At 39.0% G+C, this 208123-nt stretch overlaps 8 protein-coding genes and 1 long non-coding RNA gene across 15 annotated transcripts; 4 read left to right on the top strand and 5 right to left on the bottom strand.

Annotated features, from left to right (window-relative positions):
* Positions 1–640: 640 nt before the first annotated feature.
* FKBP10 (FKBP prolyl isomerase 10) lies at positions 641–15357 on the top strand. Its single transcript, XM_007425347.4, has 10 exons — positions 641–1056; positions 5350–5495; positions 5800–5989; positions 6641–6786; positions 7423–7612; positions 9015–9160; positions 10638–10827; positions 11373–11515; positions 12766–12929; positions 13608–15357. Exons 1-10 carry the CDS (start codon positions 863–865, stop codon positions 13788–13790), a joined length of 1692 nt encoding a protein of 563 aa, XP_007425409.1. The 5' UTR covers positions 641–862; the 3' UTR covers positions 13791–15357.
* Positions 15358–15413: 56 nt separating this feature from the next.
* On the bottom strand, positions 15414–27001 carry NT5C3B (5'-nucleotidase, cytosolic IIIB). The gene is made up of 10 exons (XM_025164857.2): positions 26323–27001; positions 25415–25583; positions 23357–23455; positions 22902–22971; positions 21268–21314; positions 20601–20686; positions 20354–20443; positions 19062–19224; positions 17006–17206; positions 15414–16253 (listed from the first exon to the last, which is right to left on the bottom strand). Exons 2-10 carry the CDS (start codon positions 25415–25417, stop codon positions 16119–16121), a joined length of 894 nt encoding a protein of 297 aa, XP_025020625.1. The 5' UTR covers positions 25418–25583; positions 26323–27001; the 3' UTR covers positions 15414–16118.
* A 5249-nt stretch (positions 27002–32250) lies between these two features.
* On the bottom strand, positions 32251–39439 carry KLHL11 (kelch like family member 11). Of its 3 annotated transcripts, none has more exons than XR_015796606.1 (3): positions 38908–39439; positions 34724–38308; positions 32251–34629 (listed from the first exon to the last, which is right to left on the bottom strand). XR_015796606.1 is itself a non-coding variant. In XM_007425354.3 (2 exons), exons 1-2 carry the CDS (start codon positions 39408–39410, stop codon positions 36727–36729), a joined length of 2085 nt encoding a protein of 694 aa, XP_007425416.1. In that variant the 5' UTR covers positions 39411–39439; the 3' UTR covers positions 32251–36726. The 3 variants fall into 3 exon arrangements, 1 of the variants encoding a protein (XP_007425416.1); XR_015796607.1 differs by having other exon boundaries at positions 34611–34632; XM_007425354.3 differs by having other exon boundaries at positions 32251–38308.
* Positions 39440–43059: 3620 nt separating this feature from the next.
* On the bottom strand, positions 43060–101791 carry ACLY (ATP citrate lyase). Of its 2 annotated transcripts, XM_088143376.1 has the most exons (29): positions 101655–101791; positions 84443–84603; positions 82242–82364; positions 78391–78453; positions 77280–77470; positions 76020–76099; positions 74699–74833; positions 72128–72242; positions 71151–71287; positions 70463–70524; positions 68024–68141; positions 67147–67301; positions 66546–66636; positions 65335–65364; positions 62991–63132; positions 60904–61072; positions 59779–59883; positions 58113–58309; positions 57948–58029; positions 57115–57225; positions 56317–56444; positions 54771–54864; positions 53727–53881; positions 50005–50155; positions 48756–48899; positions 48468–48581; positions 47636–47718; positions 45188–45264; positions 43060–43919 (listed from the first exon to the last, which is right to left on the bottom strand). In XM_088143376.1, the coding sequence occupies exons 2-29, from the start codon at positions 84599–84601 to the stop codon at positions 43825–43827; spliced, it is 3306 nt and encodes a 1101-aa protein (XP_087999502.1). In that variant the 5' UTR covers positions 84602–84603; positions 101655–101791; the 3' UTR covers positions 43060–43824. The 2 variants fall into 2 exon arrangements, with proteins under 2 accessions (XP_087999502.1, XP_087999503.1); XM_088143377.1 differs by lacking the exon at positions 65335–65364.
* A 13470-nt stretch (positions 101792–115261) lies between these two features.
* Positions 115262–131968, top strand: ODAD4 (outer dynein arm docking complex subunit 4). Its single transcript, XM_088143253.1, has 12 exons — positions 115262–115375; positions 118002–118133; positions 118532–118685; positions 119584–119645; positions 120787–120940; positions 123004–123228; positions 124655–124862; positions 126265–126351; positions 127244–127440; positions 128082–128182; positions 129086–129164; positions 131353–131968. The coding sequence occupies exons 1-12, from the start codon at positions 115262–115264 to the stop codon at positions 131655–131657; spliced, it is 1818 nt and encodes a 605-aa protein (XP_087999379.1). The 3' UTR covers positions 131658–131968.
* Positions 131969–134055: 2087 nt separating this feature from the next.
* On the top strand, positions 134056–152503 carry CNP (2',3'-cyclic nucleotide 3' phosphodiesterase). Of its 2 annotated transcripts, none has more exons than XM_007428476.4 (4): positions 134056–134206; positions 145712–146381; positions 149008–149150; positions 151785–152503. In XM_007428476.4, the coding sequence occupies exons 1-4, from the start codon at positions 134204–134206 to the stop codon at positions 152235–152237; spliced, it is 1269 nt and encodes a 422-aa protein (XP_007428538.1). In that variant the 5' UTR covers positions 134056–134203; the 3' UTR covers positions 152238–152503. The 2 variants fall into 2 exon arrangements, with proteins under 2 accessions (XP_007428538.1, XP_087999501.1); XM_088143375.1 differs by lacking the exon at positions 134056–134206 and adding an exon at positions 134330–134465.
* Positions 144864–153223, bottom strand: LOC148215439 (uncharacterized). 2 transcript variants are annotated; one of them, XR_015796605.1, is made up of 3 exons: positions 153088–153223; positions 146531–146586; positions 144864–145142 (listed from the first exon to the last, which is right to left on the bottom strand). It is a non-coding gene; the product is annotated as an uncharacterized LOC148215439 (long non-coding RNA). The 2 variants fall into 2 exon arrangements; XR_015796604.1 differs by lacking the exon at positions 153088–153223 and having other exon boundaries at positions 146531–146783.
* A 2771-nt stretch (positions 153224–155994) lies between these two features.
* DNAJC7 (DnaJ heat shock protein family (Hsp40) member C7) lies at positions 155995–188969 on the bottom strand. The gene is made up of 14 exons (XM_088143374.1): positions 188777–188969; positions 175665–175753; positions 174612–174736; positions 174422–174535; positions 173403–173477; positions 170456–170574; positions 169081–169234; positions 165801–165965; positions 163874–163965; positions 162811–162884; positions 162028–162174; positions 160665–160817; positions 160226–160288; positions 155995–159689 (listed from the first exon to the last, which is right to left on the bottom strand). The coding sequence occupies exons 1-14, from the start codon at positions 188890–188892 to the stop codon at positions 159652–159654; spliced, it is 1524 nt and encodes a 507-aa protein (XP_087999500.1). The 5' UTR covers positions 188893–188969; the 3' UTR covers positions 155995–159651.
* Positions 188970–190140: 1171 nt separating this feature from the next.
* Positions 190141–197343, top strand: NKIRAS2 (NFKB inhibitor interacting Ras like 2). 2 transcript variants are annotated; one of them, XM_007428479.4, is made up of 4 exons: positions 190141–190294; positions 192440–192536; positions 194322–194395; positions 196157–197343. In XM_007428479.4, exons 2-4 carry the CDS (start codon positions 192443–192445, stop codon positions 196394–196396), a joined length of 408 nt encoding a protein of 135 aa, XP_007428541.1. In that variant the 5' UTR covers positions 190141–190294; positions 192440–192442; the 3' UTR covers positions 196397–197343. The 2 variants fall into 2 exon arrangements, with proteins under 2 accessions (XP_007428541.1, XP_007428540.1); XM_007428478.4 differs by having other exon boundaries at positions 194322–194575.
* Positions 197344–208123: the final 10780 nt, after the last annotated feature.

The following is a 208123-nucleotide window of genomic DNA, read 5'->3' as shown; positions in this document are numbered from 1 at the left end:
ACACTCTCACTGTGGTTATACAACAAGGTCTTAGGCAAAGAATCTCTCTGCCTATTCTATAGTGCAGTGTTTCTCAACCTTGGCAATTTTAAGATGTGTGGACTTCAGCTTCCAGAATTCCCCAGCCAGCAAAGCTGGCTGGGGAATTCTGGGAGTTGAAGTCCACACATCTTAAAATTGCCAAGGTTGAGAAACACTGCTACAATGGAACTTATAACTAAAGTTTTCCGAATGTATTAAGTTGTCCAATCCTCTGGCATAAGAGCATTTTCTATGTGGCAGTAGATTCCGTTACGCTAACAACGTTTTGGGGAAGAAACCCAACAGAGGGAGGATTCTCACTCAGCCGCCTCTGCTGCTCCACTACACACTCTTTGGGACCACGTAAGCAGGCCTCCGCTTTTCAGCTGGCTTAACCAGCCGGCACTAGGACCAGGAAAAGGGTTTCTCTCAACCTCTTTAATGAGCCCGCTTCTCTCGTCAGGGCTTTTTGCTGCCCGGGCATGTTTTTCAAATAGTTTCTAGCAGTCTTTGATGCTCAGCTGGGGAGGGGCAGGGGGGATTATAAGGGAGGGCAGGGCAACTCCTGCCATTTGAGACGGATTGCGCTAATCGCAGGAACCGGAGTCGCGCAGGGGTCTGGGATCTTTTTTGGCCACCCTAGCTCAGGCCGCCCCTTTACACGTCGACGGAATTGATGCTGCTGGCTGGAGTCCTTTAGGCCGCCTCTATTTTAGCAAAGCGCCTCCTCTGGCCCCGTTCTTTCCCGTCCCTCCTCCCCCCCCCCATCCCAACGCAGCCTACAACCTCGAAGGGCAGCCTCCTTTCTCCCTTTTGCACGATTGTGCCATCAGGGAAGATCATGAGTTTGCTCTGCCTTATCTTCGCCCTGAGTTCTTGGGGGGTTCACGGCTTGGGAGACCCCGGTCCCTTAGAGGATGTCGTCATTGACAGATACTACATCCCCAAAGTGTGCTTGCGAGAAGTCCAGATGGGTGACTTTGTCCGCTACCATTACAATGGGACCTTTCAAGACGGCACCAAGTTTGACTCCAGGTACTTGCTCGCTCGCTCAGTAAATCCAGCGCAACCATCTGAGGGAAAAGGCAGGGCTGTCTTGAAAAGCTGCCCTTTTGTCCAGACCAGGGATAGGTGTGCGCGGGCCACGGACAATGCTGTGCGATCCTTAGTGGCCCTATTAAATCTGAATTCCAAAAGGCTAAGCATATTACTTATTAGTAGAATTTGAAGGAAAAATGTTTTTTTCCCTATAAATTGAAAGGCAGAAACAAAAAGATGTTGCATTTTATTATTCCATTTTTGCAAAGCATTTCTGAAGTATTCAGCAAAAAACTAAAAAAGAAAAGAAGGCCACACCCTCCCTTTCTTGGGGAATTGTGTATCTTCTCTGTTCCCTGCTTTGCTGGGCTTCAAGAAAAAAGAAATTCAGTTTTGTTGATCCTTCACATCACTTCTATGTGACTGCATAGCATTTGTGTTGCAGAAGGCAAAGCATGGAGGAATGTTGTTGGGACAATTTTATAAATTTATAAATAATTTTATAAATGCCCAGTTCTGAGTGAGAAGGAAGGTGACCCAGCTTGGGAACCAGACATTTGAGTGAAGGAGAGGTAAGATGGATTCCTGTGTTACAGTGGGTTGAGATGCCAGTGCAAATGGTGGAGAATTCAATATGGTAAACTTTAAAATGTGTTTAAATCTACTAGCTTAAGTACATTGTGAAATATTAACATGTTGAATGATTGTCAATCATATTTTGAAGTTTACTCTTTGACCAAAATATTAGAAACAGGTTTGTTCCTTATTGAACAATTGTATAGAAGCCATCTGTGCATTTTTCCTTTCACCTTTGTAAATAAAAGGGTTAGAGACTTGGAAAGGGACTTTTGATTACCTTTGAGGCCCATGAGGAGCTCTTTCATGATACAGCTGCAGTAGCAGATATCCAATCCAGAGTCTTTGCTTATCAGAAATGTTTCAGATGACTTTGATGCATTGACTGTGATGAAGCTATTCCAATATATTGTGGGGGTCATAAATATGCTTTCTTAGAAGCTCACTGAATTCAGTGGATTTAGTCTGTAGGCTTTCTGATCTAAGTTTAAACCTAATGAGGCAGGTAACACTCTGAGGACTGCAACACTTTTGAAACAATTTGATTATAATGACATCTGCTATTCATGCCAAACTATGTTTGCTGTAGATTTTGACTGTGGAATCCTAAACTGTATCTCTAATGATTTTCACAATTGTTCCTTTTAAAAAATGGGTTTAAGTTGCGATTGCACCATGCATTAATCACTGTAATCATCTCCCTCAACCTCTGGTTCTCTAATGGCATAATTCTGTTAAACGTCTACCCAGAAGTAGTTCCCATTGAGTTGAATGACATTTACTTCTGGGGAGATGGTCACAGGCTTCAGTCCTGCAACTGCTATAGGGGTCCCTGTCATTCAGCATCTGAGAAGCTTCTGAGCAGGATTCCTGACAAGTAGCCATATTTCATTTGATTTTTGCCCTAGCACCTCATACTAAGTACTCTGTATTTGCACTGCTGGGGTTTCTGAACCTGCAGCAAGCCTTCTCCAATTCCATGCTTTCCACATGTGTTTGACTACAACTCTTATCATTCCCAGCCTGCATGACCCATGTCAGTCAACACACCTCAATGGCACCTGATTGGGGGAAGCTAAGAGAAAGGCTTATTATATTAGCTATATTGGCTAACAGCCATTAATTAGCTGGTCTTCCACTAAGACTGTCTTTGCAAACTATTTATGTAAGCGTTCCTTTAGTAGATCAATCCAATTCAACATATTTCCTTATTTTTTTACTAATTAAAACTAATGCTGAAAATGTCAGAAAAGAAGGCTTGGCAATGAGTTACATGCACAATAGAGCATTGTTATCTATGGAAGGAGGATATTTTCCATATCTTCTAAAAAGGTGGGAAACCAATTTACAAACAAACAAAAAATAGATTCCCTCATTGAATGCATCCACATTTCTTTAATAAAATAAATAGGCAGTCATATTCATGATAATCCCATACACTAAAGTACCATGCTTTTAACTAGTCCGAAAATTGAAAAGAAATCCTTCTCCAGTAACTGGATATGATATACTCTGTTAGTTCAAGCATCAGTGAATCTGCATGTAATTTTACTTATACATCTGTAGTATTCAAATATATTAGGACATTTCAAGATTTGCTTCAAGTGTCAAACATCATTACACTTAAATGTTTAGTTCTGATTTTCATCTAGACATGGTCCTGAGAATATTTAAAGAAAAAAGACAATGAGTTGCAATGGGATGCCAAAGGAGATGGCGTCTACAATGGGATCTGCAGTTTTGGCTGTAGACGTGTCACCACATGAAACCATAAAAGGACTGAGACGTTAATTTTAAATGGCTAGATTTTGCAAGCTAGAATATTGGCTTCTATTCCCATTCCAAATGCATGGAGTAGGCTGCAGCCCAATAAAATGCATGCAGACTTATGCCTACTTTAAGTTTTCTGAAGATTTACCAGTAAAAAAAAAAATCAGCCCCAGTTTAAACTACAGCCAATTTTGGAAAGGCCTTGGTGACTTAGCTAGTCTTTCCTCCAGCTGCATTCAGAATGTAAAATTCTGCTATTCCACTCTGACCAAAGGAAGCTAGAGATCATGTTTCATTTGCTTCTTTCTATGCTAGAAAAAGTGTGGGTTTTTTTCCCCTCAGAAGGAGAGGTTTACAGAATTGCTCTCTTACTAAATCAAACATCCATCCATGATCTGGACAAATAATTGGTTTGGGATACAACTTCGTTAAACAGATGGATTCTGCTTTTGTAGCACAGTAATAATTACAGCAGATCTGTCCTAAAGTATTCAACTGCATCATTACTTCAAGAGGGAATGCTTAGCCAGTCTATTCTGCACATGGATGACCACTGTGACTCATTACCATACCCACTTTTTTGCATATAAATTGATAAATTGGGGTCATAGGACCTTTAGTTGCTGATTTCTTCAGCCCATTTTCTTTTCATTTTTTCACAACCAGAGTCATGTCCTTCTCTGTTTAACTTTGCACTGATTCTACCCTGGACCTGCAACAGAACAGATATGATAGATGGAGAAAATCCTGCTGCAGTTGGAATAACCTTCTAACGGGACAGAAACACCTTTCAAAGGGAACAAAAGACTTGCTTGCAGGGCTAAGCCAAAATTGAAGTTCTAAGTAAAGTGTATTGATTTGAGTGGCAGGTTGGGATGAGACAGAGTAACTGGTTGCCCAGCAAACCCTATGGTCAAATGGAAACTTAAATCTGGGTCTTCTTAGTACAAGTATGACAAGATTGAATGGCTGTGGATTTTAGGGCTCTTCCTATCCAGTGATTTTCCATCAACTCTGGGTGGGGTAATACTGCCCCACACAGGGTTAGTGCACAATCTGGGAGCCCTCCTGGACTTGCAGTTCTTGCTGAAGGAGCAGATGGCAATGGTGGTCAGGAGACTCTGCACAATTACATCTTGTGTGCCAGCTGCACCCATTCCTAGATTGGGAGGTACTGCTCATGGTCACTCTTGCTGTAGTCACCTCCCAGTTGGCGTATTGCAACACACTCTATGTAGGGCTGCCCTTGAATAGCATTCAGAAGCTGGTCCAGAGCGCAGCAGTACATGCAGTATTGGGTAACACCACTGCTATATGAGTTGAACTGGTTTCTGTATGGAGTTCAAGGTACTGGTTCTCACCTTTAAAGCCCTACGTGGCATGGGGCCAGATTACTTGCAGGATGGTTTCAGCCCATCCCATGAGATCAAGCAGAGTGGGCAAGTTCCAGGTCCCATTGGTGAGGCAGTATCACTTGTTGAGCCCTAGGAAGCATATCTTCCCTGTCATGGCAGCTGCCTTGTGGAAAAGCCACACTTTTGAGACACAGACAGTCCTGAACCTGCTGGCCTTCTGGAAGGCCATGAAAACTTGGCTTTTCCTCTAGGCACGGGGGGCAGGATGTTAATGGAGCTCTGGTGTGGGTGTGCACAATATGTTAGTAATGAGATTTTTTTAGGGTCGTTGACTTAGGTTTTTCTTTAATTGATTTGTAAATTTGTATGGTGTTCTCTGTTACCACCCAGCGTTCCTCTGGTAGATCATCCACTATATAAATCTGTCTAATAAACAAACAAATATAAGTTTTATACTACATTGGTTCTTACAACACTGCCACATTTTGTTATTGGTTATTGGGCAATTTAGAACAATTATCTAATTATTTGTTTTTTAATCAGAATAATTTTGCTCACCCCTTCTGACAATAGTTTCTTCCTTCTCCAGCTATGACCGAGGTGCCACTGTGGCAGGTGTAGCAGGTGTGGGACGACTCATCACTGGGATGGACAGGGGCCTGCAGGGCATGTGTGTGAATGAGAGGAGGCATCTCATTGTGCCACCTCACCTTGGCTATGGCAGCATCGGTGTTGGTGAGTATCAAACTTTTGAAGTTGACTGGATAGGAAAGATAATGAGAGCAGAACTGTGCTTACAGATCTAAATTGGAAAGTTGCTTCTCAACCCCAATCACACACACACACTATATTTCCCAGATTTCTTTTTTTCCCTCCAAGCCATATAATATTTCCATCCATAATTCTTTTCTTCACCATTTTCTTTGCAAAGTATCTTCTAGCTAGATGATAATACAGAATGATATAATGCTATGTGAGGACAGTGCATGTGGTACTCTCTTGGTCTCCATTATAGTATATCTTATTTTCAAACCCTTAGCTGGTCTGATCCCACCAGACACCACCCTGTATTTTGATGTCATCTTGCTTGACATTTGGAACAAAGAAGACAAGTTGCAGGTCACCACCCTCTACAAGCCACAACAGTGTAATCGCACAGTGGAAAATTCAGACTTTGTACGTTACTACTATAATGGTACTCTTCTGGATGGGACCCCTTTTGACACCAGGTAGGAAGTGCCAAAGTAGAGAAGGCAATTTCTTGGCAGCTGAGGATAATACTTTTATAAAAATAATCAGTTAAGGGCCACCATAATTGAGCATACGATGCGATGGTATCACGAGGGGACATGATCTAAGTGGTTCTGCTGAAAGAAGCTTGCGGGCCACACATGACCTAAGTTTGCCCACTTTGATGCTAAAGGCTTAATAGTGGTTTGGTTCAGACAAAGAGAAAAAATATCCAAGAAAGCAATTCCCATAATCAACTCAACGAGTTCATTTTTTTCAAGAGTAGGAACAGCAATCCTCAAGCAACTATACTGTAGCCATTGCAGAAGAAGCAGACGTTCCCAGCCGTAGTTCAAGAAAAAAAGTTGATTGATAAAAATGTTGTAATCATTTAATTCACAATGCAGTTACAAAGCAAAGACCTTTTTGCAAAATAATTAATTTCTAACTAACTGCAAAGGAGTCTAATAAGAGTAGACAGATACTAGTATATCACCTAGAGTGATTATTCCTTGCCAGAGGCATCCAAATTACTTGCTCTTTTATGGTACTATATACCACTGCTGGCTGCCAAGTTTTATGCTTTCCATGATCAGCTTCATCTACCTAGTATCTGATTTTTTTCCCCTCCATCTTCTCTTGCTTCCTAGCTATGGAAAAGACAATACTTATGACACCTATGTGGGTACAGGCTGGCTAATCAAAGGTATGGACGAAGGCTTGCTAGGCATGTGTCCAGGAGAGAAGCGGCAAATAATCATGCCTCCTTTTCTGGCCTATGGAGAAAAAGGCTATGGTAAGCTGGACATGAAATTCAAGTATTTCTTCTGCATCAAGAGATGAACTGCTCCTGTTCTTCCCCTATCAAATCCTGAGCCACAAAAATATGCAGATATACTAATTTGGATTTCACAGATAAGTTATTTTGTGGACTTAAAAAACAGCCACCACCCATCACTTGCACGTTTTGTTACATGGAGAAGTAGATCCACGTAGGGAGAGGATTGTGGCTGTTAGCTCTACATCTGCATGGGACCTTTTGTAGTTTTGGGATTCAGCAGCCTTTGCCATCTTTCCACCCTCCAGTTATATTGGGACTGCAAATCTCAGAATTCCCAGCTGGGTAGGAGAAGTATGTGGATTATATGCAGCGTTGGGATATGTTGGGGAAGTTGTTTTACATCCAGGTGCTGCCAGCTGCTGAGACCTGTAATGAACCAAGGTTAGCAACTGGACATCTTTTTAATGAATGGCAGAATCTATTACCACAAACAGAATCTTATGTATTTCTCCAGAGTAAATGCCCACAAATAACAGCACACATATACAGCATGCTGTATTGCCCAATTTAAAATAATTGTTTTCCCCTTATCTGGCCCAATTCATATCCGTGTCAGGTTGTGCTGAGTCCTTTCTCCTTTCTTTCTCTCAGGTACTGTCATCCCCCCGCAGGCGTCTCTGGTTTTTTATGTTCTTCTGATGGACTTGCACAATCCAAAAGATAGTATCTTCCTGGAGCACTTGGAAGTGCCAGCAACATGCAAACGCAAGGCTGTAACTGGAGATTTTGTGCGGTATCATTACAATGGCACTTTGATGGATGGGACCCTCTTTGATTCCAGGTGAAGAAAACATTCTGCTGAATCAATTTCAATTTCTGATGACTACATGCCCATATAGCCTTCTTAGCAACAGTATGGAAGTGACTGGCTTCTTCTAAGCTGTTTCTTTGACATTTTATTTATTTATTTTATTTATTCAATTTTATTAATTCCCAACTCCGATGGACTCTGGGTGGTGTACAAAACTGGAAAATCCAGAAAAACAGGTAAAACATCAAACTGCCCAGACTAAAATGATCTTATAAATCAAACATAACAGGAGCCCCAGAAATACAATGATACATTGATACATCAACCTCAGACTTAGACCAAAGCCAGGTTTTAAGAGCTTTCCAGAATATGTAGGTACAACCTCCAGCCTTGGAATTTCCTGGTGGCCTTCCATGCTGGTACTAACCAGCTTTTTAGACATCAGCAATAGTTGGCTATGTGCCATGACCTGCTGAGGTAGAAACACAAAAAGGTCCTAGAACTGGAATCTTACCTTACATCATCGGATAAGAAAGCAGTGAAAGCCTTAAGTTGCATAGAGAGGTGATAGATTTCAGTCAAGGGAGTTCACTCAACATAGGTTGCTTTGTTAAGGTTGGATGTTCAAGGTAGGTTTTGCCACATGTCTAGACACTCAACTGTGTCAGCACAACTGAAGTTGTACCTCTTTTGCTAGAATAATGGGTTTCTGACCCTTTCTGGCAAAGTAGAATCCTTACACCAACTGGTTACACATCCCAGAAGATTTGGTCACATCACAGCAAATAGTACTACAAATCTCACTGTCCCATATATTAGATTCTGTCCTGAATAAAACAGCACCTTTGTGTTATGCAAGAGAGAAAAGGCCAATTCATGTCAGTCTTTGTTTGGGTGATCTGTGTATACAAATTATCATCCACAAAGGAGGTGCCAATAAGGGCAACTGGAGCAGCATAAACTGCTAAAGCAAAATCCTGGTGAATTGTGTCTTACCATATCATTTAAACACATAGCTAATGAGAAAGTGCTTCCTTGTTTCTGTCCTATGTGTTGCTCCTCTATTATCTTCATAAATCCAGATCAGTACATTCAGAAGGTCAGTATATCCAGAAGGGTCTTCCAAATACAGATCAAGAACAAGATGCAATTACAAGTTGGGCAGCAAGAAGTAGAAGTCCTCTGATTGTTGAGATCCTATCTGGACCTGATCCAAGAAAATTGTACAGGAGTGAGAGGCTGCCACATCTTTATCTTCCAACCATTCAGGAAGCCAGATTTGTGCATCTTGTTGTGATCTTCCTTTCCTTATCCAGGGCAAGTCTATCTAAATGACCTCAGACCATTTGAACAGACTGGCTGGGGGTGGGCAGTAGGTTTTGCTGTAGAACCAGCCAGTTCTTCCCCACATTTTCTCTTTCTCCAATTCCAGTTATTCACGGAATCATACTTACGACACTTATATTGGGAAAGGCTATATCATCTCTGGAATGGATCAAGGACTACAAGGGGTCTGTGTTGGTGAAAGAAGACGGATAATAATTCCTCCTCATTTAGCCTATGGAGAAAATGGGGCAGGTAGGAGAAACAAGAAGATTCGGGAAACCTTTAGTGTAACTATTATAAACATTAGTAAATGTATAACATTCCCCATGTATTACCTTCCAAACATGTTTGACGTCAGCTCTTGTAAGTCCCATGCTCATTGTGAAATCCAAATGCATCTAAAGGGATCTGTGGGAATTGTGTTCTTTGCTGGTCAAACAGCAATCTGCACCTGTAAGATATAATTACACCATGAATACAAATCAGGCACTCTTAAATTTGTATTAAATTTAAAGAGTTCCCTATAAACCTGAGAATGCAGGTTTTAAAATGTCTGAGTTAGCTATGTGGCTCAATTCGTATATGGTTATTTGGGACATCTGAACAGATGAACCATTGGCAATTAGAGGTTATGACTCTTGAATTACGGATGTACCTGCAAACATAAGATAAATTGTCAGCATTTTGCAGTAGTTCCTTTCCTATGTCTGGATCTTATGCCACTCTACACAACATATTTTCCTCTCCTAGAAACAAATCCAAGATGTTTATACTGTATGGATCATAATCAAGTTATTTTAGTAGGCTATTGATTTAATTGATTGGAATAGAATGAAATCTCATTTTTCCCTGGGTAATCAAGGTGGCATGTATAGCACTCCATTCTCTAAATTTTTCACCCCCAAAACCATGTGAGTTGAGCTGAGACAGTATGACTGACCCAAAGTAACTAAGTGACTTTCCATGACTGAGGGCAGATATGCACTTTTAACTCCTCAATCCTAGTCTAGCACTTTACCCGCTACATCACATGGGCTCTCCTATGAAATGTTAACAGAGCAGTGTTAATTAGAATCCAATTACCCTAACATCTATTCTTGTGGCAACTACCTCACTTTGTCTTATGGTAGAGTTGGGCTCTACCTTTCCCTTGCAACACACAATCTTAGGGGAGCATTGGTTGGCCTCTAAATCTAGTACAGCAATACAGAGACACAACAGATCCTGCATGAAACATGAAAGTGTCCAAGAATTTCTGCAAATTTACTTGATTCCTGCCATGGAGATTTTGCATTCATCAATAGGTAGTACAGCGTGGAAAACTTTTTAGAAGACAGAAAGTTCACATTCTAGCCCACTGAATGGTAGAAGGTAGAAGAAATGGCTGAGTTTATACCTCATGATCATTTGTTTGCTTATACTTTCATGCAGTATATGAACCCACCAACTCTGGTTTGTTAGACCATACTTTACTGTCTCAACATGATGCGTGTACCTTGATGTCATAGCTTGTTCAATAAACCAATGATTAAAACAAACTGGGTTAACACAATATGTAAATACAGGGAATATGTCAATGAACAGTGTTGCCTCTGTGCTCTTTAAAACTTTCTGGAGCCCATATTCCTGGAAAACAGAGCAGCAAAATATCTTGGGTCAGCCAAGTTCCACAGAAGACCTACATACGTACCTTTCTTCTCACTCTTTCTTTCATTCTTTTGTGTTCCAGGGAGCAAGATACCGGGCTCAGCTGTCCTTGTATTTGACGTCCATGTCATTGATTTCCACAACCCCACAGATCCAGTAGAGATAGAAACCATCTTCCGCCCTGCAGACTGTAACATTACCACTCAGGATAGAGATTTTGTCCGTTATCATTATAACTGCTCACTTCTGGATGGCACCAAGCTTTTCTCCTCGTGAGTGCCTAGCTCAGAGTTCAGTTCAATTAAATGTCTATCCTGCCTCATTGTAAAAATCCCAAAATGGAAATATTGAGCAAATACACCATCAAAATATAGGGGGATGGGGGTGGGTTTACCTATATAAAACAGGCATACACTCCTAATTTGAATTTCATTTTTCACCATCAAAGATTGACCAATCCCCCTTCCCCTCAAAAGTCACTATATAAATTTGAAGACAATTTTGAACTTCTAAATTACAAAAATACTTTTGCTTTGAGATTTCTTTCATGGGCTGTCTGGTGAGAGTACAACTGTGTCAGTGTCCTGCGTTGCTTTATGTCCCCTTCTAAGGAATTGCAGAACAAAATAATATTTGCTAAATAAGGAGATACATTAATTTGCATACAGTAATTTATACAAGTGCAGAATTTAGATTTTCTTAAGTCTAGAATTGTAGGGAAAACGCTTTGGAGAGCCAACAGGGGATGGAGCACATTATTCTGAAAATCCAACCAAGTGTTTTCAAGAGGACTCAATGGTTTGTTTCCCACTGACAGGCATGATTATGAACATCCTCAAGAAGCCACCCTGGGTACCAATAAGATCATTGAAGGCTTGAACAGTGGCCTACTCAGCATGTGTGTGGGAGAGAAGAGGACCGTCATTGTTCCTCCACATTTGGGGCATGGTGAAAGTGGTGGTAAGGCAACTTCTCAGGGAACATTTCAGACTATCATTCAATTGTACAGGCTGAGTCGAAGACGTGGAAAAATAAAATATTGGATGAATCCTGAATCCCTCCCTCCCTCCCTTCCTGCTAGGTACCATTGTTGAAGAAGTGGATCAAAGTGTGTGTGGTATGCCTTGTGTAATCTCTAATTTCAGTTGGCTAAGCTGCTGGGCAAGATTTGTACAGGACAGGTGATGGGTTTCAGTGCACATACCCCCTAAATGAAGCAGAATAAGTTAAAACAATTAAAATGTGCACTTCATGAATCTTGAAATATGATTTCTAGTTGTTGTTGTTTTTTTTTGCTTTCTCTAGCAATGTACATCAAATTCTAAATATTATGGTAGCATCTAGTCTTTTAATCCATCACCTTAGAAATGATGCATTGATTCTACTAAGAGAGCTTAAATTCTTAGAAATAATTGTTGTAATCTCTAATATAACTGTTAAAGAAAGCTTTATCAGGACGAATATTTCCCCTACCTTTGACTTGAAGACCTATTTTGCATGTCACACTAAGACATAATGTGTTTTTTTTGGGTTTAAGCTTAGCATATTGCATGAACACAGCATTTACTTAGAACACACAGTGGTTTATTTAGTAAACCATGGTTAAGCAAACAGTAGCCCAATGTAATGTATGCTTCCTGTAACTAATACAGTGGTACCTTGGTTCACGAACGCTTCTGTTCATGAACAATTCGGTTCGCGAACAGCAGCGTTCACAAAATTTTGCTTCCGTTCGCGAACTCCGCATTGGGTGACGAACATGACCCACAGCCATTTTCCCTGCTTTGACACGTGGTCATGGCTTCCTCCCTCCAAACAATAACCGCCTCCCCACCCGCCTTCCTGTCCTCCACGCCAGAAGTCGCCTCAAGCAAGGTTAGTGTTCTCTCTCTTCATACTGTACTGTACTGTACTTTTTAAAAAATACATATGGTTCAGAACGGATTAACCGTATTTACATTGAACCTTTACATTGATTCGGTTGGCGGCCAAAATCGGTTGGCGACCAAATTTGTAGGGGTCAGAACAGATTAACCGTATTTACATTGAACCTCATGGGAAAATGTGATTCAGTTCGCGACCAATTCGGTTCACGACCAGAGTCGCGGAACAAATTAAGTTCGTGAACCGAGGTACCACTGTACTTTCATGCATGCCTGGAAAGTAGATCTTGCTGCATTGCTGAGATGTCAATCTTTTTTTTTTTAAAGCCCGGGGTGTACCTGGAAGTGCTGTTCTTCGCTTTGACATAGAACTTTTACACATGGAAGTAGGTGTTCCAGAAGGGTATTTGTTCATCTGGCATGGTGAGCCACCAGAAAACCTGTTTGAAGCCATGGATCTGAATAAGAATGGTGAAGTCCCATCAGAAGAGGTGAGACTGGGTTCTGTTTTAGAAAGAAAGCAACCAGTAAAGGATTCAGAACTTGAAGGGTAATTGGATCAATTTTTATTGTTTAGTCCATTGAATGCACATGTTGGCAAAAAAGAAAGAAGTCTAAAGCAAGCCACAAGATTTTTACCTTTAGGATATGCATAGTTATTGCAGAAAACATCTCAGAAGAAGCATTCCCTGTTATGGGATGGAGCTCTTAAAATGGTAGTTTTTATAAATACCTGAATTGTTTTTAAACCTACATTGGGGGGAAAATCTATTAGGGCATTCAATAGTCAGTGTATACAGTAAAATCAATAACTGATTAAATGGATTATTCATTTTACGTGCATTTGTTGAAAATAACCCTTAATGAAAGCCTAAGAAATACAGCTTTTCTGAGACTATAAAACAACAAAACCATATAATATTTCCAAGTGCATCTGTTGCTTCCTCTAGCCATGGGTAGTAACTGTTAAATATTTTGATTATAAATTATCGGTACAATGTAATCTAGATCCATTCCAATTAATTGCTTTTATTAATGGCCAGAGAAAGAAAAAGACTCTGAAATCAGGGAAGCCAGAAATAATCACTTATTTTGAAATGCTACACGTTGGGGCCCATTTGTGGAAATAATGGAACTATTGTTCTCTTTTCTCTGTCTCCATTCTGCAGTTCTCCACATTCATTAAGTCCCAGATTGCAGAGGACAAAGGACATATGATTCCAGGCATTGAGCCGGAAAAAGTAATCACAGACATGTTTCAGAACCAAGACCGGAATAAGGATGGGAAGATCACAGCAGAGGAACTGAAGCTGAAGTCAGATGAGGATCAAGTTAAACATGAGGAACTTTAAAAAATGAAGAATCCTTTTTTAAAAGCACTCCAGTTTGGTGGCCCTTTCCCTATTTTGGGGAGCAAATTGGTCCCCAATCACTTCCAGTGTTAGACTGGATATAGGAAGCCGACAGGATTTGTTCCACATTTGGTGTTGCTTTGACTGCATATTATTGGGAACTAGTTAAATGAGATCATGATTGAACAAACCAAACCCACTGGACTAACAGAATGATGATAAATCTCCCAATTCACTGGTGGTGTGTTTTTCCCGAGACCAACTTCTCCCACCTTAACTGCATTCTGCTTATTTCCTCAAGATTGACTACAGCAGATTGTCTTGCCCAGAAATAATTAAATTAACCCAGATATTCTATTTGGAATCTGTGTATTCACCTGTCCAAATCAAGTAAGGTTGAATTTCCTATCAGGAAACCTGGACAGGGTCATTGGAGCCAAATAAGCAATAACAGGACTCTTTGCATTCAGAGACTATTTTCAGGCTTTCAAGGCAAAGAAAGCCTGAATTTATTTTTCTTTTTGGTCAAAGTTAGACTAAGCAGGAATTAAAACAAAAACACGCAACATACAGTAATAATTTTCCGGGCAATATTCCTGCACCATGTTGAAAGGATTTAATAGGTTCAGACTTTTATCATGACTTTGAATTTCTTTAACTGCTGTTAAAATGTACAGGGCTGTTTGATGAATATCTTGAAAATCTAGAGTGTCTTGATCAGAAGGGCATGAACATAACTTACTTTCCTTATATCAGCTCTGATTGCATTTTTCTCTCAGTTAATGGTGATTTGTGGTTAGCTGATAAAATTAAAATCCTTTAATCATTAAAATTCTTGAAAGCAGCATAAAATGTGCAGAACACTTATAGTTATACTGACTTATAAGATGTTTTTGAAGGGCAGTACACACAACTATTTGTAGTGTTTGCACACAATACACACACACACACTAGTGAAACCTTCCCCAAACTAGTATCTTACAGAAATATTTTGATTTCAATTCCCATGCCTTTTTGTTTGAGAAACTGATTTTCTCTCATGCATTTCAAGTTGTACATCAAGTCATCCAATAAAGATGATAGGAACATAGCAGCTACATCTTTTGAAGGCCACTTCATTCACCAGTGGAACAAATATTTATCATCATACATAGGCTACAAAATTAAATGTACTATCTCATGTTTCACCCACCTAAAGTCTAGGACCCATTCTTTTTTACGCAATTGCCAGAACATTCAGAAATTTACAGTATCCAGAATTCTTTAGGAGAACAGAAAAGGCATAACATTAAGGACTGAAATCAGTTAAATCACTACTAAAGACAAATATGTGCATTGGGACTTAACACAAATCTGAATAGGTTTTTTTTTTTAAATTACTATTGTCTTTAAAAAGGCTAGCATGGTGAGGTCTTCAGTGGTGCTATGGTAACTTTTAAAAAATTGGTTCAATTAAAGCAGATGGAACAAAATAAAATAGGCATACCAAAATGTTCAAAATAAGACATTTGTTTTATTATATTTACATGTCTTTTGAATAAAAAAATGTTGAAAACTTTGTGGAAAAGCTGGATCTGGGCCATTTGTGGTTCAAAAACATTTTGGAAAACATGTTTCACAAAACCAAAATACAGAGCATCAGAAATCCAATAGTTTGCATACAATTCAAGCAAAGACTCATGTTATACACACTTTTTAATTATCAGGGTTAAGCTTATTTGTTACACGTTAACTGTAATTGAAAAAAGCTCAAGAGCTACTGGGGCCAGTATGCATTCTTACTCTTAAAGGCAGTTTATATTACACCTGCTACTTAACTTCATCCACACAGCCAATTTAGAACATGCCCAAACGTATAGGATTCCAACAAAGCTATTCACCCGGGAAAGCCCTTCGACCCAACATTCCACAAGTCAGCTTCTTCTGCATAAAGCAGCATCACCAATAATACAAAATTGGTTTCCCACAGCAGGGTTATTTCAATAATTGTAATGTAGCTTAAAAGTAGGCTGCACCACATTATCCCCACTAGCTTATCTTTCTATTTTAAGAGAAGGGGAGTGACAATAGACAAGTCTAATCCATAATATCACCACCATATTGTTCTAATGTTTCAATAGTCAAACTAAGTCCTGATTCTGTTGCATTTTGGCCAAGAGAAAATTGACTACAAAATTAGTATATATCTTTGTACAATTATGATGGCTTTTTAATTAGGAATATAGTAGATATAAGAATAAGATTAATGCTAGCCGGGCCCTAATTAATTCTATGATTGTGGGAATGTCAAAAAACAATGAGGGAAATTTTCCAAAAGGCAACTAGTCATCAAGAGCTAGGGGAGTATGCATCTTGAGTTTGGGCCAGGATGAAGTGTAAAATACCATTTACTACATCCAATGTTTCATCTTTCTCCAGCACAATATCATAAGCCTCAATATATTTCTCCCGCTGTTCTTCCACCTGCATGAAAGAAAGTATAAATAGCAATTACAGAACTAATCTCATTAAACCTGTATTTTGTGGTTCCTATAAATACTAGTACTGTGGTGGAACACTGTCTGGAATGCCACAAGAAACCCAATACAGACAAACAAATTCAGGCTATAAATCCCACCTCAAGATCGAATTGGAAGAAATACCTCATGGCTGTAATATGTAGCCTATTTTTTTAACTACCTTGCTTCTTTCACATCCCCCCTTTCTTTGGTAACATCTTGCCTGATGAAGAGTTCTGGAGAACATAAAAGCTGGCTGACATTATCATTCCGGTAGTTCTAATATTCAAAATCCACAACTGGATAATAAACATATCTAGTTATTTCTCCTGCTAATTTCTACCGATCAAACTGCTGCTAACAAAATGAGTCAGGTCAGGTCTTACCATCAACCAATAGATAACATTAGAGCTTAGTGGCCTAGAGATGTGATGCTGTTCCTCTCTCACTTTATTTATCTGATTTTTATTGCCCTTTTGGCAAAACCTATCTATGTGGAAGGCTGGAAAGGACAACAAGAAGGCAGAAGCAACACTAAGAACACAAGGCAAGATACCATGGCTCTTATTTTCTAGGGACCACTGCAACTTGCTATGCCTCCCCCAAGCCAACCATCTTGGATGGCATCCAAACTCTGCTACCTGAAATAGCTGCCTTACTTTGCTTCCAGTTAGGGTCTCACCATCACTTTCAGCCATCTCGGTACTCTCAACTTACCCTGTCGTTCAGGAAGCCAATCCGGAGGATATTCTCCATGTCAGCAACGCCATCTGCCATAGTGAGGTCACCCATGGAATCTCCAAGCAGTAAGATGTTTGTTCTTGTGCAGAGTTGCTGGAAATACTCTGAGTTCTTCAGGACTGTGTTGTTCTTGTTATAGATGTGGATGAGGGGATCTTTAAAACCTTGCAAAACACCCTACAAAGGCAACGTAATGGGTTTATAGCACAGAAACAGCAAAATGCAGCTGAACATGTGTTGTGTGAACATACACACCTACAAGATAGGCCACTGTCATTTCGGTTTTATAAATGGACTTGAACCATGGTCCCCAATTTTTTAAGTTAATTTACAAATTAATACAAACTACAAATGCATTTCAGAAACTACATAAAATATTTCCTTCCATGTTATTAAGCAAGTTAAAACCGAATGGTATCAGTAGGTGTAAGCACATTTTAACTGTAGCTGACAGCTTAATATACTTCTTCAAATCAATAACTTTATTATAGCCATAAAGCCAGAAAACAATATAAAACCTGAAAAGTGAGTGAATATAAATATACATATATCAGTTGACAAGTATGTCTAGATATAAGATGTATTAACAAGAAATAAGAGTGAAATATAGAATATAAAAGTACATGGATAAAAGTGCAATAATAGAATAAAATAACCTAAAATACCAGTAAGTAGATAAGTCAGAACCTTCAACTATAAATAAAACGAACAGTACATATAGAGGCACAAAACTGGACAATCTGGGAAGATATACTTGGGTTCTTATCAGATAAGAGGAGTGACAAACAAAAGTTGTGCTCTTTGCCTGAAAATCCGTCTTCAGGATGGGATGGATGAGTCATCCTGGATTCCCCAAAAAGGGAACAACAAAGGAGCATATGGTTCAAAGACTCTACTGAGCCATCCCCACATGGGCACAGGCGCTGGTGCATTGGAGTATTCTTAGAGGACTGACAAGGGCAGTGCGCCTAGCCTGGCTAAGGTAAAAGCCCTATGAAATTTTGATATTATAACAGGTGATAAATAGGAGGCTGGTGCAAACCTTTTTGGAAGAATCTCTCAAATCACAGGACTAGACACTAGGCTTAGATTAGACTGAAGGTCCATGCCCAAGATCTAGTCCATGCTTGAGGGCACATCTGGCATTTTCAAAGCCTAAGGAGTAGAGGCTCTCCATTGAAAAGCCCAATAAATGGATTTTATCAGTAGAAGCCATGTTGATTTAAAGCAGGCCCTAAGGACCAAAGGGGCGAGACCTATAGGGAAGAGAATTAATTTTAACCAAAAGTTGAGTAAAAACCAAGCTCTAGCCTTCACAGAAATTAAACCAATCTCTAAATGTAAAATGGCATTCTTAATACATTTTGGGACTGCAGGAATGGCTCTACTAAACTTAGTCTGAACAACTTCAAGGATATTGTACTTGTTAAAGAGTGTAATGTACTTCTTGTAGATACATAAATGTTCTGCTTAGGATAACAAAGATTGAATATTTAAATATTTCCAAACTGTATACATTTCTATTTCTATGTCCTAGTTCTCCATGAAGAAATAAAATAAATAAACCCTGGTAAGGCCAAGATGCTTCAGACTGCAGGTGAGCAGTCATATGGGCAAATGCTATTTTATACACAAACTTCTCACACAGAAAAAAAATGTGGAAAGAAGGAATGCACCTAATCCTCTCCATATCATCTGCTTTTCTACACAGAATGGTTTTTAGGACAAGCGTTCAGTCATGGCCTCTACCACAAATCACAAACCATACAGCTCAGCCCAGCCCAGGTTTTTACCACTTCTAAGAAAACTAGTTCCAAGTCCCTAAGATATTCATTCTAACTGCAGTATCCAAAATTCTGTACATTGTGGCAAAGCCTGGAAGTTTATTTATTGCCGCCTTAACACCTTCCCTGATTCCAAAGAAAGCAGGAAATATTTTGAAGACGCTCTCATCAGGGCAGAATGGCAGAATCCTTGGCATGCTTCTGTGCCAGAGTTGATGAGGTGGGTAAAGAGAGATGATTCAACTCACACTGTCATCAAAGTCCATATAATTGGAGACCACATGGATGTTAGGGTGGAATACACCAGCCTGATGAATTATCTCCTCTAGCACATCACCCACACCTGCCGAAAAGATGAACAGGGGAACTTTGCTCTCATGCAGCTGGTCAAAGAAAACGTTGAAGCCATCTCTAAGTGCAAGAAGGAAGAAAAAGGTAACATGTGGCTAAAATTGTGAAATGTGGGCATTTATATTTAAAGGACAGCAGCAAAGTCCCAACATTTCCAATAGATGTATTAGCCCAAAAGGGCAACCATTTCTTGAAGCACACAAGACGTGACAGAAAAGATATCCTTTTTATCTTATCAATAGTAAACACTAAACATGCCCACTCGCTTATCAGTTTCTTGGAACAGATAAGGATACGCAGATCGGAAAAAGTAAAAGCTTTTGATTGCTAGCTAAAAATTAAACGAACTAAATAGTATGCAACATCCTAAAATACATAGAAGTACTTAATGGTAATCAATTCCAGTGATTGGTTAGTATGAAATGTCAAGTGGATAATTTTAATTAAATCCATTATTTAAAAATACATTTTTGGTGGATGATTTAAACAATGGTTTATAAGTTCTCTCAACTGAGAACACATGCACATAAGCATTAGATGGTAGCAAACCCTTTTCTTGACACATGAGTTTATGCTGATAGAAAACCTTACTATCATTCCCAGATCTTTGACAAAGGTACCTATTGGGACACGTTTGTTGTATTCAACCTTTATTTAAGTATGCATTTAACTATCTCTGCACCACCACCATACATCATATGAAAAGGCCATTAGAAGAGCCAATTTTTCCACAGTTCTTCAGTCTTTTATCTCAGGAAAATAAAGGTGGTCTTTATTACAGGTTCACTAATAGAATTATTGAAATAAATGTGAGATGTCCAAACACTTCAAACAACAAATACTATTATGACTGTGTTTCCTGATCTTCTGTTTCTGTAACTGAACATTCCAATCCCCATTTACTTCTCCCTTCTTTATGGTTTCTGGTGACCATAAAGCTGCTGACCCTAAACAAGTTGACACAATTGTGTACCAACAGATTTGCATTTGGTGAAAAAGAGCGTGCAGGCAATATGCATTACTAATTGTGCAGTAGTAAACCTTCAAACTTTGGGCCAGTTTTTATATTTAATTCCATGTGCAGAATTCCACCTTCCCATAACTTCGGAACATTTAATACAAAGAAGAAATAACTGAAATGGACATTTACCTCTTTCCTGAATTTGTACCTAACATGTGAATCCCATACCTGAGTTTAACATCTGAGTCTTTCACTATTTGGGCAATATCACTCTTCAGAATCTTTTCCTGGGACAGGAGGTTGTGAGCTTTAGTCCACCTGGAAAACATCATTGTCATGAGGTCTTGTTGGCTGAACTAATTACAGTAAATAAGACAAAGCTCACCCACCTTCTAAGCAACCAAAACATTGTGCCTCCAGCCTGCAACTGTTTTGGGACATCAAACAGAACAATCCTCTTTGGTATAATACTCACCATTCTATCATGAGAGGCAGTTTGTCCTCCACAGTCCGATAAGGGTCAATTTCAATAGGATAGTAATGATGGAGTAAATCTTTTAGCTGAAATATTGGACAGAATCAACACTTAAGTTCAAAGAAAAAACAGATTTTCAAAGCTGATAAGTAGCACTGAATTATAGGAAGTTTTAACATTAGAATACTCTGCTGTTATCTTGCTCAGTGTAATTACATGGAACATTGGATAACATCAATAAATTGGCCACTGCTGAAAAGACAGTCTCTGGCACTTTCTACTTTAATAAATTTTACTAACAGGCAAAAACAAGGCCTCCAAAGCTGATTTTAAATTACATGATGACTCACATAAATATCAGCAGTCCCCTTCACGTCACCTCGACCCAAACTCACTGAAGCTTTAAAAAATTGACTAGTACTTTCCAAACTTGATTTGGAAATGAAAAGAAAGCAAACAGCCCACAATATACTCTTTTAGTGGTTGACTTCTTAATAGTTGAAGTTTCCAAAGCCTCATACTTTACAACAGAAGGTATTTTCTCTTGCTTAAAAGGCCTAAAAGGTCACAACATTAATCCTAGGGATCCTGATAGCAGAAGGACATGAAATGTATCAGTTTGGATTTTAATTCAGATATTTGCTAAAGGAGTCCTAGAAGTTCATACCTTTTTTCTGCCTTCTTCGCTGATGACCCGGCAGTTATCTATGATATCTGAAGAGATACAAGCAGATTTCTAGCAACTCTATACACAGTAATGTCGAGTCTAAACTTACTTTGAACATGCTGTGTTTTGAAAGATTAATGCAAACAGTCAATGTGTAGGTGGCTGTGTGTATTTTGTTATTCTATTCTATTTGAAAACCACAATTTCAAATTGGGCACAAAATTGTGAGCCACCCAGAGTCACCCTCTGGGGAAGATCAGTGGCGTATAAATTTATTAAATAAATAAAAATAAAATTTAGTGATTTTAAAAAATATAACTGAATTTTTAAAAATACAGTAGAGTCTCGCTTATCTGACATAAACGGGCCGGCAGAACGTCGGATAAGTGAAAATGTCGGATAACGCACAGTAATGATTGAGTGCGGTAAAAAAAAAAAAAAAAAAAAAACTGATCCGCTGTGCCTGTTGCAATCAATTTTTGCATTGCAATGCCGCACCGTCAGGAGCAACAAGAAACAGTACACTCACGCTCGCAAACATGCGGCACACTTTTCTCATCGCCGATTTATGCGTGTTGTGTTTTTTTTAGGGGCGTCAGATAAGACGGAATGTTGGATAAGCGAAGGTCGGTTAAATGAGACTCTACTGTATAACTTTATTTAAAAAGCAAGTTTCTAGTTCTTGAGCCTATGAAAATAAGAATGGAAATTGTGTACATTTCCTGGTTGAAAACAGATTAGACTAGCATTCCAGAGAGTAGTTCTTTAGATCTGTGTAAATTGTGTATACATGCAAAATTGCCTAACAGCTTATTATTTTCCTTACCTATAGCAGTGCTTCTCAAACTTTGTGAAATCATGTCTTCTACTCACTATTATTCATGGAATTTCTAAATCATAACTATTTTTAGACTATGTTGAAACAACATTAAACCATTTTGTGTTTAAATCTAGTATATGCTACAAATCAGGAATCATATTCTGGTTAAGAAAGAGTGCCTTAATCACAATTTGAAAATGTAGTTTGTCATAAGCTAAACCGTATTTCAACATATTGTCTGAACTCAGATGAGCAAGGGGAACTTCCCTTTTCAGGAAGGTAGGAGGCTGGAATAGTTAAGGGACCATGGGATCTCTTTGCTACTTTTTTTCACACTCCAGAGGTTGTGTGCAATATGGGGGTATAAAATAGCCCAGAGAAGGCTTAGTCTTACCCCATTCTGTCCTCAATTTGGCCCCAATAAGGCCACTATGGTTTAAAAGAAACATTTACACATCTCTAAAATAAAAGGTTATTTCAGCAATCCAGAATGGTGGTTAACCAGTAAAACTTGTCTTGCCTTGGATTAGCCTGGTTATAATTACAACCAGATTGGGATTAGCACATCGTGTGAATATACTCATAACTACAGTGTATCAATAACTCTCTTAAACATGGCCTAAGGACCAGGAGGAAGTAAGAGAAGCCTTTACAAGCCTCCTTGTAAAGAAGAATGAGAATGAGCACAAAAATATGGGAAAACATCAAGGAGAAAGAGAGAGGGAGGGAGGGAGGTCACCAAGGAGAAGAACAAGGTTTTGGTTTTTTTTTTAAAGGGAGCTGACAATTAGAAAAGGCCAGAAATTAGACTCACTGTGTGAAGTAGGACAGCGCTTCCCATTGAAGCCAAACCGAGTCAGAGTCATGTCAAAATCAGAAATGACCTGGATTGAATGGGAAAGGAGAGACTTGGTAACTTTCCAAGGAATACTGTGTTCAGGTAGCATCCTACAGCACCACAGGACAGAGCAATTTAAGAATTAGGTCTCTAAAACAGGGGTATACATACTCCTCCAAAAGCTCTGATGCAACACTAAACCCCAGTTGATGTTAAACTGTAATTATTAATGAGATGGAGGGAAATGATTAAATGTGAAGCTTGTGATCCTATTAACTGTATTTAATTTTAAATTACATTTAGTTTTGTCCTGGCCCCATTTACATTTTGAGGAAGGTACCACTTTTTTATGCTGGTAAAACTTGTTGGAATAAACAGATACCCTGAAAAGAGATGGGGAAGAAGCTAAGGTTATGAAAAGAATCACACACCTGGAGTCTTGCTGCTCCACCTTTCCTGAGTGCTGAAACTATATTTTTTACATGTTCAGGATTCTTCATCCGGACAGTTATTTTCTGCAACTCAGGCACCTTGAGACAAACATAGTATGCATAACCCTCAATTACATTTTGGCACACAAATACCATTTTTTACAGCTGATAACATAAAATGTATATAAAAATAAAACTGCAATTAAGATACATGCAAGAAGAGATAAAAATAGCAAAACAAGGGTATTTCCATACATTTGTATTCCCAATCCCTCCATTTTGAAATCTGCCATGAGATTATCATTACTTGTGACAAATTTGGAATGCTGAAAAAGCAGGAAACACCATGCAAACACCAGGCTTATATAAGCAGGATGTATCAAAATTCTTGCCTCACTCTAAGAATTTTGATTCACGCTGCTTTATAAGCAAGAAAAATCAAGGCAGGCAGCGTTATATAGAGACTGTAAATTAACTAGAAAGACTAGGTTCGTGAGAAGGTTGTCTATGAAATCTACTAGAGAGTTCAAGTAGTAAAAGGAAGAGTAAGGGGAATATTCTTGTGAATAGAAAAATTTCCTGCACCCATGCCTAACAGAGTTCTAGTATCACAAACTGTAAAACAGCAGAAACTTTTGCAACCTGAGCTATGCCACAGTAAAACCAGGTGTTTGCTCTCCTTGTGAGTTTCTCTAGAGTAGACTGTCAGTAATGCACCCCCAGCCTGTAATGTCCAATCAACTTCCCCAATCTCTCAAGTACTCTTCTGCTAAGGTCTCAAATAGTCACATCAGTAATGCCCAGATCATTTATCTTTTCAGTTCTGTACCATCACATCTGCACTCTGAGGAAAACTTGGTCTTCCTTCTCTGCTTCCCAACATCCATAATCACCCCCCCCAAATAGTCTTCCCTACATAATTCTTCACAAATTGCACAAAGCCTGAATCTGTAATCGTTTGTTATCATCTCAAATCAGATTCAAAATTAACAGGTTTGAATTTACCATTAAATCTAAAATCACTCTCACCTTCAGCCCTCCATTTACAATGAAGGGAAATAAAATTCTGACCTGACTTACGGGGTTGTTGCAAAGATTATACTATTTAATTATGTGAATGGCAATGAAACCTAGGAAATATTATGCAAACACTAAACAGTAAAGGTAAAGATACTTTTTTGTTCAGGAACTCAAAGTGGCCTATAGCATTCCCTCCTCCTATTTTCCCCCACTACAGCAATCCTGTAAGGTAGGTTGGGCTGAGAGAGAGTGACTGGCCTAGAGTCGTCTAGTAAGACTCTGGCTGAAGACAGAACAGAACCTGAATCTAACCTTTTTACTACTATATCACACTCACTTTCAAATTAATTCATTTACTCACTCCACTTTTCTGGGATCTGACAATTCACTGAAGGACCAAGGCTTGGTTCATACAACCTGCTAAGCTAAAACATAGCTGGCTAGTTTGTAGTTCAGTATATTGTGCAAACTCAGATAAAATGGAGCAAGCTATCCCTTGGACACCTGTCTGCCCATCCACTCATTCTATTGAGAGCAAATCTTGACTCTACCCCAGTGATCATACAACTGACATACCTTACCTGATGCCCCCTGATGTGTTGGAATACAACTCTCATAATACAGACTACCATGTCTGGGCTGCACAGCAGTTAAATGGCAGCAATGAGGTACAGAAAGGTCTAACAAAACTTGCGGCCATCCAGTGGTCCTCGGGACTCCAGTAGCTTAGATCTACAAACCGCAGCGTGCTGGTTTGGGGAAGGGTGAACCACCATTATCTCAATTATATCCCAGCCCACGTCAGCCTTGCTCTACAGCCTTTCCCCTGTCAACCCTTCTAGCGGACACCCAGCCGACACCTGGATGTAAAGATGAGACTTGCTTTTTAGCGTTATGCACCATCCGGTTCGCTCTCAAAACCTTGTCGCATCAGCCATTAATTAAACAACCCCGCCGCCTAATTGCATTGCCCTCAGAACGTGCCGGGGAGTGCACGCGCGCGCACGGTGTCTCGCGCACCCCTTACGAATCCCTCACCATGACGCCGGTCCTATAGTTGCTGCAGCTGCAAGCAGAAGGCCTGCCGGGTTCTTCCCAGAAGGGTGGAGGAATGCAGAAAGTGGACGACCCGTCCGCGAGGCGGGAGGGTTCCTCTGAGCTGCGTAGGCGTCTCTTCCTCCTCCTCCTGTACTCGTTAGCTACGCGTCTGAAATTCGAGCAGAGGCTTCATCTTAACTGGGTCACGCGAGGCCAGAACCCTTCCTTTCTTTTCCCTCCTCCCTCAAGGGGGGAGGAGACGTCTGGGGTCACCCCCTCCCTCCTGAGGTGGGGCTGGTTGCCTGCGAACAGTTGATACGCGTTCCCTCCCAGCTAAACTCTGCATAGTTTCTCAAGGTAGCCGGCGCTTCATTGTGCTTTAGTTATTTTATTATTGGCAGACAAAAGACGGGCTGTCCACTGAAACGCTACAAAATGGCTTTGGAGGAATCTTGATATTTTAAAGGTAGTTTGATAGTCGATCTTTCTCTTGTTAAAAATAGCATTCTTATGCTGTGTCTCGTACAGCGCCTTGGTGATCCTAGTAGAAAGGATGGTGATATTTCTACTTAATAAATCATGACTCGACCCCCACCGTCAAAGTAGGGACTTTAAAGCCCATTCATTTAAGTACAAGAACGAGAAAATATTGTGCAGCTTTTTCTCACAGAGATTAATTGCATCATAAAGGATAAGTTAATAAATTTTCCCTTCCTGTCCCAACATTTCGTTTCCCCTTAAATCATTATGGCAAGATATTGCCCCTACTTCCTCAAAGGCAAGGAAAATATTTAACGATTTTGCAGTATACCCAACAGTTTTGAAAACGGTTGAAAAGCATCCAGGCTGAAACCCTGGAACTGTGGTGCTCATAGCCCCTTTGCCTCAGCTCGGAGATGGCTGCTTACCGGTTGTGGCTGGCACGTCCTCACGCTGGAGCCTCCATCCTGGGGGGCAGGCTGCCACTGAAACAGGGTAATAAAAGACCCAGCAAGAAAGTGGTGATTTCCAGCAGCAAATGGAACAAGTCCTTCTCTCTGCAAGCGTTTTGTGTTGCACGGAGGAGGAGCCGAGGGAAATCAGTGAGCTGCAAGGACTCCAATTGGCTTGTTGCCCGATCATTTCCCTTTCAGCCATGGGGCTCCGTTTCTCCACGGTCATTTCTGCTGTGGCTGCTGGGGAAATGAGAGCTTTGCCTAGCAACTAAAGGTTTTTTTGGGGAGGGGGAGGGGGAGGGGGAGGGGGCAGGCGCGCTCTAGTAGCAACATAAATTTTGTAGAAGACGTTTCACAAGATTGATATTGGTGCCAGTAACTTTTGTCCCCCCCCCCGATGATCCCTGCCCTTATCTCCACACCTGCTGGGGAGCACCACAGAAGCCAGATTCTCCGCCCCCCACGCCCTCGCGCGAAGGCAGCAACTTGGTCACGTTTTCGAAGCGTGGGAGAAGGACTGCTACCGGTACAGGAGCTTTCCACTTTCTTCCCATTTGGAGGACAAAAAGGAAGCGTGTTGCTGGGTGTGTAAGGAAGAGCCCTGAGTGACTTTGGACCAGTCCCACTGTCTCAGCCAAACTTAGCTCAGAGAATCACTATTGTAGAGAAAAAAACATCAGTGTTATCTCTAATGAGGTACACAATAACATGTTCTTACTCTCCTTAAACTCTTACAGAAAAAGATGGCATATATATGTGAGAAATATTAATAAATTCAACCAGGCCTTTAGCATCCCCCTGAAAACTAAAAAGAGTCCATAAAATGCTTGGTCAAACATAAGATTTATTAGTGTATTAGATCTGGGTTACCAAAAAAAGCCCCAATTGCCATGTTCATGTTGCATGCTGTGTCTAAATAAATAAATTAAACAAATAAAAATTATGACTTTATGACCTGATTTACACAACAGGCTAAGACAAAAAGTTGTATCCTAGACTAAGATGTTATGCAACCCCAAACAGTGCTTAATTTGAGAGGTTTATCTAGCCCTCTCAGTGCTGTATGTATAATGGCCATGGGCCCCAATTTAATATTTTTACTTCTAACAACAGAATCCCTCTCCAAAATATTGCTTTGGTTTACAGCAAGAAAGGGGAAAGTATTCTCTGTATAGAAACATTGAATTGGTAGTTATGCTTACTAAACACTCCAGAATTCAAAAGGAGGAATGTAGATGTTTCCTCTCTAATTGCATAACTATTTCCCCTTAATTTTTTTTTTACCTTTTAAGTAACAATCTAAGTTGCATGGAGAAAGTTGAAATATAAAATGAATTAAAGCTACTTCTAGACAAAGCTTTTTCTATGTTCTTGCCCTGCCTCATTGACAGAATTTTATGGCAGATCAAAACATTAGCTGAGTTTGTACAAAACTTGCTTATAAAATTTATATCATATTTTGCAGTGGTGAGCTAAAACACGCTGGATTAAGGATTCAGTGTAGTGGCAAACCCAAGCAATTGGATTCAATTAAACATGGTAGGTTAGCATGTTGTGTGCACACAGCCTCCATCTTCTACTTTAAATCCTACCAATTTTTTTGCATCTTTTCTTTTGCACCAGAAAATTATGAATAGGGAAAAACAGAATAATTGCACAAATATTCAAGGAACAACATCTCAAAAAATGTGATAGGCCAATAGAGAGAAGAATAGCATAGAACATTTCTATCATGCTAGCTTTCTATTCACAATATTTTAATCAGGGGAGCATTCAAAACCAGTATTTCCCCATCTGACATTGTATCATCCATTCCACTGTGTGTGTGTAGACCACGCTTTAGCCTTTATCTGTCACCAGGAGCTTGAGAATAGCCCATCCTCTCATCCCATCAACAATTACTCTTTTCTAATTAATAATACATAGTTCTTAATGTCCTGTTGGGAATTCCCTGAGCAAAATTTCCACATACTTCCCTCAGAAGTGTGAATAAACATTTCAGCTCAGCAGTATTTGAGAAATCCTGAACTATAATATAACCAGATCCAACCTTATTATAACTCACGACTCAGTTAAAAAGTGTAGGTAGTTGAAGATGGGGCTTCTAGTAATGAGGAAGGCATATCATTTGTATTCACAAAGTCCTGACATGTTTTTAATGGATACAACTGCTTAGAAACTTTTGCAAGTGTACTGAAATACAGTTGGAACATTTTGGCATTTTAATTACTTTAATGTGTCCACCAATGTTTTAAAACTTGACCTGTCTCTGGAGAGCACTGTTGTTGGGAATAGATAATTCCTGGTGTTGTTTGTGGCAGTAAGGCCACAGAGCTTAAGTCCAGTTTGACAGGACAGTTTTAAAATAGAAATGTTGATATAATTTTTCAATCCAGTCTGCAATTTTGTCTTGAATGCCTCTTAGCTGTATAGTATACATTCCTCCATTATAGATATGGGATAGAAAGCAAGTTTAGGTAAAAGCTCAGATGGACGTGAGAGAACATTATCTTCACTTATGAAAATAGGCTTCTCTCTGTAATGATGCTAATTCTTGATTGATTGATCACATTTATATAGCCACCCATCTCACAGTACATGACTCTGAGCAGCATACAATAAAAAACACATCATAAAAAGCTAACAATTAAAAAGCATTGTATAATTAAAAAACCAAAGTTACCAATGACAGAGTAGCAGAGCGCGCTATCATTACAGGCAATACAACCATCTCACTAATTCACCTGTCAGAGTCTGCACACCAAACCTGATGACACAACCATGTTTTAAGGGAATTCCAGAAGGATGTCAGGGATGGGGCCAGTCTCACCTCAGGGGGAGGGGAATGATGTTCCACAGGGCGGGAGCCAGGGCAGAAAAGGCCCATCTCTGAGGTCCTGGCCAGATGTAACTCCTTCACAGACATGACCCGTAGCATAGTTCCTCTGCGAGACCTTATGGGACAGGCAGATGTTTCAGGTGGAGCTGGACCCTCAAGTAACCTGGCCCCATGCCATGAAGGGCTTTAAAGGTCAAAAACAGCACCTTGAATTGAACCCAGAAGTAAACTGGCAACCAATGCAGCTGTTAAGCAGCTGTTAAGCAGAAAGCCATTGTTAGCTTGCATAGCACAGAAACTTGGAAAGTTTTGTGAATTTGAAGTTTTTCCTCATAGCAGTTATGTTTTTTTCAATGCAACTTCTATCTTGAAAGCATTTTAGAGCCTTGTGCAGATTGCAAGAGTAGAAGAATGAGAAATTGTTCAGGACCTTGTGGTAGGAGCTCCATGGTACACAATAAATAGGCCTCTTATTCTAGCTATTCAGGTTGTCTTGGAGAAACCTGGGCAGTTATTCACTGTGTAAAAAGAAGGAACTGAGAATACACCTGATGAACTGAGCTGCAGCTTATGAAAGCTTATGCCTTTAAATAAAGTGTTAGAAAAATGCAACTAGACTCCTTCTGATTTGGGGGGATGCAAGACTTGTTTTACAAAACACAACACAAATCCCAGTGTTTAGATAAGTCATCTTATTGGAGACTTGACATTTTAGGATCCTTTTTCCTCCAAGAAAAATAATACCTCCTTTTGCACTCCAGATTTGTGATGTTACTTGCTGTGTGTGAAATTATTCAACTGCAGAAAAAGATCACACGTCTCTCTAAATGAAATGAGGAGATGGTGCTGTCAGCAAGGATGCAATTTCAGGTCTCATTCACAGGGACAAGCAGATTTAAGTAAGGGAATCAGAACAGGCAGCATGATTTATGTGTTACTGTATAAGACAGAAAAAAGAAATCAGTGTTTTAGGAGCACTTGAACAATTATTTCTTTAATTTAATTAGTATCACCAGAGTGAGTATGGATTCTTACATAGCCCAAAATGGCACCTTTCATATGAAAGAGGGAGTTAGCAAACTCAGGGAATTCTATATTTTGCAGAAATGGACAAACTAAAAATCAAACATTCATTAAAACAAAATTAACCCCCTGACATGACAAAACGCTTTATCTAATGCAGCTCAGCATCTGCTATAATTTGTTACATTAAGTTGAGGCATTAAGTAGACTGATTTAGTTTTGCCTGGTGGACCAGATCACTGATAATCCAGTCATTACAGATTGCAAACCATGATTTATGTATCTTTCTGTGAAGATGCACAAACTGTAGCCCTCAAGAGTAGCAAACTAATTTTTTAAGCCAGGAAAAATTATTAAATAAGAGAATGGAGATAATTTTATTAACTGTCTTAAATTTAAACCAAAGTTCAAGTGAAATTAAACATAATTGTAAAGAAAATTAGTTGTATTCTAATCCTGCCACTGCTTCCTGGAATCCAGTCCTGGTATGCTACTTATGTGTAGCCAGTAAAAAGTGCATGCTTCTGATTTGTGATGTGTTCAGTAAATCATGGTGAACTAAATAATGGCTAGTACAAAACAGCATGGTTTGCTGACCTATAGTTTATTGAATAATCACACTTTGTTGAGTTCAAACAAAATGCAAAACTATAAACCACGCTAATGCTAGATTCACTGAATACACTAAACCAAACCATATTATTGCTAACAAGTGAAATAGTACAGTACAAGAGTAGTCCATTGCAGAGTCCTCTCTAATCCAGCATGCTTACACTGGCAAATCAAGTCACTTAGGAAGTTCAAAGATCAGAAGGACAAGTTATTTCCCCACGTTGTACCTCAGCAACAATAGTATTCAGAGGCAAGTTGTCTGCTCATGGAGACATCATCTAAACTTGGTTAATTTTTTAAATATATTTTTAAAAGATCCTTAGCAAGGAATTTATTCCCCATCCCCCTGCCAAAGCTATTGTACCATAAGGAGGCATTTTCATTTATTTATCTAATGTGACTCCTTTCTTGGTCAGACCCAACCAGTTGGAAGGGGCCATTTAGACCATCAGTGCAGAAATCTGAATTAAAGCATCCTGAATAGATGTCTGACTGTTCATTCATTCATTCATTCATTCATTCATTCATTCATTCATTCATTCATTCATTCATTCAATTTATACCCTGCCACAATCATAAATAGACTCTCAAATGGCTCAAACACATCATGATCATAAATAATACAATGCAAACAGACCCCCAATACAGTGCCAGGCATCAATCCCAAAATGCTCTGTGGAAAAGTTGTTTTCAGCTGTTTTGGAAGGTGGATAATACCAGAGGCAATCAGTCCTTGTCTGAACGTATCAAGCAAAGGAGATCCCACTACCTTCCTCAGATATTGGTTCCAATATCTAACTATTAGGAAGCATTTTTCTACATACAACCAGGCTCCAACTTCCTATGCTCTTGAAAAATAGTCATATCCCCTACACTTTTTTCAAGGCTTAAATGCCTAGTTCCTTTTCTCTCTCACTAGATTAATTTTCAGCTCTCTGACCAACTTCACTTCTTTTTCACAGCTGAATATTTCTCAATAATGCAATGCCCAGAGCTAAGCACAATATTCTAAGCCTGTTTACTGCCCAACAGAATGGAATTATTACTTCCTTTGTTTTTATAAAATATTTTGTTTTTATTTTGCTTAAATCTCTAGAAATTGTCTATTTTAGACTTTTTCCATTAGTTTTTTCCTGTCAAAACTCTAAAATACTTTTTCTGGAATGTGCAACTTCAGGATTAGGAAATAAACATAATCCTATTGGTTGACCTTATATTGGTTAGTTTCACTTCATTCTTCTTGTACTGAAATTGAGATAGAAATTAAGTGACAGGAGCCTTCTTTTTATAGCATTTAAGAATGCCCTGACCACAACTGAAATTAAAGGATGAGACTGAGAAAATCTTAAAATTCCTAAATCTGCTAGGAACTTTTGTGCTGAAAACACATCCATGAAGAATTTTAATAATGACATGAACAAAAGGCATAGAGAAATAAAATGTTTATTGAATTAGTGTTTAGTGTTACACAACTATAATACAGCACATAATGAATTGCATTTTTAAAAAATAAAGTTTAGGGGCCAGCGTAGCATCTAGAGAATTCTACCTGAACTGGGGGAAAATCTGCATTTCAGTCTGAGAGCTGACCTTACCAATTTATTGAGGAGCAATATCAATATCAATTTATTGATATTAATATTAAAATATTGAGGAGCAATATCAAGGCAAATCAGGATCACAACAGAAAAATGAAACAGAATGTTATCTTACAGATTCCTGATCCATTATGAACTCTTAGGATAAAAAACTAACTTTTATATTTTTACTATTTTATTCAGGTTCAGAGAAGGCCAGAAGCTGGTAATAGCAAACCTGCCACTGATAGAATAGCTTTCAGAAAAATGTTCCATAATTAGGGAAGAATATACATACCACTATTTTAGCTTGGCATGCTATGTGAAATGCCAGTATTATAGTAAATTAAGAGGTCCACAAGCATCAGCTTGGCTTATCTGCTGAGCATCAATTTGTGTCATTAACAGTTTTACCACCATTGTAAACAAAAAACCCCTTCCCTGAATTGCAGAAAGTATTGATGGGAGAGAACTAGGCTTAAGACCTACTGTTTCTATACATCCGCAAAATGTTCTACAGAACAGCTGATACTTCCAAAGTTTCCTGCAAATGAGGGAAACCCTCCACCTCCCTCCTGAGTCACTCTTCCCACATCAAGTGTCATTTGCCCACTGTGTGTCCAAGATGGAAGGCACTTATAACAATGGCATTCTCTATGGGACAACTGCTTGTTGTCACACCGTTAAAAAATGACTAACTTAAAATCTTTTTGATAATGTTTTTTGTGGTAAAGGTTACAGCAATAACCAATGTGATATCTGTGGCAAAACTATACAGATTACCTTCATTGTGAAAGGTGAGCCTTAGTGAAACAGACACTCAAACACAAAACAGGAGTTCAAATATATGAAAAGAAAGAGTATGTACCTATTAATATAGCCTTCAGACAGTATTACTCCAGTAATAATGTCAGCTTAGACATTATAAAAAGATCTACCATACTCCTGTAGCATCACAAGAAAAAGGCAGATTGTGGAACAATACTTTCTGTCAGTAGAAAATCAGAACAATTTAAAAAAGATTATTGTCTTCGAAGTCTCTAGGCAGCTAAGATGTCTGCCTGTCTTTGAACATCTCAACTGCAATTTCCTTTGTCACAGGGAACAACAAAACCCATTTCTAATTATTTTTACTCAGCCAAAAGTCCCATTTATTTAACTGGAACTCTCAAGTATGCTGAGGAAGATGATCTACATTTGTTAATATTTCCAAATGGAAATATTTCTGTAGTCTGTTGGAGGATTTCCCTTTGCCACAAGGCAATTTTGTCAAGATTGTCATGACTAAATAAGGATAAGAGATTTTTGCATGCAGCCCAGAGCTGTGCACTCAGAACAGGGGAACAAGTTAGTAGCCTAACATCCAGACTCTACATTAAGAAATTCTGACATTTGATGCTGCATATTGTACAATGCGACTGCTCTCTAGTGTTCTTAACTCTTCATGCAAATTGAAATCTCCAAGCAAGGTATTTAAACAGCTATAAGTGACTGGCATTCACAAGCAACATCCAAAGTGACTTATAATTTTAAAATACAAAGCTTACCAGACTAAACAGTTTTGCAAGCATTTTAATTAGTACAGCCAATAGATTAACTTATTTGTGGTGATTTAGCAAAAGATTTGCAATGAAGGCCAAATATACCTACTATGAAGTTTTCAAATGTATGTTTAATTTTAGGTAATAGGGACATATCTATACTACAAGCTTAATCCACTTTAATTGTGATTAAAGAGAATGCTGAGAGATCTAAGATCGGAAAAACTACAATTCCCAATTAAACAATTTTAAATTTTCCACACAAATGTGTCCACGCTTGAAGCTAGATAATGTTATTGTATATTTCTTAATTAGTTCCTCTGCTAATAGTTTTGGGGAAGGGAGTTTAGAGCCCTGCAGCTTTGGAATGTCAAAAGATTTCCAGCAGATAAAAAGCTTTCTGAAGCAACTATTTCACCATAAAAAACCAGCTGGTACAAATAATGTATCTTTAAGGCAGGCAAGTGGCATTATTGGACTGTTAATGTCTGTGACTTTGTTGGACAAGACTACATTAGTCTTAATTTGATATCAAGATAGTTACTTCAGCACACAAGTTTAACCCCCACCCCATTCCCACTATATAATAAAAAGTAGTATTAGGAGGGCAAAGATAAGTTAGGAAAACCTGCGCACATCCATGCAATTGAAACACTTACCCCAGTATCTCAGACATGAATTAGGCTTCCTGCTAAATTGGAAAACAGTATTGGTCAGTCTGTAACATTCTTTTCTTTAAATTAAAAAAAGTGCTTTCTAAAATTTAAGATGCTACTATTTACCATTCAAACACCACCATTAATAATATTGCCCAATACAGATTTCTCCCATACTGATTTCTTCTCCTTGTCTCATCTTAGTGCTCTCAGGGATAAATCTGGACTAGTTAAAAGAGAAGAAAAAGTAAGAGATATGAGAAAAGTAGATCTAGATAAAGTTAACCATTTGAGATCCTTCTCAGAAAATATCTATATATTAGAAAGCCAGTTTTTTCTGAGGATTCTACTTGCACAGCATCTGATGACCACATGCATCAGGTCTTGATTTTTCCTGAGACTTCTTTAGACATTGCTATCACTACATCTTTATTTACTGCCATTTCTGACACAAGGCGAGAAGGGGAGATGAAGAGGTACTCTACCTAGGCAAAGATGGTTTCATTAGATGGTTGCTGGAGTAATTTATTTCAATCATTTATAGAGGCAGGGTACTGTGAATATATTTAGGTTCTTAGGAAAGGAAGTAGGAGATAAGTAATAATGATGCCAAAGAAATTTTCATTACAAAACTGCCTCAGGAAATCAAGTAATGTATTTGACACCTTGGGACATATATCTGTAATGCAACAGAATTTATAAAGGTAAAATTAAATATTCTGTTGCACCAACAAGTTTACATTAAATATTGCATAAATGCTTTACAAGAGTTTGCCTGCCTGAAGAACTCTGTAACTTTCTAAAACTGAAAAAGTCCTTGGTCCAATAAAAATACATTTGTATCATCTGAACATATTCTGTATCTTCCATAAAACTATCAGAACTTTAAATAAAATAGGAATCTGCTTGCTACCAGGAGAGTGGAGAGAAAGCAGCAAATAATTTATATTAAGCTCAAGTTATCCTGGGTGAGAATAAATGTTACATGCTGCCAAAAGACAATTAAGACATGGGGGATGTGGATTCTTACTGTCAAGAATAATTGTTCAGGCAAACTTTCCACTCCAACTGAAGACTCAAGTACTCAGTACTGTCCACACAAGGAATGGTGTATCATGAAGACAAAGAGATTTGATTGTCAAAGACAGATCAGATGGTAGTTAGACTTACTTGCCCAAATATTGACACCCAGAGTTCATACAGCTTTATCCCTGCCATGATGAATTCACAATTCCTTCAATTATGAATTAGGATCTTTTTGGTCTTTTCATTCATTCCTTTAAGGCCACAATTTTGAACCATTTAAATAAAATTAATGGGAAATCAATGGGACTACTACAAAATAGAAGGGTCATCACTGAAAATTACACTGAAGCCCTTAAAGTAACAACTCAGAAATCTTTCATTATATGACTGAGAATGATCCAACAAGTAAAATCTATTTTTACTAATACTCTTTTAGCAACCTCAAATACTTTTAGATAAATACAACTATAAAATATTTATAAGCATGGAACATTTTGAAGTTCTTAGAAAGATTGTGCTTTACTCCTCTTATAAAGGGTTTTTTTTTAAACTATTGCACATGTCTCCAAGTTTGAAAGAAATAAGCAGATTCACAGCAATTTCATATTAAAAAGAGGAAATACTTCTGCAAAAGCAAATAAAAATGTCTTAAGAAAACCTTGAAATGATGCTTTATATATACATCAGCATTTTAAAACAAGTTGAAATACTTCACATGGCCTATATAATGTTTAAAATGGAATGAGATGCTCCAATACACAAAAAGCAGGTCTAATACAAAAACTGTTAAGGAAAAAGAGAGGCTGTGCTGAATCTTTATACTACCTGAACACATCTACAAAGTGCAAGGACAATTCTTTTGTTGGATTCTTTATCCGCATCTCATCCATGGAGAAACCAACAGGATCTAGGGATTTTATAAATCTGCCCATCTTCATATTTATGGCTAGTATAAACCAAATTTTCTTGCAATGCTTGTAATCCTGGCAAAATATTTAACACCAAGAAAGCTTTATCTCCAATGCTTAAGCAGTTTAGGTGACTATTAGACCATGCTAGGAATGGCAATTACAGACAGGTATTTCTGATTCCATTTATTCAAGCTAGCATTCTATCTGAGACCGAGGCATCCTCCGCAAACTTAAGGAATGTCGGTGTATCTCCTGCATTTGCCTGATTCGGTCCTTCTGCCACATTAGGTTTTGCGGCATTGGATATTTCTGGGTACCGTGTAAGGACCGAAAGGGGATTCTCACGTGACAGGCTGTAGCACGGCACCTAGGCTGGGGCATAGGAGGGAGTAACAGCCAACGCTTCTTCTCAGCACAATAGCGGTAAGCCTCTTTTCTGTACTGTTTATCAGTGTCATCACTGTTCTTCCATCCACCTATGATGAAGACATCATCTTTGTAATAGCAGATAGCTGCCCCTTCAATGCTAAGAACCTCTGGCGGTAAACTTTCCAGAATGTCATCAGATACCTGGTTAGATATTTTTCTCTTGACCTCTTCATGGTCTACAGGATAGCTTCTGGGACAACATGAAGCTGTGTGGTAAAAGTTGGTGTTGCCCACAACCATTTGGAAGCAACAATAGTTGTCAAGCAGTGGCAGAGATTCACAATCTCGCCACTGTCGTGACTCTGCATCATAGCGAATAATAACAGATCTTAAGCCATCTTCATTATCTCCATCAACTGGTGTGCGAGCTGCCATGTAAACAAATCTGTTATCTATTGTAATCACTTTAACATCCCGGAGTATCTTTGGTGCAGACTCCAAGTTGTGCCACTTATCTTGATCAGGATTGTAGACAGCTACATCTTTAAAACCAGGGATAAAATTCCCATGCCCACCAATGCTATACAGGTTTCCCTTTACCTCAGTAAGGCCAAAAGAATGCTTCCTGGTTATCAGATTGGAAACCTGCTCCCAAACATTTCGACTTGGGTTATACCTTTCCATGGTCTTGGCAAAGCCAGGCTCCATGGAACCTGCCACATAAAGATAGGATTCGGTTACTACCACAGCATGTCCATCAAGATGATTATGTATGTGCGGTAAATTCACCCATCTATCTTCATCAATAAAATACCCCACACACTCACTCAAATAATCACCTCCCTCAGACACACCACCAATGACCATGATAACATCCATGTTTTGGCCAAAGCGAGGCAGAGTTGAGATGGGAGAGTTAACTTGTTGGAGTGTACCCAACTGAAAATTCTCACCCTTGAGAGCATGGCTTTCCACTGCTTCCAACACAAGTTTGAGGCAAGCTTCATTGCTTGATACAAGCCTTTCAGATTTTACATGCCGAGTCAAATAAGTTGGTTTAATTTGTGATAGCCGGAGAAGCTTAAAGAGCTCTCCAAAGTACTTTTCTCTTTCTTCAGGATTTCTCTGCACCCACTTTAAAACCATCTCAAAGAGAACTTCTTCTGAATCCACCGTGATTTCTGAATCTGAAAGCCAGTCTCTAATAAGGTGAAATGGCAAAGTATAGAACTCTTCATCTTGGATGACTTTGTAGAAGTTCCTCCTGATCATCTCAGCAGCTTTTAAAGCCAGCTGGTTCAAAGAGTACATATGAGCTAAGCTATGAATGGCTACAGAGTTGGAGAGACTCAGCTTTTTCTTGAGGAATTCCCCACAGAACTCTTTTAAACGTATTAGTAAGAACCTGCAAAACAAGAAGGCAACTTAGAAATGGATTGGGAGAATTATTAGATAGCTAATAACTTGTATTTTGCTTTCTACTGTGCATACATTGAAAAGTATCAAATACCATTATCTTTTTCAAAAGTTGTTATAGCTGAAGATGTCTTTAATTGTCCGACAATGCCCTTAATGTTACAACTCAAGTAACTCAGAATCCGCACTGGAGAGAAAGATTGCCGTGAGAATTTTCACCTGCATGATGATGTGCAATGCTACATCTCATCTCTCTGTTTCTGAGTGTATTTCTTCACTTCATTCAGTTCTATAATAGCATACTGATCTGCCTTACAGCAAGCCAGACTGCTAGTTTATCTGGCAAATTGCAGTCTACTCCAACTAAAAGGACTGCTAGTCTATACTGGAAGCAAAGATTAATTTTCACAATTCCCAGGGAAGGAGGAACAGAATGACAATCTTTGGTAGCCTTCATTAAGAGCTGCCTCCAGATTAATTAAGATAGCTTCACCCATCAGAACTCTGGAAAACTTTTCTGCCAAGATATATCATAAGGGTATCTCGGGGTGTTATTATCTGACACTTGGTTCCTCCTTCCCGCCTCACCTGTCGGCCAGCTCTAGAACCTCGTGCACGTTGCCAGGACTGACACGAACACTCCCCGTGTACATGAAGCTGATGACCGCCTCGACCGTCTCCGGGTCTGGTCCCGCTTCCGAACTCCATTTTCGTAACTCTACGCGACCCGAGCGGGACTCCGCAAAGTCACCCGAGAGCAGAGGAGCGAAGTATTCGGTGGCTGCTGCAAGAACTGACCGGTGCGCGCGGAACTCTCGCGGCGGGGGATCGGAGCGGCAAGAGACCCCGCCCACCTTCCTCTCCTCACCGTTGCTGCCGCCACCGAAGGCTAACGTGACGTCACAGAAGAGGCCTAACCGTCGTTGTTCGTTCTGCCGGCAGGCCAGGTCGGAGCAATGGGCCACACAGGAAAACACCTCCGAGTCAGGCTCTGAGTCTGGCCCCGCCTCACCCTCCAGGCCCAGGAGGTTGCCATCTGGGCCGCCGTGGCCTCCCGCGTCCAAATCGCCGCCGCCTCCAGCAGCCGCCATCTTGGCTTTCCTTCAATCAATTCGAATAGTGTTTCCCGTTGCTGCCTCCAATTACGTCACTTACGCGATCATAGAGATATGACTGTATTAAACTTCCGGTACTAAGAGTCACCGCTTGCCGTCATAAATATAAGAATTATGGAAATAAAATTCACACGAGTTATCTTTGCAAAACTGGCTTCTTGTTTATTTTTATCCCCGTTTTCTTTTCGAGCTTGCAGGACAAAAAGCAAAGCTGTTTATTGGAAACATTGGAGAAATCCAAGCTAGTTAAATAAGTTGCGTTTAAACGTAAGCGTATGCTGCTGCTTTTGTTGTTTAAAATTCAGTCCTAACTTCGTAGGATTTATCGTTGTGTAAACCGAAATATAGCCATAAATATTGCATATTGTGAATAGTTAGTATGCCACGAGTCTAAAAACAGTGGGCGTGTTCATCTAGACAGAAAGCCTATGAGGCCAATAAAATATTAGCCACAATGGGTGTCTCTAATGAGGGGTTTTACCAAAGAAACACCTTAAGCTGTATACACACATAGATAACCCATATTAGAAAAATCAACGTGTTCACATTCTTTATCAAATTAGGGCTCAAAGTATCCTGCATGTCTGTCAGAATACTGTACATATTTTATAGGTGGTGAGATGTGGGCAAGGTAATCTCTAGATTCAGGATCCTAGCTTGAATGGTAGCACAAGCAGGTTTGGAATAAAACTGGGTTTTGGTTGCACTTGTAACATACTGGCCAGTGGAAACACTGTCCTTACTGTTAAGTAAGGAATCCTGCATTTGGCTCAGGTGTGTCTAGGGCTGGTAACATAGTCTATCTCTTCATCTTATTAAAAATACATGAAAGCCTCAGTTGACAAAAGCCATGATAGACAGTTGAGGTCAATATTTATGCCTGACCTGGTGATTATCCCAGGAAGAAATTATTCTATTAGATGACATGAACAGATAAGTGAGATGAGTACAGAAAAGGTGACTTGGCTATTTACAGACCCCAAAATATAAGAGAATAGTGATTCTTTGGTGTGAAGTCCTGTTTTGGTTTAAGCATGTCTATTCATACATACATGTGGCAAAGGACTAAACTTGAAAGCATAACGGATCTGATTGTATATGGTGAAAATCTGAATTAGTGAAGGATACAGGAGTGATAAGAGATTCTGAACGTGAGACAGACTGTTTGTGGTGTCAAGAGTGAATCTTGGGAAAAATGGACGTGAAAGAAAAGAAACTAAACTGAAAGTAGAATGGCTGCAGGAAACGAAAGTGTATGTATGAAAAAGTATTAGAACATAGATTAATCTCTTAGCCAAACAAATGGAAAGTCACATAAGAAAGAAGGATGTGGAGCTGTTAGGAACAGAATGAAACAAATTATGTTACAGAATATATGCAATTATGTCAATAGAAAGTATTAAAAAGATGGCTGGAGGAATGAAGTGAAAGAAGTTGTGGATGAGGAAAGATGTATACAAGGAATGACTGCTGCAAAAACTGAGGATGAAAGAAAGATGCCATATAACCTTTATAAAAAGGTAATTGCAAAGGATATAGTCAAAGAGCAATAGATCTTTTAAGATTAAAAGATGCAGAAAAAAATGAATTATGATGGAAATAAATTGTTTTGGAAATAAAAAGAGCTAGGAACCTTCAGCACAGTGAATACCATTTCAAATGAAAGTAATAAAATGATTAGGAATGAAATAGAAGTGAGTCAATGCTGGAATATTTTAGAGATTTTATAAAAAGAGATAAGATTGAGAATGAATGGGTGCCAACTGAATTGAATAGACTGAATATAAAAATGAGTGAACATTACAAAAGAAATGTGCTGAGTTTGCTTGTTCACAGAGAATGAGGGGGCTGACTCACAAAACAAATATATAAAGGAAAAATAAATGGGTCAAGAGGAAGGAGACCACCAAGAAAATTGTGGCTGATTCTTCAGAAGACTGTGTGGTGAGGCTGGGCAGTGATCCCTTGGCTGACAGACAAGCATTATTTAACTTTGGTGCCTCCACTGTAAATGCTTATAATTCTGTTCATGTTTACAATATAGTCCCAAAATATTAACATCTACATAAGCCCTGTTCAAGCATTTCAAAGGTGTAGGGACAGATGGAAAATGGCCATGGTGATGGAATGGTGATTTTAAGGTTAGTTTGAAGAAGACAGCAGAATATTATGCATGGCCCCAGAATTGACCTTCACTAGTTACTGGGAACAACTCAGATAGAGAACAAAGTAGATTAAATAGGCTGCAGCTGCAGACTTTGTAAACATTCTTTTCCCTTTGAATTACAAACTTTATTAGCTACAGCCAAGCGGAAGCAGAGGCACAGCAAAGGCAGTAAAAGCCCTCCCACAGAGAACAGAAGGCACCATTTTCTAACCTACGTAGATAAGGGACTGGCTAGCTTTGATCATATTGCCTTTAGCAACAACAAATGCCCACTCTTTGGGCATTAGTACCCATCTTCTTAGGAGTGTTTTAACTGTGTATACCAATACAATTGTATTAACCTATGATTGTAGCTGTTTAAAACCCAATGATTTGCATGGAGGGTTGTGCTTGCCTTGAAAATGAATTTGCAGGTGCCCTCTACTCTGCAAAATAAAGCTATTAAAGAGATTTCCACATTGCATGTTTAACTGGGCATGGCACGCCAGGTTCACAAACCCAGAAGTTTCCTGGGACAACAATGGCTCCAGCCCATTGCTTGTGCCCCTCAGAACATCTCCTTACTGAAATTGCCCTTATTATTAATTAAGCAGAGCAAGGCCTGGAATACAACTCTGTACTTTCCCCTCATGAAAATATTGAGAGGAAAACAACTGACTTCAAAATTAATTTACTCCCCTGCTAAGTCTTTTGCTTCACCAGTTTTACACTGAGTAATTTGATAATGCTATATTAATAGCAAATTAATTATATCCCTGCACACAAGAGGAAGGAAGAAGCAGACTTGAGAGAATCCTAAGACAGCAAAAACAGTAACAAACAGTAACACCTTTAAAAAAACCTTGCAGGAAATCCAGAAAAATGCCCAGTGATACAGGGTACAGAATGTTGATGAATGTACAAAATAGAAACAAACAGAAAAACAGAGAATCCTGAAAGAGGGCATGACTGGTACATCTCACATTAGTGTGTTTGGTTACAATTCCTCTTATTCTCTAAAAAATGTGTTATAATTTATAATCCTGCAACAATCATCCTCCAGGGATTGTTGGAAATATTTAGCAATATAACTGCATCTTCTTTAATTACTCATTTGTATCTCCAATAGGATTTCGCTTATTTGTCCTCAGCATCTTCTCCAAAGATCTGGAATTGCCATATCTCATTTTAATTCTCTCGCTTTTTCTCTCTCTGTGTGTATTTGAGTGAGAGAGAAAGAGAGAGAGAGAAGACATTTCATAAAATTTCTTCTAATAATGGATGAAATGACTATTATTCACATAAGATGAATGGGTCCCATGTGTTCACACTCTTCTATAAGAACTCTTCCACAGGTTGCAAACACCAGGCAGGTTCAAAATCACTGATCTATGTTAAAATAACAAGCAAATTTTCACTTCCTCCCCTTAACACTTTTTTTCCTATCAGCCCAAATTTAGCTAACCACAAACTCTAGCAAAGATGACTTATTATTGTACTTTTTATTTGAGTCAGATTATAATACATAAACAAAGCACTGAATATTGTTGTGAATACATTAGAGATCCAGAGATGAAGTGTCTTATGCACACAGATATATTTAGAGGGCACCCTCTACAAAAATGGTAGGTCTTTTGTTTGTGATAAGTAAAAATATTAGCTGCATAAATACAGAAAATGGAATGCACACAAATTTCACAAATTTGAACACGAGCTTATGTTACCAGTTTTACATTTTTTAAATACTATACCAGATTTGTAAAGGCTTATCAAATCAGGTGTAGTCCCTCTGACCAGAAATAAAAGCTAATGATTAACATAAAAATACAGGACATAGAGTGGACAAATTTAGCACAAAATTATACAGCTTGTAAGGACAGTTTTTAAGATTTTGATCATACGGGTACACTGACTCTGGCTCTTCAAGTCTAATGAGGTCACAGATTAAAATAAAAACATTAAAATTTGGCCAGAATTTACTGAATTGAGGGGATGAGGACAAAATAAACACACATTAAGGAACAAGCAAAGACAGTGCAACTTCTTTAATATATTAAATACAACAGGAAATAGCAAAAGGTTTTGGTTTATCATTATTTATGGAATCCACATCTAAGCCTAGAAAAGGCTGCCTTATATAGAATTTCAACCCAGTCTGTTTCTTATACTTGACAACTAGGCCATATAATGTAGTCATGTTTGTTGGTCTTCCATAAAAGCAATTTGCTTTGCTCTCTTCAGTTGTCACATAGTCATATGCTCCGGTAAGACATAAGAGATATCGTCCCAAGGATGACGATACAGACCTTGTTTCAATCTCTTCTGGTCCAGATAATGTCCTAAAATAAAAGGCTTTTTGTTTAATATTTCTCTTTGGATGTAGCCTTTAAAAAGACTTATGTGGTAGAAACTTAACTTCATTCTGCTAATTCTAAACACCTAGTAGCCAAATCTCAGAGTACTTATACAGATACAGGACAAAGTACAAATCAGAAGACTTGTGGTCTTTAATAAAGATACAGTAGCCCAGGTTTGTCTCATAGTTTAAGGAAGAGACAAGCAACCCTTCAGTTCCTGAAACCCTTAAAATAATCCTGCTGCTCTGAAATAAGTAACAGGCAAAATTAATGTGATAAGTCTCCTTAGACTTATAGAACACATGGTTCTACTGCCCCCCCCTGAAAACAAGATTAGGAAGGGGGGGTCAACATTGTGTTTTTGCAACCTTCAGTGCTATGTTCATTACATCACTGCTTTGCTCCCTATAGCTGAGATTTTTGGGGGGGAGTGGGGGGGAACTGCTCATCCAGAAACAGCCTTTCTGTATGAACCAAAGTGCAAAAAGAGCGCCAGTTGGGTCTAGTGGTTCAGGCACCAGGCTAGAAAACGAGACGGTGAGTTCTAGTCCTGCCTTAGGCATAGAAGCCGGCTGGGTGGCTTTGGGCCAGTCCCTCTCTCTCAGCCCAACTCACCTCACAGGGTTGTTGCTGTGGTGAAAATAGGAGGAGGAAGGAGTATTAGGTATGTTTGCCACCTTGAGTTACTTATAAAAAATAATAAAGGCAGGTTAAAAAAATTTTTTTTTAAAAGATGTGCTCAAGTAGTAGGTTGACTGGAATCCTCTTCCACGTGTTTGAGATAGCAGCAATTGCATAAACTTTTCCAGATTTTGTCTGAAACATTGCTTCAGTTCTTTAGTGTAAATCAAAATAAAATGAATAAAAATGATATAAAAGCTATTTTTATTTAATCTATTTAACTGAACTACTGGGGCAACGAATGTTGCCAGCTATCTGCCTTTCCCATCTAGAAGTCTGATGCACAAGGCAACCTGGTTGATGTAGTTTTCAATGGCAGTGGCCAGAGTATGAAAAGCCAAAGCAGCCTCTTGCCTTCTGGATAAAGAAGTTATATACTTTTTTTGTGTGTGCCTTCAAGTCAGTTTTTGGCTCCTGGCAACTGCCTGGATTCATCCCTGCAGTTTTCTCGGCAAGGATTTTCGGAAGTGGTTTTCAGTTGCCTCCTTCCTCTGGCTGAAAGAGAGTGACTGGCCCAAGGTCACCCAGCTGGCTTTGCTTTACTTTACTGAGTAACATAAGAGACTTACCAATGAAGCCCATGCTTCTGCCAAGCACAAAAATCCCATTGAGGGCACCAATGTCAATATACTCATCAGCTTCTTCCCTGCAATAAAAAACCAAATGATACTTGCTTAAATATTACACTTTAATATTATACTATGAGCTGTATATGCAGAAAAATTTTGTCATTCTCTTTTAAAGACAGCTGAATAAAAGTTTTATAAAGTCAGTAGAACAGACTTTACAAGATAGCAGCATGAGAAACATGGCATGTTTTCTCTGATATCGGGACAAGGGCATAAGTGAGACCTTGCATAGTTCACACAATATGCTATTCCATATTGTGGGTTAGCATGTTGTGTGAATTCAGCCAATTGTGGTTTATTTAATATACTGTTATTCAGTAAAACTTACTTCAGGACTGCTTTCCTATTATCATAACACAGGATTCTCCCTGCTTTTTTAAAACTCAAATTCCCATAATTGGGGTCCACTGATATTAAAGATTAACCTTTTCTATATTATTTCCCTTAAACCTTCATGATTATAGGTCATCTTTGCTTAATGAAGTTTAATTCCTGATGTTAAATCTAACTTTGGTAGCAGAGTTGGAAAAAATAACATCCAGAGATTTTGAAAGACCAAGAACACATTCTTGCCCTATAAAAAGGTAGTTTCATATATGATTAATAGTTTCCTTAAAGTTTAGAGTTGTTCTCTCATGGAAAGAACACACATAGATTTTAAAAAATGGCTTCTTTAAGATGGTACACTTCAGAAAAACCACAATTATTGTCTGAGCTCCCATTTTCCCTGCTTCAATTGATCTAGTATAGCTAATTGCTTTGGCAAAGCTCTGGCTGGCCTCCAGTTTCAATTTTGTACTTAAAAATATGGGAAAATTCACATATGCAGAAACAACATACCATCTGTGGAAGCAAGATAGCATACATATACAAAGTGATCTGCTAGCAACAACCCACCAATAAGTATTACTTTAATTGTAATTTTGGTATCTACATATGATAACATACACCCCATACACCCCATCCCTCTGGTGTTGATTTCTATTATGCCACAGGACAAAAGAGGTTTGTCCTGTTGAACTTGAATTTCTAGTTGTACACAAGCATTTAATCACCTTGCTTCTCAGCTTTGAATAACTGCTGTAAGCAAGGCAGAATGGGGCATTTAGGCTGGGTACAAAGAGGAGGCAGTGGCACAAATAAGAGGAAAAAAAACCCTAACGTTTTTATTTTTGTTTATTGCTAATATTGCCAATTTTTGCTAAGTTTATCTATATATAGTGCCTGACTCATTTTACATTTCTGTACAGTCCACAACAGTTTGAAGTGCTTAGTCTTATATACCTGCTTTCTACAACTGGTACCCCCCACATTTGGGTCAGCCTCAAACTCCCAGAATTTCCATCAGCATGAGGAAGACATACGTTGAGTGGGGATCCTTACACAGCTTGAACAGCAACATGCATGTGGGGTATGCGCATATTCTCATACACCCATGAAAATAAATTTAAAATTAAATTTATTAACATGGGTGTAAATTTAAATTGCATGAGAAAAGCAATAGCAGCTGCCATGGAATTTCAGAATTTGCAGAAGTTCCCCCCAAACCCTTAAAAAAATAAAGAGATGAACAGCCACGGGTGAGGGATTAATCTATCAATTGTCCCACTGAAATCGTTACCATGCCACTAATGGCCTTTGCTCTGCCTGTGAGGCCAGATATCCCAGTAAATATTGTCCCAGTTTACACTTCCTATTTTAAGTTTTTGTTCTCTTTGTAAAAAAAAAAAAAAAAAAAGAACAAACAGCAACAAAAACTCATGAAGATCCCAGCAACATGGAAACCATTGTGCACGGGGTGAGGGAAAGGTAATCCTCGCTCTAGCCCCTTTGATTCCCAAAAGATGCTACCTGGGGTAAGATTTTAGAAAGCAAAAGTGGGGAAGGCAAGTTGCTCCTTCAGGGGCAGCTCTGATTTTAGCTAATTTTGCACCCTAAGTTAATTTTCTGAAAGATTAATTACTACTTGAACAATAACAATTATTTGGATAAGGTCAGACATGATAATGACATGCTAACTTATAACAAGCCGTAGTTCTAGAATGTAGGTGAGGCATTCATTAACACAATATGAACCACAGTCTAGATGCAGTCAATGTTAGCACCTTACTATGGCTAACTGTGTTGCATGAATGCAGTCTGTGTTTGTCCCTTTCTCAGAAAAATCACAGCACAAATATAACCCTAAGGCTAAGAAAATTAAACTGAATGAATGAAACTGGCCATAATGCCTATTCTGTCAGTGGGCTCAACTTTTCCCTATCATTTTTCCTTTATACCCATTACAGCCAGAACGCTTGGGACAGTTATTTATTTTGGGCAAGTGAAATTTATTACAGCCAAGCTTCTGAACCATGACAAAGACCCACTGAGTAATTGATTGCTCACCGTGTAAAGGTGCCACAGTTCCTGAGTACATCAACAAAGGCAACACCAATGAATCCATCAACATTCAGGATAAGGTTAGGTTTCTAGATTGGGGCAGGTTGAGAAGAAAATGAGATTTTAGCAATAAGAGGAACTTTATTTCAGATGATAGCATCACAAGCAATTAACAACTAATATCTCTGAATGGGGAAACATATATACTCCTGAAAAACAGCAACAACAAATGAATAAACCATGTATATGATTACTTCTAAGATCCCTTGTGGTTGCACTGGAGGCAGAGTTTTGAAAGTAATTCCTAATTAATTCCATTAATCAAACTACAATTCGTAAAGTTCCCTACATGCAAGCTGACAGACTTATTTGACTAAGTTGTGTAGATAACCAAGCCTATAGTAGCATTTTCCATCCTAGTACCTTTAGATGTGATTACTATTACGTTTCTGTTTAAAGTATACATTTACTGTTCTATGGCTTGAAAATAGGCAGCATCTGATGTGTAAGTTTTCTTTGGATTCAGATTTCTACAAATAACACTTTATAAGCCTATGCAATGTTATTTGATGTCTAAGACAAGCAAAAGAATAGCTTCCAGATAATCAAAAGGGAAATCTTTTAAAACTAGGAAATACATGCTTCTTTTTCTCCCTGTCATACACAATCTTTTTTTAAAAATTCTCTTAATCATAATAACAAGTATGTAGAGGCAGAGAGTCTAGTAATTTCCTGCCCCTCAAATCTAGTAATGTTTATAACTGATATAGTTTTTAGAGACAGAATTATGAGGCAGACCAAGTACTTTCATGTTAAAACTGTCACAAAAAGGTGATACCTTGGAAGTAGTAATTTTTTCCACTTCCAATGCATAATCTAGAAGAGGTGTTGCAGGGAAATGCTGCTTCACATAATCCTTAAGGATCTGAACTCTCATATCTGGGTTGTTGATCTACAAAGTTAAAAGAAACAATAAAAGAAACCACATGCTTTAAAACTAGCAGGCAGCCAGTATCAAAAATAATTTCACATCATGGCCAAATCCTTTTAAATCCTGAACTGAAACAAAAGGCTGTGTTACTATCAGTGGAAATCTTCCACACTTCTGAGCAGGCGGGCAACTTACTGATTTAACTCGGTGGCCAATGCCCATGATTAATTTCCCTTCCTTCTTCATCTTGTTCACAAACTCCATCGGAATGATGCCACTGTCAAACGCTTTGCTGAACATTTTTGCTGCTGCATCCAAAGCACCGCCAAAACGATCACCCTGGAGGACATTGGTAAGCAGAGACAAAGCCATACTGAAAAGGTTTTTCTTCTGGAAGATGACAGAACACAGAAGATCCTGTGGTCAAGCTTCTAAGCGTGAGCCAGAGAGATGTGGAGAGCAGATAATGTAGCATCTTTAAGCAGCTGCCAACCGTTCCAGAGAGTGCTTATGCTGATTCCAAAGCTCGCTTGCCTGCTTCCGACAGAAATACTGCACAACTCTTGAAATTAGCATGTCACTGAGGTCTAGGTTAGAAAGCATCTAATGTATTCAGTGTCGAGAGACATGGAGTATAAGAGTGAGAGAGATACCACATGAAAGAACATTTCTCATGCCAGGCTGCTTCCCCTATAGCTTCAGCTTGCAGAAGTCAGTCACAAGTTTACTATTCTTAGCAATAGTTAAGAACAGGATCCATGTGAAGAAACAGAATTTCTGGAGTAAAACCAAACCCATCCTGGCAATTTCCAATTAAGGGTTTTTAAGCTTAATATTAACCATAAATATAAATTGAAGGAAAAATGGTGAAGACCAATTTAATAAATGGGCTTCAAGTATATGCACATATTTACTTTTTGAGATGATTGTCTTTTTTGATGCGTTACTGTAATGGGAAATGTTGTAACAAATTACTTTTAATGTTCTACACCCACAACACATACCAGGCAACCAAATAAGCTTGGAAGTCCCAAGTGCATAGTTTCTATTTTACCATCTATGGTAGGACTATGTTCTTAACTAGCCAGTTCATTTCTGTCTGCTGAATGCACCTATCCTCTTAAGCAAGCTGAAAGTGACTTTCCCATTTTTCATGAAATAACCAGCAGAAGCCCAATGTTTCCAAAAATGTGTGTTCATGTGTATAATATAGCTTCCTCTCAAAATACAAAATCCTTTATTATCAGTATTATCAGTTCAGCTCCAGAAGCAACGGATGAATGTTAGCACCAAAATGATCTCCAGTTGAGAAGCCTCTGCAAGCAAGGGGTCTGTCATCCTTCAAAACTGGCATATGTTGTGAACTGTGTTAAAGTAAGAGCCCTGGCTACATCCTACATATGGTATAATGCACTAATTTCATCTATCTATGGGAAATGCTTACGATTGTGAGTAGGCCTGATGTGAGACTGGAGACAAGGTCCTTGCCAGCTCTTGCACAGACAATAGTGTTATGGGCTCCTGACACTGCTGGGCCATGATCAGCGGTCACCATCAGACACATCTCTATAAACTGGCAGGCATACTTAGGCAACCTGAAGAGACAAAGTTTTTATAAATTTACCTTTAAAACAATTGTATGTGACAATGTCAATTATTAAGATGTTATTACAAAGACAATTAATAAAAGTGTGGCATTCACTTTTAAAAAATCCTACTAGAAAGTCAAAGCTTAAGGCAGCCTCCTCCAAATTAATGTCTCCCAGTTGTGTTGTTCCCACAAGTTACAGACTTTCCAACCAGCATCTACAGAAAGCCAAACTGGGAGCAGCTGACTTGAGAAAGCATCCAGGGTTTCCAGATTAGAAGCTGTTCTTCAAGAAATAGTGTACACTTTAAAAACTGTTTGGAAAAGTATAAGCTATTTATTGAAGACCAGCTTTTAAAAATGGTTCAGGAAGATCTTACCTGAACACTGGTCCCACTGACAGACAGAGAGGCTCTCACAAGCTCTCACAGTCTCGTCAGCTTCTGTTAAACCTCATTTTGTCCTTTCCTAAACTACAGTGTATTCGAAGCAAGAGGCTCAGGAAACTACCAAGAATACCTACCAGTCAATATGGTGCACACATTTTGATGAAAGCAGTATCAGGAAAGAGGGAAAAAGACACACTTAATCCTAAACATACTTACAGGATGCAATCACTCTATAATATATTTAGTAGTTAACGTGTGATTTATGTGGTTTTTCTTCTTTTTGAATAATATTTTCAAATATTAAAAATATGCTGTGTTTAAAATACTTACATATTATATGTCATGATGCTAGACCAGAATTTTTGGGAAGTTTTCTAGTTTTAAGGAACTCTTACCTCCCTCATTCACTTGTCTACAGAGAGATGCTCCTGCATTCTGCAGAGGATGCTGAAAAGCATCTTTAAGTGGACACTCAGAGCTTCAAGCATATTGAGCATCACCAGAACTTTGCAGAATCTGAGACCAGACCTTAAGATACAACTTTCCTTTCCTTATAGCTGCATACTCTAAAGCAGGAGAGGTAACAGAGGGCACCTGTCAGAAATCCATCATTATCAATATTATCATAGGCCTAATCATACACTGCAGAAAACCATATTGTAGTTCTTTTTGTTTTAGGTTTACCACGAATTCATTCACAATAGTTTAGTATTATATCTGAATCTAGTTACTGTGAGTGTGCAGCAATCCTAGTTAAAAAATCTAGATCTGTATAGTAAGTAAACCAGGCCATAATAATTTCTGAGACATTCCAAGGTTCTCTAGTACCCCATTTGAAAATTAAGATCCTAAAAATGTCTTCTCCAAGGCAAAGGCAAGAACCTCTGCTTTGAAGTTGAACAAGACAGACTTTTGCTACAACTCCTTTTTTGATATCCACAGAGATGCTCCAAAAAGAGTTACCAAAAAGAGTATGAGGAAATTCCCATGCCTTGTTTTAATAATCAGAATTTGGCAACCAGAAATATTCTACTTTAAAAAAAATTATTAAAATTTAAAAAACAATAATAAAATAAATAATTAACATTTTGGTCCTTGTGTCAGCAAAAAGTCCATAAGTGTTTCCAGAATTTTATAAAAACATATCTTAGTTTAATCTTGATCAAACAAGCCAACTTTGTACTCCTTCCTTTTGCTTCTAATGATCTTTAATTCATTCAGATGTTGTCGTAGGATTTGATCTCTCTCCAGTTTTTCTTTTTCCCATTTCAAAAACGTCTTTGAGGCTTTAACAAACCTCTTTTGTAAATCCAGTAAGTAGTCATTATCCAGGTCATTCTCTTGGCTTGTTATTTGTATTTCCACTTTGACTGTCATCTCTGTCTTATATTCCACAATGTTTTTATTTTCCAGTATTTTAACAATTTCTTTATATTCTAATATTTCTGCATCAGATGAGGTTTGTTTCAGCTCTGTATCCTGTAGATCTTCCAAGGTATTCTTCTTCAGAGCTGTCATGACATCTGTCATTTCTTCTTTAACATTTTTTGAACAAAGTCTATCCACGGAGGCAGGCATCATTGCTGACATTGCAACTGCTAGTTTCTATCCCCATTCTTCAAATATCTCCTGGAGTATTTCAAATGTCATACTATTTTCTGTCATTTTGCCTCAATGCTGATCAAAGACAAAAGGCAAGCCTATCACTTTTTTTTTCTTTTTCCTTTTATGCCTGGAATCTTTAGTCCCTTCTAGTGTCCAATTTCTGAAATCACAAAGTCTCAAATTTCTGCTATGACTTAAGGTAAACTAAACAATTTAGTTCCCACAAGTGTTGTTTATTTATATAATTATTTCCAAAATCTTATAGCAAAAGTCCTAATATTCCAAATTCATCTGGTCCCTTAATTCATTCATAACTTTCTTGGATAAAAGTCTGATTTAGCTTTTTGCCGTTTATTTCAAATTCTTTAAATTCTTAAGCTTATAGTTAATTTTTCTTTTATTCTGGAATGAAGGTAAACTCAGCAGGGGGCTTTGCGAACTTGTTTTGAAGATCTCTAGTAACCTTAAGATAGTTAAATAGGTAATTTCCAAAAGTGATTAGCAAATGAGGTTAGCAAGCCCAGTGTCCTTAAAAAGGCTCTGCTGCAATTGATAGTGTGATGTCTTTCCTTTGTCTCCTGGCACTCAAACTCACGGGAAACTGCTGTCCTGAGATCTCCTCATGAGGACCAGCCCTCCAGAACACAAGCGGGTGATCTCTCATCCTCTCCTTATCCAGACAGGTTCCACACAACCAGCCTACTCACTGGTCCTTTGGTTGTGGCCATGATGTCATGTTCATTCGGAGACGCGCTAGCTTGCCATTCCTCACCCAGAAGTCAGAAATATTCTACTTTTGACCACAGGAGCCACCCTTCAGGTTTTACTGAGTAAAAACTACCAACAGAACCATCCACCAGAGATTGGTGTTTTTAAAGTTATTTATAATCCTCTGCAAACATTTTATTACATTCTGTTTCAGTGTTTCATAGCTTAGACCATGCGCTGTACAGTTCTTCTTTCATTTGCCCAAACTCTTTTTAGAAAAGGGATGGATGTTCTGTTACCCTCCAGACATTGCTGAATCATGATTCTCAGAGCCAGCAATGCTGGAAGCTGTGGATCAGCAACCTTTGGAATTAGACAGGTTGCCCGCACCACTAAGCCATGTCAAACAGTATTTCTCTCCCATCCATTTCACCCTTTGTACTTTTCATGCATATTTACATGACTATCTTGTCTTTATTCAATTGCTTCTGTTTTTCTCATCCAATCCTGACACCTATGATCAAAAGAGCAACTTTCAGGAATGAATGAGAAGCCAGCAACTCAACCCCCAACTGCTTAAGGAATTTGCTAACAAGTTTAACTATTACAAACACAATTTATTTGCCTCATTACTATGTCCAGCAGGGCCCAGACAGCATCTCTCAGAGAGCTATATTTGGCCAAGGAATTCAGCTGTCAGTTCTCAACAATTTACATGTATATTTCAATGGGAAGTTCATTCCAATTATTTAAAATCTGTGTTTCACAATCAGCATTAGCACCACCCTGAAAAGACCCAACCTTCTCAAAAGAGAAAGAGTGAGATAATATCATGAAGCTTCTCCCAAACCACCAGGAAAACAACTCTGCCCTTACCTTCTCTGGAACCACAACAGACCCAAGACACCACCAATTCCCATCTCTTCCTTGAAGACCTCAGTGATTGGCATGCCTGCATAGATCAGTTCCTGACCTCGCTCATCACAGATGCTAGTCATGAAGGAAGCTGGTTTTCGGATTAAACCAAGCTCCTAAAAAATGGAAAAAAGTTGTTTAAAAAATCCCAAATGCTGCAGCTCTGTCCTAATTTTCAGTGAGCTGGCAGACTCATGCCTGCCCATATCAGTTCACTATTGCTTACACAGATAAATGTTCCTCTATAAAAATAATTTTTTCTAGGGAAGGCCAGTCCCAAATATTTTACTGCCTGAGGTTAAGCAGCATATGATGCCCCCCTCCCCAATCATCACAGTTCCTAGCATCCAAAGTCAAATTATTTAGGTACCTAAGGCAGCCCAACTCCCCCCACCCCTTGCCTTCTCCAACGTAGACACACTCCAAACATGTGGAACTCAGCAATGACCACACTGGCTAGGCAATTCTGGGGGTTGTTCATCTAGAAGGTATCCATACTGGGGAAGGCTCTTTCTTGACAGCAACCAAAGTTTCTGTCAATGTGTGATACCACAAATCAACTACCTGAGATGGCTACTTCTTTTTGCCTGGTGATAGGGCCAGTCCTGTTTCCAGTGAACTTCTAGGATATGTTTGGACTAGTTTTCCATGTAAAAGAAATGTTTTTCCATGGAGGAGCACTGACTCACCTAAGCCCCCAGCTATGATGTTTAATGGTAGAGCTCAGAGTCAACTTTACTATCTCAATGAAAGCATAGGGTTTAATTATATTATTAATTATATGTTCTGATACACATATATTTCTTCATGCTTCACTCTTGAGTGATTAATTTCCAGCAAAATGGTGGAAAGGACTAAGCTGGCCATCTAATTATAATCTAATTTCTCAGTAAAAGCTTTTACAAGCTTTCATCTACACAGCATGTCTTAAGAATTCCAAGCTCATTTAGCTGTACATCTCCCATATACACCTCTTCTAGACCATTAAGAAAAGAGTAAACCTACCCTCGCCCATGAGTAATCCATTGGCACAGTTGGAGGAGGCACTTCCTGTGCTGGCTCAATTACTCCCTTGGAAACTAGATCCTCATACACTGACCTATTGAAAGAGAAGGGAAAGGATGTTAATTTGTTACAGATTTACCCAATGATTATGTACTGGGCTTGTGTTATGCCTACTTTGGAGACTATCTCTTTATTCTCACAGATAGTGACCTCTTGGTCTCTTGCAAGCCAATCATCAATTAAGACTCAGTCTGCTGTTCTCCCATGTGTTTATATCTTCCTACAATCACAGGCCAATATTCCCAAGTTCCATATATCTCCAAATAAAAGGAGACCTTTACAACTGCTTGGCAGAGTTCAATTCAACTCGACTAAAGTCTATCTTTAGAATGGCATATACAGTCCATCTTCATTTTCTTAAACTTTCAGATCAAGAGATATGGATATCATATTGTGTCATACTTCATTGTATGAGGTTTTACATGACTTCCACTTCCCCTTTTGGAGGAGGAGGAATTTCTGTATTTTTAAACAGTGTATATCTTGTGTGGTATTTTTACTTATATTGACAAGTAAGAAGCAGTACATACCCAGTTTTGTTTTAGTTCAGTGTTTCTCAATCTCAGCAACTTTAAGATGTGTGGACTTGCATGCTAGCTGGGGAATTCTGTGAGTTGAAGTCCACACATCTTAAAATTGCTGATACTGAGAAACACCATTTTAGTTGAAACTCAACTTCCTTTTCTTAAAAGTACGCTTGATGAGTTCCAGGTAGTTCCAACCTGATGAGTTCAATAAAACATCTGTGGCTATACACACCAGATAAGTTCCACTAGAATGAAACCAGTTGCGTACCACCGCCTATTTTCCAATATAACAACTAAAGAGATCAGGCTGTGGAAACAGCTATAGGTCAGGGTAAAGCAAAGGATTTATGAATCAGTCTAGATGTAATATTTAGTCAAGGGTTTTTTCTATTCTTATGCTCCTAGCGAGGTTTGCCTAAATCCAACCATGCAGATTTTGACTGATTTAAGGCAGAAAGGTCTGTTAGAACTTCAAATAAAGATAGGGGATACATTGCAAAACCTAGCACCTCCTCATTCATTAATGTAATTCATCTATTTTACTAAGCCATGGTTTCTTTAACCAGGATTTATTTCTGATGGATTCACGCAACATCCTACTCCAAAAATACCATTTTATAACTTAGTACAATATGCATTATTACCATGTGAGAGATTTCTACTCCACCTTGCTTTGCCTGTTGGTAAGGAATCTTCCCTAGTGCTCAATGCACAAAACAACTCTCATGGTAATTATAACATGTAGCCTGATTCACATAACTTTTTGCTGGGGTTTCCCCAGAATCAATAACAGTAAGGAAAGAACATTTACGATTCTGGGAGCAATCCATGTAATCCATCAAAGGGTGACTGATTCTATTTTTAAGATTCTGAATAATCCTACAGTACTGTTTCTCAATCCTCAGACTCTCTTCAGAAAGCCCAATAGGCACATCTTGAAGTGCCATAATCTCACTTACTGGATTACATCGCCTAGCTCATCAAAGCTTTGGGGTACAAATACACCCACTTCTTTTAGCGCTTTATTCTTGGCCACAGCAGTTTCAGATGCCTGATTGGCACAAGCTCCAGCATGGCCAAATTGTACCTGTTAACAAGAAGGGACATATAAAACATAAAATACTAAACAGAACAATGACAACAAGAATTGATAATAAAACAAAGTAAAACTAGCTATAAAGAGTAAAAACAATGCAGCCAATACAATCAAAGTAAAACTAATAGCAAATAGAGTAATGCAAATAACTGAGAACACTAAAATTACATCTAAATGCATTATGGAATAAAGTAATCTTTACTTGGCAGCAAGAAGTTAACATATACACAAATTAAGCCTCTATGTGAAGGGAATTCCACATATGGGACTATACTCCCCCCTTGAAAAAAGGTTCTTTTGTACATTTGCCTCATCTCATTTGGCAAGAACATGATAGCATAGAAGATACAAAGACTGGTTGGTTAAAAAAGGGGCAGATAGGTGGTGATTAAATCTTTCACAGGGTTATAGAGTAACATCAAGCTTTGAAAGTCTCATTTGCTTAAGAAATAGCAAGTGGGTTTCTTCAACAAACTTAATGAAGGCTTGTGTTCCTGGCTGGTCTTCATTCTTAATTTAGGATAGGCTGTAAGGGAATACAATGATTCCCTCTTTCACTCACTCTCACACACACACACACGCACACACACACACGGAAGGGAGGGAGGGAGGGAGGGAATCATTCTGTGTGTGTGTATGTATATGTGTATATATCTATTACCTCTGAAGAAAACATAGTAGCACATGTTCCAATGCACCAGCACACAACAGGTTTAGTGATCCGGCCTTCTTTAACACCCCTACAGATTTTGTATTCTTCTGTTCCTCCAATCTAAAAAAATTAAATAAAATTGGAGACAAATGTATCAATGCAACCCATATATGCACAGTGTTCTTTAAAATAAAGCAGAATACTGATTTCACCAATCCAGCCTTAGTTTAAATACTAGTTTAAACAAGAGAACTAGATAAAGAGAAGTGTTAGCGTAAGTCTCCTGATTATATGGAGTGACATATGAATCTGAGTAAAATAGTAATGATAATGATAATAATAATAAATCAAGATTAAGGCATTTTTAAAAGTCTGTATTGATATTAAATTATGCCAAGTGGCAGGTAAAATAAGAATACCTTTATATCAGATTTAAGATAATACAGTGATAGAGAGCTGCTAGAAGCAAGAAATTCCAGAGTAATCAAAGCTCTGTTTCAACTGTAGCACCAGTTGAGGGCAGAATCCTCCAACAACTTCTTGTAAGAATTTGGTGAGCTTATTCTGGACAAGATATTCATGCTTCCACAACATAGACAAGGGTAGAAAATCTGTAGCCCTCCAGATGCTGCTGACTACACTTCCCAGGCGTCCCAGCCAATGTGGCTAGTAGTAAGAGGAAGGCTTCCCAACCCTTGGCTTTATCACACTGGCTGCAGAACACAATAATGATGTGTGTTCTTGTTCTCATCTACTCTTGCTCTTTCAAAAACTGTTCTGGGAAGGCAATGAAAAGATCCCATTTCCAAGTTACACTCAAGGTAGAAACTGAAGACACTTACTTCTCCTAGCACTACAATCATCTTCACCCCTGGAGTATCCTGGTAACGCAGTACATGATTCATGAAGGTGGAACCAGGATATCTGGGTAGAAGGGAACAATTTTTTAAAAAGTATTTTAAAAGACAAAACCAGGCAAAATGAACATTTGGGGCTATTGTTCTTACCTATCTCCACCAATGGCTACTCCTTCAAAGACTCCATCTGTGGTCCTGGAGATAATGTTGTTGAGTTCATTGGACATCCCTCCTGAGCGGGAGACGTAGGCTACGCTACCAGGGCGGTACAGCTTTGATGCCAGAATGTTATCCAGCATCCCTCCTGTGTTTCCAATCTTAAAGCAGCCTGGTTTAATTCCACCCACCTATGAACAAAAACAAGGAGCTGAATTATCAAAATCTTTGTAATTACGGCAATTTAACTCAGGTCCAGCTCTGGATAGTTATATCACATAGACCTCTCAATTTTTCTTTTACCATTACCTAGTTTATATGTTTATATGAACAGACACATAGCAGGTGGTAGCATCTAACTGGCTGATTTCGAAAAAGCTAAATAGGGTCAGGCCTAGCTAGTAGTTAGAGAGAAGGCCACCAGGGCTTCCCAGGGCTGTAGGCTCAATTGGAAGTTGAAATAACTTCTCAGAAGAAGGCAATAGCAAGCCACTTCAGTACTGTTGCCAAGGTGACTACAGAGATATGTTCAGAAAGTCCCCAGGAGTCAAATGTGACTTGAGGAAGACTTTATTTTTACCTTTTTTGCATATGTGTGTGTGTGTTTTCAAGTCAGTCTTGACTCCTGGTGACTGTCTGGACAAATTCATGCAATTTTCTTGGCAACATTTTTCAGAAGTGGTTTGTGATTCCTTCCTCCTAGGGCTGAGAGAGAATGACTGGCCCAAAGTCACACAGCTGGTTTCCTGCCTAAGGCAGGACTAGAATTGACAGTCTCCCAGTTTCTACCCTGGTGCTTTAACCACTACACCTAACTGGCTCCCATTTTTACCAATAGTCCATTACATTTTACATGGAGCAAGATGAAAAAACAATCATTTTTTTTACCATAATTTTAAGGTTGTCATAGCAAAAGAAGTCAAACACTAAGATTTGGAGATTTGATCATACAATATACCAAAACCACTTTATGCTTATTAAAATTTAGACAGTATTTTAAATTTTTTTTCCTGCCCAGGTGAATCTAAGAGACAACGAAGCAATAATGAGGCAGATTTTTACTCTGGGATTGGCAATGTATAGTGAACCTTTGGGCCACTGGGATATAGTATCTTCCATTAAATATGACTGTTGGCCCAGTATGAAGTTTTGTGCTGAGACCTTGACAAAAATACATAAAATTATATCAACCAGACGCTCAGGAGGGCAGTTTTCAGCCTACTCATACCAAGAGAAGGAAGCAATTAGAAAGTGAATGCTTGCCTGTCAGAGATCAAGTAGTGCAAAACAAAATCTAGTCTCTCAATACCTCTTGGTAATTCAACACAGGCATATCCATGGATGGGAGAGAATTTGCATAAAACCACCGAATTCCAATTCCCTTGCCTTCTGATGCTTAAATGCTTTGAAGCACTGATTAATCAGTGATTCACTATCCCCCACTAGGATGCATTTATACCAATTAATCAAGGCTTTGTGACACTTTTCCTCTTTAGAGCTCTACAGGTTCAAAAAAGGAAAATCAAAAAGTCAACCTGCTGGCACAACTGGAAAACATTTCCTGTGAAGCAAGAAATTCTTCTCAGTCCATAAAAAAGAAAACCTTTTTAAAAAAACAAAACAAAACAGCGTAAGCCAAAGGAAGTGCTTCTTTTCTCACCGTTGCTGGTCCAATAATTGTGACTCCTTTCTCATCTGCCATTTTGATCAACCTTCGAGTCAGGGCCTCGGGAATCCCTTCAGCAATGATGGCCACTGTGCGGATCTGAAGCCCAAGAGGAAAGCAACACCAATATTGATTTCTGGGAGGTCTTTTTTTTTTTTTGCTCAAGAGAAATGAGATTCAGGAAATATTATAATAATATTTTATTCTAACGCAGTGTTTCTTAACTTTGACAACTTTAAGATGTCAAGGCTGGGAAACACTGTTCTAATATAGTTTAAGTTGTTACTTTGGGGAGGAGGGATACAATGACAAGGAATGAAAATACAACATTCATCCAGAATTGCCATTGCATCAGACCTTTTCAATGGAAGCTAGGGGTGGAAGAGGACAAGTTTGTGTCTGTAGGTTCTTAAATATTATAACATGTGAATTTTGAGTCATGATTTCGTAATTAACAACTCCCATTAAGCTCCACGTTCTTTCTTTCTTTTTCCTCCTGCATGTGTGCATTGCGTCTCCATTCCCCTGTCTTCTTGGGTTAATGACAGCTCAAGGTTCATGTCTAAATTATGCAGTGCTAAACATAAACATTTTTGGTATTAAAATACAGAAGAGAATTCCTGGGTTTTAAAACCTTTACTTGCCATTATGTAATACAGTTGTAGCACCTAAACAGCCAACCTGTTGTAATATTTTCTATTTCTATAACATTTTTTAAAGCAATCAAAGTGCTTCACACACAGTATTTTAGTAATTCTTCCAATTATTATGTAAGATAGGCTAAATATTATAATCATATTTCAGTCTGGATCAGCTTACTCAAAGCTGTAGATCTAAAGTGTGCACTTTACTAATCTATTGACTGATGAGCAGCGTGAAGGGGACAGGAGGCTTCAGGTAAATATGTTATAGAGATGTACAGAGATCCTGTCCAACTAATGAAGACCTTAGGGCCCAAAAAGTTGCCCACACATGGTTTAATCTAGGGATGGGCAACCCAACACACTGTCCCATCACCCTAGCAAACATCATCTCTGATATAGTAAGAAGAGTTTGTAACTGATTTTCACAAATGATCATGAGGACTTCTTTGACAGAAATCCTTGCCCATCCACATACCTGTGGGTAGTTCATAGTCTCTATGGTGCTGTCATATGCTGAACGGAGAGAGGCAAAGTTGATCAGCACATCCACTTCTGGGTGTTTCTTCATGGCATCTGCCATATTCTTGAACACAGGAATGAGTATCTCCTTGTGACCCCAGTAAAACTTCTGTTTATGGTCACCACTATACAAAATAATAATAATATGCCAATATTAATTTCTTGGCTATAGAAAGAGATAGACACACACAATGGGCTTACTGCAGTACATTTACCTAAGTCAACAGCTGCCTCGCTTGTAGTACAGCCACAGATGGATGGAAACTTCTCTTCAGTCCTGCCTTAAGCCTAGTCCTCATTGAAAACAGTCTATCTCCTAGAGTTGTTATCTAAATTAGGCAACAATCATTTCATTTCAGTATTTATTTTGGATACTGATTGGGTATTATATAATTCTGGTGATTAATAATGGAGACAATCAGATGGCTTAAATAAATGTTTATAACTCAACTAGAGAGATGTCAGATATTTAAAATAATTGTTTCGCAAATCTTTTTGGTTTACGGTGGAGTTGCTGGGGATTTTAATTGACAATTGGATCCAGTAATGGAACAGAGTAATAAAAAAAAAAATACCTTGAGAGTTGGAACACTCTCCATATAAACATGTGGGAATGTAATTAGTTGCTATATGGAAATTTAAACTAGATTAAGTTTATGGTTAATCTAGTTGAAAAGAGTTATGTTGGTTTAGTCATAATTGCGATCACACTCCTATAATAATATTGGCTTTTGGGAAGAAAATTCTAGATAAAGTACTGACTTGGAGAAAGTTTTTATAGAAACTAAACGAGCCACCCAATCTTAAGAATATTTTTTTAATTGCATAATTAAATTTGGATAATATACAAGATGTTCCAAATAGAGAATTGGAGTATTCTTTATTATAACATTTTAAGGTTTCAAGGAATGCCAGGTATGTTTGTTATAATGTAAGATCTATGTTCATCCAATAAAAAAGTTGTTTTTATGTTTATTGGACTTCCCAAAGAATATTTTTAAAAGGTTGATTATCATCTTTCCTATGTTGGGGATGCAATACACTTGAAGGTATATTAGTTCATATGTTTGGTTGTGCCCCTTGGTAGCTCCTTCCTGGTTAGGCCTTTTTACTATGGGGAACTAAGTTCTTGGAAGAAAGTTACAGTTTATAGATATTAATGTGTTATTAAATTATATCTCCCAAATTTAGAACTTCTCTGTTATGAGGAGCTTTGGATCTATTATGCTTGGACTGTTTCCAAAAGGGTAGTTATATCTGGACAGGTGGATACCAGACTTGAATGGGAACTTAATTAAATTTATGAACTCTCAGCCTTTGAATTGGTTCTTATTGATGGAAAGATTGGACAATATGAATCTGTGTGGTCAAGATTCAATTTTTTGTTTAAAAATTTAGATGTAATTTGCATAAAGATGTAACTACTATTCTTGTATAACAGACAATATTTTGCTGTTTTTCTTTTATTTTTATGTCATTCTCTTGTATATATCTTATGATAGTTTGCATAATCTAATTTTTTTATATGTATAGTTGTTTAATTGCTTTTGAAAGTTTTGTATTGTTTTCTTACTTTTCTCACTTTTTTCTTTTCTTCTTTTCTATCTTTTTTACTTTAATTTTTCTTTAATTTTTTTCTTTAATTTTCTTCTTTTCATATTTTTTAATTTTTTATACTTTATTGTATTGAAAATTTTTAAGAAAATTGTTTAAAAAGGGCTGGCTGAAAATAATAGGAGGTATTCTATACTTTGCAGGAGTGGTCATTTTGACAGAACTAATTACTTGGCATGTCAAAAGGCCCCATTAACACTGGAGATCTCACTGTGAAACTATGTCACCCTGGAAGCAGAAGAGAGATTCAGCAAGATTTAATGGTAATTGGCGCTAAGAAGCTACTTCAGGCCCTTTTATTCTCATTATTCTTTTATTCTCATTAGTAGTTTTAAGAAAATTAGTAACATTATTATTTTAAAAAAGAATGGAATTTGGTACAAGCAAAAGAGAGCAGGGTAGCCTGCAAGGAGGATGTGATGAACCTACGTGAATGGATAAACCATGGCAGCCACTGAAGGCTCATCCCTTGAGCAGACATAATCAAAATCCAGCATGCCTTGCACAGCCCGAGTTTGCATTCCCCACACAATTGCCTTGGTGTGACGACTGAACAAGGTTGTAGCTTTGCCTGCAAACAGAAAAAGAGAAGATGACTCCACTCAGAGACTATTTAACAAATCAAGGACATAAGATGGCAATGTATGTCCAGCAATAAGACTCATCTCTGGTCAGTCACCTCTCTCTGCATTAAAGGGAAGGAGCCAGCACATCAGCCATTTGTATGAAGCAAAGCACTGGAGATGAAGCAGCCACATCAGCTTTTTGTTGGGTAGGTTTCATCTACCAACCCAGAGATAAATTGACCATTCTTAGCACTATAACAGGGTTTAGATAGTGACAGAAGCTGGGATGAGTGGGTGGGGAAGGCAGCTGTTCATGCAAACAACAGCATATCTTCCTTAAAGATATCCTGATCGAGCTGGAAGTGTCATCTAATTTTTACCATAAAAGATGGTGTGAATCACTTTCCAAAGATTAGTGATCTCCAAACTCTAAAGTACTACACCAGTTTTGTCATCAGAAAACTAAGCTTCAAACTTCCATAACAGAAAGTTTCTATGAACCAAAGCATCCTTCCAAGGAGTGACAAGCAAGTAGTGCTGATGTTTCCAGCGTGCAATGTACAAGTGAGCTAATCAAACAAATACCTGAGATAGTGGCATAAGGAATTTGTTCACCTTTGAAGGATGCTACCCTACCAAACGGCAACTGAATGCACCCCCACCAGCACCACCTGCTTAGCAGCATCACAAAAAGCACTTAAACAACACACACACACGCACACAGAGCGCCACAAGACTTTTAGAACTCCAAAATCCGCTACAAATACTCAAGTAAGGTGGAACTGAAATGGGTCTTTGATCATTTATCATACATAAAAATCCTAAAGCACTAGTAGCAGCTCTTTCCATCCCAACAGTCTCCAGGCAGTCAGTTTTCCATTTCCATTTTCCATCCCAGACAATGCTCATATGATGGCCTGAGTTTAACTGGAAAAGGCTGAAGAAGGAGGAATGGATTTCTCTGCTGTATCCAATTATATGCTTGATGCCAGTGCCTGTTGGCTGGGAAGAATCCTCTTCTACTGCCTAGGGCTTCTATGCACAAAGTGCCAACAGCTTGGTAGACTGGGAATTAATGAAGCATACCAACCACTCTATTGCTTCATAGAGCTCATCTAGAGCTTGCTATTATGAATCGTAAGGAGGGAAGAGGAGATCTGTATTCATACTGTGTGTGTTTTTCACTGAGAAAGCTGTGGTATTCTTTTGGTATTCCTTTGTGACGGACTAGCTTGGCCCACTGAGACAGCCTTCCCTAGTCTGGTTACCTTCCAGATATGTGGACTTCAACTCTGAGTACTCTCCAGCCAGTTAACTCCACTGCTGAGAATTCTGGGAGTTGGTCCACACAACTAGAGAATGCCTAGGTTAGGGTACACTACTTTAAGATGTGCTGGACTATAGCCGTTTGTTTATACAATTTATAGGCCACACAACTCCCAATGACTTTGGGTGCCTTACAATAAAAAGTAAAAAAAAAAAAAAAAAGGACAAAAGGCAAAAAAAAATATTGGGACTGGGGTTGTTCTCCCAGTCATGGAGAATGGGAGTGAAGAGAGATGTAGCTTAATGTATCTGGAGGTCAAAAGGAAGGGCAGAAATCATAATTCTGTTTTCTTACTTTTCTCACTTTTTTTCTTTTTTCTCTTCTATCTTTTTTTCTTTAATTTTTCTTTAATTTTTTCCTTTAATTTTCTTCTTTTCTTCTTTTTTAATTTTTTATACTTTATTGTATTGAAAATTTTTAAGAAAATTGTTTAAAAAGGGCTGGCTGAAAATAATAGGAGGTATTCTATACTTTGCAGGAGTGGTCATTTTGACAGAACTAATTACTTGGCATGTCAAAAGGCCCCATTAACACTGGAGATCTCACTGTGAAACTATGTCACCCTGGAAGCAGAAGAGAGATTCAGCAAGATTTAATGGTAATTGGCGCTAAGAAGCTACTTCAGGCCCTTCGCTAAATTTAAACATAAAAATGGGAAATGGGAGAGGGGAGAGAAAAGTGCCTTAAAAAGCCTTATTCCTAGGAAAAAGAGAGGATAGAGGTCAACCAGGGGTCACTGCACAGTTTTGCAAGAAGAATATAAACAGCAGAAGTAATACAAGCTAACCAAAAACCCAAACACACAGGAAACCCATTAAAAAGAACTGCAAAAGCAGCTGATAGCAAGGCTGGACACGCTAACGTAGTGGTGGGGTCCTACCTTGAACAGGTCTCGGAGATGGGGATGTATCTGTTAAAGAGAGAATCAGTTTTGCAAGAAATCTGACAATCTGTCCTGGGCTTTGGCTTACATTATGCTTAGGGAGAGCATGAACAGCTCTATTTTGGACTTAGTACAGTGGTTTTCAAACAACGCTTTCCCCAATCCTAGAGCTCCTTGGAATCTCACTGGAGGAAAGGGAAGGGAAATGTTCTTCAGAATGACTCAAAGCGAAAAGCTTGTTTCATTATGACCTTTTTTCAAAAAAAATCAGTGGCTCTTGTATAATAGCACCTCCAGGAGTCACTGGGGGAGATCCCACAGGAAGATTAAGAGAGACCCATTCCTTCCAAGAGCACAGGACTGGCACTGAGGAACTATTACATTAGCCATGGAAATGGCAAATCTTGCCTCAGTCTACATATCCTGACACATGCAAGAGCAGTTGGCATGAATGCAGCTATGTACAAAGCTTATGCATACTTGTATACTGGGTTTCCAGCAAGTGGTGAGGCATAAAAATATAGAAACCACTCACCCGCACCCACCCGAAATTCACTGTTTTCAAAAACATAGTCTTAAATCTCACTGCTGTAGTCAGTCTACCATGCAAACCAGGACCATGCCCCCCCCCACAAAATAAAAGCTTCCCAAATTATTTGCAAAATCCAAGCATCTCATGGCAGACAGGTAGAATTCCTTGATAGACAAAATATTCCTTGAAAATAGTACATTTTTGTCTTCCCAAGGAAATGCAAAATCTAGGATGCTGGTTTTCCTGCATTCTGACAGTTCTCTGGGGATTCTTCCACAAAAGAAAAGATAATGGAGAGCAGCAGAACTTATAGGCGCAAGGATTTTTGTCGCATCACCAACTTTCCTGACGGTCAGTTATTAATTTACCTTTCCTTTGTTTTTAAAGCCTCCACTTTTTGTCTGACATATAAGATATTAAGATTTTCATTTTGGAAATTGCTGGTACTTCTATATGTTAGGTTGTTCCCTATGCTAAGCTCAACATAATCTATCCAGCCTCCCCTCCATATCTCACATTACCTCCCCTGAAATCTACATGAAGGGCTTGAAGAGTGTCAAACAGAACAGTAGGAACTGAGGCCAAAAAGGTTCTGGGAATAAACACAAAAGGAATGTATAGGAATGGCAAGGTAGCCCTGCAAGACCTCCAAAGCAGAAAAAGGCCAAGGGCTTACCAGAAGGTACTGTCTGCTTGGCTTTTTTAGCTGGAGCCAATTCATCTGATCTGCCTTCAGAAAATGATGCAGTTCTGCTTGGTGCTGGGGTCTGAAGAGTAGGGGGGAAAAAAAACAGAGAACAGGGTTAGCAGAGATGGACGCTGTAAAGATGGGTTGGCTGGTATTCTGCAAAGCAGGTAACAGTTCTGGAGAGCAATTTAAAAGGTTAGGAAGAAGTACCATATTACTGTCTTGTTCACATCTTTTCATAGGCAAAAAATACACCCAGATATATTGCTGTAAAAAAAGTTATAATTTACAACTATTATATGGCATGGAAGTTAAGCAATCTTGCCCATTTTTCGTATTCTATTTGATCTATTATGCTTCTGCAAATGATGGGAATGCAAAAGCTCACTGTGAAGAGCATCAACATTCCTGAATGTCAAAGGATGTCCTCCCATTTTTTAAACAAAACTCTGGTTTCCTAGAATCCAGGCACAGATTGAGGTAATCAGTCTGTGCCTGGATTCAGACTGCAAGCAGGAAGGCAGGCCTCTTCACATCAACATGTTCTCACAGGGGACAAAGAAGGCACTGAATTGCAGGAGAGACTTACTGAGGAGCTGCCACTGGCATTAAGGAGGAAGTTTGCAGTGTGGGCAGCAGCAGGTGGCTGGTTTGGAATGGGCCGGTGCCCCAATGCCATACCAACAATCGCAGTCATATGAGTCTCCGTACCAAAGACATGGATGGGAATGCCAGTAGTTTTTCCTAAATGCAAAGAGAACAGAAGTGGATCAGCCTATTGTAAGGCTTATCCTGGAAAGTCAGTGAGGAAAATGTGCAAATTTGCAAAATCACCAGTAAGTTCTGCTGGGAAATAAAGCTCCAAGGATGGCAGTGGCAATTTAAACAGAACAACAATTAAAAACTTGAGCAACCCAGATGGCAACAGCGGAAGTGCCCTCTAAGCCTTCTTGTAGTATATAGCCCACTGGCTTAGTGAAATATATTCAGAGCTTGCACAGTGCTTAAAAAACTGAACAGTGCCCAATGCTCCTTGAGTGGCTTGATCAGAGCTCTCTTCCTGTAGTCTGCCTTATCCACATGGTTGCAGTTCAGATTCAAATCCAGAAGCATGCAAAAGCTTCAGTTCACTGAAGCACAAATAAAAGGGAGCCAACCAGTTAATGCCCCAGCAGCAACTGATTTTTAAATAAATAGTCATATTTTGAACTGAGCAAATGCTGGAGGAGCTGCTAGCTTAATCACACAGGAACCAACAGGGATAACATCTTTATTGCTCTTTTGCAGTGCTCTAGAAGAGCACCTCTTGCCAGTCAACTGGGAAAGGAAGTTAAAAGAGCTGTTATTCCACATTTTGACTCACATGTGAGAAAGAGGCATAAATACTTGGGAAGTTATTATCTCAGCCATTCTGGAGGGGAGTGGGGGCTCCTATCAATTCAAATAATCACTGGGCATTTCCTTACCTACTTCCCCCATGACACGCAAGCCTTCCTGGTAGTTGGGGCCTCCTCGCCTCACGAAAATCCTCACCTCATGCTCCTTGAGAGGGCCCTGATAATCTTTAATGGCCCTAACAATACCCTGTAAAAAGATTTTTTAAAAATCATACATACAGACACTCACTATCTCTAAACATCAAGAAATGCTTGCTTCTCCTTTCCTTTCTTCAGACAAACTAAAAATCAGTTTAATCACCATGCTTCTCCTATGTCCACTTCCCCTCCCTCTTAAAGAATTTTGAGAATCATACTGTAGTTCTGTCCTGATAGGAGTGCTTACACAAAACAACTCAGCCATTTCATAGAGCAACAAACTAATAGGGAACCATGGCAGTAGCTGTTGTCTGGGTCTGAGGAACCAGAGAACCACATTGGAAAAGTCAGTTGCCAAACAAACCATTTTCATACTTCCCCCAATTATATATTTTAATCGATAATGCAGAGAGGCATTATTATTATTATTATTATTATTATTATTATTATTATTATTATCTGAAGCAACACTTGTGTCTAAAATGCCACATAATAATGCAAATTCGAGCCTCTCATCTTTACACTGTGCTTTTAATTTTAGCTTGGTTATTTTTCGACATGGGGTAAATAGGGTCTCTTGAAGTCTCAGTCAAACAAAGCCTGAACCAAATGCAGGACTGCTGTGAATGAGGCCTTCTGAAGGACAGGGCTTGTCAAAGCCTGAATTAAATTAATTTGCATAAAGCTAAATCTGGACCAGGAAGTCATGCTTTGATTAGCTATAGCTGGAACCAAAGATGGCTTTCAAGAATCTAATTAGGGTTTCCTTCCTAACTTTGCAGAACTGAAAAAAATAATTCTCGATGTGAACAAATTCACAAAAAGGATTTATGTATGGACAATAAGCCACAGGTGTTCTATGTAGTGAAACACTGCTTTGAAGTCAGACAATGCCATGGAAGTGAAGATATAAGCATGCATTTTATACCTGAATTTTCCCCAATTAACACCATGAAATGTACTTTATAGCAATCTCATCTGACTAGAACTTACTGGAATTTGTTTGGAATAAATCTAACAAATTGACACAACATTAAGGAAAAATGGTTATTCCTGTTTGTTAAAACATTCTATTTTGATTGATTTCATAATATTACTTTTCTCCCTAGCTTTCATTAACTTTGTTATGTATCAATGCTAATCATTATATATAATTTGCCAGCTGTAAGTTTGCTTTATTGATATATTGTTATATAACACTTTCAATTTTAATCCTTTATTTTTAATTCTTAGTCTTCTTAAATTCCAGTTAAAAGGTATGGCCTGACCTAGGAAAATACATTTGCTTTGTGCCAAGAAGAAAATATTTGAACTGAATATCTTTATGCCATGTTTACTCAAAAGAGAATGCAGATCTAAGAAAATCAATTAAGCAGCAAAAGATCAAAGAAATGTATAAAGTTTGGGTCCAGCAATTGGTTACAGAATCAGTTTTAACTAACAGGCCTTAAAACATAACCAACAGCCAATGGGAATCCAGAAAGGAACAATCAATAAGATTGGGGGATTGTATTAGAAGCTCAGTAGCCAACCACATCACAACACATAGTGTCATGGCTATGTCACTATAAAGATACCTATAAAATACCTGCTCAGATAGAGATGTAGGGTTAGGTTTCTTTAGCTTTTCAGCCAAACTGGAAAATGAGGCAATTCTACACTGACTTAGCAGAGAAGAAGGAGAAGTCTGAATTTTGCTTTCCAAGTTCTTCTCATTTTTGTTTGCATTTTTCACTCTTGCTTGTGGAAGTTAAGTGTTCTTGGAATTTTCACCTGAACCTCTAACCATCTAAGAAGTTGAACCTTTTCTTGGAGTGGCAGATATTACTTTTTTCCTCATGCTTATTTAGAATGATTAAATATACTCGAAACAAGTTAGCAGGGGTTGGATATCAACATACCCCGAAAAGGTTGTCCAATGCCTGCGGGGGGAGCCTCTTGAACCCTGAAAGCCCAAGCCAACAAAAGATTTCCATACTACACTGCTCACACTGTATGCTCTCTCTGCCTTGCCTTATCTTACACAGGTTCTCTTTTACTGCATATTTTACACACACACACACACAGCCTTGAGACAGGAAGGAAAAAAGACGCAATCAAGGTTGACCAATGCACAGTAACCTGCAATAATAGGGAAAAAAACATGAATCAGCTCCTACCTATTTATGTTCCTAAATCAGTTTACATAAATGCCAGCTGTCTGGGGCAAAATGTATGTTCCGATAATAATGCCACAGAGAATGCTTCTCAAGAGCTGCTTCAAACTACTTCATGCCAGTCCAAGCAGGAATACCTCCAAAGGTGAATGCTTCTTCCCATACCACACACCCAAATGGCCATTAACAGGCTTTATGTCAGCATCTTTTTTACCTTAAAAGTGGCAGCTACATTGGTAAAATTAGCAATGCTTCCTCCAATGATCAGGATTTTGCCTTCCAGAGAAGAAAAAAAAGGAAAAGTAAAAAAAGAGAAGAGGATTGGCAAGAATATATAGTATATCTATATAGATATATAGATATTCTAATGGCCTAGAGCCATTAGAAGCAGGCAACTGCGCCCAGAAATATAGTAATGGGTCATTTTAAGCAATTATCTATATCTGTATCTTTCCCAAATCAATTCTAAAATCACGGAGAGATTTGAGGGAGAAATGGATTTTCTTAGGCTTTGCATATCACCAAATCATGCAGTATCAACAGAACATGGCAGAGGAGAGCAGCCCTCATGCCCCATTCCACTGATTTCTTTCTAACATATATGTCTTCCATTTCTACATCTCTGCTAACCTCCCTTCCTCTTTTCTTCTCCCATTTTTTTTACTTCCCCATAACTCTCATTATATCCACCCTGCTACCACCCCCTTTAATCTATTTCTTGATCCTTCCATGGTTGCCCTGCACTTGCACATCCATGTCACTTCAGAGTACCAGAAACCAGGGTGGGTCTTGGAGGAATGGTGGCTCCAACATTCATCCTAATAGCAGAGCAGAGCTCCTGCCAAAGGACATGCAGAATTAAAGGAACAAAGCATGCCTGCATATTCCAACGTGGACTTTACCTTCTGGGTGTTTTTCCCGTGTCATGAGGGAGAGGATGGTCTTGGCATAGTCATAGGTCTGCTGTTCACTGGGAGCTCCAGAGTATTCACCATAGTTGGCCAGTTCATTTACCCCACCAAGGTCACAAATGGTGTCACTAAGTGGAATGTACATGGGATGTTAAAAGGCATAATCTGCATAAGCCCTCATGAAAACTGAAGCAAGTATTAAGCTACCTGTAGGAACAAGAGCATCAGCTAATCCAAGCAATTCTTAAGAGCTAGAGTATAGCAATTACAACACTGACGTTTTGTTAAACATTTATGCAGCCAATCTTTCTAACAGATCTAGGCATAGTTTCTCCTAGTCATCATGTCTGCTGGGGAAAACTGTGGTAGAAATACACTTTACCTCCCAAACATCAGACCATGAAAAACACCGATGCCTGCTCACTGAGCTCTAGAAACCTAAGCTTTTGAGAAGACTCAGTATACATCTTTGCTAGAAATAAATTTTTAAAAGCAATACAAAGAGAGCAGAGATTATCAGGATGCTATCTGGACCAAATATCCAGATATGAATGTCCTGACTCCCCACCCCACCCTGGCAGTAAAAGGCTATTAGCAATGCATGCATTTATCCAAATTCCAGCCTCACCTACCTTTTCTTAGGTGGCAAAAATGCCTAAATGTTAAAATAGCATCCTACAGAGTAAGTGGCCGCTCACATTCCCAAAGCTCTGATCTCAGCATTTCTTCCTGACAATGATTAACAGGATGGGATGACTGATCAAAGAAAAGCAAATGGAGACCCTCAAAGCCCTAGCTGCTGGGGTTCAGGAAGAACTGTGTATTTAACAATGTATAACCCTGCTGAGGTTTTGACACACAAAAGGGCAGCAGACTTCTTCCTGTTGCTGCTGCTGCTGGACTGGATCACAATCTGCACCAAACCATGTGGCAGCCAACCCACTTCCACTAAATCCTGAGTCTGGTACCTGTATACCACAGAGGCACCACCTCCAGCCACCATGGTCCAGATTCTGCCACTTGGGTTCAAGATGGTCAACTTTAAGCTGGCTCCACTCTTGGCATCGAGGTCAGCAATATAGGCTTCCTGCAGACATAAAACCCCAATATAATTTGAATCAAAATTTTCAAGGAGCAGAGTTACACTTATGGTTCTTCTTGCAACACTCAACAAGACTTCCCTCTACCCCAAAGTCATCTTTGTAAAGATACTGGAGACTAATTTAGAGAATCTTCAACACCAATTCAATTGCCAAGATTGTATAGGAAAAGCCAAGACTGCTGAAATCTAGCGGTACAATAGCAGATTTAAAAAAATATTTTTTGCAAATGGATCTCCCTGGCTTTGCTGAGACTTAGTGCATTTATTTTAAGTCTCAGCAAAGTCAGGGGGATCCATTTTGCTCCTGTAAATTCCCTGCCCACAAAAAGAGGTCTGAAAATATTGTCACTGGCACCCCTGCAGCCCTCAGCCAATCTATTTTTTTAAAAAAAATCTGGCCCCAAAAGGTTGGTTATTCCTGTTGTAAACCACCACAAGGGGCTACCATTATGGTTCTGAGAGCTGTGCCTGGTACTGAGTAAGGGGTTACAGACATATGCAGATACTCAACCCACTCCAGCCTCATCATCCTGTGCTAGGTTAAGGGCAGTGGGGGTTCAATCAATTGCAAGGAAACAAACAGGAAGTATTGGTATCCTGCACAGCTTCCACCACACTTAAGACAGCCTATGCAGAGCAACTTCAGTGAACCCCACCGGCACCATTCCATTAATATATGGACCAGAGGTAGGATTAGCACTTTTCTTCAAAGCAGTAGGCTGGCATATATAGCTCTGTCTGTCCATCCCTGCACACTTACATATATGAACAGAGAAACAGACATCAGAATTCACTGAGGCCCATAGTTCTAACTTTTGCCCCACTGTGGTAAGTGCTAACACTAGCTCTGTCACTGTGATGTTTTTATATAGGAAGGAGCTTTGGAAATCTAAGAAATAAAGGGATTTCCAAACCAGCTTGAAGTTTCTAATATAGACTTATGAAAAAAGTAGAAGAAGGGAACCAGATTGTGTTCCAAATACTGCTACAACCCTCTTCCCCAAATAGTGGGCAAAAGTCAGAAATACAGTCTAAAGATCCTGATGGGTTATTGTGTTATTGTAGATATAAAACCACAACAAATGAGGGGGTGACAGTATGTCCACAGAGCAATTAGGAAAAGAAATGGATTAAATAAGTTTTCAGTTAAGGATAAACACCTAAATAAATAAATAAAACAATGAACTTTCATTTGGACATATGTTGAAAGCTGTCCTGGGAAAATGTGATTTTGAATGGCAGCATATACATTTGAATAATAAAATAAATGCCCCAGATGGTATTATGAGAACGTTGATTTCAGCTCCTCCAGAGAGTAGGGGCTATTTTCATTAAAATTCTTAAACAGTGCAGAGTCTGAGACTTCATTAGTGCCTGGCAAGAAGAAGATTCAATGAGGCCAGAGTTAAAACTCATCCATTAAAAGGCTGAACAAAAGGCCCTTGAGCTGTTACACGCAGGTTGGGAAGAAGGGAGAAAAAAATCAAAATGGACTTCTTGGGTAAACTACAACATACATCATTAAAGTGCTTTACAAAAAAGAAAAGAGATAAAATTTTACATTTGCTAGTAACATTCTGCCAAGTTTTTCTGACACACAGATTTGGGGTGAACAAAAACAAGCCATTCTAAAGGATGTTCATGTTTTCCAAGTAGAACCAGGTTACTTAATGAGTTCCTTGTATTCCAGTTCTGCCCAGACAAAAATGATCCATGACCAGTACAGCACAGATAGTCCCCAGTATGTTTGTTAACCTACCTGAAGAGTCATCAGAAGTATTTGAAAGGCTTTTTCCATAGTGTGGATTCTAACACTACCAACCAAGGAAATTCAGTTTAGTTCTGGATTATTTTAATGGGGTTAAAGGATGTCAGCCAAGGAAGGCCAAGATAACTTTCTTTTTAATGCTTCTCTAAAGAAATGTCTAAAGTATTTAGTGGTACTCAAATATGTTTGTATTCAGACAGGCTTTTCCCCACTCAAAATTTCTTCAGTGGAGTATATTTGGCTTCTCTTCACTTCTCTACATTTTATCTTTACAACAACTGCATGCAGTAAGTTAGTCCAAGATCACTGCCTGGCCCAAGATCACTGCATGAGCTTCATAGTTGAGTGATGATTAGAACCTGGTCTCTCTAGTCTACCTCAAGCATCTCTATATACAGTTTAAGAATGAGTTCTGTTCCCAACGTCTGTCCTTAAGTCAAATTTGTATGTAAGCTGGAACAGTATTATTGCATAATATTGTATAAGTAATATTGTGTAATTAACTCAAACCATTGTGTATTTAACTCGAATCATTGTGTATTTAACTCAAATTTTGCTACAATAGGCTCCATTCTTAAATATGGGTCATCTGTAAACCGGGGACTGCCTGTACTCAAACAGTTCAGAGAATCTTAATTCTTCAGCCCCACAGAAGAGGGCCCTTTTTACTTGCCTCTGGATAAGCCTCCCTTCCAAAGGGAGGAGGGAATTCCACATCACCCCATTTCACTTTGCAGATGTAGTCAGCCGTTGCATCAATTTTCGCAGCCAGGTCTAGTACATAAACACCATCTGCATTTACAACTGCACAGGGAGAAGAAGAAACAAAAAACAGGTTAATCTTTAGCCACTGCTGAAGGACTTCATTTCAGGCTACTGCCTAGATGAGATACAGGACTCAAATTCATCAGACTTTTACCAATTAAGCATCTGGATGAATCAGACCCATGAGGCATATGTGACAGTGTGAGGCTGCCTTCCTCAACCCGGCCCACCTCTAGATATATTGGAAACAATTCCTAAAACATCTAGGGAGCTCCAGTTTGAGCATGCTGGCAAAGCACTATTTCTCAAACAAGTGGAGTACATTTACAAATTAAAATTAAAGCAGATTTTCTTTACCACCTAATGCAAAATGTCAGCCCACCCAGACACTGCATGGAAAGAGCAGGGATACTCGTGGACTTTGTTGGGTCCACATTGTTAAGGGAACTAAACAGATTCATATTTTCCAAAATAATACATGCATCAGATTATAGATTTTTTGTATTTCTCCAAGTTTTATGGCAAGTTTTTTAAAAGATCAACAGTCACATCAAAATATTAATTTTAACATAAATGCATGAAAAAGTAATTCAAATGTTTGTTTTTCTTTAGCTATGAACACAGTAGATTTATGAACTTGTCAGAAATAGGCTGAAACAACTATCTCTAATAAAGAAACACGATCAAAAGTATACAGATGCATACTGGCCAACACTCTCTTTAGTTCCTACATAAGATTCACAAGATTTTTTAAATTATTGCATAAGGAAGTTTCTCACAATGCAGTAATATGTCTTGGCACACAGCACTGGAATTACAGGCATAGCATCTGCTAACAAATCTGATTTATGTGTTCACACTATCACATCTAGTTGGTCTAGAGTCATTAAAAACCAGACGTTTGTGGAGGGTTCTTTAGCACTGTTGCTGAAGACTCTGATTTTAGCAGCCTGTTAATGCTTGATAATCATAATTGATCTCCAAAGAAGTTGATTTGTATGAGGAACCTCAAATATTGGTGGGTATTTTTACATTTTCTGTTCATGAAGGAACCCAATATAAATTATTCTGACAACAAGACTGTGGGAATATATTTACTATTTTATAGCAAAGGCCTCACTTCCATCTTTATTTTCTAGTCCAGCAAACTTTAACAAATCTTCAGAAACTGAAAAATACAGAATTAAATATACTCATCCTCCACCCCTATAAAATAACAAATTACCTAGTGGATTGATTTCCAGATATGTAAAGTATAAATCTTCATAAAGATTGAAGAGGCCAGAGATGAAGCTTGCCAAGATGCTACATAAAAATAGTACAAGATATACAGTAAAAATTCACACACATCAAACCATTTGTCATATTATGTAGATTTATCTCGATTCAGTCCACTTTATCTGCCTTTGGCTCAGCTGATGGCTCAGATGGCTGACTTAATAGACATGAGCCATCTCTGCCTTCTGGCCCGCATAATGGCTAGCCCCCAACTCTCCTTTGACCCTACAGAGATAGCCGGGCAGCTTTGACCCAAAGAACCATAGCCACATTGGGGCAAAACTTGCAGTCTCCTTTCTCAGTGGCTTGCCTACTCCAGAGTAGGAAGGGCAGAAGATGGCTTTAATGTGGCTACTGAATGGGGTTGGGGGGCCACCAGAAAGATGTACACTAACCTGCTTCTCCCAGTCTTTTTGGGGAGAAAATGAGACAAGAATGTTAAACACAGTTATCGAAACTGCTAGGTACACTTTCAAGCACTAGGACTCAATGAGATATGCTCTTCTCTTGGGAAAGACTCAGACAGCCTTGCTCTGAGATGTAAGAGGCTTGCCGGTGGTTCCTGGATGGCTGGTGACTATCAAGTCCTTAGCTTAGCTATCAAGCCCAGCTATCAAGCTTAGCTATCAAGTCCAGCAAAACAATGGAAGAATTTGGGCACAAGCCCATCTTCGGGTATATTTATTTATTAAATCCTGCCTTTCCTCTTGGGAGCATACATGGGTCACTCCTTTTTTTTTTTTATCCTAATTATCCGGTGAGATAGGTTGGGCTGAGAGATAATGATTGGCCCAATATGACTTGGGCAGTTACATGGTTGAATGGGGACGTGATCCAGTCCCAGTCCAACATTCCAACTACACTGACTTAGAGGTCCTATCCTTTAGCTTCAGCTATAAGTATCTAGATGCAGCACAGATATTAGAAGAAGAAAATGGCTTAGAAATCTGCTCTTTCATAATAAGGACAATCATAAAGCACTCTCCAGCCAATATGAAAGGTATCCTTGTTTATCACAAAAAAGAGCAGAAAAAAAGACCTTTTGGCTCAGAAGAATACTTCTTGCATGAGAAAAAAAAACCCCTGGGCAACACCTACAATTCTGGATTACTGTACGGTGTTTGGTCTGGTCAGCATAACTGCTGCCATAAATCGTTCACCTGCAAACATTGACATTCCCTACGATACAAAGCAATAGTAGAATTACTCTTTCTTGTCCAGTGGAGCATGCACCAAGAGATGGTTCTTGATATCAGATTCACTCAGCTTGGAGTCCACCTGCACCAGCAGCTTCTGGGCTTTGGCATCAACATCACCTACATCCACACCACCCTGGTGGTGAAACAGCACATAGTCTCCCTCACGGGCTGCGTAAATACACACATAGAACTCCTCTGTCTGTGAATAAGACACAATGAATTGGTAAGATCTTAATGCCATACTGACTAGCACAGATTGTGTTAAATGAATAGGCAACTAAGCCTTTCTAATATCTTCTTTTACCTCTGGTGGCTTCACCAAGATCTGCCAAGTTCAGCCTTCTTTATTTTACTACTTTCTGGATGTAGTTTAGTTACATAACATCACTGAGGCAAAATTAAATTAATTCAGAGAGAGGGGAAAGCTAATACAGTACTGTACAGGAAACATTTCCCTTGCTCAGAATCTATTTAATTTTGCCTCAGTTAAATTTCCATGCAGTAAACCAGACTGCCTCAGTGCCAGCGTCAACCATTGCAAGACTGAGGAAGTGCAACTTGTTCTCCTTTTTTCTACAGATTTTTGGTATTACACTCATCTTAGCCCTATTTTACCATCACCATAAGCAGCATCACATTCTGACTTCCAGTTAGTATTTAAGAACATTGGTCCGCTGGAAGGCGCTTCAAAACGGGAAGCCTGGCTCCATCAATTGTAGAAATCCCAGCAACACACAGAAGATTCTGGTGCCAACTTGTGGAGCCAATTGGCATATTAGCAACAAATAATTTTAACCAAGTATCAGGGAGGTTATGGGGAGGGAATTCTTTCTCTGTCCTTAACACGACAAACCAATCTTCTTGATCTTAGTGCTCTTCACATGTACCACACTGAAACATCTACTGATCATATTGGCTGGGGAATGTATTCCAGTGCCTCTGAAAGACAGGTTGAGGAAGACTGAGCTAATCTTCCATCTCTTACACTAGGCAGGCTCCTCCATGAAAAAGAGATGCCCACTATTAAAACACAAGCTAATGGGATTTGTATCAAAGATACACACATACAATTCTGTTCCATGAGAACTCTGCAAACAGAGCTTTCCAAACAAAACTGACCTGTTTATGTGGAACGAAAGGCTCTATCAAGAAGTTCTTTAGGATGCCCTTAGCTTTAGCAATCTGTGGAAAAGAAGAACAGATATAAACATACTCTGAATTAGCACCCCCTCAGGGGACCACAGCAGGGATTTCTATGGTTGTTGGGCCCTTCTGGGCATTTTGAAAAAGTACCATGAGAAAACACACGCACACAAGGTTACTCTTTTCCCCTCACCTCCACACCCACATGATAGAAAGCATGTTCCTATGTTTTGATTTGCTGTGAACTCTAAGCCACATTCATTAGAACTCAACACAATTATTTTTAATTTGCACAATTGTAACATAGCTTTCATCTGATGGTAATTTGCAGGAAAACCCAATAGTTATGCCTGCAGACTGCACAGTAAAAACTACTGATCCAGTATTTGCAAGTGAAGAAACGGATCCTCATGATTTTCACACCAGGCGCCATCAAAACCAACACCAAATCACAGATACGGGTGTCCTACGATACAACAGTGATTTTGATGGAAAGTGGAGTCCTTGTCATAATTGTGAGGAAAGTATCAATGGCTTGGATCCATGTTTTTGTATGCAACAGTCCTGGGAAGCTATACATTTATGTTTGGTCTGTTAAGACAGAAGGATGGTAGCTTGCAAAAGAAGGAGATTCTTTATTAAAATCACGCAAATTCTAGATCAGTCCTACTAATTCCTTTTTTTTAAATATCTCTGTATGCATCTCTTTTTTCTCTATGTTCCTCTTACCTTTCTCACATTCTGTACTTCTCCTAGCCATGTAATTACTTCACTTTCATCCTTCCTTTTCCCACCAACATCCTTATTCCCTCTCTTATCTAAGCAAGTAGCATTCCCCTCTCAAATCAAAAGCTGTCATAGAATACTCAGAATGCACTATCCACTTAGAAGTGACCCTATCAACTCCAGTAAAGATCTCCAAATGGGAGGTGGAAAGTGAACTCCCCATACCACAGACCTATGGTCAGAGTGACCTCTGCAGGCATTGTATACTAAGGACATTCATTATAAAATACCAACTATATTCAGTGCCATGCTGTGTTTTCCCAATAGATTTGGGGCATGCCATTCATTCATTCATTCATTCATTCACTCATTCACTCACTCACTCACTCCCTCCCTCCCTCCCTCCCTCCCTCCCTCCCTCACTCCCTCCCTCCATATCCTGTCCTTTCAAAAGGACAACCTCCAAATAAAGTGAAGTGGTTTATATGGTAGTCCTTTCAGTTTGAAGAAGACACATTGTTGTACGGTTCATCTGTGGACACGGAGGTGGCTCTGCAGTCCCAGTCTGGAACCGCAGAGTCTAGCACAATGGGGCCACTGGAAGTCCATTGTTGTAATAACTGTGGGTGTTATTCTGTGACACCACTTACGGTTTCCTATGAGTTTTGGGTGGCGCCTGTCTTCAAAGCCAGTGGAGGCACAGGGCTCACCAGCGGGTTCTGTCAGAAGCCACAGCTTCTAGTTCCCTTGGCCAGATATCACAGTGGCATAGGGTTTCTTTCACAGTGCCTTTGTAGTGCTTGCATTGTTGACCACAAGGTCTCTTCCCAGACTCCAGTACACTATAGCGCAACTGGCAAGACATGGTGGTTATTCATTCTGATGATGTGTCCTACCCACTGCATCTGGGTTCTGATAATCAGGGACTCAGTGCTGGTAGACTCCGCACAATCCAAGACCTCCAGATTGGAGACACGGTCTTGCCAATAAATGCTGAGAATGGAGCAGAGAGCACACATGTGAAATTTCTCCAGTTGTCCGATGTGCCTTTGGTACAGAGTCCAGGACTCACATCTATATAGGAGAGAAGGAATATCCACAGCTCTGTAGATTTCAGCTTTGTGGAGATATGGATGTTGTGTTGAGTGAGCACTCTAGTACGCAGCCGCCTGGCTGACCTTGCTGATCCTGGAGTCAATTTCTTTGCTCAAAGACTCATCGCTTGAGATGATGCTTCCCAAGTGTTTGAAGCTGTTTACATTTGTCAGCTGGGTGTCATCAACAGTGATTTCTGGTTCTACAGGGTTGGTATTTGGCACAGGCTGGTAAAGTACTTCAGTCTTGTTCAGGCTGATAGTCAGGCCAAAGAGCATAGCAGTGTATGAGAATTTGTTCAGCATCAACTGTAGATCACTGTCTTTGTGCGCCAGGAGCCCACAGTCATCAGCAAAGAGGGTTTCTTGGATGACTGTATGAAGGCATTTCATCCATGCATTCAAGAGGCAAAGATCAAAGAGAGAGCCATCCAACTGGTACCTGATGTAACTCTCCTTCAGACCTTAGACAGCACATGACAAACAGACTGAACAGGACTGGGGCTTTGCGCTTCTCCTAGACTTGCAAATATCATGACAAGTATCATGTCTGCTGTACTCCGTTCTGGCTGAAAACCACACTGGCACCTCTGGGAAGTTCCTTTCTGAGACAGTGACAAGTCCGTTCAGGAGAATGTGGGCAAAAATCTTCCTGGTCTTTGATCAGGCTCGACCCATCAGATGACAGCAGGGGGGAGCATCCTGATTTAGAAGGACCAGAAACACTCTTTGGAACATTCTGCCCCCGGGGGTGTGATTAGCCCCCTCACTCCTGGCCTTCCAAAGGTTCTTTGAAGACTTGGTTCTGGCCTGGGGTGGGGAAGGAATACTTCAAGCGTGGGGATGGCTAGCCCCATAGAAGCCTGCTGTCATCAGCCCCAGATTCTTCATCTTCTTGGACTCTCCTTTTCCTTTTTTAGTAATGCTTTTTAAATTTTGATGTTTTATATATTTATATATATTTATGGTTTTAATGTTATGTGTGAGTTGCCCAGAGTCCCCCATTGGGGGGAGATGGGTGGGGGAGAAAATAAATAAATAAATAAATGTGCTGACTTTATGGTGCTGAAGAACTCTCTGGTGGCATGCATGTCTGCATACCATTCCACCTGCTTAGCCTTTCTCTGCCACTAGTCATCTTACATTTCTTGCAGTTCTGTCTGGACTGCAGATGCTTAAACTTGTCTTACTTTGACACAGATGATGGATCATTCTGCCAGTCTGCATAGGCCTTGTTCTTGGCCTGGAGGGGTGCTGAAATGGTCTCGTGCTTTTCATCAAATCAGTCTTGATGGGCCCTGGTTTTCAGTCCAAGTATAGTTGTTGCAGTCTGCATGATGACATCTTTAAACTCTGTCCACTTTTCAGAACAGGTTCCTACAAGCAGTAAATTGCCAGAGAGTTTTTCATTAAGTATATCTTGGAAACATTGGCCTTGGCCTGGGTCTTGCAGTCTGCCGATGTTGAATGACTTTCTGACAATCCTTGGTTGTTTACAATATAAAGGGGTTATGTGCAGGCTGAGGACTGATCAGACCAGCCTGTGATCTGTCCAGCACTCAGCACCTTGCATAGCTCAGGTGATGGTGATGTCTGTAAGGTTGCACTGATGTACTATGACATAATCAAGTAGGTGCCAGTGTTTGAACCTGGGATGTATCCAAGTAGTTCTATATTTGTTTGCAAGTCTGAACATCATGTTAGTGATGCACAGGTTGTGCTCAGCATATTTGCTCGGAAGCAGCAGGTCACTGCTATTTAGCCTTCCCACCCTATGTTTTCCAAGGAATCCATCCCAGTTGTCATCCTGGGCGACTTCCACACTATGGTGAGGACAAACGACGAGTTTATTGCTGGTGGAATCTGGTCCAGATCCTCACAGACACCTTCCTTGTCTTCGTCTGGACTTACGAGAGTTGGTCCATAGGTGTGATATATCATGACTCACTGAGAGGAAATTTTTTACTCAGAAATAAATTTTACTCAGAAATAAATGACAATACTTACTGTAGTTTCTTTTCCAAGGCGTGGTTTCAGCCAGGCTTTCACTTGATCTAAGTTAAGATCCACACCGACCAAGCCAAGTTTGCCACGTCGCTTTATCAGCTGATCAGGTTTCACCACAAGACGCTAGAATTTTACAAAGAAAACCCCCAAAATGAAAAACTATATTCTTGTGGGAGATTATATCAAATTTGTCATAACTTACAAATTTTTCAGAAAATTCACACTGGTTGTCCATGTGAAGTAATGTGATCATTTCAGCCACATCGCAGAAACAATATAAAAAGGGTCATTTTCATTGATAAGACTGCCTGGAAGTAATTTGTGTGTTCATTTTGGCATATTTTCGCATAACACCTTTAGAAAGCATCACCACTATCCCCACCTCATAATTATAGCAATGAGGGCTAGAAAAAGGCATCATGTATGAGAGAATTCCTGTGATTAACAGGGTGGTCTTGTACAATGATCAGATACTTTTTAACTTTTAGACGACTTTCCTAACTCTGCTCATCAAAGAGGAGTGGCCCTACGTAACAGCAATCTACCTAACATTCATGTCAGAACCAGGGATCTGAAAGTATTTTTTCTGTTCTTGCTTTAAGCATCCTATCATTAAATTAAAAGGATATTCAGAGCCCTTCCTGTCTCCTGGCAAAACTCCTGATCTTATACCTTCCTTGCTAACACAAGGCAACAACTGAGTCATGTAACTAAGTGCACAGTATTTAATTAGCTACCAATATAGCTGTCTTCCATCAGCAAGAAAAATGGGAATGTATTGCAGATAGATGCTCCTAATGTAATTAAACTGGATAGGGGCCAGGAGAACAACAGAAAAGAGTCAGGGACAGAATGTCTCTACCTTACAATTCCACTTTCACAACAAAGTAACTTGAAAGGAGAAGGTTCCCACACCTTTTCAAAATAAAAATGAAAATAAAGGGCACCTGCCCTCCACAACACCATTCTGCCTGAGATTCATATGGCTCCCACCCTGGCCATGTTTAAAGGGAGCCTTTAAAACCTGGCTGTGTCCCCAGGCCCCGGGTCAGAAAGATCAGTGGACCCTTTCCGGGGATGTTTTGTTTTTTTTAATTGATGGTTGATTTTCTCCAGACTTTCTTCTGGATGATATATTCTTCTTTTATTGTTTCACTGCTGCATTTTTAAGCTTCCCAGAGTAATACAGACTGGGGCAGCCTATAAAGCAAATCAATCAATCAGTCAATAAGCTAGTGAGAGGCATCTCACATGTTACTTTAACCACAGAGATTAGAGGATTCTGTATCTATAAAAGACACAATAATGGTCAGTTGGAAAGTCAAATACATCAGCTGACCATCCTTTGCTTTACTATAATCAAATACTTCACAAAGATACTGGCATGATGGTGTTCTTTCTGTCAGGAGCTGTGTTCTCTCAAAAGCAACCTGTTAAGGGTCACATGATGAGTGGGGCTAAAGCAAGAAGGGGCTTTTCTTTTTCTGACACTTTTCTTTCCTAATACCGGCTTCTCCCTCCTTAAACCAAAAGGCTCCAAAAGACAAATATCTCTTATTAGAGATCTAAATTTATATTTTGCAAAGGACATTTGACATTAGGAAGTAGGTAGTCTGTCCCTGATGAAGGTGGTAGCGTGCCTATCTTTTACTTCATGATGATGTTACTTGTCCAGCAAGACAACATGAGGGTTGCTTGTCCCCAAGTTCCTCAGCTGTCAGGAGCAAAGTTTCTCCCAATGGCAGTCAGCTATAGCTGCAAATATTTCTTAATGGGAAACTCAATAGGAACCTCACTGTCCAAAGGTTGTATTTCACTCTACCTAGCTTGGCCTAGGAACTGGAAACTCAGGGATGATACCTAAAGACTTGTTTTGCTGCTTAATTAGCACAAATACTTAGACCAGTGTTTCTTAACCTTGGCAACTCTCATGGCTGGCTGGGGAATTCTGAGAGTTGAAGTCCAGACCTCTTAAAGTTGCCAAGGTTGAGAAACAGTAGTCTACATACATGAATAGCACTGCTGTCCGAGATTGCCTATCAACCACTGACCATATTTCTGTTTGCATACATAAAAAAGCTCCTACAGGAGCATTTAATTTAACTTAAAAGCATTTTATTCAAACCCTGAAAAAAAATATTTTTTTGCATTGCAAGTGCTTTGCAGAGGAGGGGGAAGCAGACATAGTTTTACTTTCTCACCTCAGTCAATAACCAGGGATGATCTTGGATAAGTCGATCCCAGTCACTATCAGGTGTTACTCTAGTATATTTGAAGCGATTCTGGATAGCTGAGGAGGTGCAGATATATTTATACAAAAACTCCTTCGCTGTTTGTTCAGAAATTGCTTTGGCAGACATGGCTACGTAAGGCAAATCAGAAAAAGATATACAACAGTCAGGTATAAAATACTTAATTTTAGAATATCTACTTTAACATGGCTTTACTGACAGAGATATGACTCAAAATTATTCTATATTTAAAGCGCTTCTTGCATCTCCAATATTATTGCAGTCAACATTAACTCTATTCCAGAAACTTACTGATGTATTTGGAAGAATCCCCAGGCATACCATTGCTGGTGGACTGTACAATTCAAAATATAGAGAAGGCACAATTACAACTAGCGTGTCAATTATAACTATTCCTAAACACAGTGAATTTCCACAATGTGGAATGCACTCCCTCAGAAGAGGGTTTTAATTATTAATTTTAGGATTTGTTTTCATTTTCATTTTTAAATTTTTTGGTCTGTAATTTGTATTTAAAGATAAGATTCCTTGGCAAGGAATGCTAGGAACTAGAAAAAGATGTTCAGGATCTACAGAGAAGAAAAGAATCAGTTACCAGCTACTCAGTCAAGACACCAAAACATAGGCAAAAGGAAGAACTCTCCATTCCTACTTTGTCTCAGGTTTCTCCAATATGAGAACATGTGTTCTACCAAGAATTTATGAAGAGCAGGATGAAGAGGCCAGACTGAAGCTAAGACTGATAAAAAAAATGGTAAGGGAAAACCGATATGCATAAATGAGTTTAAACCTCCAGAGCCAGGCAAATGGCACCCTACATACGGCTTTTGTCAGCTATCTATTTAACTACTATGCCATTCAACTCACACTTAACTAGCTGGCTAATCATAATGTTAGGGGGTGTTCTGTCAAATGTTTTGCTAAGATCAAGATACATTGCACCAACATTTGTACAATCTGTTAAGGAAGATGCCAGATTAACCTTATTTCATGTTTTGATCAGCTAAGAGTTATTCTTGACAAAAATGTGTTGACCTTTGATAGTAACTGCATGTTTTCAAAGTATCTAGAGATTGGTCTTTTTATAATCTGCTCTAAAATCTTCTCAGGTATCAATGTCAAATTCATTGGTCTGTAGGCTCCTTGAATTCTCCTTTCCTGTCCTCCACTCATTTACCTATTTCTTGTTAAACTGAAGGGAGGTACTGCTTGGGCTCTATACTTTTTAACATTTTTATTAATGACTTAATAATTAATCGAGGAAAACAATAGAATGGGGAAGACTAGAGATCTCTTCAAGAAAATTGGAGATATCAAAGGAACGTTTAGTGCAAAGATGGTCATGTTAAAGGACAAAAAAGGCAGGGACCTAACAGAAGCAGAAGAGATTAAGAAGAGGTGGCAAGAATACACAGAAGAACTATACAAGAAAGATCTTAATGTCCCTGATGTCCATACTGGTGTGGTCACTGACCTTGAGCCAGACATCCTAGAGAGTGAAGTCAAGTGGGCCTTAGGAAGCATTACTAACAACAAAGCTAGTGGAGATGACAGTATTCCAGCTGAGTTATTTAAAATACTAAAAGATGATGCTGTTAAAGCGCCGCACTCAATATGCCAGCAAGTTTGGAAAACACAACAGTGGCCACGGGATTGGAAAAGGTCAGTTTACGTTCCAATTCCAAAGAAGGGCAATGCCAAAGAATGCTCAAACTATCGCACAATTGCACTCATTTCACATGCTAGCAAGGTTATGCTCAAAATCCTACAAGCTAGGCTTCAACAGTACGTGAACCGAGAACTACTGGATGTACAAGCTGGGTTTCAAAGAGGCAGAAGAACTAGAGATCAACTTGCCAACATTCACTGGATCATGGAGAAAGCACGAGAGTTCCAGAAAAACATCTACTTCTGCTTCATTGACTATGCAAAAGCCTTCGATTGTGTGGATCACAACAAACTGTGGCAAATTCTTAAAGAGATGGGGGTACCACACCATCTTACCTGTCTCCTGAGAAATCTATATGCGGCCCAAGAAGCAACAGTTAGAACCAGTCATGGAACAACCGATTGGTTCAAAATAGGGAAAGGAGTACGACAAGGCTGTATACTGTCACCCTGCTTATTTAACCTATATGCAGAGTACATCATGAGAAATGCCAGGCTGGAAGAATCACAAGCCGGAATTAAGATTGCAGGGAGAAACATCAATAACCTCAGATATGCAGATGATACCACCCTAATGGCAGAAAGTGAAGAAGAACTAAAGAGCCTCTTGATGAGGGTGAAAGAGGAGAGTGCGAAAGCTGGCTTGAAACTCAACATTAAAAAAACTAAGATCATGGCATCTGGACCCATCAATTCCTGGCAAATAGAAGAGGTAGAAATGGAAGCAGTAACAGACTTCATTTATTTGGGCTCCAAGATCACCGCAGACGGAGACTGCAGCCATGAAATTAAAAGGCGCTTACTCCTTGGGAGGAAAGCTATGGCAAACCTAGATAGCATATTAAAAAGCAGAGACGTCACCTTGCCGACAAAGATCTGCATAGTCAAAGCTATGTTTTTTCCAGTAGTAATGTATGTGAGAGAGCTGGACCATAAAGAAGGCTGAGCGCCGAAGAATTGATGCCTTTGAACTGTGGTGCTGGAGAAGACTCTTAAGCCCCTGGACTGCTAGGAGGTCAAACCAGTCAATCTTAAAGGAAATCAACCCTGATTGCTCATTGGAAGGATCGATAATGAAGCTCAAGCTCAGATATTTTGGTCACCTAATGCGAAGAGAGGACTCTTTGGAAAAGACCCTGATGCTGGGAAAGATTGAAGGCAAAAGAAGAAGAGGACAGCAGAGGATGAGATGGTTAGATAGCATCACTGAAGCAATGAGCATGAAACTGAGCAAACTCAGGGAGGCAGTGAAGGACAGGAAGGCCTGGCGCAATATGGTTCATGGGGTCACAAAGAGTCGGACACGACTTAACGACTGAACAACAACATGAATGACTTGGATGAGGAGATGGAGGGAATCTTTTTCCCCCTCCCCCCCTTTTGCTTTTATTAACTGGATACAAAAAACAAATGAGAAGAAAAAAAATACAGAATGTTATAACTAAATAAAAAAAAAAACACCTCTCACTGCAGTAATCATACATTGAAATAATCTTCCATGACTCTTTTCTAACTGTGTATCCATCAGTCCTAAAAGGAAAAGTTCTGTCTTCAATTTAATATTAATCTTTAAAATCCTCTGTATCAATGTGTGTATTTGAATCCAAAATTTGTTAGCTTTTTTACATGTCCACCAAGCATGATAGAATGTCCCTTCATGTTGTTCACATTTCCAACATACATTTGGAATGCCTTTATACATTCTAGATAATTTCTCTGACATCATGTATCAATGATACAACATTTTATAAAAATTCTCTTTAAGTTCATAACTTAATGTCAATTTCAACCCTTTTGACCACACATTTTCCACTGATCCATCTGTATATTATAACCAAAATTCTTAGCCCACTTCATCATACTTAACCTGTTCTTCTTCCATGTCAAATTTCAACAAAAGTTCATAAATTTTAGCAATTATGTTCATCATTGGTACAGAACTGTACTTCAAATTCTGCCTTTCTTTGCTCCATACCATACCAAGTCTCCATACCAAGTCTTTTTATCCATTTTAAATCTTTCTGATAACTGTAAATGGGAAAACCATTGACAAATATATCCTTTATTATTATATGCACAAAGATGGAAAGATTTGGCACCACACACCATGGAGGAATGGTTAGTGAAATTGACAGAAATTACTGAGATGGCTAAACAGACTTCTTTGATTAGAGAAAGGTCATTATTTTGACATTAATCAATGACTGGAAACCCCTTATGAACTTTTTACATAAAAAAGAAAATGACTTTGTGACTTATGGGTTTTGATGATTAGAAAGAATAGGTTATAGAAAGAAGAGAATTATGATATAATCTTAGAGAGAGAGGTTTGATTAGAGTTGTACGTATAACTGCCAAAAGGAAGATTGGAAGCCATTTCTTCATATTTCTTTTCATGTTTTCTATCAGGTAATAAAGGAAATAGAGATTTTAAACAGACTCTTATAAAATCACTATGGAGGGTAATTATGACGACAATCTCTCCCTACTCTAGAAAATGAATGAGTTGATATTGAGGCTCATTAAGTTTTACTGCTGCTTGCGATGATCTCAGTGCTCAAACTCCAAATACAAAAACTGTATCTGCTAACTCAGTCCTTACTTAAGGGAGATGGGAGAAGCTAAAATGAATGTTCTTATTTGCCTTAGAACAGATTGCAAGAAGAGAGTTTAAAAACAAGGCTGGAGACCGGAGCTGAATTTCTCTTTTGGCTTGGCTCATGCCGTCACCATGAAATATTTGAAGAGATTATTTTAACTTTATGGGAAGATATAAGGAATAAGACAAATAAAATTCATAAAGGAAGTATTTATTCTTTTTAACAATGGAATTCTTTCTTCAAACTAGTAGTTTCAGTTGTAATACTTTCCAGTAAAACTGTTAACAGCTTGAATCAAACATTTCTCTTTCCTGAAAATTTATTATAAAACTTTAAATTGCACGGAACTTACTTCCTAGCAAGTATAAGCTTCACAATGAAGTTTAGCCTAAGGTGCCACAGAATTCCTCCAAAGATATTGTTCCTGCAATACTGTGAACATTTCTTAGACAGAAATAAGCATCTCACTAGCAAAAGTCTATTTTTTCCTACATGGTATAAATGTTAAAAGAATTTGAACATATAGAACATACATATTTTTTAAAGGAGAAAAGCAGTTTTAATATTTTAGAGTAAAAGAACACTGGGAAAAACTATCAAGGGATCATTTTGTTACAGAATTTGGCCAGAGTGTGTACATATGTACCTTAAATCTATTTGGGATCAGATGATGAATTTTTGTGAGCTGAGAAATCTCTATATATGCCTCATCTTTCTAGAAAGCACAGACTGGTAATAACTTTTTTTAAAATACCTTTTGACATGTAGATATGAGTCAGGAATGGTAGTCTTAAGTGGCTCAGAATTCCCTCTAATAGCAGAGGATTTATCATGTTCCTTATGTAACAATAAGCCTATAATATCATTAATAAATGCTTGTGGGTACGCATTATGTTCAGTTGTATAGCAAAGTGTGGAATAAGGAACGGAAAGATTCAGTGCAAGAATGTCAGTGGAAAATTATTTTGGCAAGTTTCTATAGAGTAGAATTTAGATTTATCCTACAGAACTTATTATTTTACATAAATTGAACTCTTATGGATCTTCTTGAGAAGAAATTGGTAGATTCACCTCATTGCTATAGTCTGGAAACTGACAGAAGGAGAAGATAAGCAGGTCTTGAATGCTTTTATGAAAGCAAAAAAATATATATATATATACTATAATATGAGGCTGGAAGCATACCCATTCTCCATCAGTCCTACAAGAATTTGAAGTGCTCCATCCTTTTTAAATATTTGAATGAGTGCTTTTTTTACCTTTTTGCCAATAATGAGCTGCTTTTTAAAAAGTGAAGAAAAACACTGCAGGCTAAAAGAGCAGCGGGCCTTCAAGGGGAAAAGAGGAAGAAAGCTCTTTACTTCTCCTGTAGCCAGCAAGAAAGCTGAACATCCTGACATAAGAAGGAACCAAGCACTCTCCCTTCCGCTTCTCGGTCTGCTCCATTTCCTGGCTGAGGTGCCTGAGATTCCAGGTGCAACTAGGTATCACACATAAACCTGAGCCAAAAGAAAGGACGTACGCTAACCACAGAAAGCTGAATTCTGTAACCTTCAAAAATGGCTTACTATTTTTTATCAAATTCTCAGTTCTGTTTAAAAATCCAATACTCACACAAGCAAGCCTAAATGCACACTTCCATTTGTTGCACTGGCAATAGGCAGAGATGTTCGGAGTTCTCACTTTACAAATCATTTGAAGCCCATCACCCCAAAGGATTCTCGTACTGTGCTGGCTGGGCGGTTTTTCTAGATTCACTTCTTGGTACACAGATAAGAATGAATATATACCTCCACTACTACATGTGTGCGGGTCTGTTTGTTCTTTTAAATGATCTCATCTTTGGAGAATATCTGCATTGGCTCACATCGTTATGCTATCATAACGAGAGCCGGAGAAAATACTGCCTGGCTGCCAAATGTTGCTCCGATTTACAAAGTGCTAAAGTTCAATGTAATGCTATTTAGCAGACTGCTAGGAATCCAGCGTGCTTTCCGCTGCTATAGAGGTTGTGTAAGGATGCTGACACCAATCTCTGTATTGCTCTGCCTTAGAACAAATTTTGAATCTCCTTAGCTCATCAGTCCATTCTGTACCATTTGCTGTTTCACAGCGAAACAAAGGCTATCAACAATCGCACTGTATGCATCCAGGTTTATTTATTTTATGAGAGCTATAAAATAATATTGTTTCAAGCAACTATTTCTGTTCATGGAAGAATTGAGGTTAAGGCTTTTTCCCCCCCCTCATTTGGAGGATATACATATGCAATCCCTGATTATCCATGCTTTGGGAAGCCTGTTTTCTAGACCTTCCATACACAGAATTCTTGAGAAGGCAGAAGAACTGGAAAAGCAACTGATCTTGCAAAATAAATTTAGGGAAATATATCTCTACTCCTTCTCTCTGTATATGGGTTCAACACATAGGCTGATTCAGCTCAAGGCGAATGTCTCACTCCCTTGGTACTGCTAATGAACAACAGAGGGCTAGATATTTCTTATATACAAATGGCATGTAATCTGATTTAAAAATAACAGTTATAGCTCAGCATTAGGGTTTTGGAAAACTATTAGCAACCAAAATAAATCAGGGCTGGTTTACAGAGCCAAAGGCTCACATTCCTGCTATTTATTCTAAATATTACTTCCCTCTTCATTTTTTTCAAAGGTAATTTAAAATAGGTTACAAATAAGAGATTAAAAATATATTAAAATAGAAATGTTTGATTTCTAAAAGTTCTTGTGGAGTGGGAATTCCAATTTTATATGTAGCAGAGAAGACTCACTATAAAATGACTAGAGGGCAGCCATTAGGGAATATTAGGTACAGAGTATCTCCTATTCAGATACAAGAAGTATGGACAGTTTTTGCTGGGTTACCTGGTGTTTGAACCCACGTCAGTTGCATTCTCCAATTATCTTTTTTTTTTTTAATTCTCTCTTGTTGAGTACACCTCCCCCACTCCCACACATATATGCCACACAGTCTCTTCTTCGCATTTAAAAAACTGCAAGACATCATAGCAAGAGTACAAGAGGGACACAATTACAATTAAAGTAATCAGGAATTGTCTGCTGATTGAAGAGCCTCTATTAACAGCCAAGGTTGCATTCATATTTCTGCTAAAAACGCATTATATGCTTGCAAGACTTCTCAAAGCCCATCTAGTGTTTGCCTCTAGGTACTTGGTAAAAGCAATCTGATAATAGAAGTGGTATGAATGCATTTCTATGTCTTAACAAAAGAAAACTTGAAGATGACCACATTAATTATTCACTGAGTGCTTTGAAGAGTATGGTCACTTGGAATTGTAGCCATATGAAAATACAACATATTAATCAATTCATAATTAAATAACAATCCTATAGCTGCCTACTCAGAAGTAAGTTCTAGTCAACAATGTAGGATTGCAGCCTTTATTCCTCATAGGACATTCACACTTAAGCAGAATGTGTACATCTTAATTACCCATTTTTAGTCATGGTTTGAATGTAACAGCTGGGTATATAAGCCATGGTTTAACAAAATATAATGCCTGAGCTCACACCCTATGTTAAGCCAAATCCAAACCCATTACATGATATGTGAACTTAGCCTCTGTAGGTTGGTCATAATTTTAGGAAATAATGGTCTAATACTGTGATGGAAGGCATGAGTGGGGAGGATTCTGGTATGGAGCTTCAAGGCTGGGGGGGGGGGAGAAACATTCCAAGCATCTCCTCAGCCCCCAGCTGGACTGTGTGAAAGTAAGGAGGAAGAGACTAGCCCCTCCCTAAGGGCTTGATGGTTACAGCTGCTCTCATTGGGGAATTACAGTTAGTCTGGCGAGATTCTGTCTATTAGGTGCAAGCTAATAAAGAAGCTGAGCTGATTTCTGGACTCTCTCGTGTGATTCTTGGGCTGAACCTGACAAATACAGTCTTTTTAAGCCTTCTCAAGAGGCATAATTAGAAACTGAATATTGTTCAGTGATGGGGAGAAGCTTTATTCCAATGCATAAAGCATATGCCTTATTATGCCCTTCCCTTCCAAACCATTAAGAGAGACAACCCAATAATGAATTGAGCCTTCTTGTCTTTGTTAAATCAAATAACAACAGCATCCACTGTAAAAACAAAACCATGCCTTTCTAACAATCTGAAATCCAAAATCCTCTCATGCATCCAAACAGATGGAGTTTAATTCTCTGATGTACAAGATACAGATATGGGCAGGAGATAGAAAGAAAGATATTTGGAATACACTCAAGTCACAGCTGCTGTAGTAGCTTAACAATCTCTAAACTGGCAGCTGCAAACAAATGTATTTGCAAAGGCAAACTGCTGAACAAACCTCCCACCAGCTATGTCAGCAGATGACTACGTGGGAAAAGTCCGTAACTCAAAGGTAATGCATATGTACTCTGAATCCAGAGAAATCCCTCTATCCCAGCAATACAAAGATCTGGAAAGAGAAGTGCTGAAACCATGCTCCACTTCCAGTTCTTGTAGACAGCCCTGGGCAAGACATTACATTACTTAGCAAACATCAACTCCACAAATACAAGTGAAAAACAAATAGCAGAACGCAGTGCTCAGTGAAAGACAAATTGCAAAATGCAGTTTTCCCAAAGCATGTTGAAACTCAGTGACGTTCAAGCTTCATTTCAGGCAACTATTTTCTCAGTGACAATGTTGGCACTGAGTCTACAAAGCCAGCCAAGATGAAAACGTTACTATTAATATTAAGAGCAAGCCAATAATAACATCATTTTTAAAAAAAAAAATCACATTTCCAAGGTATAAAATTCCTTGTGCTTCAAGTCCAGCTTGATTCCTGATGAGGTAACTTTAAAGCCATGGCTGTGCTGTTTATTGGCAAGAAATGCATATGTATACAGATCCAGAAAACACAAAAGGATTCATAGCTTATATGGGGATAGATACACAAAAATGCCTCCCTCCATCTTTTCAAGAATCAAGGCCATTTTCTGCTCTTTGACTAAAGAGGTAGAACATTTCTATTTCCTTGGAACTTCTCTCAGAAAGGTTCCATTACAGTGTTTTCTTCCCACTCATTTCTACTTTGAGTGCAATCAGGCCAGCCACCCAAACAAAAAAGGTAGATCTTCCAGATAATGGTGGTAGGAATGGGCTACACATGAAACCCTATCCTTCAGAAACCCAAATGTTCAATTTTCACTAGTACTGAGGGAATACGTGTTTGTTTTAGGAGCAGTCACGGAAGACTTGTTTCAGGATGGCACAGGAGACGTGGTTTTAAGGTCTTTTATGCCCAGAGATCACATTAATTTTCAAGATGTTACTGTCAACCTGTACTGTGAATGTGTCAGAAATGCGTCAGAAGGCAAAGGCAAAGAAGCATGACAAGAGAAAGATTTGAATAACTCCACTGAGCCCAAAAAATTGACAACCTGTCCTGCATAAAGAAATCTAAGTGATATACTGCTTCCTGAATTTATACATCCTCTATTCATACAGTACTATGAATATAACTTCTATAAAATGAAAGTCAAAGCAGGCAACAAAAACAGGCAGTTTGAGCTCTGGGCAGTCAGCAACTATAGCTAGTGATTTCTCTAAAAGGAGGAAAATTTGGAACTGAGTAAAGCGGCCAAAAATCAGTAAGAGGTAAAAGAGGTAAAAAAATCAGTAAGAGGTTTTTTGGGGTGGAGTCAAGCTCTCTCTTCTGAGGAAAGAAGAACAGAGGGGGCTATAAAGAAAATTGGGGAGATAAAGGTCGATTGCTGATCATCATCTTCATCATCATCACAGCAACTTTTAAAAAATGAGGAGTGAAGAAGGGACAGAAAAGCAGCTCTTAATGAAGAGTTGCCCTTCTTGCAATTAGGGAAGAAGCATAAAGCAAAAGAAGAGATACAAGAAAAGAACTTCAATCAGAATAATGTGAAATATATTGGGGGTGGAGAAATATGTAAAACAAAAGAACCTCTGAAACAGTAAATTTTGCATGAAATGGGCAAGTCTGAGCCTGCCCCTTCCAAAGCCTATTATTTATATGAAGCTAGCTAATCTATGGATTTCCCTGCCTCCAGAAAATCATTGCAGCAATGAATTTATGCTTCCATAGAGAGAGAGGAAATATGATTGGGAACCCATGGCCTGCTTGCAATTCCCCAGCATCTTACATCATGCTTCCATTTCCACCATTAAAACGTCCCCCGGCTTTCCAAAACTGGACCAAAAGGCATCTCTGAAATTCAGCCATTTTGCTGCTGAATGTTGGTGTTCAGGCTGTGTTGTGTGTGTGTGTGGGGGGGGGGGGTTTGGAGGGTTAAGAATGGTTTGTCTTGAAGAGACTTCCCAACTCCATTTCTACCCTTAAACCCACCTTTAAAAGGCCCAAAAGATTCAACTCTGTCCCTTCCTGGGATGTCATCACCTTTGTGATAATCTCACTTGTCATTCTGTTTGTCAGAAGCAAACTGCAGCCCCCAACTCTTGGAAAGTTGTCTAGCCCTGCTAAAATTGCCAGGTAATTAGCAATACTCTTCCTCAATTTTGTGATTACCTTGCATTGCCATTTTGTGGAACCAGGGATTAGGGGCAGAGTATAAACTTTGAAAATCTCTGCCCTATATCATTATCTGATATAAATTAAATCCCTTTGGAAAATGATATTACCACATTAGGTTTGGCTCAGTGGAAAGCCACTTATCAGGCTTCACTATCTAAATACCTTGAACTTTCTGACAAAGCTGTTTTGAAATAGGCATAAAATACTTTTTCTTCCCAAAGTCTTCATGAGAGACCACCATTTCAATGTCTTCTTTGCTAAATACAGTTTGTTATTCGGCATCATTGTTCTTGGATTATCTCTCCATGGCTACTTGCCAGAAACTACAGTGTATCTGAATAAATAAGAAAACATTTATGGGAAATAAGCCATAAAGAAGCTCTAGATGGGTAAATCGCAGAGATGGGAAGCATCTCATTGGTTGAGGGCCACACTTAATTTTTTAAGGAATGGTACTAGACTGTGGCCATAATAAGTATGGCGAGTTTGACCACATGTGGCCCCAGCACTGAAGGTTGCCTACTCCTGCTAGACAGCAATATTGTGCATATCTGATCCATGCATCTACTTTTATAGATTAACTGAGAAATGAAACCACTACCACCTTCTGCTGCTATTCACACATCCAAGGCAGCTTCTGATTAGCATTTATCAAAAAGATTTCAAACAATGCAAAGTATACATGCAAAGTATACTCAGGAAATGTCAGCTGAACTGTTAATATTCAAAGCCTTCCTCAAATAGGAAGGGCAACATATCCTTGTTCATCTGATCTTAGGCAGAACAACTGCCATTTACTACAGGCCCTCAAAGCCACAGAGGTTTAACTGCTGTCAAACTTGCTTTGTGCAAATAAAGAGGCCAGCACAGTGAAAGCAAGCCTACGCGTCAGCAGCTTGACATCCTCCGTCACATTTGCCCCTCTGTAAATACTGCAAGTAGCATTCTGGCTTGCAAAAAGGTTGGCATATTAATAATTGCCTAATACAAATGCAGAATCAACCTTTTCCCCTAAAGGTTCTACTACAGAATCTCACTTTTTTCACCTTCTAATGAACAAGCTAAACTTCCTCCAGCGCAGATGGAGATATGCCAAGCTTGTTAAACAGGTTGGAACTAATTTCAAAAGATCTAAGTGAAGCTATCCCACTTGAATAGTGAACAGTTATCGTTATGCTAGACACATCCATGTAGCAGAGATGTAAATCTGTCCAGAAAAAAAAAGAATGGACAGCAAAATCCAAAATCACTCTGGAAACATTAATATCAACTTTGGCATAATTATTCATTTATGAAGACTCCTCAATTCAAATTTGCCAATTTTTAACAGCAGCCAATATGGAAGTTGCCAAACATCAGAAGCTGTGTCTTGCAGGGATACACAATAAGAGGCCCAGGAATACCTCCCTTAGTGCCCATCAGGCTCTCTGTCCCCCGTGACTTTTTTAAAAGATTATCTTGACAGAAATAGGAACCCCACATGGCGCAAAGCAAAACACTAGCTTCTCTCATCCTACTGATTTGCAGAAATGCCTCTGAAACCCACAAAACACCCACTGGGAGAGCATCTTGGGGGAGAGGGGGAAGGGTTAGCTTGCCTCCTTTTTTTTTTCATAAAACTTTTATTATAATATATAGAAAGTACAATTAAAATACAAAACAGAGAGTACAGCAAAGAAAGACAAAAGAACTAAAAGAAAAAAGACAAAAACTAAAATAGTGAGAATAGACAGAAGGGTTAGCTTGCCTTCTGATAAATGAGTGGTTTTGTTAGCCCGCCCGCTCCCCTGGCAGCATTTGGTGAACAGGCAAATCTTCTATTTCAACCATTTTAAGAGTCTGCGTTCTCTACGTTCCAGATGTGCCTCTCCGAACACAGGATACATAGTCCAAGGTTTTGGCAAGTCATACTGCAAGAGAAACTGACCTAATGAAGTAAATGGATGAAAGATCTCCCTAAGAAGGGCAGTTTTAACAAAAGTGCTGATACAACATCCATGAACACAGAAGTTCCTTTACTGATGTTCTTAATACTGGAAATAATATCCCACTGTACTCTCCAGTTTGCCTTGTTTGTTAATTATTTATGTTTCTTTACCAGTTAAATAAAACAATATTTTTAAAATAACTGACTTCAGGAAAAGAAGTTGGGAAGTGGTAACAAAGTCAAGGCTTTATTATTATTTTTTTAGGCCACAGGTGACCTAGTATGTAGTATTAGACTCATCTAAAACACTAAGTGTTGGTGGTGGTATAACCTGCCCACACAAGGGGCCTTTAGCTCATCAGAGATAAAATACCATGACCCCAAATTCAGAAAGAATGGAGTATTTATCAAGATCATTTAGGACAAGAAAATGCATTGTTCAGGGGGAAAAAACATGCTTGACAAAGAGGCAAAGACAAAATCACAGGTCAGTCTTTTCAAGACTGTTACAGCCGTATTGTTCTCATCAAAAGCAAGACTGAATTGGAACTCACAAATGAATAACTGATGCCATATTTCCAAGAATGGTGCCAACAAGTGGATCCTGAGATGGCAGAAAAATAAAGATGATGGAGCTTTATGAAGGCAGGCTGAAGAAGGCTAAAGCTTCAGAAATTGAAAATTCGGAATAATTTTCACCTTAGAGATATTAATATTAAATATTAATTTATTCTTAATACATTTCTATTTTGTTTTACAGACAAAATAATTGAGAATCTCTTGCAAACCATTAGAAATAAACAATTGAAAGTTTCAGTAGGAGAATGGGGAAATGAATTAAAAAGAAGCCAATTATAAAACAACTATTTTATCAAATAAGTTCAGAATTCAGTTTAAAATGAATAGTACATTCTAGCAACATGAATACCATCATAAGGTAGAGAACATGTAGGGACAGCAAGGCCACGGCTGGGCTTCATTACTGCTTTTTAATGTAGCTGTAATGAATGCCAGTACTGAGACTGGCATAGACTCTAATAGAGGAGTAATGAAAAGGAAGGTTCCAGAGATTATCTAAGCAAACTTTCTCTGTTTTATTAAGAAGCTTAAACAACATGGCTTTAACTGAGCAGGGTTTATCATTTTTCTGCTTTCATAATGTAAGACATAGATACAATCTTCCTTTGGCTAGAGAATGAAAAACACCAACCAACCAGAATTTGAATGAAATGAGACTGCACTCTACATGATTATTTTAAAATACAAATTGTCAATAATCATAAAAAGTAATTTGAACTATTAGAGTTATTATATTTGCATCTGATTCTACGTTGCTACGTTCCAATTAGAAGACCAAAGCAGGGGTCGAGCGCTTTAACTTCTTAGCTATGACTGCAATCACCTAATATCATATAAAGAAAATTTGTATTTTAGGGTTCACTAGTGCCTTTACACAAAGTGGGAAAGGCAGGGAGCCCTTTAGCATTGCATTGCAAGCTTTAAGATTTTTAATGAAATGGTTCCTACAATTTCTTCAGTGGAAGGATTAAACACAACAGGCCAGCACAGAAAACTGACAAGTATCAGCAGAAAACAAAGCCAAAATAATAGACTAATAAGGTGGCAGAGTGATGAGTGACATACCATGCACTGATGGGTGACTTAATAAGCAAGTGGTTATTTCAGCTGCTTCAAGATTGCTTTGGCATGTCACAAAGAAAAGGATCAATTATTTTCTTCTTCTGGCATACACAAAAGCTTCCTTATACACAAAAATCCATACATAACTAGAATAATTGTTTTAAGGCAGCCTTTCCTAAAATTATAGCCCTTCCAGATGTGTTGGGCTGCATTCTTAATTGGCACTATTAACATACTTAAGTCTGTCTGAAGGGGATGTGAGTAGATGAGACATGTAGAAAAGAACATCTAGCAGTTAGAACAAATCTTCAACTACCCAGATTTAGCATCAGATCCCTGTTCTGTCAATTTTCCATGTTTATATGTAACAACATGATAAAAGGGTTAAAGTTATGTCAGTTTTATAAACAGACATCTGATACAGGTTTAAGGAATAGCTCAGTAATATTTATCTTTCCCCTACGTTTTCTGTTCCACTATTTGCATTTTTAAGACAGAGCATCCAGTGGCACTATGTTAACTTGAAATCAGAGGTAGGAAATTTGTCACAAGACTTCTGAAACACACTTTTTGATTACCTGCTCTTTGAACAGCTTAGTTGCCAATTCCTCTAACAAAGGTAGAGGTCTAGAAAGATAGGGAAGCCTCTCCATATTTGGTAAATGGATGAGTGATAAACAACCTTTCCAGTATGAGGAAGCTTCAGAAAATTTGAAAGAACTGTTGCTAGGAGGAAAAACCCATGAGGTTCTTTTGGAAGAAGCCACAACTTGCAAGACAACCTTTGCATATCAGATTCAACGCCCAACACATTCAGTAAAAAATGATTTCCCACTGAGAAAAATGTTTTCACCTGAGATCCTGGAGATCCACTGAGCCCTTGTTTGGACTCAATCAGCTCCATATATACTTCAAGGCAATTATTGGTTTTGCCCTAAAGTAGGAATATATGAGCTAAAATTCCTATTTCTATTCCTTCTACCACATTGCAGATCCTCATCACTGAGCAACTGCCAATATTGTTGAAACACAGGGATAGAACAAAGTAGATCACAATAAGATCTCTGGGTGATTTGTAGTGGATTCCCAATAGCTTGTCCTACCATTAAGAGAGTGAAATTACTCTCTCAAACATCCAATTTTAAGTGTCAGAATGAAAAGCAAATTGTTATGCCTGCCCACCTAACAACAGTGATAATTAAAAAGCCTATATACCCACCCACAGAAACAAACATGCATGGACACAGGAGTCCAAATCAGCCTGTGGCTTGGTTCTAGTACTGAGTACAGAATCTTAGATTACTCACATTCTCAAAGGCATCCCATTCATTAACTTTTGCTTAGGTCTGCCCACCTGAACTATTGTTTTGTTCCTGTCTCTCATTGGGGGATTTTAGGGCTCTATAAAAAAAAAAAATCTGCGGGTTTGTATATTTTAAAATCTATTTTTTAAAATGTGTAATGTTTTATTCCAATAAGAACGCTTAATCTTTTTATAACGCCTGCTTTTATTCACTTGTTATTTTATTTTAATTGTTGTACACCGCCCAGAGTCACTTTGTGTGAGATGGGCAGCTATATAAATGTGATATATAAATAAATAAATGTCAATCCAAGCTGAAAATCAGCTCATGCAGAGAATGCAGGACAATCAATATACTTCTGAGATACAGCAAAAAGTTAACAGCAGAAGCAAAAATTGCTATGAAAGGGTAGAAAATGCAATAAAGACAAATCACTGTCTTGTGCCAATTATACTAGTATGTTTCAGGTGCTGTGCTAAAACATAGCAAGAGAAACCTCTTTCCTCTATTCTGTATCATATTAAAAGATCTGTATATTCTACATCTATTCTTCCTAACATATAGGCAGTCCTCAATAAGGTATTCTCTATTGCCCTCTCAGGCATCTAATCCTGAGAAAGAGACCTCCTTAAAATATGAGGGACAGCTGGGCTCTTACAGAGAAGAGTAGTGATAAACTATGAATTATAAACTTGTGAGGACTTTTTGAAGACTTTGAAAAAGATCTATCAACACCATGTCTCGTGGTTGGGAAGTCTACAGATTTAAAGGTGTGTGCGAGAAAGTAGTTTCTGTTCTCAATCCCAAATTTATATCCGTCTCAACAGATGATTCACAAGTTCCCAAACTGAGGAAAAGGGAAAAATGACTCCATCGACTCCTGAAGCAGGGGTGTGTTTTTCTCCCTTCCTATGTACAAGAGGGACGGAGGTTAAAACTATTCTAGATCCCTTCTTTCTCGCTCTCCCCCTGCCTTGTGACTTTCCTATATTAACAACTTATCAAAAGTTGCTAGGAGAGAGATCACCAGTGATTTATGTAGCATTTTGCTCAACTAATACAGATTGCCACTCCTGTGGGTTAAAAGGGGGGGAGGGTTGTCCACTTGTTTCACAGTCCACAGATACACTTGCCAAAGTAATGGTGCACTTTTGATGCTGAATACATGTAATGCAACAGTAGCTATTTATCTACGTAACACTATCCGGTACGCGGAGTTGTAAACAAAAAGTAAACAGGTACCGGTTCTAACCAGCGACCGGGCACTTATAGTACAACTGGGTTCGTTTGATCCCTTTGCTAGGAGGGAAGGGGACTGCTCGAACGACGATAATCAATCAGAAAAGTGCCTTGTTAAAAGGTCCTTAACAGCCCGAGGGATGCATGTATCTCCCAACACCTCCACGTGAAAGACGTAGTTAAGGAAAGCGCTTAAAAGAAAGGAATACAGGGCTTCCCAAGTCGCCCCCCTCCCCGCTTACCTTAGGGTTAAAACGCCTTGCCCTTCGCCGGCCTGGCCTTTGCTAACTCTGAAGCAGCTCCTGCTGCCTTTGTCCAAGTCTTCCGGCTGCTCTCCCCTTCGTCTTTTTCTGCCGCCGCCGCCGCCGCCTCCTCTGCCTCTTCTCATATGGCTAGATGCACTTCCAGCCCTGCCATAGGGCAGCATTTTCTCCACGTGCTGCTTGCCTGAGCAATGCCTGACTTCTCCCATTGGCTCACCTCCCGTGGGCAGAACACCGCATGCTTGGGGGTGGAGCGGGAGAGTGTTGCAAAGCTTGATGGGAGTTGCAGTTTTTTAATACGTGGCTTCCGACTTTCATCTCGTGTGAAAACGGGGCGGTAGGGGGCGGGAAAACCGGGGACAATTCGTTTTAGGGTTTTTAAAAACCTTTTTTCTATCATTTTAAAGTTGTCGTTAATTTTATCAGTGGGGAAATTAATGCAAAAACTTAAGTTACATTTGAAAGGGAGATTCGGAGACTCCATTCTTTAGAAATAAAAAGTGCCAATAGAAGAGAATATGTGTAGCTCAGGGTTGAACTGTGGAGTCCTTGGGGTTCTTTGAGCTTGGTTCTTTTCTTGCAAACGTTTCATTACCCAGTTGGGTAACATCTTCAGTGTTAGAATGGAGTGGGGTTTGCTCTCTGTTTATATACAGTAGCTTGCCCTGCCAGTGTTTGGGGGGGGGGGGTTTCCTCCAAGAAAAAAACCCTATATACATCTGATGCAATGAACTGTGATCCATAAAAGTTTATGAGATGATACATTGGTTAGGTTTTTAAGAGACCATGAACTATTTACCATTTCCTTTGTTTCTCTTTTTTTGTTTTTTTAGCAGGAGCTCAGGTTGCAGGGATGGTTCTGCCCTCAGGCAGAGGAAGGCAGTTTTCTTGCAAGGATAGGCTTACTCAATAATTTGCCTATGAGATTTTCTTCCCTAGGTATCAAAATAATTTAACTTCTAAATACCATGAATCTTGAAAGAAAGTTTGTTACTCCATCTCAAGCAGCAAAATGTCTTAGGCCAACTGTATGTGGGTGTTTGCATACATAATTTCAACACTAAAATTATTTTAAATAATAAAATAATTTACTAATCTTGCTAAAGGAGTATTGAGCTGGTGTGAATAATAGCTTAGCTATATTATTTCTTTTTCTGGCCATTTGTAAAATGGGAAATATAATGCAATGCCTATGAGCAGAAAATATGAAATCCCCAATTTCAGTTTAAACTCAGATCTCTGGTGATCTTAGGCAAGCCATGATTCCAGCCTTCTGCTATAATTACATTAGGACCAACTCCCAGAATTTCAGCTAATATGACCTGAAGTTGTGATCTACCTTACAGGGCCATTGTAAGAAATTCTGAAAGAAGGTACTGTTGTAAAAGTGAAATTCAGCGCCAGAAGAACTGCTGAAACTTCCATAATAACAGTTAGCAAAATTGCCAGATACATTTTTGTTCAGGGAGATGATTGGCTGAGCATTCTCAATAGCCAGACTTCCTGAAATCTGTTGAATGGGATAAAAGACAGACCACATTTGCAGTTTGAATAGAATAAAAACTGTATGCTTACACTTCTAAATGCGATACGGAATTGGCACATAGTTTGGCTAATGCCTCATTAATGTTTGCAATGTTCAGATCACAGGATAAACTGCTACATCAAAGGAGTAAAAGGATTGCAAATAACAACTCACATCTTGCAAATATACTCCCACAACTCTTTACTGTTGCTGATCCTGATAAATGCAAGTTGTTTTCCATGTTTTTTTCTTTTTTTTAACTTCAAGAGGAAGTTGTGCTGTCTAGACAGGTATCATAATGACAATGTCAGATAGGCAATCCAATTTGGCGAGATAGCAAAGCCTTTGCATTGTTCTCATTTGCACAGAGAGGAGATGCACAAGAGTTGGATAGATGGGAGCCTTGTTCCTACAACATGCTTAACTGGCTCAAGTGTGGGGATTAGTCTACTGTGGGAGCACCAAAATGGGTCAACTGATTGTTAATTAACCTTTAAAACAGTGTTTCTCAACCTTGGCCACTTTAAGCTGTGTGGACTTCAACTCCCAGAATTCCCCAGCTAGCTAGCATGCTGGCTGGGGAATTCTGGGAATTGACATCCACACATCTTAAAGTGGCCAAAGTTGAGAAAACCACTTTAAAAGGTTAGATTTAGCCCCAGAGTGAAATTAATTTTACAAAATCACTTGTGTTGTCAGAATGCTAAGTCAATGAGATGCCCGTTTTTCCTTACCTAGTTCTCCCTGAAAAAGAATTGGAGAGAAAGAACAGCTAAGAAAGTACACCGCTCTATTAGAAAACTCACTGCCAAGGCCTAATGGAACAGGATATGCTTCCCAAATACTGGATGGCTGTAGTGACTGAGCCATGACTGCCACTGACAATCTGACCAATAGAAAGAAGCTAGGAAAAGCATGAAACTTTGCCAGTACTTTGTTAAGTACTTCCTAGAGAAAGTGGGCAGGGACTCTGTAGTCCAAATATAGTGTGTGATCGTAAGAAGATTTGATGGGAATATGTCTGACTTGGTTATACATATATTGTTAGAACAGGGCCATTAATTGCCAAGGAAACTTGGTCAATGTGCCATCAACCTATTAGCTGAAGTGGCCCATAATGATTAAGTGTCCATTAAATGAGATGTAAAATATGGTTCTAATAAGCTGCTTAACTTTTCTTGGTGGATCAGATGACTTGGCAAACTGATTTCTCCATTGTCTCTTTCAATTTTGGCTAGTATCCCAGCCATTTTTGCAATGGCCAATATGCTGACATTTTGGGTGTGTGTGTTTTTTCTTTAAAGATAAAGTCTTTAATTTGAGCTTAACTCCTGGAGACTATACTGTCATGTCCATGTAGTTTTCTTAATAACAGTGTAGAAGTAGTTCACCATTGCCTTCTTCCAGGATATTTTCTTGTCTTCCCAGTCCAGCCTACAGTCCTGGGTTTTTCTGATAGTCTCCCATCCAAGTATGAATTAAGCAGATTCATCTTAATCACAATTAAGATAGCACGGGTGGAGGTTGACTTGTCCCTCCCAACCTGCTTCATGTCCTGGCTGTGTCTACACATGCCTTTGATGGGCAAAAATAGTGCTAGAAGCTATGGAGTTGTTGTGGCTAATTTAGCACCATTTTGCGTTTGTTATTTGTTAAATGTATATCCTGCTTTTCCTCCAGAAGTTCAAGTAGCATACAAAGCACATTGTCTTTCGATTTTTCCATTACAGCAGAGATATGGGATAGGTAGGACTGAAGGATAATGACTGACCTAAAGTCGCTCAGTGAGCTTCCATGGCTGAAGGTGGATTTAAATGAGGGATTCTCAGGCCCTAGTCCAACATTTTAACTACTATAATACAGTGGCTGTTTGTAGCCACCCTATCCATGAAAGATAGTTCTCACATGATCAAAAGCAAACAATCTGATACTAGATCTGCCTGTCAACAAAACAAGAAACAGATGAAAATTTATTCATGTCTTGCTCTTCTTTACTCTCTTCTTGCTCTTCTTCTTCTCTCAAACTTGTCAAGCACAGTAATTTTTTCTAGACTATAATCCACTCACATTATATAAAGTATGTTGCAAGAAATTTGAGGAGTTCTCAGATTCACATGATTTGGTTATGTTCATCTATGTCTTTTTTTTTGGCTTCAACTCATTACAAATGTTACTAAATTATTACTGTTGTTGTTATAGCAGGGGGGGAACATAGCAATTAAAGATCTAAATGTGATGCTAAATTATACTCCAGAAATATGGAATTTGACATTTTATGAAGAAATATTGCTCTACAGTATTATGCCTGGGGTTCAGCAGAGAAAATTATTCTAAGTGATGAAAAACAATTTACATTAGCAATATTAAACAGTAGTTTCAAGTTCCTTATCCTGTGATTTTTCTGATATTCCTAAGAACTCAGCTTATTTTCTTGCTGTTGTGATTTTCTTGTATTTGTTGATATTCTTTACTGAGATATGCTTTGCAGAGGCATCTGCAGGATCAAAAGCGTATGTCAACATGACAAAAGCAGTATCATGCCATTCTAATGCAAGATTTGCTTGTGATGTCACGGCACATGGACGAAACGGAATGGTTCCCCTGAGCCCAGAAGCCATGAGGCAGGGAGAGGCAGGAGCTTCCAGGACTGCAGACAAGCTTCACTGTTGCAAAAAACCTCTGCTTTGTTCTGGTTTCAAATAAGCAGATGAAGAGCTAGAAAAAAGCCAGCTCATCTCTTCAAACAAGGCAATGTCATATATTCAGACATACTATACAATTTTGAACTCACACAAATTCCTTGTGTGAAGCCCTTTTTTTATCTAGTCACAACATGACAAATGCCATTCACATTTCATAACCTGAGGCTGAATAGCTGACTGCCCGTTCCACAAATTTCAGATTGTTTAGAATATTGCAGATCTCCCATTGTTAGGGTAGAAACTGTCCCAGAGACCATATTAAAAATCAATTCTTGCCATAGGCATCTGCCAGGGGGACAAGTAATGAAACATGCATTGTGATGTCATGATACAAACCCTGTGGCTTACATTCTTGCATCCAATGCCAGGACATGAGTATGAAAGGCCAGGGTTTGCATTGTGACATTGGAAAGCTCTACATCCCAAAGGTTTTGGGACCACAAGTCATAGTGTCTTCTTCAGAGGCCTTGCTGGTTGAGAATTCTGTGAGTTGCAGTCCTACCATATATGAGGAATGGTAGGATGGGGAAGGCTTGAATAGGTGTTTCTTAATGCTCATTTGTCTAACATAATCTGGGGAATCCCAGTAGAATCTACATTACATTGATATATAACTGTTAACAGATTGCAAAGCTATGGCTTAAAGACATATCTGTTAACACATATACTCACACAAACATACACAGAGGGGTAGAAGAGTCTAAAAGTAGAAATACTTAGTTTTAGCTGAAAGACATTCCAAATTGCATTTGAATGTTATGAAATATTTAAGTTGTAAAGAACAAACTTAGATATTTCAAAACATCTGGAATAACCAGTTGGGATACTGCAAACTGAAAGCATAACTTTCCCAGCCTCTAAAGAAGAACAAACCAAACTGGTTCTGTAGCTTAATCAATTAAAGAGTGTGAGAACGAATTTGTAATCAAATAAAATCATATTCATGACTGTGAAAGGTTGTCTTCGGGTCTTTGGTAGTTTATAAGAGCTTCCTGGGTGTAGAGAATGCCCTATATACACTTGCCACATATGGAACTGGTGTTTATTAACAGGTTCACACACATGTACAACACTTGATTCCTTTATACTTAATTGCAGTAAGCATAGGGCTGCTAGATCAGGGCTACAAAAACCTGAATGAACATAAGAAATTCAGAAAACTAACTCCTTGTGACAGTCATATAGTGGTCATGTAGATTTTTGTAACTCAGGTCTGATTGCCTTAATAATAACTTGTAGTGAAGTTTTTTTCAGCTTCTCTTCTCTGAAATTTTGAGAATAGTTTTTGCTATTTTGTTACAATGGTTATCTTCCCATATCACTTCAGTTTCTCTCACACATAAATTTAATACTGCATCTCTTCCTTACACTGATCTTAGTGTAACCGTATCTCCTCCATGTCAAATCTGTCACACCTACTCTCGTTAATTTAATCTGTATATTTGACACTATTAATTCATAGCCTGTTTCATAACCTGCATCTATTGCATTCTACCATCCTCTGTTGTCTTTTATATAGTGAATTTGACCCTGATGTTTTATATCTAGTGACATCTAGATACTGAGGCTGCATTTTTGTTGCTTGAAGCAGGTGTTGGCAATGAACAATACATTTAGTTCAAAAACACTATTAAACTATCTCCTTCTATATTACATTTACCCAAACCAAATCTTGTAATCCCAGGTTTTACCATTTATGCAGCCTTTTCTTCTACCATTTTTGCATTCCAGTCTCCCATTAGTAGTACTTTCAAGCTGTTGAATTTTTCACTTCTTGCAATTGCTCAACGTCTTGCACTTGTAATGGGTGCTAGGATTGTGCATACTTCAAACATAGTTCAGAAGAACTGCTTCAAATATTACAGAAGCACAAGCATAGCTCTTTGCTATTCATTAAAGCACATACATATTTTTCAGGCTCATGCAGAAGCCTGAAAAAAGTTGTGTGTGGTTTAAGGAATGGAAGAGAAGTAATGTGCTCTCATGAGGTCCAAATAACTTATTTTGCATCATTTTTGAAGTATGCACATTCCTAGTGTGTGCATCCAGTTGTATAAAATTGATATCATTGGATAGCCACTAACAGATATTATCCTGTTATACCAAACATATATTTAGCACTGTCATTTCTGAGTACCATGCCCTCTTTATTTCTTTGTCTTATCTCATACACTAAATAGCATGGCAGGTAATCATCTAATTTAAAGTGGCCTATTCTGGTCCACCTAAATTCACTTATAAACATTCAATTTATTATGTTTAATTTCTGCTTTGACTAATTCAATTTTCTTTTTTTGGTTCATACATTCCATGATCCAATTGTATGTATCCTTAGGAAATGAGGAAGCCCTCTTTTAATGCTGGCACTATCAATAACCAGATTTCTGCCTGGTTTTGTTCTGGCTAGATTTATTTGTGGAAATCTGATACTCTCCTCTAGCAACAAGTAACTTCTAACTTAGGGTTTCATCATCCAGTATCTAAATTCATCTAAATATTATAGCTAGTTTTCTTAGTAACAGTACTGATTTGCCATTGCCTTCTTCCAGATTTGATTTAGGAGTTCCTTCTCCTAGATTGACTTCCCTCATACTTGCAGAACCCCATCTACCCTCACATTGTAGTTTACCCTTAGTTTCACTCATCCCTTTTTTAATTTACTGGCAAGGTTGATCTTATCAGGAGTTCACATTCCTGTCAGCATTGTTCTCAAGGCCGTTAATGCTAGTGTTTCCTCCCACCACACCAAGAGGTCACTATGCTTCTTGAGTTTGGCTTTCATATAAATGTACAACCATAACATGTGCATGTAAATGAATATGAAAATGTAACTTGATTCTGATTGCCTTGACCATAATGACACATCCACTTCTGCACACCTTTATACCCAAAACATTGTGGGTAACAGGGAGCCCGTGGGGAAAATTGCATTCCCCAGTTCAGCTCAGCACTGCTTAGTTACCTGTCCTGATCCTTGTCAGGTAGCTCTGCATTAGATTGTCTCTTTTTTGGAACTTGGATCTGTCAATATTAAGCAACAGAATGTGAGAGGAAAAGAAATGGGGAGAGATTAAAAAGAAAAGGGAGGAGGGAGGAGACTGATCTTTTCCGTTTAAGCCTGGGGAAAGGAATGTAATAGAGGGAGGGTGGTAGTATTGTAAAGCTCCAGGAAAGTGAATTACAACAAGATGGCTTAATGGTGGTTTGACTCAGTATAAGCTGCTGCTCTTGCTCTGGGCAAGTTCTGGAAGGGTGTGCAGTCACACATGTCAGACTGCTGGTGACCTTCCAAAAGAGGCCAAATGAGGACTGGATAACAGTGGGGGAGGGAAGGCACTGTGCTGTTTGGCAGAAGAGATTTTTCACCATTTTTTTCATTTAGAATTCCCTCTGTCCAGAACTTTACATCAGCTCTGTAAGCACATACATGCACAAGGTGGTATATGAATATGCCTTACAAAGATGACAGCAGCTCACAAAAATAAAGTACAAATCAGGCAGAGAGAAAAATCAGTGGGCAGGAACAAGGAAATGTCACATGAGTATTTCAAAAGAGAGATAACAGAAAAGTTTCATCTGATTTAATCTAGGTTAATTGTTTCAGATTTAAAAATCACTCCCACCCTCTGATAAGCCTAATTACTAGTTTAAAACACAAAGTGAGACAAGGCCAAGGTGACAAACAATATATTTAAAAAGCAAGTGTAGGGCTGTCAGCTTCTTGGACAGCTTCTGCTTTTGCCTTAATTTCAGGTGTACCTCTGAGCACATTATTATTATTACTATTATATACAGAACAACATGAAATCACAGCTGCCAGTTCTTTAGCTGGTGTTGGCCTTCATTCGCATTGAGTTCTTTCCAAGAACCTAGGATGATGTAATGCATCGGCGTAGCGTATGTGCGGATCCAAGCAGTGTGGCCTTTTGTAATTGACAGATGGAAATGTTGTCAATGCACAGATTTCCTAAGTGCTGTCCAGGGTTTTTTGATATGGCACCAGTGTGTTGATCACCACTGGGACCACCATTGCTGGTTTATTATTTATTTATTATTAAGGTTTATTATGGTTGCCGACTCCAAGACTCTGCACAGCTTCCAACATTAAAATATATAATTATAACGATTTAAAACATGACAACAAAACATATAGCCCAGACCAGAAAGCAGCCATAACAATTAAAAAAACAGCCTCTGCAAACACACTTTCTCCAGGCCTGGGAACAGAGCCAGGCCTTAAGGGCTTTGTGGAACCTCGGGAGAGTAGGCACCTATTTCAGAGGGCAGGGGATGTGACATAATGATTCACAATGCTATGTTGACTAAACACAGATGATATTTTTACAACGGAATCCTATGCATGGTTATCAAGATGGAAGACTAATGGAGTGCACTGCCTAGTTAGAAATGCAACCTTGATAAAGAATATATGAAAAGCATATATATGAAAAGCTAGTTCAAACCAAGATTCAGTGTTCGGTAGCGCACAGTAGTCAATTGGATAGCTCTTGGAAGTTTGCAAGAAGAAAATTGTCATGATTTGCTTTATTTTTTTTTCTTATCTTCATAGGAACATACTGTATGTGTATGGCAGATATACAAAATGTGGAGTACTTGGTCGCTTGCTTGCAGACATTTCATTATCCAACTAGGTAACATCATCAGTTATACGAAACTTGCAAGTTATGTGTTCCTAAAAACAGAAGAGCAACTTTTATATATTTTCTTACCTAAATATATAATACCTAACAAAGTGTGCTACATCTTTGTGCATTCTACTTTATATAAATCCGTCCTGTAAGATATATTTTTTATATATTTGGATTCATTAATAAAAAGTATTACTTAAGCATCAGTTTTGGAATGACTAGCTGGGTTCATGCACAGGTCTAAGCTATGGTTTGTTGATTAATCATGGAAAACTGAATTTATCAATTACTAAATTGGATTTCGACCATGCTAAATCCAAAAATGCAAGGGAATTCTTGGAAGCTTGGTATTCAGACAAGGCAGCAATCAACAGACACATAGAGATAAACAGCATCTACACACTATTCAAAAGAGACAATAGAAAAGAAAACAAAAGACCAGAACGTCTCCTCACCAGCAATCATCACCCAGATAAGCAGAGGTTACCACCAGGCACACAATCAAGCAGTGAACAATACCCTAATCAAGGAACTACCAGAGGAACAAAACAAAAACCCCACCCCCGCCAACACTGGCAGGGCATGCCACAGTATTTAAACAGAGAGCAAACCCCATCCCATTCTAGCACTGAAGATGTTACCTAGCCAGGTAATGAAACATTTGCAAGAAAAGAACCAAGCTCAAAGAACCCCAAGGATTCCACAGTTCAACCCTGAGCTACACATATTTGCCTCTATTGTTATCAATTACTGAATAACTGGATAACTGCATTTTACAATTTATTGTTTCTGGCTTTACACAATATACAGTTTAAACCAAATTAACATACTACACCTTCATTTAATGTGTGAACTTAGTTGCTTACTCCGTCATACAATAACAGTAATGCAGAGAATTTGCAAGATGCAGTCACATTTAAAAGGATGCTAAAAAGGAATTAACAGATGATATAGATTCAGAAAGATTATTAGAAGAGAAGTTTACCAAAATCTGGATATTGTTGTTCTTCCTGATCACAACAGCTAAATGTTCAGAAGCAAAATATCTCTCAGGGAGGAACAGAATCAAATGTTGGTGTCACTCGCCTTAATTGGTGTACTTAGTAAAAGAAATGTATATTTATCTTAATTTGGGCACCAGAATAAAATAAATAAATTTCCTAAATATCCAGTTTAAAAAAACAACAGTATGTGCATGTATGCACATATTTCAATTACACACCAATTAATATACTCCACTAGAATAGTTACATGCTTAACTAACATTTGCAGAAGTTCACTTTAATGACTAAGCTGTAGGCATAACTTGATATTTGAAGATGCACTACATCACTCAGGTGAGATCTGGTTGCCACACATTAACATAAAAAGGTACTCACTCTAACTTTTCTGGCTCTTAAAGCCACAATGCCTCTCTTTAGCCAGAATTGCAAAGGCAGATATAGAATCAACAAAACTGGGGAGAACCTTAGTTATTTAATCTGTTTTTATGCCACCCACTTTGCACCTTGAAAGACAACTTGAAGTAGCGTATACATACCTTTAATAAGATAATGTAATAATATGTTTCATGTAATAATAAAACACAATCATACTTTGTTCAAAACTTTAATTGATATACATATATGTAAACATCCATGTGCAACATCCACATATGGAAATTCTGAATAAAAGGCTGGTACTTCCCTAATCTATGAGAGAATACATTCAGGTGAACTGATACCATTATAGTGAAGACCTTCCTGCAAGTCAGATAGCCATCTCCAAGACATGGGAGAATCTTAGAGTCTCCTCAATTGATCCTCTGATAACTTTAGTGATTGCCCAGTTTTATAATAGGAAAAATGTTCCGCCATTCAGGCCAACCCCCTACTTGAAGCAGGAACCCAGAGCCAGAGGATTCCCAGAAAATGATGATTCATTTGTTTGATGAATTCTACCAAGGACAAGACCATCACATTTTGTGAGGATGGGTGAAGGGGTTTTTCATTATTTTATTTAATTAATTCACGAGGCAGGGATACCCCCTCCCTAAATTGTCCCAGCTTTTCCTGACTAATATCTGCAGCAGTTTCATTATAGCAGGTTTTCCTTATTAGGCAATAGTTGAAATGCTCCATATGCAAACTATCCCCACTTTAAAACCCAGCAGGATTTTTTTTAATTACTACTTTTCTTTCCCTGAACTACCCACTTTTCTGCTGGACTGTGGTTGTTTTTTTTTTTTAATACAGTTTCATCATTTTTCCAGTCACCTGAGGGAACCAGTTTGGTTTGTCTTTCTTCAGACGCTGGAGTGGTGATGCTGTCAGCTTGTAATATTCAGAATCATTATTATAAGTGTTTTGAAATGTCTAAGACATAGGAACCAAAGCATTCAGTGCAGTTTTGGAGTTCTTTCAGTTCAAACCAAATCATTTTAGTAGTAGACTATTTTATCTCTGTGCATGTGTTCGTGTTTTAGATATATAGTTATTCTTAGGTAAGTTTTAAAAATTGAGCATCACCATGGTACCTGTATTTTTTATCATTGTGCATATAACTTACCTGAAAAATAGAAGTAGAGTTTAAATGTTTAACAAAAGGGAACAGTGTGTTATCTATTATGAATTGCCTTTGGGGGAAATAAATTTTCTGAACTGACTGAAGGATGAATTCATATATATTCTATATATAATCTCCATTATTTGCTCACAATGTTCACTGGTGCTGTTAGATAAGGTTACCCTGGATTTACTAATGGTTGGGGTATTTTTCTGTCTCTTTATGTTCAGGTACTTCTAAACAAAGATGGCCTGGTATTTTGGGAGCCTTCCTGCTCATTTTATTGAATGGGGGAGGGAGAGGGGTTTTTATCCTGTCAGTACTACTGCCAATACTTCTCTGTCCTGTTTAAGGTATGTGTGAGAACTACATCTATACTTGATAACTTGAACAATGCTGTTATTGTTCCTGTATACAAAGAAAAAGATAGCAAGACTAAATGCAAAAACTACAGAGGATTTGTGTGTTAATGTGTCTGAAAAAGTATTTGGCAGAATTCTGACTGAATGAGTATAAGAGATGATGGTGAGCACATTTTGGGAAGTGCAGTGTGGCTTTATACCAGGCAGGGAATATGTAGGCAGGATTTTTGTTTTTCAGAAAGTAATTGAAATAGATGTAAATGTGACAAAGTTTATTATAGGTTAGCTATTTTAGATAAAGCTTATGATAAAGTAAACAATCTTGAATGGTGGAATGTTTTGTGTGAATATGAATGCTGGTTGTTGAATGCAGTAAGAGCAATATATGATGCAACGAAAGCATGTGTGAGAATAAATGGAAGGGTTAGAAAATGGTCTAACACTGAACATGGAGTAAGACAAGGATGTGTGACTTGACTGTTTAATACTATTATGGACAAAAGCAATGAAATGCTTGTGAATTGCATTAGCTGAGGCTGTCAATGTACAGATACTTTTCTACATGGGCAAGGCCTTGTTGGCTGAAAACCAAATGAATTGCAACAAATGTTGGAAAGTTTGTATGATCCAACAAGGAGTATGGATCTGAAATCTGAACTACCAAAGAAAGTTGTGTTTGACATGGAAAATGGCTGCAGATTTTACATATGTGATGAAAAACTAGAGCAAGTAGATGAATATGTGTAGAAGCTTTACTACAGACAGAGAAAATTAAGCTGCACAAATGCTGGTAGAAAAGTAGTGGGTAGAATGTGGTCTACCCACTGTTGCAAGAATTAATGTTGAAAGAAGCAAAAATGGCTTGTGTAAGGCTGCTTCTGCCCACTGAACACTCTAAAAGGGTTACATAAGTATCAGTACTATTAATCTGACAGTAAAATAGGGGTGTTTTTTGTTAAATTGCCTCATCAGATGGCAGCACCTGCAGGGCCATCTACAGGGTGGTCAGCATTCAAAATGGTGGATGCAATTAAATGACCAAAGTCACCTTTGGTCATGTTCCTTTTTAACATGTGTCACCCTCATAGATGCACATTAAAAGGGGCAAGGCTTCAATCATCTGATCGTGCCTGCCATTTTGATATTAACCACCCCTGCAGATGCCCCTAAACATTGGATGATCTTATCTGGATTCAGAAGTTAAGCAGGGCCAGGCTTAGGTTAGTAGTACTTGGATCAAAGTCCTCTGGGGAACACCCAGGATATATAGTCCAGGCTAAAAAATCAAGAAACCTCCCAGAAGTTGGATATCACCCAGAAAACTGCATGGATGTGCCCATGAAGTCCCTATCAGTTGAGCTTGACTTGAAGGAGACTTTACTTTTTACCTTTGTTAAATTATGAAGAAATCTATAAATAAAGTCTCTGCTCAAAGATATGATTTTTAATAGAGGGAAGGGAACAGCGACAGCCAAAATCCAAGCAAAACTGGGGAAAGATTCAATTTAGCTTAAATAGTTGTGCAAAAGGAAAGCCATATAAAATAGAGTTACCATATCTGGAAACTCTAAAAATTGTGGATCTGCAAAAATCCACACTACAAGCCATCTAGTGGTCGTTCAGATTTGTGTATGATAATCCTACTACTGTACAGCCCCGAAGCTACTGAAGCATCTTCTTCCAGGGTTTTAAAACTCTTTGATCCCTTCGGCTTCCCGTCGGATTTCCGGAAGTACTGCGGTTGCTAGGCTGCAAGTTGCGAGGCAACTGCGTCGCGTCCTCCTCGGCTTTGCCTGCTTCCAAGATGGGGGACAGCGAGGGGGAGACTTTGCGTGGGACTTTTCCCAGCCTCATGGCGGAAGGAACCATGCTTAGCCGGCGCGGGGAGCTCGCCAAAGCGCTGTCCTACTACACTTACGTGAGAACTGAGAACTCGCTATGTGGATATTCGGAGAAGTCGCTAGAGGGGAGGGGAGAAACGAGTCTGCCTCCTGAGCAGGCAGGCAGGCAGGCAGGCAGGCAGGCAGATGACCGAGGACGGGGAAGGGGTAATACTTGGGCGGGAATCCCACGAAGGGGAATTGCATGAGCCTCGTTTGATACCCTCCGCACAGCAACAGCCCTGTGGGACAGCTGCCACTGAGAGAGGCCCCAGGTTACCAGAGGAACTGCATGGCAGGCTGGAGATCCAGGTAGCCAGATCAGGTCCCCAGATGTGATGGAAGAAGTCAAATTCTGTGCATTGAGAACTGACTGGGGAAGAGCTACAGCAACGGGACATTGTAGCTGGAAGGAGGTAGCAAATTGGGCTGTGGTATCTGAGCTCCAGGTGACCATTAAGGGCAGCAAAAAGTTAGAATTTTCTGCCTGCTTTTACTGCCCTCTAATGGTTGTCCGGATTTTTGCTATCCAGATATGCTATCCAAGTAGAGAAGGCAGTATGGGAGAGGCTATTCAGCCCATAAGGTACTGCGAATTTCCAAAGGCTGTAACAATTAACATAAAAAAACCATACATTCCTGTTTATTTTCCAGCTAGCTCTGTGCTCACTCATATCTTTGAGGTGGAACTTTCTCATCAGCTCGAGCTAGGAAAATCAAATCTCAAAACGAAATGTGCATGTTGCAGCACTATCATGTTTCCTTTATTCTTCTGTTAGGTTAGGTAGTAGATCTTCTTTCTGTAGACACAAATGAGAGAAAAGGATGAAAGAAGAAAATGTGGGAGAGAAAGGATTTTTCATGGCACTCATATACAGTGGGGCAAAAAAGTAGTTAGTCAGCCACCAATTGTGCAAGTTCTCCCACTTAAAAAGATGAGAGAGGCCTGTAATTTTCATCATAGGTATACCTCAACTATGAGAGACAAAATGGGGGAAAAAATCCAGAAAATCACGTTGTCTGATTTTTAAAGAATTTATTTGCAAATCATGGTGGAAAATAAGTATTTGGTCAATATCAAAAGTTCATCTCAATACTTTGTTATATATCCTTTGTTGGCAATGACAGAGGTCAAACGTTTTCTGTAAGTCTTCACAAGGTTTTCACACACTGTTGCTGGTATTTTGGCCCATTCCTCCATGCAGATCTCCTCTAGAGCAGTGATGTTTTGGGGCTGTCGCTGGGCAACACGGACTTTCAACTCCCTCCAAAGGTTTTCCATGGGGTTGAGATCTGGAGACTGGCTAGGCCACTCCAGGACCTTGAAATGCTTCTTACGAAGCCACTCCTTCGTTGCCCGGGCAGTGTGTTTGGGATCATTGTCATGCTGAAAGACCCAGCCACGTTTCATCTTCAATGCCCTTGCTGATGGAAGGAGGTGTTCACTCAAAATCTCATGATACATGGCCCCATTCATTCTTTCCTTTACATGGATCAGTCGTCCTGGTCCCTTTGCAGAAAAACAGCCCCAAAGCATGATGTTTCCACCCCCATGCTTCACAGTAGGTATGGTGTTCTTTGGATGCAACTCAGCATTCTCTCTCCTCCAAACACGAGTTGAGTTTAGACCAAAACGTTCTACTTTGGTTTCATCTGACCATATGACATTCTCCCAATCCTCTTCTGGATCATCCAAATGCTCTCTAGCAAACTTCAGACAGGCCCAGACATGTACTGGGTTAAGCAGGGGGACACATATGCCACTGCAGGATTTGAGTCCCTGGCGGCATAGTGTGTTACTGATGGTAGCCTTCATTACTTTGGTCCCAGCTCTCTGCAGGTCATTCACTGGGTCCCCCCATGTGGTTCTGGGATTTTTGCTCACCATTCTTGTGATCATTTTGACCCAATGGGGTGAGATCTTGCATGGAGCCCCAGATCAAGGGAGATTATCAGTGGTCTTGTATGTCTTCCATTTTCTAATTATTGCTCCCACAGTTGATTTCTTCACACCAAGCGGCTTGCCTATTGCAGATCCAGTCTTCCCAGCCTGGTGCAGGTCTACAATTTTCTTTCTGGTGTCCTTCGACAGCTCTTTGATCTTGGCCATAGTGGAGTTTGGAGTGTGACTGTTTGAGGTTGGGGACAGGTGTCTTTTATACTGATAACAAGGTCAAACAGGTGCCATTACTACAGGTAACGAGTGGAGGACAGAGGAGCCTCTTAAAGAAGTAGTTACAGGTCTGTGAGAGCCAGACATCTTGCTTGTTTGTAGGTGACCAAATACTTATTTTCCACCATGATTTGCAAATAAATTCTTTAAAAATCAGACAATGTTTTTCTGATTTTCTGGATTTTTTTTTCTAGTTGAGGTATACCTATGATGAAAATTACAGGCCTCTCTCATCTTTTTAAGTGGGAGAACTTGCACAATTGGTGGCTGACTAAATACTTTTTTGCCCCACTGTAAAGGGTATGGTACGTAAGCCATATGAAAGGGTAAATACTGCAGATTAAATTATCATAACATCCCGAGTTTAGCAATATGTAATAACAGAGTGCAGCTTACAAATGATATCATAGAATATAGATATAAGAAACATATCCCTGTTTTCACCAGAGATAATATGAAGGAAGTTGAAAACAATTGTTGTTATGTGTTAGGCCTTACAGCTTCAACCTGGTAACAGGAACTGCCTTGTTGCTCGTTCAAAATGCTACTTGAGACTTGGAGATACAGAAAATGCCCTGAAGGATGCAGAAGCCTCTCTGGCTACTGACAAAGAATTTACTAAGGTAAACAGAGATACCTGTTCCAAACCTAAGAGGTTTAAAAATTTATCATTGGATATCTAGGTTGTTGTTGTTGGAAGGAAGTTATGTTTTTTTCCCAGTTCAGAAAAAAACAATAAATTACCAGGTTAGAAAATCATACTGAAAGCAATGCAAGTTAAAAGTGAAAAGGGATAAATTGGAGGATGGTTTCTTAAAAAGAACTAATTAAATAAAACAGTATAAAGTTGGGAATGGAGGAGGGGAAAGATTCCTGGATCATGCTCAGATTCTTCCGATTGGTCACATCTGGCAAATTATCAGATGCTGAGACAAATATAGGTACATGCTGTTCACTTGCATATACAATATATAACACAATTGTTCTTTTCTCAGTCCAATAGTTTTCCTTTCTGTTACAGGGACTGTATCAAAAAGCAGAAGCCTTGTACACCATGGGCGATTTTGAATTTGCTTTGGTCTTCTATCATCGGGGGCACAAGCTCCGCCCTGAGTTGCAGAAATTCAGGCTAGGCATTCAGAAGTCCAAGGAAGCAATTGAAAATTCAGTTGGAAGTAAGCAATATGATTTTCTTTGGATATGAGGTTATTTTATTTTATCTGGCAGGCATTATCTGGACTTGAGTTTGGTAGAAAACGTATGAAGAAAAAAATACCCAAAACAGTCAAGCAATGTGTTGTGTGAGGACTTTATATAATACATGGTCTTCACTTCTGCAAAAAGGAAATAAACCAAAGAATCCTTTTTGTTCTTTTTTATTTGTATTTATTACCAACCCAAATAAACTATTAATTAAATGTATGTAAGCCTTCCAGAAGAACTTTTGCAATTGGAAGTTTTTTATAGCCCATCTCATTATTATTTCCCATATTTCTAATGGAAAGAAACAAGATATTTTCAAAATCCTTCTGAAAAAGATTCAGGGTCTATCCTCAATGTATTTGTTAGATTGCCTTTCTTTCAAGAACTCAAGGGGCCATACATAGTATTCCCTCTTCACGTTTTTCCCTAAAGTAACAATCTTTTGAATAATTTGCACTGAGAGACAGTGATTGACCTAAAATCACCCACTGAGTTTCTATGGTGGATGGTGGACTTCAAGCAGGGTCTTTCTGGTCCTAGTTCAACATTGCATTGCACCACACTGGCTCTCTATTCAGATAAGGTAACAGTGATACCTTGGGGAAAATACCTTGGGGAAATAAAATATAATATGCCATTATACAAAACTGTGGCTCATCCACACTTGAAATATTTTGTGATATTCTAAACCATGTTATTTCAAGAAAAATAAGAACATTGAAAAAGGGGAAATAAAATTATCAGAGGGTTGAAATGTTTTTCTTTATGAGGTTTGTATGCTTTCTTTCTCACATTTTGCCTCCTGCTATTTGCAGTAGGTGGTTTGTAGGGTCTTCCTGACCTCTTGGCTGGTACCTTCTCTATTTGTAGGCCCATCTTCCGTGAAACTGGAGAATAGAGCGGACCTCTACTTTCTGAGTCGCCAGGCAGAGGTATGATCTCTCCAGCTTTTTCCAAAGTGATTGTCTGGTGCCTACTTTAGGAGTAAACAGAGACAATGGAATGGGTTTCAAGGCACTGGGGCAACTTAGATAATGAGGATGGTGCGGTTTGCAGTTCATTGGCCTTTTTCTTGCACCAAAATATGTGCGACCAGTAGTGAAAATGAATCTTATTCCATAGGCAATATCTCCATTCCCCTGAAGGCTGCTTCCATCCTATCCATTTGTAGATAGTTTATACTATGAATATTGTATCAAGGAGGGTGGGAAATTAAAAAAAAACATAATTAAAATAACTAATTACTTGTTTCTGCACAATACAATATTTGATCAGTTATTCTTCCTGAGCTACTTGATCTCCTAGGAAACAATTTCCTAAGTGTTGGGCTCTAATGATGGTGCTGGGGTGCACTAGTGTCCATGATACTGTATTGCCTATACCTGATCTGAAATATATAATATTCCATTATTCATACAATATTTTGATGGGGAAAAAAACAGAGAAGGCATCACGGAGAACACAACAATGTCAGAACAGAAGGCCACGAGAATAATAATCACACTTTAAAAGCCCTTCACTTTGCCTAGACTGTGAATTAAGTCCCAACTACATTCTTAAATTCCCTTCATTTAAGTAGGATTTTGAAAGTACCAAATATTTATCTATTTCTTTTTATTCTTGTCAACTGTTTCTCCAAACTAAATAGCTTCATATACATTACCTAAGCATCCAGAAAAAACTTCCTAAGATAGGGGAGTATCATTATCTCCTTAAAATGGGTGTTTTGGAGCAAGTTGCATAGTGAAGTAATAGATGAATAAGATAAGGACTTCCCTGCTCACAATTCGTACTCTGAATCTCCATGCTGCATGAGAGCATAGATTGGTATAGTTTTTGAGTTTTTAATCATATTATCCCAAACCTCTCAAGTTCTGGAAACCCTCTTTCCTTTTCAATCTGAAATTTTCAGTTTGCTTTAATCTATGCTGCTGGAGCTATTCAATTTGAGAGACAGCCTTGCTATTTTCCAGGGCTCCTTGTTCTTCCTTTCTCAAAAAATAGTGCTGCAGAGAAAGGAGAAATTTAAAAAAAAATTGACCTTGTAAAGTTTGTTTTTCTTTTTTATGACAGAGTAAAAGAGCAAAACAGAAGCTCCACATCAAAAAGGATGCAAAGTACCAAAGTAAACAACAGGCACCTGTGAGGAATGAGAAGATGGAACGGCAGCTCCTGGGAGAGCTCTATGTTGACAAGGCTTTTCTGGAAAAGCTGCTCAAGGATGAAGGTTTTCATTTAATGCATTTGGATAGTGCTGGACCTGGGAACCTCAGAACAGCACACCTCATTAGGTTGTCTGTCTCTTACAAGCCCCTGTGAAGCTGATTGGGGTTTTCAGGAAAGCAATTTCTTGTCCAGTTTATTCATCTTCTTCTGCAATGTGCAGTGCTAAAACTGCTTCATAGTTAAGGCATATAAAATTTGTGAGGGGATGATAGCAAAATGCAAAAGCTTGCTAGTGCCCATGTAAAGTACATGCATATTTTAACACGTTTAAAAATCCTCTGCAATATGCAGTTTCCTCAGTTGACAAGTTACCATGGAAGGGGTTCTTGAAGGGAAAGAGGTTGACCATTATGAGGCTTTGTGAGATAGTATTCTGATGCTGGTATGCTCAGATAGGATGGCTCAAACACCAAATCACACACTTTGATTCCTTTCTGCTGAACCTGATTTGAGGCAAACAATAGTTATAATTTCATCTTAACAAGCAAACTGTAGTTTTATTTTTCTGGAAAACTAGGGGTTAATCCTGATTTTCCTGGTTTATTTCAAACCAGAAAAGGATGAAGATAAATGTAGCACAGAAGGGGAAGAAGAAATGTATGATCCCTTAGCTTCTTACTGTACTACCCAGAGTTTCCTATTATATGTGTACCGATTCAGTGTGCTTTTTTTCTATTGTTTTAAGCCTGTTAGGTATGGTGATACTACAGATCAGCATCATTACAATTCCTTTGCAGAAGTTAGGCTCATATATGCATTAAACCATAAAGTGATTTGGTTTTGATTTAGTACAATGTTTGTGCCCAGCATTATGGCTTGCAAACTATAATTTATGATTTAGCATTATTTGTAAACCAGGCCATTATACTCAGTCCCTAACATCTCCAGTGGAAGACATGTGATATTGGTAGCAGACCTAGCAAAGTCATTGTGAACTAGTGCTAGATAAATCAGGTAAGCAGCACTTGATTCATCATCTTTGCCTGATGAAGCACAGGTAGTCCCTAAGAACACTCGGTTTAAAGATGAAAGAGAAAGTTAAGAACAGAGCCTATTGTAGCAAAATCCGAGTTAAATACACAGTGATTCAAATTAAATGCCCAATGTTTGAGTTCATTACACAATACTACTTAATACAGTATTATACAATGTTACTGTTCTGGCTTACATACACATTTGACTTAAGGACAGACTTTGGGAATGGAACTCATTCTTAAACTGGGGACTACCTGTATTCTAGATAATTTGAAAACTTGCATATTTTTATAGATTCTAAGACAGCCTACACCCAATCTGGTTCTGCTAGATATGTTAGACTTTTGTTCTCACAGTCCCTAGCTAGTATGACCATTGGCTGATCAGCTGCTTCTGCTCAGGAAGACTCAGATGGCATGCCAGCCTTATCCATATAAACCCTGCATATCACAGAGGCCAGTTTTGTTTCCAGAGAGATCAGCCCCATATTATGCCTGTAAGATTTACTTATCTAAGCAGTCACTTTACTCCAAACATTTTGTATTGATATCTGCATGGATTTTGACTTTGGTTATTTGTATTTCAGTGGCATTACTTTGCTTTAATAATAATTTAAAAAGGGACTGAAATATTTTTCTAAGGAAATTCAGATTGTTTTCCCTGCAGGCTTCTTTCATAAGTATATTGTGGCTTATCTTCATGCTTGCTAGTTGTGGAGAAAAACTGCATTTTCCTCCCATAGATCTCTTTGACCATTATATCAGTCTTTGGAAGTTTTTCTCCAAGTAACTTCTCCTTTAGAAGTGTCTGGAATTGGAATATATTTCTAGAGGAAATCACCTTTGAGAAGAGTACCCTGAATTAACAAAATACAGTATTTTAACATCAACAGGATTGCGTGTATGTGTATGTGTATGTGTATGTGTATGTATGTATGTAGATAGATAGATAGATAGATAGATAGATAGATAGATAGATAGATAGATAGATAGATAGATACACATACACATACACATACACATACACAATCCCCAATTATATACTGATAATAACTCACCCTGTCTATTTTTGCCTCTGGCTTTCTTGCAGAGTTGATCAAAAGTGTTACCAAGCAGGGAGTAACTGTTGGAGACCTACTCCAGGAAGGTCTTTCCTACCTGGACACTCGCACAGATTTCTGGCAGCAGCAGAAACCTATTTATGCCCGAATCAGAGATCGCAAGCTTATGTTGAAAAGATGGGCCCGAGATCAAAAGAGGAAGCCCTCTGAGGTGGCAAGATACATACTAAAGAGCATGGAGGACATTGATATGCGTAGGTGGCTCAGGTGAAAATGGGGACCAGTTAGAGTTTATTAATGGGGTTGCTTATGTGCTGTCTCAACCCTCCAATTTCTTCTTTATTTTGTCAATTCTTTGAAGTAATATACTGTATGTAAAATATATGTAACCTCTTAACATATAGAATGGAATATTTTGGTATATAGAGTCATTATTTCTTACTAAAAAAGACAAAGTCCTCAGCACTTATTAGTAGGTTATTTGAGTGATACCTCTTGTTCTTCTGAGAACTACTAAAATATTAGTGGCTCCCTCCTTGTGGAACATTTTCCCCCCTGAAGTGAGGCTTGCCCCTTCCCTGCTGTCGTTTAGGAAGTCCCCCAAGACATGGTTATGTCATCAGGCCTGGGGGTCTTTGGGAACCAGAGACATTCTTAGATGGCTCCACTATGATTAATATTCTCTCTGTGGGGTTTGTATATTTTAAAATTTAAAATGTTTAAACTTTTTGATGATGTTGTATTTTAATAATCACGTTTTAATCTTTTATAATGATTGTTTTTATCTATTTGTTATTTTATTTAACTGTTGTACGCCAGCCAGAGTCACTTTGTGTGAGATGGGTGGCTATATACCGGTAAATGTGATATATAAATAAATAAATAAAACTAAATCCTATAGCCTCAGACTGATCTCCACCTAGTGGTAGCACACCATATTTTTCTCTTAGATTTATTTAGTCAAATCATTTTTATTGTTTGAAAGGAGAGCTCTGATAATTAACTTTAGCCAAAAAAAATAGTATTTCTGCTAATAGTAGCAGACTCCAACATCCATTTTAGATATTACCTGAATTTCTGTTGACCCTTTTGGCATTGTTTTGTGAGAGAATTATTTTTTCAGATGTATGTGAAATGTATCAAAAAATTTGACCTCCAGGCAGATTTAAGAATATAAGAGAAACCCAGCTGGCTCATCTAGTCTAGCATTCTGTGTCACTCATTACCCAACCAGGTTTGTTCATGAAGTTCTCATGCATGGAGGGGTTTTGGAGGGCTTTTATTAATTAAACAGAAAAAGAAAATAGGGGGAAAAAAAGAGTAAAGCAGCAATACAGTACAATACAGATGCAATAAAAGATTACTATATTTCATTATAATCGTCCATATATAATCTACAACCATGCATGGAGATATCTAAGATTTTTCTTGCTGGAATTGAGCTATATTGCCTGTGATCCAGGAAGTTATATAGTCATCAACTCTAATGGCCATTAATTGTCCTATCTTTCTTGAACTTATCCAGATTCTTTTCAACACCACCTAAATTAGGTATTATCCCCAAATCTGCTGAGAACAAATTTGATAGTTCGTGTTCAATACGTTTCTGTGCATTGTTTCAGTGTATGTATGCTTGATTAGCATATCTCATTTGCTCATGCAGTTTTTTTCCCTCCTAAGTGCTGACCAGTGGCTGCCCTGAAAGAAGTTGCCAGAAAGCTGAGCATGTACTGAAAAAAATCCAGGGCTGGTCTGATGATGAGATCCCCAACAGGAGTGAGCTGGTTGGAAATCTTTACAGTTGCATTGGAAATGCTCATATTGAGATGGGGAACATGATGGCAGCTTTGCAGAGCCACCGGCTGGATCTAGATATTGCAAAAGAAAAGTAGGAAAGAAGCAATCAACCTGTTTTTGTCTTTTCTGAGAAAAGCAAAATTACCCAAGGGATTAGGATGTTTTAGTTTGTTAATGGTCAGAAGACTGTGTGTGATCAGCACACCAGTGTACGCATCTCTCCTGAGCTTCTTGGAGGAAAGTCTCCATTGCTAGACAAGTCTGCCCTGTCCACCCTGTCTAACTTCCCTGCAGTATCTCTATTAACTTGACTTAAGAGTGATTTGCAGTGGAGGGGTTAAAAAAGATAAAAGTAACTGGAGTTTTCCACTGTACTATTCTCTCTCTCAATTGCTGAGGCCCTTTAGTGACATTTTCTGATTTAGGGACACTAATTCCAAGATTCATCATAAAACTGTAATTTTGGGTTAATCATATGACTGAGTCAAATTACAGTGGTACCTCGGGATACGAACTTAATCCGTTCCGTGACTCTGGTTGCAATTCGAGTTGGTCTCAAGTCGAGGTAAAGTTTCCCATAGGGTTCAGTGTAAATCTGGTTAATCCGGTCCGCCCTCTGAATTTGGTCGCAACCCGAGGCGAATTTCCCCATAGGGTTCAATGTAAATCCGGTTAATCCGTTCCGCCCTCCGCCCGAATTTGGTCGCAACCCAAGGCAATTTTCTCTTCAGAGCCTGACTCCCGCCAAGCCTGCTCTGCATTTTCTTTGGAGCCATGCTAACACGCACACCAAAAACCTTCGCAAAACACCGCAAAACACACCACAAGCCTCATTGAACGTCTCCTTGCTACCGCGACCTCGCCCACAGGAAGCCGCGACCGCGTGGCAGCAGGGAAAATGGCCGCAGATCTGGTTCGTAAGTCGAGGCGAGTTTGTAACCCGAGGTAAAATTTTCCTGCTGAAGCTGGTCGTAACCCGAAATGTTCGTTAGTAGAGGCGTTCGTATCCCGAGGTACCACTGTATTTCTACTGTGATTTCACTCTCCAGCAATTAAAATATTCAGGATTAACCATGAAAAAAAGGTTGAATCATTATCCTTAACATACTGCTCTCCTTAAACATATGAGAGAAAAAAAGATTAAGTTTTTATAAATAAGTTCTTAACAAATAATTTAAAAAATCATATCATGTAATTGTTTTCCTTAGTCTCTTCTGTTTTTATCAGTTATTGTATAACTGATTTGTTCTTGTAACACCTTAAAAAGCCACATGATATTCCAAATTCACTCTACTACTTGAAATTGGGGTCCCTTGTCTGTACTGTTTAAAGCAGAGTTAGGCAACTTTGGTGGAAGCAGGGGTAAAGTACTATACACATTCATAGTGCACTATAAATGCACTAGAGATAACATCCAGGGTTGGTGATGGCAGATGGAATATTTTGAAATAACATCCCATATTTCAGATTGTTTGCTTTTGCTTTTCTTGCAGCAACCTGACTGATGCCATCTCCAGAGCCCTTGACAACATTGGTCGGGTGTATGCCCGTATGGGCAGCTTTCAGGAAGCCATTGACACGTATGTGGAAGTCAAATACTGATAAGGCCTTTTGCCTTCTGCAGTAATAGTCTTAACCTGACCACTTTGTCCTACTTTAATTTTACCTGGTTAAAAATTGAAACTGTTTTACTGCTACAACTTTTTGTTTGGAGGACTAAGGATTTCATAACAACATGCCCACAGATCAAGAAAAGCAGTATCAGTTCAAGAAAAGTAATGATACATTAACAGCTGTTAGAACTGATTTCTACCAAGGGTAAAGGATGGGAATCCAGGGTAGTGGGAACCTGTAGCCTCCAAATGCTAAGTCCCATCAGCCCTAGTCAACATACAGTTATAAAATAATTGGGAGGAATACAGACCTCTCACTCCTAATCTAGTGAATGTCCCAAAGAGTGAGGGGATGCCGAGAGTTTAATGTTATAGGCTGAGACTACTAAATAAAGATACTGTTATTATTATGAATATTTGAAACTAGTTTTTTTCTGAAAATTGGCTCACCATACATGGATGATATTAACTAGCAATAGGTCTGAGGATAGGGATTCTTGTATAATCCCCATGCCTGATGAAAGCTAAGGTTTGCTTCTTTGAGCTCTTAGCTGCCAACTCCCAACTATGACAGATATCAGTCATCTCTCCCTCAGACTATGAGGCCCCACCACTTTAATCATAATCTCTAATCTTGAATCTCAGGATCCACCCTTAGGAGACCTGTAATCATCAGTAACAACTATATGAAAATGGAAATCAAGAGTTGATCCTAGGAGTGCTGAATATACTGTAGTGCTGGGCTTGGCAGAAGATCTATGGGAGTCTAGAATAATACTTTTAAAGGCCAGATTTATTTTCTGTAAACAAATCTGTTTTCCAAAAATAAATCTGTACATTTCTGTTTTATTTTGCAAAGCTGGGAGGAGAAGATTCCTCTTGTGAAGAGTAACTTGGAGAAAACTTGGTTATTCCATGAAATTGGCAGATGCTACCTAGAACTCAACAAAGCAGCTGAGGCTCGAGACTATGGTGAAAAGTCCTTGCAGTGTGCAGAGGAAGAGGGAGACATTGAGTGGCAGCTTAACGGTGGTGTGTTGGTGGCACAAGCACAAGGTAACTTGCTTTGCACAAGCTCTGCACACAAATGTTTATCTTTACTAGCTGGACTGGGTCTCCTTTACACAGCAGAGTTACTGCTTCTTTTCCGATGGAAACTCGTTTATCATTATTCTCTATATAAAAGAGAATCTCTACAGATGTGGTTAGTTTCTTGTGACAGAGAAAATTACCTGTGCTGAGTTGCCACCTATTATTCAACTCAGCAACTTCTATCAGCCAAGAAATTGGCAATCTTGTGTATGCTCACTGTTAAATGCCAATGAGTCCAACTCACAATAAAGGCAAACTAGATTGCTATCTGATTTCCAAAATTACAGGGTTGCTTCTATGTCTTGAAAACATAGTGATCACTCAAACTTTAAAAGGCTGCAGGGAGACAGCTCAGCAGTTAATGAACTGCTTTTAATCCCTGCATTCAAAAGGACATAATCTCCTATTGAACTCTGTTGTTATAGGAATAGAAATATTAAAAACATCATTGACTTTAAAAATTAAAACAAATAAATACTATTCTACACAAATCCTGGGCAGTTTTTACACTAGATGGTATCCTGTTTCCTATACAGTATTCAGTAAGTTTGGAAATGCATCACAAGTACAGTGTTTTGTGTAAATTTCTCTTTATCAATTCACAGTGAAACTGGAGGACTTTCAGTCTGCAGTCACATACTTTGAAAAGGCTCTAGAGAAGGCAAAACGTGTCCATAATGATGCAGCTCAGCAGGCAATTATCATTGTAAGTAACACAGAAATGGAAGGTGACAATGGCAAATGCAATGTAAGAACTGCAGGAAGGGTTAGGACCAATAATTCTTGATTTTTTTTCATGACAAGTTAAGGCTTGGACTTCCCAAAGTGCAGCTTATGACTACACTGAGCTTGAGAAAGTAAAATGGCACATGACGTTTGATGCCCCTGTTCAAGAAGATAGTAAGTCTAGAAGACCACAGGATTTCTTAAAATTTGGGTAAAAGCTATTATGAAAGCAAAATATCCTTCCATTGTGCCACAATGCCTTTGATTCTAAAAATCAAAGGAAATGCAGTACTAGTTTTAATAGAGAATTAGTTATATTCAGGGAAAAGTAGTATTTTATACACAAAGGTAAATAAAATATTGGGATATACAGATAGATAAGTGCTTTCATAGGTTGCTTGTGGCTTTCCAGAAATCGTTGGCTGGCCATTGTTGGAGAACTCAACAAGCTTTCTTCTGTTCTAAAAAACTTAGTATGGTTGGGGCCTGTGTTTGTCAAGATCCCTTACAGTTTCCTTCAATCTCTCATCACATGCTGCACAACTTACCTAATCCAATAACTTAATTGTTTCCCTAGTTTGCCAATCATATGACCACCACAGTCTTGTGACACCTTTCTGATGCCTGGAAGATGCCAGATAACTGGGTTTGATTTATAGATGTGAGTTACCTTGTGCCACTCTTTTTAAAGAAACAAAACAGGGTTCCAACTCCAATTCCTCTGCTTCTATGTGGTTAATCATATCTTACAAGTATGCGTATTCATGGCAACGTTACTATGTGTAGATTGTACACTAAAGAAGCAAATGAAAGTATGGGAGGAGAATATCTCCTAAAACCTCCTTGAAGCTTCCCTTGGGCATTCAAACTATATTTTTTCTAGGCTCTGGATGAAGCCAACAAAGGGTTCATCAAAGAGTTGAAAGAAGAACAGAGACTTGAGAGGATGCATGAATTGAAAGGTTGGTATGTGTACCAAGTTGACTACAGAATATTCCAAGCATACTGTCAGGCCCAGCCCAAAAACAACAATGAAACAGTCCAGTCGAGTACAGTTCCTTTATTTGCTTACACCTTATAGACAGAATCTTGCCAAACTAAATCTATACTACAGCAACTAGCGGATATACCCTGGGAGATTCTAGGGAGTGGCTATCCTGATTCTCTTACTCTTCTCATCCTCCCCCCACAGACTGTGTTGTCTTTTGTCTCATTCCCCCTGCTGGAATGCAGCTCCTCCTTCTTGATAGCCTTGATCTCCCACATCACTCTCCTCCTCATAGATACATTCCCTCACACATACAGTATTTTGCCAGGTTCTACGCCTTCCTCCATAGATGCTTTCAGTCAGTTGTAGTGGGGAACAGAGGTCAGTTTGATGGCTCTTCAATTATGGGGTACCACAGGATTCCCCCCCCCCCCAGCTCTTTAATATCTGTATGAAATCATTGTGAGAGGTTATCCAACAGTTTGGGATATGGTGTCATTAGTGTGCTAATGATACCAAATATATATTGCTACCCTGGGTTGTGGGGAAGATTCTGTTGATGTTTTTGTCCAGGCTGTGAGAGTCTGGATGGGAGAGAACAGTTCAAATTTAACCCAAGGAAGATGGAGTTGCCATTCGTACATTGGGGTTCTCCTTTGGTGCCAAGTGTTAGTTCTTCTGGACTTGTGGCTTCTGCTTCAACACCAGGTAGAGGCTGTAGCTGGGGAAGCTTTTGACCAGCTTTGGCTGGTACACCAATTGTGTTTTTACCTGGTGCAGGCAGACCTAGTGACAGTAACTAATATTCTCAGAGACTATTGCAACGTGCTTTCCATGGGGCTGCCTTTAAATACTATCCAGAAATTACATTTAATCCAGGGTGAGGCACCCTGTGTCTTGACTGGCTCCCAATTTGGGAGCATACTGCACCTATACTGCGGCTCTGCATTGGTTACAGTATAACTGAAATTGTTTGGGTTAACCTATAAAGCCGTTTATGAATCGACATCTGAGGGCCAATAGGACTGCTAATTTATTTCAAAGTTGAATAAAAGGTACTGTGTTTCAAATTTTAAATCTAGAAACTATTAAAACAAGATTACATCAAGACTGTCTCTAGCACACTATGATGCTTGTGGTCTCCTAGGAAAACAAAGAGCAATAAGTGTGAATGTAAATGTGATAGCCATCAGCTTCATTAGCACCTGAATGCTATTTTTCCAGCTGTATTTTTCAACAGATATAGAAAAAAGAGGAAACAGTCAATAATATTTCAGAATGTTCAGTCATCAGAAGCAGATTAATTAAAAGAGGAAGTGCACTATTAATCCTACCATGCTGAAAAGGAAATAAAAAAGGATAAAATGTGCAAGTAGACAATTTTTAATTAAAAGTACAAAATCTCTGATAAGTCTCTGTTACCTGCACTTGTAAATAAACACTACAATTGTATTTAAAACATAATAATCAGATCTCAAAAAAACTGAAGGGACAACATTAAATGTTAGAATGCCATGATTTTGGATTATGTATTAAAAGTGAATGAATAAGCATTGTAGCTGCGTAGAAAAGCTTGACCTGTAGGTGGTAGTATTTCCCCAGTCTCTTATTCTTGGTTGATAGGCAGCACTACATTTTCCTACTTTTGATTGGCTACATATTTTATATTTGATTTTAAGTTTACATTTCACTGTTGGTATACATTAATTCAGTACAGAACTCTTCATTTCTTTCCTAGAAGGAAGATCTGAGGATTGCTGAGTGTACCTCCTGTCCCTTCTATTCCTAATAAGTCAGGAATCCCCATACCCCTGTGCCCACTGTCAAAAAGCAGTTGCATTACAGCAAGACATTGTAAGGGAAGGCACAAAAGAATAATACAGCTGCCCTCAAAGTTCTGAATCAGAAATCAAAAGCCATCCATTTATCTTCCCTTTGCAATTGGCCTCATTTTTTTTTTGTGGTTTTGCCTTAGTAATCCTGTCTTTCCCATAGCTTCATCATCACAATCTGTAAAATGGAAACAAGGCGACAAGTCATAAACCTGAGACAGATGATGATGATGATGATGATGATGATTTGGATTTCTCCCCCGCCCATCTCCCCCACAATAGGGGACTCTGGGCGTCCATATAAACATGGACATTCTATTTATTCCCCAGAATTAGAAGATGAAGAAGAGGAGGAAGAAGAAGAGTTGGAGGAAGAAGAGCCCAAAAGAGATGCAGATGATATACAAGAAAAGAAGGAAGCTGAGAAAACTGGGTCTGAAGGAATGAAAGAGGTGGTAAACCAAGAGGGAGAAGAGGTGCTTTCATCTGAGAATGGGGAGATGCAACAGATGGAGGGAAGAGAAGATCAAGAAGAAACTGAGAAGAAAGGAGAGACACAGGAAGAATCTGGGAAAGAATCTCAGGAAAAAGAGGAATCTGACCCAGAAAAACTGAGTGAGGAAACTGAAGGATAAGACTGGTGAAAGTTGCTCTCAGGGGCTCTTGGTTTGTAATCCAGGAACTGTTTTTTGTGGTAATCCATTCTGCCTCACAATATTTTCTCCTCAAGTTACTGCTTGTGCTGTTCAGGCTACTAAATAAAACAAAAATAAAATAAATATTAAATATTTTTATAAAGAGGTTCCAAGAATATAGGAAATATAGTTCCATGTAAGACTCTTTAAAAAGTCTAGTTAAGTCAAATAAAAGGAAATAATTCTGAGCATATTTCATTATATATTTTCATATTGCTTTTCACTAAATAGCTCAACCAATTAAAATTAGTTGTAACTGCAAGACAGCTAACTGATTGAAGGATTTCTCAAATCAGTTCACACTGTAATCTGAATTTAGGCAAAAGACAGCAAGCATCTGTAGAATCAAATCTTTCAATATTAATAGGGGGATATTAGTAATTTTGAATATTAAGTTGCACAAGAGGGTCATGTTGTACTAAGATTTTACACAGATGTTGGAATCTTTTCCTTCTGCAAAAGCTGAACCATATATTCAATACTTATCCATGTGGAAGAGAAATTACTGAGAAATATATACATTTGTGAATGCATGCATGCATGCATGCAATAAAAAAAAGCTATTCAGAACCTAACAATAATAGACATCTGGATATGAAAATGCTGCTGGTCAGTAAGATAATTCCTTGGCATGAATGGGACAATTGTATTTTTCTGGGCATTCATACATAAGAAATTCAGGAAAGGGGTGAGTTGTCCCAATCAAACTATTGCTGGGAATCATCGTAGAAGTGGAACTTTTTCCAGGTTAAGATAACCTAGAACATGACATTTAAACATATCCTACATGCAAACTTTCAAAAATCCTGCCACACCCGCAACCTCCCTGAGTATGATGGTTTAGGCTTTGAGAGTTGGTTAAGTCCACTGAAGAGATAAGTTCCAGAATCTGGCATTGGTCTATATTTAGGCCTGCGCAACATATGGTCCACAGGCTGCATGCGATCTACCATGTAGCCTTGTGCAGTCCATGGGCAAGTTTTAAAAAGTCACATTTACCACCACTGCCCTGCTGAGCACCTCAGGCCTCACTGACACCACCAGCTCCATCACTTCTGCTGCTCCACTAGCTGCCAAACAGCTGATCATCGTGCTAGCTATTCCTTTGCAGCCTACAATTATTTTTAATTTTTCAGTATGGCCCCTTCCCTTCTACAAATTGGGCAGGCTTGGTCTGAACATTAGGCATCCCTTCCTTGAGTGCTGTTCAGAGGTGTGTAGTTTTTAATTTTCAGAATTTCGGCAACAGCCATGCTGGCCGGCCACTTCTGGGAGCTGCAAGCCATGCATCAGGAGAGCATTCAAGCCCAGAAGGCTGGTCTATAGAAAATAGGCATTCTGTTTAATTTGATTGCTCCAGTAACAGTCCAACATTCTCAGAAGTCCCTCACTGAAGTTAAGGGATTCCCAAATAAGTGGGTAGAGGGTTTAGAAAAGCACAGGGCCTTCTATACATTGCTAAGCTGCAATTCCCAGCATCTCTCATTACCATTTGTTGGCTGAGGTTTTGGGGGTTTGTCTTTCAGGAAAATCTGAAGAACCACAGGTTCCACATGCGCGATATACAGTATTGGGAGAGAATGCAGGACCAGTTAGCCACTAGATAACTTGTGTAAACATTTTCCTACATATGAAGTATCTAATCTGTTTTCCATCCTTGCAAATCAAGTCATGCAAGTGAGACTTTGTTACATTTAGCAGGCAGAAACCAGCAAGGCAGAGGTGAGTTTTCTTAAGATGGTAATGGGGCCATGTGGCCTTGAGCAATATAGTCCAAAACCTCTGAAGGAAATCTTACGATGGGGGAGAACTTGTATAGTGTTAGATTAAAAAAAAAATGTGTCTCGCTTCCAAACATCCCTTCATCTCCCATCCTGACAATGAGCGTGCTTACTCCCCGTTGGGCTGTTTGAGGACCCCGTTGGGTGTGTATTCCTACATTTTCTTTTTTCACTTCCTTTTGCAAACGTTGGGAGTTCCCCGCACCTTTTTTCCTCGTTCCTTAGTGGCCCTCGTCACCAACTATCTGGCGGCTTTCCCTAGCAGACTTCGCTCTTTGGCGTGGGGCTTAATTTTCACCTGAAGGAAAAACGCTCTTGTTCCTCGTTGGCCTTCCCCTAGAGCTGAAAAATCCCTTCCCTCCGCCCACACTTTTTTGTTTACCCCTCTCAAAAACTGCACTAGAATAAATAAAACGCGGAGCTGGGCTTGAAGCAGCCTTGCTGCCCGGGGTGGGTGGTGGGAAGAGCAGCTGAGCAGCACCGGCCTCGCGCACAGGGCCAGCCCGGAGTTTCGCTTTCCCGTCTCTGTTGTACCAGGCAGGGACTGGGGGGCGTGGCTCCTCCGCTTCAGCTCCCATCTGGGCTTATAAAAAGCGGGTGCGGGCGCGCTCCCTCCGCCTGAACGCAAACGAGCCCGTCGGTGGTTTTGCAGCTGCGAAAGTCCCTGGTTCCAGTACCTCGCCCCGTCCGCTCGGTGGCGTTGCCATGGTGAGTTTGGGTGGTATCAATTCTGTTACCGCCGGAGGATGCCGCCTCCCACAGGCATTGGTTATGGGAAGAATTATTTGATGGGGTCGGACGGATTGCCATTTGTTGTTTATACTGACTAAAGACTTCATCTGTTGAACCTGGGCATGAAGAGCGCAGGACGTTCCTGGCTCCGTGAGCCTAGCAAAGGAGCCGTCCTCGCCTGAAACCACAGCTTGTGCGACAAAGTGCAAGCAGCCTTCGGTGGCTGTGGAGAGTTGTAAGCTGGAAGGGCGGCGGGAGGTTTGAGATCTGCTCTGGTGGGTAGCAGCAAGGGAGGGCCTCGATGTTCCTCCGGTCCTGTTCAGGCCATGGAAGCTGCCTCTGGATCTGGATGGTTCTTCCCCTCGGAGAGAAGTGGAATAGGGAGTCCATTCTCCACGATGGAATATGTACCTGATGGCTTTTGGTGTGGTGGCACTCAAACAGGGACAGCTGTTTATCAGTTTCTTGCTTGGAGAAGATAGAAAATAGGAACTATAACTTGATCCTAATTTAAAGGGAAGGAAACAGGGAGAGAGTAACTTGAGGGCAGGTGTGAGTCTAGGAAGAAACTGAAATCCTAAATTAGGAGATCTGTGATCAAGCCTCACTTTTACTTCCTCTGTGTTCTGGATGATGTGGTTTATATGCAATTTGTCTGTTTGCAAGAGAAAACATTTCTATCTAGGATGAGATATGTATACACTTTTGGTAGGGTTTGAGTATTGCAAAGTTACATACAAAAATGGGGCCTTGATTTGGCAGAGGGATTCAGTAACCCCAGAGTAAATCAACTTCTAACAGAGGAACTTGGATTGATGATCAACATGTTTCATCAACGTCACAGAAAGTTGATTTATCAACCAGAAGTGCTGTGAAATCTGGAGTTTGTGTACTCCACACAAGCATTATCCAACCTGGGTCCTGGTGGGTGGACTTCAGTTCCCCAAATTCTCAAAAATGGCACTGCTGGCTGGACATTTTTGAAGTCCACATTTCCAGAACATATTCAAGTCAACTTACATTGATGGAAGATTTTTTTATTTTATGAGAGGAAATATCCTTTAAAAAAAATGCATGGGAATTTACATTGAATATTGTGTGTGGGTGTGTAATTTTGGCAAAAATGCATTCAGCTGATTTTTGAAATATGAGCGTGGGACTGTGTAGACCCTTTTCACCATAACTTTTTTTTTCTTTTTGCACTATCCCTTGTATTTATGGTGACAGTGCCTACTCTATTGGCAACACTGCTCCAATTTCATGATCTGTCATTTATGGCAACTTTTCTCCTTATTCTTCTCCCTTCTTCAGTGGAATTCAGAATATATTATGTATCAAGTCTATACATTTTCTGTAGTCAGACTAAGTGCTGTGCAGAAGAGTTCTGTAACTTATCGTCTCTATATGCACCAAGGGCTTTGAGGTACTTTCAGAGAGTGCTTTGCTTATGTAAGCAACTCTTTAAATGAACTTTACAATTTACACACACACATACACACATTGCCGCACAGATGGAAGTCTCCCAGCACTTCACTTGATGTTGGTTATATGAAGTTTCTTTATTCATTGCTGACACAGATACTGTGTTCTTTTAACAGTAATCTTGGTTTCCTGTTCCACATAAACCAGATAGCAGCTGGGCGAGCAGACAGTTGGTATAAAAGGGGAGGGCCTTTTTCTATAAAGACTTCTCAAGCTCTTAACGTTCCACATGGTTTCATAACATTGCAAGGAAAGTGCTTACTTTCAAAACATAGTTTTTTTAAAAAAGAAAGACAAGCCTGAATACTTTTGATGTTTAGGTTGAGTGTTAACCCTTCACTTTATACTTGTAAAACACTAAATGGCCTTATCATACTTCAGGCAAACAGAAAAAAACTTGGCAAACTTCTTGGTGTCAGAAGCCAAAAAACCTCTTAGGCGAGTCTACCGTTTCTACCTGTAACCTGTCTCTAGTTCCTTTTGTCAGAAAATGAACAAGATCAGATGGCAGACACTAATCTTCTTTTGCAGTTAATATACAGGGCATTTCAGTCTTATACAATGAACACCCAAACAAATGGACTCTGATAGCAAATGATTTAAAATTACCAGTCCTCAGGAGAATCAATTACTTCTGCTTTTGTAATTAGAGCTTTCAGAGAGGTTATTACCCATTTCATGGTGGATAATTCTTTTATTTATTTAAAAAATGCTGAAATGCAAACAACAACATAGGAAAAAATACAATAGTAGTTGTACATTTTAAAAATGCCTACATCTATTATAGTGATTAACATAAAATATAACAAAGGGGGAAAAAGAATAAAAATCCATATAATATCCATTTAGTATCAATATGGGATTATTTCAGTCCTTAAACTTATCATTAAATCTAGGCTATATAGAAGTATATTGTTTCAGCTTCTCATTTTTAGAATATTAAAAGTTTTCAAAACTAACAGACTCACATTCTGAATCCATTACTGAATATCAGTTTCTTTTCATTTATGTAAGATTATCTTTGCTGAGCCCCAGGCTTGGTAGAGCTGAAGTTCCTCATAAAAGAACAAATTCCATATTTTAGGAATATAATTTAACATCACATGTATGTCTTTATTACATTTCTTTTCAAAACTTTGTTAATATATACTATGGTTTGAAATCAAAACAGCTGTTGCTAGACAAGATCAAATTGATAGAGCAATAAGGCAGCTGGCGGTTGCTGTTCCTGCTGCTGCACAATAAGCAGAAGGGAGGAAAAACCCTGTTTCTGGCAGCTGCACAGTAAGGAAAAAACACCTCTGTAAGGGTTCACTGAAAGTTCAGCAGTTGTACGCCACCTCTGGGCAGAGAACTAATATTATAATCAGCTTTAGTAATGAGTGCACAGTAGGGACGTGTGAAGGGAAAAGGTGTGCAGATGCGGTTCGTGAGCTGTGTACAAAGGGTTAACAATGCGCATGAGCAAGGATCAGGGAGTAAATGATGTAAGGGTGCATGTGTGAGGGTCTCTTTAGTATCTGTAAAAAGCATGGGTATAGAGCAGAATGCAACACAAGCGTACCCATGGACTGAGAACGCCACACTCTGCAGGGCTTATCGCTTTGTGGCTGAAGGGTGTACAGTTTATGAATTTGTTTTTTGCTTGTTGTAAGAATGTATAAAGACTTGGTTAACTTGAGAGCTTTTGTGCTCCAGGGCACCTTACTCTGTGCAAAATAAATACTGTATTATCTCTACCGTGGTATGTTTATGAGGCAAAATTGCACGCCAAGCTAGAAACCCCCCTGAGTTCCTGGGACAACAAAATCATACGAGTTTCTTACAAATCTGGCACAAAAATCTGATATCCAGTTTTTAAATTCATTCTTACAGAAGTCCAATAGACACAAAATCTTTTTTGTTCTTTTTTTCATTCTTAAATCAAAAATAGTGTATTTTACATTTCATAAGAACTGGACCTGTTGAGATTCCAATACTTCCTTCCACATTTCAGATATAGAATGATCCTAATCATTCTTCTTTTAAGTTCCATATAAATTTAAATTGCTGGTTTCATCCAAGCACTGTATCTTTTAAGGATCCTCAGATTCTGAAGCTGCTAAAGAATCTGGGCATACTGTTTTGTCAATATGTTTCAACTGTATATTTTGCCAAGCAGATGTTATAGGTAAATCATATTTGGAACACAATCTCTCAAAGTCTTTAAAACAAACCATTATTAATAATCTAATTTAAGGGATTTATCCCTTGTTTGGCCCAGGCATTTCAGTAAAATATCTTCCCCACGATCTTCAGACTGGGATTATTCCACAGTGTCAATTTCTCATGCAGTTCTGGATCAAAACTTAACCAATTATCTGTTAAGAACCAAATATGTCAAGCAGCTTTCAAGAAAAGCTTTCAAGATTTTTTTTAAACAAAAATCCCTGTTTAATATACTTGAACCCTAAAACTTGGCAACATTTCAGGGGGATTACATGCTTGCTCTTTACATAGGCCCAAAGAGGGTAATATTCAGAAAAGTTCTGATTCCACAAAAATATCAATGTCAAAATAAAAGCCCAGTGGTAATCTTGAAAATCTGGTAGGTTAAATCTGGCTTCATAAGAAAACCTCAGTTTGGCCAAATATATTTGAGGGGGGGTTGGCTTGCCATGTGTTTTCTTCTCATTAATTTTTCTGTGTAAAGTATCTAATAGGGATTAACACTGGAATCCCTCTTAAAATATAGATTAGTCTCAGTATGATATTCATTTTAATTACATTAACCTTGCCCAAGAGACTGAATGGAAGTTTTAACCACTGAGTTATGTTTACACTGAAACTGTTTCTGAAGCTGGGTAATTTTAATACATCAGATATATTAATTACATCTGGCCCCTTGTGGAAGCCAAGCGGTTGAAGGGAAACTCGGAGAATGAAGACTCATGTAGACGTATACTAGGCCGCGTCCCATCAGGACCGAGAGTTGCACTTGTGTTTCTGTATTAGGAGTTATGAGCCACCCAGGTGTGATGATGGAAAGGTATGGCTAGATCACCAAAACCGGTGCTTGTGACAATTAACAGTGCTAATGATGATGATTTAACAGCAGTGTTGACAGTAATACAGCTTTGGTTATTAACACATGATATATGAGTGAGAAAAGAACTATTCAGGATTTCAGATGATAGTTTGTAATTCTTGACGAAGTAAGTTTAATTAGATGTAAGAATTAAGTAGATTATTAAATTTAGTCTATGAGATTATTTTTCAGACTTTCTAGCTAAAATTTGCGGCGTGCTTGGTCTTTCAGAATCGTGCAAGACATTTACGTTGGAGGCTAAATACTAAACACAACTTTAAAAACATTTTAAAAAAACTTTTTGCTGCTTGATGGTTTGGAAATCAAGTGTTATGTACTATGGTTGAGCGGTTGTCCTAAGAATATGTGAAATTCGCTCATGGGGATTGTAGTATGAAGTGGAATGATTATTCCTTAATAATAGATTTTCAGTTTATTAGCTAAGAGTATGCACATGCTGCTGGTTAGATTCTGCATTCTGCTTTGCCAGGATAATAACAGGTGTTCATTTGCTCTGATACCTACTTCTACACAAAATCAGATCTACAATGGACCAGTGTGCTGTCTTGTAACCTTTAATAGAAAAATACACACAGGGACAGCAACGCCCTTTATACATTGCTTTTTTTCAATCTAAGATTTGCCTTTAGTTCCATCCCAAGAGAGAGACTCTGGTGAAAGTTCTTCCTTACATATTGACCACTGATCAGGATGCTGCATGAAAACACAGTCAACCAGGTTTGGTACTATAAAGCTGGCTGTTTTACTGCAGACATTCCAGTCTGCTGAGGAGTGAAACAGGGATGTATTTCCCATCCCCACTGTTTAATATTTATATAAACTCAGTGTTTGCTACTCTTACCCCAAAAGAATTTTACCCCAAGCTCAGGGACAGACATTTGGCAGTGCTGCTATACACTGACAACGCAGCAATTCTCTCTCTTACACAGGTGAGCTTTAGGAGAAGCTTGCGGGCCTTAGCAGAATTCTTCAGGGAGGAAGGGCTCACAGTTAATTACTCCAAGATTAAAATTATGGTTTTCTCGGGAAGGCCTAGCTGCAATAAACATCAGTGGCAAATAGGAATTAATAAAATAGAACAAGTTCTACCTTTCAAATATCTTGGAGTAGTTTTTAAAGCCACTGGCAGTTTGCAGGAACAATCTAGAGTCGTTTCTGCCAAAGCCAATAATAGTGCCAAGACAATCTTGGGCTTCTTCTACTCTAAGGCTGGTAGATGCATTTATTTTTTCTATCCATTCAATCATGTCTGATTCTTGGAGACTGCCTGGACAAGTCTTTGCAATTTTCTTGGCAAGGTTTTTCAGAAGTGGTTTGCCATTGCCTCCTTCCTGGGGCTGAGAGAAAGTGACTGGCCCAAGATCACCCAGCTGGCTTTGTGCCTAAGGCAGGACTAGAACGTACGGTCTCCTGGTTTCTAGCCTGATGCTTTAACTACTACACCAAACTGACTCTTGGTAGATGCATGCCTGCTTCCATTAAGCTGTTTAGAGCTAAATCTGCATCTCAAATGGTCTGTGGTGCACAGATATGCACCTACAATGATTTAAAGCTCCTGGATGCTGTTCAGTCAAGTTTTGACAAACACTTTTCCATGTCCTGTGTTGTGTCCCAAATATTCTAATTCTGTACCACCCCCTCGTAGAGATCAAGTTTTCAATGAGGGAGAGGTGGTTTATTTTCTACTCTTAGACTGGAATCCTGCTATTATGAACAAGTTTGGAATAGTTGCCCTGGGGCAACAATCCCTGTTTATGGACAAGAGGGAATCCACCCATCTTTGGCCACTATTCTGGTTAATCTCAAGTTTCATCTAAGACAACAAACTTTACATCCAGTTGTATTGTATTCAACCCTATCTCAACCATAAATACTGCATCAGTCCCATGCAAAATACGGATATTCCTAGAAAGGTTGCTATCACATTTGCAAAGAAGGAGGGGATGTATCCATCTAGAATGGCTTATTTTCAAGACACTTACCATAATATGAAAGCTATATTTTGAATTGTATCTCATAACCTTCTAACCTATGGAGTCCTTGGGGTTCTCAGGACTCCACAGTTCAACCCTGAGCTACACATATTTGCCTCTATTGGTACCTTCTAACCTTTCTGAGCAAGAGGGATATGATATCTTTCCACCTTTATGTTCTATGGAAAACAAATATTGAGGGAGAATTGATATCCAGGCATTATTGGCCAAAGAAAGCACAAGTTATATTCAAAATAACAGTGTATCTTAAAAAGATAATTTCTATATAGTACTAAGCAAATGCGGTCAAATCATAGTATATTTTGAAGAAAAAACATCAACATATAGAGATGAGCTCTGTTTCGGATAATTATCTTAAAATGAAAGAGATTTGAGATCATAAGTAATGTATGATTTATTTTATGGGATTTAAGCATACATAGTCTTCTCCAGCTTAGAGATAACAAAATAAACTAAATTCATAATCTGTTCTACTCAGTTAACAACACACTTATTGTTATGATTGGGGGAGGAAGGTGATAGGAGACAGACCCACGAAGCTGTATATCAATATGAACTTGTTTTGCCTAGAATTTTATTTATGGGATTTTAATAGCACAGTGAACAGATTCCACAAAACACTTTGGGATTATATCACATCCTAGAGATTTAACTATACATTTATCTCTCTTCCTCGCACCAAAAATTGATAAAGCTGAGCCTAATCAATGTCCTAAGTAGATGAAAAGTGTGAATGGGTAAAATGCAAATAAATAGTCCACAATATCATAGATGAGTCAACCTTCAATATTTCTCCAGTAGAAAGTCAATACTACAGTGTGGACATTAATAATAAAATTCCATAGTGTTTACTGGTGTTTACTGGCAGTGAATGAGAATCATTTCCAGTTTACCCAATAGAGGAATTTTATCAGCTGGGTTATATTTATGCATTTTAGATCACGGTGGCTAACAATATATAGCTAATAAAAATGTTGTGGACTTATTTATGAGGCTGAAAAAAAATTATAAAATTCACAGTGAAAATTGTGCAGCATCTAAAGAAAATTGTTTTCAAAAATTGGATGCATCTGTTGGAAAATCAAGGAACATCGAAATTGAATGTCCTTATTACAAAAATGCTTTTGTCAGTTTTTTATTAACTCATAAGTCATTTACAACAACTTTTCAATGAAAATAAGTGCTTGGTTTTTGTATAGATCAAACCACATCTTTTTTTCCCCTTAGATGTTGCCTCTCTTCTGGTTATTAGACCAGCTTAGCTCCTGGACCTTTTCCCCTACTTTGCTATGACTTTATAATCCTGCTCCTGCAAGATAATTTTTCAACTTCCAGAATACTACAAACAAATTCAGCCTAATTTGAGTTGTAGCCTTTGGAACACTTATGGAAAGTCTTTCCTCAGCCAGCTTGGTCATGGCTGAAACTTTGAGGGTTGACATCCACACATCAGGGAAAGCTGGCATAGGACATAATGAGTAACAGTAGCACCAAAACTGAGACACGCATTGAATTTATATTTGAATGCAACAAAAGATAAGAGCTTTGATCTGAAGGAAAATACTATGTCCCACAAATTGAATTCAGATTTTTCAGCCAAGATCTACAAAATCAGCTCTCAAATGACAAAATTAAGCTCAGAGATGATGGTTACATGGGTTTCGGAAGTGAGGGTCAGGGGCAAATGATGACACGTGATTATATCATCACAGAAATGCTGCCACTTAAATACTTGCACCAGCATTTGTGCCATGATGTCACCACACATAATTTGTAGTTCAAGGGAAAGTGCTAGTCTGGAAATGTATATACAACTATCCATTTTATTGTAGAAAAGCTATTTAGAGGCTCATATAGATACCCTTCAAGTTAACCTAAGCTCCTGGTGATTTCATGATCTTTCCCATATAGTTTCCTTGGCAACAGTACAAAAAATGATTTGCACTGTTCTGGGATTTCCCCCAATTTCCCAGCTTGGAGTTTTCCTGATGATCTCCTGTCCAAGTGCTGACCAAGTCCAACCCTGCTCAGTTTTTTGAAATCAAACAATCAGAAATGGTTGCTAGGTGTGGCCTACCTATGTATCTCTATAAATATACATAAACACTTGTGCGTTCTCTCTTCCTCCCTCCCCCCTCCCTCCCCCATACACACCTACACAAGCTCACATACATAATCAAAGTTTGTAAATTAACGTGATTTGTAATGCAGGGATTCTGCAGAAAGTAGTGATCAAGGTAATTTAAATTTTGGGCCTTGATTAAAAGAATACCGGGCCTCAGAACAGAACTCCAGATCTCATAAATGGCACTCTCTACTGTCTCAATGTGCTTATTTCGTAAGGGGGTGAGTGGAACTGAGCTGTTGGGTGCCTGGCTATCAGTTTCTCCATGATTGCCTGTTTGTGGGGTGGGCAGGGCAGGGCTGGGTGTGTGCGTTCCTGTGTGACACAGAATGGGACAAATTGTTCTCCTGGAAATGAATCCAAGTTCTCCTCTTAAGACAGGCTTGTGTGGTACCATTGTGTGCGTCTCCTCCCACCTGTTTTAACACAAGCTTGTATTATTTCAGTTCCATTGCAAAACAATTCGTGTTTACAGTGGTTTCTCCCCCTCCCTTCCATTAGTGCTATTTTGTTTTGTCTTTTTTTAAAAACTCTCCTAATTCAACTCCCCAGGCAGTTGGCTTTTCAAATATTGCAACAGTATTTCTAATGCTAATTCAAAATAGCATTATTTTAGCCAAACAACCAGGATCTTCACTGTGGTTTAGAACTGGGTGTAGATAGTAACATGGATTTTTTTTTTTTTTTCCAGTTTCACAGAGATCAGGGGCCAAAGTTCCTTGTCTTCTTCCAGACAAGAAGGCTTGTGCCATAATCAATCTACTAATCTATCTTTCTTCTTTTCCTTTTCCTTTTCCTTTTCCTTTTCCTTGTCCTGTCCTGTCCTGTCAGCCTACCTTCACTGTTATGTGATGTTGCAACAAGAGAGAAAGCTTTCTGCATTCCGACATCTCAACTGCAGAATCGTCAGCCTTTTAAATTTCTCATTTTAAAGTATCTTCTGTCTCCATTATTGTTTTCTGATACGAGTTTATAAGAGTTTGCTATTCTTTTTTTATAAGTTGTCTTTAATATGAAAGGCAATATAACCTATTCCCAATAAATGACAATGAATTAAAGGTGCAATCCCAACATACAGCAAAAGCATTTACCTTCTAATACTTTCAGATACATGCTGCTTCTCTCACCTTTCCTTTTCTTCACTTAAGCTCTTTGTTCAGTTTAAAGGTTATTATTATTGATCCAGCATCGTAGCAGGGGCTCCATACATCTGAAAGAATCTATTCCCTTTAATAAAGCCAATCTATTAATCTCCTAGCAATCTTTAGTTAAAACCCACTTTGAGCAACTATTTTTCCTCCTCCCCCTCTTTTCCTTCTTTTGGACATATCTGACTTCATCAGTCTTGCCCAACTGCCCACACTTACGTCTACCTGTCCTACTCTTTTGACTTTTTAACAACAATAATTTTGTTGTGCTAAAAATCAGTTCTGTGCTAAGTAAAGCTTTGCTCTTTAGTAGCATGGCCAGATGCAAACAGGATGAGGAAAGGGGAATTTCAGAGCAGCAGCAATGAATAGTGCAGAAACAACATCTGCTTTGTCAATTAGGAGACAGCGTGAGTGCATGTTCACCCATCCAAGGTTAATAGCTGATCTTAGTCCTCCTCACTGGGTGACCCTCCCAAAAAACGTTATTAGGCTGAAAAGATGCATAAGATCACATTTTTTCCTGTCTTGCCTGACTTCTAATCTCTCTTGCCATTTTTTGACTTCGCTGAAATCTCCCCAATACAGAGAACACAGCCTAGACTTAGAGAAAACTGATAAATATTCTATTGTCTTTTAACCTAAGACAATATATCAGGGGCCCTGAACAGTTAGTGACACATATTCAGACTACACATCTGGGCTACTGAAATTCAGATAAGCACTAGATAGCAACATAGAAAAATTTTGACACACAGATCTGATAGCTCCAACATATCTTCTCTGAATTATGTAGTAAAAAAAATGGTGAGAGATTCCAAATAGTATATCCTCATTCTAATTCACTGGGTATATCTGCAGAAGGTATAGAAATTATGAGTACAATACCATATTATGTGCTTTTTGTTGGTACACATCCCACATTCATCCTCTTGCATGCACGCCACTGTCTCAGGACCTGAGATGGCCTGGTTCTCATTAATGCTTGGGAAGAGCCATGCCTCAGGGATAGGGTGCATCTTCACATGTAGATGATCCCAGGTTCAAGTCCCACCAGAGCTGGAAGAATTCTAGCCTGAAATATGGACAAGCCACTACTTATCAGAGTTGACAGTACTGTACAAGATATTGGCCTAACCCTCTTGACAGATGGCGGTAAGTTACTTTCCTTCTAATAAACAACAAGGCAGGCCCCAGCCTAATAGGACAAACAACCTTCCCCAGCACAGGACAGCAGAACATCACCCAGATGAGTTGAACTACAGACCCCATCACCTTTCTACTAGCCAATGGACAAGTAGTTACTGGTGGTGGGAGTTGTAGTCCAACGTAATTGGAGGGCACCAGATTGGGGAAGGTAGGCCTAGAGTTTTGCTATAACTGACTGAAAGGGCTGCTACTTCTGGAATGCACCAAGTTCTTCTCTGACATAATAGTGCCATTTAAAGCCATCACTAGGCCATTTGTGCCCATCTGAATAACCAGCAGCAGGAGGAGCAACAACAAAAAAATCCCCTCTTCAGTTGAGATTGAAAACAGTGGCCTATTATTAAGGAGAAATGATGGTATCTCTCTCTCTGGAATGTTCCAATAAAACCACACAATTATTCTTTCTCTCTTTCTCTCTCTCCTTTTTGATTTCAGAACAAAGGCTTCGCCCGGAAGAGCCACGTGTTCCTGCCAAAGATTTTTAGGAAAATGTCTTCCCAGCCCAAAGAGCGTCCTGAGAGCTTGCAGTTCCCCTTTCTGGATGATGATGAAACGATTACCACAATCCGGGAATCAAAAACTTTTTTTGTCCTCCGGGGTCTACCAGGCAGTGGGAAATCTACCTTGGCCCAGGCCATCCAAGACAAGTATAAGGATGCTTGCAAAGTCATTTCTGTTGACCACTACAAAATCCAGCCTGCTGTCAGGAGTGCCATTCCTGATGATTATAGCAAGGTTGATGAGGATCTAGCTGACTATTGCAAGCGTGACATCAGTGTGGTAGTCGTAGATGATACCCACCACGAACGGGAGCGGCTGGAGCAGCTTTTTGACATTGCAGACAAATATCGCTACAAAGTCATCATTGTGGAGCCCAAAACTTCATGGAAAATGGATTGCTTGCAGCTCAAAGATAAGAACCAGTGGAAACTTTCAGCTGATGAGCTAAAGAAATTGAAGCCCAGTTTAGAAAAGGACTTCCTTCCCTTGTATTATGGATGGTTTTTAAGCAAAAGGAGCTCAGAGCACTTGCGGAAGACTGGGCAGGCATTTTTGGATGAGCTTGCTAGTATTAAAGCCTTCAAAAAGGAGTCAAATAAATACTGTGGGTGCCCCCTCCCCAAGCTTTTTTATTTATAGAAATTTGGCTGTCTACTAACTTATGTGAAATAATCTTTTTAATGCTTATCTTTAGGCTTTGCTGATATGCTCAGTCTACCATAATTTCATGAAGCAAATCCTTAATCCTCTTACCTTAGAAACAAAAAGAAAAACCATTCCATGCTCATTTTTTAGTTTGTAGGATGAATCTGGAAAACATAGGAATATTTTCTTGATTTCCTTTTATATCTCACACTGCCTTCTCAAAAGTGTTACTAGATAATTAAAGAACCTCCAAGGAGAAAGCAGGATCTATCACATAAACTGTTTTTTTTAAATAGTTCTTAGAAAAAGATTTTGGTGCAGAGCAACAGGTCACCCTCCCAAAATGTTCTGTTTACTTTAAAATAAATGCTGATTTTATGTGTTTTCTGATGCTGTACCAAATGATATTATGGATTCCTGCCTACTGCTATCTTGATTCCTAGATTCATCCTCCAGCTGTAATTTTACCACACACACCCCCATGACTCTCATCTGTTTCTATGGGCTAAAGACTCATAATATATTTCCCCTTCTATAGATGCCCCTGCATTCCAGTGTCCCTAAGGGTCACCAGCCCAAACTGTTTCTAGGCTCTAGAGTCCTGTCTTCCAGATGCCATCCGAAAATGGCCTTTGAACTTGGTCCCTAAAATCATGGTGGCAATTTATTTTGTCTACTCTACTTTCAGGAGTCTCTGTTTTAGTCTTTGTTGCTTGCTTTCACAAGTCACTCCCTCTTGTATCTAACACTTCTTAGATAGTGGGTCCTCATGCATGTATTGGAATATCACATCTGCTGAATAGCATGCATGTCAGTTCTGCTTTAAGCATTTGGTCTTGAAGGTGAATTAGCCTTCATCTTGGGAAAGTTGTCCTCTGATCATACTTGCGCTGGAATTGTAGGCTTTCTCAACCTGTTGCTTTCTGGATGAGTTGGACTAGGACTCCATTATCCTCAGCCTGTGCTGGCTTAATATAATACAGCAGCTGAATTAGGAAAATCTAATATCAAATCTCTTTTCCTTCTGTGCCAAAATATAAATGCAAGCAACAAAGTCATATGCAGGAGAGACACGATTTATTTTCTGACCTGCTGCCCAGAATCTGTATGCCATTTAAAACACACACCTATGTGTAGTCTCTGCTAATGAATCACCCTCTTCTTCTACATTGTATTGAAGTGGCTGGTGGCTTCTGATATGTATGTATATAATGTACGTAAGTATACATTGTATACATACATACACAGCTGGTCCTTTTGATTGGCTTTTGACAATATTTATAGGCAAAATCAAACAGCATGAAGGATTGGGCTGGTTTGGAGATACTTTTAACTTTTTTATTTTTGTGAAAGCTGAGCTTTGTGGATGCTAAATCCTGTCTTTTCTTGTGAATGTTTCTGCATACACAGTAACATAATTCTATCCTAAAGGTCTTATTTTCCATCATTATTCACCCTTGGATATATGGCTTGAAAAAGTTATCACCTATTTTTGTCTCTGAACTAACAAAACTAAACATCTACTCCAAAATATCCATTTGGCTACTTCTTGCAGTTAGAAAGTTTGTATCAATGTTTTGGCCAAGTAATTTCAAAAGTCATTTCTAAATGCCTCCCTTGTGACTAAGATAAGTTAGGTGTCTTCCCATGTTGTTTTCTAAACAATAAAAAATCTCTTGGTACAATACTCGTTAAAAAGACCACAGGTGTTGGGGAGATAGTGCTCAAATTTGACAGGGTCTTGACCAGTGTTTTTCAAACAGCATGCTAGCTGGGGAATTCTGGGAGTTAAGTCCACAAATCTTAAAGTTACCAAGTTTGAAAAACACTGGTCTAGACTTAATGGCCACAGCTAAAGACATGTGCTTTTTCCCCATGGTAATAGCTAGTGTCACCAAAGATGGGAACTGAGATCCTGTAAATAGCTGTCTCCTTCCTATAAATCAGTGTTTTTCAACCTTGGCAACTTCAAGCTGTGTGGACTTCAACTCCCAGAATTCCCCAGCCAGCATGCTGGCTAGGGAATTCTGGGAGTTGAAGTCTGTACAGCTTGAAGTTGCCAAGGTTCAGAAACACTGCTATAAATGGAAGGCAAGCAGTGGTGGGTAAATTTGCCATACCATATTGCTTTTCTTGGTTTCTCTTCCAAAACAGTCATTCCCAAACAGGTCCCTTCAGATATGTTGGATTGTAATTCCTATAACCGAGCACTAGTATGAGGAATGCTAGATGGGGAGGTAGGAAGAGCACAGCAAGAAAACTGATGATACAGACATATGCTAATGTCTACTTGGGGCATAAAATGCTCAGCAGCGTTGAATGAAATTTTTGCCTGCCATTACAATCATGTTGTGATTTTTATATGGAACATTTATAGGCTGTCTTCATCAAAATTTTCATCTCAAGTGGGTCTATGAAAGATTTCTTATCTTGTATTGTCATGATCTGTTTTTGCCATATTTACCAAACTAATCTTGCATAAACACACACACACACACACAAAACCAGTGTGGAGTGAAAAGTGCATTTAAAGGAAACCGTGAATATGAAACACTGAGGCTTGCTCTGTTTCTTCTTGCTTACAGTTGGACAGCCCCCTGAAGAACCCAAAATGAAAATTGATCTGACCGGCTACTTTGTGAAAAGGCCCCCAGGGGTCTTGCACTGCACCACTAAATTCACTGACTTTGGGAAGGCTCCAGGAGCAGATGATTATGCACAGCAAGAGGTGAGAATTTTTCTTTTTATTCTGACAGAAACATGATAGCGTATAAAGGCATTTTTCAAGATTATTTTAGGTGGGGTGGTCCAACTTTCTCACTTTCCCTCAACCTTTTTACGAGAGGAATTGTGTATTTACAAAGGAATCTGGATGCCCCCCCCCAGTTAAAATCAGTATTGTGTACAACATTCAGTATGAGCAGCCGTACATTTCATATGCTATGTAAAATAATATATTCTCTTAAAAATAGTATTTGCTGTAAACTTGAATGTTTTTAGCACACAAGATAATTCACTTTACCTACTAAAAAAAGATTGCCTGAAAGAAAGAATGATTCTATATGATACACAGAAATTTCTCCTTTAAGATTTACCTGTGCTTAAACTACATGTTATTGAAACATCCATCTCTATAACAGTTTAATTTTATTATGACATAGATATTTTTAGATTTTATTACTTGTAATCATAATCTGCCTTGAAAATACTTACATGAAGGCATATATAAAGCATGTATAAGTGACTTTTCTTTGAGCAAATTTAGCCAATGCAAAACTGTATGTATGTATCTATGTGTATATATAGAGACAGAGAGACAGAGACAAAGTGATACTTTAGTTCTTTAAAGATCCTTGAGTGTGCATTAACTCAGAAGGTTTCCCAGAACCATTCATGTGCCTCAAAGTAGTATCACACAAGGGAGTTGGGCTGTTTTTTTCACCAAATTCCCTAGTTCCCCAGCTGTGATTTTTCCTAATCTAGAATAAATACCTGCCAATTGACCCAGTTTGTCTGGATAGGCCAGATTGGAACAGTTATCTCATCCAGAAATCCACTTTGGGAAGATTGCAGGTTTCAGAGAAAAAGTGGCTGGTGGAGGTCTCTGTGGAAGCAGTTCCCAGTGCAGGCTTTGCTTTGCCTTTAGCATGCCTGGAAGAGCAGAGATGTGCCAGCTGCCTGGGCTTACTTTGCCCACAGACAATGGAGTCCTGGGTGGAGTGGAGTGGAGGGAGGTGGCCAGGACTCAATATATCCTCCTGTCACAAGGTGCTAGTAGGCTTGATACTGCCTGGGGTCTGGGTGGCACAGCTGTTAAAGATGAGTGAAGTCAAGTTCTACATTTTCCAACCTATTTATTGCTCCAGACCAAATCATTTCCAATATCAATCTGAGTTTTATATTCATTATATTATTGTTGCACTAGAAGTTCAAGCAATAATATTATGAAATCCTGTTCAGATCCTTGTATTTTACAAAGGTCACAGGATTGAACTGAATAAAGGTGTCTAGTAAAGGAAATCTATGTGTTTCGCAGTTTTACTGTGTACTTAGAGATGCATGGTTGAATCTTTGACTGTGCCCAGAGCGGCAAATACTGCTTTGGGCCTATTTATTTATTGGATTTATAGCCTACCTTTCATTCAGGAACTCAAGACAGTCTATGCAGCACTCCCTTCTCCCTGTAAGAACCTTGTGAAGTAGGTTGGACTGAGAAAGTGACTGACCCAAAATAATTGTGGAAATTTCTGTGTCTGACAGTGGAATTGAACTTAGGTCTCCCTGCTCCTAGTCTAACACGTTAACTGCTACACCATATTAGCATTAAGGTCTTGTTCTGTTGGAACTATCCCTTTAGGTCTAGAATATCTGTCCAGTTTACTATAGAAATCACTGTTTTTAATCCTAACATTTTAGTAGTTATAATTCTTGTAGAAAGAACTGACTGGATTGCTGTTAAGGGGCAGCCCTTTAACACAACTGGAAAATTTCCTTCATTGCAAATATAACTGCCAGAATGATGCAGCTAGATGGAAGGCATTATCTTGCTTGCCATAAAGCTTCCATGTCCAATTGAAGGTGCTGGTGCACCCTTAAGTAGCATTCCTACAACATTGTCAGCCAAACTCTGACTAGCTGGTTTCCATCTTGGCCTATTGTATGAACCCAGCTAAATGTGATCTACTTAAAAAAACATTAAGCAACATATTACAGCATCTTGCATAGCCAATTAATTAAAGGACCATCTCTCCCCATACTCCTATACTAAGGAAAAAGGGCTTTTTCATAGAGCCTCCGCTAGAGGGGATCCCCATGATGAGATGAGAATACCCCAGGTGTGGAATACTCTGTGCACAAGTGTACATTTAGGGCAATAACTTATTTGATACAAATCAAAATGTTATTTGCCAAGACATTTTAATTTAGTTCTGGTTTCAGCTGTTATTTGTACTATTGTGTTGTTGCTGTTTTACTATTTTGGGTTACTTCTTTTGATTTTACTTCACATGATTTACAAGTCATGCATTTTATGCTCCTGCCCCTCTTCCACCATCTAAAGACAATTTAGACATAAGTAATAAATTGTATGGAATGTCTAGATACTGTTAACATTAGGGGCTGGCAACGCTACTGAATTTCAGAGCTGTTCTAATTTCTTTTGCAGCTCAAACTTTACAGCCTTAATCCAGCCCTCTCCTATCTAGTGCCCTGATGATGCATTTGGACTACAGCCCTGGCTGTGCTGGGTGGGGATCCAGGGAGACACAGTCCTGATGTCCTTGAAGGGTACTAGGTGGAGGATGGCAGGGTTAGTCTGAGTTGAATACATGGCTTGTCTTAAGAGGAATAATTTCTTCTGCAGATTGTGAAGACCTCTTATGGAAAATCTTTCTTCCTGACCATATCTGCTCTCTTCATCACCCCAAGAACTGCTGGTGCCCGCGTGGAAATGAGCGAGCAGCAAATGCTTCTGTGGCCTGGGGACGTGGATGTGCTGCAGCCGGCGGTCAGCTTCCCAAAAGGCAGCCGAGCTCACATCACTCTGGGCTGTGCCAGTGGGGTAGAAGCTGTCCAAACTGGCCTTGACCTCCTTGAATTTGTGAAACTGGAAAAGGCAGGGAACAAAGGCGAGGAGGTTGGGGAGATTGGCGGTGGGAAACTTGTGTCCTTCGGGAATGGGATGTGGATGCTTTTGCTTTCAAAAAAGATTGAGGTGAGGGCCGTCTTTGGTGGCTATTATGGAAAGGGAAAACTGGTGCCAACTCAAGGAGGTAGCAAACGGGGATCACCCTTTAATTCCTGTATCATCATCTAAGGGCTCTAATGGCCACTGCTGCCTTGTTTTCATACGATATAATGTGTAACCTTTTATAAGACCTTCCCCATCACAACACACGATAGCACCCTACAACTAAAGCCACATCTTAATTCTAGTGACGTCCTTTTTTAGAGGAATATTTGTTGACCTTCAGAGGCCTGGATTCCTCTAATGGAAAACATTAGCACTTTTTATACCTTTAAAATTAATACAACTGAATACTTGGATATTCCATCCTTTTGAGGCTTCCTTTTTTTTTTTTTTAATATAGAAAAATAGCCTTTCCAAGTTTGCCAGAACTGGGGCTGTTCCTGTGCTATAAATCTACTTGGTCCCTTACAGCAATGTTAGTGTTAGAGCACGTGGGGGAAGCTGATGGATTGTACCACGGCAGAGCACAGGGAGAGCACAAGGGGTGAATAGAGTGTTTTTCCAGTGATCCGTCACATAAAAACTCCCTGACAGTAGGAAACTAATATTGTAGGTAACCATAAAGATAGAATTTTATAGCTTTCTATTTTCAGCAAAGGTATGGGGGAGGGGAAGTATTTAAAAGTTCATGACCCATCTTTTACATCCTCACACAATCCTAACCTTTCATTTGAATCCAAATTCAGGATAGACTTAGAAAGTTTGGATCAGTCACCCCTCTGCCCATATTCTGAAAACACCTTAGCAAAGTTAAGTGAACATTACACTTAAAATGCCCAGATTCACTTCCCAAGTTATCCACAGAGTAACTGGGTGGCTTCAAGGAATCTCTCCTTAGTTGAGATTCAAAATCAAGCATTGCCATCTCTGTTCAGCTAAACTTTTGAGCTTGAGGTAAAGAGGAAAGAGATGTTACCTTTCTGGTCTGCAGTTGAATCTTCAACAAGATGATGTACTTCTAAAATAAAGTATAATGCCTCCCTGTTTGGGTTGGACATAGCAAGGTCTTGCTAATATTTCTTCTGTCCAAGCAAGTAGCAGGTACCTTTTCCTAGATTTTTTTTTTTAATAGGAGGGATAAAGCCTCCCCCAGCAATTTTCTGAGCTTTTGAAACAGTTGCTAAGCATCAGTAGAAGGCTTCATTCCAAACCTTTAATGAAAAGCAGATCTTGTTAACATGCAACTCAGACTCTTAGCTTTTCACAATGTCTTAGTCTTGTGCCAGTCTGTGACATTGTTATTGTATGAATTAGATGTCACTGAAAGCTGGCACATCTGATACTGTTGCCCGCAGCCCCTTCAACATTACCTCTTGTACAAACTTGCAAGGGATTTATGATCTTGCTTATGTGTTATCATAGTTCCGAAGCATGGGCTTCTACTAACGGATTTAAAACTAGAGAGAAGGAATCTGCCTTACAGTTCCTTGGTTTGTTGTCCATCCTGTCCTGTATTGTCTAAAATGACAGGCAGTAAATTTTTAGTAGAGATCTTTTGTTTTCTGATTGTTTAAGATGCCAAGAAACTGAATTTCAGCCATTGTCCATGAAACTCATGTACTAAGACTGCTCTGTCCCTTCAGTACAATTTTTTTTTCAACAAGGATATTTGAACTGGTGGATAATCCAACAGCAAAATTAGTTGAATTGACTGGATCTTAAACTGCTGCAATTGGTCTAAATTATGAGAGCTGCCTTAAGTACTGTATCTGAGAAAAGTATCTCACCATCTGTGTAAAAAGGGAGGATGTATCTGTTTTTTAATTGATGGATGCAGCCAGATAGCCGAGCATGGATAGGAAATCCATCAGAGCTTCAAATCTTATGAAAAAAGGGACAATGGACTAAAATACGTATCAGTGAGCAAGTATTTCAGACAATAATGGTATATCTGAAGCTTTGATAGTTTAGTTATAGGGCTTTGTTTTCTGAAGAGTACAATAAATTCATAGTGCAATCCAAATGCATATAAACTGAGAAGTAAATCCTTCACAGTTCAAAGAGGTATATCCTAAGGTAATATACAACACCCCCAGCTTAATGTTCTTTAGATATACTGACTCCAACTTTTCTCAACTTTAGCCAGCATAGTCATTGGACCTAGCACTTGAAACTACTCAACGTTTGGAAATACACTTCAAGGAAGAAATTAACATTTTAAAACCTGTGTTCTTAAATACACACCAAAAAAAACCCCTCATGACTTCTTCAGTTAAACAAAGAAAATGAATTTATAAGTGCTTTTTTGATTTTATAACATACTTATACATAGAATGGCATGAGCTAAACAGCCTGTAAAAATAAGGGGCAAGCCAAACTTGCTTTTATCTCAACTGAACCATATCATATATTGAATGGTATATATTTTGTGTACACAATTAAGTTCCCTCAAGTAATTTAGTGTAAGTCTAGTTGAATACATGGCCCGCTTGCTTTCTTCCACAGCAGCATCTGTATCAACAGTATGTCAACAACCAAAATGTTATCTAGATTATAGCTGTCTTTCACACTACTTATTGCAAGCTGGGCAATACACACGTGAACCAACCCCCACTTTTGAGTTGGTTTATTCATAACATGAAAATTAGTCCTCCCTTCAGCTCTAAGTAATACACAGGATTACTTGAGGATTAGCCTCATTGAATTGTGGGAAAAGATCTCCAAGACCAGCCTTTGCAAAACGGATGCCCTTCAATTAGGTTGAGTAACAATTTCCTCCATTCATTACGAGCATTATCTTTGCTGTGAACCTTAGGCCATGCTAATTGGGGACTAAAGGAAGTCAAATCCCAATACATGACAAGAACATTAGACTGGGGCAGATTTTTTTTTACCATCAATGTGAATACAGTGACAATAATAGTTGTCCTCCTATGTAATTCCTGGTTGTTTTATGAGAATATGCTCTTGATCAACAAGATTAAATGGGAGCTAGTTAATCTGTTAGACATACAATAAAATCTTTGAAATAAGTTACAAAACAGATGTCACTTGAAACTTAGAATTGTAGTCATCCAGTATTTAAAGGAAGATAGGTGGATGTTTGGGTCATTTACTTTTCTTGAACGCTTAGCTATACAAGAAAAAGCTGGTTGTGCTAAAGATGTTGCTCAGGAAACATATAATGTAACTTGCATGTGCAAAATATTTGTGTCAGTTCTTAAATACTTGTCTAAAGTTCAAATTTCTGTTAATACAACTCAAATATGGTCAAAGCTTTTTTAAAACACATAAAGAAGTAGCACATATCTATGGTTTTGATTGATGTAACTTAAAACAATTAACTCTCATTCAGGTTTACATAGCAGTTAGATTCATAGCAACTGTAAAGTACACTGAAATAAATGTATTAACATGCAGAAAATGTTTGTGTTGATACTTACATTAGGCTGATTGATATGGAACCCTTTACTCAAGCCATTGCTAAACTGAAGTTTCAGATTATATGCAGAGAAGAGATTGAGCTTTGTTTTATAGGTCTATAGCTGAAGACTAAAATTAGGCACAGATGTTAACTGGTTTATCACCAGTCATTTCTTCTTGTGAAAGATGTTCATGTGTGCTGCTTTGGAGGCCTCCAAAATAAAGCAGCCATGCACGGGGAGAGAGCCAGGGCACTTCTAAAGCAGCTGTATGAGCCTAGAAAAAGGCATGGTTACTTTAAAGATTCAAAGAGAGATGATTCAAATGCAAACTTGGGTGTTGTGAAGCACCTCTTTAAAAGAAATTGAACAGCCCTAGTACATGCCTTCCCCATAATCAAAAACCCTGTCTAGGTCTCTTCTGAGTTTTAACATTGGTGGTCTCCCTGTCTACCTCTTGCCATCAAAAAATAAAACTAGCTGCACAACTCATACAATTTTAACACTGACCACCACAGATTTGAGATTTCCCCCCAAATTATTCAGTCCAGCACCGTATCACCACACTCACAGCCTCAGCAGTGTCTACTCAGTTTAAAGAGGCATAAGTCACCAGCGAGATCTGGAGTGTTTATTTTTTTTTTTGTACATCATATACATTTTATAATAAAGTTAATATCAATTGCATATGGTTTTTGCTTCAGTCTGGTTTGAAATTCTGCATATAAACACATTATGAATCCTGTTTAATGAACAGTCACCACTTTTTCTTCTTTAAATAATCTTCATCTCAGATAAGTGAAAGGGTTCAAGTAGGGCAATGTGGCTATCCATGTGTCTGAAGCTATCCACGGGAGAGAAAGGGATGGGATGCTGTTTTAAAAACAGATCATGCAACAAATGTATTATTAATAGGAAGTCTAGGTCCTCACACGGAGGTCAGAATGTATATTAACTATTCTTAGCCAAACAGCCTTTCTCCAAATGGCTTGAACATTGATCTACCTGTCCTCTGCTCAGGTATTCCTTGTAAGTGTATCTGTACAGCAAAGAGGGCACAATGCATGCAAAAACAGCTGATCAAGAAGTGTACAGGGAAAGAAAATAGGCAAAAATGGCAGGTTTCCCTAAAATATGCTGCTGTTAGACCTCCCTCACCAAAGGAATTACCCCATGCATGACATGAGAAAGTCTTGGTTCTTTGTCTACACGTAGTGGGAAAAAATGGTACTCGGTGATATTACTTAAAATTACCAGCACTGTATGCCTCCCTATATAGAACCATCACAATCATCCTGTAAGCTAACTAGCAGTGAAAAGAATGTTCAAGCCCATCTCTGTACCTGCTTTTTATTCTCAGGGAGCTTCCATAAGGGAGCACTGAAAGTTTCATTTCACCTGTAATATGATGATCACTGCAAGATTCCAACAATGTATTTCTCTATAGGTATACCCCAAGCCTCAGACAGATAGAAATGTAATCCATTGGATATCAGTAACATTCTTTTTGGTACCCCTTAAAGATAGCTTTGCTAATTAAAAAAACAAAGTCCAAGTGCTAAGAACCGAATTCAAGTTACAGAATGGTTATACCAGGGTGGAGAATTTCTGAAGGAGATTGTACATGGCCTAATGTATAATGCAAAAGTTGGTATATCTGAAGATCCTTAATGGCTGCAATGAGAAGAATTTCAGATAATCAAAAACAAAGTAGAAAAGCAAAGTATTACAGCATTCATTACTTTTCAGGTTACAATCAGTTTTAAGGTCTAGGAATTTTGTATCATTGACTCTTGGATCTGAAAAAAAAGTTTTTAAATGCTTGTGATACGGAGAAAGTAATTTTCTAAGTTATCTTTAATACTACTCCCAGCTGTGTAGAGATGATCAGAAAACCAGGCAGCCATCCACTGAAACTCTTAATATTCCTCTAATCCTCTGTGGAGTTTTTAAAAGGAAATTATTGCAATGAGCCAAAACATCTTAAAGGGAAAAATTCACAGGATGCCAGTGTTGCTCCTTGACGCCTCAGTCTCTGAAGGTAACATGCTGTTAACTTCTCTCAGCATAAAGCAATGAAGAGGGAGGTTGTTGATTTCATAGCCTTTTGTGCCAGTTTCTGAACTATCCTATTTGTCATTACCCTTAAAGGAGAATGGACACAACACAATTCCACTAATTAACTCCTCTAAAATGTATGCATTCAACCAAAAAAATAAATTCCACCAGCAGAATTTGACTGTACAATGAAATTCTCAATTAGAGATATCTAACATTTGCTAGGCCAGGAACCGGCATGCAATGCTGGCTGAGATCAAGCTCCTGAATTTATTCTGTTCTTCCTTTAGTTTAGCATTCAGTTCCTGGCCATCTCCCAATAGACTATTTCTGCATCCACTTTTTGAGTTCCTTAGTTTGAAGCTATTAAAGGAATGAAGCCTAATTTATGCTATTCCTTAAGCTTGCTAGGACCCACCAACTGAATGGCTTGAAAAATAGAGGATAATTCCCAGGACACAATCTGGGTACCTCTTAAAACAATGTCTCATATTAGATCAATACCTGACATTTCACTGAGCCGAATTCCAGGCACTGCACAAGAACTGTTTAAAAATCTTGCAAATGATTACAATTTTTTTGAGGTTTTTTATCAATTTTTCCATTGGTCTCATGAATAGAAAGCTGCCAAAACCTGTTCAGATGTAACACAAACACCACTCTTCTGCTGAACAATTTCATTCATCACAATATTGATCTTCCAGGCTAATCTTCCCCAAGCTGATCTCCTCTAGATGTATTGAGATTTCAGCTTCCCTAATCTCCTAGCCAGTGTGGCCTGGATTGAGGAAAAGTAAGAGAGACTAAGAGAGGAGGAGTTTGAAATAACATAAAATGGTGAAAACTGCATGTAATATAAAAATGGTTCAGGGACTGGGAGATTGTTAGAAGAGATGACAGTCTACTTATGATTTTTACTATTATGGAAAAAGGAATGAGCTAATTGTCCAAAGCAGAAATTATATTATGGGTTAAGGGTAGTCAATATGGTACAAACATTGGGCAAAACTTTAAAAAATGCATCAAGAACTTCAGCATGGCTGGCTACCACTATAGTACTCTTCCCTCAAATAATGCTGAATTTCTTCTTTTAAACATTCAACACATTGTTGGTCAATTCTGAAAAATCTTCTCAACATCAAAAATGCATTTTGAGATTCCAATTAGTTCAAGAGATTCCAACACTTACAGTGGACTTGTGCATGCATGTAAGAACTGTGACATCACATGTTGATGTGCATGTGTGAAATATGCACTGCAGATCTAACAAGACATATATACACCTTTCATAACACCTGACAATCACCTCTGACTTCATGCACTTTTCAATGAAATCAGGTTTACACGTTGATCTGGAAGCCACCATCAAAAAGATATGTCCATATGTCAAATCAGCCCTTACCATTTTCCTGAAGTACTCAAGCAACTGGAAACAGAAACTGTTCCTCAAATGAAAGAGACTCTGGAAATATTAAGAGAAAGTGCTGAGAAGAGGCAACTCTTATTCCAAAGATGACTCTCTCAGAGAATAATGTGGCAAACTTCTTTGCATTTCTCAAGTGTCTGAAATGTTTCTGGGAATAAGGTTCAATATGGCTACAGCCAGTACAATAAAACTAAAGTGAAAAAATTCAATTCAGTTTCCCCATAGTGTGAAACCCCATAAAGGCATGGCATATCCAGTTGCGCTTGAGAAAAGTCTCAAGGTTATTTCAGAAGATAAGGATTCCCTGAATGAAGTCCCAGTAGTTTGGGAATCTTAAATTATTTAACGGAGGAATCAAAAGATTTCATTTTTTCTCTCTCTCTTTTTTTAATAAAGTTAACAATAAAACAAACAAAAATGTATATTCCTTAACTGCTCCCTCCCTCTTCCCTCCAAATGCTGGTTTTCTCATCACACTCTAAAGCACACACAAAAATTGATGTTTCCAACAGAGAAAACGCCACAGCCCTAAGAAACGCTGAGATGCAATGAAGGGAGGATGGAACTTGAAGTTAAAAGAAGCAGGTCAGGGAAACTCTGGATTTCAGTAGATGAAATGGATCTGTTCTGCAGCTTAGCCAAACTGGAAAAAGAAATTCCCTGGTCCAGAAGCTGAAAGACAAAGAGGTACAGATTAGCAAATTAGGAAGTGAAGCATCAAAGCAATTGCTGCAATACTGAGATCTTTTAAACAGAGGAAAGATTCCAAAGTCCACTTAGAAAAAGCATGAAGAATGACATAAAGTTTATAACTATTATGGGAACAGCTGCATTTTGGAGTGATTGGACAAGGAGAGGAAGTTACGAGGTTCCCTAGCAAGGCAAACCTCGATTAAACAAACGGATCCACAACTGACGCCCTGCACACATGCTCTGAGCACAGCACAGAAGGGCCTACAGCACATGCCTTAGCATCTTTAAAGGGGACTATGATCTGGACAGTGGAACACTTTATGGTCCCCTGCTAGAACTGTATTTTGTATGAATCAAACAGCCTCTGCTGAATCCCTAAACCAGAACTTAATAGGTTTCTCATTTGACCCAAGATGAAGGATTGAGAGACACGGTCTCAGTTGAAACCTACAGACCGTTTTCCTATTCAAAAGTAGGAACAACTCCTTTTTTGTACAGTGTGAAAGATGACCCACCTTCAAAACTAAAACTTCCAGGTGCTCCAAAGAAAGCCTTGAAGATATTATTAGCATCAAAATCTATTGGGAAGTATATGTGAAAAAAAAGAAGAAAAGCAGGTGAGAAGGAATTTTTGATTAGCTTCTATTGTTTAAATTTACATTTATAGTCATGAAAGTTCTAAAAAGCATCTATAACACTTTGCAATGTTCATTTTCTCTTTTCTCATGAGTCCCCCAGACTCATATTTGCCTTGCCCTCAATTTCCAAACCTTTTGATTAAGCCAAAATATATTAAGTAAGATGAACAAATTCAGTTTCTATAGCTTTCATCAGAAGAATATAGAACACTACCCTCAAAATTTTGAGTAGATACTACCCTTCCTTGTTCCCATTCCACAACCATGCACTTATGCACAGAAAGGTCACCAAGTAAAAGCTCTCTTTTGCACTCACCTCCCATATTCATGCCATCTTCCTCTAGATCCTGGCCACTGTCATAGCGGGCCTTTTTCTTTGGATCAGAGAGAATGGTAAAGGCTTCACCAACTTCTTTGAATTTCTTTTCTTCCTCTTTCTGGATTTCAGCACTTGCTCCACTATGCCGATCTGCCAAGAATTTGATGTGTGGGATTGGCAGGTGAGAGAGAGAAAGAGAGAGAGAGAGAGAGAAAGAAAGAAAGAAAGAAAGAAAGAAAGAAAAACCTAATTGCAATGAGAAAGAATAATTTGCTCTAATAACTAGGTGAAAAAAAAGCCATTTATCAAAGTGATCCAAACGTATGAAGAGAAGCTCAATGTACTGAGTTTTTCCTTATTTAAGTACTGAAATAGATTTGTGTAACTTACTAGATTTTTCTCCTGCCTTTCTATTCAACTGATCACTCAGGGCAAATACTTGAAAAGCAGGGTCTTTTCTGAGCCACCTTTCATACAGATCCCAATATCCAAACAGGTTTGCAACGGGAATCGTGGTTCCTCAAATAGCCAGACTTTAAGCTATTTAGGGCTTTAAAGATTAATACCAACAACTTGATTTTACATTTGAGTTTTTTAAATGTGCTTGGATAAATGCCATGTAATACTGAGGAGGCGGTGTGAAATCATCCATTTTACAGTGTATTGTATATAACAGTGTTAAGAGAATTGTATAGGATGACAATGGAGCAATTATTCCATTTTAAATAGAGCTGTAAAAACTGAAGTTGCATCATGCCACTTTCTAAACAAGGGAAAAAAAACAATATTTTTCAATACATTTGAATATTCTCCTCTTGCTCCTATTGAAGGGACTTGCAGCTGAGCATCTTCAGCTCCAGAGAAGCTGGAACTCAGCAGTGTAGTAAAAGGGAGAGAGAGAAAGAGAGAGAGAGAGACAGACAGACAGACAGACAAAGCGCTTGACGAGTCCTCACGTCATTTATTCTATCTTCCTGGCCTTTAATGAAAATGAAGCAGTAACTAGCTGGCTGGGGAAATAAAAGAACTCATAGCAAAGCATCTTTTTGAATATGGGGTTATTACCACTTACCTTTAAGCTCCTAGCACAATGGATAATCACAATTCCTGTAATGGCCCAAAAGTCCAGCCAATGTTGCCTTTTGAGACACCTACACCCTCACTCAACCTTTGTTCACCCAATCACAGCCTGGGCAATGCTAACAAAGGGGAGAAGGCCTTGCACTAAACGAACAGAAAACAGAGGAATCCCCAGTAAAGAAGCTTATGTTGTCAAGTATGTTCCTTTTATGACATTCTACTTCTGACAGTTTTAGAACCTTTGAAGAGTAATAGTGGAACGGAGGGAACTTTTCTGTACCTGGGTGATGCATCAGGGCCCGTTTCCGGTATGCTTTTTTGATTTCATCTTCAGAGGCATTCTTGTCTACACCCAGGATCTTGTAGTAGTCTTTCCTCTTGCTCTTCTTCAGTTCCATCTGTGCATTCTTGAGCAGCTGCTTGTGTTCTACAATATATCAGAAAAGAAAATTTTTAGCTGCAACAAAGGATTACACAATGAATGCAATTCTCCTCCAGGCAGACTAAGTGAGGGGTGATTTAGGACTGATAAAGTACCTCTTGATGCAATAAACAGTAGATAAAATTTGCTGTCATTAGATAGGATGATGGCTGCCAATTTAGTTAATTTTTAAAAGGGGATAAATTAATTGGAGATACAGCTACCAACAGCCCCCTGTCTGGAATCTAAGGCACCGTATGTCTTAAATATTATGAAAAGTCAGATTGAAGAAGCCAGTGAGGTATAATTCTTATGATCCAGATTCTAGGGTGGCCTTAGCCATGGAAGCTCTGACTTCGTCAGTTGCTCTCTCTCAGACCAATTTATCTCACAGGGTTGTTGCTGTGGGGAAAAACAGGAGGAGTGAACACTATGCATGCTGCCATGGGCTCCTGAGTGAAAGAGTGGGATATAAGTCTAATAAATAAGACTGTCTGAAAACAACAGTTAAGACTGGCTTTCAGAAATACTGGGCTAGTGTTCCCATCATCCCCAGCCAATATAAAAGGAGTTGTAGCCTGGATTATCTAATAAATATCAGAAAAGGCCAATCAAGCCCACAAGCAAATGCTCTATGGTTACCTTTTGTTTTCTCTGTCTGGTAAACCTTTTCATAATCCCTTACAGCATCTTCATACTGCTCTGTGTCCATGTAACTAGGCAGAGGCACAATTAACACCGTATAAATTTCAGAACAAGCTCCAAATTACATCAGATTAAGTGAGAAAAAAGTCAGAAAATAATCTGAGCTAAAGGGAAGGAGAAGCCATTCCTAACCTGCTATTCAGCCATGAGCATGAGCAACATCTACATATCTACCAAGTCAGGAAATACAGAAAAGTGATTTATAGGAAATCAAACTTGATATGATAAGCAACATGACCTAATTTCTAAACCACCTGAGTCAATAGAGGAAAGAGGCTGAATCTAGCAGAAGCTCATGGAATAGTTTTTGATCTGGTGTTATTTTAACCTCAACTACCTCAAAGGCTTGGGATAAAATCTGGAGCAAGTAGAAACAAGCATGTAGTCCTAAACATCTCAAATGTAGAAGTGAGAGAAAAAAAATACAGGGAGAACTTTTAAAAAATGGAAAATAGCTGGTTTTTATATACAGTTAGTCCTCGTTTAGCAACTGCCTCATTTAGCAACTGTTCACAGTTATGATGGTGATGAAAAAGTAACTTTATGACTAATCCTCACATTTACAACCTTCACAGGTCTGTACAGCAAAGGAAAGATGAAGTAAGATGATAAGCAGTCACAGTTTCACTTAGTGGCCGCTTCACTTAACAACCAAGTTGCCGGTCCCAATTGTGGTCACTAAACAAGGACTACCTGTATATTCTTCCCAATTCAATCAATTAGCTTAGCTAATATTAGATATCAGGACACTCTAAACCAAAAGATGTGCTATATCTTGACCATATCAACCATCTTAGATACTAGATACTACTTAGATTACTAGATCAGTCTTTCCTAGCATTATCTGAAAAGTGATTCACCTGGTCCTTTCTAATGATCTGAATATTTAATGTCCCAGGAATGAAAACTGTCTCCCCTCCTTTTGTTTGCTCAGTCTAAGAGGATATTCTTTCATTATTAAGTTAGGTATCTCCCCCCCATTTTAGATACCAATTCTTACCACTGCGCTCTTCTCAGATAGGCCTTAATGTATGTGTCGTCCAGTTTGATGGCACTTGTGCAGTCTTCTATTGCTTCATCTAGCTTTCTAAGCTGGAAGGCAAACACCAAGCTTAGAAACTAAACTCTCTGGCATTATCGTTAGTTTCTGTCTCAAAGAATAGAAAGAAATACATCTCAACTTCAATCTGTTATTTGCTTTGTTCAGGCCTCTAGGTAAGACAGTTTAGTTCATGGCTTTTAGATCCTTTATTGTAGGCCTTCTCCAACTCTAGATGTATTAGGATAAAATTCATATAATTCACAGAATTCTCCACAGTCCCAACACAATTAGCAGCACAAAGTTGGTGTTGGCTGCCCTAAAATCTGCTTTCCTTCAAATTCTTGCTGTGCAGTATTATTCTCAGTCATCAGAAAGAAAAACTGAACAATTAGGAGTAACAAAATCATAATAAGGTTACAGCAGAAAGCCCAAAAAAGTATTAGTTGCCTTCCTAAAAGAGGAGTCAAATATTGAAGAGGTCAACCAACTGTACCACAAGAGTAGAAAAAAATATATGGTGGATGGTTGACAGGTATTTAAGCCAATTCAAGGAAATATTCACCTTGAGCTCATTTCCAAAATTATCAGCATTTGTTCTTATCAGAGATTTTATTGGCTAGAACATATTTTAACAACTATATTTTTCCTGCTGTTCCCAGTACTGGAGAAATGAACAACCAAATGCATTTAAGTTCACAAAAAGTACACTAAATGGTTTTTGGAAGCAAGATAACTTTTGGAAGGCAAGAGGCAAAGAACCTTCAAAGCACAAAGATAGAGGGCCTCTGATGATGCTGAGTGGTTTTCTTTCCATCCTTGAGCTTTTGCAGAATGACTCTTTCTGATTTTACTGATTCTTATTTCCTCAATTCTGTTAATCTCCACATTTTTTTTCAGATTTTTAAAAATATTGCTTACCTAATTCAAAAAGATCACATTGTGCTACTCAGTTACAGCATCAAATATAGTACAACAGCAGCAGAGTTAAAAATTAAAGAGGCCATATCCCCATCCTCTGCATTTATTAATAATCAAATTAATTGCTTTTGAGCTAAACTCAAATGACTCAGGTAGTGTTATTGGCACTGCCATGGTTCAGCTCCTTGACATACGATTTTTGTATTTTTTATACTTTTCAATGTATTTATGGACTGTTTTTTAACCCTGTTGTATGCCGCCCAGTCGCTTGAAAAAGTGAGGTGGCTCTTTAATAAATTGTGTAAATAAATAAATACATATTGTACAGATTTAAATAAACAAGCAAACTTAGAGGCAACAAAAGATTGTGAGTGACATAATAGAATTTGATAGCAAACTTTCCATATTTTCTCCGATCCCAAGTTGGTTTCCAACAAAATGTATTGGCCAGGTTATTCCTGCTATTCACAACCTCTGTTCTCCATTAGCAGAATGGAATAAGGACATTACTGCTACTGACTTACCTTACAAACATGTTACAAAAATTGCTCAGTTTTGCAATCAAAGCACTAGGAAGTCTCAGAAACACACAGGTATATGAACTACTCATAGTTATTATTCCTACAGAGATATCCAAAAGGTAAACTTTATTTGAACCTCCCTACTTTATAGTCATACTGTCTGATCTTGAGGTTTGCTGGCTTTGCCATCCTAACAATTTATCATCCTTGCATTGACAAAGCCTTTATTTTAGGTTTCCAATGGTGAAAAGACTGCTTCCAATGTGGTCTTCATAATCTTTTACCACTGAAGGTTGATAGATTCTTCAAGCCCTTCTCTATTACACATTGCAATAAGGAGAGACAGATTTGAGGAAACTTCTCCCATATCTAAATTGTTTGTGGCAGAAGACTTCAGAAAGGTCCCCGATCTAAAGAAAAAGGCGAGGCCCTACTTGGGCACTTACCTTGGAATTAACAGTTCCACGATTGCAGTACAGTTTGGCATTGGTTTTCCTGTTATTTGGATCTATTGCTAGGGCCTCTGTATAAAGTGTGAAGGCCAGCTTATAATTCCCTTCCTTGAAAGCCTTGTTACCATCGTCTTTCTTTGCTTTCAGTGCTTTGGCGTTCTAAAGGAAGAAGTGGGCAGAAAAATAATGTGGAGTAATTAAAAAAACTTGGGCTGTCACCTACTTCAGCAAATATTAGTTGGCTCGCCTGCATAAAGATACATATTAAAAAACTACCCAGTTCTCAATTTCAAGATCTGTCTAATGGAGAGAAGTGCTTTAAGCACATCTCAATACATTGCCAAAGTTGCACAGTATGAAACAATTAATAGTGTTTAGAAGGAAAGGTAGGAGAGTGCAGATGATAGGATTTCTTCTCCTTCTCCACTCAGTTTGAAAGTGCTTGATTTAGCACCTGCTTTAGTAATATAGTAGTAAAAGCAGATTTCTAGCTGCTACCACCATCTGTCTTCCTCTGAATATTGCATGATATCTTAGCATTTCCACAGTAATTCCTAGTAATTCCTAGGAGCACTCTAGAAAAGTTCTGGTAGGCCACAGTTGAACTTCTGCATCTTTGAAGCCACCAGTTCTTTAAAACACTTTAGCAACCCCACTATAAGCCTTTGCCAAAGGCTTACTTTTGAGATTGAATCACAGTCCTGAGAATGATCAAACTTACCTGCCACCTGTAAACAGGGACTGTAATTTGGGGATTAGAGGAAAAACTTGCACACATTTCAGATGATGCACAAGGGATACAATCTTAGAACAGCTTTCCCCAACTTTGTGCTCTGCAGGCATGGATGTCCAGGGGCGGGTGTGACACCATAACATACACAGTGTTGTCATGGTTGGTCTTGAACACCTATGCCTGCAGGTATTTTGCAGTTCAAGATCCACAATCTGCAGTCACTGTGCCTAATGTATCTGGATGGCACCAGATTGGACAAGAATCTTTTAGAAAATATATGCTATCACAGGATTTTTAAAACCCATTTCTTACATATGGGAAAGAACATTTCCTTATGATGGTATTTACAATCTGTACTTTTTATAACAACTTTAATTATTTTTTTTTAAAACAGTTCCAACAGAATGAAGTAGTAAATAATATAATTTTCCTCTTACTTTAGAAGTCAGTCGTCATGTGGCACACATGGAGGCACCAACCTGATAGTTTATAGTACAGTTAGTCCTTGCTTAACGACTGTTCATTTAACAACAGTTCGAAATTATGATGGCCTCGGAAAGGGTGTTTTTCAGTCTGTAAAGCACTTCTGGCCGTCGTAAAACGTTGCGCCGCCTCCCTGCGGTCATGTGGCCACATTTCAGGTGCTTGGCAACCAGCTCGTATTTACAACCAGTTGCCAAGTGCCCCATGATCATATGATCGCTATTTGCAATCTTCTCTGCTGGCTTCCCCATTGGAAGCTAGTAGGGAAGGTTGCAAGTGGAGGGGATGCGGTGGTGTGAAGGAACGGACCTCAAATCTTCAGGATTTGAGCTCCATGACTGCCCAGCACTGTGAGGTTTCCCCTCCCCCTTCAGCACTGGGCAGTCATGGACCTCAAATCTTCAGGTCCTCTATTCACTGCTGAGAGAGGGGAGGGGAAAGAGGACAAAGCGAAAGAACTTATCTGCTGAAGGATTTCAACTCCACGTGGAGCTGAAATCCTTCAGCAGACAGCTCTTTCACTTAGTCTGCTTAATGACCTGGGAGATAGCTTAACACTCCCTCAACTTGGAGTGCCCGGATTGCAATGTCATTGAGCGAAACAGTCACGTGGGCATTTCACTTAACGACTGCTTCGTTCTGGTCCCAACTGTGGTTGTTAGGCAAAGACTACTTGTATAGAAATATCAATTGTTTAAGTTCTACTATAAACTGTTTTTTTAATCTGAAACCATGTAATAACAATTTCATGAAAACCCTGTAAACACACCTGGGACTTAAACAGTCCTTAATTTCTGTTTAGAGTTTATCCAGCATTAGGACATGTCAAATTTCATTGAAAAACTCCAGAATGGACTGTGTTCCAGGGTGTGCTTTGCTGAAATTAACTGATATAATTCTTTTTGGATTTAGGTTAAATATCTCATCACTCAACTTAGTGGCATGTTAGAAGCTTTTAAAACTGATGACTACTGGGACTATTTTAATCAATCCAGTAATTTTTAAATAGTTTAGACTAATCAATTAATTAGGCGAACTTTCCACTCCTTAAAAAAATCTAAGTACAGAAAAGATGGTTCCATGTCAATAGCAGATAAAGCAATATATATTGAGTACACTCACTCTATCTTGTTCTGTACAGTGGATCTATCTGCAAACATGAATGCAATTATTCACTGTGGGAGAGGACACCTGCTGCTATTATGTTAGCACAGAATCTGAATTCTTACAGCCAGTTAAATATCCAAATCCTTCAGCTGCATTTCAACATCCAAGATGTTTGGTCAGTAGAATGTTACCAGTTTAGGGCTGGGACTGAATACGTGTTGTGATTCTCTAGGAGAACAGCAAAAAGCACAGAACACACTAGTAGGTGCAGAGAACCTCCACTTTATTTTTATGTAAACTTCTAATCTACAATCATAAAAGTATGGTTTTAATTACGGGGGAAATGCCTGATAGAATCTAATTCAACCACCTCTCTGACTTCTAAGATTTTCATTGTTTGCAGGTCTGACTTTAGTGTCCTTGCTTACTGACAGTTACTTGTAGACACAGAATAGCAACAATGCATAATCTTATAAAAGAAACAAAACTGTACAAACCTATAGCTTATTTAAGCTATACAATTCATTTTTTCATTGTTCAGAATTGAAATAGTCTAGTTAAAGAAGTTTAATTTCTGACATGAAACAAACACAACCTCAATCAGAGCTATCTTAAGCCTCTCCCTTGTACCTCAGAAAGGGACTCCTTCCTCTCCTATAGGCAGGAGAAAAATAACATTTAGCTTTCCTCTTACATATGATACTTGCTCTTAAATATCTCCTATTTAATGGCATTTGTACTATTTACGTAAGTGTAGTCAAAAGTTATCCCAACTTGCAGATATGATGAATCTATGTTGCTGAACTGTACCTGGCAGCATTCCTCCCCACTGGACATGCTGCCTGGAGCTCCTAGGAGCTATAGATCAACACGATTTGGAAGGCCACAGGCACCCCACCCTGGCCTGTCAGAAAGCACACACATCTCCCCAGCATTTCTTTTTATGCTTACACGGCAAGCAAGGCAGGCTTTATCGTGGTCAGGAGCCATTTTTAGTGCCTGGATGAAGAATTGCACAGCCTTCTCGATGCAGTCCTCATAGTAAAGGCAAAGGCCTCGGACGTAGAGAGCATCAGCATTTGTTGCATCTATTCGCAAGATGTCACTAAATACGGAGTGCAGGAATAGGAAAAAAAAATCACAGGACAAAACAGAGCTGGGTACGTTCTTACCCTCAAACCAAGACACCGATAAAAAACTTGTAGCATAACAATATGTGAATATTTCAAATCAACATATGATGCCTGAGTCCTGTAGCTTCCAGGCAAGAACAGCATCCTTTCTAGTTGTCCATTGTCTTTCCTTTTCTCTAATTCCTGACACTGGCCTTTTTTTCCTATTATTCCAGTGGACCATTTCTTTTCCCAACTCCCCTCTGTCAATTTCAAAGCAAGTACACATATATTTATCAATCAATCAATCAAATTTGTATAGTCACCCATCTCACATAGTGACTCTGGGTGCTGTACATAATAGCCTTTTGAAGGCTCCCATTACATTTTGTTTTGCTTTCTGCCTGGACCCTTGTGGACACAAAGACACCTCTTTAGAACTGAAAAATGTTTTACTAAATTATACACACTGGTGGGGGAACTTTAACTTTCCAGGTTTTTCATTTTTTCACTAAACACTAAAAATAGGGCTTGCTCCAATTTGATGTAAATTCTGAACCTGATGCAGAATGGAATCTTTCAGAAGGGTTAACTTGTTTGATCAGGGACGAAGGTGTTCTCATCCTGTCTCTGTGGATCTCAATCTCATAGTTGAGGAGTTCAGCTTGCTAGAAAGGGCAGGGTGTCATGCCAAAGTTAGTTGTCACCCACAATTTCTTTTTCTGTGGCTGTGCACTTCTGAACAACAAACTGAATTTACTTTCTCAGCATCTTTATTGCCATTCTTGGTTGATTCTTCTCAAATTACTCGATCCAGCTTTCCATTCTTCTCCTCTCCCATCCCTTCCTTTTCACAATATATTCTAGTTTTTAAATATTTTTTAAAACTGTGGCCTTTCTTACTTTGCAAAAATGAAAAAAACAAAAAACAAAACAGTTATTGGCATCTTAATAGCATAAATCCCTGCACTGATGTATATGAAACTGGCACATTTCTTCCTCTGTAATACTGTATATATGCCATTCTAATTTAGAAAAATAAAAATTGTTTTGGGTACCATTGTGGCTTCTCAGTACTAGATAATGGGGAGGCACAGCTCCAATCTTCTTGTTAGAATCAGGAACAAATCATGATGAGCTATTCCCCTCAGGGTTAACTACATTATTCTTTACACCATATAGGTTTTCCCCATCAAATCTGTTACAGTTCTTACCTTGCAACAGACTGGGCTTCAGAATAGCGACCTAGCAAAGCTAAGCATTCTGCTTTCAGGATTTTGAAGCGATGGCAGGCAGGGGCAAATTCTAGAGCACGATCCATACAAAATACAACCTGGGGAACAGACGCAAAAGAGAAAAGAAAAAAAAATCAGAACACAAAAACTCAGATATTGGTTTGGAGGCAGCCTCTTGCCTGCTGAAGACATGAAGCTTGAATAACCTATAATAGTTGGAGTTCTGCTCTGAAACAGAATTTAGGATAGGCAAAATTAGTATTTTTTCCCATATAACTCATAGTTCATAGAACATATGGCTAATACAACTCTCAATAGCTAATGGTCTTGATAGCTAAATAAGTGTCTGTGTGTTCAGAGGCAGCATGCCACAATACTGGCTGCTATGGACAATGTGGACAGGGGAAGAACCTACCACCATAAGCCTGAAATTTGAATTGTTTCATACATTGTAAAATAAGTATATGTATAGACCTGTATAAGTTAAAGGATCTGGACAGGATTTTGGACAAGATCTATATCTTTGGCAAATTAGCATAAGGCTTTGAAATGGCACTAATTTTCAAGCCCCAAAGCTCAGCCCCCTAAAGCCTTATGAACCTTTTTATCAGGGCATATGGACAAGTTCAAGAAGCACAACACCCCCCCCCAATAGCCTATACAGCCCAACTAAGTTGCTACGAGTCACTGATTTAGGTCCATTCACAGATAATATCTGATGTCAAACTTTTCTACCTGGGTAGGAATGGGAAACCCACCCCCCAAAAACAGGTAAGGTGAGGCCTTTCTGCAGGTCTGATCTCCAGAAATTTTCTGTGGAAAATTATATGAATCAAGCCTTTCCAATATGTAGCAATAACCTCCCATCTGTAAAGCATTCTTGGAAGAATGTAAGAATAGCAATTTCTTCCTCTTGTAAAAAGATGCTTGGCTGAAAATATGTATGGGAGTTAGTACTCCCAGAAGTACTGACAGGTGAAACACTCCGTCCTTATTTATATAAATTCTTGGGTGAAACTTGTTCTTATGACACTGGGGGCAAAACAAACATAAACTCAAACCTGCCACAATCACAAAACAAGAAGGGGTTGTAGGTACTACTTATAGGTGCAAAACAGGAGCGTGGGCAGTAGACGCTAAACCATCCTTGCTATTTACAACTTCCTCCTTGGGAATGGCATTTTGGGGATGCAAGAAATAAGGAAAAATAGGATGCTAAGCTATACATTAATGTCCACATTCCACACTCCTCACCTGAATCACTTTCAGCCTTTAAACTGGATGCCCTTGCCCCAACTTCTATGTGACTGGGGCAGATATGGCTTAAGAATACACCAGTATCTGCTCTGCATACTTCTGTGTTCTGGGGTAAAAAAAGAAGCTTTTCTGAATAATAGGGGACTATACTTTCTCCACTATTTCTAAGGAAGTACGGAGCGCTACCACAATGATTCTTTAAAGTATAGTCTGGGTCTGCATAAGTCCACTAGTTTATCTGTCACAGCTTCCCTGTGTTCATGGGGCAAAGCTTGCTCACTGCCTTGGCCCTGCCTCCCTCCACAGAGACAGCTTGTTCACCATATTAGCTCACACTTCCCCCACCAGTAAGATGGTTCTTAAACATGGATCACTGGATAAAAATTGGTTCACTGAAATGTAAACATGATAATTTAAGTGACAATGTAAACATCAACATTCAGAAAATAAATTGATCTTAAGTGTAGTTACCAACAGTGAACTGGCATGTGCTCTGCTAAATGGAACTGTGGCTCCACACAAGCAACCCAAAAGAAATGTGTGAATAAGATATAGAATAATGAGAAAAATGGGATTTCATTGAACTGGAGATCCACTTGCCCCTACACTCTCAGAATTGAGATTTCTACTGAAGAACATTTTTGACCAGCAAATTTGTGCTAAGAATTGTTATTATTGCATGGGGCACATAAAACAATTCAAATGGTAATTAAAGACTTTATTTTTTGCTACAAATTTCAGTTTAAAAAACACTTAACAATGGAGGAGACAGGAAGGCATATACAAAGGCAGACACCATCTTTACCTTATTCACCTGGAAATGTTAACTCCTATGCTCTTAGAAATGAAAAGGCAGAGAGAGTGTGTTGTTTAACTAAGTGGTTCCCTCATTTTCTGAATGTTTATTTAGTGGCCCGTGACTGCAGAAATTTTGAAAAATACTGTACTTAGAAACTCAAGTTGAGATTGTTAAAACAAGAGTGGCTGCAATGAAGCAGCGGCTACTGTGACAAATGATGAACCCAAATTTCAGGCCTCAATGAGTGTTCTCATGGCCTCTCAGTTGCATATGAAGAGGGCATTGTTGGTTTGAGGCTCAGCTGGATTCTCAAATTCCCTTCCCCCATCTCTTCCCACAGGTGACATCACCACTGGGTGCTGCGGGAAGTGCCGAGACACTCCAGATGATGGAGCCACAAGAAGGAGGAGCTTCTTCTCCAGAAACAAGGGGCACGTTTGATACTGCATAAGGGACAGAGAAGCCTGGACAGAGCTTGTTCAAATCTCAGACAAGGCAGGTTTCTTCCTTAAGACAAACTTCAGATTGTCTCAGATTACCAGCTGCTCTTGGCAATTAGAAAGCAGCGTAGTAGGAATTCATTGGATTAGACAGAGGTCTTAACATTGAGACTGTGGGGCTAAGCAGCAATACCATCTTGCTGAAGAGCAATCAAGACAAATTTGTTACTCGGGGGAGGCAAAAAGAGAGGGAGCTTTAGAGCTTTGAAACCCTTGTGGTCTGAAAACTCCAAACCTCCTGTTCTCCATTTTTGAAAAGGAAGGATGAGATTAAGTAATTGTGAGAGCAAAGAAGGAGCCTCATGGCCTCAAGAAAGCCAAAAAATAAGTTCTCTATTACACACACACACACACACCAATCAATCTTTACCTTTCGGAAGTCCCGTTTCTCAAAATCAACTTCAGCAATTTTTTCATATTCTAGAACAGTTCCGGCACTCTTCAACTGGAAGAGAAGGCATCATATCAGATTATTAAATATTAGTATTAGCTATTTGTAGGCCATCAAGCATTCTGATGCCCTCTAGATATATCAAACTACTGATTGAGTTCCCAGGATTCTCAATCAGCGATTAGCCATGTGCTGCTGGGAATTCTGAGAGTAGTAGCTCATTGTATCTGGAGGATCACAGCACTGGGGAGGCTATTCTAATGTTTTTAATGTCTTATTTATTTTAACTTCATAATGATACCTCTCTTTTGATAAACAATATTTGAAGGCTGATTTTCAACATAATCTTACCTATACATACATATACAGGATGCACAAAGTCTTATACCTACTACATCTTCAGGACATCTGTTATGATAAAGAATCAGGTTTCTAGCATATATCGCTTCCGATGTTCCTGAGGATATGTAGCAAATGTTACAGCATTTGTGGGCAGAGCTTCTGTCCTCAGTGGCATGTAAACCAACTGCTGGAGGACTGTAATTAGCATTATGCCTTCTCTATAAAGCAGCTTTGAACTGGATTATTTTCATAAGTATTGTTCCAGGAAGAACACTAGGGATTTTAAAGAGAAGCCAGAAATTCCATACATAAAGGAAAAAGGATGTTTTCTCAGCGGGCAAGACTGGAAGACATATCACTTATTCTCACAGACTTATCGCCAGGACAAGGGACGAACCTTGTTATTCACTGATGTCCTGTATGTAACTGAATGACTGAAATTTACAGCTGTATGGATTCAAAATGAAATATAAAACTGAACTTCAGTGTATTCAAAGGAACCAGTGAAGTGAAGTGTTAGCTAAATTAATATAACCAGTGCAACATACCTTGAGACTTTTATCAGTCAAACAAGAGTTGCCGAACCAGATCAATCACCCAAGCCTGGCACCCCAAATATTCAGCTCTTCAGGTAAACCTCATGTTCAATGCCTTACCTCTTGCTCAGCCTGTGTGTTTTTATGATCCAATTCTAGAACTCGTTGGAAGCAGCGGCTGGCAGCCATGGCATTCCCCAGAGATAGGTGGCACTTTCCCTCCCGCAGATGTCCCTGAGAAGATAGGAAAAGTATGAAAGCATGCAAGTGTGGTGGAGGATCAGGAGAGCTACATATGTGAGTCACATACCCTCACAAAGCTATCGTCCATCCTGACTGATTGTTGAGCATCCCCCAGTGCCTCCCGAAATTTGCCTAACATCATGAGAGTGGCAGCACGGTTTCCATAATAACTGGCATTGCTGGGACATGTATCTAGAGGACATGAAACAAGAAGATAGTAATTAATTTAGAAGCAGAAAAGAACTCACCCTGCTGTGTCCCAAGTGCCTATTTTTAAAGACATTTTAAAAAGGTAAAGAGAGAGCCATGTTCTATTCTGCAAGATTTTGAATCTAAGAAATGGTAAAATCTCAAAGGTATTTTTGTTACATCCTTTTTTGGCAAAGAACAAAGCAACATTGAATGCTATTTTTAAGTTCTCCACGTATTATGTCATCCCTCTCTCCACAAAGTAGATTTTTCTTTTTCTTTAATATTAATAAAATTAATAATAATAAAGTTTTTACTTCAGTACACAGAACAAAGTGGCCAGTTTCCACAGAGCTGCAAAGAGCATTAAACACCTGAGCGTTTGTGCCTTTGCTCCAGGAACATAAAGAATGAAAAACAAGTAATAGAGAAGTAGGGTAATGACAAAAAATTTACAGAAGAAAAATGGATATTACAGACTGACCACTACTTCTCATGAAAGATCTGCTTAGGTTTCTCAATCAAATATTGCAGAAATGTTTTTTCAAGATTTTCCATAACTGCAAAGATCAGTAATTTGATATTAAGGAAGATTTCTGTGCATATAATAGGCTGTTTATACACTGCATACTTGTTACGCTGGAACTCTAGAACAGCCCTGATTTTGAGAATATAACGCAGACTGATATACATGAGAAATTTTAACACTGTATGCATATATGGTTTTCTGCATCAAAAATGCTGGATCTGACTGTGGAAAGCTACTGCTGCGAAGTATTATCCACCTGAGCAAGTTCATACATACCAGAACAGAAAGAGGCATTTCCAATTGAGGGAAATAAAGGCCTTCATGACCAACACTTGGGTGTGCCCAAAGGTCAGTTTTCAGATTAGCAGACAAACTTCCCATCCCTTTCCTTTTCATCCTCACCTATGGCTTTTGTATAGTAGTTGTATGCTTCATTGTAGTCCTTTTTGGCATAAAATGCATTTCCCTGCTCCTTGAAGGACTCTGCTTCTCTGGAAAAAAAAAATCATAACCTAAAATGCAGCAGCATTCAGCCCAGACAAGACAAGAGCAAAGACATGATAGACCTTATCTTATCTTACCAGAAGCCTCACTACCTGAGCACTGAGCACTGCTCTGTGGTTAAGTGCTGGGAAATGGATCATGCAACTGAGTGCACCGTTCTTCCTAAAACATTTACTCCCTCAAAGATTACCACAATGAACCAATGAGTCATCCACAAACTAGTAATACACCATTTTATTACTAAATAAATAATAATTCCATTTCTATAAAGAAGTATGGTTAGCATTTCTTTGGTTATCACTGGTGCCACCTAGGTGTTTGGAACCACCACTTCCAGATTCTGTAACTAAACAATGACTTTGATCATGCAAATTCCTGGAGTTGTAGGCTCAATATATCCAGAGGCCATCAGGTTGGGTCAGGCTGTTAGAAAATACGAGCACATTTGTACATAATTGATAAGTTAGAGACATTTATATTGGCACTACTGTATGCCAGCAACTTTTGTTCACAATGACTCATCAGTGGCTATTGGGCTTGATGGTAAGAAGGAACCTAAAAGCACAGGGGAAACATGCCAGTCCATCTGCAATTCTGATAAACATTTATACTAAAAGCAACTACATTACATCAAAAATGGGTTCCAAATCAGACATGGGGCATATTTGCTTGCAGTGTGGTTCTAAATGTATTTTTAAGCAATTATACTTTAATTAGTAAATTCAGATTCAACTTTAATGCATTTTAAAAAGGATATTAAATGTAAGTGACTTTTAAAAGTAAAATGTGTAAGTAAAGGTAAATCATCCCAGAAGCAGCAGTGGCAAACCACTTCTCTTGTTGCCAAGAAAATACCTTTAATGTATCTTTTAAAATATGGTATGAGATTCTGGGAACTGCATAGAGCACTGATTCTCCCCTGTCTTAACAAGAGCCCTGAGGCTTGTCACTTGTTTATGTATGCATGATCCTAAGTGAAGTTTGCATTCTGCCGAATCATTAAAGACAACAGCTTGTTTCTACTCTAGTGGCTGGAAGGGGTAAGCCAAATTCATATAGGATCTTATCATGCTATTTCAGAATGGGAATATAGCACTTTCCCATCTTTAGGGAAAGGATCTTTATAGAATTCTGAATGTATGTTTTTGGGGGTGACAATGAATGCCTAAGACCTTTTGAGCAAGCTGGGAATCCAACTCCCAAACTAGCCATTGCAACAGCCAGCCATAAGAAAAAGAAACAAAAAGCACTCTTGAATCTAAGCTAACGGCTCTAAATTGGTTTGTTCAGTGGAGTCCCACCCCCTTATTACTCCTAGAAACAGCTAAGTAAAGGCGTGTTGGTCTGGACAATACAAGCTATGTTAGGGGGGGAAAAAACTTCAAGAGAGAAAAAGAACAATAGAGGGTTGTATTGGGATGTGTTAACATGGTTTAACCTCATTTTGACCTCAACCCACTGGCCACCCCCTCTGGACTCCTTCCCTCAGGCAGCTCCCATTAGAATGGGGCAGTTCATTAGCTTAGCTTGTAAATACAATCAAGGAATCCAAGCACATTTCATCTCAAAAACAGTTTGATGGAGGTCAAGGCCAACATACATACTGCTCACATTCAGTGTATCCAATCGAGTTTAGTTCAAGAAAGTTACAGCACCCTTGATTTGCCCTGGCTTATAAATGCTTTAAGGATTAAGAGTGGGATGGCACATGTAATCCAACAGGCACAGTAAGACCCATGATCCTATTCCTATTATTTTTAACTGTGAATATGCAATTAAAAAATCCCCACATGTGTTATACACACGCACACACTAAAACTCTTGTGTCTGTAACCTTCAACTGGACGAAACAGTGCACAATAGGGCAACAATTTTTGAACCAAGGTACCTCAAATGGGCTAACTTACAGAATGCATCCAAAATCCAGGACCCATTACTCCTGTGGGATTTAAATTTGGGAAATTTGCGGCTGCTTCAGTGCTACTGTGACATCATGGTCAACCCAAGTCATGTGATCATTATGGGCGTATCCCTGACCTCTTTCCCGCCTCCCTCCATCCCTTGCACCCAATTGGCTGGCAGCGAGGCCCAATGGCCAAGTGGCGATTGGCTGCTTTGGAACCAAGGGTGAAATCTCTTAACAATGGTAGGCGTTAAGGGAAGGATAAGGAAGCAACTCGGATGCTGCTGGCGAGGTTGGGCTGGCTGGGGGGTGCTGGTGGTCAACGAGTGAGCCCTCTTCCTCCCTTGAGGGAGTGGGCCTTTGGGGACACACCAGAATGGGAAGTGAGGGTGCAGTTTTTCTTGCGGTCCGTGGTTCTCTTTGTTCCATCTCCCCCCAGGAAAATGGCAGGCAGTTGTAATAGAATGTAATAGAGCACCAGGTTCTCAGGAAGGAGGGAGCACATTCCAGGAAGAGGGGGTGGTAAGACAAGAGACAGCACGGTCCAGAGCAGGAGTGTGGGAAGAGAAAGAGATTTAGGATAGCCACTCCCTAGAATCTCCCAGGGTATATCCACTAGGTTAGAGTAGTACAGAATTAGTCTGGCAAGATTCTGTCTATATGCTGTAAACAATAAAGAAACTGAACTCGGTTGGACTGTTTCCCTGTTGTTCTTGGGCTAGGCCTGACAGCAGTTCCGCAGGTCAATCAAGAAGTCACTGGGGCTTTCCTGAGGGTCGTGAGGGGAGGGCAAATGGTGCAAGCCTATATTATATGTGGAAAGGAAGGAGGAAGGGAGGGAGGAAAGAAGGAAGGAAAAGGGAGGAGGAAGGAAAGAAGGAAGAGGGAGGGAGGGAGGAAAATTTCTGATGCTCCCTGCCAGTTTCCCACAAGCAAAGTCAATGGGGAAGCCGGCAGCAAGTCATAAGCTGCTCACACTCCCGCTGCTTTTTTGCCCTTGGTCATTCTATTTCTCTGTTTAGGTAAGGAAATATCTCTGAAATGATGACCCAATGGGTCATGGGTTGTCTGATATTTATTTATTTATTGAGAGAGAGAGAGAGAGCGCGCGTGCGCATGCGTGCACGAGCACCAAGAGGCGATTGGAGGTATCCACATTTAAGGCTCATCACAATTCTCCAACGCTCACAAGGATTTGATATTTTATTTAAGATATGTTTATGCTCCTTTTCAAGCTATAAAATAAAATGATAATACAACATACAACTAATACAATGCCATTTAACATTTCTTAAAATAGCACCAGTACATCATCATCATCATCATCATCATCATCATCATCATCATCATCATGCCAGTGTGCTGCAGTACTTGTGAAGACAAGAGAAACAAACAGCATCAGAAATTGGAATACACCATTTCTATTCTCCCAACTTTACATGCTTTATTAGCTACTGACCAATAAGAGACACTATATGACCAGTTATGGCCTTATTGGGGCTCTTCAGAGGTAGGTATCCTCCATATTAGATTTCTATGCTCGGCCCTTTTTGAACCCACAAGCCTTGTACTTAGCTTTAGAGCTTTCTGGGCCTGGCTATTAGTATCCTCTAGGCCAAGATAGCTCTAAAGTAGCTATGCCTACCCTTTTTCGCCATATTAGAGCGTTTTGTGATTTTTTTCTTGGTCTGAGCCTCAATGCCTCCTATTGGTCAGTAGCTAATATAATATATAGAGCTATATAAGCCCCCCAATTTTAGGGGAGGTGGTCATGAGGCCTCTAACATGAGACTCAGACCAATTTAAAAAACCACAAAATATGAGAGTATCAAGAAAAAAAAGATGTACCTGCATAACTACTTTCCCAACTCTCAGCTTCTCCCCTTTTCTAGTTTATAGCTTTTTAAAATTGATCTTGTCATCATCTTTTGATACTTCCCCCTATGTGAAGAATTACTGAGGCTGCTCTTAAAAAATAATGGACATTTTCTGTATGCAGTGATAGTACTCAATTCTGGTCATACAAACCAGATAATTGTGAAAGAACTACTACAAGGAGTAAACTCAATTGTGCGTTTTGAGGTCTCAACCCAAATACTATACCACTTTACAGTCACTGAAATTCTATCATAATAAATGTCAAGCCCATTTCAGCAGCTCACAATCAGCAAAGCAAGATTATTACACACTCAGAATAGGCAAGTTTATTGCAATAAGGGCTAGGATACAGAAACCTGGACACTAGCTATGTGTGCCTTAGCCCTCATTTATCAGTGCGTATGATAAGGTAGAGCCTCCCTACTGTCTCTGAATTGTGGTTTAATGGGGAGAATGCTAATCACCTATTTGATACAACAAAAATGTCATCTGTTCTTGTTCTGCAATATTTTGGAAATGCCCATTTTCATTCCTAGGGTCAGAGAATTCTATCACAATAAAATTTTTTATTATTTTGTGGTATCTTTCATACATCAGTGAGATTAAGGACCAGATTAAATCAAAGCGAAGAAAAGAAACATTGAGCCATTATGTAATGAGAACAGACTGATAAAATGAAACCAGGAATAGGTTTTGCTCCAACTTCTAGACTTCAAATCTGATTAAAACAAACCAGTTTACGATTATATCTGAAACAAAATATTATTGCTCAATGTCACTTTATTATGTAGGATTCTGGGCCATGCATTCTGGATGCCTACAGAGTCCATGCAGGATGTTAGCCAAGCCTATGAATGGAATACTATATTTGTCTTAGAATATTCCTCCCCACCCCCTCCGCCTCCCCCCAGATTACACAAAGGAAGATTGGTAGCAATCCTGGGCAAGCCATGTTTCAGTGAAGTTAAACTGCCCTTACTTATTAACCCATCTTAATCTCCCAGGAAACTTCTGAAAACTTGCAGAGTTTCTTTAAGTGTCAGAAAACAGAATTGGGTTTTGATGCCCCATTAAGGCTTTCTGTACCTTTTCAAGGGGGAGAAATATAGTACTGTGCATTAAAAGTGAGGGGGGAAAAGTTGTTATACAGGTGAAACTTGAAAAATTAGAATATCGTGCAAATGTTCATTTATGTCAGTATGGCAACTCAAAAGGTGAAACCAATATATGAGATAGACGCGTTACATGCAAAGCAGGATATGTCAAGCCTTACTTTGGTATAATTGTGATGATTATGGCATACAGCTTATGAAAACCCCAAATTCACAATCTCAGAAAATTAGAATATTATATGACATCAATAACACAAGGATTGGAAATAGAACAATATCGGACCTCTGCAAAGTATAACCATGCATATGTACTCAGTACTTGGTTTGGGCCCCTTTTGCAGCAATGATTGCTGCAATGCGGCGTGGCATGGATGCTATCAGCCTGTGGCACTGCTGAGGTGTTATGGAAGACCAGGATGCTTCAATAGCAGCCTTCAGCTCCGCTGCATTGTTCAGTCTCATGTCCCTCATCTTTCTCTTGGCAATGCCCCATAGATTCTCTATGGGGTTCAGGTCAGGCAAGTTTGCTGGCCAATCAAGCACAGTAATCCCATGGTCATTGAACCAGGTTTTGGTACTTTTGGCAGTGTGGGCAGGTGCCAAGTCCTGCTGGAAAATGAAGTCAGCATCCCCATAAAGCTCGTCTGCGGAAGGAACCATGAAGTGCTCCAAAATCTCCTGGTAGACGGCTGCGTTGACCCTGGACTTAATGAAGCACAGTGGACCAACACCAGCAGATGACATGGCTCCCCAAATCAACACAGACTGTGGAAACTTCACATTGGACTTCAAGCATCGTGCATTGTGTGCCTCTCCATTCTTCCTCCAGACTCGGGGTCCTTGGTTCCCAAATGAGATGCAAAAGTTGCTCTCATCAGAAAAGAGGACTTTGGACCACTGGGCAACAGACCAGTTCTTTTTTTCTGTAGCCCAGGTAAGACGCTTCTGATGTTGTTTGTTGTTCAGGAGCGGCTTAACAAGAGGAATACAACATTTGAAGCCCATGTCCAGGATCTGTCTGTGTGTGGTGGCTCTTGATGCACTAACTCCAGCCTCAGTCCACTCCTTGTGAAAGTCCCCAACACTTTTGAATGGCCTTTTCCTGACAATCCTCTCCAGGCTGTGGTCATCCCTGCTGCTTGTGCACCTTTTTCTACCACACTTTTCCCTTCCACATAACCTTCTATTGAGGTGCTTTGATACAGCACTTTGGGAACATCCAACTTCTTTTGCAATTACCTTTTGGGGCTTTCCCTCCTTATGGAGCGTGTCAATGATGGTTTTCTGCACAACTGTCAGGTCAGCAGTCTTTCCCATGCTTGTGATTCCTACTGAACCAGCCTGAGAGACCATTTAAAGGCTCAGGAACCCTTTGCAGGTGTTATGGATTCATTAGCTGATTAGAGTGGGACACTTTGAGCCTAAAATATTGAACCTTTTCACACTATTCTAATTTTCTGAGATTGTGAATTTGGGGTTTTCATAAGCTGTACGCCATAATCATCACAATTATACCAAAGTAAGGCTTGACATATCTCGCTTTGCATGTAATGCGTCTATCTCATATATTGGTTTCACCTTTTGAGTTGCCATACTGACATAAATGAACATTTGCACGATATTCTAATTTTTCGAGTTTCACCTGTATATGAAACCCTCAAATCGCACACTAGAATCATAGCCACTAAAATCTATCAAGTGTTATCCATGTAGGGAGCATACTACATTTAAGATGCAATTTTTAAAACAGAGTCCTGCCCTTGTTTACTAAAGACCGGCTGCCAGAACAAGGGGAAAAATCCTGATCTCCTGATATCACGAATGGTTGTTTCTGCTGCTAACAGATGCCATGGCCTGAATGAGGTCATTCTGCAAAGCTTGCGCTGATGTAGGCTGCGTTCCCCACTTGCTACTTTTGAAGCTGGAGAAAGAATCTGGTTTGGCTAAAAATACAATCCAATTCTCTGAATAGGACTCTTTGTTGGGCAAGAAGTTGGTGGCCCATCTGTGAACCCTGGGGGTGAGGCACAGAGCTACAATGAAGATCTAAAAAAAAGAAAAAAGAAAAAGAAAAAATCTCCCTCTACTACTAAGGTCCTGGGAAGCAAATAGCCATGCTAGGAAAGATACTGAGGTACATGCCTCTTGAATGTCTGATGCCAATATGTTGTTATGGCACTGAAGCAGTAAACAGTAAAAAATATCTGCCAGGTCGAACAGTAAAAAAAGTTCCTAGATGTCAAGGTTATGGTGACATCTGAGAGCAGAGCACCAAAATTATACAGGGCATATTATGGGCAAAGACTTCTAAGGAGCCCGGGTATTCCATACATGGCAACAAAGATCAGCAATGATGGACAAGCTTCTGTGAACAGTAGCTTGCTCACAACTACTGTCTCCTACAGTGTTCAGCTATAATTAAGGGTTGGACATGTTTTAGGTCAGTCAGTAGTTCAAGCAGGGCAACAGCCTAAGTATTTATTTGTGTGAGATTGAGAATTTATTTGCGTGAGACTGAGAATGCACCTAAGAATTTTATGCAATTCATTAGGAATCTACATATATCAAGAGTTCTTTAGAAAAACTAGTTGGCAAGGATTTCTGAAGAAGAGAAAATTTAGAGGGTTGTATAGTCTGTTAGTATTTCACAAATCAAAGATCAGCTCTGAAATAGCAGTGCATAAGATCAGTAAAACCACATGGTTTGGGCAACATAAACTAGTGTATGGGTGTGTATGTGAACTATGTCAAGATGAGTAAGTATTGGAATTAGGTTTGTAGGAATATTATTTTTGAACCTGCAGTTTTAACTTGTATGGTGCAGGTGGAATGGGCATAATACAAGTTATTGTGACATCTGAATAAACATTCATTGGTGTACCAGTGTCCCCTACCGTTTAGTGGTGACAACTGAAGCCAAACTGCTCTAATAAGGTGCTGAAAAAGCACATTCACAGCATAGAGATTTGTACTTTTTCTTCAAATTCCTCTCATACATTTCAAGCTTATGTCTTTGGGGTTTTTCTCTCTTTAAGGTCACACTTTGACTCAAAACATTTAATCAGATCTCCTTTCCTGCAGTATATACTGCATTGCCTCACCAGGAATTTGGCAAGTTTTGGTTTTCTTTTCCTGGAAACCAGTTAGCTGCCAGATATCCAGAAGCTATTTGTTATTTAGAGCATGATTCTATTCTCTGGATAGAAAAGATAAGAAACTCATTGCTAAGACAATAGCAGCTTTCCTCTACTAAAAAATCTCAAAGCTGTTTGTGAAAAATCTCAGAGCTGCCAAACAAATGACTTTTTAAAAAGTTAGAACAGGAACATGCCTTTATTCTCTGCTATTCCATACAGCCACAATTATCAAATGAAAAGGAACATGAAAACATTACAGTTGTGCTGTTTTAGTATGCTAAAATCTTGAAGACTAGCTATTATTATATGAATAAATAAGAACTACATCACCAGAAAATCTCAAGGGCTATACCTCTTTTTAATTCTTCAAAATTCACTGTTATTGAATAATGGGTGTTTTTAGAGTAAAAGTACAAGAGAGCAATTTCATGTAGGGACCTCAGCTAATTATGATTCCTAGGCAGGGTTTAGTGTTTATTCATTTATACATTTCCTCTCAACACCTTTTAGTATTGCTTTGAAGGAAGGGAAACCACACATACTTCTGAAGCCTGTGATTGGCTTCAGGGGCAGAGTCCAGATTTCCTGGAAGAAATTTCCTTCCTTCCTTCCTTACATAGTAATTCTGCCATATTTTGCCTTTCAATGGGTGATGAATCACCTAGAGCTATCAGTTTGGGGTGGGGAGTGATATAATCTTTTATTCCTTTATTCTGAATTACAGTTGCTAAATTCTGTGGGCATATACATAGAGGAAAGGAGGATTTAATAACCCAAGGGACTCAGTTTCAGACCAAAGAATTGGCCATATTATCTGTATTATCAAGCACCTGCTAAATCTCCCAGTTTAGCTAGCTATTTATTTATTTATAAAATATATGTGACATCCACTCTCTTAACAACCTGGATGGCTCACATGTACAGTAAAAACATCAGTAAAACAAAATAAAACACAATAGATATAAAACACAACATCTAAACAATTAAAGTGGATGTTTATTGCTGGCCTTTGATGTTTATAAAGTAAAGGTCAATTGTATCCCAAGCACTTTACATATAGGAAAAATGAACCAGAGGAACAATAGTACCTAAAATCAGTTCTGCGTGTTAGGCAACAGACTGCAGTTAACTGTGGGGATATTCTTATTTATTTCCACTATTGCTGAAGACTTCTGTTTGCTTTATAGTTAACTTCAAAAGATAGTGTCGTTGCCATATACATTTTGGCTATGTTCACAGACTTAGTTGCCTGAGCAATCCTTTCCCCCAGCAAATTCATTCACTTCTGCATATGCACAAGATGGAATGACTTGGTCAGTGGTCCTTTTTTAGATGTCTCAGAGATTTCTTTCCTTTCTCACTTTTTTTTTAGGATTATTTGGAGCAAGACTGACATTTTTAAGAATTAAAATTGTGGTAATATAACTGAGTGAGTGGCATACCTACACTGACCTGCTTCTCCCCCTTTTTCACTTTCCCTTGCAGTTGCAGGGTGGGGGGTGGAGAGTGAGAACCAAACAACCAAGGACAAAGAATGTCTAGAGAGTTCCCATTTTCTCTGGGCCTCTCTAGAATATAATTTCCATTGCAATTAGAAAAAAGGTAATTAAACCTGACCTTGTTTAGCAAAATAGCACAGCCGACCAGGGAGCAGAGAGAGTTTTGTAGCTAAATATATTGCTCTATTTACCAAATTTTCCTGTTAAATGTGTCATAGTAACAGGCCACTGACAAACAATCGCTCCAGACTGATCTTGTGACTATATAAAAGTACACAATATTTCTTCACTTTAATACTCAAAGCTTTTAACATACTTTTGATTAAGGGAACTATCAACTGTCCACAACAGTTATGGAATCAAACACCCTGCCTTGAAATTCCAATAGGAATACCAAAGATTGTATTACTGATCTTCACTATTAACACATACTTAGATTTTTACAACTGTCCTATTTGATGAATTCATCCTGACTCCATAGCACAGTGTACATTTATGCCAGAATAAACTCTTGTTTTTGATACTAGGACTATGCTTTGCTCCAAAGAGAAATGCAGCACCTGTCTGCAATACCTTAACACAACTGTGTGCTTTCTAGGGATCACACAGCAGCTCAGGGAAAAGCCATCACTATTTTAAGGTCCTGCAAACAGGTGCTATATTTGTGTTTTCATGCTCTCTAAAACTTATTGTGGAAATTAAATATAAAGTGCTGTACAACCCTACTAGATATTGACCTGAGACACAAATCCCTCCAAAACCCAGGATATGTCCTTTTTGTGAAGCAGTATGTATATTCTCAGGATGTGAGCAGGCCACCCAAGCTATAGAAGTTGTACTGGAGAGATTTTTAAATTTGGGGGAGATCCTACCCACACAGAGATGATAGGTAAGGAATCTGTAAATGTTGCAGAGGATTCTAAAACACACTCTGGGAAGAATGGTTAGTCATTGTGGATACCAACAAGGCTTAACTTGGTCTCTTTTTCTCATGTGTATGTAGTGCATATCAGAACCTATTTCCTTTCTGCATATCAGAACTAGGGACCAGTAATGACAGACACAACTGTACTGTTTACAACCTCAACTATTATCTAACGTTGGTATAATAGCCTGTGCTTGGATACATATATCATACTATAGTTTAACTATAATGCACTGAATAAATGACATTCAATTGTGATTTATGGTTTAACAATCTAAAAAATATGGTTGAAAAAACTGTAGTATTTGGCTTTCCCCAACACACTAAGCCAAAAATAACCAAATCCATTCTCACTTAAAGCAATGGTCCAAGGCCCACATGCACCCTAACCACTCAATTTGTGTTCTCTCATACCCCAAGATCTTACTCCTGAAATTCAATGGCAAAATAGCCAAATTTTGGTGACGCAAAATTTCACCTCATTTTCAGGCTTTGAAGGGAGCTTAAGAATAGGAATGGCTTCTGGAAGGCTTCCTGCTCTCACTATTATTCCAAATTTTTCCCTGAAAGGCAAAAACAAGCCAAAACATTCAATGGCATCACTGTGTTACTTGGATGGCTACTTATGGCTTGCCAATAAGTTGGATTCCCACCATCTCAAATGTTGCCTGGCTGAGTACAAACCTATTTGAACCCATTTAATATCTCCTTTCTCTCAGGAAGTTATTTTAGTTATTCTCCCTCACTCCCTAACCCCCCCCCCCAACCTAAGTTATTTAGTTTTACTGTTTGAATCCAGGTTGATGACTGGAGATCACCTAGTACTCTTGGAGGAGGAAAGAAGTCAACGCCTCTAACTGGTGATCAACTGTCACTAGGGAATCCAATATTTTGGATTCCATTATGGAGTATCTATTTAGCTGGAAGACACATTCAAACCCTATCCAGGCCCTCAAGTTTGCTAACATAAATTATAGCTCACTTATCCAATTCAGAAGGTTCCCCTGAGGATAAACCACACTATGCACTCTTGCAAACTGCTAATTACAAGTGTTGGCAGTCACCCAATGTCCCAGGAGTACATGTGTTACAATCCAACTATATATGTCACAGCTCCTATATATAAGTATAATAAGCATTTACTGTTATGTACCTTTAACCGTAGGGCAGAAGAGAAATTTGAAATAAGGTGTGATCCTTTAAGAACAGGAGGAACAGGAATTCTTTTCAAATCAAATATCTAATTTTGCAATTAATGATAGCCAGCAGGCTCATTTTTTCTTCACCATTTCTTCCTGTATGCTCAGCCAGCCAAACACAGCTTCACTATACAAACTTCCAGATTAGCTACTGATTTTTGCTAGAGATTCCTCTACTTCCATGATTTTTTCCACAAGAGAGGAGTGACCTGTTATAAGCCAACCGGCACCCAGAATAAAAGCTATTTTTTTAAAAAAAAGACTGCATTACTTTTCAAATGCAAACTGCCTACAAAGTATTATGAATCTACGTTTTATCAACAAGATGGGAAAATTCACTTCCCCATGATAGCCCATAATAAAATTCCAAATGCTTTTCCCAAATAAGAGATTCAATGCAAAATGTTCAAACTATCAGATGTCTCATTGCCTGCTGTGGCATTTCTCATTATCTAATAGCTACCCATGGAAAGAACAGCTGCAACTTAACCAATGAATATGTTTACTTGGTGGGATGTTCTTGAAATGCTGAGGTCAAAGAGAAATCATTCCCATATATCAAACCATATGCCAAAGTCATGTACACAATATCTGACACAAATCAGAGAACTGTAATTCCACTTGATGGTCAAGCCAACTTGTCTGTAAAACAGAGTAAAAATACTATTCTAATGTATGTATTCTGGTTTCTCTTCAGAACATATATTCCAGTTTATAGGGTTCTCATGATAAACCCCTGTGGGAAAGTAAGCAAGTACTTGGAGAACTGTAATAACTGAATTACAGGATAATGGAACAAGTCCTCTTGAATTCACCAGTAAGTCTGCAACCAGAGAGACACAGATTCAGCAGGATGGCTAATCTCCAGCTTGAATCCTTTTACTCTGATCCTGGGAAGTTCACAATTAAATATAAATACTGATCAGACTGCAGATCCCCTTCATCCAGCAATTCATCTCCTAAAGAGTCCAGTAGAGGCTACAAGAGAACCTACAAAGAATGTGTAATAAAAATACTCCCTCCCTGTGATTTTATTCCCCAGCACTCTGTACTCCAGAGATACACTGTCCCTAAATATGGAGGCTCCACTTAACCATTCTGCCCTTCATGAACTGGCTTAATCTTGAATGTTCTCATTCATGACCCTTTGGAGGAAGAGCTAACAAACGACAATGGTAGCAATATCACATATCCCGCCTTCCAAGCTACTTTCCTAAAAAAAGCCTTGATTTTTCCCCTCCCCCACCCCAGTGAAGCAGGCTCCGCCTCTTGTCCTCCCCCGGCCTCGAAGCAGCCCCTCCCCCTCTGCGGGGTAAGAACGCCTTTCCAGGGACTGAGGCGGCGGCGGAGGGCTTACCTGCGCGTCCCCTCGTCCTCTTCGCTCAACATCGGTGGCACCTCGGAATGCGAAGCCACCATTGGGGCTGCTGCGGGCGCCATAATCACGTCGCAATCTCCGCCCGCCGTCGCCATCTTGGTTCCTTGTTGCAGCAATCAACGGCCGGCGAGCCGGGGAAAGAGAACGAGAGAAAGGGAAAAAGAACGAGGCGGAAGCCCCTCCTTCCATATCCGGAGACAAAAGAATCGGGGGGTAGAAAGGCCACTTCCGGTTAGGCAGAGCGAGGAGAGAGCTCGGCCGAGTCCTCCAAGAGGGAGTCCTTTTTATCTCGAGGCTGCTGGAGGGAGCGGGAAACAAGCATTTCTCTTCGGAGGAAAATATGCAGAAAAAAACTGGAAGTCGGGGCCCGTCTGCCTTCAGCTCTCTTTTTGATAGCGTTGGGCTCCAGTGTTTCAGGACCTGTTTATGCTTAGCTAGGGACAAGCACCATAGATATAAAAATGGAAAATACAGTTTTAAAGAATTCCATTAGGGCGTATATCTATTTTCGGAAAGGCAACATAACATACAGTATAAAAGAAAGAAACGTACGTCTCAGTGTAGTACACAACAAATAAAAGCAATATACTAAAGAAAACAAGCACTAGCAGACAACTTCATATACTCATATATCATGTTTTTATGTCAGGAGAAAGAATACGTTTTTTCTTAAATAAAATGGCTCTGTTTGCATGAACATTAAACCACAAACTAGCCAACTATTTTTCAGCCTAATGTGTTCTGCAAAGCCAACCTGTGCGCTGGGTGTATTGTTCAGTGTATCATGTGAACCCAGAAAATTGGGTTAATTCCATAAACCATAGATCAGTTAATCAAGGTAAGAATGCCACGTGAACACAGCCACTGCACCTACCGGAGGTATCCAAGCCTTAAACGTTTTCTGGTATTTTAACAGTCAAAATACCCCACATGTTTCTGTCACAATTTCATTTGTATTGCAGGTGTATTTTAATTTCCCATTTTTCTGTCAGCAGCATTTTCACCCTTGCCAAACAGGACTTGCTTTAGTGTAAATATGTAAATTCCACCAGCAAGGACTAGAGGGGGAAAGGCGGCACCGCCTTATTACTTTCAATTCAGCATCTCCCCGCCGTTTGGTTTAAAGATCGATAGTCCTCGTTCTGCAATAAACCATTGCAGTTTGAAAGTTATGACCGCCCATCACTTTCCTAGAACGTAAAACAAACAACAAAGAGCCCCTGTTGGGTTACAGCAAGATCGCTGAGCTCAGATCTGTGTTTCCATTCTCCTGCGTGAGACGGCAACGCGCTGCTGCCGCCTTTTCTTAAGCGACTTAACTGGATCGCAAGAGAAAGTAAATCACCATCGGAGACGGAGCTCTAGATGGAGCTGTGGGCTGCAGTTCCCACGTATGCCTCTTCTCCCAGGCATGCCAAGTTGTCGGCCCTCAGTTCCTCTTCTTGCTGAAGCTGAACACGGCACGGAAACATCAAGAGAAGTGCCTGGGTCGGGAAGGTAAGTTGCTCTGGATTAGCTGTACTTCTTTTTAGATCGACTTTTCAGAAAAATTGCACGCTTTCAGAAACGCAATAGTGATTGGGTGGGTTTGCACGCCAACTGTACCCACATTTAATTTCACATGTTATAGATTTGCATGCGAACATCTTTCCCTCTCTAAGGCGCAGCAACCAGTCTGGGCTGCTTAATTCGGGTATTATCTGACCCATCAGAGGCTAGCAGTGCCTTGAAGATTAATTGATAAATGGTGGCATCAGCTTTTGAGAACTCGATTTATCAGATGCATGATGGCAGGCCTTGTTTGACAGACCATGAATGCACAGTAAAGGAGCAAAAGTATGAAATGTAAGAGACAGCAATTCTGCCATTTGACGTTGCAATGTGACATTTCTCTGAGCAGCCCCAAACTACACAAGATGAAAGGAACACCTGTCCTCAACAGTGGAAATTTGTAACAATGCTGCCTTGTTTGCTCTGCTGTTTATAGTGGATAGAAATCCTGGTTCATCTATAGTAAATCAGAACAGACTAAAAATAATTCCTGTATTTGAATTATATACTATACATACATGTACAAAACTATGCATAAAATGTGTCACAAAGGTGATACCACAACTGGTAAGCATGGTCTTTCACTTTTCCCTCTATAAAAAGCAAGAACACTTACTTAATTTTGAGATATTGTGGCTTTCCTACCCCATTTTACAAGATTGGTTGTCACGGACATAAAAATATTCCGAGTGATGACATAATAACAATAATACAGGATACATGTTCAGATTGATGATTAGCTAGAATGTTGCATTCTCAGAGGAAACCTCTTATCTGCTTTGTTCACATTTTTAACTTTTTTTTTTTTTTGGTTTAGTTTTAATGTTAGCTGTAGATTAAAAGAAAAAATCTATATTGGAAGCCCCCCACAGGCTGTTTTTATTGTTCAAGTTGTTATTTTGTTTGGCCAACTTTTCAGACAAGAAGCTTCCCTAGAGCTAACAACAGTACTGTGAAAAAGCATCCCCTTTCTAGATGTGCCTGGTTGTGTGAATGTTTTAAAAATTACTTAGGAAAAATGGATGGAACTTGTTTTTGGCCCAAACTGAGAAGCACAAGAAGAAAGGAAATTCTTGGAAGTCTCCTGCCCATCCCTAAAATTGCCCAATCCTGCTGCTATTGTTAGCAAGTCTCAGCTGCTTTTCTGCTCCCTCCCCGTTAATGGGGGATGACTAGGAGGGAAAGATGTTAATGTCTCCTCCACAGCAATCATGATTATGCCAGGAGAAAAAGAAAGGCGTAGAAGGGCTCTCTCTAAAACTATAAAAGCCAGCAGCAAGACCTGTTTGATTCAAGCACTGATTGGAACTAAGAGACACCATGCATGCAGTGTAGAGGAATAAAATGTAGGGATTAGATGAATAAAATTAGAGATAAAGTATAAGAAACAATCAGCTTGTCAGATGTAGCCCTGTTTCTGCCTCCTAGACAAGGATTGGTCTTATGGGATTTACTTTGTTTTCACTGGAAACCCAAAGTCCACCAGTCAGAGCCAGATCCAAAACTAAGGCAAATTATTACTGCATGCCATAAGCCAACTGAGTATATCCAAATACATGAATTACTACAAATCAGACATTCTTATGCAGAGAATCACTGTGGAGAATAGAACTGCGCCAAGATCTGAGCAAATTAATGAATGCCCCTATTTTGTCAGAGAGGAACCCTGAGGTCAAGATATATGTGATTAGCACAAAACCAGCCATGGCAGAAAAACAGAAAAGAAAAAAAAATCAATTCTATTTGCAAGTATTAAATTGCAAACCTTAGAAACTTTTTTCTAATTCATGCAAATAACACAGAGACATATTAACTGTTCCCCACCTTACTTCTGCGTGACCCTGCCCAGGCAGTTGTCACTACAAAGCCCCATGCATTTCTGTTCATGTCCTTTCTGTTCATGTCCTTTCTACCAGCGTACCAATACCTAAGGTTGAGACAGCCTGATTATTATGTTGGACTCCCTCTCTGAACATCCAGAGCCAGCCTTGAGCATTAACAATATTTGTATTTGTGTCTTCATGTATGCATGTTTTCACCACTCACCTTCAATATACGGCTTCCTGAATTATTCTTCTTCACATCTTCCAGATAATGGGGAAGAGTTGCAAAGTGGTAGTGTGTGGGCAAGCATCAGTTGGGAAGACTTCAATCCTAGAGCAGCTTCTGTATGGGAATCATGTTGTAGGTAAGTGTTGGCATTAACTGGGAAACCTTATTTCTTTGCTGTTCTGTCCAAATCATTCATTTTAGAGTTTTTTATTTCATTGGCTGCTAAGTCATGATCTATTTAGCCATTGTTCACTGAATAACCACAGTTGGCTGAGTTGTACAACACACTGCCTTATAAACTAGAATTAACAAAGAAGATTGATGGGTGTATGCATACTAAGCCCGAATGAAACGCACCATAGTATGGCTTAGTACAATGTGTGAACTCAAACAGGTTTGTTTGGTTTTGTCTTTAATATGTATGAGCCAAGCCTGTTGGCTTGTGAATCAAGATTTACATGGCTTAGCGTTGTGTATAAGCTTGCTTAATAAACCAGGCTCAGTGCAGACCATGGCTCAATGTAATGTGTAAATCCCACAAATTTATTTTTCATCTATATAGGGACATATGTAGAAATGCATGTTGCAAAACAATGACATTTAAGGAACAGGTGTTGAGTCAATGATGTTGCACAAAAACATCATTTCACAACTGGCAAGTTATCTGCTCATAATTGCTCCCATTTGTTGACATGCACATACAATGGCTGGATCTGCAGGGTATTTACCTGTAGTTCCTTTGAATTAACTGCTCCATTGAACCAGAAACTAATTATAGGCCCTGGGTTCATCCATGATGGTAGGCTAACATATGGTTGGCATGTTTATGTTCTGTGTGTCCTCTGAAGTCATGTTAACACTGGTGAGTTGAACCACTGCATTAATCCACTGTTCTACCTTTACCCATCACATTGTGTCCCCAAATCCAACCTCCTTTTCATCTAGTGTATTGTGCCACCCAGCTATTCACACTTTTTCCTCCAGGTTCTTCCTGAAGACTGTATTTTTCTACATGAAAAGTATGTAGAACCATCTGGAAAGAAAACAATCAGTTTTGAGTAGAAGATCAGTTGGGAGGGAAATAATTAAACATAAAGTCATCATTCCCCTATTTTTCCAAGATCAATAAATTGTGCTAAGTCATCAATCTGAAGTGCCCAATCTGAGGTCCCCCAAAAGCCTTGGTGTGGCCCCTAGGAAGCTTCTGAAAAGTTAGCAACTACAGTACCCATTACATTGGAAGGATAATCATATGGCTCCATCTACTCAATGGAAATTAATCTTTCATATGTCAGTAAAAGGCTAAATGGGCCTTCAGCTTGGGAAAGGCTGTGCAACCTTGCTGTAACCATGGTTCACAAACCACAGTAATTGTTAAGATATAATATGGCTTGTTTGTTTTGGCTTGGCACTGAATATAACCTATGTGCTTTCTGAACCATAAGCAATGGATTAGTATGTGTGCAAATGCAGTCACTGAGCAGCTCTTCCTGGGCAGGGAGGCAGTTCTTTTATATAATGTATAATTTGTTTCTTCATCAGCTCAGTTCTTCCTTTGGCTAAAAGCCATTTAATTTATATAAATAATCCAGAGGCTTGTGGAGAAAATATATTTGAAGCCAGCTTTTAAGAAAAGAAAAATGGAAAAAAATAGATGCTTAGACTGTCTTGGCAAAAAGAATACAAGTAGAAAAGCATTGGACCATCAATGATTCTCTGTAGAGCAGCTTCTGACTTACAATCCTACTAAAGAGCTCAGATGGCTTTAGTAGTTATGGTAACTTAAGAATGTTGAAAACAGTAGATTAAACACTTAGCGAGTACAGTTAGCAGAAGTTATTCTGGATACCTGTGTATGTGTTTCTAGCAACAAGATCCATTTTGGTAGAAATTCTTATATTCTGTCTGATTGGCTCTGCAGGTTCAGAGATGATTGAAACCCAGGAAGACATTTATGTGGGTTCCATTGAAACAGACCGGAACATGCGTGAACAGGTGCGTTTCTATGACACCCGAGGCTTGAGGGATGGAGCTGCCCAGTGTTTGGAGCTGCCCAAGCATTGCTTCTCCTGCACGGATGGATATGTGCTGGTTTACAGTATTGACAGCAAGGAGTCCTTCAAGAGGGTGGAGATTCTCAAGAAGGAGATAGATAAAAATAAGGATAAGAAGGAGGTAGGTGGACTTTTCTCAAGCCCTTCCTATTTGGGGGGATCTGCAGAGTATCTGATCTCCCAGATACTCATGTCACAAAAGCCTTTGGCTAGCAAAGAATTTAGGGATGTTCTAAGGTAGACACTCAAATCAATTTCCAAAACCTAACTTTATTTATTTATTTACTTACTTACTTACTTACTTTTTCAACCACCCATCTCCCCCCATGGGGGAACTCTGGGCGATTCACAACAAACATTTAAACATAAAATATATAAACACATAGAACCTTAATTTAAAACATTACTAAAAAGAAGAAGGAGAGACCAAGAGGATGAAAGATCTGAGGCTGAAGGCAGAAGGCAGAAGGCCTCTATGGGGCTAGCCATCCTCATGCCTGAGGTATTCTCACCAGGCCAGGTGGCAGAACCAAGTCTTCAAAGCCTTACGGAAGGCCAGGAGTGTGGGGGCTAATCGCACCTCCGGGGGCAAGATGTTCCAAAGAGCAGGGGCTACCGCAGAGAAGGCCCGCCTTCTGGACCCTGCTAGTCGAAGTTCTTTCATTGAGGGGGTCCTTTAAAAGTGTGGGATCCAATAGCAAAAATGTGTCTATTTGAACCAAAGGGACATAATTTGTTCCAAGTTTATTCTGAGATAATTTTTATGATCTTGTTGCCGCAACCCCAAAATGACAAAAATGGCATTTTCATATTGGTTTGAACCTATTTTGACATTGTTGCCTCTCATCTGTTCTTTATCTGGTAGCATAGTATCTATGATGTGTGTGTATATTTGTTTGTGGTCATTCTGTCTTTCATTTTTTAGGAGGATCAATTGATAAATAGCAGTTATGTCTTTATTTAACAAAAGCATTGTATTTCTAAACAGATGTGCTATGCTAATTCTCTTTAAAGAGGTACATTGATCAAACATCTTAATTCATTTTTTGCCTTTTGACAGAAAACCCAAATTGCCACAGCTATTTGGGTTTTTTTTAAGGGGGGGAACACACTACCTCCCTGATCAATTTAAGAGACAACAAAAGGATACAGGTAGTCCTTGTTTAGTGGCTGCCTCAGACAGCGACTGTTGGCAGTTTTGACGGTGATGAAAAAGTAACTTTGCAACCAATCCTCACATTTACAACCTTCACAGGTCTGTAAAGCAAAGGAAAGCTGAAGTAAGATTGTAAGCACGCTCACCATTTCATTTACCAACCACTTTGCTTAACAACCGAGTTGCCAGTCCCAATTGTGGTTGCTAAATGAGGATTACCTGTAGTGTGGTTTTTTGGTAGCTTAATAATTCCTTATGGGAGAGACCCCACGAGCAGGAGTCAGAGCAGGCATGAGTTTCCATCAACCATTAGAAGTCCCTGCACCCCCTGCCCAAGGTCAAGTTATCCTTTCACCAAGCCAGAGAGTCAGAAGTTAATAATCTCTGCTGTCATTGGAGATGTTGGTGTGTGATTGATTTAGACATCCAGATATCCTGGGTGGTCTTGTTCCAGCATGTCATGAGCATCCTGGGATTTGGAGCATTCTGTGCATCTGCCATTGCACTAGCTAGAATTTATTTCTCTCTCTCCTCCGATCTCCATAGGTAACTATTGTGGTCTTAGGCAACAAATGTGATTTGCAGGAACAGCGGCGTGTGGACCACGACATAGCCCAGCACTGGGCCAAGGTGGAGAAAGTAAAACTCTGGGAAACCTCAGTTGCCGACCGCCGGAGTCTCATTGAGCCCTTTGTCTACTTGGCCAGCAAAATGACACAGCCGCAGAGCAAGTCCACCTTCCCGCTCAGCCGCAAGAACAAAAGCAGTGGTTCTGTGGATGGATGAAACCCACAAATGTTGGACCCACCACTGCTGGTAAAAAATGTATGCATGCAGGGCAGGGCTGGCCTTGCCGCAGAGCAGACACTAGTAGCAGTTTCCAGATGAGGCACTTCTTTTCTTCCTGCAGTCTCTATCTCTGTGTCATTTGTTTTGGTTTTGCTAAAAAGAACTCTCCAAATCCAGAGCAGGACGGTAGAACTTTTTCTTGACTTTTCAGTTAAAATGAAAAAAAAAAAAATCAAGCAAATCATACCTGCATAAGTCCAGTGCCTGGTGTATTTTGTAGTAAAAATGGTCAATAGAGCGCATTAAAGGTTGGATTTTTAACCTTCTTTTGCTCAGGCTATTTTTTAATTTTAATTTTCAAAGAACCTGCATTTTAAAACTGGAAATTGGTGTTAGGGGTACTAAATTGTATTCTTGATTTGGAACCTGAAGGGTAGCACGGTAGAGAAGAGTGCCTTCCCGGAAATATCTCTGTGTTGGTGGCAGAAAAGGCAATTAAAGCAGGCCTATCTTCTGATCTTAAGTTGTGGGAAAGGGAGGGATGGGCCATAGGTATAGCAACATGGAGAGGAAGAAGAATGGAACGTTTCTTCATTCAGTACTGAAGCCCTCCTGGCCAAGCTAATCCACCAGCTTCCATGTTCCTGAGTTAGCAGATTCTAGAATGGTTTTAGATGCTGGCTGTACTTCATAAGGAGACCAATTTGTGGAGAAGAGGGAAATATACAGAGAAAAAGTGGAATAGAAACTTGTGGAGAAGCAGATTATCCACCAACAGAAAGTAAGTTTGGGGATAATTGATTTTAGTGATCTTGTATATAAAATTAACTCCTTGATCTGAATTTGATTGTTTTGTGAATGTCTCTTCCAAACACCATGACCTTGTTTTCCTGATCTGGATAATGGATGTTAACAACTCTTATAAATGATATCATGATAAAATGGATTCAACTCAGACTAAATCTGTTATCCCATAATGTATTGAGACTGACCTCCAAGTAAACTTCTTTAGAAATTTCCTTAACAGCACGATTCCTATGTTAATTGCTTATGAACTATTGAAGTGCAGATTAAAAACAGATTCTAGACACTGCTCTGAATTGTTTGTATAGTATCAAATTTGTATTGAATGCAGCACAGAACACAGAGTCCCAGTCAGGACAGATGATATCAACACATTGATACCTAACATCAATGTGAATATAATTATTTTCTCCAGGGGCTTGTTTTTTAAATTTAGCATTAGTGAGAGGATGGGAAAGGTAATTTAAACGGAAGGAAAATTGTACAAAATTGGCAGCATAATTAGTTTAATAAGGAAATTATAATTATAGGCAAAACATTTGATACTGAAAAATTTGAAGATAATTCTTTTCCTTTTAAGGACTTTGTTAAAGAAAATAATCCTTTTTCCTAAAGTCTTACATATTTGCAAAAGGAGTATAGAGAAGAACATCCACTAAACATCCACTAACCTATAAATGCCACTTAATTTCAGCACATTAGAATGGTTCCATGGGCAATAAGGGTATCAGGCAAGATTGATGGACCTGGATATGGTTAGCTTTGAGAAGATAATGGAGGATATGATAGGATTTTCCAAATGCCTGAGTGGCGTTACCCAGCTGGTTCTCATGACTTTAGAGTTCAAGAAGTGAAATAACCTCCTTAAGCTAGATGGCATGTTATGATTGAACTTTGGGAAAAGTTTCCTATCAGAGCAGTTCATCAGTAGAACTCATGGCTTTGGATGGAAATCTTCCAGCAGAAGCTGGGTTTCCATTGGTCATGGATATTTTAATTTAAATTCCTGCACCAAACAGAGGTTTGGACTTGATAACCTAAATGGGCCTTTCCAATTCTCTGATTTCTGAAAGAAGTACCAGCAGTGTTCAAGCCTCCATGAAAGAATTCTGCCATAGAATTTCTGTAAGAACTCATTTCCACATGATAATGTGATGGCCTCAGAAAAGGATTAGATTCAAGGAGGATAAAGTCATTGATGGCATCATATTACCGCCAGGAGGCAACATGTCCCTGAATTCCAGTAATAGATAAAGCAAAAAAATAGTACTGGCTTCATGTCTTGCTAATGGCATTCCCATATGTACCCAGCTAGCTACACAGGACACTTGACTAGAGAGGCCTTTGGTCTAATCCAGCAGTTATGGATTGTACAGTGATGAAATGTGTAAGGGGGGAATAATCTGCACTTCCTCAGCAGTACTTAATAATTTCAGTTTTTAAACTTTGAATTTAAAAAATGGTAGTGCATATCAGCAAATACAACTTATTGGTGGAATAAAAATAAAAATTGTATTATAGTGCAATACTATATTCAGAAGTAATCCCCATCAAGTTCATGTGATCTACCTCCATGTAGCCAAATCTGTGTAAAGAGATGTTGCAGGAGGAAATAGGCAGTGGGCGATATTTTATCTTCCCATTTATTACCAGTTTTCTCCCGTAATTTCTTAGTTTTTGCAAGTGATTTCTGATTGAGGAGCCAGACTGGGAAAAATGTGTTTGCGTGTAGGGGGAAAATAATTAAGAGCCAAATAAAGAACTAAACATGTCCCTCCCTTCCAGCCACCATTTCTCACTTGCAAACACATGCCTCAATTAAAAAAAGAGTTGGCTGAAGCAACATGTAGTTCGTCCATATGCCAAGCTAGTTTATGGGAAGCTCAGCTGAAATACATTTGTGTGGGACATAGCAAGAATAACTCTGCATGCCCATCTTCTCTTAGTGCCTCTAGAAGGTCAAAGCTGGCACATAGGGATCTGGTGTTCTGTTCTGTAAGAGGTATAACGATTATCAATTGCAAACTTAAGCAAAGACCACAAAGATATCATCAAGGGCTCTGGAAAACACAAAACTGGACTTATGGAGACTAAATGCAGCAGACTGGTGAGACAGACAATGCCCAGTGGATTGTCCAGCAATGTGTTCCTTTGATGAGAACCAGTCAAGATGTTCATTGTCTGTTAACAATACAGATCTAAAAAGAATTCCAGATTTCCCACCGTACACATTTCATCACTGTACAATCCATAACTGCTGAATTAGACCAAAGGCCTCTCTAGTCAAGTGTCCTGTGTAGCTAGCTAAGTATATATGGGAATGCCATTAGCAAGACATGAAGCCAGTACTATTTTTTTGCTTTATCTATTACTGGAATTCAGGGACATGTTGCCTCAGCTCCAAGCCCTGGGTTCAATAGACTTAAGTTCTTTGTATGGCAAAGTGACATTGGTTTGGGCTAATAGGTGGAACTATTTTTTGGAGCGTGGGCTGGAAAGCTTTCTTCCCTGGTATTCATGTACACATTAAAATAGAGCACAGTAACCCAGAAGCTACCCTACACAAAGCTACTAGAAATAAATGGGAGCTGCCATTTATTCTGTAGTTTTTGTTCACTGCAGAGAGAGCACATCATAGAACTTCCATTGCATTCATAGGTCAACCCTTTCCCACTGACTACTGAGAGAAAACTCAGCATCCTGAAGAGGACTCAAAGGAAATGTGCCTTTGCTGATACTTCACTGTACAGGAAGCAGATAAGCATAGCCTGTATACCAGTGTTTCTCAACCTTGGCAACTTTAAGATGTATGGACTTCAACTCCCAGAATTTCCCAGCCAGCATGCATGCTTTCAGTCTATGGCTGTGTCTTTATGTTGCAGTAAGCCACACTCTGGTTTGGGCTGAATGTGTTATGCAGAGAGCAAAATATGTTTTATTCAGTCAACCATACCTCAGCTGGATGCTTGAATCCAGTCTATAAGTGGTTAATAATAAAGGTCTGCCCCCAGAGAAAAGTCACTAAACAGAGAAAACTGGGATGAAAAGCAGCTTAGAAGAGAATCCATCATTCTGACAACTAGTTTTCAACAGCCAGGGAGATTTTATTTTATGAAGGTACAATAAAAAATGGTGCAACCCAAGAACAGTTATATTTACCTCATCCAAGGTTTGTGCAGGCCGGGCCTTCAATGCTATTTTTAGTCAAGTGTCAATTCAAGATACCTGTGTACATTGTATAAAGTTACTTCTCTTGGACCTTTTGTGACAGAGTGCAAGAAATGCCAGCTCTGAAAGGCTAATTCCAATTAATTAATGTTATTGATTAAATTTGTAACTGCTGTAATCACGTAATAGACTCCCAGTAGTAATAATGAACTCACTACATTAGCTGCTGAAGAAATGGAAAAGCTCCCAAGGTGTTTTGAGCTTATCAGCTCAGTCCAATGCAACCTGCAGATGAACTAAGAAACTGCAGGAATATCCCATCATCCACTACCACGTCAAGAGAATTGAGAGTTGTTCTCTTATTCAATTGTTAGGTTTATATCCTTTCCTCCAGTAGCTCAAGGCAGTTTTACGAACCACCCATTCTCCAATTTCCCCAACAACAACAGCCCTTTGGGCTCATAGTGACTGGCCCAATGTCACAGTCAGCTCCCATGGTTGAGGGTGGACTCGAACCTCGCACACATGGATCGTTAGCCCAACAACTTCAATTTATTGATCAAGCAACACAGGAGATCAAGTAAATTTGATTATCAAAATATTTTTAATTTCAACATTTTTATAATATATATATATATATATATATGTGTGTGTGTGTGTGTGTGTGTGTATTATATATATATATATGGTACATCAAAAATATACATTGAATCATCAGCGGGCAGAGGAGGAACAATATACTGGCCATGTCCCTATGGTCATTTAAATGTTTTTTCACCTTAAAAAAAAAGATTAAATAGTTGCACATCACTTTTTTAAAAATTAGTTGGGGAGTAGGGGGCACACACACTACTAAGAGCTATGGCCTAGGTGCCCTACCCACTACCTGGAGTACATTATATGCTAAATTCAAAGGCATTAATGCTTTGGATACAGAGGGATAGGACTACAAAAGAAAGCATCCACACTGTGCTCCTAAAGCAGCTTCTTGCTATAGTATTATTAGCAGAAGGAATGGCTTCTAGGGGTTAAAGTGCCAAATGTATCAAAACCCTAGTGCCAGGACAGGACTGAAGACCAGCTGCATTTAGGCCAAAAGTTTGCTGGGAAATCTATGACAATGGAAAGATAATAAATGAAACTACAGGCAGCACCGCTTGGGTTCAAGGTGCACCTGGTGCTTTTAGAACCTTCTGTTTCCCAAATCTGCCACTCTCAGCACCACAGTGAAGAGGGGGACGGGAGAGAGTGGGAAAAGTGATGGATGACATTCTTCCAACTGGACAGAAAACAAGCATGGTTCAGAGACAAGGGGCTGACAAAGCTAGAATTATGAAGGGGAAATAACTTTCAAACAACCCAAAACATGTAGGAGGGATGCTGTTAAGGGGGACAGGAAAAAAAAAAACTTTTGCCAGAAGATAAAGCCAAATAACGGGCCATTTCAGGAAAAGTAGAATACTGTGTTCTTTTTTTCAGGAAGAGAAAGACAGATTTGGGTGGTAGAATCAAGAGCGGATTTCTGGCTCATTAGAATTTTATCTTGAATGTCTTAACTTACACATGCTGGATGTTTTGTAAGATGTCTATTAACAGAGGTCTACTTCTCTTCTGCCATTTTTGGAACTTAGCCTTACAAGTAGCCCACTCTGAGCAATGAAGCTCTTTCTAGTTTGCAAGTATTCTCATAATCAGACAGGCAAGCATTTTATTTCTTTAATTCTATTTTCTCTCTGGTTCTGATAAGGAATTCTTTGAAAATCAAATGTTCAATATCAATCTGCTGCAATAAGTGCTGCAGTCACAGTGAGAAGCCACAGCTAACTCACACTCCATGTTTCGTGTACCTGTATCATATCATGTGTATTTATTGTGTTCATACATTGCTCTTGTATATCCACTTCCAGAACATCAGTGTGTACATTTCCAATGTAGTATGTGACATAGTCCATTAAAAGACAGTCTAGATCATATGTCTGGAAAGAGAAGCAAAATAACGCACCACTGCAAATCCTGGGAGGGAAAACACAGTGATAGGCCAAATGTTACAACTCAGTAAAGTAGAATGAAGAGTTCCAGAAAAGGGAGGTGCAACTAACAGACCCATCCTAGGAGTGCTCTGAACGAGAAAGGAAATGAGGATCACAGTGAAAGGCCAGAGGATTTCTCAGATCAGCCAATAGGAAAGTTGGCATTCAGATAAATGGAAAATCTTGCCATAAGTTAGTTGAAGATGTGTATAAAGGTCTTTATAAGGAACCTGGAACTTTACAGTAATTTAATATTCAAGTAGCATATCCAGGCCACTGAAAGGTAAAGCAGAATCCTGCAGGAAGCATACATGGGTCACAGTAAGAGAAACTAAAATGTGACACCAAGACTCAGTAGCATCCAAAGAAAGCGACGCAATTGCAAGCAGAAACCTGCCTTCAGACCCTCTTGGATTTTGAAAACATCATTCCATCAGTCAAGCTAGATCACCAGAGTTGAGAAAATCTAGACTTGTTCCATGCAATACTGTAGGGTGAAGCTGGCTTTTTCCCATAATGCCTTGTTTTGGTAAAAAAAGGGTAGGATTTGTGCAGCTTACCAAGCTGCCCATAAATAACTCTGTGTGTGTGTGTGTGTGTGAAAAATAGAAAATGAGGCTATTTTATATTCATTGCAAATGGCTATGCTCCAAAAATCAATGAGGATGCCACAAAAATAGTATTCACATCCATAAAACTGGAGCATTTGATGAATCATTGAGTAAAGTACTTCTGCAACTAAGATGCCAAATACAGTATTGGCCTATCATAGTCCTTTGTACTTTCTACAGGCAGATTCTTCCAGCTATGATTTTGGTATTTCTTTCTCCTGATATACAGTAATCTGTCAGTAACTGTCTTCTGTTAACCTCTTTTTTCTACCCTGTAATCAAACTCCATATCTTTTCTTCTTCTTCTTCTCCCTGTCCCCATTTTATTCTCCTCAGCAGGATGAGGCATAAAAGCCTTTTGCATACTGAACCAGCTTCCTGTAATCCTTTTCTGACATTCCATTTGTGCCAATCTACCCACTGCAAATCTATGATACCAATGTTTTGAAATCTGTAATACAAAACCTGTACTAGCTAAACAGATAATGTTTCAGAGCAAGGTGTGTCCCTAAATCCTACACATCGTTGCTCTAGAATCACACTGCAGCTGGTGCGGGAAAACGACACATCACTCCAGAGATGCATCCCATAATCCTTTGCAATATCAGTAACTCACTAACATGAGGAAATTTAGGACTGCAACACAACATCCTAAACCATTAAGGGTCTGGGTCCTACCCCACCTATCAGTGTTATTTCCCTCTCTTTAGACGATCTGTGGCACTTTGGCTATCTGAGAAGTTTGGCAGGGGAGGAAAATCAACTTTCTCCTAAGGTGGTCAGGTTTCCTTCTTGACCACCTGAACGTGATTCTTACTTAGCACAAGCAAGTAGCTGTAACTATTTACACATTTATATTAAGTATTTAGCACTGAAGTTTATTTTTTCAACAAGCATAGAGGCATTCCCCCAGAAAGTCAAATACCTCTTATTTTATTGGCTTTTAAGAAGGCCATTAAAACTTGGCTGTTTAGCAGGCCTTGGCAGTTGGGATGTTGTAAGGGCATTGGAGAGTTTTTTTAATTACTATAATGGATGCTCCTGGGGTTTATGTACATTGATATGCTTCTGATTTTATCACTGTATTCTTATGTTTTAACCTGATTTACAAGTGTCAGGTAGATATGCCACTTAGAGTCAATAGTGATTAAAATGGCCTATAAGCCCAGTAAAATAAATAAATAAATATTTTCATCTGATTATACAGATAGAACAATCTTAGGAGTAGCAGCTGGGATGGTAACCTAGTCACAATGCATTTCATGCAGAACAAGATAAATATTTTCTCTTATAAGAAGATCATCTCTAACATTGCTACCATATTTCAGAAACTTATTGATCAATCAACTAAATATGCATAAATTTGTATAGATGATATGCAAGGTTTCCTATATGAGAATGGGGGAGCGTATCATTTTTGCAATCATTTTTAAAAATCTGCCTGATTGAATAAGGCACTTTTAAAAAAGAATCATACATTTCCTAATCTTTTAATTACTAGTATTACGGAAATATGCCAGGTACGAAGCAGCACAGTGGCTTGAAGGAAATTGAAACAGGCTAACATTAAACAACAGAGAACATTGGCAAGAACTCTGAAATTAATCTATCATAAGCATTACAGTCTTCTACACATGGTTTGATTCAATTCTCTGCAACCACAGATTTCCTTGCAAATTCCTATAATGTTTAATCTACCACATCACCTTTTCCTGATGCAATTAAAGCTAGCATTTGCTAAGGCTGTAATCCTAAACAAAATTACGGAGCAGTAAGCGGCACTGAACTTAGTATGATCAGTGCCTAAGAAAAACATGCATAGGATTGTGCTGTAAATCTTACTGAAACCCAAAAATGTTAGAAATAGCTAACTATGGCAACTTTCCCATTTGAAGCTCTCTGGGCTGAGTTGAGAAGTACTGTCAGGCAGCATGGCCCAAATGCAGTACTCTTGGCAGCTGTTGTGGAATCCTGAGATGCTGAGATTAAAAGCAAAAGAAAGAAATCCTTGGGGAGAAAGGCCAAGGGAGAGAAATGTAAATGGTTTTATTAGTTGATGAGATATGGTAACCTCATGTTCTCTAAGCTGTTCTTATCCCCATTTCTGCCTCTTTTTGCCACTTATCAAATATTATTTGCCAAGAGTCATTTTTCCATCTCCAGCTTGTCTGGAGAAAACTGTTGGAATTATAAAGTAACATATCCATGTCCCCAAAATGAAATTGCCACCATTTACAAAACCTATAACGAAATAAGCAAGCTAAACAAAATAGTGCAAACTTGCATAATTTCTTATAGCTACAAAATGAGTGTTTCTGATTGGAAATTATTTAGGAAGTAGATTTAAGAGCAGCTGGAAGCAGGGGCTTGGTGAAAATACAGCAACTTTGTGTGAGTTGTTAGTTGAACTCTGAGGCTTGCATGTTTTCCCCCAGAAGGTAACTGCCTTAGGAAACAGTTACTGTTCAACACAAAAACGCAAAAGAGCATAAACAGAGTTTTGTGACAATATTTTACAGGTGAAGAAAACAATCACATTTAAAGAATGAATCCAACTTTGCATGAAAAGTAAGATATACGTTATATTAAGTTGAATGTTGGGACATTAGGCCATCTTGCACCTTTCCCCATGAATCCATCACAATTTTTTTCCCCAGAAGTATCACATATTTGTCTCGTCCTTTGCTCTTCTCTTTCTTATTAGAAACACTTGCAAAACTAAGTTGTAGGTTGTGTAGTTTGGTGAGATCATGGGTACCATCCAGATAGCGCCAACCATTTTTACTCCTACAAGTATTGTTCCCCACCCACATTTGGGAAAATAAAGGTGTTTGTTTTAAACACAGTACGGATGCTTTCAAACAGACCTCCCTGCTCTACAAATGTTACCTCTCTCCTCAGCTTCTCTAGAAATTGAAGAAGTTTCTCAGAACTTCCCAGCACTTGGGAAATGGAGGATAAGATTTTCTTGCTGTCCTTCAGAAGGACAGCCTTTTGGGCTTGAGCTACTGGCTTGGCAAGGAATGAAGGTTTATGTCTGAAAAGTCACACAGAGAGAGATAAATACTGTTTCATGTCTATCCTCCCATAGTTTAAAGTAACTATGCTTCATTGCAAAGGGACTGGCGGAGAAGACCTTCTTGCTTTGGGTCAGATATCTGCCATTCTGTTATCCTGGCACTCAAAATCTACCAATTCAGGCAGCTGGTTTACTGTACTTCATGGCAATGTCAACATTTCAGCAGACTGAATCAATTGGCACATTTTCCATGTTTAATAAATAGAAATGGATATTGGGATCCTAGGATGAAAAGGAACATTTCATATCTACAAGGAGATCCCTGTGGCAGGAACGGTTTTGTTTTTTATATACAGATTTTGGCCAGAGACCTCAACCTTGTCTTCTGCGTAGAAACAAGCATAACAGAGGAATCAGTAACAGGTCTGGAAACCAAATGACAATCATTCCATTAGTATTTTGCATAGATTGGAATGTTTCATCACTTGGTTGTGGCCATCAATGCTGCCTGTTTGATTCCAGCTCTATTCCGTAATACCCTCAGGTCATGGCTACTGGGTAGGTTTGTATTTAGGGTGTGGCTTGAGTTGACATGTTTATAAGATTCATATCTATTGGCATACTGGAAATTCAGTCAAAGAAAAAAAATACTATTGGCTTCACGTGATGCCTTGCTAAAGTGATCTAGTTGCATGATATAATAGAATCGGCATCGAGGAACCTCAACAATGGCCAGACTCCATACCTCTGGGAAGTTTATGAGAACGGTGTGACAATCATCGTCCTTTCCTATGGCTTGCCCGTAGTGCCCAGTAGCCCCAGACTTTGAGTTAAGGCCGGTTTTAAGGATCTGAGGGTTCCAAAGGAAAGAGTGAAGAGAATCCTGAAAAGCAATCTGGAGTACCAAACACTTGGTGCAATTAGCTTAAACCAGCCTTTCACAACAAGGTGCTCCCCAGATATGCCGGGATTTACAACTCACTCTATTTTCATCCAGCATATATTTTGGCTCAATACATCTGGAGGGCACCTGGTTGGAGAAGGCTTGCTTGTACAATCATCCAGAACTGCAGGAACTGGGAAAGATTTTGGAGAGCTGTTGCCAGTCTGAATGAGTGGTAGAAGTGATAAAGCGTGGATAAAGGAGGGGGTTGTAAAGTGGGTGGGAACTGCTGGAACCTCATGACTTTGAACCTGGTGTCTTGCTGGACCTGCCAGTTGCTCCTCAACAAGGTTTGCTCATACTGTCAGCTCAAAAATGTCTTGAGCTACCTACTCTTTAATATGTGATTGTCTAACAGAAAAGGATTTTTATCTATCCTCCTTTTCTTGTGTTTATTCTGTTACTTCTGTGGCAGCATACCATCACACAGTAAAGTGATGTTCTGAAATGTTCTGCCAAATAACAGAGAACATTCATTCCAGGATGACACAACCAACCAACCACTAAACAAGTACTTAAATACACACCTATATTTGGTAAATGGTCACCTGTAGTCATACAATTCAAAGCTCTGATTTCCAAGCTCTAAATTTCCCTGCTTTTCTTTCCTGGAATACCCAAAGCACTCTGCAAAATCCCTCCAAATCACCTCTCTATCTTTTCATATATCAAGGCTGATCTGCACAAATAAGTACTGTAAGAACAAATGCAGACTAGTTCCAATGTAATGCAAGCATCCATTCCCCCGAAAGTGGGCATATCCAAAGAACTGCTCAATAAATATTTCCCTTATTTCTCTTAAGGTGTCAGAGATTATTACAGCTGCAAGCAAACTTGAAGAAAGCTTCAGCCAACGGATTTCAGTTCACGCTCCGTATTTGACTGATATCCATAACGGAGGCACGTGAAATGTATCTAATAACTACTGGTACTGGAAGATCGTCCATGGCTTGCTTCATTTGCTGAAGTGAATGGCAACTGTGCTTGGCACACATCTCTTCCAGTTCTCACTGCCCTGTAGAATTTGGTTTGTGGGGGCCAATATTCTATGCTCTGCAACAGGAAATAGGGATGTAGTCTCTGACCCACTCTGGCCCTAGATGTTTAGGAACTAGATACATTTTTTTCAGTGAACCAAAAAGCTCCAGA

The sequence above is a fragment of the Python bivittatus genome, unplaced genomic scaffold (assembly GCF_059951505.1).
Source record: "Python bivittatus isolate LINGU-HERP-01145 unplaced genomic scaffold, Pbiv_v1 ctg000410_np1212, whole genome shotgun sequence".
Taxonomy (NCBI): Eukaryota; Metazoa; Chordata; class Lepidosauria; order Squamata; family Pythonidae; genus Python; species Python bivittatus.
The sequence above is the reverse complement of the archived record's forward strand: the minus strand, read 5'-3'. Positions and strand labels throughout refer to the sequence as shown.

Coding starts and splice junctions, on each gene's coding strand:
- FKBP10 (XM_007425347.4), top strand. CDS start 863: ATGAGTTTGCTCTGCCTTATCTTCGCCCTGAGTTCTTGGGGGGTTCAC. Junction 1,057..5,349: donor GGCACCAAGTTTGACTCCAG/GTACTTGCTCGC, acceptor TTCCTTCTCCAG/CTATGACCGAGGTGCCACTG. Junction 7,613..9,014: donor GGGACCCTCTTTGATTCCAG/GTGAAGAAAACA, acceptor CTCCAATTCCAG/TTATTCACGGAATCATACTT.
- DNAJC7 (XM_088143374.1), bottom strand. CDS start 188,892: ATGGCGACGGCGGGCGGAGATTGCGACGTGATTATGGCGCCCGCAGCA. Junction 163,966..165,800: donor GTGGAACTGTTAATTCCAAG/GTAAGTGCCCAA, acceptor TTTGCCTTCCAG/CTTAGAAAGCTAGATGAAGC. Junction 160,818..162,027: donor GGCCCTGATGCATCACCCAG/GTACAGAAAAGT, acceptor AATTCTTGGCAG/ATCGGCATAGTGGAGCAAGT.
- ACLY (XM_088143376.1), bottom strand. CDS start 84,601: ATGTCTGCCAAAGCAATTTCTGAACAAACAGCGAAGGAGTTTTTGTAT. Junction 65,365..66,545: donor CAAGCAGACAGTACCTTCTG/GTAAGCCCTTGG, acceptor TCTCTTTAACAG/ATACATCCCCATCTCCGAGA. Junction 53,882..54,770: donor TGGATTACTCATGGGCGAGG/GTAGGTTTACTC, acceptor TCCATTTTTTAG/GAGCTTGGTTTAATCCGAAA.
- KLHL11 (XM_007425354.3), bottom strand. CDS start 39,410: ATGGCGGCTGCTGGAGGCGGCGGCGATTTGGACGCGGGAGGCCACGGC. Junction 38,309..38,907: donor GTTCTAGAGCTGGCCGACAG/GTGAGGCGGGAA, acceptor CTTGTTTTGCAG/GTTCTTACTAATACGTTTAA.
- NKIRAS2 (XM_007428478.4), top strand. CDS start 192,443: ATGGGGAAGAGTTGCAAAGTGGTAGTGTGTGGGCAAGCATCAGTTGGG. Junction 192,537..194,321: donor GTATGGGAATCATGTTGTAG/GTAAGTGTTGGC, acceptor TTGGCTCTGCAG/GTTCAGAGATGATTGAAACC. Junction 194,576..196,156: donor AAAATAAGGATAAGAAGGAG/GTAGGTGGACTT, acceptor CGATCTCCATAG/GTAACTATTGTGGTCTTAGG.
- ODAD4 (XM_088143253.1), top strand. CDS start 115,262: ATGGGGGACAGCGAGGGGGAGACTTTGCGTGGGACTTTTCCCAGCCTC. Junction 128,183..129,085: donor CTCAGCAGGCAATTATCATT/GTAAGTAACACA, acceptor TATTTTTTCTAG/GCTCTGGATGAAGCCAACAA. Junction 129,165..131,352: donor GAGGATGCATGAATTGAAAG/GTTGGTATGTGT, acceptor TTTATTCCCCAG/AATTAGAAGATGAAGAAGAG.
- CNP (XM_007428476.4), top strand. Junction 146,382..149,007: donor AAAGGAGTCAAATAAATACT/GTGGGTGCCCCC, acceptor TCTTGCTTACAG/TTGGACAGCCCCCTGAAGAA. Junction 149,151..151,784: donor ATGATTATGCACAGCAAGAG/GTGAGAATTTTT, acceptor TTTCTTCTGCAG/ATTGTGAAGACCTCTTATGG.
- NT5C3B (XM_025164857.2), bottom strand. Junction 21,315..22,901: donor GCGCTGTCCTACTTCACACA/GTGAGTCTAATT, acceptor GTATCTCTTCAG/ATATCATAGATAACTGCCGG. Junction 20,687..21,267: donor GCGAAGAAGGCAGAAAAAAG/GTATGAACTTCT, acceptor CCAATATTTCAG/CTAAAAGATTTACTCCATCA.